The following is a 238,293-nucleotide window of genomic DNA, read 5'->3' as shown; positions in this document are numbered from 1 at the left end:
GGCTGGAGCCCCTCTGCTCTGCAGCCAGCCTGGGACAGCTGGGGGTGTTCAGCTGCACAAGAGAAGGCTCCAGGGAGAGCTCAGAGCCCCTGGCAGCGCCTAAAGGGGCTCCAGGAGAGCTGCAGAGGGACTGGGGCCAAGGCATGGAGGGACAGGACACAGGGAATGGCTTCCCAGTGCCAGAGGGCAGGGCTGGATGGGATATTGGGAAGGAATTGCTGTCTGTGAGGGTGGGCAGGCCCTGGCCCAGGGTGCCCAGAGCAGCTGTGGCTGCCCCTGGATCCCTGGCAGTGTCCAAGGCCAGGCTGGATGGGGCTTGGAGCAGCCTGGGACAGTGGAAGGTGTCCCTGCCCATGGCAGGGGGTGGGACGGGATGGGCTTTAAGATCCCTTCCAACCCAAACCACTCTGGGTTTCTGTAATTTAAGCACATGCACAGGGGGTGGCACTTCCTCCGCTCTTCTCCATTCATTTACAATGTCTCTCCACTCATTTACAATGTCTCTCAGGGCCGTAAGATTCCACACTCGGTGAGTTTCTCATTAGCTGCCAACATTTCAGCTCCTCTGAAATCAAGTTATAACTTCTAAACCTTTCAGTGTCATAAGTAAAAGTGATTCTCCTAATTTCTGTTTATAAAGTATTTTGTAGTGTTAAAATAGAAAAGTTTCTAATAGATAGAAGTGTATTTTGAAAGGGGTAATTTTTTTGCATTGCCATTTTTGACCAAGAGCCATAATTTCTTCAAAAGTGTTTATTTCACAAATTTTTTTTATCCCCAGCTGAATATTACAGTGACTATTACAAGCATTTTCTTATAAACAAAGGTGTAGTTTACAGATTTGTTCAAAATGGAAAAATATAAGCAGTAGTATTTCATCTACAGTATTCACTCATGTATATCATTCAGCTTTGACAGCAGCTATACCTTCTGCTTAAGGTAATGACACTTCACACCACAAAAAAAAAAAATAAAAATATCCCCAAAGATTTCAATATAGTAGCACTTTTTAAATATACTTTTTTTTTCTTCTAATTTCAAATTAATCTGAAAGTCTTTGCCCATTGGCATTCACAACTTGAAATAATTTGGATACTCATCAGGGTAGTATGTCCTCTGGATTGTTTTACCTGACATCTACCTTGCTAGAATTTCTTTCAGAAAAAATCAATTTATGACTGCCATATATATATGAATCAATAAAGTTTGAGGAAAAAGCTTCATGGAAGTTCATGCAATTTATTTTAATTAGGTTCTATTTATATGCAATGATAAAAAGCTAATTTTTCAGTTAATAAGTTTCCACATTTCATCCACTTACTACTGAAGATGGAGGAAAATAACCTATTGTTTCAAGTGCAGCTTTTTCATTTGTATCTTTTGCAAATCATACAGATAAAAGAGTCATGTCCCGCAAAGATTTCTGTGTTTAAGTTGCAGTTTGATGAAAAGCAGCCACTGTGCTTAGAACATGCCCACATTTTGGTACTGTTTCACCAATACGAAGAAATTCTTGTAGATCCAGTGGAATAAACTGCATGAGCAAAAAATGTTTGTAATGTAGGATTGCATAAATTCAGTCTTGAGGTCTAATGCTCTTTCTACAGTCAACTACAGCAGCTTTATCAGATAAGATAAGCAACCTCAGTTACGAAACGCCAATTTAAAAAAAAAGAAAAAGGAACTTTCTGGTGAAAATGAAACGTGGATGTTATCCTGGATGCTTCTTGTAGGTCAGCCAGCATACGCCTGAACTCATGTTTGAAGTGTTGGTTTTGTAATGCTGGTGATTTGGGCGTTTTGATGGTTTAATTTATTTTATTCCCAGTAGTGCTTTTCTGAAATATAAGCCATCATATTTGCAAAAATCACCGTGGGTCACTATTGGTTTTTTCCCCTAAGAACTTCAAAGTGTTTTTGCAGACCTCCTCAAAGTAAGATTTTATAAGTAGGCTTTTAAATCCATAGACAACTTTTTCTGTGACAGAATAATAAAAATATTCCACTGTTTTAATGCTTATTTCAGAGAAACAGTGGTTGAGCTAAACAGCTAAAGGCACAGAGTGGGAAAATGCTAAACTTAATAATCAATATTTAAAAATAAAGACAGATCTGGAGAAGAGCCAGCTTTCTCTAAGCCATGTGTTCATTTTGCCTTTTAAATAAAGAAGTGTAAATCTGAGGAAAGAAAGGCATGCTTGAGCATAGCTATTTAACTAATTAACATTTAAATACAAATTTTAAAAACTGCTAACAGAAAAGATAGCATATATTAAAGGTATTTCATACAGAGTTCTCTTCCAGTTGGATCTCACTGGATAAACTACATGGTGACAGATCAAGATGTTAAATCCCAGTTCCCATCTATACATACTAAGAGTTTTTAAGAAAGAACATATAAATTACGATCCTGAAAGTGCCAGTGAAGGACCATTATCCCCTAGAAGACCATTAAGCACATTTTACAATGGTGATCAGCAACAAAGTCATTGCAGAAGAGGATTCTGCTGCAACCTGTCATTTCATCTGAGTGATAAGCATAGATTTAATCAATGTGTTGGGAATTGTACTCCAAATAATTTACATCAGAAAGAGGTAGAGACCTGAACTGCCTGAAACTGCTAACCTAAGGTGAATCCTGAGCAACAGCTCTCTCTTGAAACCACCTTACAGAAAGGCTGAATATCCTTTTGAATTATTTATTTTTAAACCGTGATGACTAGTGGAGCATGGAAAGAAGGGAGAAGAGACAACTAAAAAAATTCAGTGCACTGCAAAGACATTCATTGTGAAGAGGTAGGTGAAAATAAATAAAGATATTTTGGGTGAGCGTGTGGTAGGGCTTGCTGGGCACGGACAGCAGACTGGTGGCATTGCTCTCATTGTATAGCAAGGGGAGATGAAGGCACTACTGAAGACACAGCAGAGGTGAGTGCTCAAGGACTGCAGTTTGGAGGTAGTCCTGGCTCTATACAAGCAAAAAATCTGTCATTAGATGGGTGATGGTTAAGGGGAAAAAAATTACTTTTTAGTCAGAAGTCTGTCCTTTAGTGGTAACAGCTGTTCTAAACTATAGTCTCCATTTGAAACAATGTATTTACCCACTGGCATAGACCGATATAATTCTGCACAGCACTCAACTGTTTCTTTTAAAATGTGCTTTTTTGGATAGTAATATACATATATAGTACATACAGGACTACTGCAGCTTGTATATACACCAATTATGTACACGATGTCTAAATCACAACACACTCCTTGCCTAAAAAAGGAAACTGCAGCAGACGGGAGTTAGTGTACCTGCAAGAAACTTCACATTCTACTTTAAACCTCTGAGCATACCTCGTGATAAATTTGCTGTTTGGATTTACACCAGCTAAAAGGAGTAAGATGGAGAGAGTGGGTTTTTCTTTGAAAGCTCTTGTCAAGATGGAACTGCGGACCACAGAAAGAACCACAAAAGCAGGTGAGTTCAGACTGATTTAAACAAGACCAAGATGGAAGTGAAAAGGACAGAATGCTGGCAGCCACACATCCTGATTGCAGTTTGGCACGTTGTGCTATGGCAGAAGTATGCCCACGCTGAGCGGTCATGGAGCAGTGCTGAGCCACAGGAACCCACCTCCTCCCCGGCTCAGCAGTCACCGAGAACTCAGCATGTGCTGGCAAGGACCAAGAAAAACCCATAGCTGGTCCCCTTCAACATCTGTGGGGTGAGGTCAGAGGGCTGGTTTAGTTTATAAGTCTGGTTAAAAAAAAACCAAAAACAAACCCTAACAGAATCTGAATTGATAGCAGTTATTCATTTAAGGTTGTTGTACACAACAAGTTTGGGTTCACTCTTAAAGAAATGGCTTACATTACTAACACACCACCTGACAGCTTTTTTTTGTGTGTTAGAACATTTCATCTCTTTTCTTTTAAAACTTTTTTTTTTTTAATTTTTAAAATATTCTTCATTTATCCAAGCTGTGTATTTGTATGATTCTTAACATTTTGGATGACTACTGGACTGAATGGAGTCTTTTCCATGGACAGCTACCATTAGGACTAACCCACTGAATCTAGGTAGGGCTGGATGATTAAACTGGGTTGCCTTAGCATGATCTATGCTTGAGGTTCTGATACTGGCCATGTAATAGGTCCAAGAACCTTGATAGCCACTGGATGAAAGTTTTTGACACTTGAAAGCACAGGGAAAGCTAACAGTAGGGATCAGGATGATGCTATACAAGAAGCAGAAGGCTTAAGGCAGTCCTTTGCATCATGATTATTTCACTAGGACAAAACCTTTGCTAACGTAAATTTGGTAGTGTAAGAAAGTCCAATGTAACAAAGTCCTGCCAATTTATTTAAATTTCCACTAAGCAGATGCACTGAATGTATTTAGGAGGAGCAACAACTGTTCTCAAACATAGAATTTGTGACAAATTCCACATCAGTGGAAACAAGCAGCATCCCAGCCCTGTTACCTTTCTGGTGTGACAAATATGTACCTCCTGCAATTTACCTTCTGAATTCACTACTGTGGATGCAGTTACTAGCAACAACTGGAGGCAGAACTGCATGTTCTGTTATTCACACACACAAGACCACCTCCTACTAGACAAATTACATCCTTCAAGGCAGCACAAGTGTCTCAGATTTTGTTTTTGTCATAGACACCTATGAAGATCAAAATAAGCTGTCTCCCACTTTTATCCTTTTTTGTTAGTAGCTTTTGGAGATGATTATGGGCTTTGAACTATGTCAACATAAAATCAAGCAGTAAAAAATACATCTCACTTTTCAAGTATCCTTATTTCTGAGCTGCAAATTACCAAAAAAAAAATCACATACAGACCAGTGTCTTTTTTAGTGTACATTTTAGCATCCATTTGTTACTGTGCACTGGTTCTTCCATAAGCCTATTTGGTCCATATTTAAAGAGCTCCTTGAATTCCTTTCATGATTTTTTCTTCCGTTGCTGGAGGTCTCTGGGTGTGAGAGGGGAGCTTAATTCTACTTTCTTCAGACTTTATTGAGAAAATCCAAGTTGAGAGAAGCAGGGAGATGAATGGAGTCCATGGTGATGGCGGATGGGTTGAATGGGAACAGAACTGGGAACATGTGCTTGAAGTCTAACAGCAGCTGTGGAGGGTCATTCCGTTCTTGCAAGTGCTTCTGTTGGGTGTGGGAGAAGAAAACAAGTTTAGCATCAGTTGTTGCCTTTTCTTGTGGTGTTTAACACTATCAAAGGTTTGAGAATGTACATAATTTTATACATACTGCAGAAAACAGTGAGAACTATTATGTTCTCTTCTGCAGCAGCTTTCCTCTGAGCAAGTATTTACAGGAATTTCTCTACAGACTATAGGAAACAGGAGAACCTGGTTACATTTTCTACAGACCACAAAGTAAGATACAAGTCCTGGAAACAAGATGACCCCCCCATGCACAGCAAAACCAGGACTACATGATACCAGCAGAGCACCTTTGATTCAGCTGCTCAACCATGGAGATATGTTCTGGGGGTACCTGAACACATGCCTTTCCTTTTCCTGCCTGCTCCTTGTGAGCATTAAAAGATGTTCGGCTTTAATTTGTTTATTTGTCCTTTACTTGCCAATTTCTACTTCCTATCTCAGAAGTAACTCCATTTCACCAATGCTTTGTTGACTCCTGCAACCTTAATCCCCAGTTGTGTTGCTACTGAAGAGCTGAATTATCTGAGCTGGGGATTTGAGTGCTTATTGCCCTCTGTGATTAACAGCCTGGTTATCCCTGCAGCTGTGTGCTGTAAATGTATGCACACACATGGAGAACTGAGTTCAGGACAACCTGCAGCAGCATGCCTTTTACAAAATGCCCGAGTTAGCAGTGATTTAATACAGATGTCACTAAAACTACAGAGACATCATTCAAGCCCTCCAATTGACAGCCCTTTAAATTTACCTGTATGTTTCGTATGAAAGCTACTGTCACACGTTCTTCAAACTCATTCACAGGAGTGTAGAGATTAAGTATCTTTACAATCTGTTGAAAACAAAACAGGGTTACAGTCGTGAGAAGCCAAACTTTTCCAGAACACAAAGCACCACCAGCAGTTTGTCATTATAAGTCCACAACACATCTGCCATGACCAAACTGAGAACAGAACCAGCACAAGTATCATCCTGGTGTTTCTCTTTGCCTGCTCTTAGGTATTACAAGATCTCTGGACCTGTTAAAACCACTTCTTATGGCAACGTTTGTAAATTGGGAATAGACTTAAGACAACAGATTTATACAGGGACTCCACTTGGCTGGCACATGGTGACATGGATGACTTCTGATGTCACCTCTACAATACTTCTCTTGATGCTCCCTCACTCCTCCTCCCTTACCACCCCTCAGCTTTTCTCAAAAACGCATGTTCAGGACAGGGTGACAGAGATATATTAGAAAGGCTTTCTGAGAACCACTGGAAATCAGCTCACACATCTCACTTCTCCCTTCCTACAACAGTATCAAATTAAGGACAGGCAATCCAGCAGTAAAAAACGTGAGTTTATGTCCTCCAGGAATGGAGTCTCAAAGTTTAAGATCAGATCCAGCCAGCCTAGGTTGGCACTTCTCAACCTTCCGCCCCAAATATGAATCCTTGGTGGGCATCCTGCAGACATAGCCAGTTTAAGACCTGGCAAAAGACAACAGGTGGGTTTAAAATGTCAAGAATCCAACTTACACAACAAACTCCTTGGGTCTGGGTTTCATTTTTGCACATTTCTGGAGCTCCAGTGCCATCAGTGACACCATAAAAGAGGAGCCACTGCTGTGACCAGCTCTGAGAGGGGCCAAGACATAACATCAGTCCTGGAAAGGGCAAGTTGTGCCCACTGAAGGAATGGCACACTGAGGCTGAGCACTGAAGAGCTGGCAGCAGGAGACCACCCTTTCCCACTCCTTAATTATCCACACCCTGTGCTGTAAACCCCAGGCCTGCTCCCCACCTGCTGGGTCGTGAGCGACGTGCACAAGGAGCAGATGGCCTCAGCATCCTCCGAGGTTTTCTTTTTCAGCTGCAGGAGCTGTGCTGCCTGAATCAAGGGCTCCAAAGTTTGTGCTGCTCCACTCTGCTGCAGATTCTTTCCACGCAGCCATTCCTCCAGCTGGCTTATGTTAAACCTGGATAAGCAATCAAGACAAGATGTGAGCTGAGAGATAAGAATAGCATCTCAAAAGGCCTCTTTGGGACTCAAGTTTTGTTGCAGTGTTGGTGTATGTGGCTTTTTGTGATACACACAGCATGAGGCAATCAGACTAAAGCTTAATACTCAACAACTCTGAGTAAAATTTATACTGTAAGTACTTTACAAATAGATGAACCCTGTAACAGCTGAACAATACAAGGGAGGTGCTTTTCTACAGCATTCAGATTCCTCCAAGTTTCAACAATTAAAATGAAGCTTTTAACCAGCTTTTAAATGCTAACAAGATCCTGCAAGATACCCAGGTACCTTTGAGAATATCTACATAGAAAACACTTTTGCTGTGCCCACTCTCCAGCTCAAGGGGAACACACAAAGATCCAGTGTGGGAAAGAGAGAGGGTAGCAAAAAGAAGATTTGACTAATTTACACTGAGAAATGCACTTTATTTTCCTATTTTCCTATTTTCCAACTTATAACACTAACAAAACTTCCCTAAGCAGGCACAGCCATGCCCCAAGCCCCAGCCCCACCTCAGCTGCATGCCCGTGCTCCACGAGCAGACGTCCTTCCTCAGCAGGAGGTTGTTCAGGGCGACGGCATTGATCATGTAGAAGAGCTGCTTGAACACCTGCTGGATGATCTCTGGGTCCAGGCCCTGGTCACACATGATGCTGTGGAATGTGTTCAGCTGGCGAATCATTTCGTCCAAGCTGTAGGAGCTGTCACCTTCTGCCACAGCGGAGGAGTATTTCCTGTAGCCCATCGGTTTGACACTGGAAAGCCCCTGGATGCTCTCATTTTCCAACACTGCAGGCACTGAAAAAAGGGGATAGAAGGGCTAAAAAGCCTGCAATCACACATTGGTCACTAGAGGGAGGAACTGATCCCTCCGTGGGCTGCAATGAACACCTATCAGTCTCAGTGATGCAACGCCATGGATGCTGCGAGAACCGAGAGCAGGACAGATCCATGGATGGCTGGTTTACTCTGATAATACAAAATAGTTAAAAACACACGCAAATATCCTAGAATTATACAACAGTTTGGTTTGGAAGAGACCTTAAAGGCCATTTAGGTTCAACACCCCTGCCATGGGCAGGGACACTTTCCACTATTCAAGCCCTGTCCAACCCGGCCTGGGATACTTGCAGGGATGGGGCTTTCCTCAGATGAATCCTCAGGGATTTGGCTGAAGAAGTAACTCTTCTCATACCTTCTCTCACTCTCGGAAAACAAGGTTTTTATGACTCTTTTTCCTCTTCCCAATCCTTTCCTCCCTTATAATGTACATTTCCATCCATAAAAAGATTAACCACAAACCTGGTCTGGCAGCGCAACCTCACCTCTTCCACTGCCTCACCAACAGAAATGAAAGCGGTATCTTCTGTAGTGGGGGGAAAAACCCTCATCCTTATTAGTTTCTATCATGGAGGAAGATGAAAACTCTCCCAGGTCAAGCTGGCAGTGTGCAAAGGTCTGAAAAGCAGCCAGAGCAGATAATCTGGGCCAAGAAAGCCCTTGCTAAAGGGCAGCGTGCTGTGAGCTCACCGATCATGGGCTGCAGGATGCCCCCGGCAATGTTGATGAGCTGCTGGTAGATCTGGATGGAGAGGTGGCCCAGCACCTGGCGGTACTCGGTCAGGTCGAAGTTCTTCAGGCAGTGCTCGTTCTGCTTCGCCGTGTTTTGGGTCATGAAACCCTGAACAGGAAATTAAAGCACCCAGGTTTGTTATCCCACCCACTTACAGTCCATCAAAATCACTGCATTAAAACCCCCAATCACCCTTAGAGTACAATATACCAAAACATGTTACCAAAGTACATTATAGAAAAGAACAAAACTCATAAATCACCTTTGATTTACTCAGGCATTTGTTCATAAGTTATTACTAGAGGACTACTTTTTGAAGAAAATCATTAAACTACCAGTTGTTCATTTTATCCTTACCAAGGACCTGCACATTTGTATTAACTGCAACACACAGGATTAGAAAATGACATTTCAGGCCCTCTGACACTACTTTATAGCTATGTGCTTATCCCTTTGAATTGCAACTGTTTTTATGGGAAACAAAGTATTTTAAAATTAAGATTTTTATAAAATTGGAGAAAAAAATTGTGCCTGCATGTTATGTGCTTTGACAACATTTTAAACTGTTCTGAAATTCATAAATCTCCCCAAATAACTGAAATTGTTGCCTGCCTTTTGCTGATACAGCTGAGCTCTAATCCTGCATTTGGCTGCTGCAAGCCCTCAGTTCTGGGCTCGGATATTAATACCAGTTTTAGTGGCAGAAGCCAATGCGATGTTTTAATTAACACAGAAGCTTTAATTGCCTACTCATATGGTCTTATTTGGTGTGAAAATTAGAATTATGGAACTGTTTTTGTTGGTTGCTGACTAGAAAAATACAGCATGTACAAATTTGAGTTGATTTCACAATTTCCTCATTTTCCTGACTAATCGAAGAGCATCAAGCTCTTCACATGACAGGACTGCACGTGGTTTGGGATTTTCTTTTAAACCATTTCTTAAAAATAGCCTGGATTTAAAACTGGAGATAACAGTATTTTGGAAACTGCTCAGAAGTATTTCTCCCCTCTATTTTTTGCACCAAATTGCCAGTGGAATTTGCAAACAGCTGCTTCATTTAACACAGTAAATCATGGCAAACAACGTAAAATTTAAGACTGTGTTTTAGCCCAGCTGGTTTTCTGGGGAGGATTTTCTTTAAATGCAATATTATTCTCCAAACAGAAGAGGGCAAACAAGAGCGTTAACTGCTAGTAAGTACTCTCTAAAATATTTTTAATTTAACTTTTCATTTTAAATCTTCAAAATCCAGTGCTAAGTTTTTACACACAAATCCTTATCTTTTGAATGACCTGAATAGTTAATTTAATTGTATGATTTTTTTTTTCTTAAAGTTTGAATGCTCAATATATCTAACAAAAATCAAGATTTAAAAAAAACCCCCAGCATTTGGGTCTGTTGAAAATTTTAATATGCAGAATACATAGCTATAAGGATGGCAGTGTGTAATGTTCTAGGAGGACTGTGCTAATCCCATTTTTGTTGGAAGGGAACAGCTTTAATAAAACTTATTCCAAGCTATGAAATATTAGTTAATGAAAAGCTGTGGGACCAACTAAAACCAGGATAACAGCCTCCAAAACAGCCCACCACAGACAGAATGGGAGAGCTGGGGGTGTTCAGCTGCACAAGAGAAGGCTCCAGGGAGAGCTCAGAGCCCCTGGCAGGGCCTAAAGGGGCTCCAGGAGAGCTGCAGAGGGACTGGGGACAAGGCATGGAGGGACAGGACACAGGGAATGGCTTCCCAGTGCCAGAGGGCAGGGCTGGATGGGATATTGGGAAGGAACTGCTGTCTGGGAGGGTGGGCAGGCCCTGGCCCAGGGTGCCCAGAGCAGCTGTGGCTGCCCCTGGATCCCTGGCAGTGTCCAAGGCCAGGCTGGATGGGGCTTGGAGCAGCCTGGGACAGTGGGAGGTGTCCCTGCCCATGGCAGGGGTGGCACTGGATGAGCTCTGAGGTCCTTTCCAACCCCAGCCATTCTGTGCTTTTAGGAGCTTTCCCAGGAGCTGCCGTGCTATATCCAGATTAACCAAGGAGGGAAGTCTGAGTGGCCCCATCCCACAGTCAGGGGGAAACCCCTGGTGCCAGGAGGATGCAGGACCCTCCCTGCAGGGCTGCCCACCACCCCCCAGGCCAGGTTCTCACCTCTTCCCCGCTGTACTGCTTCAGGCAGTGCAGGAGGCGGCACGTGTTCGCCAGCCAGAACGACGTCATCTCGAAGTCATCGTGGTGCTTCTGCAGAGACAAAGTGAAAACATGTGAGATGCCCCCCTCCCTTCCAGTGGGGGGTGATGGCATCACGAAACAAAGCGATTCTGAGTTTCCCCACTCAAAATCAGGAACTTTTCACTCTGCAGCTGGGCAGTATTAGCCATTTCTTCCCCGCAAACTTTTTTTTTGATCTCTAAATTCAAACAATTTTATTGCTAAGATCACAATTCTTGCTCTTCTAAAAAGGGAGGCTCTAAGAGCAATTTGGCTTGAAAATTGCTGTGAGAGCTGAGTGCCACACACTTGGACATGGTTATTACCATCTGATACCTCTCAACCCTGAGATAAGAGCAAATGGGCACCTGCCTTCAGCACTTTCTTAACGCCGTTGATGGTGGAGGTGAGCAAGGAGTGCACCTTCTGGTCATCATTGATGTAATCTGCGTGTCTGATGCACATGTAGAGGATGTAAGCAGGAAGGCAGGGGACAGTAGCAGACACCGCCTGGGGCTTGAGATCTAGAAGATTTGACAATTAACAAATAAAAAAATTCACAAAAAAAAGCCAAACTTAAGTTTCCCCAATTGACAGGTGAAGCAGAGAACGCCAGAGCTGGAGATGTACCCAGGCAAACCCCTCTCCCCTCAGCCCTGGGGAAAACGGTATTTTGGCTCTGCAACTTGCATCCCTCTCTGCAGCATGGACACAGAGCCAGAGGTCCAGCTGCAGGGCAGAGGGACCTGCCCTAGACCCTCAGCACAAGGGCTTGGGAGGGCAGCCCTGTCTGCACCACCCCATTTCACCTTATGGATGCACAGTAGAAACAGAGCTTCTTTACCACATAAAACCCTACCCCAGCAGCACACAAACCACCTTGGAACAGCTCCCTGAAGCTTTCAGGAATACCTCCCACAAGCTATAAGTCCCCTCTCTGAACTGATGACACATTAAATCGCTCTTTCCCTCAAGATACTGAATCCTAATGGCAGCTGTGGGCATTTGGAGCCTCTAAAGGACTGTCTGATATGGGGAACTTCAATGCCCACAGCAATGGGCTAGCACTGCTCTTTGAACACTTTTGGGATCCTCACTAGGTTCCACTGGGGTTAGAGAGTGGTGGTAAATACCAATGCCTAGCCAGGGAACCCTAACTTCTGGAACAGCACTGAGTGAGGGGATGCTGCATCAATTCTGACCAGGCTGTGCAGTGCAGAGGAGCTCACAAGTTCATTATCTGTTGTCTGTTATTACCTCATAAACCGAACTCCCTTTGTTCCACTGCTGTGCCAGATCCCAGGGGTCTATCCTTCTGCCATCCTCTCCCTATCTTTCACAACATAGGAAGCTCAGCAAGTTACTGCCTGCTCTAAAAACTGCAGCCTCGCTTTGCATTTCCCATTTTTTGCTATCCCGAGGGGATTGTATCCATACTGGTCTGTCTGCTTAGTGCAGCACTACTTCACCTACCCAAACTGCCATCACCACAAACATGCAGCCCCCAGAAGGGATTAACTGAGAAGATTTATTTGTCTACCTTGATTTTTTAATCTCAAGTTTACAAACTCCCCCAGGCAGGAGAAGAAGCAGCCAGGCAGAGGAGCAGAGCAAGTTCCCCACCTGTAATGAGGTTTCGGATGAGAAGTGGCTCATCTTCCTTGTAATATTCCAGCATTCCCTGAAAATCTTTCTCCTTCCTCTGGACAGCAACCTGCATGTTCCGCTCATGTGACCTCCTCTCCACTGGCACCATTGTCTGTGATGCTGTGAAGAGAAAAGTGCATCAACAGTGGCACCTGGAAATCAACAACTTCTCAGGCCCTTCACTGGCCTTAAGTGCAGACAGCAAGTCAAAAAGTTATATATTAAATTCCCAAAAATGTCATGAGCTTTGACAGACTTATAAAAATATAAACAATCAGGTCCTGGATTACCAGTCTGCAGAGTTCTGACTATGAATGAAAGAAAAAGTGCAAAACTTGAACCTGAAAGAGGAAAAAATGAAGCCATTTTTTATTTTCCAAGAGACCACAGGCTAGAAGGTAGCAACCCTAGTGTATGATTTTCACACAATGGGGCAAAAAGCAGACAGGCAATGCAGAATCCCTGAGCATGTCATCTTCTGTCTGCCTGCAAAGCTGCAAACCTCAGTGGCACACTGCTGAAGTGTAATAAAGCAGAAGAGACCAGCATGTAAATACTGCAGCAAGCAGCATGCAAATCACACTGACAGAGACCAGCTGGGCGAGCCATGGAAACCCTCCAGTTATTCAGCTTAATTTCACTTAATGCCTGGTTTCCAGAAATTAACTCATGAGAATGGGGCTCTCTGATTAATCACGGCTTCTCCAGAGAACAGGAAGCGCTTTCTGTACAACACAGATGCCACATTTAAGGTGCTTTCTCATCAAGCAGAATATACATAAACATTTTAATACTAAAGGGTTATAATTCCCCCTTCAAAATTGACAGATCAGAGCATTTTTCTGCTGGCCACTGGGCTCCTTTCTGTGTCTCTGCCTGAGTCACTGCATTGACAGCAAAAAGGTTTCCTTAAATATCCTCCAAACCCTGGTACAGGGTCAGTGTCAGCTCAGTGCCTGCTGCTAGTTCAGTGCCAGAACAAGCAAAATCTTACTTTCATAGAAAGGAAAAGAGGGGGGGAAAAAAAAAACCAAACCCTGCAGCCCTCCAAGGCTGGCCAAAGGAGTAAAACCCAAGTGCAGTTCCCCCAACCCAGTATCTCCCAACACACAAGTCACCTTCAAAATCTTGGATCTTCTTCATGTAAATCTTCAGTTGCTTCTTCAGCTTCTTTTCATTCTTTTCCAACTTTTCCAGCAATTCTTTAAGATCCTGAAAGACAGAAGATGCATTTAAAAAAACTCCCAACATTAAACCCAAGAACAACTCATTTGGGGTGAGTTAGAAGCTGAAGCCTGATCTGTGCATCACCAAGGCATGGTGTGAGCACCTTGGTGGAAGAAGAGCACCCCCCACAGTATTTAATCCTGGCTGTTAATCACATTCAAACAGTTTTATTTAGATACTGGAGTTGTTGAAAAAGGCAAAAACTCAGGAGGTGTCAACATTCCCTCCAGACCTTGCACACAGATATACAAGGGGAGAAAGGGAAAATTTATGATCATCCAGGCCAACTTTTTGGAGGGGCAACTGCCCTTCCACACTTCCAATAAAAGCAAGCAAGGTGAAAGGCAGCACTGTGCTGCCTTTGTGCCTAACAGAGTAGAGGGGTCCCCAGTGATCTGATTTGGAAGGCAGTGCCACAAAGTAGACAGGCTTAAAAAAAGCATTTAAAAATATTTAAAAATAAAGCACCCATGTAGTCACAAAAGTCATACAGCCATGGAACATCAGCTCAAGGCCAAGTACCAATGCTCCCAAATGCACCAGTGGGAGATGCTGATGGATTCTGCACAGAGTTTAGGAGGGGTGAAAGAGATCCCAGTGCCCTCCCCTCCCTCTTATGCTTCCTATCTCCTTTCTCTCAAACTGTATTTTCCCCTCTTCCTGTGTTCTCAGCACAGCCTCTTACCAGGTTTTCATTGGTCAGCCGTGTAATTTCTTGCTGAAGTCCGAACTCCACCTGGACCTCTGGAGAGAGCTGCAGAGTCTGCAAGAACGCCTGCTGCTGCTTCTCCAGCTCCTCTTGCATTAAATCCACCTGGTTTCTCAGAGCTTCCATCTCTTCCTCATGCTCCCTTCTCTGATCCTGTAGCTGTGCTTCCAGCAACCTGAGAACAGGACCACACTGATCAGTCTGTGATGTCAGCATGATGGCAGTAACCACCACTTGAGTTTAGATCCTTCAAAATTAGCCAACTTGGGAGATATTCCCAGTCAACCTCCCTATAAAACTGACAAACAAGAAGCTGTGGCTGTAATTGCCACATTAGTCTGTCATTTGTATACTGCAGATGAAATACTTTTGAAATTAAAGAGATGACATCAAATGTTGGTTGGTTTTTTTTAAATAAAGTGAGGAAAAAAATCCCAAAGCACCCTTTTTTATTTAACGGAATCAAACATCCAAGTTCCTTTACTTGCAAAAAGCAAACGCATGGCAAGAAAGCTGCACAGATCAACACCTGGAGGTTTTGTTTTCAAAAGCTCAGCTTGAAGGACATTTGTTCCTGTGCTCCTTTCCTGTCAAACATCAATTCTCACTCTTGAGAACTGAACTGCAGGTCTTGCAAATGGCTGTGTTCAGCTGGAATGCCACTGGCTTTGTTTGCTACAGCTGGGAGTATCATAAAAGGCAGATGAAACCCTCCATTCCTCGTAGTTGTTTGTAGAGCTTCCATCCATCTTTTTGTTTAAAAAGAAGTACACTCACCAGTGCCTCAATTGGCTTCTCTCTAGCCCAAGACACACAAATACTAACACCACGACACACAGCTGAGAGAAGCCACCAAACCCACCCCTTCTCCCACTTTTAGGTGTGCACTCCCTGTATTCCTCCAATAATTTGTCCTGCCAACCCTTCCCACCACCCTTTCACCTGCACCAGGCCACCTTCCAGCCCTGCACAAGGACAACTGTGGCACAGGGCAAGGTTGTGGAATGCTGAGCTAAAAGGTTACTAATACATTCAGTTAATGGATTAGCCAGCCATTTGCTAAGACATAATGCCTTTTTAAATCCAGTGGAAGAATGATTCATCACTGAGATGTTAACTGCAGGCACCTGTGCTGATGGTGACGGTGACAAACCTGGCAGGTGACATGGTAATTGATCTTTTTAAGAGTGCCCCCTACCCTCTGCTGCATGGAAATCTCCCTTCAGCCCACCAGCTGTTGCCAGAAGACTGGAGTAAGTGACTCCAGAACATATGAGGACTCTGAGAGAGGGCCACCAAGCCAGAAACTGCAAAGTATAGTCCCAGAGTATATAGGACGATGGTGGCCAAGAGAGGAATGACCCAAGGGGATAACCAAGCCCCTGCCCCTGCTGCAGCTCATGGATGTGCCTGGTCAGAGCTATGGATCACCCCTCACCCAGCTCAGGGCCTTCTGACACTGGATGCAAACAGCAATCTCAAAGATGACTCTGCTGTCAACAGCTTCACACTGACCCAGGACATGCACAGACACAGAGCTGTGGGGAAAAAGCTACAACTCTCTCTGGTCCACAGGGAAATTGATGGTGATCCACTGCTGTGAACTGTTTCCCTACAGGAACAACTATGCATGGAATTTTTTTGTTACAGTGGGGATACCCAACATTTTTTGTTGTTGTTTTGGAGTTTTTCTTTAGTAACTTTTATAAAACAGTGCATGCTTTTAGGGAAGATCCCTGGATGAGAAGTACTAATCATTCCCCAGGTTGTTTTGTGTGGTTGTTGTTTTTGTTTTCTTTAGAAAATTTAACACAATCTCTACTTCCACCTTCCAGCACAAGATAGAAAAGCATGTTTTCCACCTATAGAAACATGGCCAATAATCCAGTCAGCCTCATAATCTCATCAGGATTTATATTCTTAATAGGCTTGGAAAATATAGACCCACCATGAAATAAGTATTAAGTACTTATTTTTCATTTTGTTTCTTCATATTGGGATTAGTTTGGGTTCAGCCTGGATAATCCATGAGACACCCTTAAAAGAACATACTCCTTCTGTGTACCTGGGTTCCTACTCTGCTTGGAAAAACACGTGAAATAATTGCTGGTATTTCTTCCTGTTATTGTCTTCCTCTTATTGTCTGGTTTCACTCTGATACCTCTGGATGCAACCCCTTTAGACCACTCTACACAAAATATTTAAATTTTTCATCTCTTTAATGCCCTTAAATGTTGAATAAAAATCATATACTTTGGAGCCCTATAACCACCAAGCACAGGGGTGATGCAGGACAGGAATCCAAGAGGGATATTTGCCCAGCAGAACAGGACGTGGGGAGAGCTGAGCAAGGATGGCACCCGGTGTCCACCACGTGCCTTTCTCACCCACAGGCAACACATGGATGGGAGCACACAACCCCCAGGATTGTGCAAAAGTGAGCACTGGGATACAAGGACAGGCCCTTGCCTTCCAACAGGTCAAGGACTGGGAGAAAACACTTCTGAGAGGTGTCATATCTTAGTGCATTTTGGGGGAAAACAAATAAATAAAATAGGAGGGGTTTTTTGGCTTCTTGATCTTGGGTTCTTTTGGCTTCTTGGATCTTGGGAAGATCCCAGCTTCCCAACCCCTTCATCACCCAATTTCCCATTAATGTCACATAATCCTTACTGGATCACAGCTCAGGCATTAGTGACAACAGCCACCACCAGCAACGGCCAGTTGGAACCATGACTCCTCTGAAAATTACAGGAGGGTCTCAATTCCTGCAGTGTGGAAATCTGACCTCCAGCTGCTCCCAGAGAGGACAATGGACCCTGTCCAGGATTATACGGCACCAGCAGAGCAAGAGAAAGAAACGAGGGAAAGGAAAAGGGAGGAGAAGGGGAAGCAGCAGTGGGGAAAAAAAGAAAGTGTTTGACCTGGCAACTTGCTTTAAACCTTGATAAGCCAAGCCGAGCTCTCCATCTTCATTGAGATAGCCCCAGTCCTCAGTCTTGCTAGAAATAAAGGACAGAAAAAGGAAACAAGAGGACAGAGAAAGACAAAAGGTCAATTGAAAGAGAAGGGGGAAAGGAGCAGAACCCTTATTTGTTTTATTATTATTTTTTAGAGCACACTTTCATTGCATTGCATTTCTTTTTCCACCACAGGGAAGGAGAGCCCGGCCCTGGTTGTGCCCTGTATGACATTTTAAAAACAAGTTTCTCCATTTCCTTCCCACTGCAGCAACTCCCACTGGTCTAAAATAAATTCTACTCCTTCTACTTCAGCCAAGGGTTTCCCTGGCATTTGAGTCAAACACATCAGTCTTTCCTCGGAGCAACCTGTGGTGGAGCAAACACCACATGCATCCACACAAGATCAATCTCCTCTGTACACATCCAGGCAGAAAAGTCTCATCTCAATTTAATATTTTTAGCAGATTGGTTTTCTTAGTCTCCTTTCAGCAGATTGTTTGGGGTTTTTTTCAAGTTATATGAGGCAAGAAGCTGATTTATCTTCTCTAATGAGGTGCTGAACACATTAATAATGAGTGATGTAAGCTGGTCAACTTGATCAGAAGCACTTGTTACAACAAGATTTTATGTGACTTTGATGTCAGTTAGAAAACACTGTTTGTTTTAAGCAACAACAATTTTAAAAGTAAGCAAAGAAACCATAAAATTTAATATATCATTATATTAAAAAAAAACAACTAAACACAAACAAAACACAAAAAGAAGCAAGCCAGCACACATCTCCTGTTTTGAAAAGAGCTGTAGCAGATGCCATTCCCTGGCAAGGGAATCTCTGCATATTTCAGTGGAAAAGCACAACATACAAACTTTCTACAGCAAATTTTCACACGAGGAAAGCAGTGAGAAATGTGGTGTTGCAGCACTGCTTTGAAAGGGCTCTGGAGGTGCCTTACCACCACAGACAGCTCGTGGATCCCTCCCCATGCCAGTGCTCCAGCACAGCACTTCTCAAAACTAGCAAACATTTCAGGGACGACATTTGCAAAGTTCATCTGTTAGAGCCACATGTATGAATTTAAATTAAAACCTTGTTGCTACCCCATATGTAGCAAGTTTCCAAAAGGGTCTGCAGGCTGACAGATACAGGGAAGTTTATTGGTCTCATTTGCATGAATTTGTTAGTAAAGTCTTTTTTTTGGTTCATATAATTTTAGCAGGACATGTCCTCAGGCACTAAAAACCAAAGGAAAAAGCAGGAAGGATCCTCACTATTTATTGCATGTCAGAAACCTGTGAAACCTCACATGATGAGCAGCATTTTTAAGAGATAGCCTCCTTGGGAAAATAGCTTTCCTTCCTTTTTTAATCACAGGCATTCAGATAAATGAGGAGAACAGTTCAAGGAAGTGCCATTATAAGATAAATACATAAAAAATGTCGATTTAAGGTAAACCTGCACTGGGAAATAAGCATTCAGTCCATCTCCATCAACACAGCACTGACACAGAAATCACTGCATTCCCCCTTCTCCCAGAAGTTCCTGTTGACCAAGACATAAAAAGGGGTCCTTTCAACGTAATTAGATTAATTAGCATCTGAAATATAATTTCCTAAAATGCTGGGTAAATCCTATTCTCAAATAAGGCTGGAGAGGACTTGAAAGGGCATGATTCACAAAGCCTTGTTTCCCCTTTATCCTGGTTTTGGAGGCACAGCTCTGTGGGAGCAAACTGCCCTCATCAAGAGCAAAAAATTCCTTCCCAAACACCTCCCTGCCCAGTGAAAGTAGCTTAAAGGAGGTGTAATACACCAAACCCAGACACATTAATTTCAGCATCTTCAGTAAATGATCATCTCTTCATAAAGAAGGGCATTTCACTTTCAGACACAGATACATCTTTTTGTTTTAGTTATAATGGAAAATAACGTGCACCACAGACTGGCTATATGGCAGAGTGGGAAGATACCCACTGGAGAGTGGGAAGCAGAGATAGGAACTCTTTCCACATGATGGCCTTTCCCAGCTGCAAAAGCATCCCCCATGTGAAGCCAGCATCAGCTCTTTGCTTTGCATGGCAGCTGCAGGTGGGACTTGCCCAACAGGAAAAAAAAAATCCATGTACTCAACAGAAATCACTGGGAAGCTATCACGGAAGCTAATTACAAAGACACAGCCTGATTTACTTTGAGCTGCCAGGTTATTATCTCTAACATCATCACCTGGTCTCTCACTGGCTCTGCATTTCCACCAAGATCAAACAGGCTTGAAAAAATGATCCCAAGAATTGAAACAGGGAATAAAAAGCCTACTTAGCTTTAGATTCAGTCACTGAAGCAGAAAATGAGGTAGGAACTAACTCGATGATTCCTCCCTTAGCAGCAGAAATTCAGCAGAATTTTTTTTTTAAAGGAAAAAAGAAACAAAAAAGCAGAGTTTAATGTATTTATAAAGAAAGGGCTGCTTTCAGTTCAAACTTGCCCTTGACCTGGAATCAAAGAGCTTTGTGGAGAGAGAATTGCTACATGGGCAGGTTTAGCAGCATGTGGCAGAGTTCCTCCTGCCATATTTAGAAGTGCTGCTTCTAAACACATGGAGACATAGAAGAATAAAAGGTTGATCTCCCACCAAAATAAAGCCATGCTCTGTGCTCAGCCTAAATAGCTAAGACGTGATGACTTGGAGCTAGGAGTGACTCCTGGGCAGAGCGAGGTTTTACCACATCAGTCAGCCTGGGCCAGTGGAAGAGCATCCACCTGGTCAAGAAGCACCACAGACCAGGGGGCAAAGAGCAGCTGACACCCCTGAAGGACAGAGCCATCCAGAGGGAGCTGGACAAGTCCAAGCAGTGGCCCAAGGGAACCTCTGAGGTTTAACAAGGCCAAGTGCTAGAGCTGCACCTGGGTCCGGGCAATGCTCGGAATCAATCCAGGCTGGGATGAGCAGCTGGAGCAGCCCTGGGAGAAGGACCTGGGGGTGCTGTGGGGGAGAGCTGGACCTGAACCCCCCGTGCCCTGGGCTGATCCCCAGCGTGGGCAGCAGGGCAGGGGGATTCTGCCCCTCTGCCCCGCTCAGGGGAGACCCCACCTGCAGAGCTGCCCCAGCCCTGGGGAACAACAGCACAAGGACCTGGAGCTGCTGCAGCCAGTCCAGAGGAGGCCACCGAGATGCTCCAGGGCTGGAGCCCCTCTGCTCTGCAGCCAGCCTGGGACAGCTGGGGGTGTTCAGCTGCACAAGAGAAGGCTCCAGGGAGAGCTCAGAGCCCCTGGCAGGGCCTAAAGGGGCTCCAGGAGAGCTGCAGAGGGACTGGGGACAAGGCATGGAGGGACAGGACACAGGGAATGGCTTCCCAGTGCCAGAGGGCAGGGCTGGATGGGATCTTGGGAAGGAATTGCTGTCTGTGAGGGTGGGCAGGCCCTGGCCCAGGGTGCCCAGAGCAGCTGTGGCTGCCCCTGGATCCCTGGCAGTGTCCAAGGCCAGGTTGGACGGGGCTTGGAGCAATGTGGGACAGTGGAAGGTGACAGCTGGAACAAGATGGTCTTTAAGGTCCCTTCCAACTCAAACCATTCTGTGATTCTGTGAAAGAGAAATGGGAGTGCTTCTTGCAGAGGAGGTGAGAGAAGAAGTGGCTCTTGCCTATAAATCCCACTTCAGAACTTGCCACCCCATCAGAGAAACTTCCCATTGCAATATTTATTGATCAAGATTAGAAAGGGAAGACGTTTCTGTTTCTCATGCTGACACCTTTGGGTACAGAACTGTGTAAGTACAAATGCAAATTTGTGCTGGGGGAGGGAATGTTAATTTATGTCCACAAACACAATAATCCAGGCTCCCCAAGCATTTGTCTTCCTCTGTTTTATTGCCATCAACACCAGCCTACAGCTTATAAACCAACCCAATACACAGACAACTGCACCCTGTAACGGGGAGGCTGGTGGTGCTTAACAAGCCATTGGATAAATCACTGCAGAAAATCAGGGTGAGAGCATATAGAGCTGCTGCTGCTGTATTTCAAGAGCCAAGCTCCAGCCAAGCTTCACATGAGAGGGAGATGAGAGAATAAAGAACTGAGCCTGGAGACTTCAGATTTCCCCTCCCAAAACTTAAGAGGCCAAAAACCACCAAGGCCAGATCACATGAACTTCTTAAAATTGCAGCTCACCCATGCAATTGCAAGGAGAGAGATTTGTACTCTTGTGGAAAATTAGATCCTGGAAAACTATAGGCCCTGGAGGGATTTAAAATCCACGTGGATGTGGCACATGGTTTAGGCTGTACTTGGCAGTGCTGGGGGAAGAGCCGGACCTCAAGACATCCTTTTGAACCTAAATGATGTTATGATTCAATTCTCTCTGCAGAAGTCAAGTGTGGAAACCAGAATGTCTGAAGGAGGACTAGAGCCTCCTGGCAGGCTACAGAGGTCAACATGTGCACCAGTATGGCCAGACACCACTTCATACGGGGGACCTGTGATACCACCTGGTCAGACACATGTCCTGTGAAAGCAGCAACTCTTATTTTGACTCCTTCACCAACCCCTGAACACAAACTAACCACCCTTACACATGCATGCTGGAAAATTTAGGGAGTAATTAAAGCTGTGCCCAACAATGGGATTTCACATCTCATGTGAACACCCACACCTCCAGGGGAATGTTGGAAAGAAAGAAAAAGAAGGAAAGAAGAGAAAATTCACAGAATGCATTAAGTGACCAAAGCCCACATCTTGCTGCAGGAAGCACACTGAGCCCACTGATTTACTGACAAGAATGTGAAGTGCAGATTAATCTCATCCCCTCTACTGCAGGAGGGGCAGAAATTTCATCAGCAAGTCCACTTCAGGAAAGCAAATACTCAATGGAAAATTGAAAAAGACCACAAAGACCAGTCCTGATCCAGCCAGACATGATGCCCAAGTGAGAAACCAATGTCAGAAGAGTCCTTGACCCCAACAGCCCCCTTTCCACCAGGCCCCCAGACCTGGTGAAAGCTGGCTGAACAGCCTGGGCAGAGCCTCAGTCCAGCCATCAGGGTTTTGAGCTCCACTTAAATGGGCCTTTCCTCATATTCATACAGGTGTGAATAAAATCCTCATTAAGTCAGGTCCCAGCCTGGACTGTTAACAACCTTCTGCAACCACTCCACAAAGCAGCAAACTACATGATGTTATTAAAAGCCATTAATCCACAATGGCTGGGTCTTTTTCCTTGCTGAATGGAAATTATTTAGGGGAAAAAAAGCCTCAAACATCTGTATTTGTCAAGAGAAGAATAAAAAAGATAAACATTTGATTTCCTTGAAGTAAAATAAAAATTTACTTTTCATATTATCTTGCTGTTTAATCCATGTAATTTTTTTCTTCTTGCAAGATGCTGCTTTACTATTTGATGTCCTCCTGGGCAGCTGCAAGGACTGATTTAATGCTTGGCAATTATCAGCCCATTGTTACTGGCAGGACAGACACACGTTCACAGTATTAATCCTCACTGAGGTAAACCTGCAACCAAACAGTTGTTCCTGGCACTCAGTTTGGGTGCAAGAAAACCAATAATGTGAGTGTTTCCAGGGAATACAGCATGTTTGTTAACTCAGTTAACCACAGCGGGCTTTTGCCTCTGGGAAAACAGGAAGGGAACTGTGGCATCTTCCCAGCACGGTATGAGATACCTGAAATAAATGTCTCAAATACATCCCAAATCTTAGCCTCGCTGCTATTTACATACTGGAAGCAAAGCCAAAACCCAGTTTTGCTCACTTTCAGGTTTGCTCTTCCACCTGCTCAGTATCGGGCTGGAACTAGATGATCTTAAAGGTCTCTTTCAACCCAAACCATTCCAGGATTCTATGATTCCGTAAGATGTGTGTCTTTGGTTTCACCTTCATGGCCCACCCTTAAGTCCATCAGAGGCTGCTAATTCTCTAAAACATGTTGATTTTGGTGTGGATCCATTTCTCACACAGAATCCCCCCGGTGCTGGAGAGGTCTGTGCCACACTTACCGGTTGGTCTCACACATGCCCTGGTAGGCTTCGATCGCATCCTCCTGGTCAACGTGCCGGTCACTGTTGGGCCAGCTGGCATTGGGGGAGATGCTCTCCTGAAGTCAACATGCAAAACAGCAATGTGACATCCTGCTTTAAAACTCTGCCTAGCTTTAAAAGTTCCTGACACCAAACAGTGCCCAACCATTCTATTAAAAGCATCCCCAGGGCATCCACCAGACTACTGAGTTTCTATGAATCCACACACATGCAGCAGGAAAGATAAGGGATGGAAGAAGGATGCAGTGAGCTTGAGAAGAGGATAAGCACGGTGCTTGGCTTGGTCTGAAATACAAAACATACCAAAACCTTGAGGAATGGTAAGAGAGCAAATCAATAAAGATTATGTTTCTGGAAAATGTGCCTTTCCATTGGAATGTGCTCTAAATATAAATTCCATCACAGCTGTTTGAGAGACAGGCTCCCTTCTTGCCTACATGTCAGAAGAAACACATTACAGCTACACCAGCCCGAGCAGAATCTGGTCTAGAAATTCTTTTCCCCACCCCATTTCCTTGCAGAAAAAGATTATTGTTGCAAACCATCACCAGGAACATGCTGAACCACACACATTGGCGCAGGGTTGGTGTGGGCTGGCTTACCCTCATCAGGTATGGGGGCAAGCACCCTACAGTGGTACCATGGCACAGGTAGTCCTGGGCTGTCTGAAATGCCATGGATTACATCTCATCCCTGGGCAGGACCTCCTATATCCCTGCACAACCCTCCATAACCTCTCTGTGCCATCCTGCCCACCAGAGCAGAAATGGCATCGCTCAGGCAGCCAGTAAATCTCCACCAACAGACGAGAAGAAGGAAAAGAAAATCCATTACCCTCTCCTTTACCATGTTTTTCCCCATGTCCTTCTGCTGGGCTGCCTTCATAATCTGCGACCTGAGGATGAGCACCTCCTCCTTGCGCACCTCCAGCTCCTCGTTGGCCGATTTCAGCTGGTTCAGAAGCAGATTGTAGCTGTCCCGCATGTCGTTGGAGGAGTTGTTCTGGGTGGCATGGTCTGCAATGGCCTTCCTCAGCTCATTGAGCTCATTTTTCAGCTTCTTGTTCTCCGACTCCAGCTCTTGCCTCTGGAAAACATCGAGCCATTAAGCAGTTTAGATAAACTGCCCTGTGGTGCCTCATCCCGTTCTGAGATGCCTCTAGGGGGACTCAATTATCGATGATACAGATCAACGCAAGCCAGGATCTGGGGTTTGCTGCCAGCCCAGCCATCTGTGGTTCAGGAAAGGCTTTTGCTTTAGTCAGCAGCCCGTTGCTATTTACTAACAACATTACAGGGTGACCCACAGTATTTTTTATTTCTTGACACTATTTCTAAACACAAAAGCAGGCTGTTAAAGAAGCTAAGCATGTTGTTTTCTCCTCCACCTCTTTTCCTTCTGAATCAATAAATCACACAACCCCCACAACATTCAGCTCACCTTTCATATTCATCAGATAAGCTGGAAGATGCTGATTTGCACAAACCATCATCATGGCAGGCATCCCTTAGGTGAGTTACGGGTCCGTGAATTCCCTCTTCTTTTCTCATACACTTTGTAATTCCCCCACCCCAGTGCAGTGTTTATAGCTGGACGATTTCCTGATGTCTCACCCTGATGTCTCCTCAGCCACTGCTGTTTGACAGGCAGAGCCAACACTGTGCAAGTTTGATGCCAACTGATTCTCCTGAGTAACAATGTGTTTGCTGAGACAACTGAAGGGCTTATTCGTTTTTGCACAGCAACATAAGACAGAGGAATAGAACTCTGGCAGCTAAGACAGCCTTTATTTTAGTCTGTCATCACAAAGCTTTGTTTGCAGGTGGCAGCACAACATTTGGCAGCTCTTTCCCACCACCCAAAACCCACCTGGTGCATCCTTGCTGGGTCAAGAGCAGCTTTGCTCCTGCACACGGTGCAATCACAGAATCATGGAAAGCTCATCCTGCTCCACACCTCTGCCATGGCAGGGACACCTTCCACTATCCCAGGCTGTTCCAAGCCCCATCCAACCTGGCCTGGAACACTGCCAGGGATCCAGAGGCAGTTTTTCTGGGAAACCTGTACCAGAGCCTCATCATCCTCACAGCCAAGAACTTCTTCCCAATATCCCATCTAAATCTACCCTCTTCAAGCTTAAATCCATCAGTCCTTGCTGTGGGTCACACACTGGGTGGGAGTCAGACTCCTGGGGTCCTGCTCACAGCCAGAATCCCAACAACCCACCTTCCCTTTGCACTGATCCTCCACCTCTGGCTGCTTCATGGTGGCACCCAGGACTGTTCCCTCCTGTCCCCACCCCCTCCGACCTCTCAGGCAATGCCAAACACCCCAACAGGACCCTTGTCCAACATGGCACAAACCAACATCCCTGCACGTGAGCTGACAAAGTTTGCTGTCTGATGTGGGGTCAGCTCTTTCCTAGGGACCAACCCCCATCCATGTGGATTCTCCGGTGTCTACAAGAGCACAAGATCATTCCACTGTCACCCTTATGTCTCATCTCCCCACTGCTTACTGAGCCTTTCCACAGCTTCCTTTCACAACCCCTCTTATCTCTGGGATAGCTCTTCATTATCAGCTTGGGCTGAGTCGAGCTAATGAATCCAAAAATGGCTGGGGGGGATGGGGGCAATTTATACAATCTACACAGTGTAGCTAGCACAGCTGTGTAAACCCTGTTTCCATAGGAAACGGGTGTTGTAATTATAAATCCTTACAAATTATAAATAGCATGGCTTATCACAGCAGAGGTGTGAACAGAATAGCTGATGTGGCATCTGGACAGCATGCTCCAAGCTGAGCAAACAACATCAGTAATGGGGCATATTCAGGTACTTTATACCATCTGCCATGGAAAAACCTAAAAAACAATAACAAATGCCTTAGATCCATCAATTCCTCCACATTAACCACAGCAGAGGGAATACATGAGACATGGGCTTTTTGGTGTTTAAAGCAGGAGTTGGAAGTGTGTGAGTGGTGGGAATTGGTAACAAACTGGGTTTAACTCTTCCTGCTACATGGAGAAAGCCTCACCTCACTCCTCACTGATCACGAAAGCAACTACTTGCTTGCTTTTATACCAAAATAACTCTCCTGTGGGTTTTGTTATTTGCTGGGTAAGACCTCTGCCTTCCTTTTTCTTTACCTTCCTACTCCTTCTCTTTCTATCCCTCTCTCCCTCTCTTTTTTTTACAATGGGTCAGCCACACTGCTAACTCCAAGGACTGGTCATTTCAAGCTCTGCTCTGGTTAGAAACAAAGCCAGGAAGACCAGGAAAGAACACAATAAACAATAACCAAGAGCCCCTACCCTGCACTCCTTCCGAAGTTTACATTTAAATTTATTCCCTACTCCTTTCTTTGTGGATTTCATGGAGCAGTGTTAAAACACCTACTGTCCCCACCTCATACGCCCTTTTTGCACCAGACCTTGCCATGGAAGATCAGAAGCTAAAATAAAATGCTATGGATGTGGAAAGAGATTTCTACTGGCAAAATGCTCTTTCTTCAGCATAGTCCAGTCATGCTGATACATTTGACGAATACTTGACAAAAAAATTTGACAAAAAAAAAAAACTTTGCAGTCAGAATGTAACAACTGAACTTGAACTCATACTTGTCCCAACATATGCAGTGTTAAAGACCTCTGACAGGAGTACCCAAGCACTAAGGGTGATGGAAATAGCTTCACTCCTTAGCAAAGGGCTTACAGAGCAGGGCTGGGGGAAGTGTGAGCCTGCCTAAGCCAGAGGTTAGCACTGCCATGCCAGGATTTTGCCCCTGCTCTTCTGTCTCTGGTACTCTGCAGGAAAAGAAAATCAAATCCTCCATGCAGCTCATTTTATGATGAGCTGCCAAGTGTAAGGGATGAAACAAACATCCCAGCTATGCAATGAGTGAGAAACTGAATTATGCATCATGCTGCTGCTTGGAATCCTAGAATGTTTGAGTTGGGAAGGATCTTTAAAGGCCATTAGTCCAGCTGCAGACTCAGCTCCCACTAGAACAGGTTGCTCAGAAACACAGTCAGAGCAAAGGCACCTTGGTGCTTTCATTCCCACTGCCACTTTCCAAACTTGAAAAAACAAGGAAAACACATTTTTCACTGGCATGTTTCAAGGACATAGCTCCCTGTTTTGCATTCCTGGATAATGATTAACCAAACATCTGTCTGGGCATATTTTGGGACAGCATCTTCTGAGAAATGTATTTATCCATTACAAAGGACAGGTAACTTCTGCCTGTAAATTTATCAGTGTTAGCTCAAGTTTCACACATTTATTTTCAGCCTTACAAAACTAAACAACCAACCCTTTATCCAGATGAGCCTCTCTAAGGGAGCACTGTGCCTCTCTCACTTCCCTCCATTAGAATCTGCACCGAAAACAGGCTCCCCACCAGATGCTAATTCCAAAGGCAAATCCCTGCCGACATGGGTGTCATGACAGTAATTATTATAGTATTAATTACACCAAGACAGCAAGCTGGAGGACAGCAGACACCTGTGAAGTATCAGACTACGTGCTGGTTGCAGAAACCAAACACGCGCGGCCACCCAGTAGCACCCCACGCCTTGTATTGTCCTGCTGGAGGGGCTTTGAGTGCCAAAAATGTCTGAATGGGACACTAAAGTACGGAATCTTACAACAACAGAATAGTCTGAGTTGGAAGGGACCTTAAAGCTCATCTTGTCCAAATTGAAAGAGAGAAGGTTTAGACCAGATATGAGGAAAAAATTCCTGGCTGTGAGGGTGGTGAGGCCTTGGCACAGGGTGCCCAGAGAAGCTGTGGCTGCCCCATCCCAGGAAGTGTCCAAGGCTGGATTGGAGCAACCTGGTCCAGTGGAAGGTGTCCCTGTCCATGGCTGACTAACTGGTACCTCACAGGCCATTCAAGAGCATCTACAGCAAGACTTTCCTGTGTGTGAGCTTTTAGGCATCTCAGCCAATATTTCCCCAAGATAAAGTCTTTTTAAGCTGGTAAAAATGAAAAGTAAACATATTCACAAGAAACTCTTAAAGGAGTCAGAGATAGTACAAATATTTGAGATATAAATTAGCAGGAGAAATAGAGAGCAGAGAGGAGGAGCTCTGTCATAGCCATGAAGCAGCTGTGAAGGGGGAAGGAGGGAAAAGAAGCCCTCAAAATCAGTAGTAAGTCACTCTTTTGTTACAGACAGAGACTTCAGGCTGTGTCCCATGTTCAGATGTCAGGAAACAGCAGGGAGGTGTATTTGTCTCCCTTTTTCAGTGGCCCCACTCAGGAAAGCACTTCTATAGGGAATGTGAGATCCCTGCAGGTTCATTTTCCACCTGTTTTAGTCTAAAAGTTAAAGAACCCTGCATTTTTAGCAACACATGCCTCCTATTCTTGTGAAATGGTATTAACGTTAAATGGTATTTTAAAGCTTGTTAGATATATAGAACTATGGATGCTAGTATGTTAGTATGTAAAAAGTAGGAAAACCCAAAATTAGTGTTTCCACTCTGAACTTCCACGGTTAAACCTTGAAGAAAACAGAGTTTGTGAACTCACACAGAAGTCAAAACTCCAGATGCCATTTAAGGAGGTGGTGGTTCTCATCTGCTGGGTTTTCCCCTTCCAAATTGCAACTCCACTTTGCTTTACAAGGCCAAGAGACTTAAACCTTGCACAGGTATGTTCAACCAGCTGGAAGACACTTGGGCAGTGACCTTGCCATGCCTCTTCTCCAAGGGGCTGTGCAGAGGTACTAAGGAAACTCAGGGGGGTTTCCCTCCATCACAAACAGCACATTTAGCCAGAGCTACACCACTATCATGCTAGGAAAATAGAAATTGGATGGATTAAGTGCCATAAAAATCTACTGCTAGAGATAAGGGCTTAGTGAGGGTTGGACATCCTTTCCATCTCTAATTTCTGCTTTTTTTTTTTTGCATCCTTCTGAGGAGATGATGCAGAAGCAAATATTGGTATTACTACTGACAGATGGTTTAGCATCATGTTATTCTGGATAACATATGTTCCTCTGGACTTCTCAGTTGCACTGCAATATTTGTTAAGGGGATAGAGAGAAAAGGAAGATGGAAAGGTAGGTCTGCACTGAAAAAACAAACAGTAAAAAAAAACTTTCCCCTAGTAACCCTATCCTAGGAATTGGTTTTCTGAGGATAGGCAGGACATAAGAATTGGTCCAAAACAGTCAAGGCCAGAGGTGTTTGAATACAGTTAGAGCAGGGGGATAGAACCCACAGAAGCTGCAATAGGAGCCCAGGGGGCTTCAGTTGCTCTGTGGGAACAGAAACTCAGGATTTATAGCTTGGGAACAAGAAGAATTCTAGGGTAGGGCAATAGCTGGGAAGACACAGGATGACTGTGGTCAGCCAGCAGTTCTGCTGGGAGATGGAGGCTATTACTGCAATTCACACCACAGATTTATCTGGGTTTGACCTGAGTGGCACTTTGGGAAGGCACGGAAAGTGGGTAAGAAGCAGAGCTGGAGCCTGGAACAAGAAACAGCTGGAAGAATTTACACCTACTGCAAAGCCACCTGCTGAGACCTGAGTGTCCCAACAAAGCCCCAGCGGGAATACCTGCTGTGGAAAAAGCCTCCTCCACCATGAGTGGGTTTGTTACCTCCAGGGATAACTCAGAGACAGGCAGACAGCAAAGAACAGATGGTGCCCCAGAGAGAAACATCTGTGAGCCCACCCCAGACCCAGGAGCTGATGGAGAGCTACAGTTTTCCAACCGCCCTCTCTAACAGAGGTTACAGCAGGTTTCACAGTTTGTTTGGGCTGCTGGAGTCATGCAATAGGTTACAGCACTAAGTAGGAGCCTCTCACTCACCTTCAGGCTGTTGTACGCAAAATCTTCATGTTCCGGAGTCACTTGAGTCTTGGTTTCAATTACCTGTGCAGATTAAAGAAGTAAATTTGTATTTAGGGGCAGGTAGAGGAACCAGCACACAGCACAAGGTAGCTGGGCACGTCTCCATCAGCAGCCAGCCCTGCTGGCCAGCTCAGCTATAATAATGTCATTAATTGCCATCAGACAGCATCCCAGCAACACCAGTGGGGCAGAGGACACTCCAGGAGAAAATGGTTTAATCTCTCATTAATATCCTGACAACTGTGCCTCGCTGCAGCTTTCAAAAAATGACAGTTATTAAGGGAACAGTCTTCAACACAGCAGTTGGAAAAGAGGTTTTTAATCCTCCTGCAGCAGGAATGAGAGGCTGGGGAAGTTTCCTGTTTCATGTGTTTCCTGTAAATTGTTAGGGGTGATCGATAAGAATATCTAGTGAAGCAAGTAAATAATTACTGTTGATGATTTTGTTGAGTCTCTTACTGCATTTGTTCCAAGGCACATTGATCTCACACTGCAGAGTAATAACAAAAATAATTCCCAAACAAAGCAACATAAGTCCCAGGAATTTCAAATATGTTGCCGAGAGGGATGGCATTTGCCCAACAGTTTGTAAAAGAGTGTCTTCAGTGCTTCAGGACACCAAGCACACAGCACTGCTGTTTCACAGCACGCTGTGGCCTCTGACAAGCCACAGAGCCTCGGCTACAGATGGAAGGGAAAACACATACAAGAGATCTGCTATTAAAACCAACCCCCCATCCCAGCAGTCAGCTCACCACAACCTAGAGAGCTGTATTTTCAGACTTATGGACCCCTGTCCCCTAAGTTACCACTGGGCTGTCAGTAACCTTAATTTTTTTAATATACATGTTTTTAAATTGCTTTCAAGCAAGCAACCCAAACTGTAGGAAGTTTGTTTTCAGTTTGTTTTCATAAGGAAGGAAGAATACAGCAAAAGAATATCCCTGCCTTGCAACAGAAATGAAGAACCCATTCTTCTAACAGCTATCCTGATATTTCTGCTTTACTATACTACTTTTAACCTGTGTTCCTCTATGATCATTACAGAGGAAAAAAACCCAACCAAAAACACACAGATGATGATAATACAACCAAACTGAGGACACCGGCCTGACTGACCTGTGTGTGAAGGGCTTTTTAGCTCATGCCACACACTGCTGGATGGCGGGAAGCCAGGACAGCAAAGAAATGCTTGAATAACAAAAATCATCCAAAATGGAGGGTTGCTGGACATGGAGGGTGCCACATGTGAGACACAGGGTCAGTGCTGGTGAAATAATGCGTGCCAAAACTGATTCTACACTTCATTGATTTGAAGATGCTAAGATACTGCCCTAAATACCTTATAACCAGTTTGTTTAAAAAAATAAATAAAGCAGTTCTGTTCAGTTGTCCTTAGCTGACAAAAAAAAAAAGTTTATCTCCACTTTCCAGATGCATTTGTAGCCTCTTATGTTGAACCTGCCACTCTCAAAGCTAAATTCCTACATCATGTGGCCTCAGGCAATCAAGGAAAGCCAGTTACAAATATGAAATATTAGTGTCCATGAAAAGATGCCTCTTGCCTGTGATTTCTGTCTCTCTTGCTCCTTTTTCTCCAGCTGGGTTTGCAGTTTCTTCCTCTCCAGCTCAAGCTCCCTCACTCGCTTCTGTAGCTTTAGGAAGAGGGTCATGTCCATGGCTGCTTTCTCCATCCCAACCTCCTGGAGAAGAACAGGAGAGAGAAAAAAAAGACCTCAGTGTCAGGTTTTATAACCATGTACAGTGCCAGATGCACCCTGACTGTACCTCAGCCACAGCCAGGAACAGGACATCCTAAGAAACACATTTACTTCCAAATCCACATTTTAAACACCTGTTTTTACTGTCAGTAAAACAGCTGACTTGTTTTAATAAATCCCTAAATGCTTAACAGCCCAATAGGTAACTGGGCTGATGGGGGCTAAGAACATCAGAAATGCCCTACTGGGTCCCTTTTAGTCAAGTATTTATTTGTTGGGGGGTTTTAGCTACCTTCACCTGGAATATTTTATACCAGAGCATGGTCAATACTGATTCTTTTGACTTGAGAAAACGTTTTCAGAGCAGTTCAGAAATACTAAAGCAGCATAACACAGCAGCCAGCAAAGGGAAGTGGGGGCTTCTGCAGGAATGGAATTGGTACACAAAATAAGGTCCTGCCAGGGGGTGGCAGACCCTAGGGACATTCATCACCCACAAGCGCTCTCATGTCAAAAAAGTGGAGCTTAAAAAGCAGCCTGTTCTATCAGATGTGAGTAAAAAACACATTTCCCTTTTCCACAGGATTCTTGATAGCCGAGGAATAATTTATGCTGCTCTTTTCTGCATTAGGAGACTGCTGATTTGATTACAGGGGCTGTGCTGGCCAGCAAAGCATCCGTGAAGATGTATGGGAATGAAAATGCTTGGGGCAAGAGGGCAATGAATTCTGGTGTCCTTGCGGAGAAGGATCATGATACAGTCATGATCCATCAGTGCTGGGTGTAACTGCTGTGATGAATTTTCATCAGTCTTTAAGCTGGTATGGCCCAAAGACAGCACTTTGTTATTTTCAGAGCTCTGATGCTGCAAACAAGCAGAGTTTGCAGAGCACCATAACCCTGCAGTCCCTCTCACACAATTAACCACGCACTTCTACAGCATGGAATCAATTTTATCCATCGCACCTTACTGCCTGACCTGCACTGCCCCGCTGTGCTCCAAACCCCACACCCATCACCCCCAGAGCTGGGCTCCCCTGCTCTCCCTCCTGACTGACTGTACCTCCACCTGCTGTATCACATCCTCGGTGTCCCCGATCTCAGAGGTGCAGATGGATGGGTTGTTGGAATCAGACTCCAAGCTGCTCTGGTTGGATGGGTTTCTCCTGTGCCCCGGTGCTTGCTGCCAAGAAATGATGCAGACACATAAAGCACCTGGTGTTAAAGGATTCTTCTTGAAGTGTTGCTTATTTAGAGCAAATATGTGACTGTATACTAAAGTTACCTTATAGAGAACTACGTTTTCTAGGTTTTTATGCCCTAACCCTAAAATTCACATTAACACAAACTGCAAAAGTTATATAGAGGCTCAGTTTAAAAATTCTGCATGAATTAAAGGCTCTTCATGACACCAGATGCCTGGTAAGTGTAAACATGCAAATCTGAGCTCAAGGTTGTACTGCTGACAGCACCTGCCAGGTTTAAACACTCAACCTTCCACCAAATCCAGCAGCACTCTGATTTTCAACACTTTTTCTAACACTTTAGCAATGCTGAACCTAAAGACTCTGAGTTTGGAAATTCTGAAGTCATATTGCCGGAGGTTTTTTTGGTTTGTTTTTTTAACCCAACACCTACACATGAGCATCACTGACACAAAAGCAAAACAAGAACAAGCGTGATCCAGTTTTTGCTGAGAATCACAGACATCTCTAAGCCTTTCACAGAGAAGCATGGAAGACCAAACCCCTTTCTCAAGGGACACAAATGGTTTGGCTCCAGTGCAGAAAGGTATTCTTAGAAATACCAAGCACAAACTGCCCAGTAATGGCAGTTCTATTAAGTGTTTTGGGTTTGAGTGAGCCATGTTATCCAGGCACCAACATCAGGGAAACAGGGGTAATTCCACTTTCATTACCTTTATAATTGTCATTTCATCCCTCAAGTTGTCATATCTCTGTTCCAAACTTGAATACTCTTTTACCAGGTTCTGATAACGAGATCTCTCCTCTTCCAGCTCTTTCTTCATCTGGATATTTTCCTCAACCGTGTTTCGTGCAAATTCATCTTTAAAATAGGAAGAAAAAACGAAATTATGAACTTTAGCTCAGAAACAAGTTTCTTGTAAACATGTGCAACAACAACTAATGAACAAAATACTCTCTTCCAAGAGCCTTTAAAATGCATGTAAGCATTCACTAATATTTGGAGAGTATTACAATCTCTATTTGTCTCCTCAACACTGGAAACAGCTTGAGCTCTTCTGCTTGCAGAGCAGTCCTTTGCCTTGAGTTAAAGAGAAGGCACCAGCACCTACAAACCATCATTCAACTGTAGCAGCTCCAGCTCCCATGGGCCAGCCATAAACCCACTTAAGAAAAGACCAGCACAGTACAGAAATACATTAATGTTGAAAAAGTGGTACTTGCAGCATTTAAAACTTTCCTTTCTGCCTGCCACCAGCAGCTTTGGTACAGGAGCAAATCAACAACAGCAGCTCTTGTTCATGTCATCATCAGCCATTTACCATGGCAAGACTGTGGGAGTTCAGAGAATTTTATAATCAAATAAATTCAGTTACTTGTTAAAAACTCCTTCCTGGAAGCAAACCTGGTCCCTCCTGTTCCTGAGGAACCAGGCAAATATAGCCCATGTGTTGTTTTAAACGGGTGAACAACAAACCAACTCCCTCTACTTGCTTTCTCCCATCTTAGATGCTCCAAAAGCATCCTGTAAGGGATGAATAAATATTTGCAGCAAGTTTCTTCTTAACATGTTATCTTCATTCCTTTATTTTGGTGAGACCAAAAGGCACTTCACAAGTACCATGGAGCAGTGACAGTTACATCCACAGCATGATGATCTCTGTAAATCCTGCTACAAAATCAAAGCTGAAAAGGATGACAAAAAATAGAAAAGCTCAATACATGCATGAGAGTCCCTTTTGTGAAATGGGATTTTCCCAGGTTGCTTCCCCTATGTATGACTTGTCAGCTAAGTGTCTGCATTTAAAAAGCACTCACAGACTCGTGTCGCACTAGAGAAATCCTTTGTCACAGCTCAATAATGTGAATTGTGATGCCCCTTGGATCCTTTATTCATCATTCTTGGGACACTGCTATTCCCTATTCCAACAGCTTCACTGCCTCCCACACCACCTGCAAGAAACGCTCTAATATAACTGGACTAAAAGGCCTTTCTAGGTACTTTATTCTGTATTTCACCAATTAAACTGGCCTCTGGCATATCACCCACCAGTAGGATAGCATGTACAGGGCGACTTGCACAACAAAATAGTGACAAAAGCCAGTAGGACAAGGGTCACAGGAAGACTAGCACTTTTCAAGGCATGGAAAATGAGCTTCAGGGGAGAAGATTAAGCCCTTGTCTAATGGAGGCATTACGACGCTACAGGCCGTTTTTCCTACCTTCAGACTGACAGAGAATCCTCCTGTTCAGCTCCTCTTTTTCCTGCTTCAGGAGAGCATTTTCTTCTTCCAGGTCGGAGATACGCTATGGAACAAGGGAGAGAGTTACTGCTGGCTGCAGGGCAGAGCTCCTGTGGGGATTAATTTCACCTGGCAGGAGACAGGGGGCTTTGTTCAGCCACTCTTTGCTCTTTGAAATATCTGTTCCCCTGTGCTTTGCCACTTCTCCTTTGTACGCCAGTAGCTGAAACACTGCTACAACAGAGACTAACTTTCCCTTTCCTGAGTGCATTTCTCCCTTAAATCAACGTTTTCAGCAGAATCTTGTAAAATACTGAACCGCTGGACTTGGTGACCATGACCTGCAGGAGTGAAGCTCTTGCAAGTGATCAGGTCATCAAATCAGAGGTTTGTTTTTACATCTCCATGGCCTTCATCACTGTCGTCAAGTCACAGCCCCGAGTCACAGCTGCTGGGGAAATAAATCTGCTGATTGTTCCCAGAGATGTAGCACTTCAGGAGCCGAGATGGACACAGTGAATGTGAGCTGAGTGAATAGGTCAGGCTTTTTTAACTTACTGTACCAAATCCATTTAGTACAATGAGTCACTTCAGTGCTTCCCACAACTACAGAACCTCTGGTGCAGTGAGGAATGACACGTACCAGGGCCCCTGGCAATACAACAGCAGCATATTTAGCAATTATCAACAACAACAATTGCCTCGTAAAAAATAACGAGAACAGGAACTAAGTCCTGCGAAATGCTATTTTCACTTGTCACAACTGCAAGGCTGGACTGATGCTGACAGCAACCAATCCCAGAACACTATTCAACCTCAGGAATTCTGGTGCATTCAACAGCGCTATCTCAAAACACACAACCATCATATTATCAAGTGAAATACGCTGCCACAGCTAAGCAGGATGGTTCTGCTGCTGTCAGGTGGGAGAATGCACATCATCCCAGCACATGTCATTCCCTACGCCTGCTCCTTCACTTCCTGCAGCCACTGCTCAGGAAACAGCTACACACAGCAGAAGGATCTCAAGGCGCCAACAATAAACAACACTGTAAACACCATAATAAGAGTTTTCAAAGCCCAAGAGTAATAATTTTGCTGTCACCACTAGATTAAATTTATAGGCAGCCCAGCTGGCATGCATTCCTAGGACAGATTTCAGTCTTCCACACAAGCATGTTCAAATTAAGGCATTTTATCAAACACTGCCTCTGCCAGATACATACTAATGCTGAGGACAAAAGCACAGTGAATATTTTCTTGTAAGTCACGACTGAATCAGTCCTATTCCATGCACAAACTGAAAAACCTCCCCACCCATTACTCTCCCTGTTCATTTACCCCAGCTGTCTGCACTACATCTGTCTGCACCTCTCCTAGAAGGCTGGAGTCTGGATGTGCAATTAGGAAGTGAAAAACCCCCAAGTTTAAGCACACAGAGCTACTGGTGTTTTAAATGCTGTGAACTGAGCCAAGATTTTAATATTCTGTGCCAAAACCAACTGCACTCCTTCACCATAAATCACATCTGCCATTCGATCAGCACTAGTGTCTTCAAGGCAGGAAGAATTCTTAAAAAATTGGAAAACAGATGCAGGAGTGATGGAATAGAAGGAAAACCTGTGCTGCAATGGGACAGCAAGGAACTGGACTTGTTTATCCCATCAGGAAAAGATTAAAGGCAATGGGATTAGTTCATTGGGTGCTGATAAGGAATTCTCTGCCCGAAGCTATGATGGCTGGAAAACAAAACTGACAAAAATCTTGAGTATTCTCAACTGTGCTGAGAGTGTATTTGGAAGAGAAAGACTTAGTAGAATCCACAACAATTATTCCCAGATTTTAAAATTTCTAATCCAGACTGGATACGGGTATTTCTAAAATGTCCTCTTGAGCCACTGAGCTTGTTTCCCGCATTCCTGTTTCTACGTGGAACAGGAAGAAGCTCAGAGTTCCAAACCTATGTGTAACCAAGCCCAGTGGGAATGAGAATGGTCCACTACACACAGGGAGAGGCAAGGGAAGCAGGTCACACAACAGCCAAACAGCACAAACCCATCCCTGCTACCTACACAGGCACCTTTTGTACCTCTTGCCCACCTTCCCACAGGAAAGAGATTTTTGGAGGTGCTTCAAATGCAACAGCACCTGCTTTGAAAGATTTCTGTGGAAGATGCTGAGCAGGGAATGCTTGTGATGGCTGCAACCCTTATTATGTGTTACCCTGGAACAACCTGCTCATGAGATCAGCCTCCCATCTTCCCCCAGTCTTGTAAGGAAAGGACAATGGCATTTAGCATCTTCCTAATAAAATTCCTGGCCAGGCTGTGAATTATCCTAGCTTACCAAGTGAGAAGATTACATGCTACCAAAAGCACCAGAAGGAGCTGTTGGTACTTACCCAGATGTTTCAAACTTTATCACAAAACTAAATAATAAGAGCTATTCTAAAATTAAGGACTTGGAGAGAATAGCTATGACAAAGAGATTAAAGGACTTTTTTTCCAGTAACTAAATCTTAACTGACATGGATTTGCAGGAGCTGCAGAAAAATTAAAGGCTCATCCCAGTCTCACTGAGAAGTGAGATGTCTTTGAGAATCTGTCCCAGTACAACCACACCCACGGTGTCATCTTGATATTGAAGGTGAAAACTGCTTCTCACCTGACTTTAGTTTCATGACGCTCCCCAGCTTCTAGCAGATATTAGAACAACTCAAAAATCTCTTCCCAGAATTTTTCTTGGAAAATGTTCTGGATAAATTAATGTTTTTAGGAAGGAAACAGGTCCTCTTCGTCTTCCCACTGACAAGGAACCAAAGGGAGCAATGGAAACCTAATGCCAGAAATGGGAGCCTGCACTGCTCATTAGAAATGTTTTATAATTAAACTGTTTACTTTCATGGTAAAATGCACAGTATTTGCTCTGCTGTAGGCACTTTTACAACAACGAATAGCTTCTGCTTTGTTTTCATGCTTTTTAAAAGCATTTCTTCAGTGCTCAAAGGAGATTTGCAATCAAGAACAAAGAGACGCAGTTTATCCCCAGCTGCATCACCTTCAAAATCAAGCATCCTTTCGGTCCCTAAAAGCCTGTGCTGCAACCAGCTGATGAACATCTTATAATTCAGGATCTTATAATTTTAAAAGGAAATCACTGGTTTCACATGTCCCTGTGTGCGTGTGTGCACCACAGGTGCAAGGAGTGGAGTAAGCGATCACCTGGCAGCTCTTGATCCAGCCAAGAGACAATAAGCATACAGGCTGCTCACCTCTTTGAGAAGTGCACCCAAAAATGCATTTCAGTCGTGGCAGCGGTTCAGGGTAAATCACCCTGACCACAGTCCCCCACCGCAGCTTCTCACCCAAACCCACCACCTGAGGGTTCAGCCTCGAGGGAAGGCTGGCCACAGCAGTGGTGCTGTGTGAAGTGCACTAGAAGAGACTCATCTGGACATTCTTCCACTACAATAGAAACAGCTAATTCCAGGCTTTTTTCTTTTTTTTAATTTCCAAAAGTGACTCATCCTCAGGTTGTCACACACCAAGTACTGCTCTAGAATAACATCTGCAAAACAGCTTTTTCTTTGCAATTTATTGAGTAGAAAAGCCCTAAATTCTTTCCAATAGCACGGTCAAAGATTCAATTCAATTTCTGGCGCAGAAGAGATATCATGGATTTAACTTGAGCAGCAGAGGGAACTTGCATTTGCAGAGGGAAACTGAATTCATATCTCAGTGCCTCAGGTTAAGAGAACGGGTGTGCCTCAGAATTAATCTGATCAGCAAAGAAATTCAGGGCAAAAGGTCCATCTTTGCTATTGGCAAAACAAACTTTACAGTCTGAAGTCTCTTTCTCCCACTAGAATGCCTTCTTGTACAATGGTGGCAGTGTTGGACCACTTCCACCCCAAGAGATAAAGCTCAGGAGCTGGACTTGATTGTCCTTGCGGTTCCCTTCCAACCCAGGATATTCTATGGATTCACATGAAGGACGAAGAAAAAAATAAATATATTTAGTGTATATCCCAGGTCCAAACCCTATAAAAGCTCATAACAACCAGCAGCTGGTACTGGAGCAGTGCCTCTCCTCAGGAAGGGAAGCTGGTCCACACACAGGTCATACTCTCTGCGTACCTACAACACCAGACACGGCAGAAACTGAGCCTCGTGTCCCATCCCGGACTGGGATAAGGAATATTTACATCTTCCTAATATATGCAGCATCTGTGACAACCCTCTCCAGTAATTTGCATTACATGCCACGAGGAATCACTGTATATACATGAAGCTCTGCTATATACATGAATCTTAGGATCTTAGCAGCCTCAAGTTGTGCCAGGGCAGGTTTAGATTGGATATTAGGGAAACTTTTTTCACTGAAAAGCTTGTAAAGCATTGGGACAGACTGCTAGACTGCTCAGGGCAGTGGTGGAGTCATCAGCCCTGTAAGTGTTCAAAAACCACATGGATGTGGCACTTGAGGACACAGTTTAGTGCTGAACACAGTGGTGCTGGGCTGGTGGTTGGACTTGGTGATTTTACAGGTCTTTTTCAACCTTTGCAACCCTGTGATTCCATGATATTCATGGTTACTAAGCATCCTGATTTCCAGATGTGTTTGGGTTTGGGGTGTTCCCTTGAGGTTGGCAGCACAAAAGGCATTAGGACGGGGTGTCCTGACACAAAGCAGCTCTGCTCCTGCAGGGATGTCCACCTGTCCTTGCTGCCCCATGGGCTGGCTAAAGACAAATCCTAGGGGCCTTCAGCAACAGAAATAATAATCAAAGAACAGACACTCCCCTTCAGAGCTGTAAAGAGTGAGCTTTCACCACTATGGCCACCTGCAGGAGACAACCTGAGGCAGACTGACAGACGTACCTTCCTCAGCAGGTCCTTCTCCTTGCCGTGGCTGTCCTCTATGACCTCTCTCTCCCCATGAGCCTTCTCCAGCTCCATCCGGAGCTGCTCCATCTCTCCCTGCAGGCTGAGGAGCTGGTTGTCATCGCCCCGCTGGCTCTGCTGGTACTGCTGCAGCTCCTTCTTCAGCTTCTCCACCTCAGAGGAGTGGGCTGATGTCAGCATGGACAGCTGCTCATTCAGAAGCTTGTACTCCTTGTTCTGCAGTCAGCATCCCAAAAAGAAGAAAACAAGAGCACAAGTGATGTCAATGCATGCAGTGATGCACTACAAAAGCAACCACTCAAATCCTCGAGCCTGGTGGGTGACAAGCCCACAATAACAAATGTTACCATGCCTATGCTAATGAAGCTCATAAAGCTAAAAGCTATTTCTAAACTGTGACAAAAGCTCAATAATATTTTGGCAATGATTACAGAAGCATTTGTTAAATTGGTATTACACTGACATCACTCAAACATCACTCAAACAACTCTTGGTAGCACTGGCAACCAAACCAAAATACTACACTTCTACTACAGCTTCCAAACAGTATTGCTTATTAATGCAATTGGTTTGCAATTTTGGGGGGGGTTGTAGTATTCCTTTTGCAGTTTACTCCTCTATTCCTGACTTCCATGGCTGCAGAAACCTGGGGTGAAAATGCAGAACTGCCGCCTCAAGCACAAGGAACTCCCAAAACTCCAGTTTTAAGTCAAGTGCCACCTCCGTCATCTTGTTATTTGCTCAGGTTTTCACTTTTGAAGCACTTAGCAGTGATTTGCTCCTGAGTTTTGAGAACTGGAAATTCAGCAGGTTTAGCTGATTTTTGGGCTTCAAATCGAAGTCAATGGGCTCCACATTGTACTAATAAAACATCATCATTATTAGACATCCAGAGGCCAAAGACCAACAGCTGATTCATTAAGAGCCTACTACATAAGCCCTGCTGACTTTGGGTAGATAATCTTGATACCAAAAGAACCATTTTGAAATTTAAAATGCAGTCTGGGTTTTAAAGTTTTCTCTGATCATCCTTTTGGCCCCTCTTTATGTGACCTCTCAAAGCACCCCTTCTCACTGCCTCTCAGTGCTCTGAAGCAAGACTAAGACACATCTCAAATGGAAAAACAAGTCAATGAGGCACATTAATATTTCTTCCTTTACTCCCTTGTAATCAATTATTAATGAACATCAAAATTCAGCATTCATATCATAGTAGGAAATTATAATTTCTGCATGACCAAAGGCATTTCATAGAACCCTAAAATTATTTGAGCTGGAAGGGATAGGAAAGCTCATCCCATTCCACCCCCTGCCATGGGCAGGGACACCTTCCACTGTCCCACATTGCTCCAAGCCCCGTCCAACCTGGCCTTGGACACTGCCAGGGATCCAGGGGCAGCCACAGCTGCTCTGGGCACCCTGGGCCAGGGCCTGCCCACCCTCCCAGACAGCAATTCCTTCCCAAGATCCCATCCAGCCCTGCCCTCTGGCACTGGGAAGCCATTCCCTGCGTCCTGTCCCTCCATGCCTTGGCCCCAGTCCCTCTGCAGCTCTCCTGGAGCCCCTTTAGGCCCTGCCAGGGGCTCTGAGCTCTCCCTGGAGCCTTCTCTTGTGCAGCTGAACACCCCCAGCTGTCCCAGGCTGGCTGCAGAGCAGAGGGGCTCTGCACAGAGATGTGTTTGCAGAACCTTGTGTCCCGAGATTTCTGTACAAGGTTTTACACACCACTGAACTGAGATTTTCATGCAAATACAAGAAAAATGCACAGAAATGGTTTTGGGGTTTTTATTAGCAACCAGAGACATGACAGGGCATTTACCGGGTTGCTCCCCACTGCAGAGATTGCTCAACAGACCCTGTTAAACTTGAACTTGCTTTATTTTCAATCATTATCTGTATAAACCCTGCAGATCTGAGACAGTCCTGGTTTCAACCCAGGCTCTGTGAACAAAACTAGAGTTTCTTTTGCTACCAAAGGCAGATGCAACAAATTCATCATTCCTGTTACCCAGACTAGTTTTATTCACAATAAATGCTTACGGAGATAGGGCTGCTTGCAGAGACAGTGTAGAGAGAGCTCACAGTGTGCCTAAATATTGGCTACATGAACATGGAACACTAAATTAGGTACCAGCCTTAAAGTCTCTCAGGCAATTCCAACAAACAGATTTAAAGAAAATTAATTGAAAGAAAAGAAAAAAAGAAACAGGAAAAAACCATGATCCAATGTAAACAGAAAAGGAAGTGCTCCAATGAGGATGTTTTGCAGCAAAATAGATCAAAATCTTTCTTGTGTGTGCAAAAAATCCCTTACCTGATTAAAAAACTTAATTAAATTATTCCAGTTACAGATGCCAGAGCATCTGAGCTGAGGCTGACATACAATAATAGGTTTTAATGTTTTCAAAGAAAAATCTCTTCCTTAGGGGCACAGGGAGGATTACATCTCTACTCATGCATGAGCTGAAGTAGCAGAAATAGAAACATTTTTTTCCACAGCTACTCAAAAAAACCAATACAACTGCAGCTTTCCAGGTTACCTGCTATATACTTTTTTTCTTAGAAAGTTAATTGGTATTTTCAAAGGTTGTATTTATAGATTAGCAAGAACTGAAAGCAAGATCCTCCAGGGAAACTACGATGCAGCAAATGCACTGTGCCAGAAAAAAGATTCAATGCACTGAAAACAAAATCTACTGGAACAGTGCTCATTAGCACTTCCAAAGCATCCCACGGAAACCTGGCAGCCCTGGAAGGATGGTTAAAGTCAGCTCACTGGACAGAACACCACATGTAATCCAGAGCAGGAATTCTTTCCTGCAAAAGCTACACAGAAAGCATCAAAGAATACCCTTCAAAATGGTCTGTGGAGAGACTGAGGGAGAGCAAGATGAGCTCAAGACCATTATTTCTGCCTGGTTAAAAGCTCTCCATGACTCCTTCCCTAAAGCAGATCCTTCTGCTGTTTTCATAACCCGTGACAGGAAAGCCAGCGTTAATCAAACACTGGGGTTTTTTTTTCCTTTATTGTTCCACTCCCACACTTCTCCTAGCAAGGAAATTGGAAAAAATACAGACTAAAAAACACTACTGATGTTCCAGTGCCAAGTCCAGCAGCCCAGCAGATCCAACACTGATGTTCACACTCCTCGCAGAAGTTCAGCCCAAAATACCTGACCTGGAATTACTCATCCTATTTAATTCCACCAAATTACCTTCTGGATAAAAGGTCATATCAAACCTTATGATGAGAGTTTTCCATTCCTAAGCTACTGTTAGCAAAATCTAAGTATGGAAACAGGCATTTTAAAATTAAACACCAGGGTTTGAGCGCTGAACTCTGTTGCTGTGGAATTAATGCACTGCAGCCAATTAACACTGCAGTGAGAGTGACCGCAGCAATGCAAACCCCTGTGTGTCCTGACTCCGCACTATCTGAGCCACCACAGAGCCATCTGTCATCACCACCATCACAGGACTGCTCACGTCATACAGAGCTGAGGAGATTTCAGGTGGCGAGGGAGCTGTGTGGGACGGACAAGGGTCCCTGACAACATCCCAGAATGATAAACTGGAATTGCCACTAACTGGTGCTACAAATAAGGAGTTGTCCTGACTGAAGAGAATGTTCTCCCGCCTGTAAGAAGCCACTTTAAGGATACAAGTGGATATGAATTTCCCTGTTGGTATCAGTCAATACAACTAGGTCCCACTCAAAATTTCTTATGATCACCCCTCAATTCCTTGTACAGCAACACAGAAGGTATTTAACAGAGTAACTTGCACATATTAGTAGGTGGAAAAACTATTCTGCTAAGTTTGTAGTAAAACCATTTTTCTGCAGCTTATTAATGGCAAGTGGCAACTGATGAAGATGTCCCTGTGATCAAATAGTCACTGTAAGATCATCAAGTCATCCAACGCAGGGATCTGTCACGTCACACCATCCTACCCCTCCCCTTACTCCTGGAGAGTTGCTGCGTCTAGCAACACAAACATGCTCAAACTACTTTGTATTTACCCAAATTGCTATTCATCTTCCAGGGAATGTGACTCTCAAGACACATGGTTCATAGCACCAGTGGTGGCAGACACTCTGCACCCTCAGTGCTCACAGAGCAAAACGCGCAGCAGGGCAATCCAGCCCCAAACCCGTGACATTGGATCCCACACGGTGCTGCCTTGGGTTTTCAAGCAACACCTTCCAAAACTGCCGTTTTATCTTCCCCCTCCGAGCCCTGCTGGGCAGTTCCCACAACAATTCCACTGCATCTTGTGCAGCTCCCCGAGCAAGCTCTGTGTCCCACCCTTACAAATGCCTGGCTGCCACCACCATGACCCCTCCCAGACAACACGGAAAGGCACAAAGCAGCAGCTGGGCCCAGCCTGTCCCAGCACAGCACGGGACGTACCTGCTCATCCACCTTCCTCTGCAGCTGCACCACCTTGTTTTCCATGCCGATGTTGAGCTTCTTGAGGTGCTGTGCCGAGCGCGCCTCGATGCGCAGGGCCCGGAGCTGGCGCTGGGCCCTGAGGCGCCGGAGGTGGCACTGCAGCACCACGGCGGCGGCCCGGAGCCGGCGGAACCGCACGCGGGCCAGCCAGCCCCGGACGTACTTCTGCAGGATGATGGCCTTGTGCTCGATCAGCATCTGCAAAACATTGGCACAATGGGACAGTTAAAAGAGAGAAGGCACAGAATTTTGGAATCACAGAACAGTTTGAGTTGGAAGGGACCTTAAAGTTCATCCACCATGGGCAGGGACCTTCCACTAGACCAGGCTGCTCCAAGCCCCATCCAACCCAGCCTTGGACACTGCCAGGGATGGGGCAGCCACAGCTGCTCTGGGCACCCTGGGCCAGGGCCTGCCCACCCTCACATCCAAGGATTCCTTCCCAATCTTTCCTTCAGCTTAAGGCCATTCCTGGACGGTCACCTGTTCAGGTAACAGCAACTCTGGTTTGGCTGCAACAGACACTTAAACAATTCCCAAACTGCCTTGGAAAGGGCTTCTCCTCCAAGGAATGTCCTGGTAGGTGCAGGGCGTGATGGCTGGAAACGGAGGCTGTTGTTTTGCCCTCTCTTTCATGGACAGTACTTCAAACCCTGCTCCTGGAGGCTTCTCCAGGCACTGTGCTCAACTGATGCAGACAGGACACACCCAGACCTCTCTTAGGAGCCTGGCTTCTCTCACTGCTTGGCCACTGACATGAGGAGGTAAGATCCTGGTTGGTGAGGACTTGGTGGGAGCAGGTGACATCTGGGCCTAACTGCAACTTCATGGACCTCCTCAGAATAGCACTGAGATCGACCAGAGCCACAGCTCCAGAATAAACAGTCATTAACAGACACACCAACACTTAGCAATGAATTTACTGCCCCTCAGCATCAGATATAACCCACACCAGAACGGATCTGTAGATTTTTCCTGTGTTCCACCTCTGCATTATGATAATTTTTACTGCAGATAAATGCTGTCCTGGTGGGATTTCATATCAGGTGGATAACCTTCAAATAAAACCGTGAGTCCTTTCACTACAGTCTGTAGCCAGTTCTCTAGCATGATTCAATTCCTAGTAATTTGTATTTGTTTTCATGAAATTTCTGGCATGTTTGCATTGAATTTCTTCCCCAAAATTTACAGCTATCTTGTCAGTCAGTGGCAGTTCAATTTTGTCCTCTATAACTGAAGGCTGACATTTCAGAGATACAAACAGCACATTGTTAATACCTTCCTTATGCTTCAGTCTGCCAAGGAAATAAATAGGAGAATTTGAAGATTGCAAGACACTTTATTGTTATTAGTTTGGGTTGTCTCAGAAAAGGTTATCCTGTGAGCTCCTCTTACAAATATTTTGTTTCACTCTAAGGCTTTCTTTGCAATTGCGAATTTTAATTCAGAATAAAGGGATTATGTGAATTTAGGATGCAGCAAGAATTACAGTGAAATAAGCTTTGTATGTCTCCCGCCTTGGCATTCATAAATGAGGAAAGCCAGGGATGCCCAAAGAGGTAGAACAAACCCCACTGCATTGCCTTGGGGACTTATTTCAGCTTTACAGCAAAATTTTGGTGGACGCTGGGCATGCCCTGACCCCAGAGATCGTCACCCAGAGCCTTGCATCTGTCACTGAACATGCACTGGAACTAACACCTATATCCAACATCTATACCCAGGTGCTCCACAGATTAAGGGTGTTCAGATTAGAGAGGCATGGCCTCCAGCCAACTTCTATACCTTGTTAAGATTTGGGTGGCCTTGAATCTCAGGGAGTTTAACTGCTGGACCAGCTGCCTCCCACTGCAGAAGCTTCCAATTTAAAAAATAGATGTTGAAAAAGCAGTGGCAGCCCAAATTCCTTATCACTAGCTGCCATGTCTCAAAGGACAACTGTGGTCTCTCTGGGAGGTCACCAGGTGTCCAGGTAACCTCAATTATTCCCAGGAACAGGCTTTCCCCTCATGATGCCTCTCACTTCTTGGAGTAGCCCCACAACCCAGTTAGGCACCAGTTTAGGTGACTACCAGCACAGTGCTGGATCTGAGCAGTGGACAGAAGACTCCCCAAAGCTGTTCTCAGTTACCTGACAGATAGTAGCTGCAGAGGGACTGGGGACAAGGCATGGAGGGACAGGACACAGGGAATGGCTTCCCAGTGCCAGAGGGCAGGGACGGATGGGATCTTGGGAAGGAATTGCTGTCTGTGAGGGTGGGCAGGCCCTGGCCCAGGGTGCCCAGAGCAGCTGTGGCTGCCCCTGGATCCCAAGAAGTGACCAAGACCAAACTGGATGGGCTTGGAGCAATGTGGGACAGTGGAAGGTGACCCTGCTCACAGCAAGGGGTGGAATGAGGTAATCTTTAAGGTCTCTTCACCCAAACCACCCCTAGATTCAATGATTTCTCACTGTATCACTGCTGTCATCAAACTCTAAATTCTTTGTGTCCAGCTCCTGGTTTAACACAGAAAGCTAAAGGAGAGAACTAATTGAAGAGATATTTCTATCAATAAATGACTTATTACCTTCCATGACAGACCCTCCTTGTCTTCCCACCCTACCGGGAGCAGCCCCTGCATGCAGCTCTGACACATACCCAGTGGGACAGGGAGGTTTTAGCAGAGCGTAGGTTAGATCAAATGACATTTCCAGATCTCCACAATGCCTCCCAGCACCACAGTGACTAACTCCATTTAGCTGCTCCGCTGAGGTGCTGCTGCCAAAATCTCTTTTGCTCGCACAGCTTTAAATAGCAAAGCTTGCCGTCACCGTCCACTCTCCGGCAACACCAGGGGCTGTCAGCTTCACAAACATCAACAACACCACAACAAACACATCGCAGAAGTAAATATAAAGGCTCTCCTCATGCAAAGACCCTCCTGGAGGTGTACCTGGTGGTAAATCCTCTTGACAAACATGCCCCGAGCAAAAGCCTGGATGGTGAGGGTGGCATTGCGGATCCTCTGGAAAGCCCGGCGGATCCGCAGCATTCGGTACTGCTTCTGCAAGATGATGGCAGCCCTCGTCCTCCTCAGGTGCTCAGCAAGCCTGCAATGCACAGGAGGAAGGTCAGCGGGGAAACTAAACTCCACTTCTTCCTGTTGCAGTAAGTTTTAAACCAGGCAGAGAGGAAAACCTTTTGTCCAGTGTGGCTTGATGGTACTCAGGAATGAGCACCCCAACAGCTGGGCTAAGAGAGCCTCCATGCTACCAGACAGCAGCCATGGAACCCAGGAGCACTGGAACCACAAATCAGCACACCTCATTGTTCCCAAACAGCATTAAACCCAAGTATTCCCCAGGTTTTCCTTGGTTTGAACTCTCTGCCTTGCGTCCTTGCGCCAATCAGCGCCCGGGTTGGTTCCATCACTTCCCTGACTATAAAAAGCACGTGTCACTCAGGGTATCTACTGACTCAGTGAAAACAGCAGCAAACTGATCAGGCATTTAAACTGGTGTACACTGCTTTGGCAACATTCCTGAGTAGAGCCTCGAGCAATTCAGAGACAGTAAATAATGAGGGATGTGGTCAACTCCACACCACATTTCTCCCATTCTCCAGCTGAACTCATGTTCAATTTGCTGTTACACCGGTTAATAAATGGTCATAAACCTTCCATTTAATTTGATAATTAGCTTGTTTTGCTGAATTTATGATTCATTTATTGCTCTCAGCATGCAGCATTATTCAGAAATTTGATCCACTTCTTTTATTTTGTGAAAAGTGTATCAAAACTAAGAGCCACATCGGATTGGTTTATATATTCCTCTGATTGAGGTAAATGTTTTCTCATTAGGACCCATTGAGCCAGGGCTTACTGAAGAGGATAAGAGATGGTCTGTCTCCAAAAAGAGGAGGCAGCAGTTAACTCCGATGCTATCCAACCTTACAAACCCTGCACAAAGAGGGGAACTGAAAAATTATGTAGAAGGAACTCTGCAGCAGCTGGTTCTCCCTGGCAGCAACCCCTTTCACAGCCACACCACCACGAATTCAGCTGGTATCTCTGATGTTCTTCTGCTGATTGTCTGACTTGAATAAGGGGCACAAGAAGGGAGGTGGCCAGTGTGTTGGGATACTGTTCCATTGCTTCACTGCTCCCTCACATCCACCCCACACCTGCCACCAGCAGCTCACTCTCCAGCAGTGTTACCTACATAAACCCCAGAAAGCCACTGACAGGAGGGAGCTTGAGGCTCCTGTACAGAACGAGTCAACTCTGAGCTCTGTTACTCTCTACTGTACACAGCCCCCCTGCCAGCGATTTGGAGTGATTTTCCGCATTATAAAGGATACAGCCAGTCAATCCTGAGAACTCCCCTTGGACATCACAGAGGCACAAACCTGGTCCCTGCAGGGGAGGAGTGCTTACCAACTAGACAGCTCTTCCCTGGCTGATCTAAATGCCCTTTACCAAAGGCAGTCCCAGGAAAATATTAGTTCTATGAAACACTTTTACATAAATCCTTCAGAGTACTGTATTCATCTCATTATAACCAGATTGTCTACGTTATGACCTTGGCCCAGTACCCAGAAATTAAACTAATGTAGATATGAAACCAGTTTGGGGCAAAGAATTTTGACCTCTTGCCCTTAAACAAAACTGGGGAGAGGAGCCAGAAATAAGTCCTGACTTTAGCTGAGAAACTCTCACCACAGTGCTACCCACACGCACATTATGCATCTTGCTTTCAAGCAAGCAGAGTATTTTCAAAGCTTCTCCTATGCAACCCCCAAGTTTAAGATCTAGAAGATGCAAAGGATTGAAAACACAGGTGAGCAGAGGTGTTTTCACACTTGACTTCCCAGCTGGCCCCTCTCTGGGGCTCCCCAGGACCCACCTGCGTGCCAGGCACCCGCGGGCATAGCGCTGCAGGACGAGTGTGGCTCGTCGCAGCCTCTGGTACTTGGTCCTCTGCAGCCAGCCCCTCACCGTCTTCTGGATCATGATGGTGGCAGCCCTGAACTTATCTGCTCGCAGCTTCTCCAGATATGCCACCTGGCCTGCACGGAAAAAGATCTTGGTACGGCCAAACTGGAACTTGTCTGGATCCTTTTCAAAAGCATAAAAGAAACTACATTTAATTAAGGCAAACATTACTTGTTCTCTTTTTGTTTTCTGTTTAAGTTGATCAGTAGATACAAAGTGAAAACACCACTTTGAATCAAATTTATCAACTCACATCTCTTCTTAATTGGGTAATGAAGATATTATTAGACTCCATTACTAGACTTACTCGATTATTAGACTTATTAGACATTATTAGATATCATTAGACTTATTAGATTTACTATACTTGAGCGTATATATACCCATTAAGGAATGCAGCACTAGGACTCAGTCTTAAACTCCATATATTTACACAAATTTTGAAGGGGTTTTGGGTTGGATTTTCTGTGGTTTGTGGGGGGTTTTTTTGGTAAGTTGGCTTTGGGGTTTTTTTGTTGTTGCTGGGGTTTGGGTTTTTGTGGTCCTGGTTTTTTTGGTTTGGTTTTGGGGTTTGGCGGGTTTTTTTGTTTGCAGTTTTTTGTTTGTTTTTTTATTTCTTGGGTTTTATGTAAATAGAGAAATCACAGAATTACAAAATTGTTTAGGTTGGAAGAGACCTTAAACCTCATGTATATCCAAACCCCCTGCCATGCGCAGGGACACCTTCCACTTCCACCAGACCAGAAATGCAACACCAGAGCACTTCCAGAAAAAGATCTCTTTCTCACAAAGATTAAAAGATTTCTTTCTTGAAAATGAATGCTTACATCTACAAATCATACACACACTGCAAAAGACTCTGCAGCCAAGGGAAACACTGGGTGCAAAAAGAAAAAAGAGAAACCCAATTGGGTAAATCCCTCAAAATCCCACAGGAAAACAAGAGATCAAACATTAAAACCTGTCTAAGGTGCTGGGCACATTCTGGGCCACTCAACAGCAAGAAACCTTTGCGTGCACATTTGCAATTTAAAAACAATGCCTACAAGCAAGTAGTAAAATTTTGGGAAGGAGAGGTGGCAAAACCTTCTGATTAGTTTATGGTAAAAAAGTCCCAATCTGTGGGATGCCTTTTCCACACAGGGCCATTGAAAGTCTTCCACACATCAAGATATGGCATTTACTGCACTTTTCCCACTCATCTGTGCAAAGAGGCGTTTCATGATTGACTAAGGTTCATGACGTTGTCCCAGGCTGGACCTCTGAAATGTGCTCCAGCTGTGGTTAGGCAAAACCAGAAGGAGGAGCTGGGGGGACACATTTTTTTAAAGTGGCCAGTCATTCATGTGCAGCTAGTGACAGCAAACTCTGGACTTCACCAGCACTGAAATTATTTGTTCCTCTTCACCACAAGCAAGACATGCCATGTCCCACTTTCTCCTGCCACCTCCTCGCAAGACTCCCTCCTTTTGGGAAAACTCCCAGGCTGCCTGGGGTGCAGAAGCATCTGCACGAGCAGCAGGTGAAGCTGGAGCAATTTCAGACCACATCAAAGCCATGAGTTCTGTGCTTTTAAAATCATTGACAAAGATCTGGTCCCAGCTCACCTTAATGAGGTCTTCCAACAGGGTCTGACAGATCTGCCTCTTGTCGTTCTTAGAGAGGTCTCTCTTGTTCATAAGCACGCGGTACCTATTGAAAAAGTCAGGGTAGGACCACCTGAAAGCAAAGCACACACTGGGTTATTCTGCATGCTGGGCACTATTTCATTAAAATAAAGTGCTTGGGAGTCGTAGACAAGTCAAAACGTGAAATATTTCAAGGGATCTCTCACCACTACCCTCAGCATGGACCAAAGCCACCCAAAAGGAGCTACTCACCCCCAGCCCGGCCCCAATCTCAGACACTAAATGATCATGTCAGGGCCCTTCTAGCCTGGAACAGAAAGGCTACAGATCACCCTGTTTTCACCCCTGATGTGCTTCCCGATCTGCTGTTCTCTACCACTCAAATGCAACAATGCTGCTCCAGTCAGAAAGGAGAATCTAACTTTGGAGAAATCACAGATCTCTTGACTGCCCAAAACCAAAAATTAAAAAGCAATCTTGATAAAGTTATAGGCAATGAATCACATAGCTATTCATTGGGTTTTTGTGTTCCCAAACTCTACTGAATATTAATTTGAATCAATTGACTCACTAATTGCTCCATGTTGAGGTCTGTGACTGATGCCCTTCAAACAAACACAAAATCTTTTGGCTCTGGAAAGACAAAGCAGCCCCTTGGAAGATGCCTCACTGTCTCCAGCAGCAAAGCTTCCAAACAGGCAACACTAATTGAAGGAATTAGAGCATTGTATCCTACTGCTAGGAAATATCATCTCCTGCTGCTGGTGATAGATGCAGAGCCTGCAGACTGGGATCCTGAAATTGCTTCAGCATCTGCCAAGTTTCAGCATTCTCTAAATTAACACAGTGAGTTATAAACCCCTCAAAACCTGAGTTTTTAATTAACACTAGGCTTTTCCAGCAATGTCCAGAACGACCATTGATATTTCATCAAAATACGCATAACAAATGTCAAAGGGAGACTGGAGAGAACCACAGAGAATTTGATTTCTGCCCTCACTCAACAAAACCACCTGATCCTCACCTGTATGGATGCTCTGGCCACCAGGATGAGAACACACTGTGTGAAGAGCTGCTGTACAGAAACATCCCCTCCACCCAGAAGCCCCAAGCATACCTTAATTTCTGCATTACTCCACCAAATTCTTCTTATTTTTCCACTTCCAGGGATTAAGTGTGGGAGGGAAAATAAATTGCAAAGGGCCAGAGCAATGTTTGTGACAGGTCTTGGCCAGTTTGCAGTGGTGAGGCTGAGAGAGACCACCTGAGCAGTCACAGCTGCCAGCTCTACAAAATAACTTCATAAAACAGAATAGTTCAGTTGGAAGGGACCTGCACAATCATCTACTCCAGCTGCTGCCATCTCTCATGAAACACCTTGAAGGTTGGAAGCTGTGGTATTTGCTAAGACAGGCATATTGCTGATTTCAAAATACACAACCAACAGAGTTTTGTCTCACTTCAGAAAAGGCAATGGGGGGAAAGCCAGTTTGATTAAAAGCAACACTCTAATTAAAAGAGTAAAGCCAAAGGAAATGTTTGCAAAGGGAGTGAAGAGAGAAAAAGGAAAAAAAAGTGTTAAGGATTGGGAAGCCACGTGTAACTCCTGCACGGACTGGCAAAGAATATGGGATGGCAAAAACCAGAGAACCCTTAGGATTGAGCCTGAAACCAAAGGCAAAAGGGGGGGGGCTCCTGGAGGCAGAAGCATGAGGGAAATTGTGATGAGAGGATTTCCCATGCTCAAAATGCTCCGATTAGTTCTGGAGCAGCCAGATTTAGTGCTGATTTAACTCCTGTCTACATGGGCTAGTCCTGAGGCCAGGCAGCTACTGCTACCCACCCTCAAATAACCAAAAGTACTGGATTATCACTAAATAAACTAAGATGCTGGCTATGAGGAGCTCCCTCTGGGGCGAAAACTGAATACAAAGATTATGCAAGACTACAAGCTTGTGTCCTGTAGGGTTTAACTTAAATGTGCCTTCTCTTTGCTTCCTCAGTGCCTCCATTTTATAATTACATTTCCCGTTTTGCATTGTGCAAATAAAACCCATTTTCATTTCAAGCACACCCGGGGTTTACACAGCTCCAGATCAAACCTGAGAGGAGAAGCAAAGCATGCAGTGCCTGAGGCACCCAGCCAAGCACACAAGGCTGGAGACATCCTGCCTGGCTCAGGTATTGCTCGAGCCAGGGAAAGCTTGGGAGAGGGAAAGAGAGAAGGAGGGAGTATTCCCATTATCCTGCCAGTGTCAGCTCAGGCACTGACTTTGTTAACTGCTGATATCTGGAGAAAAAAAATCACCCTGCAGGTGCCACCCAGGCTCTTCCAGCAAAGAACAGATGGTGGAAGAGGCAGAACGTGAAACTCAGGGCACAGGTCCAAGCTGGGCAGAAAGCAAAATCCATCATCTTCCAGCACCAAGGCAGAGATGGAGATCCCACAGCTGCTCACAAACAAGAGTCAGACACCTGCAGGAATCCCTTAAAAATAGATCGTAAGTCACTATGCAGTGGGTCTTTCTCCAGAGCCTGTTGTTCTAATTTCCCAAGGTGGTAAAAATTGATTTTCTGCCTCCATCCTTAATATAAATGGTTCACTTTTCAGGAGTAAGTCTCACATCAGACACTGGAAGTGTCAGGGAATACACCCCCTCGTTTCTGCCGAGGTGTTTATCATGACTGGTGGCATCCACAGCCCCATATCCACATCTCCCAGAGGTTCCCAGCCCCACGCTGCACCCCCAGGGCACAGAACTGCCTCACTCATGCTCTCACCACCCTCGCTATCAGGAGATGACAGCCCTGACACCACACTGCTCCTGTATCATTGTCCATGGAACATCAAGACAAAAGCTCTGCCACGCCAGGGCTCAGCCAGCCCATCAGGAGTTTCACTGGGATATCTGCCACCAGTTCACCAGCAAAAGAAAGCTGCAGGGGATCACAGGTGCTGCTACAGAATCCTCCCAGGAGAAAGGAACAATTAAAGCACTCAGGTTTAATGTAACATGCCTCATTGAACCACTCAAGGCTCAAAGCTGTATAAAATTTCCTTACAACTATGTGCTTGGAGAGAAACAAACATGATCCCTCAGCCCTGCAAAGGAGTGCAGAAATACTGAAGCTCAGTGCTTTGCTGCACACTTTTTAAATTACTTTTCTGCACGCCCATCTTACTTTTTTAGGTACAATGTCTTCATTTTCGGAAGGAAAAAAAAAAAAAGAAAACAAAAAAAGAAAACTTATTTCATACTTGCCAAGCCAGCGGGAGACATACTTGTCTCCCAGCAGGACACAAAGGATGTGCCATGTTACCCCACAGCTTAGCAAGTCAGGAAAGATTTTGGGAACGGTACACCTCCCATAGCAAGTTCAACTTGATGACAGGTGTCACATGAAAAACAGATCTCAGGTGCTTGGGATGCTGCCACACAACACACAGCATGTGCAATCTCAGTGCTGGGGGCTGGAAACCACCAAGGGACACTAAATAAATACAACTCCATATTATTATCAAGTTTTAAGATCCAGAGAAGTGGTGCAGAGAAAAGAGCTGGAACCAGGGGGATTTTTTAACCTGCACAACTGAGAAACAGGAAGAAGGAGGCACAAAGGATGGGGTGGATGCTACTCAAACTGAGATCAAGCCAACCTCAAACAGCTGAATTTTGCTTTGATGTCAGCACAGGTCACCAAGGGGAAAAGGCAATAAAAGGAATGGAAGGATGCAGGAAAATAACTTTTATTGCCTGTGGAAAAAACCCTCCTTGGACTCAAGCAGCAAGGAGGATGCCTGGCTGGGAGCCTGAGACTTGGTCATCCCAGCAAAATCTTTGTCATCTGCAGGAAACAGAGGGACTAAGCCATAGCACACACCACAGATAAATTTTTTTCTGTAATTTAAACCAGATCTGGATGTTTTCCACAAAAATGCAGCCAGGTGCAAAGCAAAGGGGCTGCTTCTGCCCAAACTTGATGGGTTATGAACTTGAGCAGAGCCAGCTGGGTTTATTACAATGTCAAATTAAAAGGAGAGCGTGGTTAGAAAACTGAGGGTGACATTCTAAGGAAGCCTCCAAAAAGCATCTTTCCAAGCCGTCAGCAACTGCCCAAAATATCCACAACCCATTGTTTCAGGGTTATTACAGCCATGTTACACCAGCTGCACTGAGTGAACAGCTGAAAGGAGTGTAATAGGTCAAAAAAGCTTCAAACTCTTAACCATAATATGGTTTCTTTTGGTGCCTTAAAATACCTGAATGTGAAATATTTCCACTCAGGGTAAACAAATTCACTGTCCCCATCACCCAAGACCATTCCAGGTGCTGAGCAAACCCAGTTTTATGTAAGAAATCCTGGCAGCATCATGTGGCATCCTCCCCTGAAGGGGTCAATATTTTAAGCAGGAAGGAGCTGGACTATACTGATCTTTCCAGAGGAGCCAAAACATGTTTGGAGGGGTGCAGGTTCAATCTCTGAGCCAAGATTTGACATGAAATTCTGTCATGGGTTAGCAAAGCATGGTCTCAGAAGTGATGTTCTTGCTAAGGGGTGCTTACAGCTTCCTCTGTGACCTGATAGAACCTATCAGCTGGCCAGTTTGAATATGGACAATTCTTTAAGCCACTTAAAATTGTGACCACCTCTGTGATCCACATTTAAGAATAGTCAAACCCCGGGAAGAGCTCTCTCTCATTTCCGGCACTGGGACAGGTGGCTGCGGGGCCCGTGTGGGGGCCGGGCCACGGCCATCCTGGAGCTGATGGGCCCTGTTCCACCCGCGGAACCCCTCACAGCCCCGCTATGTGCAGCCGGAGCAGCTCGGCTCCCCCTCTCCAGTGCTGCCAAGATTCAGCTGAAGCGGCACCGCTGCCCGGCAAAGATCATGTGAGCAACAGCGATAAGCGACATTCCAGCTGCAAGGCCTGGGGGAGATTAACCCTTTTAGTGCTGTGAAGAGCTGAAAACCTGAGGGAAGAGAAAGAGGAGATGCTTAAAGCTGAAATTTTGTTGTAAAGCTATGATGTATCAGAGTACCCATTGTAATTTCATGAAGGCGGGGGGGGTGGAGCGTTCAACTTGTGCTTGAGAGCAAAAGCACCTGTGCTGAGATAGGCAGATGCTGAAGCAGCTGTAATTTCATGAGAAGTTTGGACAGGGAGAGGTGGACCAGATGAGGACTTTTGCTCCAAATGGGAAAGGAGGAAACCTCAGTTCCTAGAGATGCTCCCAGAGATGGTCCTAGAGATGAAGATGAGGAAGACCCTTTGCTCCCAGGGAAGGAGAAGGGCCTCTGTTCTTAGAGATGAAATGCTCCCAGAGATGGGTGAAGAGAACTTTTGTTTCTGAACAGCTCAACCTTAAAATTGTACCCCAAAAACCTTCAAGAGTGGACCCTCGAAGGCAGTTGTGGGAAAAGCTGCAAGTCGTGGGTAGGGACTCTCACATGATGTGAGCAGAGAACCAACCCGGGCGGCTGTCTCGTTGTGATAATGTTTTCATAGCACGGGCAAGAGAGACTCCTCTTCCTAAATGGACTGAACAAGGTTATCATGGAAGTGGTAAACAGACTGAACATCTCAAGGGTTGTCTTTTTACATTGTCAGTGGGAGAAGGGAGGAAGGTGGGGGGGAGGAGAAGGGTTCTGAAGGCGTGGTATGATTTTTTTTTTCTTCTTTTAGGTCTGTTAATAAACTTCTTTATATTCTTTCAAGTTTAGTGCCTGCTCTGCTTTTCTCCTAATTCTTATCTCACAGAAGGTAAACAGTAATGAGTATTTTAGACCAAACCACTACGAATTCTTTTAGAAACTGCAGTTCAGGGAGAAAATTTCTCTTGCCTTGTTTACTGTAGCAGAACAGATTTGCCTTTCAGTTGGCTCTAAAACATGCAGGCTGGCCTGGCTTGAAATTAGCTGGAATATATTCAAAGGGAAGAATGAGGGGGGAAAACCCCTCCATTTACATATTACACCTTTGTTGGGAGTGGGCAAACAGAACTGTTGGTAGCCAAAGCAATTTGTAGGTCTTGTTATCCTGAAATGACAGCCAGACAGCTAAAGGCACATTCTATAAAAAAAAAATTATATATCCAAGGATGTCCATGACAGTTTTCAATTGTAAGTGTTTAATGTTCATAGAGTTTAGCAGCTGGGATTTCACACTGAATTGATACAAAAATGCTGCATTTGACAGTGAGCTCCAGCAACCAAAGGAAGCAGCCAAATGCCAAGGATAGTTAAACTATAAATACATAACTACAATGAGAGTATTTCAGAGAGAACTGCAGTGATGAGGTTATTCAGAGTGATGGCATGGTGGGAGACCACTGCTGCTGGACCACTGACTTGGAAACCACCACAACCAGCAGGAAAAAAAACGTACAGTTTTGAGAGAACCAATTTAAAATCTTGTTTTAAAGAGTATTTTGTTATTCATGGAGATCTGCACCAATTAGTTCTCTGTAGATTCATCTCTATGCAGCCAGTTTCTGTAAAGAAGATGAATGGTTTTACAGCACAGAGACATCTTCCACGCTTTACCCGGGGAAGATGATGATAGATTTACTACACACGCACCTCAGACAGTCCATTCATCACAGTCATTTATGTACATGCTAACAGATACATTTCTTAACTGTTGTGTAACATTTCAAAGCAAATGATACATTTTCAATTTATTTCAGACACAGCCAGAGCACAGCCTACCACGGAAATGGTAAAATAAACCCAGGCATACCCTAAGTGGGGAGCCCAAGGCTTCAGATCTCTGTGACTTTCACGGGTTCAACAGCTACAACTTGTATGAAAAATTATTTCTTTTCTTAGAGGTAAAAAAAATTATTAAAGACTCAAACCACTGAACTCTTCAGCAGCAGGTGGTTTTATCCAGAGATCTCTGACTCAAAGCCACACCACCTTCAGAAGTTACTCTTGTGACAATATGCTGGAATATATTCAGAGGTAACCATTACAGGATGAAAGTAAGAGTTTTTCCATTGTTTCTGTATGAAACCTACCTTGAGATAAACAAATTTGGAAATTCCCTGTTGCTTTACAGGTAAATTGCTTACACCCAAGCGAAGCAAAAGTCATGAAGACGAAGTTTTCCATTATTATTTTAAAGTATTCCAAATTTAGAGCCTTCACATGGGGTTTAAATTTAAAGCAATGACTCTCCTTTTTGGTTTTATCCTTAATCAAGCAGTATAAAATCAACTTGTCTCAAAATGTAAGGAAATACAGAGGAATAATCAATGCACACTGTGATGAAAAGATCACAAGTAAAACTGCACCTTTTCCCAAGCTGGTCTGTAAAGTCAATTTTAATAAACAGATTATTCACAATCTTTCAATGACATTGTCCAGCTCCTGGGTCTGGATTTTCAAGACTGGAATGTTGTGAGTAAGGAAGGTGAAGAACTACCAGAGCCCAAAGCAAGTATTTTATCTAGTGCACAGCTGTCCCTATAAACAATTATCTCCTAGAAATATTAAACTATACAAAAATCTGTCCTTCAAGCATCACAAACTTTGGAGAAGGTCACTCTGAAAGGCTGAAATAGCTTTTTGCATACTTTTTTTTTTTTTGTCCCTGGAGGAAGAACAAGAGCTGACAAGTTGCAGTGATGGAAGAGTCCTGTATTTTTAGCATCCTGGGAAAAGATCTCATAACCAAAAGCATGCAAGCAGAGCTGAGAGCATCACTTCAGACTGTGTCAGGGTGGAGAAGTCCTTGCACTGGTCAATTATCTGCTGTCAATAGAGCCTGGCTGGTCTCCAGGTGCTGCAGAGGTTTCTCCCCTCCATTCCCCCTCCCCAGTTACTAATTTTACATTGATTTCAGTGCTGTAGGGACTAAACTGCAGTTAATGGAAATGGAAAAACACTACAAATCTGTAGGATAATAATGAATGGAGAGGAACAGGGTATCCGTGCAGCCATGACAAGACCAGTAACAAACCTCAAAAAACACACAGCTCAGGTCAGAGCTCCCCAAGCTCTCCTGGGACCCACCAGGCAGAGCCAGGGCCCAGATTGCGCTGGGCAGTGTGACTGCCTGCTTGGAGAGCAAAGAACTGCTTTTCTGTGGCCTCTTCTGTGTGAAAAAACCCAGCTTTTTCATTGCTTCAGGGCTTTTCCTACAAGAGGACTGTCAGAGTTGGTCCAGCAACAAAGATGGTAATAAAAGACAACCCATGGGCTGGAATTTTTAATTCCTCACCACGGCTTAGTGATCATGTAATGTAGGAGCAGCTTTTTATTGCTACTTCCATAGAAGCCCTCAAGACTTCAGAGATGAGAGCCAAAGGTGATGCTGGGTCTTCTAACAGTGTCAGACTCCCAACATGAGGACCCAGACCTCCACCCTTCTACACCAGCAGAGGACAGAGAGAAACTGGTTTCTGTGAGACTTTTCTTCTTCTATTTTCCCTTCTTCCTCCTTAAGTAGTTGGACTCAGCTGGTCAGGGAGAACCCCATCACCAGTTTTGGCCTGCCCATGGAGGTCACTGGCCAACAGAGGTGAAGGGCAGGAGAGCCACCTCATCTCAACATGCAGCTGCTGCCCTCGGCTGCCAGAAACCCTCTGCAGCTTTGCAGGAGGTGAGAGTAGCACACTCCTCCCCAAAATCCAGAACAGGGAGTTTCTCATGGTGTTCCACATCACGCTAAGCCGACTCTTCTCTGAGCATATTTATAACTTCTTTGTTCCATATAAAAAGGCTGATGGCTTTGCTGACATTAACACAAAGCTGCTTGGCACTAAAATGCAGCTGATGCATTTTTAGAATTATTTGCCCTTGTCATCTTCAGGACTTATGTACAGTCTATGTTTTCTGATTTATTAGGCCTTAAAATCCTCTTTTGAATTTTATGTCACAATCAGAAGAAGCCACACCACCTGTAACCCTCCTTTTTTATGATGAAAGAGTTTGAAGCTTAGGATGCTCTGGATGTGCGGTGTGAAAGTCTACAACAATTATTTACAACTCTTATTTTCCTTCTCTGCAAGTAGAATCAAAATTTTTTTTGGCTGAAATAAGGATTGCAGCAGATGTCTGAAGCCAGGGAAAAAAAAACATGAAGAAAAGCAAATTGAACAGTGGAAGGGACTTCAGGCAAGCAGAGAAAAAGTCCTTTAGGGCAGTGCTTGCTTCCAGAGCTGTTGTTTTGTTACTTGATGTCCACCTAGGTACGGGATCAAAGCTGGATTCCTTTGTCTGCCAGACATCAGCTTTTTCAGAGGTTTCATCAGAGCAAATTGCCTCTCAGGACCAAACTGAAAGCACCAGCTGGAACACTGAACACAGCACAACACACGCTCTGTCAGCCCCACTTTGCAGCTCTTTGCTTGATGATGAATCTCTTAGATTTGAGGGACCCAGGACATAACAGGGGTTTTGCAAAATGAAAAAAAATATATATATAAAAAGCAGAAAATCTATCCTGGATATAAACCAGCCTAAATAAACACTGTCCTAAGAACACAAGTGTTTTCTTCTCCCTCCCTCACCTCAGTTAATCCCAGAATGGTTTGGCCTGGAAGGGACCTTAAAGCCCATCCAGTGCCACCCCTGCCATGGGCAGGGACACCTTCCACTGTCCCAGGCTGCTCCAAGCCCTATCCAGCCTGGCCTGGGACACTGCCAGGGATGGGGTACAATGAACTTGCTGAGTAATTCTCAGCAGCAGCACAGCCCAGGGAATTCCCAGCCCAGTACCTGGATGGGAAGCCAGCTGCACTGATCCGGATGGTCTCCAGCACTCCACAGGCTCTCAGTTGCTGCACTGCTCTCTTTGGATCAAACCTGAAATTAGATTTAGGACAGACATTAATACACCATGAAAAGGAAACCCACCTCCCCAACCCACCTGACAGTGACTCTTCCAGAGACAGGAATTACCTTCTCCTCTCCTCATTACTGTAGTGGCTGATAAAGCCATACTTCCATACTTTCTGTCCACAGCTGTTCCCTCTCAAACCTCAGGATAACCCATGCCTGGCTTTGGGAACAGGCTGCACAAATGTCACACCTTTTCTCTGCATGTCACAAAGGTGGTGTGATTTGCAAGTTACTCAAAACCTTGCTACCACCCTGCTATCAATGCCAAGTGTATTCTTGGGATAGGATGACCATCTGCTGCAATTAATTAGTGCCTACAACCAAAATCTACCTGGCTTTGTAAAGCAATACATCCCCAATAAAGAAGGGAACAGGCTACCCCACCACAAGCTGCCTGGTTAACCAGGCAGTATTACTCCTGCAGCTATAAGGGCAACGACATATTTGCAGAAATCAAATTCAATGGCAAAGTAAGTCTGATATATTCAATTCCATACCAAAAACAGGTAAGTAACAGATCCCACAAGTTTCTAGACTAAGTTTACTGAGAACAGTGGTGCTCATGTTCCAGACTAATGACTTTGGTAGGCACCATGTGGAAATTCAAGGTGTTTCTGCCCTCCTTTTTAAAGCCTGCATCACCTCTTACCACTGGCATCTCATTTCCATCAGCAATTTGTGCCAAAAAAACTCATGGCAACTTCCAGCTGAATACTTGGACAGTGCTTTCTCTGGATTCCAGCAAGAATCCACTCCCAGATCAGACTATCCTTGCACAGAGTGAGTCCAGGTACCAGCATCCCCCATGGCTGCTGCCTCCTTCCACTCTGACTCCAAATGCACAAAGAGGTTCCAGCTCTCCAGCTCTGGAAGGCACTGGAAAAGGCCCTTGGATCAAGCTTGGACTCACATGATGCAGATGCCCATAGCTGTGTGAGGTTTCCAGAACAAAGCTTCTCATATAATGAGAACCTGCTTTTCCCTTTCTGAAAGCCCAAAGTATTTACATCTGCAAGTCAAGATTGCATGAATAATTCTGCCTGCTCTCTGCTGTACAAAAGCAGCATGAAAAAAACAGTCCCCTTCTTCTCCCTCTGTGCTTTTTTAAATTCCCTGGACCTGTCAAGTCTACAAGCAAGTTATTCACTGCAACACCACAAACACTGTGCAGGGTGAAAAATCAGTCTGGGCTGTCACTCACTTCAAGGAAGAACCCACAAGGGTGCAATTTCCATAACAATAAATAATAAACAGGACTGGCAGATCAACAGGTAAGCTTCAGTCCTGGAAGATCCCAGGGCAATCTCTGTTGTATCCAAGGGAAACTCTGCAAAGCAGCAAAGCCCTGCTCAGTGGAGTAAAATGCAATCACCAGAGAAGCTGCAGTCATCAGCAACAGCTCCAGTAATGAAATAATCACCTTAAAAGTGGGGAAATTCACCTTATTATGAACTCCTTTTCCTTGCCATAGCAGGTAGAAGGACCTGGCTGGCTGTTTTTGGCCTGGAAACCCAAGTAAAAGATCCCAAACCCTGCCTGAAACAGAATTTAAAAGGAAAATTGGCAGAGGAACAACCTGAAGCCAGGTATTCCCCTTGCATATCTCTCTTTCGAAGTCTTCTCCACTAGAAATTTACCTCACATCCAGCCTGCAGTCAGATGCAGCAAACATCCCTGTGTGGTTGCCAAGGTGTCCTCCAGGATGGGAGCCTGACACCCCTGAGCCCCATTACAGATCTTGCAAGTTGTGAAGTAGGAATGCAGAGTGCAAGAGACCTGAGGAAGAAGAGACTGAGGAAGTCTCCAGTCCAACCCCTTATGTTCAAAAGCTAGGACAGCTATAGGGGCAGATCCATAGCTCAGGGGTTTATCCAGCCAAAACTGATAGAAACCTCCACAGATGGAGGTTGCACAACCTCTCTGGGCAGACTGCTCCATTGACAGACAGTCCTCAGGGAGAAAAAAACACGTTTACCTATCTCCAGTCTGAACCTCCCGTGTCAGTTTGGGACCATTGGCTCCTGTCCTCCCACCACACACCACTGTTGAGAGCATGGTTGTCTCCTCACGGTAGCCCCTCTAAGTACTGAAAGGCTGCCATTACATCCTTTCTGTTCTCCAGCGTAAGCATCTCATTTTAATCAAAAATGTAATCTCTTGTGAGCTGAAAAACATTATGTTTTAGGAAGAGAAAACTTGTTTTCTCACTGAGCAACAAACGTAACACCAAGTGCTCTGAATGCTACAGACACCACTTCAGTGCTAACCTGGAGCAGTGCTGATGATGTTTCACTTCACAAATGCCTCCCAGCACTGTGTATTTCCCAGCATGTGTCTCTGAAATACAGATACAGCCATCCCAGCTTCTCCAGATCCTACTTTAACACATCAGCAAATCGATTTTAGAGAGCAAATCCTACAAGGAGCAACTGAGGGAGCTGGGAAAGGGGCTCAGGCTGGAGCAAAGGAGGCTCAGGGGGGACCTTGTGGCTCTGCACAAGTCCCTGACAGGAGGGGGCAGCCGGGGGGGTCGGGCTCTGCTGGCAGGGAACAGGGACAGGAGGAGAGGGAACGGCCTCAGGCTGGGCCAGGGGAGGCTCAGGTTGGACATGAGGAGGAATTTCTCCAGGGAAAGGGTGGTCAGGCCTTGGCAGGGGCTGCCCAGGGAGGTGTTGGAGTGCCCATCCCTGGAGGTGTCCAAGGAAGGCCTGGATGTGGCACTCAGTGCTCTGGGCTGGTGACAAGGTGGGCATCGGGCACAGCTTGGACTAGGTGATCGTGGAGCTCTTTTCCAACCTCAGTGTTCCTCGGATTCTATAAATAGGGTAAACATAAACCAGTTTCTGAATGTCTTGCAATGATTAATAACCCTCACTTTGCTGTTTGCATGGGTAAAGAGTCAAGCCAGGAGGCTTCCTGGTGGATACATCTCCACCAGCACATCATGACCAAGGGTGAGCCTCTTTAGAGACGCTTTGCCCTCCTTTCAGGACACTCTTGGAGCTGTCTCTGCACTCCTAAGTCCTAAGACTCCTAAGTCTCTGCACTGTGCTCACCAGGAGCTCTCAGCCTGCACTGGATCAGCTGGAGGGAAATGCCTCCCTGCTGCTGGATTACATTTACAATCTTCTTCCTTAAAGGTCACCACGTGCAGTTTATGCCTTTCGAGGACATCGCATCTATAAGGTCCCTGCAGACTAATGGCCAAGCTTTCCTGGAGTTACAGGGAAGAAAACCGGGTACAAATCCATGACCAGGGCTAACAGCTACCTGCTCACAGCGTTTGCTGCCTGTGATACGTCTCTGAACTACAGAGGAAGATCAGGACTGGCCTTTCGCTTCAGCTGTTCGCTCACCTGGAAACCTGCCTGAAGTTCAAGTCACGTCTTTACTTTTTCTACGTTTATATTGAAAGAATAAGACATTTTTGTTCATTTTACAAGCCCACTGTTTATCTCTGCTTTTTCATTCCTTTCTCTTTTCACTGTTTGGAATTATTTAAATCAAAGCAAGTCTAAGATGAAAACTGCACAAAGACCCCTTTACAGCAAAGCAAGGATGCTCAGTATTAGCAGAGCGTATCTATGAATTATTAGAACCTGAATTATTCTTCATTTCAGAGGCACGAACCCCACATACTGAAACCCAAAAAGGTGACTCCAGCAACCCACATGGACCTTCCAGTTACAGGAACAACATTAAAAGGAGGGGGCAAGCTCTTCAGCAGGAGGAAGAGCCCAAGGCACGCTCTGTAGCTATAAAGCTGAACTCATTTGCTCATCTGCAGTGCCACTTACTTGAAGGGGAGCTTCTCGTCGTTGGGCTTGATGCAGCGCACGTAGTGCGGGGTGGTGGCATTCAGGGTCTCCATCAGCAGGTGCAGGGAGTTGCGGAACTGAAAGACAAAACCACTCGTCTTGAGGATGGATGGAGGTGCCTCGCAGCCCCAGGCAGCAGGTGCCACAAGCCACCTGTGCGGGTGCGACACAGCGTGAACCTCGCCACCGACCCAGCACAAGGCAGGGGGAATTCAGAGAAGACACTGGGGGGTTGAGGGCTTCCAGTTCAAAGAGGTTCATGGGCAACAAAGCTTGGGTCTCTGCCCAGTTGGGTCTTTGAAACATCTCCAAGGATGGAGACAGCACAACCTCTCTGTGCCCCTGTGGAACTTTCTCACTGCCCACACGGGGAAAAAATGCTCCTTTTCTGAAGTGGTTTCAATTTATGAGCTCCACAGTACATTGGGACACAGTCCACTGAATCCCAGAGTGGCCTCCACCCTCCCCAGACCACATCTCAGCTGCTTTCAGTCAAGACTCCACAAGCCTGTTGTTCCAGAGGCACTGCTAGAAACCATCCAAAATGCACCAGTTGAACATGGATCGTGGGAAAGTCTCTTTCCACCATCAACAGCTTTTTATTTACCTCTTCTTCAAACTGAAGCAACAAGATCTTAACTGGATTTCTCTCTCGCTGACTGACTCACTCAAATCATACATTACCTGGTGTCCCACTGTTTTCCTGTGCTCCTTGTTGGCAGCTTTGAAGGCTGGCCTGGCAGAGCGGACGCTGATCCGGGGTGCTCCCTTTCCCACGGCAGTGGTGGGCACAGTGTCCTCTTCCTGGAATAAGTCTGCTACCATCTGATACTAAAACAAAAGGCAACACTTGAGCATCTCTGGCCCTGCTCACTGGGGAATGAACCCACCCAACTCCCATTGTTCAGGTCATTTCTCACTCATCCTAAACCTGGAAGGGGAAAAAGGGCAAGAAAGTGAAAGCAAGAAGAGTTGTCTACATAAACCATCAGCAGGACCATTGACCACTCTGTGCTGTAGTTCACAAAACCTTGAAATGTGCACATTAAATTGAATTAGCCAAAAAATAAAGGAGGCTGGATTGCTGAAGTCTTGCAAGGGCTCAAAACCTCCTGAACATGAGGTGACTCTTGCTCCCAAGACCTTGTTTCAGGGTGTTCATCCAGCCCTGACCCAGCAAGGATGCTGCCTGCACAGCACATACCCCAGGAAAAGATCTCCTGCGAGGACAGCCAGCTCCCACCACAGCCCCAGAGGCACCCTTGCTTTTCCAAACAATAGAGGAACACAAGCACTTCCTCACTAATTACCCACCTTTCAGGTGAACGAGCAGGGTGGCAGCAGCACTGCCATCCCACAGCCCTGGAAGCACCACATCTAGCTCATCAGATCCCTAAGTGTGGGATTTCTGGCAAGCCAGCAGCAACATTTCCGCTTCATAAACAGGAGAACAGGTGAGCTGGTAAATGCAGTTAATACGTTTATTATTATTATTATTATTTAGGGAGCATTCAAATTTACATTAGGCTGGGGAACCTGAATATTAAGTAAGCCCCCGTAAATCTGGTCTGGTTAGCAGGGCTGTTACACTTCCACATCTGGAATCCATCTACACACCCACACTGGCTACTGCCACAGCTGCACTTACATTCCAAGGGGAAATCCTTAAATGTAAGAAAACCTCTCTGCAGGTGGGATGTGATGTATCACCACCTGAGCTGGGCTCCCAGCCTGGTGACACTGCCAAAGCACCCACGATGTCTCCCAGCATGGACGCTGGAGCACCTGAGGGAGAGAACCACACTCCCCAGATCCACAGCACACCATGCCCAACACATCCACCCCAAAACCACTGGCACAAGGCAGTGGCAGCTGCACAGCACTCTTGCCCCCACCTCAGGCTCCTCCAAAAGCCCAACCTGGTTGTGTTTCCATTAAGATCCCAGGAAGAGTGCTCTGGTTTACCGCTTTTTAAACACAAACAGACAGCCCAGTGCCGTGAAGGGCTGCCTGGCTCTCTGCCACATCCCTGGGCTGAAACAAGAACGCTTCCAGCCCTGTCCTGTAGGCTGTTCTCACAGCTTGTTAGTACAGCAGCCTCAACACCACTGTGGGAAGGAAATGGTTTGCATTGCATGAGCAAATTGCTTGCAGGCCTGCTAAGGACCTGCTTCATACTCTCAGCTTTCACTGCTATCTCTGCAGCTCCCTCAACTCCTACCAAAATAAAGGCTCCCACGTTCTTCACCTGGCCCTCTATGCCTAAGAAAGACATCCTGACAGTTGTTGTGGATGACTCATCACCATCTGGGATGCTCTGACTCCTGCAAACACGGGACGTATGGATGGCACATGTACTGATGAAGACATCCAACACAGGCACTGTGTTACTACCTCACACCTAATGATGTGGTAAAACCCCTGGATGTAATCTTGGGCTTCAAAATATCTTCTCAACAGAGCTGGGAGTGCCACTGATCCCTCCATCCACTTGCCATCAATAACAGCAGCGCTTGTTCCTGAATAAGTGCTGGAGAAGGATCTCAGAGCCGAGCTCTCAGCCTGCATAATGCAAATCTGGTGAAACTGGGATCATCTCTAGCAGGAACCATTCCACAGGTTCCAGGGCGTAAGTAAGAAAAGACAGAACCCTCCTCCCCAGCTGGCAGAGTCAAAACCATTGGTGCATTATTTGTAATTACAGAGAACTGGAATGTAATACCTTCACAGCATGCCTGTATGCTTTCCATCAGCTTTCAAATAATTTTCCTTAATTCAAAGAACATCAGCTCTCAACTGTTTTGGCTGACCAGTGCTTACAGAACTAATTAACTGCTTTATAAAGTCTCTTTCACCATCTTGTTGATGGCATTAATTGCATTCTAATCAGCAGAAGGCAGTTCTGCCTTGGTGGGAGTGCTTCGTCAGCGATGCGCTTGCTGACAGGGAGGTGCTCAGGTCCTTGCTGTGTTAAATTCAGTGTTCCCCCTTGCCCTCTGTACTGCTTTAGTGGGAATGCAAAGAAGAGGGCAGGGAATGCTGTGTGCCAGCCTGATCCCGAGGACAGGACAAAGTCCTCGCAGCACAGCCCTCTGCAGCACAAATCTGAGCTTTAGTTAAATCTACACATCTGGGCAGCAGACTCAGCACTGCCACTGCTGCTTTTTCTGGTTTGGTGAGACCAGGTTGCTTTTTACAGCAAAACAAAATTGTTTTTAATTGTTTATAGCCCTGGAGGGCACACGGCAGCCAAGAGGCAAAAAAACAGCGTAATGATCTGCTGGCAGACAGGGGTTAGGGGCAGCAAGAGATCATCAGGTGCTGAAGGATTTGCAGGAGGAAGGTGACGATGCTCCTGCTGCTCTTCTTCCCAGAACAGCACAGGATCAACACGGGCTGATAGAAGCCACTGCTAGCATGTCGTTAAGGGAATGGCTTAAAGGTAGGAATTCATCAAACTATCTCTCAAAGGTTCTCAGACTGAAGTGCATTTCAGAGTGTTTTGTGCTGGGTCAGAGCAGTTGTGGCTGTCCCTGGATGCCTGGAAGTGTCCCAGGCCAGGTTGGACGGGGCTTGGAGCAACCTGGGATAGTGGAAGGTGTCCCTGCCCATGGCAGAGGGTGGCACTGGATGGGATTTAAGATCCCTTCCAACCCAGCTATTAAACAAAAGTCCAGCTTGCTCTGCTACTATATTGTGGTCCCTATATATGACAAGAGAGCCTTTATTTTATATCTCTGTTTTTAGGGAACGATTTCCAGGGTCTCCACCACTCGGCAACACACTGCTCCAATGAGTTACAATCTCTCCTCCACACCAACAGGAAGAAGTCAAACAGAAATCCTTATCAGACACTGCCAGTCCTGCAGCACTGACTCCAAGAGCAAGTTCAGTACTGGCTAAATAATTAATCATACAGCATCAATTATTCCTGGAGGTTACCTAGCATTTCTAATGAGCTCTAATCACGCCCAGTTTTTACCCTGGGAAGCTTCCTGAACATGCAGAGCTCTTGATTTGGGCATTATTAAAGCCCGGCTTCACAGTTATTAGTTTCACAACTACTCCCATGGATGAGAAAATTGCTCATCTTGCCATCTTCACATGAATTCCTTGCTGTGAAACAGCCAAGCCACTGACAGCAGTTAAATAATTTCCCATTCTCATCTCTCCTAACTTTGACAGGAACAAACTCCTGCTTAAAACGCTCCTAAAAATAATGCTTCCTCCATCTCCCTTCATCCCACTCCTTATTCAGGGTGGCATTTAGAAGGTCACAGCCAGCAATAAACCTAAGGGTGTCACAAAGAGAAGTCTAGATATGAGACACATTTGCTTGCAACATGCAGGGGGGGTTCAAAATCTGTAATGCAAAAAAAACCCTAAACCAACTTAACATGCTGGTCCATGCTGTGGAAGGCTTTGAAATGGTTTGGAGGAAAGCAGATGTATTCCTTCCTTAAACCACACACCAGGTTTGAAGGTACAGTGGTGCCCCAGAGTCACGCAGCCTGGATTTTGGCTGCTGGATGGTGAGTTGGACTTTGCAGGGCTGCATTTTCACACTAACTCCTCAATAAAAGCTTCACCTGGGAGAGAGGAGGTTGTTTAAAGTTTCAGCTCATTAATTGACAGACTCAAGGCTGCAGGGAAGAACTTTTGGTCTGGTTTTAAAACAACAAAGATTTGAAATTCCTTAGCTGTCTGTGTTACTGACACTTTTAACCCAACCTACCCAAATGCTGACAGGGAACAGGAGTATGGTACTGGAAGTCAATGTAAAATCTCCTCAATTTGTACAGAAAACTGTCAAATCTCTGACTTGGAACCCACTGCCCACTGGGTCATTTACTGCAGGCATGACCCACTCCAAAGCCTTCAGAGCCCCACAGCTCTTCTGCTTCCAACATCCCACCAAACCCACAGCCCACAGCGGGTTTTAAACACCAAGAGCCAAAAAAGCCTTTACCAGGAGATGTGGCATTCAAGGCCAGTCAATACATCCCCGTTGGCACTTGGTGCAATGAGATGTTGACAAGTTGTTTCTACAACACTTGGGAGAGGGGAGGTACATGGCACAGAATCTTGTAAGACACAAGAGACATCCAAGAGTGATCATTAGTATCTGTTAATTTGTTAAAGTTACACATTGGCAGCGGTGTAAAACAGCCCCACAGCAGCTGGAGTGTCTCAGAGTTCATGTTACATTTCTCTACTTTTCGAATAGTAATTATCAAAGTAATTAGAAGTCACAGGGACAAGTATGATGGATTACAACTAAGAGGAAGCTAAGATTAAGCTATTCTCACATACAGGGGGGATAGGACCAGCAAGGCCAGCCACACACAATAAACACACAACACTGGTGACAGCGGCTTTTAACCCCAGATCCCCTTGCTTTTGACCAGCCTGGTCTAGTGGAAGGTGTCCCATGGCAGGGGGCTGGAATGAGATGATCCCTAAGTTCTCTTCCAACCCAAATCATCCTGTGATTCTGTGGGTGATGGGTGACAGGTGGGGAGCTCTAAGCAAGAGTTAAGTGGGATTTACAATGCCCAAAACCTACCTGTTCCCAATTTTGGTGACCAGAAAAGAAGAGCATCAGCAGGTTTGGAAACTATTTTTGAGATGCATCTTGACAGGACACCAACACCAGAGTGAAGGAATTCTGACAACCGCACGCAACCACCCACATCCACACATGGGTGCGACTGTAACCCCCAGCACCCTCCTCTCCCCCCTTTTCCCCGCTCCACACCCCACTGATCTGGCTCTTTGGCTGCTGTCAGTGGCTGAGGGCAGCTGCATGCTAACACCCTCAGCCCGCTTGGCGTGGCACAGGGACACAGCTCAGCTCCAGCCTGGACGAGTGCTCTGACTCACTGCTTTTACCTTGCTGGCTTTCAGGATGTTGATCTGCTCCTCGTACACGGTGTCCCTGTTCTTCTCCAGAAACCCCTCGCTCTGGTATTCCACCTACCAGGACACAAAGGGGAGAAGCTCAGAGGGTCAAGTCCAAACACACAGGGACAAGGTGCTCCCACCACTCCCCTGCCATCGGGAGCTCACCCGAAAAACCTGAGAGGAGAAAGGAACAACTGGAATTTAAAGGTCGCTTTCTATCAAAAGAAGTGAATCTGAGTGAAAGCAAAACCCTTACTGCAAACACAGATTGTTTCTTAGTCATTAAATTGCTCAGTATGGAAACCAGGAGTAAAAAATGCAAGGATCATCAGTAACTCTACCCTCTCTTTTGTTCACTTCTCAGCTCCTTGTAAGTTAATCAATAAACCTCAAAATACGCCCTGGCTAAGTCTCTTGTAGGTCTCCAGGGTTTTGAAATTGCAGATGGCTGGGATGCAATTAAAAAAATTTAAATTTTAATTTTAAAAAACCCAATAATAATAATAATTTAGAGAGAACAGAAGAACATTTCTCTTTTTTTTTACATTTAAAAAAAGAGGAAAACTTGCTAAGAAGTATTGTTTGTGAGTGACCCATATGCAAAACCACTTGCCTAAGGAAAGGTGAGTACCAACCTTTGCCATGGAAAGTTGTGCCAGTTTGGCCAAATTTAGAAATACATCCTCTGAGAGAAGGCACAGCCACTCCTCCCCCCACCAGGTTTGGGAAAAATAAATTTTCCGCGAAGGAAAGTGAAAGAGATAAAAACTATTTATTTACCAAACACACGGGAAAAGGAAAATAATGCTGAATAATGAAAATTCGCTATGGAGAAAAATCCTAGGTAAGTGTCAGAGTCCTCCCTTTGGTATCCTTGGAGCTGGGGCTTGGCCCAGGGCCAGGCCCTCTGTGCCCAGTGGCAAGTCCTCCTGATGTGTTCTGATATTGAAGCAGTCCAGCAGAAAAGGGAGGAAATCCGAAATTCCAGGGAAGCAAAAAAAGTTCAACTCTCAGTCTCTCTCCAGAGAACAAGAAACTGAACAACTGGCCAAAAGCTGACTGGAAAAAAAAACCACAAGCCGGGTGCTTCCTCACTCCCCCACCGCAGCTGGAAAAAAAAGTCGCTATCTCTGTGTGACCTTGAACAAGCTGCAAACTGCTTTAAAAAAGTTTTGCTGTTTCTTCTTCCCCCTCTCAGGCTCAGTTTAAAGGCATAGAAAGGCACAAAAATTAATTTCTGGGCATAGGGCAGAGACATGGGATACACATCATAAAGCCACTCCAAGACAAAAGTGCCTCTGGCATCCAGGGAAAACCTGGTTAGAAGAAGTACCTGTATGTATCACAGCACCTGGATGCTGTCCATCTCCGCAGACACATCCCTGGGTTGATCTTTTTAATTTTTTTCTAACAAATGTGTGCAAACTTTTGAGATTCCTATTTGCTGTGAGTGACACCTGTCACGTCAGGGCTTCAGTGAAGCTGAAGCCCACAGACAAGACCCCTGAGCACCAGGCACTGGGATTTGGTTCAGTTTAGTGCCACAGTTGCTATCCTCTCCCTCGGGATGGTAAGATCTGCCCAGGAACACCTCTCACCTCCTCCCACACTATGCCTTGCTGACACTCACAGCTCCTGCTCCTCAAACACATTTCCAACACATTTTCTGCCAAGCTGCCCTTACAGAAATCCATTTCACTGCAGCTTTGGGAAAGAGGATTTTTCTCTACTCGAGAAGCACGACAATGCACAGCTCAGAGCCACAGATGGAAGGCTGACCTCCTCAGAGCTGATGCAGATTTGAGCACCGAGCCGCAATCACCAAGGAGCAGCTCACAGGGGCGATCAGCTGATTTCCCTGCGGGAGGCTTTCCTGTCCCTGCTGTGTGTTTCCCAGGTAGGTACCTTGTCAGCGAAGTGCAGGACAATGAAGGAGGTGTTGGACATGCGTGGCTTCTGGAAGTGCTGGCTGGCGGCGTGGCGGTCGTACAGCTTCTGCGCCCAGTTCTGGTCCGTGCCCTTGGGCACCTGCACGGGGACAAAGGGGACAGTGCCAGGGCCAGGTGGAGCTTTGTGTTCATGTACTTTAGTGACAAACATATTGAAACTGCCTTTCCAGCCAGGAAACACCCAAATGTCGGTTCTGTTCCAGCAGCCGGAACGGCTCTTGCAGGAAAAAACGGCGAAACGAACCAACCAAACGAAATAAACAAACAAAAAATCCCAAACAAACAAAAAACCAACCAAACCAAAAACCCCAAAACAAACAAAAAAAAAAAAACACAAACCCTGAAACAAAACAAAAACAAAACCAAAAACAAACAAAACAAAACAACAAAAAAAAACCAAACACCCAAACCCCCAAAAACAGCCACCAAAACAAACAAAACCAAACCAAAGACCAACAAAAAACCCAATACCTCCCCCCCCAAAAAAAACAAACAAAAAGAACAAACAAAAAAACCCCAACGAAAACAAACCCAGAACCAAACAAAAAAACCCAAAACAAAACCCAAATATACCCCCTGCCCCAAACAACTACAAAAACCCACTAATATATAACCCAGAAATATTTGGGAAGTATTTTTACACTTAAGATACATTAATTACTCAGGCACCAACATTATTTTTTAATGCGATTTTAGGTGACAGAATAGCTTCCAGAAACTGCCACGTGAGGCCACATGCATGAAGTTCTGGTTTATTTAATTTAAAATAATAGTGCTAATACAATGGTGATTCTAAAGTATCTAAATTAAATAAAAATAAAATTAAAAGTCTTCAGAAAGCTGAAGCTTCAGCAGGCTTGGGCTGGGACCACTTAGATCCCAATTCCAGGATGCTTTAACCCCAGTTATAGGGTTGGGACTTCAGACCCACACACCTGCCCTACTGCAGGCAAATGATTCCCTTCTCCCCTTCCCACCCATCCAACCTCCTGTGCCACGGATGTCCTGGATGCCAAACCCTCCTTCTGCCTCCTGTTTATACCAAAATCAGGGTGCAGAGGTCTGTGTGGACCTGCCTTTGAAATCATTTGGCCATGGTACACCAAGATACCAGGTGTTGCCCAAGAAATTGGCTTGGTAGGACAGGGCAGAGAATGGAAACATCCTAAAAAGTGGCAGGGACTTTAAAAAACCCTCACAGAACTACCTGTGCAGCAAAGGAATGGGCTAATTCCACAAATCAGTTAAAGCAGGGCTTGAGCTTCCCTTCCTCCTCAGCACCTGCAGTTTTCACCCACTAAACAAGGGTGAAATTAAGTCAGTGCAATATATTTTCAAGATCGGGGAATTTTATTTTTGTTATTTTATTATTTTCTAAGCACACACAGCTGCACAGCAGCATATAACAACCTGCTGCACCTTCTAATACTAAATACATCTCTACACTTCACATAAAAACTCATTATTTTAGGATATGCCTAGGTCCCTCTCCGCTAACCAGCCAAAACCCCCCAAAAACTCTCCAAAAAACATTTGGGCACTTGAGGAAAGCACCTGTACATATCTTTTATTTTGTACTTTTCCAGCCCAGTCTTGAAAACCAAAGGAAACGAGGAGTGAAGCTGTTCCTTTGGGGTCTGAGAGCCACCTCTGACGAGGTTCATCCCCATCCCATGGATCACTGCTGAGCACAGCAATAGCTGCACATACACACACACACACACATATATTTTTTTTTAACAAGAAAAATGGCTAATTGTATAATTAGGTTAGAAAAAGAGATGGTTCAGAAGAAAAGTCTCAGGCAATATCTAAACTTAGATGGGACAAAGCCTAGAAACCACAGAACAACTGTGCAGCAGCAGGCAGAGCTCTGGATCATCCATCAGGACTTTACATAGACCTTTATATGAAAAATGACAGAGGAAATAGGGACAGAGAACATGAAGAAGGAAAACATGAGACAGGTGAGGAATATTTCTTTATGCTGTTCTGAAACAGCCTTTGATTTCATGACAGCAAACTAAAACATGTCAGATGGGTTCTGGACAGAAGAATAAGAATCTCCTGCCAATCCCTGCTAATGAGGGTGAATTAAAAGCAGCAGCCTTTCATGCAAGCCATGTTCCCTCATATTTATTTATATTTTACAGTTTTTAAGCGTAGCCAATTATGGATATATACAGAAATAACACAGACTATAAATATTGAAAGACACTTAGCTATGCAATTATATACATATTTTATTTATGCAAGGTAAGACTCGCATGTTTAAACTATGGGGTCATATAAATGTAGATGTGTTTCTTTTCATGGGTTATATTTAATATTTACATGCAAAAACATCCTTTCTGGAGCTATCACTGGGTGCCTCCCATGCAGGAGTAAGCCACAGGTGCAGAGCAGGAGCTCTGCAGCCACCTTGAGCCAGATTTATCCTGCAGCAGCTCTCCTCCAGACCATCCACTTTGCTGAAAAACCCGCTTATCTCGGAACTGAACTTCAAAGGCATCGCTCCTGCCTCCCAGAATGAGGGTTTGCCATACCCTGCTCACCGTCCTGCAGCCTGAGTATTTTTAGCTGCCTGAGAAGCACCTGATAGGGACCAAGTTCCAGAGATAAAAACTAACAAGGCCATTATCTGCACTATTATAACAGCTTTTGGTATTAGCTTGGCAGTTTGAGGCCCTTAGAGCAACTGAGGAAGTTATTTAGAGGATATCTCATCTTTTTTTCAGGGGATGGGCAAGAGGAAAAGCGACTGCCTTGCGAGTTTTGTACGGAATCCTTAAACAGGATAAAGCTGATACCAGGAATTGCACAAGGTCACTGCCTGTGCTCATCTGTCCCCACCGTGCCTCCGCCTGTCACGGGAAGGGTCCCCTCCCCTCTAGATTTACTGTCCCCAGCACTGCCAGGAGCTGCTGCAACCAAAATCACATCCACCCACTGCAGCCAGGGCCAGCCCCACAGGATCCATCTGCCCATTCTGCATCCCAGCATCAAGCACCCCCCGAGAACCCGCCAGCCATATGAAGAGATGCTTGGAACCACCTGGCATAAAGGCTGAGATTCCCTCCACCACCACCTCCAACAGAAGGACAATTAAATGGATGAAAGAAACAAAGGTCAATGGCTTAAGGTGAAGGAGGGTAGATTTAGATTATGTATTAGAAAGAAACTCCTCCCTGCGAGGGTGGCACAGGGTGCCCAGAGCAGCTGTGGCTGCCCCTGGATCCCTGGCAGTGTCCAAGGCAAAGTTGGACGGGACTTGGAGCAACCTGGGACAGTGGAAGGTGTCCCTGCCCATGGCAGGGGGTGGAACTGGATGAGCTTTAAGGTCCCTTCCCACCCAAACCATTCAGGGATTCTGTGATTCAAACCTAATGATCTAAATGCCAACGCTCAGAAAACACAGTAGGAACTATTCACATTTTATTTCTTTTCTCCGTAGCACTCCAATATAAGTCAAAGCCTGAAAAGAGCCTGGGCTGCTTCTGCACTCCAGAAACACGTTCCACTACAAGTGATGTGCCTGACTTTGAAGGCATCAGAGCTGACAGCGTGACGTAGGGGAGCCTGTTCTGCCCACGCATTGAGCGGCCCGCCCGAGAGGAAAGCCCAGGGGTCCAACCTCTGTGTATCTGCTCGTGGAGCAGAAATCCCCCCTGGACAGGAAGGCCATGTGCTAATTTCTGATGTCCAAAAAACTAACGAGTCCAGACAAGGAAAACACATTTGCTCAGATCCCCAGGTTCGCAGCGATGCACAGAGACAAGCGGGATGAACACCAGTCGGCCTGAAGCGGAGTAAAGTGTTCCTGGCACTTGACAGAAGGACACAGCAAAGGTTAAAGAGCATCTTCTCAACAGCGCTAGAAAATGCATTTGGCACATTAGCAGCATAACACAGTGGCAACGTGCCATGAAACACAGAATGGAGCCACAACGGAGCTCAAGAACATGCAGGACTTCGTGGGTTTGGTGAGACACATCTCCCTTTGGCAGCCTCAGGGTCAGGCTGCTCCACAGCAGAAAGATCCCTCAGGAATCTTGGACAACGATGATGACATTGACACGTGAACCCTTCCAATCAGCCTGTTCTTGATTGAACCCTTTTGGATGCACTTACTGGAAATGGACACTTCTTTTTTCATTATTTTTTTCATTCCCATTCCCATGCCAACAGCATAGGTGAAAACAAGGAAACAGTGAGGTACCAGCAGGACATCTTACGGAGAAACCTGGGCATCCACAGCAACCTCTCACTGCACTCCCAAACAGAACCACAGAATATCCTGAGCTGGAAGGGACCCACAAGGACTAACAATGTCCAACTCCTGGCCCTGCACAGGACCGCCTCAAAAATCCCACCCTGTGCCAGAGAGCATTGTCCCAGGCACTTGGGAAGGGTTTGGAAGACCGGCAGCACTCCCACATGGCATGGAGTTTCAGCCTGAAAAGCAGGACAGCTCATCCAGCTCTGACAGAGGCTCGAGTGCACTTCTGAAAGTTTTCTGTTTCCTCTAAGGATAACTTAAACCTCTTGAAAAACCAATCCCAACTGGCTGCTCCTCTTCAGAGAGTGCAAGTCACTCCACGTTTCCTCAGAACTCAAAGCATTCAGAGTCTTCCAAAGTGTGCTGTCCCCTCCACCAAAGTAACTCCCTCCACAAGTGCAACCATACCCTAAATCCATTCCAGGCATCCAAGCAATCTTCCCACAACTGGATTTAGAGAAGACAGCCTCCATCCTTCATTTCTTCTGACAGACTCTACTCTTTTCCCAATTTCCCCCTTAGCCCCACAGTGACTGCATCCACCCTTCACAGCCCAAAAGAAGGGAGGTTCTCCTGGATGCCCTTCTGCCCTTTCCCACCTCTTTGGGCTCATCAGTTTGTGCTACAGCACGTCAGCGTCCCACCATCGTGGTGGCCTTGGTTTCTGGCCAAGGCCTTTTCTGAGCAGGGGACATGAACTCTCGCTGTTCCTCTGGCATCAGAGCAAAATCAAGAGGTTCTAAAAGCTATGGATCCAGGCAGGTGAAACTCCAGTGCAGGAGACAGGGAAAAGGCTCTTCAAGGACTCCAGGGTCCCTTAGCAGAGGACACAAGTCACAGTCCAGAGAGATTGTAAGGGTTCCTGGGCAGACCAAGGATGTAACAGGAGGTAGGACCAAATGAGCCCCAGAAGCCACCTCCAACCTTAGCAACAGCTTTCAACTCCTATGATTTCAAAACTGTTTAAAAAACCCCAAACATAAACATCTCCCTCCTGGAAAGGGATTTTTCACAAAGGCATGGAGGGACAGGACACAGGGAATGGCTTCCCAGTGCCAGAGGGCAGGGATGGATGGGATATTGGGAAGGAATTCTTCCCTGTGCGGGTGGGGAGCCCCTGGCACAGGGTTGCCCAGAGCAGCTGTGGCTGCCCCTGAATCCCTGGCAGTGTCCAAGGCCAGGATGGATGGAGCTTGGAGCAGCCTGGGATAGTAAAAGGGGTGGAGGAGGGGGTCCAGCAGGATGATCTTTAAGGTCCAGACCAAACCATTCTGTGATTCTGTGGTTCGTTCCATGATTCTATATTCTAAAGTCTGTTTTAAGAACTAGGGTTTTTCTCATTAGCTTTCATGAGACAGGTTTAGTCCTTAACACTCCAATCCCAGTTCAAGAGCCCTCTCTTTCGCTGCCAATTCTTATGTCAATTTTTCCCTAAACAGCAACAAGATTATCCTAGGACCTCCACTTCCTGAACTGCTTCAGCAAGCACCCAGCCACCTCCCCCCCAACCACACACTAAGGATTAAAAAATACCCCCATACTGTGAAGCAAGAACATTAGTGACAAACCCTCTGCATTTGCACTAAAGCTTCATTATGTACCAAATACTCCCCTGACGCCATTTCACATCCCAGAGTGTTTTTATCCACCGCTGGAGGTTCTAACGAGGTGGCATGTAATTACCCTATTGTGGTCCCACCCCAGGAGGTGAAACACTGCCGTGGGGGTGAAGGTTTTAGTCCATAAACTGCTGCTTTCAGCTGACAGGTTTTGCTGAAATTTTCATAAATCTGGAGAACACTTGCAGGTTGTTATAAAAGAGGTGATTACAGGGCCAGTAATAAGGGTTTGTGACTAATGACAGCATCCCTCACTGACAGGTAAACACCCAGAAAATTGGCATTTGATGAGAAGGGGGAAGGAATAGATCTTGTGTTTCTTTTTTTCTTTTTCTTTTTTTTTTTTTTTTTTTTGTTCAAAAAATAAGTATGGATGAAAAAAGCAGTGCCAGGCAGATCTGCTGCTGGTACATGGGAGCTGCAATGTCACCACCAGCAATGCCACCAGCAGCAACCAGTGCCAGGTGCTCCAGAGAGGAGCCGAGGATGTTACTCCCAACACCAGGGAAACTTTCCTTTTGGTCCTCACAGCATCCAGGAGACAGTTTAGGCCTGCAAAATTTAATGGGCTTAATAGCACAGAGACCAGATGAAATGGTGCTGAATATCAAACAAATAATCTGAGCCTCCTTCTGAGCCAGCACTGCCAGAAATGCTATTTTTAAGGACATCAAACTAAGTCTAATTTGTTCTCATTTTTAAGGAGATTTTCCTGAGAGCAGATTTGAAAAGGGCAAAGGCCCAACTCTGGCTCACCCCAAAGAGGTAGCCAGAGTATCTGTGGCACACACCAGGGCTGAGCTCATGGGATGTGCAGGCTGGGACAGCCCCATCGTGCCTGGGAAGGCAGCCCTGGTACTTGGAGGACAGCAAACACTCCAAAGGCCACCCCCCTTCCAGACAAAGACAGGTCCTACATCCTTGTCCAGGGAAACTAGTCTAAATAATGGATCCAAACCCTTTCCCTCTGGTGCAACAGGACACTTGTGTTCTTGGGCCGCCAGATCTGTCCTGTACACATGAATACAACAGACACAACAAGAACTCCTTGGGTCCTTCTTACCGCCTTGGCTATGCTTACCTACTTCAGCTCTCCCAACACTTTGCCTCACTCCTCCCTGCCTTTGTTCAAAAACACTGGAAGCCCTCCCACAGTCAGAAAGACATTTCCTGGCACAGAATACATCCAAGTCTCAACTAAAACCCTTTCTGAGGACAACTTGGACCACCCCACAGCAACACCAGGCTGAGGCTCCTCAAGGCAGCCACACCCAGCAGGAAAGCAGACCCCATCACCTTCCAACAGGACATCTTCAGCATCAAAGACCTTCAAAACAGACATCCCAACTTCCCAAGGAAACCTGCCCTCTGACATTTCTTGTTCCTAGGTATATTTGATTATTCATGACTGAACGATGTGTGGACAAGGAGTCCAGCCTTTCTTACGGATTGTCATCAAGGTTTGCCACAATGGCTTTTCTTCTCAGCTTTCAAACAAGATTTCACTTTGGCCAGTATGAGAGAGAGAGAGGGCAAAAGTGAGCAAATTGTTCTCCAACATTACAAGTCTCTGAAGTTTGTGACTAAATGCAATAAGCTTTACCTTAAAGAGCTGCTGCAAGAGGACTCAGGTTTCCCCTGAGACAAAATAAGGCTTGAGAGGAGCACCAGCTCCTGGGCAATGCCAAAGACATCAGGTCTCAATCAATGGCTATTCCTCAGTACAGCCAGGCTAGACACAAAAGCACTGGCTGCACGTGGTCAGTGCAGGTACCCAGATTTGGAGCAAACACCTGCCCAGGAGGCTCTGAAGTGCTCCAAACCAAAGCAAATGCCAGCTCAAACCTATTCTCACCATGAGCACAGTATCAACACACATGAAAGGAGATGTTTACCAACTTGCAAGACACCACAGGTTAAAGCCCATTCTTTGATCTTTTATAAAAACAAAACCACTGGCAAAAAAGTGGGAGGTCCTCTTTACCTTGCACTCTTCATCCAGCAGGTCCAGAATCCCAAGCTTGGCCTCTATCAGGTCTATGCAGGGCTGGTTGTCATAGAAGTCTATGAGAGTCCAAGGGATTTCCTCCTTCATGTACTCTTCTTGTTCCAGCTTAAACACGTGCTGGGAGGGGGAGAAAGCAGAGTCACTAGGTGTGACACTAGCCAGCAGGGCACAGCCCCCCCCACCTTGTCCCTGCTGGAGCTCAGCATTCCATGAGCACATCCAGAAGCCAAAGAGGCCCTAGGTGCCCTCACATAGCCCTGCCATTTATACAGCCTAGCTCCTGGCAGGGAAAATAGAACCATTACACTGGGAAGCCACAGCGCAGGGAAAAAGAAGGCTTTAAATGACTTTCACTACAAAACGACTGAAGCTGTCACTGCGTCGAGGTGGAAGCCATATACTGATGTGGCAATGACAAATATATCTCTTGGGCTGACAAAAATCCTCCTCTGCTTTATTGCTCTGCTGATTAAAGCAGTGACCTGAAGCAGGTTCACAAACTGGGAGCCCAGCCAGGGCTCAGAGCCCGTGTCCCCATCTGCGAGCAGGGCTCCACAAAGAGCACCCATCATCCTAGAAGGGGTATCAGCAGCAGCATCTGACTGACTCAGGGATGCTTCTACTGAAAATTCTTTTTTAGAAGAACTTATAATAAAAAAATCTTTGCATGGCTTACGTATCTCAGGCCTCTGCCCAAGCAGATAAATTGTCTCTGGCTATTTCTGAGATACCCTAAAGCATATTAAAAAATGATTTTTCAAATGGACTTTTCTTTCCCCTTCGAAGATAGCTTTTTAAAATCTCTTCAAACATGTCATCTTGGAGCTTGAATTTATAAGCTTCAGAAGTGATAGTTAGACATACCAAGTAAGATATGAATAGTGCAAATACAATCCATAATTTACTTTTCATTTTTAGCAGCAGTGATCTATCTGATGCATTAGATAGACTGCAAATGTTCATGTCCATGCATATGATATGGTTTCAAAGGGCCAAACTAATCTGCAGTACTTAAACGCTCAAATTCAACAAGTTTTCTCCTGCATCCTGAAATTAACAGTAATTTTTTCCCTACTTAAAACCAAAGCAGAAGGCAACCCCTTACTGGTTTCATTTCCAGCGCAGGTAAATGCTTGTTTCTAATAAGAATGGAAAATTTCTGGGTTTTGTGAGGCATGTCCAAGTGAAAAGTGTGGAGTGTGTCCAATCCTGTTATTTAATACAGAGATTTCATCTCACAGGTTTAAGCCATATTTAATGGGACGTTTTCCATACCCATAATTTATTTTAATTCACACTGGAAATCAGCAAGAGACAGTCCAAGTTTTGTTTTAGGACCAAAAGAGCACCAAGAAAAAGGCTAATTACATACTTCTGCAGAACAATCTGTCAGCCTTTGCACAAACAGCATGCAAATCCATTTCCAGGATCAAGCTTATACATCAACAAAGCAACATTTTCCAACTTGATAGGAATATCTAGAGCCATTGCAGTGAAATGTCTGGGAGAGAGGCATCCCAAGGATCCTCGTGATCCATCCAGGCTGCAGGTAAAAGCCATTAAGCAGAAGCCAGACACACAACAATCCTGCCTTGTTACATCTTCTGCTCAGTTTTATGGAACGTTTCCAAGCTGACCTTACCGAGTTGAACTGCTGCTGGAGCTTTTCATTGGCATAGTTGATACAGAACTGTTCAAAGCTATTCACTTCAAAAGTTTCAAACCTGCAAAGCAATGAATAAATCAGCATTAGGCGTTGCTTTGTCTCAAAGTCTTCTTTTTTTTTTTCTTTTTTCATTTTTTTCCCCTACAACGGTATCATCTGTGTGATGGGGAATGCCAGTTATTCAATCATCCCTTCCGTTCCTCCTATCCCAGATCTACCCTTTTTTCCTCAGAACATCTATCTTTCCTTGGCACAACTCCAGGGATTCAAGAGGTCCCTCCTGCCACGCACGAATGAGACATTTGGCATGACTGCAGCTTCCTGCCCATCAGCTCTGTCTGAGACAAGAAATGTAACTGCCTCTCCTGGGGAAAAATATTATGAAATATTAAGTCCAAATACATTCACCGCGAAGGTGATGAAGAAACAGTAGCTGCTGTCTTAAAAGGCCCAACATGCTATTTTTAATGGAATTTAATAGAGCAGAAAAAGAAGGTATTAAATTTGTAATTATATCTTCTGTATTGCATCCCTGTTAGCACAAAAATTAGACACACGTGAGTAAGCAACTTCTGGAAGGAAGAGTGGGAAAAATGGTGATTTCAGCTGCAACTCCACATTCCTCCAAGGAGCCTTAGAGGGACCTTGGTGCTCAACTCAGTGATCCACCTCTTCACCAGGACTTCCACAACTCCCCATCCCAAAATATTATCCTACCCTTCCACGGATCAGCTCCAAACCAAGCCCAAAAATTACTTCCTAGTCACAATTAGAAAGGAAAAAATATGCAGTTTTAACACCACAAACTACAGGTAAGGAGCAGGGAGCCAGCAGAGCCCCTAAGGCTGAAGCATGCAACATCCAGGGACAGGCACAGGGAGCCAGGCTTGCTCTGAAAACCCAAAGAGGGTATTTTGAGCTACCACTGGGAATTATTTGTTTTATATTTCTATTTTTAAGACACAGTTGGAAGAGAGACACATGACTGTAAGGATTAAACCAAGGGGAGAAGTGGGAAGGCTTCCTGTGTTCAATGTGTTCAAGCTGCTGTAATGACAAATATGTGACTAAATAATTGTTCGGGTAATAGGCACTGCAGGAGCTGGCAGAACAGTCTTAAAACACTAAATAAATGAAGCCTTTTCTTTCCAACCTCTCTTCCTCAAACTAATCAATACTTCTGCCACTTCCTGAGGACCACCCTGCTGTTATCCAGCTTGATGCAGTTATTCCCCGGGTACTTCCAGGTGAAAATGCTGGCACCACACAAAATGCCAGCATCCCTGGGGAAATGCAATGACAAACGGCAAAAGAAAATGGGGAGAAGGAGAAAAGAGCTGGTTTTGTGCATTTATCACCCCCACAGTCCTTAAGGAAACCTGGGACTGCTTTCCTTCTGCCTGCACTGGGGCTGGCACTGCCCCCGGAGCTGGTGTCACCTGTGCCAAGCAGAGGACGCTTAATGCATTCCCTTCCCAGAAACTGGGCTTTACAGTCTTTAATGCAACAGAACCTGGTGTCTGGGACAACAAATGTTTACATTAAACACGTGGCCCAGCCCTCAGTGATGAATGTGTCCTTGAAGAGGTCCCACCGTGCTCGGCCTCGGCTGCACGGCTGAGTGAATCGGTGCCTCCAGCAACTCAAGGGATGTGGCATCCCCAGGACTCTTCGGAAACACCAGCTTCTGCAGGCTCATGATCACAGCAACAGGGCAAGAAAAGTTTAAATTAAAACATAGATGGAGAGACACAAAAAAAAGGTGAAAAAAGACAACGAGGGTTGGAGTACACGAGGAAAAGAAATTGGAATAGAAACTTTTTCTCCCCTTCTGAGACACCAGATGTGATGTACAAACCCTGCCAGCGAGTGCCAGCCAGGGGCAGAGCTGCTGTACAACTCCACCTCCAAGGGAGATCTCACAAAGTTGCTTATTAAGGGACTCTAATTGATAAAGCAGATTAGTCGCCAGCCTTACGTGTGTGCTCGCCAGGAGGTCCTACCTGCTCAGAGTGACTGCACTGAGGCAATATCCTGATGGGGAAAGCAAAACCGTGCCTGTTCGGTCTCTATATTCATTTTAGTGCACTGTATCTTGGTGAAAAAAAATAAGCATATTCACCACTCCAGCCCATTGCTACAGCTCCCGAGAAGGCACATCCAGCTTAGGGACGGCTCTTGAGAGTAGATTTTCAAGGGGCAAATGCTGTATTTTGTTTTTTTCTGCTGCTCCCCATTCTGCCGTGTGGCTGGTATCTCCTCAGTCCTCAAGCACCGAGGCTTGTATTAAAATATTTAAAGTTCATGAATAAGTCTAGCACACAGCTGGCCGCCTGGGTGTTCACACTTCCCTTCACGTGGCAAACAAGAGGGGGAACAAGCTGTCCCCACCAAGTCCAGGAGTGCCACAAGAAGCCACTCCTCTGAGAGACTGCGGTATTACTGCTACTGCAAGTAACACCGCTTCAATAAATACAGAAAGGCTTTCAGTGCTGCACCCTCTCACCTCAGTGTTAACACGGAATTAAGGATGCAAAGCCGAGCATTAGAAAGTTGGAAGAAAAACCCTACAGCTTCTGCATCCTCTGTTTGGATCCCATCCCTAGAAATCCCACCCATGGGGACAGTCGTCCCCCAGGAGCACTGGGACAGAGAAGGTCCCAGGATGTCAGGGACATGCTGTGAGGCTGGCTGCAGGCTCCCTGCTTTTCCAGCTCAATCCCTCTCCAAAGGAAAGGAAAAAAACAACATCCATTTGGGGGAAAAAAATTCTAATAGTTAGCAAAATGTGTTAAAAACTTTAAAAACCCATGAGTTAGGAGAACCGAACCACTTTAAAGGACAGCAGAGTCACGTTATCATCACCCAAATCCCTTGCACTGTTAATTAGTCAGCAGTTAGACAGCAATACCCATTAACAAAAGGGATTTATGGTCTTTTCAGGACACCAGACTCTCACAAGCGTTTCAGCCACGAAGATGGACACCTTCCCCTGGCAAATCTGCCTCTTTAATAAAACCTGCAGGTCCTTGTGGAAAATCCCTGCTGGTGTCACCAGGGCTGTGAAAGCATCTGCTGGCCCCCGCACTGGACGTGATGCACGGACCGGCGGCTGAAGGAGGTTTTTCTCCCACACTAACAGATTTTCAAGCCCAGCTTAATTTTTCATGAGCCTTATCCCCAAGTCTCCTTTCATTTAGATTTCTGAAAATCTGATCCTCTCACTCAGGCATCCAATTCTCTGTATGGACCCACCATCACTCACAGGGCCCCATCTCAAAGCTTTATTTATCATAGCCCAGCCTGCAGAAATTTCTCTTTGTAGGGACAGTGATGGAAAAAGAGCTTCTCTATCTCATACAGTCTTTGAACCAGACTGTGCCATATTTAACATCTTCCAGGTCCTGTGCTATCTACCCGAGAGCCCAGAAACCTGCAAACCAGAGAGAGCAACCTCATCACCTCGAGCTGTGCCACTGAAATCCCAAATCAAACAGAACTGTATTGTTATCATCCTTGATAGCAGTGCTCCTGCAAACCTTGCCATACGGCAGCAGCTGTTGATGGAGATGAGCAGACAGTGGGGCTGCACTGGTGCCCCAGCTCTTTCTGGCATCCTTTCTGTTGCTGTGGTTGTCCAGCAGATGTCAAAATCAACATCCCAAACACCAGTAGCTGTAGAAACCTCATGGGAGGGTTTATACACAAGACCCAGTTCCAGCAATTGTGTAGGTGTCACAGCCATAAAATCATGCTGCTTTTTCGTTCTGATCCAGAACTGGTCCAGCAGGATTTCATTCCGAACCCAAGGTTCTCCTAGAGCTGACAGACCTTCAGAGGACATGGGATTTGGGACTGAGCAAGCACAGCGATTGCCCTGGGTTAGGGACTGGTTCCTGGAGCAGCTGCAACTTGCCCATTCCACCTTTCCCTCTGAAACAGGAGCAATTGAGCACCTTAATGTATTAAGGGAGAACAGAAGGCCACTGCTGTCCCACTGAGAACCACAGAATTCCAGAATGGTTTTGGGTTGGAACAGACCTTTTAAGGTCTTTCAGTCCCCCCATGCCATGGGCAGGAACACCTTCCACTAGACCAGGTTGCTCCGAGTGCTGTCCAGCCTGGCCCTGCATGGACCATCCACTACCTGTATGGGCAACCTGGGACTTCTCCCTTGTCCTTGTGCCCAGAGAGACAGAAAAAGAATAGTGTTGAAAAAATGGAGGGCAAAACCCAAACCCACAAGACCTCTTTCCTTTTCCACCCCACAACTGGCAGAATCCCTTCCTTCCTCTTCCATCTTCTGCTTCTTTGCAGCACTTCAGCTAAAATGAACTCAGACAACTCTCACATCCCTCTTCCACCACCATTCAAGCTCCAGGATGACAAACCAGGCAGTAACTGGTACCCAGAACAATTTTAAAGCAGCTCATTGCCCCTGAGGGTGCAGGCTGCAAGCCTTGCAAGAGCTTTTTGCACCTTACATCCCCACCACGGGTTCCCAAGCTCCTCTGAAATCTCTCACTGCACCAGCGCCCTGCAGCTGTGGTTTCACAGCTGAAGAAGCAAAGTAGTGTCCTCAAATCCCACAACAAGACCTGGCAGTCTGTGGTGTCCACAGCAGCACCTTTACCCCAGCTCATCTTCAAGGTTGTTTTAAACAGTACAGGAGACAGAAACCCCAGATGGGAAGGGCGTGGGAGGTAAACCCCAGAACCCAGTGCTCACACAGACCTGCGTGCACCATTTCTAAGGCCGCACACTCTGCAGGAGGATCAAAACTGCAAAATACACAGTACTTTTCTTGTGTTCCTTTCTAGTATTCCCATCACCTGTCACCAGCCAAGGCCAAGTGTGCCGTGCAAGAAGGGGAAGACAAATTCTAAAGGACTCCTTGAGCAGCCTGGACAGCTGAGGAGGTGCCTACCCATAGATGTCGAGCACACCGATGAAGGAGTGCTGCTTCACAGTGGTGTGCAGGGCCTTGTTGATGTGCTGCACGATCCAGTTGAAGAGCTGGGCATAGATGTGCTTGGCCAGGGCATTCCTGGCGTTCACCACCTGGTGCAGGGACATGCTCTTCACGTAGGTCTCGGCCGTGGTGACGAGCTTGCGGTGGCAGAGCCAGTGCTGCATCTGGCTGTGCTCCACGCCCAGCAGGCTGCAGAAGTTGCTCAGGTGCTCGTCCTCGCTCTGGGGGGGGAGACCAGAAGCAAAGTCAGCAGGCTGGTGACACCCCAAACTGGCATTTTAACACCCAAGTTCACAGATCTGTGCAATAGCAGCTTTTTATAACTACCTGTAACTAGGGAAAGCTGTGTCTCTCTGTGGGTGACAGGAATGGGAAAGCAGTGACACCCATACTGCTGTGCTAGTCCTCATGGACAGGGGTGGGACAGCTCACACGGAGCTCTGGACAGTGGTACCAAGGCTTGGCCCTGCTCTGGTTATCCTTGCGCTGTCAGCTTTCACAAAGAGCGGATTTCCACAGGAAACAGCATTCTCCACTCCTCCTTCAGCTGCAACTACACTCTCCCTCAGAGCAACCCTGATTATGCCTCAAACTAAAGCTTAGGGTACATGCCATGACACTGTGCCTTTTACAAAGTAACTCCATTCTGAATAACAGAGTTATAAATCATGCACTACCAGAAGGGCTTAGGCTTCGCACAATTAATAAAATGAAATATGAACTTCATTTTCTTTATCACAATGTATTTCCCCCCCCCTCAAATTAAGACAAAGCAGCTCTGAGTCTCTATTATGCTCAGTAGCAGGCACTGCCTTCTGAACAACGAGAAAACAATTTTCCTCTGTGTATTAATACACATCTAGAGGAAGTTAATTGTTTCCAGTTAGATAAGCGTACTTAGAAATGTTGGGTGGGTTTGAGGAAAAAAGTGCATTTTACAAGAATTCTAAGATGTTTTATTGTGACGTTACCTTTTTGACCACAGAGTCAAGGTTGTAACAGAACTGATTTAATACCTTGCAATCACATTTGAAAGTAATTAAACAATATGAACTTCATTAACAGAACTCAGCATTGTTGAAGCAGGCAGCTTTCACATATCCATGTTGCGAAGTATCAAGTAAATTACCCCCAGCATCTCACTCATTGAACACCACATTATCTCAAGGGTAACACTAAAGCGTGTGCAGAACCCTTTTAAGACTTTAATTAGGAACAAACGGCCCAGCCTGGGATGCAATGATAATTTACAGGACAGTATTTTCCATATAATTGCTTTATTTTTCCCCACCTCTGAACAAACACAGAAACAGAAAAACTGCCTCCAAGGCATCTTTAGTGTTATTTATTTTTGCTAATTAACTGTGCAGTGCTCCTTTGGCCATGTTACAAGCAGCAGCTCCGTGGCTTTGCCTGGAGGAAAATGGTTGTAAAGCATCACACCTCTTGCTGGTGTCACCATCAGTGTCACCATTCCCCAACACCCTGCACTGGGTGTTCTAAGGAAGCAGGAAGAGTTAAAGGTGGGTTGGGATGTAAGGGATGTAAGCAATCTTTGAAGGATCTTGCTTGCAGGCTGGCTAGAGAGCAGGAACAACAAATCTCCCAGGACAAACAAAGCAACAAGGAATTTGTGATGTGTTTTCAAAAAAAGGCAAAGAAAACTAGGAGGAAAAGGGCTTTCTACCAAAGGACACTGCTGTGAAGCTCAACACATGAACACAGCCTGACTCCTGAGCATACCAAGATCCCCACATGCCCCACTCCTGAGGGTGACCTACCGACACACTGCAGGCTTCCCCATCTCGTTCCCCTTGGATTTCCAAGTTTCCCAGGTGCAGAATGGCAGCAATTATCCTAAAAATGATCATCTGATGAGACTCCTTCACTCCTATGGGAACAATTGATAGCTGATTGTCACAACAGAAAATGAAACACAATTTTAAGTTTATTTGCAGGCACTGGCAGTGTTCGATTTCCTTCCCAGGCAATTGGTTTTCAGAACCATGAGGCTTCTTCCAATAAATACACCACAAACTCTCAATTTTAACACAGATGGGTTTAATGCACACAAAACCAAGGATGCTGCTCCACAGTGATCAAACAGGATCAGAGCTATAGGGGCTCTGCAGCTTTCACAGAACAAGGAGTTGCTCATCTGTGATCGCAGTCTGCTGACAACCAAAGCACAGAAATTACAACTTATTGTCAACGTCCCACAGACAGAAGGGAAAATTAAAGCCCTGCACACGATGCACAATGCCTCCACACTGGTGGCACAGCTGGATGCAGCAAGTCACCAGGGAGCTGATGGGGAGCTTTGTCTTACCGTCCCCAGTGTCTCGACAAGAGCTACGTGTTGTGGATCTTTACTGGGAGTGTAAAATGTTATTGCTTTATGTATTTTTTATATATATTGCTTTATCTATTTTTCTGGCAGGGTTTACAGGCATTTCCAGCAGGAGCTTTGCTCAGCAGCAGTGTGCTCATGGCCTTCTTGCCGTATCTTGCATTTTTTTACATCCCAGCTGGGTTTCTGTGTCCCTTTTGTGCTCAAGGCTGGTGTCCTAATTATCCCCCCAAGGTCTGAGACATCACCTGCTGGTTTCTGAATTATCCAGAGCTTCCCTTTCTCTCTCTCGGGACTTTTCTGTTATCAGCACAGTGAGAAATGTTTCAAGGTTACCAAAAGGAGCAATGCTCTGCTCTTACTTGGAACTCTTAATTGGAGTTTAGCCTGCCTCGGATTGGGGATTTGCAGATAAATTTGACTTTTCCTTGTTACACACAGAAAAGCAAGGCTGTAAACTCTAGTAGCAATTTCACCAGGCCCTGAACAAAAGCAGAGCTGGGAAACACTGAAGAAAAATGAAGAAAAGCAGAGACAGAGGAGCACATGAAGAACAGAAAATCGTCATCAAACTGGCCCCAGAGGAAGATGCTCCTACAGTGTTTCTCAGGGGCCAGCAAGGAGACAGGGGAGCTGCTTGGGGAGGCAGAGAAGGGGACCAAAGAGAGACTACAAATGCCAAGGGGATGGGGAGAAAGTTCCCTGGGGATTACAGTCCTGTGGGCAAGTTTGGAGCAAACAGGAATCATATTTTTTGAGTAATTAACAGAAGTCACACAAGCTGAACAAGAGGAGGGTAAAGACAAGTCACCAAAGAGAAAGAGATTGAGCCCATCTAAAACACAAAGAGGAAAAATTTGGGGGAAACAACTGCAGTTCTACAGCTTGCAGTGAGTCCCCACACTCACTGCAGGCACAGTTGGTGAAGAAATTCCACAGCCAGCTGTGAACATCATGAGCTCCTCTCCCAGCCTGTGAAATGGAACCAAGAGGCACAGAGATTGACCAGCACTTATAAACTTGGTTTCAGATAAATATAAATAAACTGGGCAAGTTTTCCTCTCCAGATAGTTTTTCCTTTCAAAGAGCCCTGCTGCAGGCAGGGTGCAGCTCTGCTCCCCTGCTGCCGGCACGGGGGCTGGTCACAGGCACAGATTCTGCAGCTGCCATGTAGATGTGGACTCTGCACAGCAGGGTGTACTCAGCTCATTACTTCCAGGAATCAGCTACTCGGTACAATGCTGTGATCCAAGAAGTGACATCACCTTCAACCACAACACAGACTGAACTGGAGAGTAATAGCTCTTCTCCTGCTCGTAAACAGGGTAAAAAATAGCAAGTCAATACTGCAGCCCTGCTTTGACTTCAGAATGGTTTAAATTTCTCTTAAATTCTGTGTCCTTCTCCATTTCACTGCTGCTTCACAGACAGATGCTAGAAACACTTCTGTAGCTCCTACTAAAGAACAAAGCAAAGCCAGCTAGGTCAACAGGAGCGTTATAATTCCGGCAAAACACTGAAAACAATTGCAAGAGACTTCTGCTGGGCAGGCTTCAAGCAGAGCAACCCCTTACCGAGCAGGGTGAAGGCATGCCTCGTTTTCTCAAAGTCATCAGCATCATCCACGCCATCAATGGACGTGTCACCTCCCTGAGAAGTGTAGAAAAAGTCTTCCGCACACGCTAGGAGAGAAGAAAGAGGAGAAATGTATCAGCAAGCAGCACTCCCCCACTGCAGCCACTCCACAGAATGTGCACTGGGATGCTCCCTGTCCCACAGCCCTGAAGGGCACCTGTCTCCTTTGAACCACAGTTTGCTTGGGAATGGATGAAGCAGAACCTCAGTAAGTGACAGGAGCTGCTTCGTGCAGTGGTGAAACCTCTTCCCCATGCACAGCAAGCCCCATCAGGGCAGCACTGTGGTGTGTTTGGGATTCTAGTAACAGCTCCATCACATGGGGGAAAGACCATTCCAAACACTGAGGTGACTACTTTCAATAATTCCTTGTCCTGTTTTACATATCCATGAGTAATTCAGATATTTTAACACCTTTTCTTCATAAAGCCTTAGGCCTTGGGAGCAAAGGGAATGGCGAATGGCTCTCAGTGCCTGCATTACAAACACCTGTGCTTTAGCAAAGTTACTCCAGGATGACACCTATAAATCCTGTGGAGACTGAGAGGCATTTCCAACGCAAATACAACAAGAAGAGATCGCAGGATTTATGTCCGCTTAAAAAAGCTGCACATGTAATTCCCCTCCTTAAAACAAGGCCCCACACAAGGCCCAGAGCCATAAGATGTGTGCCCAAGGCTGCTGGCTGAGCCCTGGCAGAGCCACAGCTTGTCCCCTGCGAGGGCTGGGGGAGCCCAGCCCCTGAACAGCCTCCCCACCCCACCCAGAATCAGTTCTCAGCACCAGCCTCAGCCTGTTTTGAACCAAGTAGGAGTCATTTGCCAAAACCCACTCCTTAACACACACAAACATATTTCCCAAGCATCATCAATATAGAGAAAAAGCCTACTGTGTGCTCCACACCAGCCTAGTGGTAGCCTTTAAAATCACTGCAATCTGCACTTCTTTTGACTCAAATTGCCACCAGAAGCTCCCCATCCCTTCCCAGGCCTCCCACAGGCTTCTGCATTAGCTGTACTTTCAGGCTGTAAAGAAAAACAGTTACTTCTTTCTGGCATACAAAGCCTTGCGACCCAGAGGTTTCGGTAATTCTGCTCATTGCTGGAGCATCGGGAACAAGGGGCAGAGAATGCTGATTGGGGTCAGGCAGACAATGTCCCTCCTAGTCCCCCAGCACAACAGGAGCTCACCCAGCCCATGGTGGAGCACATCACACTCACAGCTTGATGCTGCTGCACATCACCCTGCAAGATGCAGCCGGGGCTGGTGGTGGCTGATGGGACCGGGACATCAGCTTTCAATTTTAAACATCCACACTGGGATCTGTTTCTGCCTCAAGTCATCCCTGGTATAACTGACTCCAATCTCTGTATTTCAAGATCTCTGTAATTATTTTAACAACCACACAAACCCTTTGATTCATTGCAAACAAATAAAACACATTCTTGCCTTGCACCACTGCCCAGGCATCATTAAGCTAGACACCACACTTCAAAAGGCACTTGCACTGCACATCACCATTTAAAGTCAAATATTTACTTTCTAGTTTAAAATTAAGCCTTTAGGATCACTCTGACTGAAGCCAACACTGGTTTGCTCTGCTGCGCTCATGTATGTTTAGAGGCTCTTTTTGTTTCCCAGCATCTTGCAACATAAAAAGAAGTAACAACAATTCTTTGTATGGGCAAGACCCAAAGGAGAAGCAACAGCTCCTGTTTTTTATATGGAAAAATATACATCCTCCCCCATGAGTAATAAAAAGTGGACTTTCACATCAAGACATCGCTTGTTTTGTTAAGCCTTGGGAAGACAAGGTTGACTGTAAGTACAGCTCACACGAGGAAATAAATCTGAGTTCAAACTAGTTATCTTCATACAGGCTTGTAAATCCAAGGCAAAGCTGGAAATGAAAAACATCACTCAAAAGAAAGAGAAATAAGTGAATTGTGCAGCTCTGCACTCACAGACCACTGCCCAGCACCTGCAATTCCACAGGCCAAGGCAGAACCTGCGTCACACCAGCAGGAGCGGCTCACGGACCCACATCCCTGTCCCCACCAAGCCTGTGAGCAGCCCCACATCTGACAGCCACCAGAACACTTTGGGGAGGCATTTTTCAGCTATTGCAAGGTGAGAGGGCAGGAAACACCAAGGACACACATTTACCTTTGGAAAGAACTGCTTCTTTTCCAGTACACGGTGGATACCTGTGCATGCTGTGACACAGCAAAGTGCCACAGAGAGCAGCTGGAGACTGACATGCACTGACACCAAATTTTGGTTAGAAATTACCCAAGAAGGGTAATTCCATTCCTGGCAGGCTAATGGCCCTGGCACCCACTCCTCCTGCACTGCCAGCTGTGGCCATTACACATTCATCCCCGAGATGCTGAAGCTGAGAGCCACAGTCACAACAGCACAAACACATCCTGGGTGATGCACCAGGACAGCAAAGGCCTCTCAGCCTCCACTCCTACTAGTCACCACAAACGCAGATGACGCTTTCAGAGAGTTGTGATGAGTAAGACTGGTACTTCCCCTGATCCACATGTTCCCAAGAAAAGAGCAGTGGTTCCACAGCTGAAGCTCTCACACGTCAACTCATGTCCCAGGCTGCGCTGAAATAATTTGTGTCTGAATTTTAATATGCCAGCAGAGATCATTGTTACCAAGGGTATGTTTTTAAAAATGAAGCATATAACCATGGCAGAAACTCTTGAAAGTGGTCAAAGTGATGTGTGTTCTGTGTGGGCAATGTGCCTACAGTGACCCAAGAGGTCATTAAGACATGCTCAAGATTACCTAGAAACTGAAGTCCCCTCTCTTCATCTGCCATTCCTCTGTAGTCTGGATGGAAACTTCTACCAGACCCTATGGTGGGATCAGAACCTGCCTTGCTCACTATTTAAACTAGGTAAAAAGCCTGGTTTAAGCCTTGCTTTTCTCTCTAAGCAACAGCAAATACTCAAGATAAAAGAATAATTAAAATACATCCCTGCATCCCCTGCTGCAAGTGCAAACCCTCTGAATCAGGTGCTTAACAGAGGTTTTGCTGCAAATCCTGGGGGAAAAACCCAACCCATTCCAGGAGTTAGCCTTTAAAAAAAAAAAATAGTAATAATGAATTCAAAGGACACAACCACTCCTGCCAAGACACTGGCCAGATCAGCCCACACTCACATTTAAAATACACACCTTATGCAAGCTTGGTACAATATTAACACATCATCTCCCTGCATCAGCTGGCATCTACCACAGCATGTAGTTTCACTGCAGTTCTGCTGCCAATTTTTATAGAATCCTGGAATCCCAAAATAGTTTGGGTTGCAAATGACCTTAAAGGGACACCTTCCACTATCCCAGGCTGCTCCAAGCCCCGTCCAACCTGGCCTTGGACACTGCCAGGGATCCAGGGGCAGCCACAGCTGCTCCGGGCACCCTGGGCCAGGACCTTCCCACCCTCAGCCAAGCTGCCACATCCCTGGGGACGGGGTGAGCAAACCTGTGCTCCACCCAGGAGCAGAGGCCCTTCAAGCTCATCTCCCTCCCCTCCTCCCACTGCACAGGCACACAAGGCCTCAGCAGTGACCTGCATTTCTAACCCCACCACATGCTCCTGCTGCCCTCAGGCCCAGGCAGCAGCCACCAGAGCACAGCACTTACTGAGTCCAAGGTCTTTGAATTCTGGAAGGCTTGCGGAGGCACAGAGCTGATAGAAGATGTGGTAGTTGCGCTCGTCCTCTGCCTGCGGGGAAACGCCGAGTTACCAGAGGCACAGAGAGGTCACAGCACTGCTCCCACCCTCAGACTGCTGCCCCCTGAGCCCAGGACCACCCTGGTCCCGTCCCCTGCTTCCCACCACCAAGACCCTGTCAGCGACACCAACACAAAGATTTTTCCTTGCCACCTGGGAGGAAGGAGGTGCCAAGCCTGACCAACATACATTGCCCATCTGGCAAAGAAAGGAAATAATTCTGTATTACCTTCCACCTCTTATTCCTCCCTGGAATAACCAGGCTAAATGAGGCAGCAAGTACTTCCCACCCAAAGAAGGTGGTTTACTCTTCACAGCTTCTCAAAGCTGTCAATTTTTTAGGATTTTTGTAGTTGAGGCACTTTTTTTTTGTGTAAGGACATAATTTTTGCAGGTGCTTCTGTATATCCCAAGCACAAACCAAGAAAGCTCTCCTATAAAGCCTCTCCAAGAAACCCAAGGGATGTGCTGTGGCAGAGACATCAGCCTTCTCGCCACTCTCCTGTCCCTCTTTAGTCTTCAAAACTGCTGCCTGCAATTTGCTCTCCCTGGCTCTTTATCCAACAAGTCTCCCAGGTACACCTTAGCTCAGGATGAGGGTCATCATGTTGGAACCATAAAGAACTCCAAGACTGAGTCTGAAAGACACATCTGGAAGCTGTGTCCATCAAGAAAGCAACAGGACAAGAGGAAACAGCCTCAAGGTGTGCCAGGGGAGGTTTAGGTTGGATATTAGGAACAATTTCTTCATGGAAAGGGTTGTCCAGCCCTGGCCCAGCTGCCCAGGGCAGTGGTGGAGTCCCCATCCATGGAGGGGTTTAAAAGTCGTGGGGATGTGGCACCTGGGGATGTGATCACAAGGAAGACAGAGAGGGACTTTGTACAAGAGCATGGAGGGACACATCAAAGAGGAATGGCTTCCCATTGACAGAGAGTAGGTTTAGGTTAGGTATCAGGAAAAAAATCACAGCTGTGAGGGTGGGCAGGCCCTGGCCCAGGGTGCCCAGAGCAGCTGTGGCTGCCCCTGGATCCCTGGCAGCGTCCAAGGCCAGATTGGACGGGGCTTGGAACAGCCTGGGATAGTGGAAGGTGTCCCTGCCCGTGGCAGGGGGTGGAATGAGGTGATCTTTAAGGTCTCTTCCTACCCAAACCATTCAATGATGATGATTCTCTGATGGGTTTGGCAGTGCTGGGGGACGGTTGGACTTGATGGTCTTAAAGGTCACTTCTGACCTCAATGATTCTGTGGTTCTACTTGTAAAAAGATTTTTGACTTTTTTTTTTTTTTAATCCACAGAAAAGACCCAGACTATTGAATTCCTGGAACACAGCACCCAAAAGGAAAAAAAAAGAGAAAGCCCCACAACTCCTCACCTGAAATACAACCCGAGATTTTTCCAGCAGATATGTCCTCATGTTGGCACCAATGATGTGGAATCTTTTATCAAAGCCAATCTGAATGTATTTCCCAAAGCGGCTGCTGTTGTCATTCCTTGTTGTTTTAGCATTTCCAATGGCCTGCATAAAAAAAGCGAAATTAAAAATTAAATTTTAATTGAATTTCTGATTTATTTTTAAGCACTTCAATTTGCAATCAGTGTTATATAAACAGTTACAGGAGAATTTGAGGAAAACCCCTTCCCAGATGCAGAAGGCAGAGCAACAGTGTGACTTCGGGGAGGACTCTTCACTGAAAATGTGGCATCTCCAGGGTTTTTATGGAAGAAAAATGCACATAAACAGCAACGAGTATTTGTACAGTAAGTAAATCATTTACATCCCAACAGCCTCAACACTCCAGTGCCACCTTACAGGATGCTCCCACCTTTGTTCAGAGTCAACACCAGCAGCTTCCCTGGACAGGTCTCCTTCCCCCCAAGCACATTTAACTCAGGGTTTTTCCGCAAACCAGGCAGTTTTCTTTTATGTTTTTCTTCTGCATAGGCAATGTTCTCATCAATTTCCAATAAAGACAGGCAGGTTGCCTGGCCTCAGCACTTAGAAATTACAGCCAGAACTGAACACAGGCAGGAAAATTAGAGCAATAAAATTCTGGGGTCATACAGAAGAATGGTGTGTGCTATGAATTTTTTTCTTGGATGGTTTTAAGTGCCCCCTGGTAGTGCAGCTACATTTCACAGAGGCAGAGGTGATGGGTGAGGACAGGAGTAAACTAGCGGGTTTACCAGGAGTAAACCTGCAGAAAATCAGTGAGTTTACCCCATCAGCCACACACCTGCTGGCTTTTCTTACTGCTCACCTGCACCATCACTGGTTTGGACACTCCAGCTCACCCCCATCAGGCAGCAGGGTGTCAGACCACACGTGCTGCCTGTCAGGCTGGGTCTCACCCCAGATCAGCCACCACCTCTGTGCCTATCAGACAATTTGGCACAAGGCACCACGATGGGAAGCCTCCCTAAAGGCTGAGCCAAGCCTAAGGTTAAGCACAGGACAACACCATACTCCACTAAAGCAGCACTGCTGGCTCCTGCCTTGGAAAGAAAGTCACACGAGTCTGAAGTGCTTCATGGACTTTGGAAAAGCCCAAATCAACTGAAGGCACTTCATGACCCCAAAATCTATTTGGAAAATGGGGTTTAGACACTTTGGCATTTATTTTCAGCATCTGGCCTCAGTGAAAGGAAACAAAGCTGCTTTTTCCCTTTCTTTCGTATTTATAAGAAGAATTATTTTCCTTCCGAGCAGGATTTCCCTATAATGGGACTCGTTATTGCCCTATAACACATCAATTAGGTTAGAAAATCCCTCCAAGATGATTGACTCCAACCTGTGCCTGACACCCACCGTGTCACCAGACCAGAGCACTGAGTGCCACGTCCAGTCATTCCCTGGACACCTCCAGGGATAGGCACTCCACCACCTCCCTTGGCAGCCCCTGCCAATGCCTGACCACCCTTTCCATGAAGAAATTCCTTCTAATGTCCAACCTGAGCCTCCATGGGCACAGCTTGAGACTATGTCCTTTTGTCCTGTTGCTGTTGCCTGGGAGAAGATGCCAATACGTGATTGATAGCAACAGAAAACTAACAAAAATAAATGCACTGAAATGTCTCAAATCAGTTAATCCCTTTCTTTCCTATTCTATGTTTGTACAATAAAAGAAGGAGATTAGGGGGCACCACGCAGTGACAAAGGAGGAAGAAGATGATAAAACACTAACAGTGCTGGCTGCACTGCCTGGGCGCTCCACTATGGAGTCCCATCAAAGCCCAGCTCCTGGAGCTGTGCTGGGGATGCTCAGGCTCAGTTTTAAGACCATCAAATGCAAGTGCAATTGAGGTGGCCTAAACGGGGGCCATCAGTGCATTTCTGCATTTCAGTCCAGCTCCAGGATGCTGCGGTGCTGTAAATCAGACCTGTCTCGCAAGCCACCAGCAGTTCTCACCGTACTTGTGACTTACGGAGAGACACAGTGACCACTGAAAGCAGGACAATGGTGCAGCTCTTACCTCCATGATGGGGCTGGAGGCCAGAACTTTGGCTTCGATGTTGGTCTCACTGGCAGAGCCCCCGACGGTGGCAAAGAAGCGCATGGCGTATTTGGCAGAGACCGTCTTGCCTGCCCCCGACTCCCCACTCACAATGATGGACTGGTTCTTCTCTTCCCTGGGGAGCCAGAGCAGAAAAGTTAATAAAAGTTAAAATTCTGTGAGTTAATCCATTTTCTTGTCAGCTGTTTGCACCCTCCTCCCATGTCGCTGGTCGCTCACCCTGCCACCACCTACCTTAGAGACACTGAGTTTCTTCTGGACTACGAAAGCAACAGTGAATAATACACAACTGTGACACTTCCCAGAGAAAACACACAGGACACTGAATATCTCCAGAACACCTCCAGAGGCGTGCAGAGACAGCGGGAGCTGAGTCCCTGCATGAAGCACTGCTGCCTCCTTCCCCCTGAGACTCTGGAAAGCCCATTTCTTACACACCATAACACCCAGCCTCTGCTGCTGCACATTTGTCTGGAGAACTTTTAACAGGCATTGGCTGAATATCGGTTCCTAATACTGTGTATTTAGTTTTCCCCCCCAGCTCCTTCACTCAAGCATTTGAGATTTTGCTTATTAAAACACAGTCAACTCATGAAACTCACTTTTAAAACACAGTTACCCAGAAAGATTCTTCTACACTCAAAACATGTTAAAAATACTGAAGTTGTAAAATCCAGCACCCTAAAATTAGGACACACAAGTCCCTTGATTCTCTATGCAATTATAGGAACATCAGTATTTTCACACAACTCCCGACATCTGGTTAAAACTTTGACAACAACAACAACACAAAGCATGTCTCTGACATCAGACTCACACCAGCTACTCATCCCTAAATTCTGTGACATTGTGAAGTCACTGATTACAGTGCAGAGGTACTTCACCAGATACCTCCAGGGCATGGGACTTTGCACAGGGGAGCTGAGGGTAGCACCATCTCATGCAGCTCTTGAGCCTTGCACAGAGCACAAACTCAGCCAAATGCCTTTTTCCACTTGCAAAATTAATCATTCACACAAAACCCCTTGCACAAGTCATCATGAAATGCCCAGTCCTTCCCAGTACGATCCCCACCAGACACGTCCCAATAATTAATCTGTTTAACATGCTTGAGCTGCAAGGCAAAGAAAGGGCCAAGGCAGTAAAAGGAGCTCATTTTCAGAACTACATCCCTCCAGGAAAAGACTTGCTGGCTCCAGGACCAAGCACCTCTGCTGCAGTGGGATTCACTCCCCGGGGCATCATCAGCACAGAGCTAACCCAGCACCTCTGCAATTTGTCTGCAGACTTTGGGAAGGGCGGAGTTTTCACTGCAGGATTTGCTATAAGCTCCCAAAATACCCGAGCTCTTGGGTAAGCTGTAAGGACGTAATTGAGTGTGTTTTTAAGTAAGATCAACTTAAGCTTCCCAGAGTCTGCCCTGGCTTTCACAAACCACAGCTGAAAGCAGGCACAGAAAATCCCATACACAAGTACAACAATAAATTTATACCTTGCAGTTCTCTTGACATCAGGAAACACCATTAAAACACATTTCAATTTAAGATACTCAGTTCAAGTTTATACCAGTGGGAGATGAGGACAGAGGCTAAATGATTGCCATATACCACTTTTACACTTCCAACAAAAACACACCACCCCATTACTTCCCTCCACTGTCAGGCATGAACATCTTAATTCCTTCTAGGCTCGAGGTAATTGGTTTGAGAAAAAAATCTCAGCAAAGTCACATGTAACGTTTTGGTGCAAACTTTGAGACGCTTTCAGCAGCAGAGGACCAACGAGATAACTTCCAGCTCTCCTTATTTTTCACACACCAATTCACAAAGTGTATCTTAATCCATCCCCTAGCCAGCAAATTCTACCGGGTACCAACCAACAGGAAGGCAAGAGGAGCCTCCAGCCACCCCAACAATCAGGCAGCAATGCAGAAACATGCGCTGTGAGTGGAGCACACCCTCAGCCAGGCAGCCAACATCCCAGAGCCCGTGTTCCTGGTGACTCAGCCCGGGTGGGGACAGCCTGGTCTTGCTAAGTCACAGTGTCGTGCCCTCAGCAGGCCTTGGCAAAGCCAGCAAGGCTCTCCCACAGCCAGCTGGCAGGATCCAGGCATGGGGCTGCCAATGTGCCAGTCTCACACCTTTGGACTTCCACAGGTGTGCAACAAGCCTCTCCTGGCAGCACGAGCCACCAGGCATGAGCACCCAGCAGAGGAAAAACAGTGCCAGCTCCACAGAGGGGAAGGGAAACTCAGCACCAGCCCCAGAAGGGAGCTGGATGAACCCACAGCAGCAGGTCCTGGGACAGCTGATGGCTGTCATGGTTTTCCTCTGATGGAACTCTATTTGAAGCTTCCCCCCTGCTTTGATCATCTCCAGTGAGGTGGGTTGTCAGTCTCTCCTTCCAGGTAACAAGTGAAAGGTCAAGAGGAAACGGCCTCAGGTTGTGCTGGGGAAGAAAGGTTTAGATTGGATATCTGGAAAAATTTCTGCTTGGAGAGGGCTGTCAAGCTCCAGCACAGACTGCTGGAAGTGATGGGGTCCCCATGCTCGGAAGCGTTCAAACAAAGTGTGGATGTGGCACTTGAGGACATGGTTGTGGTGAACGTGGTGGCGGTGCTGGCTCACGGCTGGACTTGATCTTAGAGGCCTTTTCCAGCCTTAATGGAGCCATGGTTCAGGGACCCAAGGACAACCTCCTGCTGAGCTCCATCAGTGAAATCCCACACTGGCCATCCGCAGGATCCAGCAGACAAAACTCCTGTCAGCTTCCAAGGAAGGGGCAGACAGAGGCCTCAGCATGGGCTGCAAGGGTGGATGAACAGGCTGTCCGTGGTCAGAGGTGAGGGAGAAGCAGAAGGGAGAGGTGACAACCAAAATCCCTGCAAAAGGAGCTCTGCAAATGCAAAGTTGGCATGGCTTAGAGCTATGCTGGCCTAAAAGTTACTTCAGAGTTATTGTTTCCTACCCTTCTCTTCATGACAGGTATGGCCCAAGCGGAACATTTCAGATAACATTTCCGTGCCACTTTTGTCTTAAAGCCAGGAGATAAAAGCTCCACCAGTCTGGGAGTGAGTCTTCAGCTAAACAAGGCCAAAATCTCAAAAGATGCATTCCGTGGCATCCAGACAGCATGATGCAAGGCAGTATTTGGTAACCCAATTTTTTTCTATGTAAGATTCACAATTATGACTTCTTGTTACCAGTTTTGATCTCTTCCATAACTTCTCCATTATCAGCTATTGGGGTGGGCCAGGCTGGAGAAGGAAGAGACCAGCCCACCCAAGAGCCCAGCCAAGGACCAACCCAGACCCACAGTTCCCCTGGGCTTCAGATCTCATCAGAAAAATGCCCTTAAGTGGCATTCTGAGTGCTTTATTCCTCCCTCTGGCTTGTCTCTGTTTAAAACAGACATTTGCCAAAAAACACTGAGCCTAGAGATAAAAACATGGCCAACACAATTTACTGCTATTGCAGCCACTCTGCCAGGTCCCATTTTTCCAGAGTTTCTCAAGAATTTGCCTTAATGGCTGATGTGCTGCAATATGAAATGGGCCAGGTGGACTCTCCATGGCACAAAAATCTTCTGGATTACATTAATAACATAAAATGAAAAGAAAGCTGCTCTTAGCGGGCCTCTCAACCTCCTGCATTTGCAGTAACGTGTCTCTTCTGGCTTTTTTAGGTAGATAATGCATGTTCAGACATTTATTTTCCAACTTCAGGAATAAAAGCCTTCAGGAATAAAGGCTGCAGAGCCTTTCCCTTCTTCAGTGTACAAATTAACCAACTGCTAGTGCCAGCAGGGCAAGATCAATGAACCCCACAGAGCAGCTGGCAGCAAACAGGATGCTCAGGCAGCAGAAATGGTTAAAGCCAGGCAGGAGGTGTTTGTGTTCCGTGTGGAATAAAAGACAGTGAAATGTTTGGCCACTGTGCAGGCACAGTGTGCAACACGGCTGCTTAAAATACATTCCGTTTTGGCAGTGCCGACACAGAAGAAAATTATTATGGAATAAAAGCTGGATAAAATGAAGTGTTCTGGGTGAATACTGCCTCTGCTGCAGCATGGCAGTGCTGTCCCATGTCTTCCTGGGGCTGGAGGGGCTCCTGTGCACCTCAGGGCTGCCACCACAGGTTGTTATGCTGCCACAAAGAGCATCAAGGCTCTGCTCCCCACATAGCTCACGTGATGCTCAGGTTGGAAAATCAACACCCCGACCTGGAGGTAGGCAACACATCTTTTTGCAGCTATTTGCCATGTTAAGAGCAATGCCCCTCAAGACCACACACGGTAAGAGATGGGTGAGGTCTCCAGCCCAGCAAAACTAAGAGGGGAGTCACCGGTGCTGTTACAACACATGAAAAATGTCATGGAATCGTAGAATTGCTAGGGTTGGGAAGGACCTTTACAGGTCATCTAGTAACAGCCATGAACAGGGACACCCCTCACTATCCCAGGTTGCTCCAAGCCCCATCCAACTCAGCCTTGGACACTGCCAAGGATGAGGCAGCCACAGCTGCTCTGGGCAGCCTGTAAAACTTCCTTCTTTATATCTACTCTAAAATTCTAATAGACACAATTTTTTAAAGGCAACATCTAAAGGTGCTGCCCAAGGCAAAAAAAGGTCAGTTGTCTATGCAGAGAAAGGGCACTTCAGATTCCTCTGCTGATTAGCACTGGCTGCTAATTACCAGCCTTTACATCAAGGGAACGTATTTCCCTGCCTGTTTAAGCGGTCAGTCTTTCACCTGCAGCAATGCAGAGAATACTGCTGCCCTCAGAGGAGCCTCCAAACAGCCTGGGAAAGGCCTGGAGAAGCATCCACACCGCAAGCTGCCCAGCTGGACGCAGCTGTCCAGCTGAATCAGAGCAATCAGAGGTGTGGCACTGCTCAGCGTTTCCATGTGCAGTTCCCACCACTTTATCTAATTAAGCCAGGGCGGAACACCCCTGGAAAATCCTCATTTCAGAAAAGCGGATGGTGGAGCCATGGCAATAAAAAGGGGTTTGAAACCAAGGATGGTCTCACCACGCCTCTGCCTGAGACAGAAGAGACAGGGGACAACCTTAGTGCAGATATTTACACCCAATACCCTCAGCCTCCAGCAACACTGCTTGAAAACAGTATTTGAAGACAAATATACCTCAAATGCTCTCCAGACATATATCACCAGCCAGAATTTTTCCAAAGTCAGCTTTCTTGAAAGCAATAACCCGAACCCATGAGAAGGGACCTGGAACATCTAGTATGTGTCTTCATAGTCATCCCTTCAGAAAACCACTACTGGCACAAGCAGCTTAACTGCACAACTTCATCCTGGTCTCTGCAGCAGGAGCAAAACCAGTTGCACTAAAAACACAGCTTCTGCAAGAGGGAAAAGGATCTGGAATAAATGAAAGCAGAGCCAGACCCTGTGAATAATTGTCAGGGGTCACTCCAGCTTTAATCCCACATCTGACACTAATTCTCCACGTCGTGGAACGAGTCAGTAAGTCTCCCCACCATGGAAATCATATTTAACCTACTTCTTTCAGGTTGCTCGGAGGATTAGTGTTCATAAAGCAATCTGAAGGTTAAAAATCCTTTAAGTACTGCAGTCTGAATTGAGCCTGACCACAATGAGAACACCCACAAAAGGCCCGATGCATTTCTCTATTGACAGTGCTTCAAAGGCTAAGAATGAGCAAAGCCACCACATTGTGTTGCTAGAAATATTTAAAAATGCAATAATTTAATCACCACTGTTTTGCATCCCTCAAGTGCTAACGATAGTGATGAATAACTGAGACAGTCCAACTCTGCTTTCAAATGAACAAACAGAAGTTGCACTCTGGAGGTGAAAATCAGAGTGCTGCAGCATTGTAACACAGAGAAAAGCCATGTCTGAAATGGTCTCCCAAGCCAGGAGCTGTTCCCATTTCAGTGGGATAACTGGAATTTGGAGCAGCAGCACTGTTGATAGTGGCAGCAGCTTCTTTTATTTGTTGGCTCTAATTTGGGTTTTTAGAATCCCTGGCACTGACAGTCAAGGCAAATAGAAAACCACAGCTTAGGGGCAGCTACACTTTTCCCTCAGAGAAACCCAAGAAGGTATTCTGCATCCAGTCGAACAAGAGTGTTTAAGGACTTGTTTTCTGTTTGCATTTTCAAATATCAGCTGCAAATGCACATTTTATGCTGCAGCTGCTGAAGCCAGCAGCACTCTAAGGACAAATTTTCACGTGCTGCAAGTTCATTTGGGTCATTTTTCACACTGTATCTTTAATAAATGGCATGGGTTACCCTATACAACCCTTTTTTGGTCCTTCTTTTTTTACACAGAAAACTATATTTAACAAAGAAAACTTCTTTTTTATAGGGCTAACTTTTGATACAGTGCCACATACCAGTGGGGGAAAAAATACTATTTTCACCAACAACCTACACCCACATCAGAGCTTCAAAATACATTCTGGTCACAAAGAAAGAGTTGGATTCCAAAGATGTGGACTTGAGCTGAACTTGATGATCCTGATGGGTCCCCTCCAGCTCAGCATATTCTATGATTCTGAGATGCATAGGGGGTGATGCTTTCGCCAGGGTCCACCCTGCGCAGCTTTGGAGCCCATTTGCTCACACACCCCTGGGTTTCAGCAAGGACACAGAGAGAAAACATGGCCTTGAATATCTCAGTTGCTGGGAAAAACCCTAAAAGCAGCACCTTGGCCCAGAATGGGTAAGGATGAGCCTGCAGCACGATGCCTGGAGACCAGGAAGGTGCAGCATTAACCTTCTCCTGCGCGGGGGTCACTGCCAGCTCAGCAGGGCAGGCCTGATCCCTCTGTCCCACACTATTTAACACACATCAATCCACGTTCCTAACGCCGAGACCAAGCCCCACGGAGCACATCGCGGCGTCTCTGCAGAGGTCAGAGTCCTTGCATGCGGTGTTCCAGCACTCCAGGCTGGAGAACTCCTGCAGGCCCCTTCCCCCCAGAGGCTTTGTGCAGCCGGCTGGAAACGCCCCTCCAACAGCACAGAAAATCCCCACAGCTCCAAGTTCGTACGAAATGCTGAGCTGTCTCCAGTCTTCCCCCCGTTCCCATGGGCAGGCAGGCAGGCAGGACGACCTTCTCGCAGGACTGATGCTTTGCACACCCCGTTGGGGAGGAACACAAGCTCCGCGGCCTCACGGAAACGAGGTCAGCGATTCTTTTGTGTGCTGTTCCCAATGAGAGCAAAACACGCGCCCGGCCAGTTTCCGTGGCTCTCTGGCACCCTGATGCTCTTTTCTGTTCCGGGATCACACCACAGAGCATCCCTGGCTCCAGCCCAGGCCACCTGCAAGCTGCTGGAGCACTGCAGAGAGAGGAGGCTTGGGACTGCGTCCTCTCAGAAAGCATCACACACAGGAAGGAATCACGGGATGCTGCCCCAACAGATCAGGTTTGGAGCACCAGGAGGACAAGTCAGTTGTTTTTCCACCCCGTGCCTGTCCCAGAAAGAAGGTCCTTCTGACAGACTTCATCACCTCCACCATCCTAAGCCACTGCCGCTTCGAAAACTCCCACACTACCATCTGATTAATTACAGTTGGTGAATATTAGGAAAAGCCCAGAAAGGGATTTTCAGAAACCATGCTCTGGGTTCTCCACCCTGACACCTCCAGAAGTTCACTGAGGATGTGGGGTGGCAAGCAGTGACTGCGAGGTGGGCAAGGCCAGTCACAAGTCTTTGGGCTCTGATGTAATTATGCTGCTCATAAATACTGTTTTGAATATTTGATGATACTTGGTGTTACAGCTTTCTCCCCTCAGAGCTCCAACAGTTCTGCATCGCAGCAGTGATCACATGTTTGATGTAGGCTACTACCCCTCCTTCCCAGTCAGTGATATTTCACACACACACACTTATTACTCTCAGTCAGGCACTGGCCTTTCTCTGCCTTAAGCTTTCCCATGCCAGTTCTGTCCCATTTATGAGTATTTATGATTTTTCTATAAGGGATGTCTCATTTGTTATTAAATCTGCTAGCAAATAGCATAGTCCTTATTCTAAATTGCCAAAAAAAAAAAAAATTACATTTAAAAAAAGTTCATCAGTTGCCCACTTATCCCCAGAGCATCTCTGTCCTCTCCCACAGCAAGTAAGACCAGAAGGTCTCTCCTCCAGTCCTTGGGAAACATTTCCTGGAGTGTCTCCCAGTTTATTTTTTTTCTGTGTATCACCTCTGGAGAAGAAAAGCAATCCCTGAGGTCTTACACCAGCACCAGCACGTTTATGGGATAGCTCTTGCAAAACCTGTTCCACTCATCCCTATCCCACTTTTAACTCTAAGCAGAAGAGAACCCTCTCAGTTTTGCACCTTCCTAAATTCAAGGCCCTTGAGTTGTTTTTCTTCTGGTCTCCTTTTTAGACCAGAGCTTTATTTTTGGGATGACCCCTGCTGCACAGCCCTGGTGAACTGCAGCACAGCTCAGCCCCACAGCTCCCTGCAAGCCCCCGACCCAGCCTCATTCCCCTGGAGACTAAACCCTTGCCTGCCTTTAATATAACACAGGATTCAGCCTTATTTACTGTGCCAGTCTGATTCCTCTTACATCTCTGTCGGGGGTTACTCTCTCTTTTAACTCCTATCTGCTCTCTCTTTGTACAGCTTTAAATCTCCTGTAAAGGCTTGAAATCCGAAGTGCTATGAAAGGACATCCCCCACTGTGTCCGTACCCCTCCCCGAGTCTATTTGCTCATGTTGCTGCAATTTCTGCTCTTTTCCAGCACCAGCATTGCTCCCCACAGCAGAAACGAGACCAGTGGTCACCTCAGGCAGCCCCAGTGGCACTGTCTTTCTGCAGGACACAGACATTTCCCCTGTGGCTGCAGGGAGCAGGGATTCTGACAGTGCAGTGCAAAGCCTGGGTGCACTAACTTCCAATAAAAATGGAAAGCCACTGCTAAACAGAGTTACCTGTCTGCAGCCCAAGTGTTTGAGCACGTGGTGACAGAAACAGTGTGTGGGCAGTGGGGCTGAAGGGAGGAGACACCCTATTTCCATACAACTTATAATTCAGGAATTACACAACAGATGCCGAGCCTGGTTCAAACTGCAGACACCAGGGGTTATCTGGTACCCACTGAGCTGCAGTTCAGACAAGATATGCATAAGTTAAACTCATCTATCGAATCACTCCTGCATTTCTTACTTCATTTCTTCTGCAAGAACTATCAACAACACTGTGAGCAGATCCTCATGCTGGGAAGGAGGAAACTCCAGTCTAACCAACAGGTCACCAGGACAATTACCTTCCCACTGACTCTGCAAGGGTCAGGTAAGGTCTGCAGAGCCCTTCCATGCTCCTGGCAGAACATTACAATGTTCTGCCATTCAGATTTATCAACTGCATGTGAAACAGACCCGAGATATTTTTGCCTGGCCACACAGAACAGCTTTGCAGGGATGCATCTGTGAAAGCATCAGCCTGATGGATGCCCCAGCGAATAAAGCCCATGGCACTTGACCCTCTCCATGCACTTCTCAGGAGGCTTTCACAAGTCCTTTATTACCTAAGATCTTTGCTGTGGTAAGAGCTGAACACTGGATTTCCTTTGTGTTCGTTACCTGCCATGGGCTCTGCCATGTCACACCAGTTCAGGGGCCCACACAAGGGAGATGATGTTCCTACCACACAGCGAGACCCAGAGCTGCTAAATGGAAAGCACACAGAAGGGGTTGACAATACCTTCAATATTTGATTTATGGTTTGAGCAAAGATAATCTCTGCTGGCTGCTCCCTGCTTTTGAGGCATGTTTGTCAGCCTTTGGAGGGCCCATTCTTCTGCTCCAGTGCCCACAGCGCATGCCTCTCTCACCTAGTGCTGCTCAATTCTGTATGTTATTAAGTATAATGCATGATTTCTATTTCAATCAATAAATAAAAACCTACAAAAAAACCCCCACAAAATAACTACAACAAAACCAAAACAAAACAAAAACCAACACAAAAAAAAACCCCCACCAAACCCAAAAGCATTAAGAAACCTTACTTGGCCTGTGCCCAGAATCAACCCAGCTGGTACAAAAGGAAGAGACAGGGGCCAAAGACAGAAAAGTCACACAAATACATCCACTGCAGTGATTTTCCTAATAGACTCAGCCCAGCATCACATGAAAACATGGTGACCATACTGACTAGTCGAGCTGGGAAGAATTAAAATGGAGCTGCAGACAAGAATATCTAACTAAAAATATACCTAAAGCTTCCAAAGGTGGGCAGGGAGAAGCTGGTGTTGCACTGTCACCATCCAAACCTCCTCCATGGAGCTGGCAACAACTAGTGGGTCACATTCATAGAGAGGGACAGGGGTCAGAGCATGAATCATGGAATCTCTAAGGTTGGAAAAGCCCTCCCAAGACCATCGAGTCCAACCTGTCCCAATCCCCACTGTATCCCCAGCCCAGAGCACTGAGTGCCACGTCCAGTCCTTCCTTGGACACCTCCAGGGATGGGCACTCCAACACCTCCCTGGGCAGCCCCTGCCAAGGCCTGACCACCCTTTCCATGGGGAAATTCCTGCTGGTGACCTACCTGAGCCTCCCCTGGCCCAGCCTGAGGCCGTTCCCTCTCCTCCTGTCCCTGTTCCCTGCCAGCAGAGCCCGACCCCCCCGGCTGCCCCCTCCTGTCAGGGACTTGTGCAGAGCCACAAGGTCCCCCCTGAGCCTCCTTTGCTCCAGCCTGAGCCCCTTTCCCAGCTCCCTCAGCCGCTCCTGGGGCTCCAGCCCCTTCCCAGCTCTGTTCCCTTCCCTGGACACGCTCCAGCCCCTCCATGTCTCTCTTGTCCTGAGGGGCCCAGAGCTGTCCCCAGCACTGGACGTGTGGCCTTGGCAGTGCCAGCACAGAGCAGTGTGAAACATGTGCTGCTCAGGTCAGGCTGCCTGCAGCAGAAATACAGGTTTTCAAGAGGAAATTTCTGCCAGACTCCAGGCTCCTGCCCAGAGCGATGACACACACAGAAATTAGAGCCGGGATGGGGACACGCAAGGGATCTTTTGTTCCTCTTCGAGAAAAGCAAGAATCAGCCAGGGCATCGGGCTGTGCTGGCTCTCCGCGCGACCATGGCACAGCTCTCAGACTGCTCCCAGGAGGGTGAACACCTTCTGCAGCCCCCAGCAGGGTAAAAGGCACCAATCCCACTGCACCTCGCCAGGACAGGACTGTGACCAGAGGAGGTGCCTGCATGTGTCCCAAGGCACTCACTGCTTCCAACCCCACAGCCATTAACAATCCCTAAATGAGCCATCCTTCCACCATCCCAACACTTGACTCCACCGCCTCCACCAGCAGCACTTGGAGCAAATTAACTCCATGCTGCTCACTTTGTTTAAAACAACACTGTTTCAGTGAATCGAGTGTGTTTAGTCCCACACTGGGTATCTGGGGAGTTTCTAAAGAGCTGATCACTGTAAAAATTAGAGGACGTCACATATGAATTTTAATCACTTGCCCTTTTTGTTTGGGGGTTTTTTTAAGCTGTTTCACATGCAAGTGCTGCAAAAACATCCTCTTTGTGAAAAGCTCATATTTAAATGGGAGTTTTAACGCACACTGAACCCACTGTAGGTGTTCAGGTGATTTGTGAACAATTTTGACTCAAAAAAGGGATCAGGTGGTGTTACACACCCTCTGCAGCCTCTCTGTACACCCCACCCACTGCTTTTTTTTTCCTTTTTTTTTTTAATTGGCACTTTCTGATGACAGGACAAAAGCAAACACAGGATGCCACACAGTCACCTGTGAAGGTGCCTCCAGTCCCATCTCCTGAGCACCGAGCTCGAGGCAGCAAGGAAGCACAGGAGCACGTCACTAACACCTGCACACACCGACTGCCTTACACCCCGCCCTGGCACCTTGTGTCCGCATGGCCATGGCACACTAGAAGTTCAGAGAAATAAAAGTCTAATTACCTCCAATTTTTCTCATTTAACAGAGAGTCTTGGATTTTGTGCCCTTTCCCCTTGCCATCCACTCGATCCCATTCAATCCCCTCCACTGCGCTTTCCCCGTGCGCTCTGGGCCACTAATGGAGATGAAATATTCGAGAACTCAGAAGACTGGCCAGACTGTTTTCCTGCTCTCAATCACCTTGCAAGTTTGACCTTCTGAGACAGAAGGCTTGAGTTTTATTCCTGATCTATAAGGATGCACCAGACATAATCCAACTGTTTAAAAGCTGAACTGCAAAACAAGTGATATTTTTGGACCAGTCCATGTTTAACAACCCATATCCCACCTCGCCCCAGTGGACTAAAGCTGAGCTGCAGACATGAGACATCCCACAGAGTCAGCATTTCAACTGAAAAAAGGGCAGAAAGAAGTGTGTTCAGTGCCCTTTATCTATCACCTCGGGGCTATGCCTGCTCACACCCTCCTCCAACAGCTCCACCACTCTCCTTGGAGCATCGCAGAGGGAAAAGATCAGAGCAAACTGCAGAAGGCACAACACCCACCCAGGAGCTCTCAGATTTAAAACTCAGTGTGTTACGTTTTAAGGCACACTTCAAATAACCAGGTAGATTCCTATAATCCATGTCCCAATCTCCTCTCAGCCCCGTCTGAAACCCTCCTTTGTACCCAAGCCTGCAATTACCATAATAACAGCCCAAAACAGAGAGCACCAGAGGAGCACTGAGCAGCGAGCACCTTGCTTAAGAGCTCTGAAGGTGGTTATTTTCCTGTCCCCTTGAAAACAGAGCAGTCTGAACCACCCAGATACAGCAGTTATCAATTATGAGTTGCTATCAAAGTAGCTTTACTCTGATAAGGACGAAAGCAGAGACAAGCATTGTTGGCTAGAGCTGTCTGTTAGCCCACTGCCTGCAAAATTACTCAGTGATGTGGGAGAACAGTGTGTTTTCCCTAGCACAAACTTCAGCAGAAAAGCAAGTTGCTGCCTTGTATTTCAGACACTTGCCCAGGAAAACCCACGGGTGCTGTCGCCCCACTGGTCAGCAAAACCATCGTATCTTCTAAAAAGAACCATGCAGCATGCTGCTCAGCCTGGAATTACACAAGGACAAAATCCCAAGCCTTCCTCTTCCTACAGGCAGCTCCCCAAATTCTTAAACTCTTCTCAAAGCAGTTTTGCACAAAGCACAAGCACTTGCAGAAGTGAATTGCAGGCTGGACTCGGTTTGGGTACAATCCATCTGATCTCTGGCCACAGCAGTGCTCTTCCAGATGCATTTCTGGACTGAACTCTGGCTCATTTCTGGTTAGCAATGCATCCTAACTCACCACTGAAACCCAGACACAGCAGAAAGCAGGTTGCAATCCTTGGAAAATGGTTCAGTGCTTACTCTTGCTATTAAAAGCCAGGGCTGTACAAAAATCTCAGCTAATCCACAAGCAAACATAGACACACTGTGTGAGTCCTGACAACTGTAATAAAATGATCCCTGGTACAACAATTTTCAGTTTCCTCTCCAATTCTCTTTTGAATCATGACTTATTTGTTAAGAACAAAATCCTACATCTATCCCCAGGAACACAATAAGCACGGAAATAAAGTAAAACTCTCACCATATCCATCTGGTGAAGACACTGCTTTGAGGGATCCATAAATATCTCCAAGTATCTCCCAGTCACTCCTAACTCAAAATCACAGTGTCTCCATAAAACAACAACTAACATAATCTTCTGGGTTTAGTCTGATTATTTCACCAAATTATCTGAAATGTAGTTTCCTCCAAGCTATTAAACGTTGACACTTGCAGAGTGGTTTGAATTTCTTCCAGGAAACTCATCCAAGCAGCAGCAAGAGAGGGATCCCCCTCCAAACCCCTGAGTTCCTGAGGACCACAGGGATCCCCATCAGCCCAGCAGTCTGGGTGCAATACAGGGGTGAAGTCATTAAGCAGAATTCATTAGAAATACCTGACCTCCAGCACACTCTCTTTCACAACTTTGTTTTCATCGAGTATCTGGAGTATTTAATGGCATCTTTGCCCACTTTTGACCCAAACCCCCATGGCTGGGCCCCCACTGACCTGGCCATCTGCTTGTAGGCTTCCTCAGCCACGGCGAAGATGTGGGGGTCCATGTCACCCATGTTCTGGCCACTGTAGGCATAGATGACATCCTGCTCGTAGATTGGCAGCTGCTCATAGGGGTTGATGGCCACCAGCACGATACCTTAGGGCAGACAGACAGGCAGGTATGTCACAAACCAAGCAGGGGGTCGATATTTCAGGCTTTTCAGGGCTTGTGTTAGTTGCTTCAATAAGATTTTTAAAATACGATGATTGAAAGTTAACAGAAAAAGGTGAGCAGTGAATGGGGAAGGGCTCATAATTCTTATCTCAGCATCTCCTTCAAAGGCCTGTGCTTTGATAGCAAGGCAGTAAGCCCCCGTACATCTACAGAGGAGATGCACAAAACTGGTGAGAAGAGCAAAAACATATAATAATCTCCATTGTGTGAAGACAGGCTTTGCAGGAGGGGTGAGGAGAGATCAACACAGCCTGAGCCAGCACTACAGAAAAGCAATTCCTGTGCAACCAAAGCTCTGCTAGACCCAAACAAACACCCCGGGCTTTTCCCTGGCTGGAGTTGCAAGTAAAAGCTCCTAACAAAGAACGTACCCAAATCAAACTGAAATACACAAATCACGGGAAAGGAATGCCAGAGCCTGCTCTGAGGCTTTAATGTCTGTCTCCTCTCCAGCTCTGGGCACGCCGGAGGAGGCAGTGAGCTGGGAGCTAATGAGAGGCCAAGCCACACGTGGTGCTCCCTGTGTGCTCCGGGGAGCTGCTCTGCATCCAGGTGCTGACAAAGCCTCTGAGGAGTTTCAGGTCGGGCAGGTCTCAGCTGTTCCTGTGAGGAGCTCCAGGAGCACCTGGTCGGGTGTTGTGCTCCCAGCCCAGTAGGTTCAGGGCTCAGGCATGCTCCAATTACAGGAGCACAGCAACTCTCAGCTTGTAGCAAACACCAGGAGTGCGACTTAGCCCGCCACGAAAGGCAAAGGTCGGTGACTGTCACATCACCTGCCCCTGCAGGACATTGACCCAGCTGCTTCACCCTCTGAGTCCTGCTCCTGCCTGTTTGCTTCCTGGTTCTGCTCAGGTCAGACGCTGGTTTTCCCTTACTCACCAAAACCGCAATGCAAACCAAGCCGAAGGGCTGTCCTTAACTTCAGACAAGCACCTTCCTGCCCTTCTCAGCCACTTTATAACCAAAGCACAGGGTATGCTGCACCCAGGCAGAGCTTTGTAACTAAACCTACACAGCCCAAACCCTGTATGCCCATTAATGCTGCACTTGAGATGATCATGAACCTTCACAAGAAGCTGCACTCATGAAACCTCACTGATTTTGGGTGAGAGCAGGCCTGCGGGTGACTGAAGGCACACGTGCAGCTGCAAGTTATGACAGTAGTTAATCACTGCACATCATTAAATACTGAAAGTTAACATTACAGAGGGTACGTATTTCCAGGGCACAGCTTTAAAAAGTCACCTCCTCCTGCCAAGCATTTCCTCAACAACCCTAAACTGCAACACTAAATCATAGCTGTACACACCAGCCTTAACAGGACACAGAAAATGGCTTCCCAGTGCCAGAGGGCAGGGACAGATGGGGTATTGGGAAGGAATTCCTGGCTGTGAGGGTGGGCAGGCCCTGGCACAGGGTGCCCAGAGCAGCTGTGGCTGCCCCTGGATCCCTGGAAATGTCCAAGGCCAGGTTGGATGGGGCTTGGAGCAACCTGGGATAGTGGAAGGTCTCCCTGCCTGTGGCAGGGGGTTGGAACAAGGTGATCCTTAAAACCCTTCCAACCCAAACAAGTCTGGGATTCTATGAATTGCCTTCTTTCCTTTCTTCTTAGTTTTTTAAGTTGAAACTTGTTGCTGTCCATTCACAGGTAACCGCTATCCTAAATGGCTTTGGCAAGGCATGCTCCCCAAAAATCACAAACCCAAGTTCACACCTGCCCTCCTCTTGCTCTGAATTCAGGAGTTAGATGATTCCCAAAGCCACGAAGAAAAGGAAGGAAATGGAAGTGCCAGGAGGTTTTTTGCATTTTTTCTGGAGGAAAAGCTGCTGTGGACATTACCCAGTAGGATCACTCTGTCTGGCATGCTGCTGTTCACTGATTTGCTAGGTCCTACTTTTTCCCTGTGGGGGCTGCCAAGCACAGGCAAGGCTGGCCTCAAACCCATCTGACAAAATGTTCCCACTAAGAGCAGGTGGACCATGAGCTCAGCAAGTTCACGGTTCACAGTCCTCAAAACCACCTCTGGTTTTACATCCTGTTGACACTCGTGCCGCCCTCCCATCCCAAACCCACAGTCCCTGGACTTCCCTCACGCTGCAGCCTCTGGTTTATTGTCTCAAGGGGTTTCTCTGTGGCCCCACAACCTTCCAGGAGCTGAACGTGTGGTCTGGACACTCACCACAGTAGGTGTAGATGTGGTTGGACTCGAGGAACCTGACTTTGAGGTTGTGCAGGACGGCAGGCTCGTGCAGGTAGCTCAGGGCTGTCAGGTCGTTCTGCCCCACCAGGATGTCCGGATTGCGCAGGAAGGGCAGCTCATTTCCTTGGAGGTCAATGGGATATTCGTAGAGCTGAAGAGACACACATGAGGAACAAGAGAACACACAGACAACAGCTCCTTTAATGGCTTGTAGCTTTTCCAAGCATAACTCCTGCTACTGTGAAACACTTATACACCCTGCTCTAAATTAAATTAAAAGCCCCTCGGTGATAAATGCTATAGGGACTCAGATGACAGACTGCCAAGTGACAGGTCACCCCTCTGGTAATGGCTCTGAGCTGATCATCACATGGTCCTGGTGGACACTGATGGTCCACAAGCACCAGCCTGGGCATACCTGAGTTGTTTTCAGGCCAACCTTGGGACGAACAGCCTTTAGCCAGCTCTGAGCAGTGACAGGCACCATACAGAAACCCACAGCTTCATCTGATCTAAGCATCTTCATGCTCTTGGAAAAGCAGCCTCATTCCCAACTAGACCATGTTCTTACCATCAGAGCGATTTCTCAGCTCATTTTTAATTCAAGTTACTTTTTTACCCAAAACCTGACACCCCTTGAGGCAGAGAGGACAGAGAGAAACACGGAGCCCCTGCTGCTGAAGTGTCTGAGGAGCCAGGTTACGCTGCTGAAGTTGGCATATGGGCAGCCTTATGCTATTTTTGACTTGTCCCCAAATGAGCAACAGAGCCATCAACTAAAGAAAAACCGTTATTTTTTTTCCTTTACAGAGGAGGGGAAAAAAAAATTGCCAGTGATGCTGCTTCGCTCAGGGTGCCTCAGCAAGGAGGCCTGATGCTCAGCTCCCATTGGAAGGGAGGAATTCCAGTTTCCAGTCAAAACCACAGCCCCTGCACTGGCACCGGATCACCACCCGTGCAAACAGCACACGGAAAGCTGACCCAAGTGCAGGAGGACAGGCTCCCTCAGCATGTCTGACAACCTCAGGCTGGTTTTATCCTCCAATTCCACGTTGTCAATGCCAATTTTCAAGAGTTTGCACTCAGCCTCACATCTTAATGGCAAACACACCAGGGATGCTTTGCGATATTTGAAAGTCAGCTCTTCATTCGGAGGGAGTACTCCTGCATACAGAGCAGAGCCAGAAACCACAAAACCCATGAAAATTCACTTAAAGCACAAGGACAAAAGGCAACACTGAACAGTTGGGTAATTCATGTTGGCTGTCAGGAACAAAAGGCTTTCCACAGCTTTGAATCCCCGGAAGATACATGTGCTAGGTATCTCCAACCTGATGCACACAAGTGCAGTTCCCCTTCGCTGGAGTTTTTCAGTCCAACATGACACGGATCCAGGCAAGACTTCATACAGAAGAGCATCAAACAGGGCACCCCCAGAGACCCTGCGTCTCTTGCACAACCCCAAAATGAGATGTTTCATGTTTCACCATGACAGCAACATGCTTTTTAAGCTACTGCCTACAACACCTGGTAATCCTTTCATCTCCTTGTACTTTAATGTTGCTGATCCTGAACTCAGCTGCACAAAAAGATTAGGCCTTGCAGGACTCCTTAGCCCCTTTAGTTTCCAGGGAAATATCCAGATTAAAGAGGAAGAAAATAATTCCCACCCAAGCACTAAAACTGCTGGAGATCTCAGCCAGGAAAGGATGGTGGGGGTTGTAGCACTCAGCAACAGGAGCAGATGTACTTTGGCAGCCTGAGCACAGGTGGAAGAAAGGAGCTTCTGTGGACAAGGTGCTGTGGGCACCCAGGCACCCATCAGTGTCCAGCCCTGGGGAACAACAGCACAAGGACCTGGAGCTGCTGCAGCCAGTCCAGAGGAGGCCACCGAGATGCTCCAGGGCTGGAGCCCCTCTGCTCTGCAGCCAGCCTGGGACAGCTGGGGGTGTTCAGCTGCACAAGAGAAGGCTCCAGGGAGAGCTCAGAGCCCCTGGCAGCGCCTAAAGGGGCTCCAGGAGAGCTGCAGAGGGACTGGGGACAAGGCATGGAGGGACAGGACAAGGGGGAATTACCTTGAGCTGAAGGACAGTAGGTTTAGGTAAGATACTAGGAATAAATTCTTTGCTATAATGGTGGTGAGGCCCTGGCACAGGGTGCCCAGAGCAGCTGTGGCTGCCCCTGGATCCCTGACTGGACGGGGCTTGGAGCAGCCTGGGACAGTGGAAGGTGTCCCTGCCCACGGCAGGGGGTGGCACCGGATGAACTTTAAGGTCCTTCCAACCCCAACCGTTCCATGATAAGATGATGATTCTATGCCTGCTGCTTCCAAGGGATTGTGGGGTGGCATCTGTGCATCTCCTCATCCAGATTAATCACTGTGGAAGGCAAAAAGGCATCAAGCTTCCCCCATCTTTTATCCTCCCCAGAAAGCTGCTCTATGCTGGAAGAGCAAACTGGGCAGGACAACAAAAAAGCAGCTGAGGCTGAGCCAGAAAGAAGCAACAGCACCAAGCACTGGGTGCAGATCCCAACATCAACAACGTTCTGTGCAAACCCGGCATACTCACACACCGCCAACAGCCCATGCTTGGGCTGCTCTGAGAGAAAAACTGTGTTGATTAACTGCCTAATCAACCACAGCTCATTCCTGTTCTCCATCTTCCCATCAGGCAATATGGTGAAAACGCTCCCCACAGCGTGGAAATGGCTGGCTCGGAGGGGATGGGAATTACTTGCCCTGCTCAGAACACATGGATTTGTAGTGGGTGGTCTCTACTAACTCTTCCAAGCAACAGAGCAGATCACCCTCTAGACAGCTCAGGAAACCCCACCTGCCCGATGAAGAGAGGTGGTTTAGGTTAAATTCTTCATGAAAAATGTATTTATTCTTCCTGCTACACCAGGCAGTTCATGGTGGGTACACAGCACGGCTGCTCCCTTCCCATAAACCGAGTTCACAGCTGATGCAACTGCCATGGTTAACTTCATCTGCAATTCCCTGCTGTCACCCAGCATCCCACTCCACGAGGTTTTTGTGTGGAACAGGGAGCAGCTGCTCCTCCCCAGCCTCCATCCTGCTCTGGGGATGATTTATTGCTGGCTGCACACACAGCCAGGGCTGTTTGTGCATTTGGAACCAGCGCTCGCTAGAAAACATCTACATTTAAATGAGTTTTGTGTTTTTCTCTTTTAAAAGCTTTTCTTATTAAAAAATAAAGCAGAGAAAAAAGGGGTTTGCTTAAGATTATACTCAGAGAGAAAAACTAAGGCGTGGAGAAAGCACAGCAGTCACCTCTGAGCCGTGCGTGGGTTTTCCATCAGTACCCGAGGTTGAGTAGATGCCACCAGCCGTGCTCTCCACAATTTGTTCAGCAGCAAAAAGCACAAACTGGCATTTCTAACACACTGATGGTATTAAAAAAAATACATCCTGATATTACAGACTATTACAAGTTTTCCAGGAGATGAAAAGAGATGATGGAGGTCGAGGGCTTTTCTCACAACCTACTGTAACACAAGTGTCTAGGGAGGGAGCAGGCAGGAAAAAGCTGGAAGTGTTAAGGCAATAAAACACATTTTAAACCACTTCACAGAAACTATGAGATGGCTCAGGCTTCTTCACACATTAATTCGAAGCTTTAAATTACTAAAAAGAATAATGACGTTCAAAAGCTTACAGTTTCATCTTCAAGTTTCAGCTGGAGGCTTTTATCTCCCTCTTTGTAATCCTTGATAATTTCTGCCGATCTCCAAACGTCATCAGGGTCAGGAATCCAAACCCTAGTGTACTGGAGAGGTGAAAAAGAAAACAAAGAAAAAGTTTAAACATGACTAAACCTCAGGAAATTGAATGAGAAATAAATTAATTCTCCATTAATATAGTCTCACACTCATCGCAAAGTCAGTGCAGCTAAACCATTTATTTTAGTAAAAGAAAAAATAAATCCAGTTTTATTTCTTGGGGTAAATTACAGTACAGCAGTCTAATTTTTCAGTCTAATTTTCTCCTGGACAAGGTGTACACTGGCTTGTTACCAATCTAACAAAGCAGGGTAAAGCCTCAAGGTAAACATGGAATTTAATTTCCCTGGGAAAAAAACAGCTTTCCAGAAGACTTTCATGAAAAAATACAATTCAACCCCCGCAGATCCTGCACCAAAGCATGTTTATTTTGCTCAAAACAAGGCAGTTTGTTCCCCACAGAGCAAGCCCTGACCCAAACTCACGGACCAAGGCAGGCAAACGACAACACCAAAGCCAACTCCTTCAGCTGGAGGTGAACAAACAAACAGGCTCCAGGAACACGCTCAGATTTAAATGAACTGGGGGAATTAGGTTAAAATTAACCTTTTTTGCATCTACAAAGTTAGACCTGCCGAAGGGGAATTCCCGAGGCAGACCTGTGCAGCCCAGCCCAAGTGCCCATGAGGGTTTTAGCTGTTGGACCCATGAAGCCAGGCTGGTGCTGGAATCATCCAGCCTACACAGCCAACAGGAACCCTTCAATAACCACTGATTTAGTGGCATTTTGGGGTATCTCTCTCCTCTGTTCTTCCTGTTGATTGAAACAAGAGCTTTATAACCTTCTTTGTATTCCAAATACAAGGGGCTGGGGGAAATCCCAGCAAATCCAAGCGACAGCAGCACCAGAGCCCCAAAGGCAGTTTTGGCCTTCATTTGAAACCAAACCTCAGCACACAATGTCCAAGTAACATTTCATAGCACCCAACGAGTTAAAGCAGCAGCAGCCACCACCTGACAGGCCGCTTTGCAGCCGAAAAGCAATAGATTTTTGTACATTACCACACGTAATTATTTTTAGAACTGCTCAATAGCTGCAACAGCAGGAACCTTTAGATGTTAATGGAGCCACATAATTGTATTTCCAGAACAACAATTTTACCAGGGAGTGGAGGAAAAGATGTGAAAACTTGAATTTTCTCAGCACACCAGCTCTAGCACCCCATGAGCCCTCAGTGCTCTCCCTGCCACGAAGAGAGGGAGGCTGCAGTGGGGAAGGGGCTGGGTGGGACCCCGACCAGCCCCACCACTGTGGATTCATCCAGTGCCAGCTCTCTGCTGGCAAAAAAAGCGAGATTCAGGCACGCTCTAGAAGTGCCCAAAATAGCCAAGGATCAGGATGTACCAGGCTCAGGGCAGCTTCAAACACAAGGTGTTGCTGGCCTTGGCAACCTAGCAAATTTTCCACCTGCACATGGGGCTGGGCTGAGCCCTGGACCTGCCTGGACAGGCAGCTGCAGACAGGGACACACTGGCCCCAGAGCAACCCAAACTGGGGTGCTTGGGAACCCTTTGCAGGTGAAATTTGGGTACAGCTCCAGCAGCAGCAAGAGGGCACATGGGCCACGCTCAGCAATTCATCACCAACCATGGCCAGGAGTCACCCAGGTGTGACAGGAGGCTCTGGGGGTGACAGCTCTCAGCACCCGCTGCCCACAGCCTGGTGGAGTGAGACTCCATATCCCACCAGCCACCCTGCCCACAACACTACATAGTTTCAATAATAAAAATAAAACTGATTTTCCCAGACTTTGTGCGCACACACACACACATGCAAATGGCCACGCAGGACAGAGCGCACCAGGACAGAAGTGTCTGCAAGACCCCAGGAGCCCCGGGAACAGCCCTGGCTGGCAGGTCCCAAATGTGATCAAGCACTCCCCACACTGAGTGCCTCCCATCAAGCTGCAGAGCCAGGGGCTGTCAGCACAGGCTGCTGTGAATGCACTTCCCCAAGCATCCCTAATGCTGTCCTCTCGTGCGTGCACATACACACATCCAAGAAGGGGGAACACCATTCATTCTGTCATGCTTCTCCACCGTCCTTCCCTCCCCGCTGTGCTCCTGCAAGTGCTCGGCCCTCCAGGCAGGGCAGGCTGCTACACAAACCCCCATCCCTCTCACCCATAAATCCCAGATATGTCAACCACACAGCGCTGGAATAAAAGCACTTTGTCACTGGTACATCTTTAAAAGGCCAGCTTTAATTAGAACCTGACAAGGCTTGGGGGCAGCCCTTGGAGTCACGCTGGGCTCACCACCCTCACCTTCCCAGCATTCCCTGCCTCTGACCTCTGCAACCTGCTCCCCCCAAAGCAGCCTCACACCCCCTGTTTGACAAATGAACCCACATGGGTGAGAGTGACTGTGTCACCAAAACCAGGGTGCTGGCAGTGCCCACCCAGGCATGGGGAGAGCATCCCTGTGAGCTGCCACTTCCCATAATCACACCTCCAGCACCATTATACCCCTCCACGAGCCTTGTCTGAGCTTCCTCAGAGCTTTAAAAGCCTCTTGATCTTCTGGAGGAGCTTTTTATAAGGGAGAGGGCACATGGGTCCATCTCAAACTATGGGGAATTGTAAGAGAGAATTGGGTTGTGAGCTGTAAAACCTACCTGCAAAGGCAGCACAGAGAGCCTTGTCCCCACCAGACCCTGGGGGGAGGAGGTGTCACACAGCTGAACCCTACAAAGGGTGTTGCTGAGGTAGGTCACGCCATATAAGGAAATACTGTGCCTTAGAAAAGCGTATAAAACACACTCAATCCTTCGAATAAACAATTCCGATTCCCTGCCGATCTTGGTCCATGATTCACTGACAAATGGTGCCCCGTGTGAGGAATTTGTTATACACCTATCTGCGCATCCGTCGGTGAGCCCCGTGGGACTTGCAGTGCTGCTAAAGAAGCAGGAACACTGGCCAGCAATAATCCCTACAAGTTGTAGGTGAGCCATAGGGGACATAGGGGATGGAGTATCCCAAGAACAGAACATCCCAGAGACATTAAAACGGATTTTAAAGAAACATGGCAGGAAAGTTGAGTCTACAGATTTGAACAGACTCTTGTTCTGGGCAAAAGACTGGGGTTCAACTTTAGATAGGACCAATATTTTTAATCCTCGGACATAGGACGCTTCAGATGCGTTGTGGAACCGAGTTACACGCAGCAACGCAGCACTGACGGTGCTTTTGCGTCCTTGGAAGAGAGTGTGTAAGGCACTCACAGCACATGCGGCACCCAGAGACTGGACAAAGAACCACGGCAGCTGTGCCAAGCCCCTCTGCTCCGCCAGCAAACTGTAAGTCTGTCGGGGCTGTGGGAGAAGAACCAGAAGATGGCCCCTCATCCCCTGACCCGTCTGATCCTGGAGGGAAGCCAGATGGTACCATAAAGCTCGTACCACCCCGCTCCATGCGGCAGCAGCTGGAGCCGGGTCACGGTGAGTGGCTGAAGCCAGGAGGGAGTGGGTTCCCTCTCGGTTTGCCTTCTGCGAGAGTGCAGCAGACGCGGCAAGGGGAGAGTGTGCAGCGCTGCGAGGGCATGGTGCCGGCAAGCAGCCACGCCAGCGAGCACATGGCAGAGCTGTGCCATGCCGGTGAGCACATGGCAGAGCTACACTATGCTGGTGAGCACATGCCGGTGAGCACATGGCAAAGCCGCGCCACGGCCGCGCCCAGCGGCTGCCCCCACGCCATGGACAGGCAGGATCAGCAGCGCTGGAGGCTGGCGGGGCCACGGGCGGCTCTCTGCATGTGAGAGGTGAAGAGACGGGCCGGCAGACCTCTGCCAGCCACCGGACCCATGCACCTGCGCAGCCAGAGGGGCCCGGCGAGCCGGCGGGACCACGCTGTTACAGCCAAGGCCCCTGTTTCCTGAGGACTCTCGGGAGCTGATACTGTGCTAGAAAAAAGGGCTAAGTAGATCGATGGGCCCTTCCTCAGGGGTGGGGGGAGGCTGCAGCATACAGCACTGGCACCAGCTTGAGCAGGAATGGCTGCAAGCTAGACATGCCGGTCCTGCAGCTGGTCCATAGAACTCTTCTGGTTTTGTTATTTAAAATGTTGACCCTGTCTCAAAGACTGCTTTTTTTTACCACACCAGCTTGCAATACCCTGCATTGTTCTGACTGCTTTTTGTGATAGATAATAATTGTAATTTGTAAGCTGTGTTTTTAAGCAGGAATTAAGCTTGTTACCTTTTGAAACCTTTTAAAACCTCTTAGAAAGTTAATGTTATTAAAATTGCAATTTTTCAAGACCTAGATTTATATATATTCTGTGAAACAATGAAATATTTAAGCAGTTAATGATATTACCGTGCTTATTTTTACTTAGTGCACACTTGTTGTTGTATTAGATGTATTATTTTACTGTTCATAGTAAACTGCATGTTATGTTCTACATTTTCCTGCATTTAGTAAGTTAAAAAACGTTCGTGTTACATATTGTTAGAACAGAAAAGGTTGCTGCAGGGATGGGGTGTACCCCCCACAAAAGACTGTAAAGAAGTTTACATGTTCTTAATTTTTCAATTCAAAATGATCACAAGATACTAATAAAGTTTTTAAGCAATTTTATAAGTATTTTAGGGAAACCCTCTCAGTCACGGCTTGAGGCTCTGGCCAAGCCCTAGCCCTGGCTGGCTAGAGAATTATACCATCAAACCCAGGTGTTTCTGCCCTAAAAGTGTAATCAAGTCATTTTGACTTGCTAATTTAATCTTTAAAAAGCTGGACCCTCTTTCAAAGTAAACTTGGACCTTCCAGCAGTTGCAGACTCTGAGTGATGGTAGAAGTTTTAGACACCTTTACATTGTTCCTCAAAGTTCTATCTGCTGAATCACTGTCATAATTCTTATTTGTATAAAACAGAAAAGGGGGAATTATGGGGAATTACAAGAGAATTGGGTTATGAGCTGTAAAACCTGCCTGCAGAGGCACATGGCAGCACAAAGTTTGTCTCCACCAGACTCTGGGGGGAGGAGGTGTTACAGGACAGACCCCTACGAAGGGTATTGCTGATGTGGCAACATGAAGTAGGTCATAAGGAAATATTGTGCCTTAGAAAAGTGTATAAAACCAACTCACTCCTTTGAATAAACTATTCCGATTCCCTGCCGGTCTGGGTCCAAGATTCAATCACCAACATCAAAGCACGGGGAATGAAGGATTAACTTGACCTTGGGCTCTGGAGACAGAACCCTGGGCAAACCACTCAACCTCCAGACACTCCAGTGTTTCCATACATTTTCTCTTTTTTTTTTTTTTTTTTTTAAAGAAAAACATTCCTTCAGTCCTCGAGGATGCCTTTAAACAATATGCTAAAATTAACTAGAAATAGCTCCGCATGCTCAGCCTCTAAAAAAAAATAAATAAAAAAAACATGGTTTACTTTGTGATTTTTTTAACCAGATCACCAATAAAACAAGCCATTCTGTGCTCTCACAGCTTCTTGCATTATTCCACTCAGCTTAAGCAGAAGTTTAATAAATTCAATCCCCACCTCCTAATTTGATTTAGATTTTAGCAGGCTGCCGCTGCGGATGCAGATTAAAACCAACATTAAATTAGAAGAGGCCAGTCTTGTTTTACTGTTTCAAAGCCCTCAGCGCTGGTCAAAGGCACTCCCAGCAAGCTCTGGGCAATGTGCTCCATCACAGCAAGAAGAGATGCAGGTCTGCAGGCAGAGTTACAACTCCGTGGACAGAGCATCATTTTCATTACATTAAGAAAATTGTATAAACTTCCATTAAGTAAGAAATATTAAAAAACAGAGATCTCAGTTTTGTCTGGGCCCTTTAGTGGTTGCAAGTCTTCATGGCAAGCTGGACATCAGCAAATCCATCTTTATTATTACTGGTTTTTAATCCCCTGAGTTATTTAAGGAATGCCAATACTCACAGCTGACCCCGGGAAGTTTTCATTGCTCCTGGGTCAAGGGCTTTTTTCCAGGGGCATCCTTCCAACAAACTGCAGATAGAGGGAGGGCACAGCAGAAACCTCACAACGCTGGCAGTAAAACAGCAACAACCACCTCACCATCAGGAATTCAGTAACAGAGGTCAGGACATAGTATCTCATGATAAATGTTCTTCCAGACAGGTTAAGAAAATCTTATGAAAGGGCCTTAGTTGAAAATAGAAATAGTGATTTTTTTAAAAAATCAAGGGTGAACGCACAAATGTTAACTAGAACAAGGTGGAAATTGGGACAAATCTCTGTACATTTTTCTCTGTAAAGCAAGTACACTTCCACTTTTCTTCCTTTGCAGTGGGCTTATTGTTAACCTCATTCTATACTGTTCAGTGGTCCAGTATTGCTGGATGCTTTTCAAGAGGACAAAAATACACACAAAAGAAAAACCAACACGAGGGTCAGCCCGAGAATATTTATATTTACATGTACAGCATGCAAATGGTTAAGCAGCTTACACTGAAACAGACCAATAACCACCCTCCAGCTCTCACCCACAAGCTATCTATTACTAAAATTGAAGTTTCCCCAAACTGTGCTCTTCTCAAGCAAGAGGAAAGTACAAGCTGTACTTGGAATTAAAAGTGGTCATATCACACACTCTGGGTGTCATTTTTCTCTTCCCTATTTTCCTTTTTAAACTGGCATCGATGATCACTCCACAGAGACAATTTAAAGAGGCTCTTGGAGAAATTAAAAAAAAACACCAGAGGACTTTACTTGCAGCCCCTGTATGGATGCCCACAGCCTCTCTCTCAACCTTTGTGCTAAATCAAACAAACTTCTCTTCATTACTTTTCATTAATAGAGTCCTGGGCTGCGCTGGGGGCACCAGCACAGGTGGTTTGGCCCACGCATGGCCATTGTGCCCAAAGCAGCAGGGTCCCTCATTTCCCACGAGTTACAGGTGGTTACTGAAGGAGTCACTTTGCTGTGGTAAATGTTTGTGCAAACCAACCGCGCCATGGGTGCTGGGCAGAGCCACTGGATGTGTGCTGGCAGAAGGGGGACACGGAAAGGGACCGGCACCATGGCTCTCCTGGGTGCCCTGCAGCCTAAAAGGCCCCTTCTGTCCCACTTGGCAGTGACTCAGGAGAAAAACTGGCTTCACCCGTGATGCAACAAAGCACAGGAGAGGGGCTCTGGCAGCAGGGCAAAATATCTCCGTTAAGGGATGCGTGGATCATTACCTTTTTTATTATTATTTACAATCCTGAACATCAAGGCAGATGGCAAACCATAATCCCCCTTCTCCCATCCTCTGAATGAGATTTTCATCCTAGGAGCAATTTCTTCCCTGCCTGACAGACAAGCAAAGCCCATATTTAGGTCAGGGCTCCCCAAGCTGTGCCATGACTCCAGGACCTGCTGACCCCTGTGTCTCACCCTGGTCTGGCTTCTCTGCCTGCTGCTGGGTACCACCAGCTGGCAAACCCTCACAAGGGACAGGCAGAGGGTGTCCCTGCTTGGTGCAGGGCTGGCAGGGATGTCCCAAAGTTGCACATCTCTCCCCTGCCCAGTGCTGGTACCCGATGCTGGGGGGAAAAACCACGAACCCAGCATGTCCCACACGAGCCCAGAGGGCATCCACTCACAACAGGGACCTCTAATAGCAAAAGACCAACTTCCTCCTCACCCTAAAATCCCACAAACACTGAAAGGAGAGCTTATGACTGGAAAATCAACATGTCAACTCCAAGTCGGGGACAGCACACTACGGCAGCATCATACTCTAGGGATAGGGGAAAAAAATAGCATTTTACTTCTTAAAAAGCACAAAAACATCATTTTGAGCTATAGAATGCAAGTGTTAACCTGCTGAGGGTGTTAAATGTAAAGGAAAAGACAGTGGCACGCTGCAGGAGTGTCTCCAATTCCTCAACATGAGAACGAGCAAATTGAGTGTTTCCCAGGGCTGATAAAAACATGCAAAACCGAACAGCAGAGCCAAGGAGGATGGGCATTATCTACACCATTCCTCATATTCCCTGTCATCCTCATGCTAGTGGAGATGGACACTGGACAAACACACAGCAGCACACACCAAACACCTTTAAGGCAGGGCTCCTAAATTTTGGGGAGCATCTCTCCATCCCCAAACACTGCAGGGGCCCCTGAAATTGAGCAAACCATGTGCTTCACTGATGCCTTCGAAGCACGGCGATATTCTCCTCTGGCCCTGAAGAGCTGTCACGCTGATGGATGGCTCCAAGACTCCCACCAGCACTAAATCTGCTCTATCTCTCCTTGCGGGATTTTATTCCCCTGCCCAAATTAACTCCGATGATGATTTGCATAAAGTGTCACAGCAGCTGAGCAGTGCTTGGACAAGCAGCATCTGCAGCATTTATCCACTGGCTCATTAGAAGCATTTCTAACAAAGGGGTATTTAAAAGGCTTCAGTTCATCACTGCACCAACCTCATGTCACCAAAGGCAGATAGAAAACTGGCACCGAGCACAGGGGGGCTGCAGGCGAGCCCTGACACCGGGTTAGAAATATTGGGGGTACCCTTGAAGGCTTTACTTTAATTAAGTGTGATTTTCAGGACGATTTCCAAGAGTAATCAATAGTCTTACATGTAACTAACAGCCAACTCGCGTATTCCCAGCATCTCCCCCGCCACTTCTTCTGTGGCATCTCAGCGTCGCTCATTACTGCCGGCTTAATTAAGAGTGACAAGTTCAGCGTCAAGGTCTTGAGTGCACACACAGCCCTGCTCTCACTGCAAAATTCCTCTTCCAGTAAGTCATCGGATGCTGCAAAAGTACATAAAGCCCCAGGTGCTTCGGGACAGTGCAAATAAACAATTCAATCTGGGGTAAAAAAAGCAGTCCCTCCCTGGCTGGGGAGCGATTGCCTCGTGGGCTGTGAGACCAGGATTTGCTCTCGGCAATGGAACAACTTTTATTTTCACTTTGCTTCTCTACCCTTTAAAAAGCAACGAAACCAAAGGCAGGGTCAGCAAGCCTCCACCCACAGGGGATGTGCGTTGTCACCTGCACCGCCCTAACAAACACCTCAGAGCAGCCTGAGATGTCCCAGGGAAGAGCGGGGCTGGGTTACTGGGACCTGGCAGCACTCAGGGTCTCTCCGCAGCCCTCCCCAGCCTGGGATCAGGCTGAGCACAGCAGCCCTTGGCCCTGGGTGGCTCTGAAGCAGCGCTGCCAAGGCTGGGAGCTGGCAGCAGGGCTGGGCCAGGATGCTGCAGCAGCCTGATGAAACACGGCATGCAAGGCAGGGCTCTTCCCTCTGCAGGGCTGAGCCTGGAGTTAAAGCATGTGCTCCACAGCAGAATTAACCAAAGCCCTTCAAAACTCTGTGCTCACCAGGATTAGAGCAGCATCAAGAGATGCCAGCACCCAGTGTGCTGCTGGGAGTCCCCTCGCCAGCTCCTGGCGTCCATGGAGCAGGGGATCACTGCCCCACAGAAAGCACCGGGCTTCTCTTCTGTCAGGCCTGGCTCAGCCCTGCAGATGTTCCCCATGTGTTCTACAAGATGCTCACCATCGCCAGCCATCCCCTGCCAGAAAGAGGGATGCTCTGCAAGCCCCTGAAATCTCTGTAGAGTCCTTGGGAAGTACAAAAAGTCTGGTGATAAAGCTAACACAGGCAACTTGACTTGACTTGTGGATCTCCCTGGAAGAGGAGATCCCCAGCATCACCCAGCCAAATCAGCTCCTCCAAGACTCCTCACCTCTCCTTGCAAGTCATTGATTAAAAAATTTTCACACTGCACAGGATCACGAAAAATTCCTTGACCCAGTGTCTGAGGGGAATCAGGACGAGCCTTTCATACCCAGCTCAGCTGTGCAGCCAATTTTTTTATTATAGTAAGGGTTATTGGGGTTTTACAGACTCGGGTTTTGCTTTTTCTTAACTAAAAACTCCATGCAGGGGCCAAGTGTCCCCGTAGCATGACTTCCACCAAACAGCCTGTCATATTGCAAGAGTGAAATCCTTCCAGGCTACTTTCTTCAAATTCCTGTTGATTGGCATTAATTACCCTTCTCTCATGTAATTCGCAATTAATCAAAACCTTCAGCAGTACTGTGGTGTAACCTTGCCTTCATTGTCCCCTTTTCCATCCGAACTCCATGTGAGAACCTTGGTGAACACAAGCTGAATCCAAAACATGCTCAATATACATATACCATTTACAACTGATTGTTAATGAATAGTTAAAAAACAGCCTTTGGGTTTAATTAAATAGTCAAAAATTGCCTTTCGCCCTGGGTTTTCAGAGTCCTCTATCTATAACACAGCCTTGTGATGCTTTAGGGAAATTCACAAGCACATTCATTTCCCAGGGCAGCAGCCACCCCCTGTTACATGATTTTAGATTAAAATGGTCCTGGGAGGAGCCTGGCTCTGTGGTGCAAGGATGCAGCCAGGGCTTTCAGCTGGAAATGTTTAAAGCAGTGGTGGCTCCTTGGCTGTAACTGTGGTGACACCGGTAGCATTCAGGGTGCCACCAGCATCTCCCAAAATCCAGGGTACCACAGCACATCCCCCACCACTCCAGAGCTCTGCCATCCTCCCCACTGGGCACCATGGTGCCCAAACAGCACCAAAATCCACCTTTAATTGCAGTGTAACCTCTCTGCCAGACTGGACTGTTAACCTTACTCGAAAGAAGTAATTGGATTAATCAACCTGCAGCCACCCCTCACATCTCCAGAACTCGTGCATTAAAACCCGTCTTGGAACGTCACTCAGGCATACTTAATTCAAAGGGATTTGACTTAAAGTTACAGGACATTTTTTCAGCATTTTCCAGCAAGAGGGTTATGCTGGAAAGGCTCCCGGGGTCACGTCTGCATCCTTTTCACTGCCAAGCAACTGAAGGAAAACAAATTGATCACCAAGGATTTAAATGAGCAACGTTTTACCAGCGGTAATTAAAAAATTCCAGCAATGAGGTCTGTTAGCAAGGAGACATTAGACACCTGGAGAACGGCAACGGTGATCAAGACACAAAGCTGGAATAAATATCTTCAATTAAAATGACTGAAGCAGACAAACGCTCAGACACTCCCAACTGCTGCGGAATGGAAGGGCAGAGAAAAGGGCTCCTGGAGGGAACCACTGCTCCTGCATTTTTATACAATGATAGAGTAGTTTGGGTTGGAAGGGACCTCAAAGCCCATCCAGTGCCACCCCCTGCCAGGGGCAGGGACACCTTCCACTATCCCAGGCTGCTCCAAGCCCCGTCCAACCTGGCCTTGGACACTGCCAGGGATCCAGGGGCAGCCACAGCTTCTCTGGGGACCCTGAGTTCTTCCCCACCCTCACAGGGAAGAACTTCTTGCTAAATTTCTTTCATCTCATTGCAGCAATTTCCAGATATTTGGGAATGTTATTTGTACTGGCTCTGCTGCTCCCAAGATGTCCACACACCAGACCTCAGATGAGTACTTGTATCATGAGTTACTCCATGTTAATGGACACGCTTTGTCTCTTCTCTCCAGTAACAAAAATCAGCAAGATTTTGCAATTGCTGAACTCTGAACTAACACTGGTTCAAAACACACGTCCAAGGAAACTCAAACAAAAGGAGGTTTCTTTTTAATATATAAAATGCAAGGCACAACATGGCTGGAAAGTCTGCTATGTTTTCCTTCTCATTCCCTCATGATTTGAGCTGTCCAGCTGAAATACTGAGCATTTGGCTCTCCAGATCTTCCAGCACTAATATCCTGCAGCCTCTTTTTTACAACATACAGCAACTCTGTGGAAAAGCATCTCCTAAATCCTCCAACAAATGTAGGGGAGACAAAAGCTTAAACAAGGAAGGATGCAGGAAAGAACATCTCCATCAACCCCTGAATTTTGAATCTCCAAAGGTGACTTGGGAGGGGATGACTTTAGCAAAGCAGCATCTGAGTTCTGCAGGAAGGGCTCAGGGAAGGGGAGCAACATGCAGAAGACTGCCCAAGTAGGAAAATGGTTGGAAGAAAGGCACCTGCACCCACTTAAAAAAAAACAAAACAAAACAACAAAAAAAGCCCAAAACAACCACAACCAAAAACAAAGGACAAAACCAACCAAACAAAAAACAACAAACCAACCAAAAAAAAAAATCACCGCCACCAACTGCATCTTTTCTAGCCTTCACCTTGCTTTGAATTTTGACTTTTTTCCCCTGGTTTGGCAACGTCCCCAGAGCGTTAGGCAAATCCAAGGTTATCTCTTCCCTCTGGAAGGGTGGCTGCCCCAGCTGCACACAAACGCACACTCCCAGGCAGATCAAACACAGCTCTCACGAAACGCCGAAGTGTCCGCAGAAAAAAGCACCCAAAAAGAAGGAGAAAATGAAAACAGGCTAAACCAAAACAAAACCATCAATCTTAGCCATGGGGTGCTGCTCCTGCCTTCCCCATTCCCACAACAAAGCCACTCTTGGGTCAACACGCAGGACATCCCTACCCCAACAGGAGATGTATTTACTCACATGAACATCCCTCCATGTGCTGCAGGAGCATTTCTTTATTCCCCCAAGCAGTCACAGGCAGGGCTGCAGAGCTGCCACGAAGGGATGTCCCAGCTCTGGCTGTTCCCACCATCACAGGGACAGCCCAGCTGTAAGATTTCTGTTCCCACTACACATTCCCCGACTCAGGACCAAGGAGCTTTGCCCCAGCAGCAGGAAATGCAGTTCCCACCCAAGGGATGCCTTTCCCTCGGGGAAGGACACAGATTTACGGTCACACAGCGGCTGATGCTACTTGCCTTGAAGCCACTGGGTCCCATCAGCTCAGCTTAAGGACTTAACCCGTTTCGAGGCACCTACTCTTACCACCCAAGGTGGGGAAAACAATTATTTTTAACTAGAAAAGCAGCAAAACTAGTGAAAATATAGCTTGAAGTTATAATGGTTTCAGAGTGCATGAAGACAATCATGAAGTCACTCAAATTAGGGCCAAAGAGTAACTCAAATCCACCTCTACCAAACACTGCACTGCCACCTTTCTCTTTCCTCTAGGGAATGACCTCATGATTTGCTAGGTAGATGAATAAAACAAAGAAAAAAAAATAAACTAAATAAACATTCCATTTTTCAAGTTTATTTCATTGTAAAAGTGAAGCTTTTGCCAACCATGCTGGGAGTTCCCAGTTCAGAATGTACAAGACCAAAGATTTCTGCCCTATCTGAGAAAATATTCAGTCCCAGTAGCTGAGTTCCTTCAGACTCCAAGGGTCAGTGGTTGGATAGGGACAGCTGAACTCACGTGGCTTCAGTCACTGCCAAGGCCAACGTGCACTTATGGTAACCCACAGCACCACTCACAGTACGGGTTTGTCCCACAGGACCTCCAAACCACAGAATCACAGAATCATCTGGGTTGGAAAAGCCGTCAGACCATCAAGTGCAATCGTTCCCCAGCATTGCCAAGGCCACCACTGACCCACCTCCCCAAGTGCCACATCCACACGGCTTTTAAATCCCTCCAGGGATGGGGAGTCCAACACCGCCCTGGGCAGCCGTGCCAGGGCTGGACAACCCCTTCCATGAAGGAATTTTTCCTAATGTCCAAATGCATCAGAAGAGGCATTGGTGGCCGTGCACACTTATGGATGCACCAGGGATTTGGGACCCTCTCCAAAGGATATGTCATCTACAAAAAGCAGAGAGATGTGAAGCACCTCATGTCCCCTCATAGTGGCTCTACTGTCCATCCCACACTGTGGTGAAGCTGGAGGCTGCTGCAAACTTTCCAGCGGGTACTCTTAGGTGCTTTATTAAGAAGGAAAAAAAAAAAAAAAAATCCCAGTGTGGATGAAGGCATCTGGTGATCATGTACAGCCCTCCAACCCATGAAGCACACACCAGTGTGCCAGTCCTGGGAAATGCCAGGCTGAGGGATGTGTTGGGGCTGCCCAGTTGCTGTGGTATTTTATCCTTCAGCTTGGACAGTTAAAGGCATTCTATAACTTACTGCCCTGAATAAAGCCAGTTTTTCAGCCATACAAACACAAGCACCTCTGCACTGTGCATCACATTCCATGACCATGGAATCACAGAAAGGTTTGGGTTGGAAGGACCTCAGAGCCCATCCAGTGCCACCCCTTGCCAGGGGCAGGGACACCTTCCACCGTCCCAGGTTGCTCCAAGCCCCGTCCAACCTGGCCTTGGACACTGCCAGGGATCCAGAGGCAGCCACAGCTGCTCTGGGCACCCTGGGCCAGGGCCTGCCCACCCTCACAGACAGCAGTTCCTTCCCAAGATCCCATCCAGCCCTGCCCTCTGGCACTGGGAAGCCATTCCCTGTGTCCTGTCCCTCCATGCCTTGTCCCCAGTCCCTCTGCAGCTCTCCTGGAGCCCCTTTAGGCCCTGCCAGGGGCTCTGAGCTCTCCCTGGAGCCTTCTCTTGTGCAGCTGAACACCCCCAGCTGTCCCAGGCTGGCTGCAGAGCAGAGGGGCTCCAGCCCTGGAGCATCTCGGTGGCCTCCTCTGGACTGGCTGCAGCAGCTCCAGGTCCTTGTGCTGTTGTTCCCCAGGGCTGGGGCAGCTCTGCAGGTGGGCTCCCAATCCCCACCACCCAATCTACGGAGAAGGGAACTTCTCAGGAGGTCAGGCAGAGCTTGGGAACAGCAGCAGGGACAGTGACCTCCCTGAGGCACCACCAGGAGCTCAACTACAGAGTCACCGAAAGCTCATCCAAAAGACGAACATGGGGTTCCCTCACATCCCAAACTTCTCAGCTTGGATCAACTCCCACTCCCTGCTAAAACCACAAAGGCAGCACCAATACCTATTTCCCAGAAATTTTAGAGTAAGTCTCATGTCACCATAACTACTGGAATATAATTCATGGAAATAAGGCATACTGAACTCGGGTGTGGGATTTTTAATCAATAAAATAACCTCCAGCCACTGACTTGGTAACTGTAACAGTCACTTACTAAAAATGCCCTAGGGTGTATTACCGTGTCCTGCAGCCATAGGGAAGAGGAGAGAAGATCCAGCAGGCAGGAATTGTGCAGCAAGATTGATCTATTTAATTATTTTACAAACTCTTTTGTAGACTTTCTTCTTCATAGTCTAATTGGACAAGGATCAGCCACCCCCTGGGGTGATTGGCTAAAATCCTAAAACATCCATTGTCAAAATATTTTTCTACTATAGTATAAACAAAGCTTCTCAAGGTTGCAGGTGTTTGTTTGTTTACAGAACTCTGCTACTATCTTTTGTGAGAGAAAAGTCTCTCATGGACTTAGAAAATAGCAAGAAAATCTTTGCTAGCAGCATTTTTGTATCCACAGTCACTGGAACTCATTTTTGACCAGAGAAGTCATGTCCTGACCTCTGTTCCTCCCAGGATACAGCGATGAGCAATGCAGAAGTGCCATCCAAATGGAACACCATCCTCTTCACCCCAGAAACCAAATTCCAACCAGCCTTTGCCACTGTTTCAGTTTCCCTCCTCCCTGTGGCACCTCTCGCCTTGCTGCTCCCTGATAAGGCAGCAAGGCTGGCTTTCCTCCTGCCTACCAGGGGCAGTGAGCCCTTATCAGAGCATTATTAAAGACACTGTCAGACCACAGCCTCCAATTCCCAGCTACGGTGGAGATAAAACCCACTTTGTATAAACAAAAATACTTTAGCAAGAGCAGAGACTCGAGTGTGAGAGCAGCAGGATCTATCAGAGCATCAGCGAGATGGATTCAGCTGCAGAAAGGCAAATATTTGCTTTCCCCTCCTCTCCCCATCCTTCCTGTGTTGTATTTGCAAATTGGGGTCACTTCCAGATGCGAAGCTGCAGGATGTCCCCTGCATCAGGCTGGAAAGCCACATGCCAAGCAACCCTGCAGAGCTGGCCCAGCCCAGCCCAGCACTCGCCTCCCGCTGGATTTTCCTTGATGCTTTCAATCATTGATTTCAATCACTGCAGAGGAACTTGGGACAAGGCATGGAGGGACAGGACACAAGGAATGGCTTCCCCCTGCCAGAGTGCAGGGACAGATGGGATATTGGGAAGGAATTGTTCCCTGTGACAGTGGTGAGGCCCTGGCCCAGGGTGCCCAGAGCAGCTGTGGCTGCCCCTGGATCCCTGGCAGTGTCCAAGGCCAGGCTGGACGGGGCTTGGAGCAGCCTGGGACAGTGGAAGGTGTCCCTGCCCATGGCAGGGAGGGGGATGGGATGATCTTTAAGGTCCTTCCAACCCAAACCCTTCTGTGATTCTGGGATCACACACAGAAGGTGTGCAGAATTCCCGTATTTCCGTGCTCCTTCAGTTGCTGGCATTTCCAGCTGTAGGACTGTGGATCTGAGCTCCAGACTGAAGCACTTCAGAGAAGCCACCTCATTCAGGACACAACACATCCCAGGTCTTTGCCAGGTCTGCAGAGGCAGCACTGATGGCCACAGCAGTGCAGGATCTGGGGACAGCCTGGCTGCCCCCTGATGGGCCCAGCACATCCACAAAGCGAGCTCCTGACTGCCAGCCCTGATGTCCCACGGAGGAATCCCAAGGGACTGGTTTTCACAAAGGCTCTTTTCAGAGGAAAGCAGTTTAACCTGCTTAAAAGGCATTTTAGCCTGTTCAGAGAGGAGGGCTCCCCTCTGTCCATCTACCAGCAAAGCACTGACAAAGGCCTGGGCTTTGTTTCAAAGGAAGCCAGCAAACCTCAGCATCCCCACAGCCTGTTTCCAGCCAGGAACGCTGTCTGGGAAAGCTCATGAGCTGGGATTCCCCCACTCGTCCAACACTTCTGAACTCCCTTCAGGATTTGCATGTGCAGGAGAAAGCCCACATCTCATTTTGCATTGACACAGGGAAAAATAAGCCACAAATCTCTCCTCATCACAAGATACAAAAGGATAGAGGCTGCTCCAGTAGTGAAACAGACTGCCACAGTTAATAGCATTATCACTCCTAACCTGTGCTTTATTGCTGCAGTAAATTTATCCCCAGTGTCGTACATTCAGTCCGCAGGAATAAAATGCAAGAGACGTCCCTAGAAAATGCTTAAATCCCCCAAAGCTGGGGGGTTCTGTGAGCGTGTGGAAGGGAGGTTTAACACAAGCACAGAGGTCAGCAGCTGGTAACCCCATAATGGGCAGCTCAGGGCTCCTCAGATCAGGGGGCTCACAGCATCCTCACAGACCTGAAGGCCTCAGCATGGCTCCTGCCTGGTGGGAGGGGCAACAAGGGTCACAGCCACAGGACATCACCCCAGCACCAGCAGTGTTTGGTTATTGAAAGGACACATAACCCCTGAAGAGACCCATGAAGATCTCAGGTGTCACTCCAACCCCACAGATGTTCACGGCTGGTTTAGCGGCCAAAGGCCACTGCTGTACTTTCACACCCACACTCAGGGTTTGCAGCCTGAAGGACACCCCACCCGCCCCCTCACTGCTGGTTTACTGCCAGAGCACAGAACCCACACAGCCTTCGCTGGTGGCTTCAGTTTTCCCTAAGCTCTGCCTGCAAATAAAGGGTGGAAAAAGCCGTGTCTCCATTTTTAACTGGGCTGCTTCCATCCAACAACTTAAACATCCTTAATGCCCCTCAACCATCGAACACAAGCCCTGTGGATGGAACACAAGCACTGCTCCTCCCAAGAGACTCTTCCAAGCCTCAGTGATGGACAAGTGTGTTAACAGAGCAGCCAACTTTCAAATCAGACATAAATTATGTAAACAGCCTGTCAGAGACAAGGGTCAGTGCTGTATATGGGGTTAAAGCAGGTAAAGCAGATGCAGCCAGGGCCTCTTCCATCTGCTGGGGTGTTTCAAAAGCTCTTCAGCTTTCAAAATATGAGCCCTAGTTCAGATCTGCACTTATTTGCTCTGCCCTGACTTGAAAAATTACATTTGTTTTGTGTGAGCAGGAGGAGTGAAGCCAAGTCCTTCCAAAGCAGCCTTTTCCCTTTCCAGACAAATTAACTATATTGAAGTTTAGCCTCACACCAGGACAGGTTTGTCCAGATCCCAGCTACATTTTAGCTGTTCCCAGCTTTCCAGCTGCTTCCCAGACAGGTAAGAGTGAGCAGGGAGGCACCAGGGAGACAACCTTGCTGCCCAGCCCAAGCTGCCCATCGCTCCAGAGCCACCCAAACACCACACCAGCCCTGGGCATCAGCACAGCTCCAGCCAGGGCTCCAACACCCACTGCTAAAGCTTCAGAAGTTCCTCTTGAGTCACTCATGGGACACTGGGACAGCTCAGAGTTCAGAGCCCCCAGTGACCAACCCAGACACCCAGAGGTGTGTGCAAAGGAAATTAATTTATCTAGACAAGCGTCCGGGCTACGTCTCATCCAGCGATCCCTGTAACTGCACGTAAAAGCAGCATTCATCAACAGGGATGCATCCAAAAAATGTCAGTCTACTGGCTTTGAAGGTTAAAGGCACAAGAAACAAGATTTTAACCCGAGGAAGGCGCTAACTTGCTCAGTAAAGACATCTGAAGCTTATTGCTAAGCATCAAGTTATATTATAATGTGGCTCTTCAAAGAACAGCATTTGGAAAACAAGAGTGGATTTATACTGTGGAAGGACAGCAGTGGAGTCCTGGCTGCAGGCAAAAGCAGAGCTTTAAAAAACACCTGCACCTGAATGATCACACAAAAGCCTGTTTGCGAAAATAACACCAAAATGTCAAAGATTTGGACCTCCTTCCAGAAACCAGAAGCAGCTCCAGCATGGCCCTAGGGTGGATTTTTTTGCCCCAAAACACTGCCCATGCAGCATAGCTCATCTTCCCACTTTCAGGTGGGCTCTGGCATTGCTCCATCGTGTCAGACATTCACACCAGGATCTTGCAATATTGTGTGCCTGCACCTCAGCAGCGTCTTGCGAATTGCTATAATGTGAGTTTAGCTACAAATTGAGACAGAAGTGTTGTTGCTACACTCCAGAAGGATTACAGAACTATTTTTAATAAGGGGTTTAATAAGCTTTAAGTAGAGTAAGTTGTTTTTGCTCAGCTCACATGGCTGCAAAGATAAAACCTTGCACAAAGGAACAGCCACAAGCTGCTTGACAGAACTTGCAGCGCTGGAAATTATAGAGTTACCTCTGAAAAGAATGTTCTCTTTTGTTGCCTTTGAAGAAAAAGTTTATATACTACCAACTTAGGTCTGGCTTTCTCACAGTTCTACAACATCACAGAGCTACACCTCTGCAGTTTCTGTTTGGTTTTGGCCAGACGCTCCCAGGACCAGGAATGAGCAACACAGAAGGTTTGGAGCCCGAAGAAAACACTGAAATCTGGCTTTGTGGACTAATACTCTTCTGTCTTTATGTACTTAAGATGCACGTCATCAGGTGGACACCCTCCTGACCTGGGATAGTCAAAATCAATTCCCATACCATGTTCCTCATCCCCGGCCACCACTGGTCACCCACAGCTGGACCAGAGCCAACCACACTGGACCACAGCTCCCAACACCCTCAGCCACATCCCAACATCCATCACCCAAAAATGACAGGTACCCACAGCACAGGGATGGTCACCTCCAGGTAACATACATCTGCTGAACCAGTTAATACCAGTATTCTCTTTGTATAAAAAAAAAAAAAAAAAAAAAGGAAACAGAAAAAGAAAGCAAACCCATCCTGAACCCAGGAAAGGGTCAGCACAACAAAATTTAAAATTATAAATAACTGCTGGTTTTTTCTACTCTGTGAGTGTTTCTCCCTCCCCCACCACTTAGCACAACCTCTATTGTCTGAAAAGCGTTTAACTGGAAGTGGGTCATGTCTCCTGGCATTACTAAATCTTCCCAAATTTCCCCCGATTAGTCAAATGCAATATCCTCTCTGACATCTGAATGATTGAGGTAGTGTGTAATGCCATTTTTCCCCTGAATGAGCCACATCAAAGAGGGTTATAAGCCGAGAGATGGCACGGCAGATAAAAGAGTTGCCAACAGATTGTGCCCAAAATATTACCCAGGAAAATTAAATCGTTTTGTTGGAAGGTTTTTCCTTTGGAAACGTTCAGCCATTAGTACTGAAAGTGGAGAGACAAGAAACTGCCTTCAGAGGTGCTAGGAGGACGAAACCTCACCAGTTACGAGCTGAGTGGTCCCATAGTTAAAACCATTCTGCACAAGGAAGATTTTCTATCAGCCACAACATCCAGCCTGCTCTTCACACAGCGACACAGAAAACCATCCTGCTGGGGGTTAATGACAGCCTAAATGTGGGTAATACCTCTCAAATGACTGAAAAAGTAAAGCAGAGTCATATCAAGACTAAAAAGAATAGGACGAAAAAGCAGTAAACCTGCTACCCAAAAAAAAGAAAATACCATTTAAAACCTGGGATGTAACAGCAAGCAATCAGCTCAGGCACGAGTTATATCCAAAGGGTTAAAAAATATCACCCTTTGAAGCAGAAGGATGCCAGGACCCTGGAAGGATGCTCAGTTGGGACAAGGACTGCTCCAGTGCTCAGCTGGGGCTGAGCTCTCTCCTCACAGGAGAAGAGCTGGAGCTCTTAAATACGTGCCAGGTTGGTGATTAGGTGAGATCCGGGCAAAGTTTAGTCAGTAACAGCAGGGTTTGCATTCTGCTGATTTACCTCACGTCACCTCCCAGTGCTGAAACTTTGTACCAGAGCAAAGGCTGGCAGGAGACAGCACCTTCTTCAGTCAAAAAACAAAGTAATGAATTAAAATAATATTTTAAAAAGAGGGAGAGGGAGAGAGACTACAGACCTTTTGGCATTGACAAACAGAATATTCTGTTTCTGAGAACTGACTTTTTATCCAAAGCTACAAAGTGTGTGCTGCAGAAATCCATATTAAAAAAAGAAAAAAGAGGAGCCCCAGGAAGGTTGCATTTGGGTGAGAACACTGCTTTAAATGCCTGGTGGTGGACTTTGGGATGCAAACCCCTGTTTTGGGTAGAGTAGTGCTTGGGGAGGAAAAGCCTGCTTGCAGCTCGCTTTTGGGGACTGCAAGTCCCCAGCCCGGAGCAGTCTCAGCCATCCCCACCTCTTCCAGCACAGAGTGTTGGGTGCTGAAAGGGAAATTCAAGTAGGTTTTACCACTAAGGATGATTCGGGCCCACCCTGATGGTCATGTAAATGGGAGGCTCGGGTTGCTCAAAGCAGCTCGGCACTTCTCGTGCCCACCTGGCAGCACGGGGTCGGTCCCCAGGCTTGGGAGGGCTCTCTGAAACCCAGGGGTGCGAGCACAGCCGTGCCTCACCGGAACAGCAGCGGGGAGGGCAAAGTGCAGAGAGACGAAGATTGGCTCTGACAGCCTCGACTCCGAGTTTATTTTGGCATGGCAAGAGCACACGAGGCTTCAAAGCAGCTCTGACGAGCAGGGGCCGGGCAGCAGCACCTGCCCCGGGGCTGAATTCCGCAGCCGTCCCTGCCACCGGCTGCACCCAAAGCATCAGCCCTTTAACCCTCAGCACCAGGGTTTTATAGAGTTGAGACCTGCGCGCTTAAGACACCTCGATTTTTCTCCTTCCCTGTTGTTTGTTCTTAAATGAAGTGTTTTATTTAAGAGCTCTGCCTCCCTCCCCCGCGACAGGGCAGACAAAGTACCAGCTCCTCTGCACGGGGAGGAACAGCTTGTCTCCTTGCTGGGGCAGGATTCAAACAAAAACAAAGGCTTTGGAAAGGAAAGAGGAAAACAAGCAGAAGGAAAGGGGAGCAACAGATTTCAAACCTGGTACTTCTAGGGTTTACAGGAGCAAGATATGAGCTGCTTATCTCTGGCCAGTGTCTTTGTGCTGCCCAGGGCTACAAAACAGGTGCTGCAGAAGAGCCAAGGACAGGTCCATCACCCTGGGACCTCTGTTCCCTGAAAGACATGGGGAGAAAGCCCCAGTTCAGAGGAGCTGGGGAGGTCCTGTAGTACCCGTGAGGGCAGCTCTACACCAGCCCACAGGTGAGATGTTCACACCTCACACAGACCTGCCTTCCCTAAGAGCTTTTTCGCGGTGTTGAAGGTCTTGCTTCAGCTAAAACATGCTTTATTGGTATCATTATTTACAAGATGATAGTGCAGGTGTTCACAGTCTAAACCAGCAGAGAATTGATTTCTTCCAAGGCCAAGTGACACAGGAAAGCAAAGGGACAGCACAAAAACATGAGATACCGACCAAGCTCTGGATAAGCGGCTCTTTGTCTTCAGTTTCTTTCATCACATTTACCTCTGAACATGGTGGTGAAAGAGGCATCAGCTAAGCAACAAACAGGCACTCCACCACTGTGGGAAAGGCTGGCAAGAGCCACACCAGTATTCCCATATCCACCTCCCACCCAGGACTGTGTGGCTCTGGAGCAGAACCCTCTCCTCCAAAACGGGACACATGGTCCTACCAGGAGATGTGGGACCAATCCAAGACCACAGCAGTCCAGTGCTGCCACATGAAAGCCACCTCCAGCTCTCCATGCCCACCCCTCCGGGAGACTGAGCGTCCCTGAACGAGCCCCACGCCATGCCCAGGGCAATCACTGGGCACCAACTCTCTGCCCAAAGAACAGCAACACCCACAGCACCCAGCTTCCCAGAGCTCACAGTAATTAAGCAGCATAAATCCACAAGGAGTTACTCAGCTTAATGAGATTGAAAATTACAACTTCTATCATCTCAGCATCTTGGCATCCACTGGCTGCCTTGAGATATGCTTACACCAGCCGTGCTCAGCTGGGGTGCAGCACCAAGGACCAGCTTCTCAGCAGGCACAGGGATCAGATATTTTTTATTTCTATTTTATTTTAAAGCCCTTTTCAATGCTCATTTGCTAATACACGTCAGCAGCCCCAGGTGCTTGCTCACATCCAGCCTGCTCTGGCAGCTGGAGGTTTGCCTGAGCCACCTGAAACCATCTCTGTGGGGCTTTCAGAAGAAACCGGACATTCCCATGATTTTTAAAAAGCCATATTTAAACACATTAAGGGTCCTTTTTCTCTTTGAAGAGCAGTGATGGGCTGGGCCACATCCCTGAGGTGTAACATGCTATTGTGATAAGTAGTGGCCATGATTCACCCACAACACATCCTGCTCCCAGCAGCCCTGTAAGTGGTGGCTAGCACATCCTAGCAGCACCTCACACGTCCTGACACTTCCAGGAGGGAGCCTGGGCAGTGACTCACGGGAAGGGTGAAGGTTTGCATTAGCTGGGTGTAAGTGCTCCACCGGGCGTGGAGCCACCAAGGGAAACTCATCCCTTCATGGGCTGCCTGTGGTCCAGCAAGGTGGGAACTGGTTGTGGTCTGAAAGGGTTGGTCAACCCCAGATGTGGAGAGAACGCTCTCAAAGAACAGCTAAGATGGACGTGGCAAACAGAGGCTTGTGGGTGAAAGCCAAGAGGAATATCCAAAAGTCAGGGTGGACACAGGTTTCCCAGAAGCGTAGGTTCCCCAGAGCTGCTGTGGCTGCCTCATCCCTGGAAGTGTCCAAAGACAGGTTGGACGGGGCTTGGAGCAGCCTGGGACAGCAGAAGGTGTCCCTGCCTATGGCAGGGGGTGGCACTGGATGATCTTTAAAGTCCCTTCCAACCCAAACCATTCTGGGATTCCATGACAGCATGCATCTCCTGGTGAGGATCCATGGAAGCACCAAACACCTGGAGCACCCAGAGAAGGCAAAATCACCCCACTGGTGCCACCACCAGTGCCTGTGTGGGAACATGAAGAGAGGGAGGTGCGGGCATTAAGGAGGGCAGGAACAGGGCATCCTACAACCTGCCCCGCCCCACACAGAGCCGGGGAAGGCAGCAAGAGGGGTTACACAGGGCTGCTGTTGATCCGCTGGAATTGCCAGAGCAGGGTCTGAAGCACCACTGGCTGCCTAGGGACAAACACGGGAGACTAAAAGTCAGCACTACAAAAAAACCGCTCGGGGACGAGGAAATTAATAATGAAATCCAAACAAAAAAATCAGATGGGGTTTGGTTAAAAATGGCAAAGGATGGTGGCACAGCAGGCCAGGAACACACACTGCTGGAGGAGCTGCGCCACCATCCCACCACCCTGCACTCTGCCACGGTCTGGGAGGCATCACCTGAACTAAGGGCTTACACTGCTCACAGTAAGGGTTTATAGACCTGTTGCTTACAGTTCCTGTAGTCCTGTAGTCCGTACTTGGACAGGTTTAACTCATTCCCATGACTCCCAGGTTTCAGTCAGCTGGAGAAGACTTCAGACACGGACAAACCAAGCACAAAAGGAGAGCACAGCTGGAGAAAAGGTCACATTTCCAGGCTTCAGGCTCTTCCCTGTTGGGGTGCTCTTCTCCACACCCTCTGGATACCACAGGAAAGGCAAAGAGCAGAAGTACCAAACCCTCAAAAGCCTCACTAGTGGAATTGATGAGCTTACCATGACCCAGACAACATATTAAAGAGTGTTCACACGAGGAAAGCCACGTGAAGCCCATCACCCACCAAGCCTGGTCCTTCCTAGCCCTGCCACCATCTCTGGACAGGTCCCTGTTCACACCTGAAGGCTCAGGCTAAGCCAAAACCCAACCCAGCCCCACAAGACATGTCTTAGAGCAGGCCAGAGGAGTACATGGGTAACTGCTTTACAACCAACTCGAGACACAGAAAGCTCACAGGGAACCTTTCTCAGTTTTGATAAGTAGCAAATTCTTCCCTAAAGTGTTCTGCAAACATTTCAGGCGTCTGCCACAGCTTGAGGTTTCGCTGCAATAACAGCAGTCATTTTCCTGACCTGGACTGTAGTTCACCCTGATGTTCCTTTAACCACCACAAAACGCTTCTGTGTGCAGGAAGGGTCAAAGACCAGGCACAAAAACACCCAGCTCAGGGTTTCACCTGCATTACCTGGTATTTATTACACCCATGGCTAACTTGGAAGGTCCAAAGTCCACTTTCATGCCCAAGTGGGACTACTCCTGTGGGTTCCCTGAAGGACAACTATCGCAGTAAGGGTACATTACCCCTGTTTTGGGCAAGGCTTCAGATTAACTGGCGTGTAAATTAAAAGTCCAGCACATCTAGAACTGCACTGCATCACAGCAAACTGAGAAGTTTAAACATTACATACATATATGTATAAAAATACAGTCACAAACATACATAGACCTCTTTCTCGGTCACCAGAAGAGATGCATGAGTTCACATTCGGGGTCTTTATTTTCTGTTTGCCTGGTAATTGGCAGCAAGAAAGAACAACAAAGCAAAAATCCTCCCCTGTAAATACATTCCTCAACAGCAGCCAGGCTGCCTGTAACAAATAACCTCAGATAAACTCCTTCCTCAGGGCAGGAAAGGGCAGGAACGACTCATCCCACCCAATCCCATAAGAACCAGCACAGCACACAGACCCACTGCTGTTCCCATCCTTCGCCCTGGAGTTAACCCAGCAAATCCCTGCAGCTTGGGCTTGCATGCACTGGGATCTCCACACCACAGTTTCACACCCTTGGAGCAGAATCAGGCCAGGAATTCTCAAAAATAGATTTTTTAAAAGAGCAAGCTGATTAATCCCAAGCAGCAAGAGGACATACAGCTGGGATATGGCTAATTAACCCTGCTGGAATCATTCTTGGGGCTGTGCCCCAGCACCTGCACTGAGCTCCGCGTTCCTTGGCTCAGTGGCTCTCGTCTGACCCAAGCACAGGGGCTATTAAATGCACAACTGAGATGAAAAATTGCACAAACAGAAAAGAAAACTGGGTTATTTTTGCAGCACAAAGCCCCTGGAGCAGCATGCCCTGCGGTGGGACGTGCTCCCACATGGTGCCAGGAGAGCCTTACCCTGCCCATCGAGGGAAAGAAATGCCCCCCCACACCACAATCTCTCACCTCATCTACTCAAGGCCCAGACCCAGTGGACTCAAGGATATTTAAGACCCACGCGTGGTTCTGCCTTCCTCTCACCCGTGCCACCACGGGGAAGCCGAGGGGGCCCTGCGCGGCCGCGGTGCTGGCCGTGCCCTTGGCACGGTCCTCAGCTGCAGAGAGCTGGCTGAAGCAATCAGAGTTTACATTTCAATGATTTTCTCTCTGCCACTGCAGCTCATAATGAGGTAGGATCAGGAGGAGCCCGGGGATGCCGATGGACCTGGCTCCTTCAGCAAGACGGCCCCATCCTTAAACAAAAACCCCAGCGTGGCCTCCAAGATGTCCCTGCCCTTTGTGGCATGACCCAGACATGTTCTCATAATTTAAAATAAAGAAGAAAAAAATGCAAAAACCTTCAGCTCTAACCTGCTTTTCCTAACAGGAGCTGCAATGGCGGGAGCAGCAGGAGTTCAGGAGCTCTGCAGCATCCCGTGGATGTCCTGAGACTGAACCCCAAACACACCCTGTCCCCAACACTTATTCCCAGAAATTTGTTCTACACAATCCACAGAAAATCTTCTCTCTCCTTCCCAGCTGCTCCTCAGCCCCAAACCAGCACACGGGCACACACTAAGGATGAACCCTCCCCAAGCCTTTCAGGATAAATAATTTTCAGAAGGTTTTATGCCAGAAGGTTTATGCCAATTCGTTGACTCAATCAGTGTGTGATCACACTGGCAGCATTTATGCGCTTCTGAAAAGTTTCTCCCCAGGGTCAGAAACCACCAATTCATTCCAGCTATTTCATTTAATACAACTTTAAGTGAAAACCAGAGAGTTTTCTATACCCAACACTAGCCATTAGAAGAGGATTTTTAAAATGCATTAAGTTCCATCGTCTGTAAGAAAATACTTGGCAAATAGCAGCCACTTTGCACAATGGGAGGAAAAAAAATAATATGAAAAATAAATACCCTGGCTTCTTATTTATCCAGAGCTTGCAAACCTTCTGAAGAGCGTATCTCGAGCTGCACAACAGCCCAGCAGCAGACAGAACCAGCTTATTCCCTAGCCTGGCAGAAGCACTGTTTTGCATGAGGTTCAGAGGCTATACTTAAAAGGACAATTAACATATTTTAAGAAGTACCTTTAAGAGAGCAGAACATCAGAAGCCAAAGCAATTACAGTTGTTTTTGTCATACGAAGAGCTTCACCTTACAACACAACAAAGGCCAGCCATGCAAACAACTCTAATTTCTGGTTTAGTGCTGCAAATCAACCCTGGCTACTGGAGTGAGCGTGAGCAATGTCCTCGTCCACCCCTCCTGCCCAGCGCCCAGCCCGGGGCACAGAGCATCCCGTTATCCCATGGCAGGGTCCTGCTGGCACCTGCACAGGCTCAGTTATCCCATGGCAGGGTCCTGCTGGCACCTGCACAGGCTCAATTATCTCATGGCAGGGTCCTGCTGGCACCTGCACAGGCTCTCGGGGGTGGCACTGCAGCCACCTGGGCTGTGCTTCAGCTGCAGCAGCAACAGGTCCCTTCGGAAGGCTCTGTCTGGAGAGGACGGTGAGGACTCTGCACACAGGGAGCTGCCTTTGCCTCCTGCTGCAGGTAGAGAGGATTTGAGAAGCTCCCCTGCCCAGCAGCCACCAGTTTGTCTGGGCAGTGCTGCAGCGGGGTACATCAAGGACATGGCAGGAGCAGGGCCAGCCCAAGCAGCCATAGAAAGATGTTTGCTGGGTAATGCGCAGATCAGAAAAAGTTCCTCTAGTTCTCCATCTGGAACAGGTTTTTGCAGGCTGGAATCCTTGATACGACCACCTGCCCTATTCCTTTTGCACAGGCTGGTGCCAGCAGCTCTAGGACCAGCTCTGCATCCTCTGCCATTTCTGCTGGGACACACACTAAACTCCCATTTGATTGTGCCACAAAATAAAATCCACAGCCAGATAATCCAGAGCCTTCAGGCAAAGCACCAGGAGTAAAGAGAATGGTCTCTCCACAACTATTTACCCAAGTGGAGTCCTACATGCTTGGAGGTTGAGGCAGTTTTGGAACTACTCTCATGCTCGTAATTAGGCACAGCTATTAATTATCCTGTTTGATGGGGGCTATTAAACACCAGTCAGCCCTGATCTGAAGGGGCATGGTGAGGCATCCCATGGAAAAGGCCTCCAGCAGAAGCTCATGGCTGCTGGTGTTCCCAGGATGGATTCCTCTCCTGCCTGAGTGCTCCCCAGGCCAATGCCCAGTCTAACACATCAAATTCACCAGCATGGTGATGAACTTATGCACCAAGAAACGACCCACTGAGACCTTCTACCCCCACAAAGTCCCAGAAAACCTTCTGCAAGCACCACATGGAAGTTAAGGGCTCTCTACACAACCAGCAGGAAGGAGAACTGAGAATTCCCACTTGGATGCTCAAAAGTGCCTCCCCAGCATTTTCCCTCATCCTGGTTCCAGCAGGAGGAGGAATGACTCAGAGGAAGGTACAGTTGTGGCTGTGCTAATGCAATGGCACACGTGGGATCAATAGGCTCTCAGCAAGTGAGCTGTACTGACTCCGGATCATCTGCCTCCCCTTCCTCTGCACCCCCCAAACAGCCTCACCCCCACCCCACCAGCAGGGTGATCCAAGAGGCCCCACTTCTGCACCGGGCAGTCACCTTCTGCACAGAGCTGATGTGCAGGTGAGCACCAGGACCCTCCTAAAGGCCAGAGAACAACACATCCCCTTCACCTCAGGGACCGCCAGGCTCAGCACCTCGAGGCTGTTGGGTTTGTTGCGGTTTTTAAGCCTTCTTTGGTCTTTTTCTTGTACTCTCAAAGTCACAGGAAACATTTTTCCTGCTGCTTCAAAGGCCAGAGCTGGCAGAGGCCCCATGCAGCAGACAGCGCAGCAGGACAGTCCTAAATTTCACCGTGACTCAGCTGCACAAATGACCCATGTGGGTCCCAGCCCATGGCCCCACCACCTAAAAAACCAGCTGCATCCCTAGAATGCTCCTGCAGAAACAACAGGCAACAGCAGAAGGGCCAGTGTTGGAACACCTGCTCTCACTGAGAGACTTTGTTGTTTTTAAAAATAAACCTAAAGTTAACAACACACACAGGTGGCCACCAAATTCCCACCACTTCCTCATCAGAAAGTCCCTAAACAGCAACAGGATCCCAAGCAATGCCCCAGGAGGCATCTTACACCTGTTCAACAGATCAACAGGAATATAAACCGAGGCAATGCAAAAAAGACAACACAGGTTAACTACCTGCTCATCAAGTTAAAAATCAATTAACCAGGTTGATTTAATCAGCCCATAAATAGGGATAACACAGCACCTGGAGCCAACCTCCCTCCTCCCCAGGGATGCTTGCCATCACATCCATGCTCTCATCCTAAAAGATGCTGTGGTCGGCACATCAGAGCCCTTCAGCCACAGCTTTACTTCAGCTCCTCTCTGGATTTTCCAAGGGAGAAAGATTTTCCTAACTTTGTTTTTAAAGCACTCCCAAGAAGGATGGAGGTCACCCTGCTCACAGACAGCCCAGCTCAGTCCAGCGGGGCTTCTGCAATCCCCACAGGTTCAAAGGAGGAGCTGCCAGATCCACCATTCATCCTGCATCCCTTTGATAGTGACAGCCAAAGAAAAAGATACGTGGCAGCCCCCTACATTACATAAAAAAGCTGTTGGCAAAATGAGTTACAGAAGCAGAAATCTGCAGCAAAGTTAAGCCCGAGGGACAGAAAGTGGTTCCTGGTGCCAATCTGGCAGCACCTCCCTGAGCTGAGCACGGTCACAGAAGAATCTAAAACACTAAAATTCTCATTATGACAACACATGAAGCTGACACTCTACGCAGCAAAACCTTTCCTGAAGCCAGCACTACTCGCGATGAGCCCCTGCCCAGCATTATTGATGGCTTTGACAGAGTACATTCCCTGGATCCCGGCTGCCCGCAGCACCCCCGAGCAGCCCCGGGAAGATGCCAAGCGCAGGGAGAGGGCTCTCTCCACAGCAGAGAGAGCTCCAAGCCAGGCGGATCTTGCGCTGCCTGCGAGGAGCTCTTTCATCGGGACAAGTCAATCGGCAAAGATCTCTCTGGACACAAACCTCTCTGGGAAGAGGGGCAGAAAGCCCCGAACTGTGTGGGAGGGAAGCATCCACAGCCTGGGTTGGCCAAGGGCTGGGAATACCCAAGTATCCCACAGCCACAAAATAACGAAAAAATTAAACCAGAGTGGAAACTGATTTTCTTGCCCACACCTCAGGCTCTGCTTTAAAAAACAGCACCTGAGTCTCCAGTTACCACCATGACTACTTTTTGAGAGCACACCTTCCCCTGGGAAGCATCGGGCCCGTCGGAGACCAGTGCCCAGCCAGGCCACCAGCCATGTCACCTTCCCTGGCTGCCATGAGGAAGCGGGTGCGTCCCATCGCACCCCTGCCAAGGGATCACATCCAGGAGTTGCGGAACAGAAAGGACTCTGGAAACCGGACACCTCGGAAGCGTTTCGGTGAGTTACGGCACTCGCTCTGCGATTCTGTGATTCTAAGGACTGCATCTTCCTCCCCCTGCACCCCCGTGGCTTAGGGATACTGGAGGAAAGAATTATTCCAGGGGGATCCGGGGAGGCTGAGAGTGTTTTGGCCGCGCAGGTGACGGAGCGCACGGAGGGCGAGGCCACCGCCACCACTACCGCGACCTACGGGCGAAGTTCACCCTCCATCGCAGAGAACCCAGGTGGGTGAAACGCCGAGGGACCGGGAGGGGGCCGGGACCCGCGGGGGGACGCCGGGGATGCCCCCTCCGCATCCCGCGCACCTGCGGCCGCCGTCCCGGCGGGTGCGGGGAAAGTTGCGGGGCCCCTCCAGGACTGGGAAGCAGCCCCCCACAGGACAGAAGGAACACGGAGAGGCACCCGCAGAGCCCGCCGCGCCCCCTCCCCGCTCACCTTGGTGTAGAGCTGCGTGGTGGACATGGCCGGGGCGGGCGGCGCTAAGCGCGGGGCATGGGGGCGGCGGGCGGCCGGACCGACCGCCGCACGGACACACGGACACTCCGACACTCCGACCTTTACACCCGCTGCGGCTGGCCGGGCGCGGGCACGGGAAGGGAGCGGCAGCAGCAGCAGCAGCAAGTAGGAGGAGGAGGAGGAGGAGGAGAAGGAGGAGGAGGAGGAGGAGGCAGCACCGCTCCGCCTCCGCCGCGCCCCGCTCAGGTATGGGGCGGCTCGGCTCGGCTCTCTTCCGTTCCTTTCGCCTCGGCTTTTTTTATTTCTTTTTTTTTTAAAAAAAAAAAAAAAAAAGAAAAAAGCTCTTTTTAATAAATATTTTTTCTTCCCGGCCGCTTCCCCGGCAGTCCTCAGCATCCCGCCCGGCTCCGGCGCCCACCGGGCAGGGTCCCCCGGCAGCGTAGGTTGGTGCTGCGTTTGGGGATTTTTTTACCTTTTATCCGTCTTCCTTCCTCACAGAAGAAGAGTAATTAAGCCCCAAGCAGGTGCGCCTTGGTGGTTTTCGGGTTTTCCATCCCCCACGCGCCTCTGGGGTTCACCCACACTTTGGGGTGTGGGGGACGGCATTACTGGGGTGTCCTTTGCCGTGACACCCCTGTTCCGGGACAGGAGCACTGCGCTCATGAACCCACTGGAAATCCACTCAGGAAATGTGCCAGGGATAGGTTTTTCTCTGTCTTCTCCTGCCTGCAGGTGAGTCTGGGGTCCCACCAACACCTCTGCTCCTGGGCACTGCTTGTGTGTCACTCCCACATCGATGGCACGAATCGCGACTTCCACAGCAACAGCCCCAAACTGATCCCAGCCTGTCAATCTGTGGCCATGCTGCTTCCCTCCATTCCACGGGAGCACCGTGTTCTGCAATTCATGCTTATACGGCACTTTTAGAGCCTGAGAAGGACAATGAAATGCAAAGTAGTCCTAATTAACCGCTACTGCTATTCTTTATAATTCAAGGTATTTTGCATATTAACTGAGCAGGCAGAAACCACACTCAGCGGATCCTGTTCTCTGTCACAGCTGTTTACTCTGTCACTGGGATCCCTCCTCCCGTGGTTTCAGGCTGTGCCACTCACAGGGCACGCACAGCCTTTCCTCAAAGTGATCACTGGTGGCATCCCACGCTCTGCTTCTTGTCCCCTGGGGGATAAAACTCTCCCCTTTGTCATATTTTCCCTTTTTCACCCCAGAGCCTGGCAGGAAGCAGTGCTGACTTGGTGAAAGGACAGCCGGCATTGCAGATAACTCTCTTTTCTGGCTCTGATACCCTTGATGAATCCAAAAAAATTGCAGGTGGCTCTGGGGGAAGTCTGGGAAGGAGGAAGGAAGGGGAGAAAAAAACTGCACCGTGTCTCAAAATTACCCTGGGAAAATTTGACAGCGTAATCTCTGCAAAGCCTCCAAGAGAGCTTTGTCAGGCAAACAAAACTTGCTCCTCTCATTTCATTAAATCAACTGCAGAAACAAAACGTGGAGCACTGGTGCAATTAGAAGTAAAGCTTTCAGAGAAGCCAGGGTAGCAGTGATAGCCCAGAGGCAAAGCACAGCCATTCCCATGAAATACCAGCTGGTGTCACATGTGATTCTCCATTAATCTAAAACTTTAATTAAACTCAGAAACTAAAAACCCCAAAATACATACAGAATCCCTGAAGTACATCCTAACTGCTGAGTTGCTTGAAATTGTCTCCTCCAGGAGATAGAAGCTTCTTTCCATTTGGGAATCAAAACTCGTGTTGATCAAATTTAACAAGCACGGGCTCTTAAATAGCAGTTTATGGTATCCCCTCTTGCATTCACATGGAAGGTATCTTGAGGTAAAAATGAACTAAATACCAGAGTTTCTTCCCCTTTAAGCAGAGACAGTGGATTCTTTGCAAGTACAGGATGGGTTGGAGTTAGTTTTAAGGCCCTGGCCTGGTCCCTGTGTTGTAATGGACACTCAGGAACAGCTGGATGGATGGACAGGTGATGGCACAGGCCAGTGAGGAGCATCAATTCTGACCACTCTAAATGTCATCAGAACACAGCTGGCTGTTGCTAAGTACAAACCCAGGTCCTGAATTTTTGCATGCAAAGATGTCCCAAAGACCTCGAATCTGGATTTCATTCCTCCTGGGCCAAGCAAAAGTCACCACGTGCTACATCTGGGCAATCTGTGGCACTGGCAATGTCACTGTACCCTGGGCATGTTTCTGGCTGTTTCTGCAGCACATATTGCTACCTGGGTTAAAGTAATGATAAATTATTCCAGGTGTTAAAGCAATGAATAATTAACATCCCTGCAAATAGAATTGATTCTGTCCAAATCTCTGGAGCCCAGCCCCAGACAGCAGGGGCACCATGTCACAGGGCACCACGTCACAGGGCACCACTCCAAGCCAGCACAGGGCACAGGGGACCACTCCAGAAATCATCATCTTGTATGTGGCCAAAAACATCACCACAGAAAGCCCTGGGGTCAGTATAAAAGCCCTTGTGAGCAGATGGGTGGATGTAGGAAAGTCTTAAAGCCTTGGGAGATGCTGAGGATTCAAACCCTGGAGTGAGTCTGGGATGATGTGATCAGGGACTGGCATTCCCAGCCCTGCCACAAGGCAAGTCACCCACACACTCCACACCTCTGCTCTTCCTCTGTCAAGGTGAAAAATTTAATTAAAAAACACAGGGAAGAATATTTTGCAAAGCTCTGGTACGTGTCTAAGTGAAGAGGCTGTAACTGCCAGGTTTCTAAATGCCAGTGGCTCTGTCTCTGCGTGGCTCAGAGCCCTGGTGCAGGGCAAGCTCACCCTGCCCTGGGCCAGGCTGCTTTCCTCACCAGCGGTGTCCCTGTACTCGGGGTTTAATAGATGGTTTGCCTGCAGGATTGCTCACCGGGGCAGGAAATGCCACACTCAGGAGCAGCAACTAACACTCCGGAGGTTCCCGGCACCTGCAAGCCACAATTCCAGATCCGTTTGGCTCGTTGCTGCCTGGTGACCTGTAAGAAGTGTAACGTGAGCGCTGGCCCGAGGCAGACAAATGCTCGACCACGCTTTGAAGCACGTTCTGCTTGGTGCCCTATTTGCCCAGTTTACTGCAAGGACATCCAAGGAGCTGGAAGAAGATGGAAATCAGCAGGATAAAGGAAACTTCAGTCTCGACAGAGAAAATCATTCTCACTTCATCGCTCATCTGACTGTGAGGGGCAGCAAGAAGGTGCCTCTCAGGGACATTCTGACCCACCCAGCCTCACCAGTTCTTCTGGACCAACCTGAAGCCTACATAGCTCTTGGCAGCAAAGGGTTCAGCCCCAGCAAGACGTTTGTCCACCAGCAGTTCTCCCTCAGAAGAGTTTAGTTGCCCATTATCCCATGGGAATTCACTCCTGCTGAAGGCAAACTTCTTCCAGTCTGATCTTTTAATCTTGTGCAGACCTCATGTTCACTGCAGAGGAAATTTGCCTCCATGAGCAGGAGCTCAGACACTCTATAAATATTTGATAGCTCTGACCACCTCTTCTGAGTTATTATTTTATTAAAGAAGGAGATTTATTATGGTTCTGGATGACTCAAATTCACAAAGCTCACCAATGTGGTATTTTTTTTATCTCTCCTATCGGGTGTACCCAACAAATGTCACAGCCTTTAATAACATGCTTTAATTAATCCTGGCATTCTGAATGTGCTATTATCTTCATTTTTCAGAGAGGTCACAATAGTAAAGGAAAATCTACATTGCTTGCACGGGCTACTCCAGGAGTCTGCGGCAGACCAGGAAATTAATCTCTTAATCATTCTGCCAATTTGACTCAGAGGTGAGAGCACAAAACTATGACTACCTCAGCTCTCTGGACTGATGAAACTGTTTCCGTTATCTGAGATAGCCTTTCCCACCTGCAAAACAGGAGGAGCAGTGTATGTCCTCTGTGTCGCTCTGGAGATGGCTGCTGAAAAGCACCATGTAAAGGCTCGACAGCCTGAATCAACCTACCTCTCCCAGCCCGATGTTTCACCTTCTTGGCAGCTTCCTTCCTCAGTATCCATAGGACAAACCCTGTTTGGATCCATGAAATCCAAGGAACAAGCTATGAGAGGCACTGCTCTGGTCTGTCTGGTCCCCTGTCGGGATGGTAACAGTTCCAGTGGACTTGTCTCTCTTCCATCTGCTGACTCAGGAAGTTTTGTCTGTAAGCAATGATAAAATCCCACCACACTCCTTTTCCCCTCAGCAGGGCCAGGTTCTTCCACCATTTACACCCAGAATTAGCTGGGTTGCTGAAAGACCACTGATACTGTTTCAGATTAGTACATCTCCACCTGGCTTTTTTCTCCACAGGAAAAAAAAACGTTTGTCAACTTGGTGTCTGCTTTAAACCGAGATGAGACAACTTTGCAGGCTGTTCATTCCTAATTTGTTCCAAGATGTCTGGAATCTGGGGCTCCTGAGCTCTGATCCCAGCTATTTATCAGCTCCTCTGTGCATCCATTCGTGTCCTCACACAACAAAAACACAGCCCGGTTTAGCCAACAGGGAGCCACACGCTGAAAAGGAAGGCAGGAGGACAAAAATGGTAGAGGAAGTGGTTAGTGAGAGATGGAAGTTTCAGAAGAAAAGGGTGAAAAAGCAGGAGCTGGAGGAAAGATGGGAAGCAGAAAAGCTGAAAGAGAGAGAAACAACTGCAGATAAGCAGCAGCAAAGACTCATATGGAAAAATGGAAAAAAGTATATAAAACATTTCCAAATGCCACGAAGTCTGTGAGCAAGAAAGGGTAAGAGGTTTTACATGGATTCTTCACTTCCCTCCTCTGAAAAGGACAGAGGAAAAACCAAGGAAATACATAGCAAGGAGCTGGTCAAGGGCAGCACCATGGGGAGCAGCTGGGTTGCTCCCACCCATGCTTCCTGTGTCACCCACTGCTCCTCCTGCTTTAGGGGCACTCTGGCCACTGGCATGGGCACGGAGAGGCCAGCAAGGTGTCCGTGCTCCGCACTGCCAAAATCCTCCAACACCTTCCTGGGGACATCAGCCAGCTTCTGTGTTGCTGTCTCAAAATGGTGGTGGTGCTCAGCGCCCCTGTTCCATGTGTTCACAGTGTGGCAGAGGTAACAATCCAAGGAAGCCCAGAGAGGCAGAGGTGCCGTGAAAATTATAGAGAATAAACCTTTTTACAAGACAGGTCTAACAGCAGCCCTGGCACACTTAATTCTGTCCAAGCAGAGGACTCACAGACTTGGGACTCCAGTATTCCACAGATCATTTCAACAGCTACCAGAATCTGTGCAAAAGAGTATCAGCTTTTTAATGTCCATCCCACAGTAAAATACATTCAGAGTTTTATACTTTTTATATAAATACAAAGAAAAGGATTTTGTTTGAAAGGCATTTTAATAAAGGTTTGCTTAAAGTTTTCTGCAAATTTTCTTTGTGCAGATTTTAATGAATGCCTGTGCATTATTTATGTCATAATAATTCACTATCATATTGCAGAGGGCAGACAGCATTCTTGAATTAGAATGTCAAGCACTTTGGATTGGATCAGATTTGTCAAAAAAAAATCCATGGGGGAAAAATAAAATTTAAAATACTATGTTTCTTGTAATTTCCAATTAAATGTTTTGAGTATCACAGTGGAGACAGATCTTCCAACTCAAGTCAGGTGTAAGCATCCTAAGAAAATGTTTCTAAAGGCAACTGAGTGAGCTAAAATATCATAGTGAGTGATGCCCTCAAGAGTCAGGCATCAGTGCTTTCTTCGTAGTGGGGGGCTTTACTATGGACTCGTTGGGCATTGACAGAATGAACTGTACCCTTTCTTGGTACTCTCTCTCTGCTTCCATATTTGATTCATGTTCTTTCTTCCTCTCATCTTCCTCAACTTTGTGGAGCCACTGCTGATAGGCAATTTGAGTTGTGAGCTGGTCTCGGTATTCTTTGGCCTTCTGTATTTTTCTGGAAATGCCAAATGAATAGGTTATTTAAGTGGTGTGGGTAATTATTATTATTATGTAATCTGTTAGCATTCGAGCTTAGACTAAAGAACCATTCAAAGCTCCTTTTAGCTGTTGAGAATAACTGCCACTATTAACCAAATGCTATGTGCTAACCTTATGTTCTTCAGAGAATTAACTGCATTCTGTTGTATCCTATAAAGCAGACTGTAAAACTGGTGCTTGACCAGAAAGAACAACTCCCTGTAATCAGCGTGCCTTTTCTGCTCCTCACAGCAACAGTGAGAGGACAGAGGATAACAGTGCTGGACTCAGTCCGTCCCTGGCTCGGGCTCAGTGCTGCTAGTGACACCCATCCGCACCCTCCTGAGAAGTCCCTGCTGCACTGATATTCCTGGAAGTGGCTGTCAGAAGGAATCAACCTTCCATTCCGCCTCAGGAGATGTGTACTGCTTTTACTCTGGAGAAGCAGAGGAAGTCTTAGGTGTTCAGGCCCTTCTGGAGCAGGAGTCACACAGACACTTAAATGCCAACAAAGTAGTCAGGACCTGTGCACTAACTCAACGGAGCTGAGCCACAAACCCGTCCTGACACTGCTGAGTGCCATCTCTGCTAAGTGGAGCATATCCCAGCTGGAGCCCAGCGTGTTCCCTTCACAAGAATGACATTTCTGCCACAGCCAGGAGATTGTTCCCAATAAAGCCCTCAGAGAACACAACAGATACCGGCTCGGGAAGGAGCTACTTGTATCCCCCGGACAAGAGTGGAGAAAGGGCAGGAGTACAAAAGAGTAGTAAGTGAGATAAGGCACTTTGCCCAAGGCTTTGCATGACACCCAGAGGAACATTCCAGCTACTGCATGTAAGGATCTGCTGATCCAGAGGCGCTGTGAGGCACGGAGAGCCCCATGCAGCCGGGTTATGTGCTGCAGCCTGGTGTTTTGGTGGCTGACACAGGATTGTTCAAGGGATGTCTGTGGGTGGAGTTTAGCAATAAGCCCGGACACACTAGTTCTCCTGGGGCAGGAACAAACAAACCTTTCATTAACCCTCCTCCCCAAACCTCTGCCACGCATAACAACAGCTCAGAGTATGAGGGGATGTGTTCAGTAAATATGGTTGATGTAAGTCCCATGATGACCCAAAAAGACCAACACAAGGATATGTACCACTATTGTCCGAAGTCAGAATTAATGACTTAATACCAACTGCAGTATTACAGGTCTGCTACTGAGCAGTTTGGAACTGATAAGGTGCATGGTGGTAAAGCCTCTCTAAATAGAAGGAAGTCCACCCAGTCAGAGTTATCAGAAAAAAAGAAACAGCTTGCTCACAAGTTTAAAAGATTGATCTGCAAAGAAATGAACTAATGACATAGAAGAAAAATACCTTTTACGTTTTTCTTCTTCTTCATGTTCGAATTCTCTGACTGCTTTAGCCACTGCATTCTTCTCTTCAGCAATCTCTATTTGCCTCTCTGCTTTTTTCTGCACTGGAAAACAATACCAAAAATACTTTTAGAAGGTAACAGCACTGCTAAGCTTGAAGGGACAGTGAGACTGCATTTGGGCTAAGTAGCCTAAATAAAGAATAAAGCTATTCTGAAAAACCACACAAACAACAGCAAGTGTATTCTCAGCTTACTTGTTTTTCATCCACTCAGAACTGGAAAGTTTTCACATTTAGAACTTCATAATAATATAGTTAATAATAATGACCATTTGCCCATGCAATACTTTTCTAGGCTTTGCTCTGGTGATGGCAATAGGAAATTAGCGTAGGAGTGAATTTTGGGAACAGGTTCAGGGAGGATCACATTGTTGTCCACTCTATCACACAGCCTGTGTGTGCTGGGCCAGATGCTGTTCCCAGCAGCAGGGTGCTGTACTGCCCCTGCCCAGACACGTGTTCAACCACTTACACTTCTCCTCCATCTGCAGCTCTCTTGTCTTCACGACATCTCTCAGCAGCTGAAATCGAGCCTCCCTCTCTAGTTTCATTTTCTCAACCTTCTCGGCCCAAACCTGATCCCTCTCTTCCTTGAAGAGCTTCTCATCTTCTCTTTCTCGCTCCTTCTCCTTCCTCAGCTGTTCAGCCATATGTTCCAGGTATGTAAGTTGCTCCTTTAACAGCACTTGCTGCAAACACACAGACATTTGCATATCTGAGTAAATTAGTTTAAAAAGCCTTTCAAAACCTGAAGAGAAGTGGTGGTTCCCAGCCAGTGTGAGAGCTAGGAGCCCAGAGCTCGATTCCAAAACCTGCCATGGGAAAGAACTGCTCTGAGTCCTCTACCTAGCCAGACGACAGCACGTGAACAGAATAAATAGAGTGATCCCTTTCCCCATAGCAGCTCAGCTGCCTACAACACACCCGTTTTAGAGATTTTCCATAGCTGACCAAGCTACTCCACTATCACCTGCATTAGAAGCCTTGGGATCCAATAAATACAATAAATATCACCTCCTCTAATTCTGCAGCAAAGTCTAACACTGAGTTGATACAACTTTCCTAACCTACATGAGCTTCTAAACACCTCAAGCAGAGCAACGGATGCAGCTCTCTGCTGTGTCCTAAAGATCCTGAGACTCATTTGCACGCTGGAATTGGGCAATCTACTTGTTTTAACTTCAGAAAATGACAGACATATTCATTGATTCATGGCATCTTCAAGAAATACAACATGAAAGTTTGCATCTATCTATATATAGTTATTAAATATTTAAAAGCTTTTTAGTACTAATTAATTACAGTAAGTTAAATATTTCCTTTCTTCTGCAGTTACAAATACTTACTACATCAGGTCCATGAAACAAAAAATAGTTTTCCGGCCTCTATTATGTCCATGCTGCGTAAGGATGATAAAGCTCAGGTGATTTATACACAACGAAATTAGCATGGAGGGACAAAATGCCAGGATTTGCTGACAGCCCCCACTTCATTTATCCAGCCTGGTAGCCTTGCCGATTGCAAAGCAGGCTTTAAAGTGCTGTGGTTTTAACAGCTAGTGGGCTTCTGCAGAGGTGCAGAGCACTGGCAGGAGGAGAGGCAACAGGCTGTTCAACAAAAGAATTATCTCGTCTAGAGAAAAGGGCTTGTGTCTGTTCTCTGTTACACTGTGCAGTTCACAGGGCCACAGAACTAGTCTAGATGAGGTATCACCCCACAGTTTCACAATTAAACACCTTACTTTTTTTTTTTTTATTTTCTCATATTCCCTGTCGGGGTCCTGAAAATCTTCTTCCAAGATTTTCTTCTCTGCGGCAAGTTCAGTTTGCTTTTCTGCATCAAGACGATTCTTCTTGTCCCGTGCTGCTTTGAGCCATATCTCCCTGCATTCCTTCTGCTGATGTTGCTTCTTCCTTTCAAGCTCTTCATTTTCTTTCCTAAACTGGTGCAGCTCTTCTTCCTACAAGGATAAAAGTAGCTAGCTTGTAAAATCACTGCACAACTTCAACCTAAGTGGTGGCTAGAGTTAGTTTATTGAAACGCTGAGGAGTAAAGCCTTGCTGACAACACAGAATTAGTGTCATTCACTAGACCTGTTAAAGCCTGAACATGTTAGTGTATCATTCCTTAGAATTCAGGATTTTCATCTGTAATTATCATACGCACTTCAATACAAAAACTGTATTGTGCCTGATGTTTTCCAAATGTTTCAGGCAGATAGACAGAGTCATCTCTTTAGGGAAGTCAGTATCATTGCAGCACGTGTGATCTATATCCAAGCCTCCCTACACAGCCATAAGCACTAACAAATAACAGAGCCACGTATTCCTGCGGTTTCCGTAGATATTATCTTTCCTGTGCCTACACTGGGTGTTCTGAGCACTGCATCTCTACTGGACACAAGGCTGCACCAAGTCAGTGATTGGATCCTTGTATCCTGATGAGCAGTTACTGAATTTCCACGGTTTCAAATATTCCACTTCATATTGGAAAGAACTTTATATTCTACTTTATATTGGAAAAATGTACAGTGAAACCGAGTTCTTAAAAAAGAAACAATGACAAATTGGAAACACATATTTGAGATGCCTCAATAGGTATGTGTATATTCAAGATTATTTAGCCCCCAAAAAATACAAAAGTAGCATCAATAAGTAATTTATGAGTCTAATTTCTGGACATCTTGCAGCTGAGTAAGTGTACAAGCACAGCTGCACTGAAACATAGTCATAACATGGCACATGACCATCGCTGGCATTATATCATCTCAGAAATCATGCTTCAGCTGTCTCAAAGGCACACAGTTTTTTGTTAACCTGTTTTTAAATTAAATGTCTCTTTTGTAATGTGAATGAGTCTTCTAAAATGCATCAGCAGGTTTGTCATAAACAGCATGTCGAATCTTCCCCGTGTGGAAGCAGAAGCTGCACTCCCTAAGGAACATCCCTTTTTATGCTGGACATAAAGCACCCACAGATTCTTGCAGTATTTCAGAGCCAAGGCTGACTTTATATCTGCCTGAACTGTCAAATTCACTTTCAGAAGCTGGTAAAACAGCTTTGAAACTCAATATATATATATAATTTGAGGAATAGAATTAGTAACCCAAAAGGCTTTGAACAGTAAAGGTGGAAATAAAGCAGAAATAGTTAGCAGTCTGCTGTGCAAGTTGGCCCATGTCCTTGGCTGAATTCTGACATCAGTGAAGCTTTATGAGAGCAGCCAAGGATGGGATCAGTGAAAGTTTATTCCTTGGGGTAACATAACGTTGCAAATGTACAAAGAAATGGTTACCAACCGCCCCTCTGCAAGCCAAGACCAAAGTGCTGTGGCAGAAACTCATGAAATTACAGTCAGGATAAAATGAAGTCAATCACTTTCCCAGAAATCACAGCTCTTTAAGAGAAAAATAAGACAAAGGAGGAAGGCAGCTAATATAGGTAACATAGCTAATGCTAAAATTGCTGTCTCTGCTTTGTCATCCATTTCTGAGGTACCCTGGTGCACACCTACGGTCTATCATGCCAAAGGTGCAAGTTTTCCTTCACTAAATATTCTATTTTCACTGCAACAACCAGGAGAAACCTTTATGCACAGGGACACTTAGCTGTCCATTCACCCAGATGAAACTCCTGGTCATTAGGGGTTACCAGTCTGCAACAAAAAACTTCTAACAAGGCCATCTGCCACATTCCTCTTCTGCTGAGGAAGGATTACATCCCATTTTCCATACAGAAACTCTCCTTCAAAGAAATCTTTTTTTTCAGAGACTCAACCACTTCACCAGAAATGTGTCTCCTTGACACAGCCCCAGGCAGCTGTCCAGGGGAAGATACAGAGTCTTCTATTCTAATAGTGTTTTTCTGAAAAGGCCAGTTAAGGAACAGCATTCTTTGCCTGGGAGGTTTGGCAGTGCCTTAGAAGTTGTTAAAAGAAAATAATTCTATTCTGCATGTTTTTAAATAAGCAAAACATTACAGTCTAGCTTGGAATAAGGACTCCACGATTTCACAGCCAGCATCTTCAGAGCTTTAGATCCATTATTGTCTTCATTTTTATAAAATAGGGAAGTATATATGACACCAGCATCAGCTTCCAGTGTCTAACAGAGTATCCTGTGTGATCATTCAGCCTCTACATGCAAATAGCTGCAAAATGAAGACTGAGTCTGAGCTAAATGGCCTCCCATAATTCAAAGTCAACACAGAATACTGAACTAGCAAGCACCACTAAAGCCAGCAAAACTACAGCAAGATAGATGGAAAGAGATGATGAAAAAAGTGGGTAGTGGCCAAACAGCTGGGCCAAAGTAGCCAAATGCCTCCTGTGATGTGAGCTCAACAGCAATCAGGTCTATTAGGTGAGAGAGCTTAGGTGCTGCTTACTAATTTGTTTAAAAAAATATGTAAAATAAATATTTCAGCTGGGAAACAAGACTCCCCTGCTATCCTGAAGGAAACTGGAAATCAGAAAGTGACAAAGATGTCTGGCAAAAGCTTAAAAATGTTACCACTTCCCACAACAGCTCTGAGAGACTCTGAGTGCCAAAACCCTTTAGAGTGCCAAGTTTCAAAAGATGTATTTCCCTCTGTAAATGGGAAGGCCTTTGCCACAGCTCTGGAAAAGAGGCTTAACTTAACAGGACAGGCTCAGATACTAATGGAATCAGTGAAGATACAAATAAGGTATGGATTAGTCTAAATGTCTAGTAAGCCTGTCATCAAAAGGGCCTTCTGCACAAGCCTGAATGCAGAATGCTACGGAAATTACCAGCCATTCAGCCTCCTTTTTGATCAGCTGCTTCTCCTCCTCTCTGCGAGCGTCGTGCACGGCCACCTGGGCATCGCGCACATCCAGCATTTCCCGGATCCGCGCTGCCACTTCCTGTGCCTTCAGCTCTGCTTCCTGATCCTTAGCCAACAGTTCCTTCTCACAAATCTCTTCCAACTTCTGCTCCTGCATCTTCTCTTCCTTTTTCAGCATCTCCTTCAGAGTATGCTGGGCCAGCTGGCAGTCACTCAGCTCCTTCTCACCCCTTTTTTTACAGTGTATGCGATATTCTTCACATCGGTTTCTGGAAGGCAACATAAAAGTTTTTAAAAAAAAGTCTCAAAACAATAAGCAGGTCCGGAAGTGTGTGGTGAATGGAGGCTCCCAGCTCATCACTGCTCAACAGACAGCAACTCAGGATGCCAAGTTATACCCCTGGTCTGACACTGATTCCTTGTGAGGCCTAAGGAACCACAGAGAGCCTGATTTGATGCAGGTTTTGATATTAATTTTAAAATGTCTAAATCAACTTCCTCACAAGGGGAAGCGAAGAGGCAGCAGAGACCTCTGCTCTCCATGACAGGGACAGGACCCAGGCAATGGCTGGAGCTGTGCCAGGGAGGTTTAGGTTGGAGATCAGGGAAAGGCTCTTCCCCCAGAGGGTGCTGGGCACTGCCCAGGCTCCCCAGGGAATGGGCACGGCCCCGAGGCTGCCAGAGCTCCAGGAGCGTTCGGACAGCGCTGCCAGGGATGCCCAGGGTGGGACTGTTGGGGTGTCTGTGCAGGGCTAGGGGCTGGAATGGATGATCCTGGTGGGTCCCTCCCAACTTGGGATATTCTGTGAGTGTAAATGAACACAAAATATATCCACACATTATAAACACAATGTGTACTCACTCTCCATGTAGCTGGAACATGCAGGGGGGTGGTGTGTGTATATATACCTTTTATTAACACATAAAACACATGCAGACTACACTTATTCAAACATAGGTTGGTCTGTATTCAAATGAAGACTTAGAATAGGTTTGTAAGTCACCTGAAAGCTCATTTATATTCAGAAAATACTGTGAGCATGGAAATGTGGGTTACACGGTTGAGCAGGAACCACTAGAAATTATTAATTTTTTTAAGTGAAGTTCTATGGGATAATTCAGACAAGTTGCAATAAAAGCCTGGAGAAGGCAGAAAGTCAAACAGGTAATGCAAATTTCAATTTTCATTTGCTCTCTGCAACTGAGTTGCACATAAAGAGATAATTTATCTTCAGTTGAAGAACACTGAACTAATTGCAGATTCTGCTTTTATTTTTGCAAACAAAGCAGTATTGAGATCAACACATGCCATCAAACATTATTTAATTTGAACACTCCGCAAGCATTTTAATTCTGTTCTATAAACAGGATATAGATTTTCATAAAGTCAGAATGTGAAACTGGCAGATGAAGGTGAAGACCTGCAAGTGTGAAGGATCTATAAGCTCTGAGGATGTGTGACAGACACATGTGAATGCTCTGAAGTGAAAAGATACCTCACAATATCATGCTGAATGAAACCATCTTCTACAGATTATTGCAAAGCTATTTAAGAATTCACAGCAGACATCAGAAGACATCATAGCCTGAATCATGAACAACTTCATGGCAGCAGTAGTTACCTGCACCATGTGTAATACTGTGACATTACACAAGCTTTAGCTGACTATCCTGTGTAGCAAAAATATTAAATATTCATCAGGCAGCTACCTCAATGATGTTACCAATCTCCTTATCAGGGTAGTTATTTAATTTTCAGAGCAGAGGTCTCACCACATTTTCTCCCTGTTGGCATTCAACCCTTGCTGCCTCACATTTCACTGGGGAAGAAAGCATCTCTCCCTTCATGCTCTGGGCTAAAGCACCCAGTGCTATGGAGCCTTTGCTGAAAGATGAAGGGCACTATACACCAACAATGAAAGGGACAGCACTGCTGTGAAAACATTTCCATTTTGCTTGGTATGTGCTGAACCTGCTCCAGCCCTGAACCCCCCGTGCCCTGGGCTGATCCCCAGCGTGGGCAGCAGGGCAGGGGGATTCTGCCCCTCTGCCCCGCTCAGGGGAGACCCCACCTGCAGAGCTGCCCCAGCCCTGGGGAACAACAGCACAAGGACCTGGAGCTGCTGCAGCCAGTCCAGAGGGGGCCACCGAGATGCTCCAGGGCTGGAGCCCCTCTGCTCTGCAGCCAGCCTGGGACAGCTGGGGGTGTTCAGCTGCACAAGAGAAGGCTCCAGGGAGAGCTCAGAGCCCCTGGCAGGGCCTAAAGGGGCTCCAGGAGAGCTGCAGAGGGACTGGGGCCAAGGCATGGAGGGACAGGACACAGGGAATGGCTTCCCAGTGCCAGAGGGCAGGGCTGGATGGGATCTTGGGAAGGAATTGCTGTCTGTGAGGGTGGGCAGGCCCTGGCCCAGGGTGCCCAGAGCAGCTGTGGCTGCCCCTGGATCCCTGGCAGTGTCCAAGGCCAGGCTGGACGGGGCTTGGAGCAGCCTGGGACAGTGGAAGGTGTCCCTGCCCATGATGAAGATGACTTTTAAGGTCCCTTCCAACCCAAATCATTCCATGATAAGATGCTGTAATTCAGTGCCAGTGCAGGATGGTGAAAAGGGATGGTTGTTTTACCTCTTGGATGAGACAGGAACCTTCTGACCACTGTTTAACCCAACATTAAAAGCAGAAAGCAGCACAGGGATGTGCATGCCATGAGCCACAGCACATTCCAAGCAGTGCCCCTGCCTCCCAGTAGGTCAACAAATGTACTATGTCATTGATGGTCCTCTTATGTTTTACCACTGGAATCTATCTTTCATCTCCTGGGCGGCAGTTAGTGGTGATTAAAGAACACAGCACTAACTAGTATTCATGAAAAACATATTTCTCAAATGTTGTGAGCGAAACATGCCATTATTAAGATTCGAAATCTTACACCATTAGCAATAACTGTATTACCTTAACCCAATGGGTTCAAAGTTCTCTCAGCATTGAAGGAATAAAGAACTAGTTATTCTTTTCTGTGACTACAAACTAATCTGATATATATTGAATTCCCAGGGGGGAGTAGAAGTTAATTATGTTCAGCATTGTTAGAATTTTAATATAAAATAACCCTGTAATTGCTTAATTTCATCAAAATAATTCCCTCAAAGCAGCTTTTACACCAACCTATAAACATCTGCTCCCCCAGATGGTGGGTTTTCTTCCTCACTTTGCTATCCTAAGCTTCTTAACATTAAAACTGTGCCTGGATGCAACTACTTCCCAAAGACAGAACCTCCCCAGTTATTTATTCATTTGATGGCTGCAGCACGAAGCTGCTGGGATAACAACATTCCCCACAGGGATGCTTCTGATGTTACCACAAGAAAGAGGATGTGATATGTGTTTTATGCAAATGTTAAGACATTGCAGTTTTCTTTAAAGTTACCAGTGATGAACATGCCCTCAGGCGAGCACTGGCTGAGTATCTTCTCAGATAAGGGGTAGCCCTCCCTGGAAATGAATTCCAGCAGGACTCCAGCGGTCCAAGCCTTGTCCCCTCTGTCACCTAGTGACAAAGGACTCCTCCTGGTTAACATTACTACTGAGGAGCTGTTACACCTGTACCTTCAGGCCATGGCAACCAGCCCACAGAGCTGCTACAAATGCTACCTTTTAGTGCTCTGGAATAACGTATGACAGTGTAGGAGCTCCTATACCTCAAGGTTTGAGAATCCATACCTGCAAAAGAATGGGGCACCTTGCTTGGAGTTAAAGGAAATACAAACAAGTCTGTATCAGGTTTCAGAAGGACATTCAAAATAGTTGTAAATCCATAGGCAAAGAGAAACAGAAAATTATATGTATATCCACCTGCTACTGGACTGACTTGCCAGGGCTCCTGGGAGTGCCCTGTGGTAATAATTTCCAAAGGGGGGCATGCAGGAAGAGAATATGTTTTGTACCATTAATAAATAACATTAAAAAGTAAAAAATAGCATTTATTTCATCTTTACCTCACCCTTTTAAATTTCTTTTTGTGCATGTGTTTTATCACGTACACAATATACCAGCAGAGTATATTGTTACATATCTATATAGTTTATAAATAAATGTATTGGGGTGAGTGTTAAAAAGCTTTTACAGCTGGGGGGGTGCAGTCCAGGAGGATTGGAGCCCATTGCCCGAGAGGACAGGCTGTGACACAATTACAGACTCCGGATTGTGGATTTTCGGTAAGTGTTGGTCTCCTGAGCAGCAAATCCTGCTCCCAGATCTCTGCCTGGACCAAGATGGTTTAGGAGGAAGAGTAACATCTAACAGACAGAGAAAAACAGACCTGGGGCTACTTAAACAATACAAATACATGCAAATTGAGATATCAAAAGCTATCAATCTAATCAGAATCAACCACCACAGCAGAGGCTTCCTTTCTCACTGGAAAAGGACATAGAACAAAAGATTTTAGAATATAACTAAACATATCCATGAAGACAGACAAGGTGAACTGTTGTCAGCTGGTGTTTATCAGAGTTCGTTCTTTTATAGGAACCTTAATTTAAAAGTAGAAAGGGACACAGCTAGAGGAACTAACCATGGAATGTATTCCCATTACATCAGGACAGTCAAACAGAAGCTGTATTTGCAAAGATACCGCAAGACTGCCACTCACAACAGCTGTGAAGAGAGATGCTTTCACTGCCTCCAAATCCGCTGAAAACCTGCAGCCATCAGAACGCCAGCAGTAAAGCTTCAGCAACACTTTTTAATGGGATGCTGTGTGGTATGAATATTGCTTAGATCCCAGAGCAGAGTGGGAAAGGTAAAAGGATAATAATAAGATGAAATAATCCCATGAGACTGAGTGAACCATAGATCAGCAGGGGTACACTGGGAAAACAAAGGACCTGAGACATTAAGACAGGCAACTACAGCATGAAAGTTCAAGTATGTGTCACCAGATGATGCAGTTCAGTGGTGTGATTCATTTTGCAATTAAACTGTCTAAAATTAGACATCTAAACAGGAATCTACATATGTGCTAAATTCCCACTCTGATCGATGGGAACCTAATTAAAGTCAGTGGAGGCTGGGGTGCAGTTCAACTGACGGGACAGGATAAACCTGTTTGAGGCTGACTTTAGGTTCTTGTAACTGTCCTGATTTCAGTGAAGTTTTAAATAGAACAGGAATGCAGATTCCCAGTGAATATAAAGATACCAACACTTAGACACCTACCTTTAGGTGTCTACATAACATCTCCTCGGTGTGTTGTGGCATTTAAGTAAAACTTTATAAAATGAAGGCCTTGCTGCCTTTGTAAAATTACGGCTCAGGCCTGTTACTTTGGCTAGAGAAGGACTGTGAGAAAAGTCTGTGAGAAGAAAAACAATTAGTTTTTACCCATGAGAATGTAGTATCTAATAGAAGCAAGAAAGTTAAACAGCAGGAGGAAACAGCAACATATTAACAGCACCCGTTATTCTTCTGAATGCTTGAATGCTCATGCTGTCGGTAGCCAATGGTAGTATGTTGTAGTCAGTAATAGCCAAGTAGTTTAGCAGCCAATGAACCTGTAACACGAATGACAACATACAAAAGGTGTATAAAAGAGGCTGCTTTGTTTAATAAACAGCTTTTTGCCCCTTGAAAGAGGCACTGTCCGTGTGTGTCATGACTGCCCCAACAGCAACAGTGTGTAAAACAAGATACAAGTACAAAATAAAAGGCACTCCAACAGCATCCCCTCCAAACCACTTTAAAAGTGAGCTTCAACCACTTTGTGTGATAGACAGAGAACAAATCCGAAGCTGCAAAAAGCAAGGGCCACATTTTCAAGCCACCATGTGAAGTTAGGCAGTGTATGCACTTCTGACACCTGTCTAAGACAATAACCCCCACATTTAAACAAACATTTACCTGTGGAATTAGTTAATTAGAGTTTATGCACAAGTGAGAAGCAGGTGGTATAGATTTCACAGTACCTTGGGAGACTGGGAAAGACACTCCAAATTATTACAATTAAATAACATTATTATTTCTTTCATCTCTCCCTCAGAAAACCAGATTTCCAAGAATGGGACAAGGCAGATTTCATGCCAAGGCCCCAGGTCCTAATAAGCACCTGCAAGTTACTGCTTTCAGTCAGGAATATTTGGCACAAAACTTCAGGCTGCATTAAAACCTTAGCTGCAGCTGCTACTCTTGAAAAGTATGCAATAAATAAAAACACTGTCTTTTTGGATAATCTTAACATTTCAGGGATCTTTGACATATTAGCTTAGTAAGCATGATTCAGGCCAAATTAACCTTCCATGCACCCTGTTCACTCCAACAGTACAAAGCTGGAACAGGACTTACAAAAAGGGCTGACTTGGCAAGTGGAAGCACAGGGATGCTCACATGGGACAAGGAGGACACACTACACTTGCAAGAATTAACTGCTTTGATTTTTTCTGTCTCACTGTTTCAGTCACATTCATCTTTCCTTCGTCAGTTTATTACTGCCACCTTCTTTTCAAATTGTCCCTCTATATTTACTTTGGGCAAATTCTCTTTTGTAAGATATTTTTATGGCAATACCTGAACTGTTGCTCTCGTTTTTCAGCCACCACTTGTAGTCTTTCTTGCTCCCTCTTCTCTTTCAGTAATTTTGCTTGTTCCTTCATTTTTGCTTCCTTGTCCTGTGCCTTTTCTTGATCAAGTGCTTTCACTTCAGCAAAGTGCCTACTTTCCTCTGCCTCCAGAAAGTTACGAAGCCTGTAATGAAAACATTTGAATAAAAGCTAAATCAATCCTTCTGCTGAAGGATAAAGTTTTAGTGTATTTGTTATTAACACAAAATGGGTACTGGGCTCCTTTCAACACTTCTTGTAAATGCGAAAGATGGGAACATCAAATTTTAACTTGGGGATCACTCCTGTTGTGTCCATCGAGGGAATCTTACAGCACAACATGAGTGATTCTGTCCAGGCACGGTTTAAACTCCTGATCTTACAAACCCACTTTCAAAGCTGCTTTACAACTTCAGTCCCCCATTCATCAGATTCTTCTAATTCTCAGACTACATTTGTCACCAGCTGACAAAATTCAATTTTGTACTACTGTTATCCCTCAGCATAGACCCACAGAATCTCCTGAGCTGGAAGGGACCCACCAGGATCATCCAGCCCAGCCCCTGGCCCTGCACGCACACCCCAAAATCCCAGCCTGGGCATCCCTGGCAGTGCTGTCCGAACGCTCCTGCAGCTCTGGCAGCCTCGGGGCCGTGCCCATTCCCTGGGGAGCCTGGGCAGTGCCCAGCACCCTCTGGGGGAAGAACCTTTCCCTGATATCCCTCCCTTCTCTATGCATCTATAATTGTATCTTCTCTCAAAACGACCTTTTGCTATTTTAGCATCACTCCACAAAACACTTCATCCTGAATTATCTTTGATGAGAAAATTATGTCAAATTGGCAATTTTTAAACACACCATCATTTATCTCCCTGTTAATCCCAGCAATGAGAAACCTACAAGGGGCTACAGAATCCAGAAGTCGCCAATTTCAGCCCAAATACCGCAGTGTCTCAGCAGAAAGGGAGCTGGGGGTCCCGGCAGACAAGCGGAGCACAAGCCAGCAATGCACCCTTGTGGCAAAGAAAGCCACTGGCACCCTGGGCTGCGGGAGGAGGAGCACTGCGAGCAGGTCCAGGGAGGGCATTCTTCGCCTCTCAGCACTACTGAGACCCCACCCCCAGTGCTGGGTCCGGGTCCGGGCTCTGCAGCACCAGAAGGACACAACCTTACTGGAGGGAGCCCAGTGGAAGGACACTAAGGGACTGAAGCATCTCTCCCAAAGGGAGAATCTCCCCTGAAGTTCCTTCTCTCCTGAGAGAGCTGGGACTGTCCAGCCTGGAGAAGAGAAGGTGCAGAGGGATCTTACCAATGTACATAAACACCTGAAGGGAGGCAGTGCAGAAAAGACAGACACTTTCTCCTCAGTAGCGCCCAGTGGCAGGGCAAAGGGCAGTGGCCACAAATTAAACCATGTGAAATTCCAAATGAACAGTAGAAAACACCTTTTTTTTTCTGTTTATTGTGAGTGTGGTCCAATACTGGACAGGTTGCCCACAGAGGTGATTCAGTCTCTGTGTGTGGAGACAAGCAAAACCCAAGTGGACACGCACTCCTGGACAACCCGCTCCAGGTGACTCCAGGGTTGGACCAGATCATCTCAGGAGGTTCCTTATAACCCCAGTGGTTCTGTGGAATCCATGTACAATTCCCCTGAAGGCACATCAGACCAGGACACCAAACTGACAACCTTCACAGCTCCAAAGTCACTTGACATGAAAGAATAACTCAGAAATTAAACCACACGATTTTTTCCAAACATCAATGCAGCACAATTCTGCTCTTCGCATGGCAGCAATGTGCTTCACCTCTAATATTTTTGAAAGACTTCCGAAAATTTTTTATTTTTTCAGCTGACCATGCTGAAAAGTGTTACTTGTAGGACCTAAACATCAGCTTGATGAGTTTACAACAAAACCCCCAGTTAAACTGAGAACCCTCAGTTGAACTGAGAGAATTTCTGACACTTTGCTACCCAAAGAAGCTGCAGATGTCCACAGCAGGGTGGGTGGTACTAGATGATCCCTTCCAACCCAAACCACACTGGGATGCTACGATTCTGTGCCCCATCCCTGGAAACATTTCAGGCCAGGCTGGACAGGGCTTTGAGCAACCTGGTCAGGTGGGAGGTGTCCCTGCCGGGGGACTTGGAATGAGATGAGCTTTAAGGTCCCCTCCAACCCAAACCATTCCGCGACTTTATGATTATATCAAGGTACTCTTCATTCCCTTTAAAAACCAAGCAATGAAAGTGCTATACTACTACTTTTATCCTTCCATGCGGCAGACAGGAGGCTCCAAACGCCACCTCCGCTGCACTCTGTCTGAACACGTATCACTAGTGCCCTGCCCCCTGAGCACACAGTGAAGCTGAAAACAGCAGGGGCGCTGCACCGGCTACTTGTTTGCTACCTCTCTCTTCTCACATCGATCTCCTCCAGGTACTGCTGCACAGTTGCCCGGACCTTCCTCTCGGCAGCGCGGTGCATCCATTTGTCCTCGCCGCCCTTCTGCCAGTCGCAGACATTGCGGTAGTGGCGGAACACCCGCAGGGCACGTTCTTGTTCACAGTGCTCCTCCTCCCGCACCCTCTCCGCCAAAATCGCCTCCTCGACGATGTCTCTCTTGGAGGGCTTGGCTATCTACAAGAGAAGGGAAACGGAGAAAGCGTGGAGACCTCACAGCACCATTCCAGGATCTGCAAGGGCCTACAGTGAATTCAGAGAGGGGCTATTTATCAGGAACTGAAGTGACAGGACAAGGAGGAATGGGTACAAAGTGAAAGAGGGAAACTTTAGGCTAGATATAAGAAGAAATTATTCATTGTAAGGGTGGGGAGGCCCTGGCACAGGGTGCCCAGAGCAGCTGTGGCTGCCCCTGGATCCCTGGCAGTGTCCAAGACCAGGCTGGACAGGCCATGGAGCACCCAGGGACAGTGGAAGGTGTCCCTGCCCATGGCAGGGGGTGGCACTGGATGAGCTTTAAGGTCCCGTCCAACCCAAACCACTCATGGGTGAAAACACAAACTGTTAATCTCAGTGCTTCTCAGTTGAATTCATGATCATGTAAGTACCTAACACCAAATTATGAGTTCAGGGTAATTAGGGGGTAATCACAGAATCACTGAGGCTGGAAAAGAGCTCCAAGATCATCAAGTGCAAGCTGTGCCCGATCCCCACCTTGTCACCCAGCCCAGAGCACTAAATGCCATGTCCAGTCCTTCCTTGGACACGTCCAGGGATGGGGGCTCCAACACCTCCCTGGGCAGCCCGTGCCAAGGCCTGAACGTCCATTCTGTGAAGAAATTCCTCCTAAATTAGACAAGCCCTGCCTACACTCCCAGCCCACACAGCACCAGGCTCCTCGGGACTTTCAAACACAGCAGCGGGCGCCCGGGGACCCCTCACACAGTTACGGGCACCCCGGGACCCCTCACACAGCAGCGGGCACCCCGGGTCCCCTCACACAGTACCGGGCGCCCGGGGACCCCTCACACAGTTACGGGCACCCCGGGACCCCTCACACAGCAGCGGGCACCCCGGGTCCCCTCACACAGTACCGGGCACCCCGGGACCCCTCACACAGTACCGGGCACCCCGGGACCCCTCACACAGCTACGGGCACCCCGGGACCCCTCACACAGCAGCGGGCACCCCGGGTCCCCTCACACAGTACCGGGCACCCCGGGACCCCTCACACAGTACCGGGCACCCCGGGACCCCTCACACAGTACCGGGCACCGCGGGACCCCTCACACAGTACCGGGCGCCCCGGGACCCCTCACACAGCACCGGGCGCCCCGGGACCCCTCACACAGTTACGGGCACCCCGGGACCCCTCACACAGTACCGGGCACCGCGGGACCCCTCACACAGTTACGGGCACCCCGGGACCCCTCACACAGTTACGGCCACCCCGGGACCCCTCACACAGCAGCGGCCACCCCGGGACCCCTCACACAGTACCGGGCGCCCCGGGTCCCCTCACACAGTACCGGGCACCCCGGGACCCCTCACACAGTTACGGGCACCCCGGGACCCCTCACACAGCAGCGGGCACCCCGGGTCCCCTCACACAGTTACGGGCACCCCGGGACCCCTCACACAGTACCGGGCACCCCGGGACCCCTCACACAGTACCGGGCACCGCGGGACCCCTCACACAGCACCGGGCGCCCCGGGACCCCTCACACAGTTACGGGCGCCCCGGGACCCCTCACACAGTTACGGGCACCCCGGGACCCCTCATACAGTACCGGGCGCCCCGGGACCCCTCACACAGCAGCGGGCACCCCGGGACCCCTCACACAGTTACGGGCACCCCGGGACCCCTCACACAGTACCGGGCACCCCGGGACCCCTCACACAGCAGCGGGCACCCCGGGACCCCTCATACAGTACCGGGCACCCCGGGACCCCTCACACAGCAGCGGGCACCCCGGGACCCCTCATACAGTACCGGGCACCCCGGGACCCCTCACACAGTACCGGGCGCCCCGGGTCCCCTCACACAGTACCGGGCGCCCCGGGACCCCTCACACAGCAGCGGGCGCCCCGGGTCCCCTCACACAGTACCGGGCGCCCCGGGTCCCCTCACACAGTACCGGGCGCCCCGGGACCCCTCACACAGCAGCGGGCGCCCCGGGACCCCTCCCGGCTGCTCCCAGAGGGCCCCGCCCCACCGGCCCCGCTCTGGGGCTCCGGCCCCCACGTCCCCGCAGCTCCCCGGAGCGGAGCAGCCCCGGCGCGGCCCCTCACCAGCGCCAACTCGCGCGGCGCGATACCAGTGACCTCCCGGCGTCTAAGGGTATGAGAACAGTAAGGGGGCTGCGGCTGGGGTTGGGGCCGGGGCCGGGGCCGGGGCAGGGGCAGGGGCCGCGCCGCCATGGCGGACGGAGGCGCCGCCCGTTGCTGCGGGCCCGCGCGCGGGACGGAAGTGGCATCATGGCGGCGGGGGCGCTGAGGGGCGTCCCGGGGCCGCGGGATCGTCACGGCTGGAAGAGACCCTCCAGATCATCCAGCGCCCTTGTGCACCCAGCACTGCCGCTGCAACTCCTCACCCACCACACCGCGGCACCCCGCGCCACAGCCCGGCGCCTCCTGAGCACCTCCGGGGACGGCGAGTCCGCTGCCTTTCTGGGCAGCCCGTGCCAATGCCTGACCGCCTGTGTGGCAGAGTGTGAAATAACTAAAAGTTTCTCAAGAAGGGGTGTTCTTTAATCATAGAATCATAAAATATCCTGAGTTGGAAGGGAGCCACAAGGTCACGAGCCCACAGAGTGCAGCCCCGGGTGCCGGTGCTGGGACATCAGTGGGGACAGGCTGGCACAGGAATGGAAAGGGTTTAGGTTAATGAGTCTTATCCTATGGAGCCAGGCTGGGACAGCTGGGGGTGTTCAGCTGCACAAGAGAAGGCTCCAGGGAGAGCTCAGAGCCCCTGGCAGAGCCTAAAGGGGCTCCAGGAGAGCTGCAGAGGGACTGGGGCCAAGGCATGGAGGGACAGGACACAGGGAATGGCTTCCCAGTGCCAGAGGGCAGGGCTGGATGGGATCTTGGGAAGGAATTGCTGTCTGTGAGGGTGGGCAGGCCCTGGCACAGGGTGCCCAGAGCAGCTGTGGCTGCCCCTGGATCCCTGGCAGTGTCCAAGGCCAGGTTAAACAGGGCTTGGAGCAGCCTGGAATAGTGGAAGGTGTCCCTGCCCATGGCACAGGGTCAGACTGGATGAGCTTTAAGGTCCCTCCCAATCCAAACCCTTCTGTGACTCTATGAAATGGAGTTAATGACAAGAACGGGTTCTCTGTGCCCGCAGGTGATGCAGCTGTGTGAACCCACAGCTCCCAGGTCAGGACTGTCACAGAGACCTCATGCAGCACATCCTGCTGATGCCAGGCTCCAGACCTGCCTGGGTGGAGGAAAATGGGACGTAAAACACTGGCTGTGGATCAGTGATTGCTTCAAGCTCATTGCCCTCAAAGGAGTCACAGGAAAAAGCTGTTGATGAAGCTTTGAAGCTCTGGAACACACATACATACACTGCCAAGAACTTAGCTTTCTTGCACATAATCACATTAGCTTCGCTGATAACAAGCTGAAAAAAATTATCCCATGGAAGAAAGGTCAATGTTTAACCTGTCTATAAAGCTTGTTCTCATCCAATTAAAACCCAGTGCAATTACTTCTGGTGTCAACGATGGCATCCTTGCACAGTCAAACTCAGCAGTTTGATACACAGGATTTGCACACTGGAGTATGTGTTACACCACCATGGTAGTGCTTGAACTGGAATTTTGAGTTTGTTTCAGTAGAGGCTTAATGCTATCACAGTACTGTGACTCAGTCTTTGAGATGTTTGTGAAAGGGAAACAACTTCATGTCCCTTTACCCCTGAAAACTTGTATTTGAGTGGAGGGAGAGCTGAACTTCTTGGTATTTTATAGTTTTACCTACTGTTTTATGGTGTGTTTAATGGGAAATGTTGCCTTAGTCTTAAGATCTACACAAAACCAGTGATCAGTTTTATATGTAATAGACAGTGTACAAATGTGCAGCACTGCCATCTGTTTGAAATCTAAAAATAAACAGGGATATTTGGATCCTCTAAACCCCCAATTCTTCTGTGAAGTCCCTCCACCATCTCTGAGAATATTTCCTTCTGAAAAAGCTGGGTTTATTCCAAAGATACTGCAGATGGCTTGTGACTTTGAGTTTATTTTACATTAATATTTGATGAAAAAACAGATTCTCCTTAACTTAGATGCCTAAGAGGACCCTGGTCACTGACTTTCGTCACTGGGAATATATATAGGATAGAGGCTATACGCAGGATATGGTGTGTTCTGGATTGGCTGGATTGAATTCTCCTTCCTAGAACCTCTCTCTAAGGAGCAGCCCATAAACTTCGTATAGTCACAGAACCACAGAATCCCAGGATGGTTTGGGTTGGAAGGGACCTTAAAGCACATCCCATTCCACCCTGTGCCATGTGCAGGGACACCTTCCACTATCCCAGGTTGCTCCAAGCCCTGTTGGCCAGAGGGAAAGACTGGGAGGATGTGGAAGAACAGCACATGCTGATGGATGGAGCAACTTGGCAAACCAGAGCCCATTTTCAGGAGCAAACACTGCAGTGAGAAAAGCTGGCAAGGACAGTGGGGCCTTTCTGTTCTTCAAGGAAGTATGAGAAGTTGATCGGTATCAACTGATGGACAATTCCCTCCTTGTACAAAAGAAACTTTCACCTTGTTCCTCTAGAAGGGAAACTAACTCTATTTAAGGGAACCAAAGTCCTCCCCGCCCCTCATAAAAGACTTTTCCCTACAATGGCTGCCTGTTCGCTTTGTCTGGGATTGTGGTGGGTCCATGAGCCGGTGCTTGGGCACACCAGGCCCCTTCCCTCTGCAGGTTCAAATGTGCTTCTGTCCTGCAGATGCCTCTGGCTTCCCAGGCTGGGGCTTTCAGAAGCTGCCAGTTCCTCTCTAGTTCTGGATCCCCCTGGGGTTTCCTCACTCCATGGTCACACTCCACACCATGTCAGGTTCCTCCAGCCAGGCTTTCTTGTGATTCGTTTTCCAGGCAATCTTCAAAGTAGGGAAACCAGGACTCTTGGCTTTTGGCTACTTTTACTCTGAGGGTTTGGGGTTTTTTTGAGGGATTTCCTGTTTGCTCAGATCCACATGACTGGCTGAGTCAGGAACAGGAGAGTCATGTAAATATGCCTACAGTGACTCGCTTTGCATCAGCAGCAGAACTCAGAACTTCTACTAATCTATTTTAAAAATACGAGTTAAATATAAACCTTTTCCTTCCGCCGTGGGTCACAGGCAGTACCTGCCAGCCGGCACCGCATGTCATGGTGCAGAGCCACACAGGCCTGGCCATGGCAGGAATCACAGAACCCTGGAATGGCTGGGGTTGGAAGGGACCTCAGAACTCATCCAGTGCCACCCCTGCCATGGGCAGGGACACCTTCCACTGTCCCAGGCTGCTCCAAGCCCCGTCCAGCCTGGCCTTGGACACTGCCAGGGATCCAGGGGCAGCCACAGCTGCTCTGGGCACCCTGGGCCAGGGCCTGCCCACCCTCACAGACAGCAATTCCTTCCCAATATCCCATCCAGCCCTGCCCTCTGGCACTGGGAAGCCATTCCCTGGGTCCTGTCCCTCCAGGCCTTGGCCCCAGTCCCTCTGCAGCTCTCCTGGAGCCCCTTTAGGCCCTGCCAGGGGCTCTGAGCTCTCCCTGGAGCCTTCTCTTGTGCAGCTGAACACCCCCAGCTGTCCCAGGCTGGCTGCAGAGCAGAGGGGCTCCAGCCCTGGAGCATCTCGGTGGCCTCCTCTGGACTGGCTGCAGCAGCTCCAGGTCCTTCTCATGCTTGGAGCCCCCAACATATACACACATTTTTCATGTATCTCATGCAGTTTCCCCTGAGACAGCAGCCTCACATCTTGGCTCTCATCTCTCACCATTGTGATTAATTTAAATTCATGCTGGCACTAAGTTCTGCAGCCCAAGAGTCCCACAGATGTTTCATCATGGAGCTTTAAGCACCACTGACTCATCATTCACATATCTGTGACACAGCACGTGTTTCTGTTGCGTCCGTGTGTCTCCCCATGGAATTTATTGGCAGGAAGATGCAAGTTTCTAGCACTGGCACATAAAATTCAGGCAGTTCTTAATATTTATTTGACTCTGAGCTTCATGGGAGGACTGAGAGTTTTGAGTTGGAGGCTGAAAAGAGCTCTGTGAACTTTCTGAGTGAATAAAAGACACAGCTGACAGGACAGGTCTGTGTTTGGCCTTGGCTGGCGGTGTCAGCTGCAGGCATGGGTCCTGCTTGGTCACTATGGTCCAGATGTAGAAATGCAAAGATCAGAGTCCTTCCCCGACCACATCTGAGCCAGGCGCCATCAGACAAATGCTCTTTTTTACCCCAGATCTGCACAGCGGAAGGGGGTGGGAGGGAGGATCAGCTGCTCTCCTCTCTCCACACCCATGGGTGAGTGGAGAAGATATTATTCTCCTTGCTCTCTCTCAGCCTTGAAGGAGCAAAGGGTAACCACAAAAAGGGAACATGGTGTGAGGGAGGAGTGAATAATTCCAGCATGGTTAGGACAGCGTAAATCCCACTAGTGGATTTACAGTTTTATTTCTATAAAGCTGCCTGTGGTCCTTCCCTACCTCCCTGCCCCAAGCACTGATCCATCTCAGAAAACATCTCCTTACCCTCCCTGCATGCTTCAGGTTTCACCAGGAAGACTGTACATCTCTGAGTTGCTTTATCTATGTTTTTTAATTAGAATATCACAGAGAAGCTCACCAGGCATTGCTTGGGGTTTCACCACCTACATCCTGCCTGGCTGCTCTCAGTCACCAGCTCAGCAAGTGGGTGAGACCAGCAGCAAGGTCAAAACTCCTCTCCCAGCAAATCAGAGTCCCTGGAGCAGAGCAGAGCATCAGGCTCCAGCTCACTGCAGGCACAGCTTTGGGGTTGGGGCAGTGTTACCTGTGGCAGAAATCAGAATTCCAAGCCAGTGACATGAATCCTTGCACATGAACACTCCAGGGAACACTGCTGCCCTGCTGGGCACTCTGCTGGCAGGGATGGAGAGCTATGCACAGTCCTTCCCTTCCTGATCCATCTCCAGGCAGGAACAATTTCCCTACTGCAAAAATGTGAATATTTGTTGCTGGGAAACACATTTTTTTTCGCACCTGAGACAAGAACTGTGTGTATAACCCAGATGGAGTGTTTAAAGAGGAACTGAAAGTATTTGGGTTGAGTTTTTCAAACTTGCCTATCTGCTAATTTTATGTCAATAAAAGATCACTTTATTCTTTTTAGCTAGAAAGCAATCTCTGCTGACTCTAAGTTTTCCTTCCTGTTATTTTTACATGAGTCTTCTCAACAGATCCAAATGTTTCCCAGAAATAAGGTCATGTACTATATAGATGCTTCTGTGTCATCCTCATGTGCCAATCATGGGAGACTCATTTTTTGTCCTCATTGCCATAGGGGGCACCAAAATGTCCAGCACAATCAGCAGCTGGCACAGCAAAAAAGTAGGGATAAAGGGCTAAAGTTAGTGGGAGAATGAGGAAAGGACAGGTTACACAGAGGTTTTACAAACTGATGGTTCTCAAATTAACCTGGTGTTATGGGCTTTTTCCCAGAAGACTTAAAAAGTGAGTCCAGGCATCTAAGAGCTGTTTGCAGTGGTGTTACAGAAGGGAGGCAAGGTGCTGGCAGGCTGAAAAAGGGGGAATACAGGCTCCGTTCAAAAAAAAAAGAAAAAAAAAACCCAAACAACAATCACTTGGAAATTACAAGCCAGTAAACTTTAACTTCAGTTCCTGATAAACAACATCAAAGAGACCACGGAACAAGTAATTGGCAAATCATTTGCAAGCAAGAAGAAAATACAGAGACAAATACCAGCCAACAAAGGTATGTCAAGGACAAATGGTTTCATGCTAAGTGCCTTTTCCTTCTGTGATGGGTAACAGGTCCTGTGGGGAAAGGAGCAGTATATATTTGATATGATAAGGCTTCTACACCTCCCTGTACCCCATAGCACCTTCATCCCCATGGCCTGTTCGGAACCATCCCTGGATCCCCCACCCATGGCTTGGTGTCACCTGGGTTACTGTCCCACCTCTTGTGGGTTTAAATTTCAGTAATAACCCAGAGGAGAGAACAGAGAATTTTTATGTAGAGAGCACCTGGAGTGGTAAGGGCAAGGACCACTTGAGAGATCTTGGGGATTTGGTGGAAAGGGCTGAAAACTCAGATGTGGTACAGAAAGGACAAGGTCCTGCAGTGACAGGACAAGGGGCAGTGGGTTCCCACTGCCAGAGGACAGGGATGGATGGGATATTGGGAAGGAATTGCTGTCTGTGAGGGTGGGCAGGCCCTGGCACAGGGTGCCCAGAGTAGCTGTGGCTGCTCCTGGATCCCTGGCAGTGTCCAAGGCCAGGCTGGACGGGGCTTGGAGCAGCCTGAGACAGTGGAAGGTGTCCCTGCCCATGATGAAGATGACTTTTAAGGTCCCTTCCAACCCAAATCATTCCATGATAAGATGCTGTAATTCAGTGCCAGTGCAGGGTGGTGAAAAGGGATGGTTGTTCTACCTCTTGGATGAGACAGGAACCTTCTGACCACTGTTTAACCCAACAATAAAAGCTGAGAGTAGTATAGGGATGAGCTTTAAGATCCTTCCCACCCAAACTGTCCTGGGATTCTGGGATTCCATGACACCAGCAGGGTTGCCCACCTGGACAGGAATAATCAGAAGTGGAGGGGAAACAGCTGACTTGGAAGCAGTTCTTTTGTCAGAAATAGATGATCACAAGCTGGAGGTGAGTCAGCAAGGCCACGGGCGCTGCAGGGGAAGGCAGAGAGCTGTGGTGACCTCTTCAGTACAACCCTTGGGGAACACACTCCATTTCCAGGCATTTCAAGAAAAACGAAGCTTAGTGGGACAGAATGAGTTCTGGAAAGGATCAGAGCTGACAAGTTGTGTAGTCTAGCAGGAGGAAAACAAAATAGATTTTCAGATACGTGGTCTCATGCAGAAAGGGATTTTATCTTTACATCGAGGTTGTCTGGTGGATAAGGGGAAATGTAAAGATCCTTTTCCTATCATGTTACAGCTTCCAGTACAAACCATTGAGCCACGGTGCTGAACACGCAATAAATAAATCAGTGGGAAATCTGTTGTTTTCCCACAGTGTTTCCTAAAGCCATCTCAGACTGAAACTCAGCAAACTCAACCAATTCACCCAGGGCAAGAGATCCTATGGCAGACAGCAGCTCTGGAAACACAGCCTCATTTGAGGCTTTGTTATCAGGTTAGATAGTTTTCATTTCCTTTTTTCCCCAGCTCCTTTCCAAAGCTGACTGTGAAAATTCCAGCTTACTGCTGTTTTAAAATCTCATGTTCAACAGGACTCTCTTGATTTTAGTATTACTTTGGTGGAAAGTGGTGCAGAATATCATAAACAGGGCTGTCTGTGGTGGTTGGGATATGTCTGCATGGGCACATCTTTGTTCTGGCAAGTTACTTTCTAGATCACCTTTAATAAAAAACCAGCCATCATTGATTTTAAATAACATTCGTTCTGAAACAAACAGCATACAGGTGGTAACATTTCCATTAAGGATCCTACTTCATTCTCACTGTGAAACTGCCATTCTTTTATTTCTAATTAAACTAGTGAACTAACAAGTGACAGAATTGGGAACAAGATTTGGATATTTAAGAAAGGTGGGGTCTGGGGGTTTGGTTGGTGTTTGTGTTGTGGGGTTTTTTTTTTTTTTAATTCCTTAATATTTCATTTTAAATCAAACATCAGACTTTGCCCTTTCATTTTCCTTCAAACTATTTCCCCCAGATTACCAATCATTCCTACAAAACTACGATGAATGTCTTTTTTTTGCTTTGTCTGCCTGCCACACTACAAGGAAAAGTGAAAATGCTGATTAATTTTTTTTTATTAAAAAATACTCCACAATTTTACACTCCATTAATATTTAGTGCTGTAATAGAAATTGTGATGGCAAAGAGAGGCTTGCTGGTAGGAGGAGCTCTGTGAGCAGTCCTCAGATTTTGACTTAGTGCTGATCTTTACTCTCCAAGGAATTTAAGTGTGGATATCAGCTTCACCCCACTTTCTGCATGGGGATTTCTCTTTCAGCAGCCAGCACAGACAGTATGCTGCCTTTTAAAGCAGTTGCAGCTTAAATTCAGGGACTGCAGGCAGAGGCTGTCCATAATCTCCCTTCTCCTGGTTTCCTGCTGGAGAGCTGGTTCAGCACATCCCCTCCAAAGCCCATCTCCCCCAGAAGACACTTCATCACAGCAGTTTTTGGCAGGAAGGGGCCGTGGCAGGAAACTTGTTATCGGTGCATCCTGCAGCCCAGCAGAGGGGTGGGTTCAGCTCAGTTCAGGCTGACAGAGGTCTTCTCTGCAAAACAAACCCCTGGCTGCCAGTCCTGCACCTCCAGCTTGTTTGTAAAAGCACGAGGCTTGGCTGATGGGAATAAAGTGACATTTGCAGCCCTCTGCAGCCACTGAATTCCAATACCCCTCCCTGCAGCTGCTCAGCCTCTCATTCCAGTGGATGGGATGTACTGTTGAGTGTCCACACCTGTGTTGTGGAGTCACAGAATCACAGAATGGTTTGGGTCGGAAGGAATCTTAAACACCATCTTGTTCCATCCCTGCCATGGGCAGGGACACCTTCCACTGCCCCAGGCTGCTCCAGGTCCCATCCAGCCTGGCCTTGGGCACTGCCAGGGATCCAGGGGCAGCCACAGCTGCTCTGGGCACCCTGGGCCAGGGCCTGCCCACCCTCCCAGACAGCAATTCCTTCCCAAGATCCCATCCAGCCCTGCCCTCTGGCACTGGGAAGCCATTCCCTGGGTCCTGTCCCTCCATGCCTTGGCCCCAGTCCCTCTGCGGCTCTCCTGGAGCCCCTTTAGGCCCTGCCAGGGGCTCTGAGCTCTCCCTGGAGCCTTCTCTTGTGCAGCTGAACACCCCCAGCTGTCCCAGGCTGGCTGCAGAGCAGAGGGGCTCCAGCCCTGGAGCATCTCGGTGGCCTCCTCTGGACTGGCTGCAGCAGCTCCAGGTCCTTGTGCTGTTGTTCCCCAGGGCTAGGGCAGCTCTGCAGGTGGGGTCTCCCCTGAGCAGGGCAGAGGGGCAGAATCCCCCTGCCCTGCTGCCCACGCTGGGGATCGGCCCAGGGCATCGACTCCAGTGTTAATCCAGCACTGAGCCACGTATTCCCACCGATCCATGTATTCCTGCTGTTCATGGAGCATGTGATTGAAAGGCTTCAGACAGACCAAACCAGACAGGCTGGGGAGGGCTGGATGAAGGGAGACGGCTGTGGGTTAGCAGTCCTGGAAGGCAAATCTGGCTAAACCTTCGTGCTGCAGTCAGAGCCTTTCAGGAGGCTTAGTTTAACTTCGCTGAAAACTTGCAGAAGTTTAGGAAAAAAAAAAAAAAAAAAACCAAAAAACTAAAAACCAAAACCAAACCACGCAGAAGTCAACAATCATTTGCTTTGACATTTCTTCCCGGCACTCCCCACCCCCTTCTTGGAAATCCGCCTGGTTGGCCACGGGGAAACGCGTCCCGTGGGTGGGCAGGGCAGGGCAGGGCAGGGCAGGGGCGGGCCGGGGGCGGCCCCACGGGGAACCCACGGCCGGTGCGGTGACACGGCCCCAGAGCTGCTGCCGACATGGACTGCGGAGTCATCACCTCCAAGACCGTGCTGCTGCTGCTGAGCCTCACCTTCTGGGTACCGGGGCTGCGGGGTGTCCCGCGGGGGGTGGCGGGGCTCTGGCAGGGGGACACGCTGCTGTGGGACATGCCCCTGGTCCCGGGTGTCCTTCCCACGGCGAGCCGGGCATTGAGCTTAGCTGTGTGCGGGTGACTCGTGCATTTCTGTAGCGACCCCTAATTACGTATTTTTAAAGAACGAGGAGATTTAGGGGCTTAAGTTTCTAAGAAATAGGGTCAGAGCTTGTTATTTTTGTTGGGTTTTTTTTTTCTTTGTGGCTTGTTTTTAATGTACCCTGTTTTTTAGTATTCTTTTTAGTTAAAGTAGGCTGCAGCCTCGTTTTGTGATCGGAAGCCGCATGGCGAGGGCATGGTAGAAGGACTCTGCTCCACTTCTGGGGCGAGGAATCTTTGGGGAGGAAAACAGCTGAGAACATTGTTCCAGCTGTGTCCTTGGCACAGTTACGGCCTTCCAAACCACTTCCTCAATAACTATTTACAAGCAAGTGAAAAAAGGAGGGTGGTTTGTATACTTTTTAGCCTAACGCCTGTTGTTTTGAGGGTGTCGGCATCGGGAGCTCGTGGCGTGGCTGGGCTGCCTTGTGACAGTGGGGCCCAGGGCTCATGGCTGTTCAGAAGAGCTGGGGATTATTCTGGTGACCAGACACGGGCACTTCCCCGGCGTATGTGGAAGTTTGGAAAACCCCCACCTCCGTGGACAGCCCTGGGAGTTACGTGCCGCTGTTGGGGAAGGGCCCCTGTCAAGCCTCGTGTGTGTGTCAGTGCCGTGGTTTGGGGGTTCACAGCTGCTTTGTAGCATCTGAGTGTTTTCCAGACAGGGTTTTGCCAGGGATGCTTCCAACCTGCTGGCGACAGTGAGGGCCTGGAGCTGCTCGGCCCCGGTTGGGGCTCAGCATAGCAGCGCGCCTTGCTCTGGGTGTAACGGGGGAGGCTGCTGAGGGCTCTTCCCAAAGAGAAGAATCAGAGTTTTCCCAAAGAGAGAAGCTACGTGGGGAGAGAAAAAATAAAGCAAAAGAAGGAATACTGCTTGAATTAATCCCTGGGGCCTCGTGGGGTGTGGTGCCGTTTTGTGAAAACATGACTTGCTGCTGGCTGTGGTGAGGAGTGCGTCCCCTCCGTCTTTGTGCCTCCTTTGTGGAGTCTCGGCACAATTTATTGCTGCATGTGCTCCATGTAACTCCTGAGCCACTGGAACAAATGGAGCTGCAGGCCAAGTCACTGCTCCACACCAGATAGCACGATCTCAAAGTGTTTGCTTGGTTTGTGGTGATTAGTTTTTTGAAGTAGCCACAGAGAAACATTGCAGCATCCCAGTGTTTGTATGTGGAAAGCCCCTGAGCCTCAGATCAGGTGTAGCTCAGGCTAGCATCGTTGCTTGGCTTTTTAAAAATGAAACAACAGCTTCGTGTCCTCCTAGAAATGTCTCTGGTGCCTTTTCTTCTGCTGTAGGGGAACTCTCTAATTGTGATACATCATCTGCATCCATGGACTGTCAGTAACTATCCTTCTGCATGTCTGTGGCCTCTGAATTTGGGGTGACCCAGACCGGCCGTTTGGGTTGTTTTTTATCCTAGTAAGAGCAGTGCAGTGCAGTACCTGTGGCATTCAGATGCTGCTGCCACCCTTATGTGTGGTAATCACATTCCAGCAGCAGAACTGCAGAACCTGGAATTCTGGTTTTAGGAGGGTGGAGATGGAGGGACCGATTCTTTTGTGCTCCTTCAGAACATTTCTAACAGCTAGGGCTCTGTAAGTGCACGGCTCTAGATGATTGTGAAAACACAGGATTTGCAAAGAACATTAGGGCCTTTCTCCAAGGAGTAATTCATGTCCAGACGTTGCATGCTGCAGATCTTTCCCAGCTTGGAAGTGATTATGGAAAATAATTCACCACCTGCGTAGTCAGCAGATGGTGCAGATGTGATTCTTTGACAGAAGTTATTACTTAAGAATATCCTAAAAAGGCAAAAAATCCTCTCTTGGATTTCTGATTGTTATCATGCAGAGTGAAGAAAGTCAGATCTTGCAGGATGACAAATCGGGGCTTCCTAAATGAGGTGAAAAGACAGCTTTTCTCCAAAGCACCAGGCTCAGCATCGTATGTGCGGGTCGTTCTTCTGGTGGGGGATCTATGCATAACTCCCCCAAAAAAGTCAGTAATTAAAGATTTTTAATTGTACAATTACCACAGATGGTGCTTCAAGCTGTGGGAGTTCTTCCCACCTCGGTTCTGCCCTTTAGCACCTACTAATTAGGTGCGAGTGTGTGGTTGTTTTGGTAAGTGGGTATTGGCCTGCTCTAGGTGAAGACTGGGGAGGCAGGTTTATCTCATGGGACCTAAAAGAGGGAGAGGGAAGGTCAGACCAGACCATGATGTTCTTGGTAATGTCTTTTGAGGGGAGTGGGCTGGGTGGGATGTGGTGATGCTCTTTCTGAAGGAGAGAGGTGAAATGCTGGGATTCACCTGCTGGTCCAAGGGAAGAAACTGAGAATCTTAAAACTAGACAGAAGCTTCGTGCTCCAATGTTTCTGTATAAAGTGCAGTAAACACCTTCCCAGGTTGCTTTTAACCTCAAAGCATCCAGCACCTTGCCCCTGCTCGCCTTCCGCTTCGTTGTCACTAAACAGGTCTCTGCCTTCAGAGGGGGTTTGGCATCCAGTGGTGGTCCTGCGGTCTAGGAACTGGATTTCAGTCATCCTTGTAGGTCCCCTCCAACTCAAGATACTCTTAATTCACCACCCAAGGGCTACCTTAGGTGTTTCTGCAGTGAAAATCCTGTTGGCCCAGATTTCCCATTCACTTTTAAGCAGAGGTGCGTGCTTCCCCAGGCTTGCTTCACTAGGCCAGCAGCAGGGAGGAGCATAAGGGTAAGTTACTGCATGGGGGGCTTTAGCAGGACCAGGGGATTTGAGAGCAGCATTTGATCTGCTGACAAGAAGGGCAGGAGCAGCACTGATCCCTGGCAGGATGTGCTCTCTCTACCTGCCAGCAGTGAAGCCAGGCTTGTATTTCCCAGCTGATTCCCTCTGCCCCCACACGCAGCGGGGTGCTCTGGAGCTGATTACAGGCTGTTCATTGACTCTTCAGAAGACCCAGCTGGGTTTTGCAGCCCTGATACCAGGAGGTGTGAGCTGCAGTTTCTGTACTGGGATTTAACTGCACAGAAGACCCAGAATCCCAGAATGAAAGGGACCCTTAAGAGTCATTAATCCCACCCCTGCCAAGGGCAGGGACACCTTCCACTGTCCCAGGCTGCTCCAAGCCCCAATGTCCAGCCTGGCCTTGGACACTGCCAGGGATCCAGGGGCAGCTACAGCTGCTCTGGGCACCCTGTGCCAGGGCTGTACCCCTCTGACAGGGAAGAGTCCAGATGGCTGCGAAAGTCATTCATTGACTGGAGAATAGAGAGGGGCTTTGCCTTCTCACTGAGTCCTTGTGGAGAATGTCTCAGTGCTTCAAAGCTTGTCTTTCCCCGTTTCCCTTCTCCACCTTCCCTGACACACTACATCAGGTAGTTTTTGCAAATACTTTTGGATTTGTGACCTGTGAATTTCCAAGAAGCGTGAATCAAATGCATTTCAGGGCATTAGTAGCATAGAATAATCATAAAATCCCAGAATGGTTTGGGTTGGAGGGAACCTTAAGAGTCAACCAGTTCCAGCCCCCTCCCATGGGCAGGAACACCTTCCACTAGACCAGGTTGCTCAAGGAATCAGAATATTGCTGTGGTTCACGTTAAATAATTTGTAGTAATTTGGAGGTATAAACTTACCCACAAGAAAAATTCCTTTATGTATAAATAATTTGAAATCACTCATGCCAGTGATGGGTAGTCTGGGAATGCTTACTCTGAAGCCTCAGTCAGAGAGAAATCTGGATAATTTAAAAAAAAAAAATTAAAAAACCCAGTGAGAAGGGAAATTCTTAATCATTTTTAATGAACAATGTAGCAAATAGCAAAGATTATGTTGAAGATTATTGGAGCTAGAAACACCTTCCTTTGAAGGGTGGCGGTATTCTCCAAGGAGTCATTAGAGAGGTCTGGGTGTTTGTGGCCTGTTTCTCACCTTTCTTGCCTCTTTTCTTAGGCAAAGCCTGCCTGTAGCTGCCTGCTTTACAGGACAGTGGGAGACAGGCGGCTCTGACAGGGAGATGGGAGAGCTGTGGAAGCTCTCCCCTCTACAGGGGAACAATGCCCCGGGGTTGCCTGACTCACAGTACTGTCCGAAAAAGCTGCTTAACCAAGAGCTGTATTGATTTTATTTTCTTTTAACACATCCAGCAAGTGAAAATGGGGTCATTCATCCACTCCTGGGAGGGCTCAGGACCAGACTTCAGTCCAGACTCCTTGTTTCTGCTCCTCTGATGGAACTGATGGGGGGCAACGAGGAAGGGAGGTCTGGGGCACATCTTGACCCAGCATAAGGAGTGTTGGGTGGAGAGGGGAAAGTGGTGGGTTTGTTTTGGGTTGGAACTAGGGTGATTTTTAAGGTCCCTTCCAACCCCAGCCATTCTGTGATTCTGTGATTTGTAACTCGTTTCTGAATGGTGAGAGAAGAGCAGGCGCATGAGGCAGAGTGGTCACAGGATGGGGCTGGGCACTTTGGTGTGATCCTCTTGAGTATGCCTTCCAAAGGGTGAAGTTCCTCCTTGTTTAAAACTATTCTGCCCAAAATCAGGAAGCAGAACTGAACTGACGTCCAGGAAAATGGGCTTTGCTGTATTGTGCAGGGGCCTCACGGGCTGCATTAAAATGAAGATGCTGGTGCTGTGTGGTCAGCACAGGGGAAGTGTTGGGACAGTGATGGGGATTCGGAGGAACAGGCTGAGTCAGACTGTCCCCAGCGGTCCCTGTGGCTATGAATGGACCCGCTGGATGGCCGGGCTGTGTATCCATCCCTACAGGCACTTTGATCTCTTCAAAAGTCTCGCAGTGTGCAGGTCTCCAAATCCAGAGGTCTGATGTTGACAGGCTGGGGGTGATCAGCCTGGAGAGGAGGAAGTTGTGTGGAGACCATGTGACAGCCTTCCAGTGTCTGACAGGGGCTACGAGGAAACCAGAGAGGGATTCTTCATCAGGAGCTGTAGTGACGGGAGAAGGGGAATGGCTTCACACTGAAAAGAGGGGCAATTTAGGGTAGATACTGGAAGGAATTGTTCCTGTGAGTTTGTTGAGGCCCTGGCACAGCTGTGGCTGCCCCTGGATCCCTGGAGTGCCCAAGGCTCTGGATGGGGCTTGGAGCAGGCTGGGATAGTGGAAGGTGTCCCTGCCCATGGCAGGGAGTAGAGTTTGATGAGGTTTACAGATCTTTCCAGCACAAACCGTTCTGGATTTCTGTGATTCCATGTTGTGGAAGTGCATCTGGTAATTACAACTGCTTGAGTGGTCCTATTTTGTTACTTGTTTAGCAAGATTTAGGATTAGCTCTTCTGTGATTTAGGTGCACCTTGGTCTGGTGCAGGGACTTGGTCTGGTGTCTGAGCCTGGAACAGCTGATTGAGAAATTGGGGTGGTTCCAAAGGCAAATATTGAACTACAGGGTGTTTTGTGTCCTAACAGGCTGCTCAGATCCAAAACAGCCTGGCACTGGCTGATAAATCAATCCATGCTCAGCTGAAGTTACGTTCACTGCAAGCTCATGCCCTGCAGTCTGTGTATTTAGAATACGAGTGAAAATGGGAGTTCTGCTTTCTCCTCCTCGTGGTCCTGTTGCCTCAGAGGTGCACAGAGTTCTGTGATTGTGATTAACAGCAGCACCCTGGCCCCAAGGCAGGGGTTTAAGCATTAGAAGTTGTAGGAATTGGGGCAGGATTCCTTGCTTTGCACTGCATCCCACCATTTATGCTCTGTGGGGTATGCGCTGGCTTTTAGGGATGGGAAAATAACCTTGGAATTAGGCTTGGGGAACAGAAGAAGACGTGCTAAAACAACTCTTTAGGCGAACATTTACATAATATAACTTGAAAACAAGCCCACTACACCCAGAATCCCCTCTGAGTGTGTGTTTTTGCAGCATGTAAAAACTGCAAGAAAACGTTTGTTTAGGTTTGGGGTTTTTTTCCTCCTGAAACAGAGACATAGGTTTTCAGAGCCTTTTGGCAGCTGCTCATTGTTTTCATTTGAGAAAGGAAAGGAAAAAGCAAGCGCTTCCAGCCATACCCAGCAAGCAGCCCTGAGGTGTGTTTAGAAGGCAGGCTGAAACATGCCCTGCAGTTGTACATCACAGCTGAATATTTAGGTGTAACATACTTTGAAGAGTCTGCTGTAGCTTGGTGTAAGTTGGCTCAGAGCAGATGTCTTGGTTCTGTCCCACCTGTGTAGCTCACGTGAGGAAACTGTGATTTGAAGGTTTTAGTTTGGTGGTAGTAACTGGCATGAGATCAGCAGGAATTCTCTCCTGGGGCTGTTGGTGCTGCTGGAATCAAGGGCTGCCTGGTAGGAGCTCACACCTCTGGTGCTTTTTGCTCCAGTCCAAAGCCAGCTTGCTGAGTTCAGTATTTTTTTATTATTTTGTAAATCAGTGCTTTCATGACGCAAGGATCTGAGGGAACACAGCAAGTTTGTGTACTACCAGGAGACCCCGTCCTGCCCCAGCCCTGGGGAACAACAGCACAAGGACCTGGAGCTGCTGCAGCCAGTCCAGAGGAGGCCACCGAGATGCTCCAGGGCTGGAGCCCCTCTGCTCTGCAGCCAGGCTGGGACAGCTGGGGGTGTTCAGCTGCACAAGAGAAGGCTCCAGGGAGAGCTCAGAGCCCCTGGCAGCGCCTAAAGGGGCTCCAGGAGAGCTGCAGAGGGACTGGGGCCAAGGCCTGGAGGGACAGGAGCCAGGGAATGGCTTCCCAGTGCCAGAGGGCAGGGCTGGATGGGATCTTGGGAAGGAATTGCTGTCTGGGAGGGTGGGCAGGCCCTGGCACAGGGTGCTCAGAGAAGCAGCTTTGCTTGCTCCTCTCTGACTGTGGCTGCCCAGGTGATGCTGTTTGAGCTCTCCTCAGTGGTGCCCAGTGGCAGGACCAGTGAGCACAAGCTGAAGCACAGGATGGTCCCTCTGAACATCAGAAACCCTTTTTCACTGTGAGAGTGACCAAGCACTGTCACAGGCTGTCCTGGAGGAAACCTGAGAACACAAATGTGGCCATACTTGATTTATCTTTGGAGAAATTAATAGCATAAGCAGGGTAGGAAATGGTAACTGGAGCCAGGAGGTCCCTTCCAGCTGGCAGAGTTTTAAACCCAGGATGGGAAAAGGGAGAGAAAATTGTGCACGTGGGATGGGAGGTGCTGAGCTGGGGTCACTCTCGTTGCTGGGAGAAACCAGCTTTGCCTCGGGCCAAGGGAGACCCTCAGAGCTGGTGAGTGCCTGGTCCATGTGGGCTAAGGGGAGTTTTAAACTGGTTAAAATGAGCATTAAGTGAGGAAGGCTTTCTCAAGAGTGCTCAGTGCCTTTCTTTTCCCATGAAGTCACTAGGAAACCTGTTGTCTCCGTAGGAATGGAGTAGTGCAGCAGCCAGGGAAGACTTGAAACTCTGGTAGTGAATGGGAAGAATAAATCTTGTAGTACAATAAATCAGCAAGGGAGCCAGAAAGTGATTCCCCTTGCCATGCAAGCTGGCTGTTGGGTAATAAAATACAGTATTTATGGAGGAAATGTGCAAAACCTTTCGAGCAGAGGATTTACCTGTCAAGGTAAATCAAAAACACTTCTTGTACACAGAAAAAAAAACCCAACAAAGAACAAACAAAGATATGGAGTATCTTCTGTGTTAAGGAGAGGATGAGCAGCTGTAACTGCGACCGGTGTTGCTGGGGGCTGATTCTAGATATGAGGGACATGGGGGGCAGCACAGGAGTAATAATTGTAATTGGGAAAGTAATAATTGAAGGTGACATGTCCCACTCTGTCCTGTGGCAGATTGAAACTACTGAGAAGGTGATAGCATCCCAGTGAACACAGGTGTTGGATGGGAAGGCAAAACACCAGCATCGGGTGTTGCATTGGGTGAGGTGCCCTGACTGTGCAAAGACACTGGTGAAAAAAGTGGGATTTGAGCCTTAGAATTAACTCAGGCAGCTCTGTGAGCTGGCTGTCTAATGACAAATTGGGTGGGAGTTGTTCAGAAAAGGTTTGTGTGGATATTCATAGTTCTTCCAGTATGTATTTGCAGTAGTTTGCTGCAGAAGACAACTGCTCTTACTGTGTCAGGAAAAATGGTATTGTTTATCTTACCTGTCTTTGCCCATAAAAAGTTAATGATAGGGTACAAAGTCCAGCCAGCCTGAGTTTTTTGTGCTGTGATGGGTATTAGTGCTGGCCCTGGGAAAGCCCCATTTGACAAAGGAGAAATGTCTTTGAGTCTCATAGCTTCCATTTTTTACTGAATAGAGGCTGCATCGTGCTGGACACATGGGGTGAATTTGGAATTCACCCTGTTCTTAAGCTTCTCCTTTTAACAGTACAGCTTTGTTACTCTGTATTTTTAATTGCCCAGCCTTTTGAAAAGGAAGTCTTACACCAGTTTACAGTAACAGACCAAGTCATAGAATTGACACTCTGAAATGGGAGGATGCTGCTGGGAGAAACCTTTTAAAAACTACCCCAAAACCTCCAACCAGCAGACACTGCCATATAATTTCATAGTTGATAGTTTAGCTCCTTTGCTGTACCTTTTGTGGGTTTGGCAGGGGACAGAGAAGCCTGTGCTGATAACTGCAAACAAACACAAACCTCTGTTCTCAGCCGTCACATAAGGCTGGCTTATGAAAACAGAGAAGTAAAGGTGGAAAAGCACCTGTTCTGCCTCAGCGATAGGAAAAAAAAAATATAGATAGATATAAATAAAAAATTTGCATCTAGTTCAGAACAGTGATAGAGGAAGCTTTAAGCAGCCCCTTCTATGGCTGTGATGCTGATTAGGTGGCGTGAAGTATCTGCATGGCTGTAAGCCTCCCGAAAAGGGCAGGGGCTTATGGTCACCAGTGTGTAAAAACTGTGGAACACAAAGTAAAAGGCTTGCTGTATTTTAAAATATACATAAAATTAGTGTTAGAACAGCTGTCCTGTTGTGCGTCAGTGAGACAGCCCAGGCTTCTGTTCCACGGGCAGGATTGAATATTCAGGGTGCTGTGTGTGCGTTACGCGACGGAGAGAGTCCCCCCTTGTTGTGTATGTACTGTGTGCACCTGCTCCCCTGGCTCAGCTGGCTCAGCTAAACGTGGAAGAGCTTGGTGAGCCCAGGCCCTGCCCAAACCTCAGCCTGGGAAAATCTGGTGTCTGTCACAGCTTGGCTGTCTTCTCACTCAGCCCCAAGGAGTTCACTTTTCACGCTCAAGTAGTTTCTCTGCTTTCTGTCAAGGGCGTGGGATTTGAAAAGTTGAGTGATTCTGGCCTTAGGTCCTTGAAGGGTGCGAGGTGTGTTGGGTGAGGCAGCAGAGGTGGCTGCAGCTCTGTTGCCCAGCCGTGAAAAGGGGTTTTCTTGCAAAATTCCCTTTGGCCTCATCTCGTCATCTTGTCTTAAGGAAGTCATCAGCATTGTAAAGAAACACCAGCAGTTTCCTGGAGCCCTGGTGAGTCAGCTAGAGCTGCTTGGGGAGAACAGGGTCAGGTGTGGGTGTTGTGCTTGCCGTTGGAGGCCCAGGGGAGGTGGTTCTGCCATATGGCTGCCTGTGCTGGGGTTTGTGCCAGCTGCACTGAGCCAGCGCTCACCCCTGCACTGCGTGAGCCTGATGGGCATGACTTGGCTGACAGTAAGCTGCCAAGCAGGACACTGACAGAAAGTGTGAAGAGCAATAACCATTTGTAGTGTGAATTTCTTGGCATAATCCTAACATCCTTGTATTTAATTTACATGGGTTTGAGAAGGTGGTTGACTAATTGTGAAAAACGAGGTATTTGATCTATTCCCCCTCAAAAGTAATCGCTCAAACTGGCCTTTGTGAGATTGTTTTTTTCTTGAGATCCAACAGAAACCTAATCAGACATACTTTGAGATCCAACTTTTGCAATGCAAAGGACTGGTACTTCTAGAGAAGTACATCTTAGTATATCTTAATCTCAGATCTAGGAGTGGACTGTAGGTTTTGTATTGTTGGGGTGAAAAAATCCTTCCACCAGATTTAGAATTTGCTTTAAATTCTGGAAAGGTGTAAGGGAAGAGTTCTGATTTAAAAATATTCTGAAATACTTTTCATCTTTGCTTTCAAAACTTGCCTCTGGGACTCACCTGCAAAAACAAATCAGGGAAGAGATCGTTAGCTGTGATGCCTTCTGTTCCTGAGTGACCCTGCTCTTCAGGATTCTTCCCACTGAATTAAAAACCATGGGTGAAGTGCAGCATCTGTTTGTGGGGAAAAATGCCATCTTCCTTTAAGCCAGATCTTTTCCCAAAGACTTCTGGGTTTGTATGAGTAATGAGTATTTTGGACCAAACCACTACACTTCATTACACTTCCTTTTTCTGCTTGGAAGCAGAAGTTTGGAAATTTTAATCGACTTCTTGCTGGTTGTGTTTTGTCTCTTACTGTAAGCGAGGCAATCCCGAGTATTGCAGTAAAACCCTCTGTGAAAGTGCTTTACATTTGATGTCCTTGAACTTAACACTGGACCTTCTGGTTTTGTCTTGCTATTGTGGAGCTTTGCTGGCCCTGGCTTTAGGGGCCTTCTGTGAACTGGCTTCATCATTTATTTATTTTTTCTTAATTTGTGGCAGCCTTTTACTTGCAGCAAGGTTTTTGTTAGCTCCCCCCAGACAGCTGGTCTTAAGCTTCCTGTGCTGCTTCCTTTGCACTGTGTGTTGAACATGCTGGAAATGGATGGAAAATGAAGTATGGATGAAAAATGAAGAATGTTTTTCCACCATGGTGGAGAGTGACATTGGACACACACTGGAGTGGACAGGACACAGGGAATGGCTTCCCACTGCTGGAGGGCAGAGTGAGATGGGATATTGGGAAGGAATTGTTCCCTGTGATGGTGGTGAGGCCCTGGCAGAACTTTGCTTGGCTCTCCATGACTGTCCTTGCCCAGATGATGCTATTTCAGAACAGAGAATAGGTGGACAGACACATGCATCCAGCCTTCCAGGCCAGAAATACAGCATAAACTTTTTGAGTCATGCACCTTCATTCTTTTTTTGCAACTGAAGGCAAAGGAGGATGGAGGTGGGACATCCCCACCTCCACCTTTAGTGCTGCTGCCATTCCAAGGACTTTTCCTGTCCTACTTTCAGCTCAGGAACATATGTTGGAGGAGAAGGTAGGGTTGCTCCTCCTCAAAACCCCACTCCAGTGGTGAAGTGAGAAGGCAGTGGTGCCCTTTGAGATAAAGTGGTCTCATCCTTTCCCTGCATGCCTAACAAGGGGTGGCAGGAAAAAGCCACGCTCACCCTGTACCTGCAGAGAGGGGAAATAGGAAAGAGATTTTCCTTAATGAGAGGAAAAATGAAAGGAAGCTTTAGGAAATGCTTTAATTACTAGCACTATCTGAAAACCCAGTGCCTGTGGAGAGGAAAAACAAACAACCTGTTGAGAACTGGGGATCCTATTCCTTTTCCTGATACCCCACTTTGAAGAGGACCTGCTATATCTGAGCCCCAGCACAGCAGAATCTTGTGTGGCATATGCTAAATGTCTCTGGCTTCCTCACTTGGTGCTTCTGACCCCAGTAATTCTGAGGTACAGACAGCATCCAGGAATGCAAGATTATGGGACGGGAGCTGTCTGAAACAAAGGATGTTCCTGCACTTGGAGGTAATTGCAGGGCAGGCAGCAGACCTGGCTGGAGGGGAAAGAGCCAAACAAGGTAAAGGAATTAGCAAGTCCTAGCTCCAGCATGAGGAGTGTTTGATTTAATTAAAACATACAGTGCTGGGGAAGTAATGAACTGCTCCAGGCTGCCTGATGAAATCCTGCTGTGACCTGCTCAGAACAAACCGGCTGGTTTCCCTCAAGTTTCCAGAATGTGAATACAGAGGGTGTTTCATTTTACTTGTGCTGCAAGATTACAAAGGGTGGATGAGCCATCCTGAGTCTTGAGAGAGTTTTTTTATGCCATCGGTGAGGTTTGGCAGGGCATGGCTGAGTCTTTTGGTGGTGTTTCCAGGGCTGTACCCAGTCCAGTGGATAAAAGCCTTTGGTCTCCAGGACAACTGTCACTGGTGCACTGTACGTTGGCCTCAATCGGCGAAACATCCTTCTGGGAGAGAGATTATTTTAGATTATAAATAGATTATTGCAGAAATCGGTTTCCTCCAGGAAAAGGAGGGACTCTGTTTTACTTAGACTAGGTACATTTGTGCCTGCCTTAGTGGTTAACGCTGTTGTGAGAGTGCAACGGATGAGTTTTTTCTCAAAAAAAAAAAAAAAAAAGCCCCAAACCAACAACTCGTCCCTGTGGTGATCTGATTCCTGCAAATGCAGCCTTGGGTGGGATGTAGGTGATTCCTGGGTAGGCAGTGTGAGCTTGGCATTCTGCGGAGACACTGATGTAGCTCTGTAGACTCCAGCCTTTCAGCTCGGCTCCACTGGTGCCTTATTAGGAGGGGAGTGATCAAGTGAATTCTGTCTTCTCTGTGTTCAAGTTTGAATGCGCAGCTGGATTAGGTAATAGTTTCAGATGCAGCATGTTTTTCTTCTATCTCTTTGCACACTGTAGCCATTATTTCCAAAACCACTATTAGAAAACAATCCACGATTAGTTTCCAGGTCAGAGGCTTAATAAATAACTGCTAATCACTTTCCTTACTGCATTTCAGGCAGCAGCTGCAGGCCTCAGCTATGTTGGGGCGTACGTCATCAACACCTACAAGAGCTACGACAGCTTTCTGCAGGACAAGTACGCCCTGCTGCCGGCCGTGATCATCATTTGCGTGGCCGTGGTGATGTTCATCATCGGGATGATCGGCTGCTGTGCCACCTTCCGCGAGTCTCGGGTCGGCCTGGGGCTGGTGAGTGGCACGTCCGTGTGCATCGTCTGCCTCCCCCTGGCAGGGAAGGTGCTAGGCTGGACCTCGGGGGTGTGAAACAGAAAGTAAAAGGTCATTGTGATACACACTGCTGAAGCACTGCTGGTTCGTTCGAGTCATGTACTGCTGTGGTGCTCTGGTTCATGGTGAGTGAGCCGCAGGCTGGATTGTCAGTGGCACTGCCTTGTGCAAACATCCCCTGCTATCGACAGTCTCATGCTCTGCCTCACCTGGCTTGATGAAGGTGAGTGTGGGAAGCAGCAAGTTTTGAGGAGTGAGGTGGTGAAGGAACAGGAGGAAATACAAGTTTCTAAGCAAGCAAACCAGATGTATATCTGTTTTTCTGCTGACTTCAGTCCTCTGACTGCTGAAAGCATGCCTCGACTTCTCATAGAATTATTTTTAAAAATCCAGAAAGGTTCACTTAGAGTAACTTCATGCCCCAAGTCATGCCCTGAAGGCAATGTGAGCTCCACAAGCAGTGCACAATGTACCTAACTTAGCTGCTGGTTTATGTGTGCACTCTCCCCTTTGACATCCACCTTGTGAAGTGTTTCATAGGCTCTTCACACAGGTCATGTCGTGGCAGTGTTCAGGATCAGGCACGAGCCTATGGAGCCACAGTCATTGTCCCAGCCATGAGCAATAATTCCAGAAAGGTTTGGGTTGGAAGGGACTTTAAAGCTCATCTGATTCCAACTCCTTTTCCATGGGGACGGACAGCTTCCACTAGACCAGGTTGCTCCAAACCATGTCCAACCTGGCCACGAACAGTTCCAGGGGTGAGGCACCCACAGCTTCTTCTGTTCTAAATTGTTCTGGGAACTTTTGATAGGAGAGGCAATAGGAGGTAATGATCATTTACTGATGTAAATTTAGGTGAAGTGTATTGTGCAATTGAATTCAAATACTGTGGGATTCTCTCTTACAGTCTCTCTCTTTTATTTTCAGTTCTTGGCCATTATCCTGGTTATCTTCATTGCAGAAGTGTCCGCTTTTGTACTGGGATTTGTTTACAGGGAAAAGGTAAGCAAAGAATTGGTATCTGTGTCCCAACCTAAAAGTAAAGAATACATCTCACATTTTTTGATCATTCCAATTTATCTGGGTTTTTTTTTACTTCATCCCCTGTCCTGCAACCTGCAGAGCAAATGGGAAAGGGTATGTCTTTGTTGGGAACACAGTGAATACATAAAGTGCCTGGCAGGCATCACAACAGTCTCTGAGTTGAATTAAACAGTTGTTGATGCTCCCAACGGAGGGCTTTTCCATCAGGGGAGGCAAGCTTCTACCCAGGAACGTGATTCCAGTTAAACGCAACCTGAATTTTGTGTGATTTTGATTTTTTAAAACTTTTTTATCCCCCCTCCCACATAGTTGGGATACAGATACTTCGCAGTTTCCACCAGATAAAATTTTCAGCTCTCACATTAAAACCATCTGCATTGTTTTTCCCTATCTAAACAGGTAAAAACTGATGTGCAAAGTACGATGCGCTCAGTCTTTGAGAAGTATGATGGGAAAAACTCAGAGTCTAAAGTTGTGGATTACTTGCAAGAACAGGTAACAAAACATTTAAGCATTGTTTGGAAAAGAACAGTTGGGTCCTAAACAAGGAATTTAGGCTGGGAAAGGAGGGAAAGGGATGAGTGGGGCTGTATCCTGGAACCTGGCTCTGGGTTTAGCATCTGATTCTCCAAGGCAGCTGAGGGTGCGCCGTACTTGCAGAGCTGGTGTGTTCAGGCTCCAAGTGTGAAGTTCGTGTAGTGAGGGATCTGGTTAACAGGAGTGACATTTGCATCAGAGCAAACAAGTACATATGAATAATTGCTGCTGGGAACACTGCACCATAAAATAGCGAGATGATGGAAGACTCTACCCTGCAACTTGTCACCTTCATATTGGAGCTTTCACGGAGAATAAACTAAGAAGGGTGTAATAATGTGTGAAGGAGGTTGATTTATTACATCTGTGATTGTTTTCCTGAAGCACCGCTGCTTGTAAATCTGCTGCAAACTAGTGGGACCTCTGTCCCACTATGCCTAAGAGAGGTTTAACTCAGCATGAGCATTCGCATACATGAACATGTATAATATCTATACATATTATGTAACTAGTAATACATATATATTATATTATGTAACAGTAACCGCTGTGTAACTGTCCTGTGTTTGGTAGCTTCTCTGCTGCGGGGTAAAGAACTACAGTGACTGGACGACCACCCAGTGGTTTAATTCCACTGGGAACAACAGTGTTCCCCTCAGCTGCTGCCAGCAAGAGGTGAAGAACTGTACAGGGCATCTGGATCAGCCACAGAAACTCAACACACGGGTGAGGATGAGGGGCTTGGTTTCACAGCTGGGCTGTGTTCATTTGCAGCCAGGTGGAACTGTGGACGGAAGCACGTCTGGCAGAGTTTAGGGATATGCCCATAGCTGTAGCTGTTTAAACAGATGTGGAGCAGGGAAGACTCATGTAGGATTGATCATGCTGAATCTGGAGGATGAAGATGCTCCAAGCGCTGGAGCCCCTCTGCTCTGGAGCCAGGCTGGGAGAGCTGGGGGTGTTCACCGGCAGAACACTCTAGGGAGACCTCGGAGCCACTGGCAGTGCCTAAAGGCTGCCTGTAAGGAAGATGAGGTCAAACATTTTAGCAGGGCCTGTTGCAACAGTACAAGGGGTGATGGTTTTAAGCTAAAAGAAGGTCAGTGTAGATCAGATACGAGGATGGTGAGACCCAGGCACAGGTTGCCCACAGGAGCTGTGGCTGCCCATCCCTGGAAGCGTTCAAAACCAGGCTGGACAGGGCTTGGAGCAACCTGGGATGGTGGAAGGTGTCCCTGCCTATGGCAGGTGGTGGAACTGAATGATCTTTCAAGTCCCTTCCAACCCAAACCATTCTGTGATTCTATTAACTCCATACCAGGTTCTCCAGTCTGGGGCATAAGCCCCTAAGTTGACTTTTATAGATACCATTGATGGCCTTCCGGCTCTGAGTTTTGGCACTTAGTTTAAGCGACCTGAGCTAGAGGAAACTCAGACACAGCAAATGTCAGTGAGTTGCAGTTTGTCAGTGCCTCTCCTCATGCAGGAGGAAATAAGCCATCAGGCCTGGAAGCCAAGAATTGAGTTCCTCAGGTCTGCAGTGCTGGTTAGACAGGCCTTACCAGGGCCTGCTTCCTTGGGAGATTTGAGGGGAAATAATAAAAACTTTCAGCTGGGTGAACACCTTTTAGCATGTTTTTACCTCTCTCTTTCTTGGCAGGGCTGTGCACAGGGGCTGGAGGCTGGGCTGCAGAGCGTCATTGGCTATGCCATGCTTGTGATCCTGGGGTTTGCCATCGTAAAGGTAAATGCTCCTGTCTCTTCCCTCATGAAAATAGTACTGTTTGCCCTTGGATCCTGGGTCTTTTTCCTCTTCACTGTCCTGTTTCCTACAGCTTTCTTCTGCCTCTGAAGTAGACTCAGTCCTATGTTCCTCACTGGTGTTTTTCCAACTGTCTCCATTTCATCTGCTTAACGATGATGGGAGGGATTCAAAAGATAGTAGGGGATTTGGGATGGAAATTCAAAGGGGAATCCATTTTGTCTTAGAGTCACAGAATCCCAGGATGGTTTGGGTGGGAAGGGAGCTTAAAGCTCATCCCTTCCCACCCCCTGCCATGGGCAGGGACACCATCCACTGTCCCAGGCTGTTCCAAGCCCTGTCCAGCCTGGCCTTGGACACTGCCAGGGATCCAGGGGCAGCCACAGCTGCTCTGGGCACCCTGGGCCAGGGCCTGCCCACCCTCCCAGACAGCAATTCCTTCCCAATATCCCATCCAGCCCTGCCCTCTGGCACTGGGAAGCCATCCCTATCACTCCTTGTTCAAAGGCATGCTTAAATATTTTGGAGAACTCATTCCAGAATAATCCCAGCTTTTCACTGAAATTCTCCCCATGGCAAGATAACTAGTAATTAATACAAATTTATTAATTAATGGGACAAACCAGAGAGGAGACACTCAGGCTGGAACTATTACTGGGAATTGGTATGCAAAAATAACAGACGTATTTTAAGTGAGTTTTTTTCATGCGATGAAGTCATCTGATATGTAGGTGTTTAGTGTGATGGCTTACAGAAATCCAGCAGGACTAAGTCTCTTGTGCACTCCCTCTCTTCCAGTTCTTCGGCATGCTGAGTGTCTGTGTGCTTACTTGCAAGAAAGAAGAAAGTGGGTATCAGCCTCTTTACTCAGGGGTGTTTGCTTAATAAACTGAGAAGAACAGTCTTGCTTCCTGATGACGCAATTGACTTGTGACCATACCACAGCTTTCTGAAACGTTATGCTAAGTTTGGACTTGTGACTTCAGGTAGCACTGGGTGGTGTAGTACGCTCCAGAAAGAAACTTTCTTCTGCCCTTCTTTCCTCTGCCCCAAATACACACAGCAGAAACTTTATTTTTTAATCAATAAACTGGTGGAGGCCGCAGGAGGGGTTTCAGTTGTCTGCACAAACCTGTCATTCCTATGACGTGGTTTAAACAGCAAAAGAAACTTCTGAATGCCAGGTTTAAGTATTTTTCATAGGCACGGGGATCTGTAGTATGTTTTTGCTATATCTGATTGTGCAGTTTGGGGGTTTTTCCCCCTTCTTTCTTACAGCTGTATGTTGCAATTCTGTTTACAGAATTACAGAATTGCAGCGGTTGTTAGTGCAAGACAACCCCATGTTTAAAGTCTGGGACAAGCATTTGTGTAGCTGTTTGGAGAAGCTAGCAGACATGAAAAAGCCCAGGTTTTGAGCTTTTGGGCTCAAAACTCTCTTTGATTTGTTTTTAATCTCTTAATTATTGACATTAAATGCTCCTTATGAAGCAGGGCTTTTGAACATTTTCTTTCTCCTTTTTCTATGGTTTGCCTTGGGGAATTAGTGCCACATTTCCACCCTGATTGTGTTTTCTCTGTGAAAACCTTAAAAATACGCATTCTAATACAAAGCAATTTCAATAACCTGCTGTAGCATGGCTTTCACACATTTTCTGTTCTCCTTAATTCTGCTGGACACAGTCACTTACTCCTTAGATTGCATCCCTGCTTTAACACAGTCCTTCTTTAACTCATTTGTGTGTTAATCTGTTTATAAGCTCTTCAGGATTCTGGGGATAGAGAACGGAGAGAACTGTGAGCTTTCATGTACCAGGGAATTGTGGAAAAGCAGCAGAGATTCTGCTCATTCCTTCCTTGGAGAGATAAACAGCCTGTCCTTAACAAAATAAACCTTTATATTTGTAGCTAATTAGAAAAAAAATTAGTTTGCGGTCAGTGTAAGCTGTTTAATTATCCCCATGCCTACCCCAAGAGAAAAAGGAAAGCAACTAGTGACAGAGTCCTATAGGAGACACACCAGCATGACCATGTGTACGTTGAAAACGGAATTTTTATTGAGAGCTTTGTCTTCTGTTAAATGCTGAAATAAACTGAATTTATACAACCAAGTAATAAGTGGTGTGGCGGTTCTTGGTCGGTGCTATCACAATTCCGTGAGGGGAGTAAAGCCCTCAGGGGTAGAACCGGAGCGGGCGCCTGTCGGCGCTGTCTCAGAGATCCCGCCCGGCTGCCCTCAGCGATCCTGCCTTCCCTTCCCGCTGCCTTCAGCGATCCCTGCTCCCTTCTCACCAGGCTTCCCCCAGCAATTCCGCCGTCCGCCCTTCCTTCCCGCTCCCGTCAGCGATCTCGCTTCCCTTCGCACCCGGCTCTCCTCAGAGATCCCGCCTTCCCTTCCCGCCCGGCTCCCTGTCCGCGCCCCTCAGAAATCCCGCTTCCTTCCCGCCCTGCTCCGCTCAGCGATCCCGCCTTCCGCCCTTCCTTCCCGCTCTCCACCGCGATCCCGCCTTCCTTTCCCGCTCCGGCCCTTTCTGCGCCGCTTCCTTCAGCACTCCCCCACCTTCCGCCCTTCCCGCTCCCCTCAGCGTTCCTGTCTTTCCCCTCCTCACCCTCCCGCTGTCCTTGATGTCAGTTTTTTCCTCGCCTTTCAAAGTGTAATTTATATGAAATTACTTGTACAAGAGGAGTTTGCTTAGTAAAGGAAAAAAGCTGTTTCAAGCCACGCGTTAAGATTACATCACCCAAATAAATGTGTATAACGTGGGCGGAGACTACACAGTAAGCGGGCGCGTTCAGGTGAATTTTACTGTATAACAGATGTAACTTTCTACCCCTTGACGGGTTGATTAGAGGGAACGTCCCCCTTGCACGCTGTGCTGAATAAACAATGTCTCCTTTCTAAGGTAAAATGTGTGTCAACAGAGCTCCTAAAAACGAGACCACCCTCCGCGCTCCCGCCCTTCGCTCTCGCTCCCCTCAGAGTTCCCGCCTTCCGCTCTTCCTTCCCACTCCCTCCATACTCACAGAATTACAAGGTTGGAAAAGACCTCCAACATCGAGTCTAACCTTTGACTGATCCCCGCTTTATCACCCAGACCAGAGCACAGAGCGTCATGTCCAGGCGTTCCTTGGACACCTCCAGGGATGGGGACTCCAAACCTTCCTCGGCAGCCCCTTCCAATGCCTGAGCGCCCTTTCCATGAAGAAATTCCTCCTGATGTCCAACCTGAGCCTCCCCTGCCTCAGCTTGAGACTATGTCCCCTTGTCCTATCACTCGCTGCCTGGGAAAAGAGACCATCCCTCACCTGGCCTACCGCGTCCATCACTGCCCTGCCTTGCGCCCTCCGGTCCCCTCAGCGCTCCCGCCTTCCGCCCTTCCCTTCCCGCCCCGCTCCGCCCTTTCCGCCCGTCCCTCGCGCTCCCCTCAGCGCGCACGCGCTCTCCCCGCCCTCCCCAACGCCCGCCTGAGCGCGGCGGATTCAAACGGGGCTCGAACGGGGCCGCGGGAGCCGCGTCCTCCTCCCCCGGCCGAGCTTCCTCCTCCCCGGCCGAGCGGCTCCGGCCCCCGCGGCTGAGAGAGTGGGACCGGGACCGGGATACACTGGCGCTGCGTCCGGTAAAACCTGAGGAGAGACGGGCGCTGCCGCCGCGCGCAGCGGGTGACCTCGGTCCCCTCAGGGTATCCCGATCCGCCTCGGGGCGTGCTGGTTCCACGCAGGTAGGGCAGGCGGGTAAGGCGGCAGGTCTCAAAGAATGGATTTAATAATCGCGGCAGTTGATAGTATTTTAAGCCATAAGCGAAATAAGGACTTTTTTAAAGTTTCCAAGTGTCAGCCGCCGGAGGGAGCTGTGTGAGCGCTCAGTGCCAGGCCACGGTGTTAAATGCGGGGGTTTGTCACATTGTATAGTTTTTTCTCCTAATCAATTTCTGTCTATAATAGGGTTAATAAATCTATTATTAAAGACTATATAGTAGTCGATATACAATGCTCTTTTTGGTGCCTCCAGACTTTGCTAACGACTCTGTTAACCCTTTTTTTTTGCTTAATTGCGTTTTAAAAAAATCCACCTCTTTAAACATCAATCATCTGATGTAATATCCCTGAGAGAACCTTGTAAAATTGCATTATATAAACCAGGTATTTCTTGGGTTTTGCAGTAAATTTCCAACTCCTTTTTTTAGTGGACAATTCAATATCATAGGGATGCTCCCAGTCTCATGAGGAATCACTGCACTGATATCACACTGCATTTATCTCCAGAGTTCTGGGAAATTTATTGGCTTGTCTAGCGCCAGTCCCTTTATGCTTCCTTTCCTGCCTTCAATTTAGTAAGATAAAAGAGAATTACTTAATTTACTGTTTCATTTATGTTCCCTTTGCTTCTTTGACAAATCAGGAACCTTCCAAAAATTCTGCTTTTGTGCACAGTATTTGTAGCTTGGGTCTTTGTTAAGTTTCTGCCTTCATTTTTGTTCCCCCTCAGTGTGATGATGGAGGACATGGCATCCTCAGACCTGGAACATTTATGCTTCCACATCAATGCGAAGATTTCAAGTATTAAAAAGTGTATCCTATTGAGGAACATAGGTAAACAAGAGCAACAGTGGGGTTTGGTTTGCACTTCATTCCAAGAAAGGCATGGAGCAGCTGGAGCGTGTCCAGGGCAGGGAACGGAGCTGGGAAGGGGCTGGAGCCCCAGGAGCAGCTGAGGGGGCTGGGAAAGGGGCTCAGGCTGGAGCAAAGGAGGCTCAGGGGGGACCCTGTGGCTCTGCACAAGTCCCTGACAGGAGGGGGCAGCCGGGGGGGTCGGGCTCTGCTGGCAGGGAACAGGGACAGGAGGAGAGGGAACGGCCTCAGGCTGGGCCAGGGGAGGCTCAGGTAGGTCACCAGCAGGAATTTCCCCATGGAAAGGGTGGTCAGGCCTTGGCAGGGGCTGCCCAGGGAGGTGTTGGAGTCCCCATCACTGCAGGGATTTAAAAGCCCTGTGGCTGTGACATTTGGGACACAGACTAGTGGTGGCCTTGACAGTGCTGTGGGGGTATAGTTGGACCTGGTCTTAGGGGGCTTTTCCAAACTAAATGATTCCATGGACTCTGTTGGCTGTGCAGAGTACAAGGCTGACAGTTTGGCTTGCTGCTTCTCCTGGGTGGCTATGGTGGGTGGGGAGCAGAGAGTTAAATAATCACTGCTTGCGAAGGGGAGGAACATCAGATTTTGGGTTTTCTTGGAGGCTTTGTCTTAATGTTTGCCCTTTGACAGGTGAAGATGAACGCCGCAAAGCTGCCCTCCATAAAATAGGGAATGAGGTGATCCTTATACATGAACTCCTGAATCAAATGGAAACTGAAGTTAAACAGCAAGAAAAACTGAAGGATTTGCTAAAAGTAATCTTTTTTTCTTGTCCCATTCATAAAATACTGGAAGATTCAAAGAAGTCTTTGATACATATGTAGGGAGTTTTTCCCTAGATCCTTAGTGATGTTTGGATGCATGTGCTCGCAAGAGAAACCGGGGTTTGGAATAGGCTTGCTGATGGTTTGTTAAGTTCTCCAGCACAATAAACGTTGGAAATTGTATTTTTCGAAGCTTATATATGTAATCATAGAATTGTAGAATGGTTTGAGTTGGAAGGGACCTTAAAGCTCATCTAGGGCCACCCCCTGCCATGGGCAGGGACACCTTCCACTGTCCCAGGCTCCTCCAAGCCCCGCCCAACCTGGGCCTGGACACTGCCAGGGATTCAGGGGCAGCCACAGCTGCTCTGGGCACCCTGGGCCAGGGCCTGCCCACCCTCACAGGGAAGAATTTATTCTTAATATCTAATCTAAGTCTACATTCCTTCATCTTAAAGCCATTAAAAGCAGGTCTTTGTCATTGGCCTTGAAAACATGTCTTTATCATAATAGATACTGTGATCTAAAGAGGAGTTCTAATTACATATCTTTGCAATAGCTGTGAAAAGTATTCAGTTAGAATATTTGTCTGTTATTCTACTGTGTGTTTGCACTGCCTTTATTTGGCAGGTCTTTTGTGGAAGCGTTGTTTGGGGAATGTAGGTGAGTTTACCATAGTGTCTTGTCTCCACTACCACCATTCCCCTGACCACGGTGTATTGCTAAAGTTCCTGTTGCCTGCTCAAATTCCTCTGACATTCTGAGGGCAAGGACAGACACTCCTTGCTCTGTATCTTTACTAGTTTCCCTGGAGAAGTTATGAGGTAAGGAGGTAAGGTGATGGGGAGAGAGTAAAGGACACCTCTTAATAAAGCTGAAAATTAATTTAGTATTGCCCTAATTTTACTTGCCTGATGCTAGTAGGTTCAGATTTCTGATCTAGTCTCATATTAATTTCAGGAGATGCAGAAGACTGCTGAGAGAGATCAAAATGAAGCACAGCACCTCCTTGAACACATTCCACCCTATCTGCCCAAACCAACTCAGAGCTGGTATGTGGTACATGAGCCTGAAGGATTCAGGCTGCTCCTGTTAGTGTCCAGCTGCAGCGCTGTGCAGCTCCTTTCACTCCACATTAACTGAAATTTTGGGAGACAAGGTCATTGAGTGTATTGATTCTGGACGTGGCTCTTGTCCAGGCTTGTGCTAGCACCCCAATAAATCCATCAGATCAAGTCTATAAAATACTGAGTTGTTCCAATGGGAGCTTCCAGGGGTATGTGTGATGTAGTAGAAAGCAAGTGCTTCTCTGAGTCTGAGAATCCCTTGCTTTAGAATCACAAACACACTGATTTCATAACTGTAGTGCCTATGGATTTAAGGGCTAGTGACCCAAATGCTGGGTCACTAGAAATGAAGTTCACCTCTGCCCTTCCAAATACAACTTAAAAACCAAAAATCTGCCAGCTCAATCATCTTTCTGTGGGACTTTGAATTATGTTTGTGGTACTTTTGTTCCCTTTTCCCTGCAGCAGCCTTATATTTATTTCAGCTAGATATGACATCCCCTTGCCTTGGAGAGGGCTGTGTAAGAAGCTTTTCAGAGTCAAGTAGCTCAAGTGTGTGAAAATGACAAGTATGTGAAATAACAGCTGTTATTTAGAAAGCTTCTAAAACATTTTAATTCCGACTGAGTTTCTCATCTTTTTCTCTGGCCTGTTGGAGTTGCTTTCTTTTCCTGCAGTGATGCCAGCTGTGGTCACTTGCAGAGTCATAGTATCGGGGATCCCAAAACTTCATTCCCACCTTGTAGCTTGTCAGAAGGCAGTGCATTAGCTTGAATTCAGTGCTTCCAATATGTGCCCTGAATCTACCAGCTTTACTTGGTCTGGTTCCTAATGCCAGAGAAGCCTCAGTCTCAAAACATGATACATATTCCAGCAAAGTAAAAGGTTATATATGTGGAAAGAGGCTTCCAGAAGAGAAAAATGAACTGTAATTTTAGTTAGTGTGTAGCGGTATTGTCATTGGTGTAGGTATTGTATTGAAACTGTTCTTAGCTGGTGAAGGGATGACTTGTGCAGAAGCTTTTTTCTTATTCCCACCCTCTAGACATAAACCCTCAGTTCAGGAAATGGCCTCTCAAAATGTCTCTAGAGGTCTCTTGTTCCTTTTCAATTTAGATGTTGCTTTTTGTGTGTGTGTGTGTAAGCATTGAAGTTTTTCAGAAATTACCACTTGAGTTCTGCCTTCCTGTCGTAGCTTACTTTCTTAATGTAGGAAAACCTTTGTCTTAACTTTGTGTTAGCTCCTGGAAATTGTTTAGATGTAAATGAGGCTTGTTTCGTGCTTGATTGTGCCACCTCTGACACCAAAAGATTTTTTGGGATGTTGGTCTCCCTTGCAATCTCATCCTGCTTGTGATCAGGAAGTTAATTGTGATATGGTTTTAGCTGGTTCTTCCCTCTCTAGAGAAAACCACAGTATGTAAAACCAACCAAACTTTTCTGATAATTTTCTGCAGATTGTGCTCTTGCCAGCTCACAGCTGCTCTTCTGTCAGTGTCAGTTTGTTGCTGGGTTTTCTTGAGTAATAATACATTGTGTGACAATGCCATTTGTCACAGCACACTTTCTCCTTTTGTCCCCATTTTGTCACTTCTTGGTGGTCACTGTGTTGTGCAGTGGAGGGTGGAGGAAGTGTAAGAAGGAACGTAATTGTTCAAAATCCATTGCATCACTGTAAATATGTTTTTAGGCCTCTTACCCAAACCTTCCTGCACTGACCTCCTCCGTTTCTGTTCGTTCCCCTATGTCCCCAGATGTGTGGGGACATACATAATGGGCTGATGAGTGATTTTCATGAGATAGTGCAGAAAGCAGAGGAGCACTTGAATGCTGGTGAGGCAGGCCTTGAAGTCCCTGGGAGAATGAAAACACCCACACAGAGAAACTGAGCGATTCATGGCTTTAGCTATTGTTTCTCTCCTATATTCTTGGGTTTTCTGTTCTTGTTTACCAAAGCAATCTCACTGAAATAAAAAGCAAGTTCAATATATCTCAATCTCTTTGTATCCCACGTGTTTGTTGAGAGCAGTTTCTCATTCCACCAGAGCCAGATTTTGTAAACAAGTGTCAGTTCTTTCTTTTCATGGTTCAGGTCAGCGGTGAACTATGTCTGTACCACCTCACTGCAGCAGTGCAGAGGCAGGGGAGTGGGTGGGATCACAAAGGAGGGGTGCCTGGGGCTGGGGAATCATCTCAAAAAGGTTTGTTGCAGTGTGATAGACAGCAGGAGACTGAGACTGGAGCGTGGGAGGAATGAAGTTTCAAGATGTGAACTTGCTTCCCTTGGTTCTTGTGTTTATCCTTTCATTCCAAAGCCACCTCCACTACCACCCAAAATCCGCCCTCCTTCTCTCCTGTTTGCTGACATTCCCTGCTAGCTGCAGGGTGCCAGGATTGTTTTGTTGTTGTTGTTCAGATGCAAACAGATGTTTTTCAGATGATGACATCTGAGTAAGTTTAGAGGCAGATGTCCTGGGTTTCAGAAGGGCTCTGTGTTGTGTCACGGTGCAGGGCAGAGCTGTTCCTGCCCCCGTGTCACTGACCAGGCAGTGTGGGAGCCCAGCAGGTGGCACTCGCTGTCCTCGCCATGGCACTTGTCTTTCTTGGGGATGGGACGCTGGGTTTGGCGGCGTCACATCCCTCAGATCCTGGCCCTGGGGTTGACAGAAGGGGCACTGCTGTGCCATTCGCTGCTCGTGGGACCCCATGTCCAGCAAGGATCTCTTGTGGGAAAGTCAGATCCAAGCAGAGGATCAGTTCCTTGTGCCAGGTCAGCTCTGTATTGCTTTAGTTCATTCTGTTGCACATCCCAGTAATGTCCACGTGTTCTGATAACAGTGGATTTGGCCATATGCATCATCTTTACTGTCCTGCTGAGGAGCAGCTGGGTGGGTGGCTGGCAAATCCCATGGGGTTTGAGGCTCTAAGTTGAGGGTTTAGAGAAAGGGTGAATTTATAAAAATAATGTTCTAATAATCAGGAATAAATTAGGAAATTCTTTGGCCTTTGGGATCTTGCCTAAAAAAACTTTTAAAAGTATTAAAAAAAACCCCAGTCTGGTAGGTGGCATTGAATTTCTTTGCTTCGAAAGTTTAATGGGTGAGTCAGGCTTCCCAAGATTTGAACCTCTTTCAGAGAGCTGTGAAGTATTTCAAATCTGCCCATTAAGGCTGCAGCTCTGTGCTGTGTTTTATCTGATAAAAAGCCAGGCTTTTTGTGTTGTGTGAAATGTAACGGTACATTGAATTCTGAGCTGCGCCACGCTGCACTTGGACTGCTTCCAACTCACCTGCTAGCAGCCTCTGTAGCAGAGAAACCAAGAGCTGTGCTGAAGTCAGCTGAAGGATATGATTTGAAATGGAGCAGGCTTGCTATACTGATGTTTCTTTTGTGAAATATCATTAATTGTGTTCATCCAGCCTAACAGATAGGCTGGAACTTAGGTCTGTGACTAAGCAGACTTAGTAGTGTAGTGGAATTCTCCTTACTACTTACCTGCTGTTTATACACTGAATATTCCTTCATTTTACAGCATCACGGTGCCGACTGGGAAACAAGAAGAGCAAGCAAAGGCCAGAGAACCTGAATGTGCAAAGAAACCTGCAAAAGATACCAAACTCGTTAAAGAAGCAGCATTAATAACCATGGAGGAGTTTGAAAGTGTTCCTGCGTAAGTAAGCGTGGCTTCCCTCACACTCTGGCATCAATCTGGGTGGCATACATAGGTTTGGGAGAGTGACCTCTTGCAGAACTGGGACTGACAGAGATGGTTTGAAATTTTTCATGGGGTGAAACATGATATTGCTCCAAATAGTTTAAATGCAACACTAGCAAACCTGAAAATGGAATGAATAGAGTTAATTTGGCTCTTTTTTATGCTGGTATTAGGAAGATGAAAACTGATCAGTTAAAACCCAAACCTCTTATCTCAAAAGTCACTGTAATTGTATGAACAGAGATTTTTAAGCTAACTGGTGAATCCTTATCTTGTTTTGAGAACTGACATTAAAAAAAAAAAAAAAGAGCCATCATCTCATGAGATGAAAGGTTTGTTTGCGTACAGAAGGAAAAATAATGATAAATGCTGTTTTTATTTGACCCAACTATTGGTTTCTGGAAACTTCAAGTCTTGACTTACCAGTCTGTTTTGAGACAGGAACAGAAATCAGACTTGTTAAAAGCAAAAAACCACTTTGCACTGAAATTCCCAAATTTCTGGAATAGAAACCTGTGCGTACGTTCCCCTAACAGCAGGACCTGATGAACGGATATCCTTGTCTGAAGTCTGCCATACAGGAATAACTTCTTAAATGGCATTTTGGGGGCATGAGTAAATATTTCTGCAAAAAGAAGAAATTTCTCTTGATGCCTAAGGCTAAATTGTTATTGAGACTCTAGATTCACTGTGTTCCCTGACAACACCTGTTCCAATAAGAAATATGGTTTTGAGTCTGCACTTTACTTGAGGCTTTCCAATAATTTTCTCTATAGCCTTCAAAATTTTCAGGTGAGTAATGTCCATTTTCTCCGTTATCCTGAATGTTGAGCTAATGATAAAGGACTTCTGGTTACTTCTTAGAAGAGCATGCACCTGGTATTTTTATTCTGCAGACCACCTCAGGTATTCTGTGGATTTACTCCCTTAGGTAGTTCTCTCCTGATAAAATTATGGGAGGATAAAGCTGCAGCATGGGAATTTTTGGTCTTTACCTCTGCTGTGGCAAGAGAAATAGACACAGACCATTCCAGCCAAATACTGTTTTAACTTCCAGTTAAAGCTATGATCTTCCACATCACAAGACAGGTAGTTGTGACACTTCGGGGCATGGTTTAGTGGTAGCCTTGGCAGTGCTGAGGGAAAGGTTGGACTCAACGACCTCAGAGGGCTTTTCCAACCTAAAGGAGTCTATGATAATCCTTGAAAGTGGAAGGTTTTCCACTGCTGTTCGTGGGTGTGGAGGATGGGGACAGAGGCCAGACAGATCCTCTTCCTATTTATTACAGATTCACAAAATCACAGAATAAGCTGAGTTGGAAGGCACTGTTGTGGAAAGGTTGCAGCTGTGTTGGAAGGCACCCATTATGGAAAGGTTGCAGCTTAGACTGTGCTGGAAGAGCTCTAGAAATAATTTAATTTTATTCGGATGGGAGAAGCATGTTTGTTCTGTGGAGGAAAATTTACATGAATTTACATAGATCTATTAATCTACCAGTATTTCTGTTGCCTGGCAATGTTGTAGTACAAAATTGAGGGAGTACTTGCAATTTCACATACTGATTGACCAAACCTAAGCAGCAAATATTTGTAACCCAAATTTTCTTACACCGAATGTATTCCCTTGGAAGAACAAGAATTTGGTTCACGGCCCAGTTCTTCTGGTGAGCACTGGGGGTGGGAAGTGGGCACTGAAAAATCAAGGTTGTTTTCACCTTCTTTGTGCTGAACATGAAAGAAAATCTATTCCTAACACCATCAGGCCAGTAAAAGGGACACAGGCTTCAGTGCCTTCATAGTCCTAGGACTGGGCAGCAGGTATTTAACAAAGGTACACACTGTGTTAAGGGGCAGATATGAAAGACCTTGATCAAATAGAACACTTTGCACAATAAGAAACCTGCAAATTATTTTACCCTTCAAATCTGTTGCAGGAAGGCACTCTTTGGAGGAAGATAAAGGACATTTCACCGTGCATGTCTTTGTTAACTTTTGACTTTGAGGCAAAGGAAAATGCTTTATTCTGGTGTCTAGAATTCTTGCTGCTTTCTAAAATTCTTACTACTCAAAGTATTTTAGAATCTGTGCATTCATTATGACTCAAGTCTCAGAAGATGGTGACTGGGAAGAATATGTGGCTGTTTAGCCTAACCCTTTTTGAGAGAGCAGGGGGTGGCCATTACAAGGTTTATCTCTTTTAGAGTGGTATATATGTGATATATTGATGTTATTCTTTTCTCTGAGGAACACAGCACTGTGCTCCAGTTTTCTTACCTATGGAAAAAATGGTTTGAAAAAGGGCTTCTGTGGATTAAAAAAGAAACTGACTGGATCACTTTTTTTTTCTTTTTTCTTTTTTTTTTTTAAGAAGAGCTCTGAATTTTACTGCATTTGGAATAGTGAAGCAGATTTTAAAGTTATTTTAAATCTAAATTAAATGCCTGAATTTGGAACTTCTCAACTTTGTATTTTTATATTAGTGTACGTATGGACTGAAATAAATGTCAGCATTAACGGGTTTGCCAGCCATGGTTGGGTAGAAATATCAGAAGGCTGTGGGACAGCTGGAGTTTTTATGATCCTTAGTTATGCACAGAATAAAAATTCCATTTGGTTTTGACAGAGTTTAATTTCAGATTAAAGCATCTTGGATGCCTGAGGGCCTCTCAAAGAGCACTCAATTCCTAGGTTTAGGCAACCCAGTCCTGCCTCTCTGTTTCAGCTTCAGGATGAGCTGAGGTGCTCCCTTGGCTTTATTAAATGTGTTCGCTGTCTGTGTGTTGGCAGTGGGAGCACAGGAAGTTAAATAAAGGTATTTTATGCCTCTGGGCTTAGCTTCCCTCGCTCTACTCTTTCCCCTGTGGCACAGGGAGGCAGAGAGAGCAATAAACAGCAGTTAATGCACACAGGCAAAGCCTTGCTGTGGTTAAAGGCTGTGTTTGTGCTATGGCTGCAATTCAGGGCTGGTAGTACTGCTTTTATTACTGGTGCAAAGTGGAGCGTTTTTATAACTACAAGATGGCTGCGCCTCCAACGTGAATTAATCAAAGTGTCAATAAAGTTGAAAGCTGGCTGCAAGTAACTTAGTGGCAACTAAGTTTCCAACTCAGTTTGGAGGCAGAGAAATGGCTTTGAATTCAGGTTTTACACAACTCCTGCAGGCAGGTCTCCGTGGCAGGGACTGGCTGCTGTTGAAATCTAGTGCACTTATTTTTAGTTGGCAATTGCAGAATGCCTGCCCGAATTCTGGTTTGGAATACTGAACTTGTAATTGATTATCTACTTCTGCTTTAAATTCTTTGTGTGTTCTCCTTCAGACTAAAACAAGGGATGAACTTGCTGTTCATTGATCTTTTCAGTCTTGCTGTCCCACAGCTTTTAGCCACCTGCTCCACTGACCTAAAGCATTTGTTCTAAAATGAATTGTAACACTTGTCTAATTCCTCGCGTCTGCAAACCGATACTGAACCAAACAGAAAGAACCAGGTTTGGTTTGTTGTAGCAGCTGAGTGAAGGCCACAGGACAGTGCAGGTTGCAAGGCTGGCCTGGCTCTTACTGCCATTTTGGGCGGGGGGGACGGGTGGTGTTGTATTTATCTTACTGCTTGTCATTTGAGTTTCAGATTTCATTTTTATATAATGGCTTCTCAGTATGCAGCACAGTTCCTTTTCCTTGAAGGCATGGCTTTACATCTATAAATACTGAATAGCCTTACTTGCAAATATTCCAGTGTTCTAGTATTTCCACATCACTTTGTTCTTTATCTTCTGTGCTTCCTGTACCTCTAGGCTGTTATCAACAGATCTTATTCTTCTAGTACTAGTATTATGAAATGCCCTGAAAGTTCAGAAATGGATGCTGGTGGTGCAGAACCATATCTGTACAGCTCAGTAGGCTGCACAGTCAAACACAGAAGACAACACAAAACTAGTAGTTCTTCAAAAAAACCCAAATAAATGGCTGTAAGATCAAACACAGGTTATTTGTGGTGATAATATGAATCAAATTGTGCTCCTAGGCAAACATTTCATTTCATGCTGTTGTCTGCAAAGTTACTCGATTTTCCTGTGTTTGTAGTTTAAGTGGTATGCTATAAAAACAATCTTTATTCCATTTTGAAAAGCTTTTTACAGCTTAAACACTGAATACATTCGGCTTCTTAATTTAGCTTTCTAATATTTTATCTTTCTGGTTTAGGTTCTGTCATGGCCTTTCTACCTTCAATATTGTTAAACAATCAAGGAAACGAACAGAATTAACTACTACATATATTCATTAACATAAAGCAGGAGAAACTGCCTTTAGCTAGGAATGGCTTGTTCAGTTACGGCTGATGAAGGAGAAGAATAAACACAGAACTTTGTGACTTTCTGGTTACTGATTCTTATTTTTATTTGTAGGTATATGAAAGGCCGTCTCACATATGATCAGATCAATGCAGTTGTTCAAGAGATGAACAAGGCTGTGGTGGCCAAGTACAAGATCTTGTATCAGCCTTTGAAATCTATGAGTGTACCAGTCAGGAATCTCTACGACAGGTTCATGGAAGAAGAAACTAAGGATACAAGAGGTATTTTTTTCCCTTTGTTAGTACTAAACTCATAACACTTGGATGTTGCAGGAGAAGTATAAAAATACTGGTCTTTTTTCCAGCATTTTTGAATGACGAGTTTCCCATACTGATTGGGTTGCTTTTTGAGTGTTTTCATTGAAAACATGTCCCTTTCATGGTGTGTCATGGTAGAAACTTTGAGTACACAAAGATTTAGTTTGGAATCATACAAGGTCTGGAAACTCTTAGTTTGATAACCAAACTGTATAAATGTGGTTTCAGTTTTTAAATTTGATTGGGCATGAACTATTAAAAATTTGTTCTGAAGTTGGGACATCTGGCTAATTAATTGTGCTGCAGTGGCTTTGTGGAAGAGACCTGTCTGTCTGAGAATCTTAAGAAGTTTTCTCCTCTTCAAAGCAGAGAGGGAGTGAAAATCAACCAAAATACCTTTCTTTCAATTGAAAAGCAAGTTGTACTTTCAAGCTAGTTTTTCCAAAGATGGCACAGTAAATCTCTGATATTAAAATCTCCTTTTTGGCATGCCTTTCCTCTTGAGAACAAGTATGTAATTATTCCTGGAGGGGTGTACTGCACATGTCAAGCTTGGTGATGTCCTTAAAATGCCCTCATGTTTCTGAGTTCAGGCACAAAGAGTGGAGCAAACTCTATTCCACCTCACAGAAAAAGAACTTTCTCTGACAACACCATGGCACCCACCTCTCAGTTTCTGCCCTGAGCATTCACCTGGTACTCAGGAGTCCCCTGAAGACAAACTGCAACTTCTTCTTCCTTCCTTCCTTCCTTTGGTTTTGTTGTTCTTCAAGACTCAGGATATTATAGTATGGTGATAACATCACTGACTTCTGGATTCTAAATGCAGCTCTTCTGTAGGGAGGGAATTCTGATCTGATGGACCTGTAAGATAAACACAGAACCACAGAATGGTCTGGGTTGGAAGTGGCCTTCAAGATCATCCCATTCCACCTCCTGCCATGGGCAGGGACACCTGCCACTGTCCCAGGCTGCTCCAAGCCCCATCCAGCCTGGCCTTGGACACTGCCAGGGATCCAGGGGCAGCCACAGCTGCTCTGGGCACCCTGTGCCAGGGCCTGCCCACCCTCACAGACAGCAATTCCTTCCCAAGATCCCATCCAGCCCTGCCCTCTGGCACTGGGAAGCCATTCCCTGGGTCCTGTCCCTCCATGCCTTGTCCCCAGTCCCTCTGCAGCTCTCCTGGAGCCCCTTTAGGCCCTGCCAGGGGCTCTGAGCTCTCCCTGGAGCCTTCTCTTGTGCAGCTGAACACCCCCAGCTGTCCCAGGCTGGCTGCAGAGCAGAGGGGCTCCAGCCCTGGAGCATCTCGGTGGCCTCCTCTGGACTGGCTGCAGCAGCTCCTTGTCTTTCTCATGCTGGGGTTGTAGGGCTGGGCACAGGACTCCAGTTGGGTTATACAAAGATCATTGTTGTAAAGAGCTTTATTAAAAGCATTCTAAGCACATGCAGCTGGATAAATTCATGCCACTGGCTTATGGTTTGGGCTGTGATGGTTTGGTTTCTCTCTAAGCATGTTTTGCCTCAGTTGAACAGCAGCTTATATTAATCTGGGATTTCTTAAAATACTGGCTTCATCACATTTAATTTACAACATGTTTTTTTGTTTCACTGTTCCTATCCTTAGGACAGTAGTAAGGAGTTTGAGCCCACAGTTGTAGAGGAGAGGCTGAACACTAGAAGAGCCCTGCTGGGCCTGGAGTGCTGCTCAATCTGCACCGTGATCCACACTAGTCTTGGCTGCAGTGAAGAAGCCATTCTAGCAACTTGAGAAAGCTACAGCTGGTCAGAGAATTTTCTGTCAGAAAGCTGCGGAGTTTAAGTCTGAAAAATCAAAGTGCTAATTCAAGTACCTGAGAGATGGTCTTTATTTCTTGTTTGCCTTGGAAAGTTCAGTTAGGAAACTAGGACATTCAGAATCTGATAGAGTGTGTGTATTTGTGTGGTAGATGGTTTTGTTCAGGGTTTTTTTTTTGTGACTAATCATCTAGAAAGTCTAGAGAAAAGTCCTGGCAGGCTGTCAGATGGTTCTTATCTGGCCAGCACAAAATGATTAAATGTCTTCATCCATTGCATTTTTCATTATGACATTCTGCATTCATTGATTTGTTTGCTTAAATCTCTACTGCAAGTGTCTCTCTGCTTAGGATTCCCACTGGTTCTCAGCCTGGGCTGATTGCCAGCTGACCTCTTCTCTGATTCCAAGATGAGAGAAGATGCTGCCTAGTTTATCAGGGTCGCTTCCAGCCACTCGGATGATTCAGTGAGTTTAGCTGGTTGTTTAGCAAATAGCCCAAACCACCACCCTTCATCCAGCTCTGATTTCTTCACAAAGAAGATCGTGCTATCCTGAATGTTGCCACTCTGGATCGGGAGAAAATATAAGGAGGAATCTCGTTTTATCAAAATTCAGGATGTTCTGATGCTTCCCCCAGATGTAGCAGACTGTGAAGGCAGCATGCAGGTTATGCCTGGCTTCCCAACACTGTCTGGGTGTATTGGTGTTCCTGGAAGTTGTAAATGGTCTCTATCCTACAGTAGTTCTATTTTGAGCAGTAATGCAGTTCTTCTTTCTTTTCCTAGTAAACAAACTTCCTACTTCTCATCTGTATGTGGATTTAGTGGCATTACAAGCTCTGAGATCCCAGCATAGCTTCTCTCTGGGGAAAGATCTCTAGATTTTGACAGTTATTGTCTCTGGAAGGTTCTACTCCCTGTGAGACGTGTGTCACCAACTCATGAGACACCCAGGCTGTGAGAAAACATGATCTGTCATTTCTCAGCTCTGTCTAACCAAGATTTTAGGAGACATAAACATAATTCTTGGACCTTAGATCTTTACTGGCATCTTCAGTTTTCCAGCTTGAATCAGCTACTTCCCAGCTAAACCTGAAGGACTTAACAGGAGGAAGAGATGTTCCATCTTTTCTAAGATGTCACTGCCTCTGTGTTAAGGATAAAACAAGGAGGGAGAATGCTATCTTCTTTTTCGAAGCTGAAACACTCCTACCCCTGTATCCTCCTTCTCATTAGACTTGGAAGCGTAATACTACACATAATTTAGGAATCATTTAGGCTGGAAAAGGCCTGTAAGATCACAAATTCCAGCTGCCAACCCAGCACCATGTTCACCACTAAACCATGTCATCAAGGGGAACAGTCACATATTTTTTGAACACTTCAGGGATGGTGACTCCACCACTGCCCTGGGCAGCCTCAATTTTAATGACAATTTGCTTATGGAAGTGAGTAATCAACTACAGGAAGGGTTGAGCTCTCAGCTCTGATGCAGGACCTCCCTGTGCAATTTTCTTGGAGACACAGGGATGATGCTGTTGCAAGTAGTTAATCTTTTTCTGTAATTTTCTTAAGTAATGATGAATTATTATTTTTCATATCTGATATAAGTCAAGGGAATGGTGGGCTACTTAGCTCTGATGCATGCAGGGCTCTGTCCTTATGGCAAAGATCTAATTCCAAGACTTGAGTGCCTGCTGGGAGACAGAGTTCGTGGAGCGGGGCCTGTGGATGATGCAGAGTGTCTGAACTTCATCAGAAGGCTGGCAATTCTCTTTCTGATGACAAATTTTACAAGTAGAACCAAGTTCCCCATATTGTGTGAGGCCATCCTACTGCTGATTGTAGAACTATGAATTGCAGATTGTGGAATTATGAAGAAGAGGCTGTGCTGTTACTTGTGAAATGCAAACTGTATCCTACAACAGAGTAGGATACAATTTCTGTAACAAAATTGTTGTTTGTTTTCCAGGACTATTTTTTATTGTGGAGGCTGATATCAAGGAGTTCACTCAGCTGAAATTGGATAAGCGTTTCCACAGCATCCTCAACATCCTGAGGCACTGCCAGAGAGTGAGAGAGGTCCGCGGCTCGAGGCTCGTCCGCTACGTCATCTGCTAACGAGCTCCTCGTGTCTGCCTGCCCAGGAGAGAGATCTGCCACCTGTGTTCTTGTCTCAAAGGCAGCAGTGAGGGCCAGGGAGTGGTTTTCAGGCATCTACCCTAAATTAGGAGTGGTGTTGAAGTATTTGAGTTTTGTTTTGGGAAGTTATGGGGAACTACTGTTTTTTGGTAAATTACAAACCCAAACCAGAAAGGCAACTGGGCTCAGGTGGTTAATCACATTTTCAGGTCAGCACATGAAAACAAATTTCTCTGCATGTTAACAGTGCTCTGTTGCTGCTTTTGTGTTTGTGAGTGGTGGAGGTTAGGATTTTTCCTTTTGTTTTTCTTTCTCTCATGGAATTTTTTTCCCATTTATTGTCTCAGAGATGGGAACGATGGATACTTATGAGGGACAAAAGATGGGGGGGAGGAGGGGGGAAGGGGGGCAGTTTGCTACTGTCCCTTAGCTGGGGGGCTTTCTCTGGGGAAGTGTAGGGATACCCAAGACTGGGCTGGGGGTCAGGAGCTGGGATAGGCCCTTGCTCGCTCTTGGGGTCACAGGGGAGACAGGTGAGGTTTTGGTGCTGGGCTGCTGCTGCTGTGGGGAGAATTCACTGCCACTGCACAGTTCTGTGCTGGCACTGCTTCTCCTTGCCATGGGTGAGCCTTTGCTCATAAGAGCAGCTGCTGGACTGGCACCTTTTCAACACCCAACCTCACTGGGAGGGACCCTCACCATCTACTCAGGTGCCTCAGGGGAAACCCGGGACCCTGAGCCCCTCTCCAGAGGGAGCATCACCTGGCTGTTTGCGGGAGCCCGCTTGCTGCTGCTTTGACTTTCTTGCTACACTTTGCCTGCTCGGACACCAGCGGCTCCTGGCACGGCTCCAGAGTCTTTGCTACACTTTGTCTGCCACCCTGGGTGCGCTCGGCTCTGCCAATCCAGCCACCGCTCCGAGGTTCCTGCGGCAGTCCCTTTCGCCATGCAGCCCTCCTGCCGTTACCCCGTGAGGGGAGAGGCGGCCGAGCCCGCGGCACAGCGCCCCCTGCAGGCGCGGGGAATCCCCGCACCGCCCTGCCCGGCCGGGAGCCAGCAGCGCCCCTGGCGGCCGCGAGCGGAGCTGCAGCGAGGGGAGAGGCGGCGCTGGGCTCTGCCGCTGCGCGTTGGTGCTGCCGGGGTTGGTGTTTGTGGGCCTTGTTATCCATACGAGCACAGAACTGTTACTCCTTTTCCCAGATCTTTGCCTGAAAACCCCGTTATCTCAAAGTTGTAACAATTTGGAGGGAAGGGGGTCATATTTCCCAACTCCCTTGGCAGACACCTGTCTTTTAGACAAAGACAACCAGTTGGAGGCTGTGTTTAAGAGTCTGTAGCTTCTCCAAGGAAGCATTCAATTCTTTTTTTTTCTTTTTTTTTTTTCTTCAATGCCTCAAACCAATTTCCAGATTTCCTTTTCTTAATCTTTCTTCTTATACTAATTTTATGTTTTGGAGTCTTCTGTATCACTTGAATAGGAAGATCTGATTTCTAGATTGATGACTGGTAATTCTGTTAGTCATGTGCTTTTCCAACTTCATCATGCAGCCAGATTTTTCCTGCAGATCCTCAGAATGGCCTGAAACAGTAGGGGTTTGAAGTGAAAATGTTCACATTCATTATGAAAATTCAGGTCAAACTTGTCCTGGTTTTATTATAAAACTCTTTATTACAGCTTTTGTTATAGAAGGTTGCTTTCAAATGACTTATTGGTGTAGTAAGGTTCAGAGTAGATCTACTGTGATAAATATAAACTCTGCAAGTAATAAAAACTGTTGTGATAAGAAAAGCTGCGTTCCTTTTCTTTCATGAGCCTGTATCTGCTGTTATCCTAATATCTCATCTAAAATGCCTCCTCTTGTACCCTCTCAGCATTAACATGAAATTTAATGTGCAAAATGCCCCAAATTCTCTTTGAACTTTGTCGGTAAAGCAATTCTGCTGAGTTCCTAGACTCCCTTTCTGTGTATGTCTGTGGTGGTTGCATTTTGGGGTTTTGTTTTTTGGTCTTTTGCTCCGGAATGTCGAGATCCAAGCTGAGATATGTACTCTACATTGTACTGGCATATATTTGAGGACCCTAGAGATTGCCTTTTGCTTCTGATGGGTATTAAAAACCAGGACCTGATAGTATACAACATAACCCTACTTTTGCCTACTCACTGTAAAGTCTTGTCAGGTTTTTTCAGATGTAACTGAACAGTTTTTTTTATTTTTATTTTCTTAGTACTTATTTTGGCCTAGGTAAGCTTGGTTGCTGCATGAATTTATTTATTTATTCCTCCTTTTCATGTTTGGTTGTGGAGATTGCAGTTTTTGCTTAATTAGATGTTGGTTAACAGCTTTCATTCTGTTACTATGGAGTTTTTAATTTTCTAAACTATTTTCCCTCAGGCAGATTTTCACAAATGTGCTCATTATTTTAATTCCCTGTCCTAACATCATGTTTTCCTTCTCCCGAGGAACTGCACATGGATTGTGGTCACCTACTGTGCCCTTCCACTTTTCCTCCAGAAGCTCTTGCTGGCCTGGGAGCTGGAAAAGAGCAATTCCCTGGTGTCCCAGGGGCTCGGCGAGCACCTGTCTCCTGTCTTGGATGAGCTTTTTGGTGTTTCCAAAGCGTTTTGGGAACAAAACGTTCACCTCCAGGAGCTGCCTCAAAAAATGGCTATTTTCTGCAGGATGTGATGTGCACTGATTTCTGCCCGGCCAGTGCTCCCCGTCTCACGGACCAGCAGGCTGGCCGTAGCACTGGGTACCAGCCCGGCTTGAGACAGCCCTGCCAGACGGTTTAATTTAAACCCTTCCAAAACACAGCCCATGTGCAGCCTCCCAGCGCTCTCTCACACCCTGCCAGCCGCCAGCGTGGCTGGTGTCAGCTTCGGAAAACAAGGGAATAGAACTGAGGCAACACAAATCTAAATGCCTGGTGTACAACAAGGGAGTTGTAATCGTCCCACAGCCTTAATCTTTTCTCCTCAGTTTGTGAATTCACCCTCGTGGCTCTCTGCCCCTCGGACGGACAGCGGGAGCTGTGAAGAACGGGAGGGGTGGTTGATGAATATGTATTTGGTGAGCCAAGTTGCCTCCTGGGCTGATCTAGATAAACAGGGAGCCCGCAGTGCTGGTGATAATCTGATGTGGTAAATGTCTCGGGCAGAGATGAAGGAAGGGTCTGTTAGATTCTGCCTTGATGGTCAGAAATCAAACCGAGCCCTGTGCAGGGTGTGGGGGCTGGAGGAGAGTAGAGATGCTGTGCGGCAGCGAGACAGCAGCAGTGCCTGGCAGGAACGGGGCTGACGAGCTGCTGGACTGGGCTGCTTGCGACAAGAAAGGCACCACACTGTCCCAGGGGAATTGGCTTTTGTGCCTGTCAGAGACCCATGCACGCCTCCAAAAAGTTGAGACTAAACCAAGTTGCTTTTTAAAATGCTCTTTGTTCCTGCTGCTTTGCTGTTTTGTCGGTTAAAAAAAAAAAAGAAAATAAAAAGAAAATAAAAAGAAAAAAAAGAACCTTTTTGTTCTCCTTAACTCCTCTTTTGAAGAGGCACTAATGGAAATAATTATCTGCAGAAATCAATGCTCAGAGCAGCTCGTACCCCCTGAGTATTTAGTGCTGCGTGTTGTTTCAGGAGGCAGCGATTTCCATCTGTGAGAGCACATGTTCCCTTTCATAGTGCCCACGAGGAGGAAGAGAAAAGGAGCATTTCATGTCATTCATGGATCTTTGCTTGTAAGGAGCTGGTCCTGAGCAGAGCTGGCAAGAACTGTGTGAGGGAGCTGGGTAAAGAAGGCAGCGGATACTGAGGACTATGACAGAGGAGTCTCTGAGACAGAAAAGGTTTCTCCCCTGTACAAGATTTTATCAAATTGTCCTCTTAATTACCAAAAAAAAAAAAAAAAAAAAAAAAAAAGATAAATTAAAAAGTGTAAAACCTTTTGTCTAGGACGGTGCATGCTGTGCCTCGTGGGACTGAATAATCCAGACAAACCACACTGATTGCAGTCAAAGGTCTGCTTGCTTTCCCCTGCATGTGAAATTTGTAGTCTGTGCGTGTCACAACCAGGAAAATATACAGTTAAGTAGTTGCAAAGCTTCATATCTCATAATTAGGCTAATCATTTTCCAAAGTAAGGTACAAAAACAATGGTGCTTGCTTATTAAGTGGCTGGTTTTAATTTTTTTAACCTAACTTCTATGTCACACAGAATTTCCTGGGAACTGGGATGCAATTAAAATGCAGGGAAACTTGTTTAAACAAAACAGCTTTAGACATACTGGGGTTTATATACAGGCAGAGGTACTTTAACACTTTATAGGTACAGACAGAAACATGGAACAAGTTTATTTCCACATGTGTTGCTTTCAAAGCCGAATAAAACACAGTATTTTGGAAAGCTGGGATCAAAATCAATTAAGTGTATTTGTATTTCGATATATCGGATTGTAGTCTCAGTTCCCTTGGATGGAGAATTGCACTAGGAAAATTGGTTTTCCCACTTCCTCAATTCTTCATGAATTTACTGAATGCAGATAAATCAGTGGAATATCATAGTGTTGAATAGCAGCACAATCTTTTGTCTGTTTCAGTTCAGTAGTGTGTCTTATTTAATTGATGTGAGACTGGTAAGTGATGGTGAGTCCAGGCCTTTTCATCACTTTGTGAGCTGAAGCTGTTTGGACTTTCCTGATATTATTTTAAGGCTGTTTCATGCTTAATAGAAGTTTTGTAAGTTGATCCAATTCCAAGGTTTGCCTTGTTTCTCCCCTTTTTTATTTTCCTTTTTCCCAAATTTCAGGGGGAATTCATTCCCAGGAGAAGCTCAGCTCCTGTTCCCACCTCCTTTTTTGTGCTGGCCAGCCTCAACTCACTCATCCCTGCTGATGCAGCTCCTCTTGCCCTGTGCTGAGCAGCAGCATTTCAGTTATGAGCTAACGTCTTATGTTTGATATTTATGCAGCAGGTGAGAAACCTAAATAATTAAATTTCCCTGTGGCCCGAGCAGAAGTTGGATGAGCTGCCTCGTCGATGTGAGCTGTGCTGCCTGGTAGGATTTGCTGGCGTAGTGGTCGCTACCTGTGTGCTCATTCCTTAATAGAAACTGCTCTGCTAACCATAAATAATTCAGCTGTGGCTCAGCACGTCAGGTTAACCTTTGGGAACACACCGAGGCTGCTGCTACGTGCAACCTTTGTTCTTAAAGCAGCAAAATTGTTCTTTCTGAGCAGGGAGAGACCTGCACCTTCCATCTGGAGGGTTCATTTTGCGGCGACGGCCGCGACAAAGCATGACTTAGTTGTTGTGCAGGTCTGAGATTTATTCAAACCATTCAGATGTTTGATTTAATAATCCATAGTCTCCTAGTTGTGTTAGTAGTCCGGTTTTCTGCGATGCTTTCAGCTGCGTCACAGGTATGCAGGGATGTCAGGAAGGCTGAGAGTTGTTACAATACCCACTATGGGAGCATAAGAGTGCTAAATCCTATCTAATTACTCATGGGTTATATCTCGGCATCCTTTTCTTCTCAGTTACAAGCAGATGTGATGAATTATCCAGATGTTCAAGTTGGCAAAATTTGTTAAAACCCAGTATCCAGCCATCCCTGCTTCCTTACCTCATGCATCTGACACTGCCTCCCCTTCTCCTCCTGCCATGTCCTGGGATGATGGCAGGCAGGGATTCCCATGGGAAAGAGAAACTTTGCAGGTTGGGAATGAGTCACTTCACAGCTTGGGAATGAGCTGGCCAGCAGTGGTAGGTCAGAGGAGACCGGATGGTCACAGCAGACCACAGATTAAAGCAGGAATCCATTTCTGTGGCTACTGCAAAGCAAGCCAATAAAACCAGACAAGATCGGGGTCTACCAAACTGTTAGAAATGGAAAGCAGTCAGTCAGCCTCCTAATTACAGGTGGGGACTTGGCTTGGACTCTCTCTGTGAGGTCCTGGCTGCCTGGTAGGAGAAATTAAAGAGAAGCTGTGAGATGGAAGTGAGGATGGCTAGAAAGGGATGAAAGGGAAAAGTAAGGAACCTGGCTTACTTAGTGTAGAGAGAGATGTAGAACTCTTAGCGATGGGTTCAGGTTTACCCTTGTAGACCTCGAGGGTAACAAAACATAGGAAGGTGTGAGTGCAGAGGAATGATGCACGGGCACTGGAGCTGGCCATGCTCTAGGTTGCACCAAGCCTGCAGCAAGACCTCAAAGGATTCATCATCCATCCTCTCAGACATGTAATTTCAGAGTCTGCTAGTTCAGGCTAATTGTTCCTTGAATGGGCTTGTTCCTGCCTTGCAGTGGCAGCGGCATTCCGGACGTCCTGCCCTTCCCTCTGCAAGATCTGGGGAATAATTGCAAAGGGAGAAAAAAGGCCCATTAACCTTTATCGTCTGTCTTTTCTTGCCGTAATCCAGTTGGTGTTTGTCTTGATGGTGATAATTACACAGAAGTATGTAATTGCAAGACAAATGTTTAATTAAGAGCAGGTCTGTTGCTAGTCTCTTGTCTGCTTCCATCTGGGAAGAGCGTGGTTGTGCCGGTTGTCTTGGCAGCCTGGATCGAAGGTCTGACGAGCCCATTCTGCACCCTTGCTAAAGAGGAAGGAAATAAGTGAAATTAAAGGATTAATGGGACCCTTCATTCCCTGCTGCTGCCATGAGAGTTTCTCACTTCTGTATAATACTTTGCTCGAGACCCACGTCTTTTGATGATCAATAAATCAGGTTTATTTTATTAAAATAATTCAGGATGGTGTGTCCTGTCTGGTCACAGCTTCAGGAAAGCTTGTAAGGAAAACTGTTCTTCTAGATGCTGCAGTTATCTGCCTTCAGATGAGCTTAAATCTAAATTAGATTTTCTAGCTTTTTAGCAATGCCCAGTAATGTATTCCTGCAACATCCTAGGAGTCACAAGGCTTTTAAACCAAAAAAAAAAAAAAAAAAAAAAAGCCTTGGGTTGAGAAGGTTACTTGTTTAAGCATGTCTGAATAAATGGGTTGTAAATTCTCAGCCTGTGCTGCCTCTTGGGAAGGCTCATGAACATGAAGATGGCTCTGTAACCTGACTGCACAAAGAAATGGCATTAAAAATATTCCTGCTCTCATCACTCCTTGGTGCAGAGAGTGTCTGGGGCAGAGCTGCCTCCCTGCCTTACACTAACAGCAGCGAGCATCAGCTGCTGAAATCATTTAAATATGTTTTCCCTCTGGGAAATCGCACCGATCTTAATAGAGTTTTTTTTTTAATTAAATAATATGCTGACTGTCACAAGCTGGAAATACGTTGGGGTTTGTGTTTATTCTTCGCAGCAGCATTTCCTTCTGGTTGTCGCTCAGTTGCTTGAGGAGTGGAAGGCTCGGGGATTGCTTCCCGCTGGGAAACAGCCTCGGGAGGTGCCCACAGGCTGCGCGCAGAGGGTGGGAGACGGGAATACACATCTGAGCAGCTGGGAAGTGCTGGCCCTGTGGTGAATTCCTGGAGGGTCCTGTCACAGGATGCATCCCCAGCCCAGCGCTGGGGTTGTCCTGGCGAGCCGGCCCCACCGAGCCCCTCACTTCTCCGCTCCAGGCAACAGGGAAATTTGGGACAGGCTGCGGTTCCAGCGTTACTCTCCCCCGCTGAGAACGAAGCGGGTAATCAGGCAGGACAGCAGCGGTCTCACTGATTGTTTAAAACCCAGCGAACGCAGAGGCAGCCTGCTTCACCCCGCGCTGGAGCATCCCGGCTGCGAGCCGAGCGCCGCTGCCCCGAGGCAGAGGCTGGGAGGTGCCATGGCAACATCGCAGGCAGGAGCTGGTTGGGTACCGGAGGTACGCGCACACGCCAATTAAAATTTAAACAGCCTCTGATGCACGAGCGGGCCCGTGGGGCGGGACTCCGCATTATGAATAAAATATTGGAGCATTGAAGGGATGTCTGTGCCGGCGGGCACCCGGCTCCACCGCTGCCCCGGCCCTGCCTGGCCCCACGGCTGCTTGTCCTTCCCTCCTGGAGCTGTCTGGAGGTTTGAGGAGCTTTTGCAGCTCCATCACCTGCCGTGATGTGCTCACGGGGCTTCTGCCTGTGTGGGGATGAGCTGAGCTCTCTGTCAAGCTCCGGTGCCAGACACGCAGCAGTTCCCACCCCCAAAGTGTCACAAATTACTGGAAGTCACGGATGTTTCGTGCTGCAGTGGGAACCAGGAGGGGTTCTCTTGTGATAATGCTGTAATATCTGGAGTGGTTCCTGAGCATGGCTTAGAATTATCCCTGTTGTACAAAAGGATGACAAGTTGTTAAGGCATTTAAGAACTTCCCAAGGCCACACCACAAGCTGGGGGTTAAGGCTGCACACAAAGCACTTCACCCCTGGCTGCCACCTCCCCATGCTCCCCCAAGCTCCAGCCTTGCAAATCCCTGTCTAAGGAGAGAGGCTTTTTGCTCACGGACTTGACAAGCTGCACATTAAAACCACTGGGCTTCACCTCTGTCCCTTCAGCTTGGGAAGTCCTGATGTTTCTGACTTAGCCTTAGAGGAAGAAACCTCTCCCAACATCCAGCTTAAATCCAGCCACGGCTGAAAAAAACCTCTTGTCCTTGTGCCTGGCCATGGAGGCTGCTTAGTGCAAGCTCTGGCCCTGCATTCCTCCCTCTTCTCTAAGCCAGCCCTGCTCTCCTTCCTTGTCCTGGTGTCTCCTCAGCCAAGGATGCCACAGCCAGGAATTGACAGGAATCTGCCTTCCCACTTTGCTCCGTGGAATTTGGTGCCACCATTTGTGGGGCCAAACATTACAAACCCTCTTCACGGTCACAGACACCAGGCTGGAAGGGGTGAATTTTCCACCAGCACTGTTCCATTACCCGTGGTTTGGGTCCTTATCTGAGCACACAGGATGTGCATTTTCTGTGATTTGGGTTTTTTCTCCGTGTTTGTACAGTTCCTCTGGTTCTTTTTGATTGCGGCTTTGAGGTGTCTGTGCCCAGAAGCAGGGAAGAAATGGTAAGCAGGTGAAAAATTGGAAATTTCACCATCTCTGTGGCTCCTTGCCTCCAAACCCTGTGCAGATGGTGCTGCAGGAGCTCCTCCCTGTGTGTAGCCATGTTCCTCTGTATTTCCCCCACCTGCGCTTCAGATTTGCTCCCTTGGATGTTGTTTTTCAGCCCCATAATCAGATTTTTTACAAGCCTCGGGAAGATTGCCTGGAAACAAAGCACAGGAGATACACTCTGAAAAATATTATCAGAAGCATCAGAAAACAGCAAAACAGCCTTTCTTTTAAAAGCTGGAAGCACGCAGTGCAGAGGTGGGCGGGTGGATGCGAACCTGCAGAGCTTTGTAGAGCCAACTTTTGGAGCAGATCAAGCTTAAAACGCAGGTTTTGGGAGGCTTTGCTCAGCTCAGCACAGCCACAAGCTGCTTTGATGCTGGGTTCAATATTTTCATTCTTCTGCCTTCAGCAGGGGTATTTTCATCTGGTCAAAGCTGAGGTCCCGGCTTTTTGGCAGCATGGGAAGAAGCCAGGCTGCCTTGCAGGAAGGATGGGGAGCCCGTGCAGGGAATTCTTGCCTTGGTGGCTGGGAAAGACAATTCCTATTTTTTTCCTCCTCTACAAAATGCCACTGCAAGGCGCAAAGAACACAGAGGGAGGTGACAAAGGGAGGATAAGATGGCTTGAGCAGCATTTTTTTCCCCCCCGGTTTGATTCCCTATCACCTAACCCTCATGTGGCTTGATACTAAAGATCTACCAAATGTTTTCTGACCCCAAAAGCAGCCAGGAAAGGGGCTGAAGCCCTGCCTCCTCTCTACACCTGCAGCTGGGGGATGAGGCTGGGGAGGGGGCCTGGGCAGTGGTGGCAGCGGTGGCTGCAGGGAGGGTTCTTGCAAAGATGCTGAATTCTAATTCATTCCTGTCTCTGACCTCAGAGGCAGGCGAGTGAACCCCCAGCAACCACAAAAGGGTGCTTAGAAATCTCCAGCTGAACCAATTCATTTAAAAACATGCACCAAACTGCACCCAGGTCCAGCCACTCTTTGAAGGGTCCTTCTTGCTTGGTGTGGTCACCAAATCCTCTGCGCTCTGACCCTCAAATATGGCCTGGGCTTCCAGGCCCTCGGTCCCTCCAGTTTTCTGGCTTCCTACATGTGCCCACAGAAACCATCAGAAACCTGATCTGTGTTTTCAGGAGTCTTCTTTATTCTCCTAAAGCCTTAATTAATTTTCTCAGTCTGCTCTTGCTGGGCCTAACATCACTTGAGCGGCTCACTTATGTGAATTAGCTTGATTAATGGCAGCACCCAGACACAGAGCTCCTCAGCCTGCTCACCCTTTCCATGGGAGCTTTTCCAATCTCTTATTCTCCTTTGCCGAGGCCAAGCTTTAGTCTCAGCTGGTGGGAGCAGCAACCCACAAACACACGGAGAACATACAAATAGAATTCCTCAGATGAGACAGAATTTTCCTGGCTGAAAACATCGAATTACAGATTGATCTGCACACACAAAAATATCCTGCAGTGCCTTCCTGCTCCTCAGGCCTTGGCATACTGTGGCCTTTAGTGACAGCCACGCTGAGGTGCTCGGGTGCTTCTGCAGCCTGTCCTGCCTCTTCCATCACCAGCCTGCCCAGGCTCCAAGGACCGGCTTTGGCAGAAACCCTCACAGCTGGAGTGTCCTCCAGCCCAAAGGCTCCGGCTGGCACCTGTGGCCCAGCTGGTTATTCTGGTTTGTTCTTCAGCTGGGAATGTCTTGAAAGCTTGGGAGGACCAGAGAGGTGAAACCAGCGCTGGAAAAGCCTGCAGGGCTCTGTGTGTCTGTGTGAGCCAGGACTGGTGCTTCCCCCAGCGCTCATAAGAGCAGCCCTGGCTGATCCAGACCCTTTCCCAGAGACTGTCCTGGTGAAACTGGACAGTCCTTGCCCGTTCTTGGGGGTGGAGCAAGAGGAAAAGCACAGCCATGGGAGCCACAGGCTGAGGGGCACAGCCCCCCATCAGCTTTGCCCAGGACATGGAGCCACAGGCTGAGGGGCACAGCCCCACATCAGCTTTGCCCCAGGACAGTGACACTCTGCCTGCAGACACCCAGGAAAGGAGAGGTTGAGAGGAACAGCCCCCGCGTCCCACACAGCAGGAGCATTCCTGCCACCACCAGTGGGGACACACGAGGCTTGCTGGCTTGTTCCAGACATGAAAGCAGTGGCTGGAGCCACCAGGAGAAGACAGCAGTGAGGTGTGTGCAGGGCAGTGAGCAGTTGCCTCCACGTCCCTTTTGGACAACTCCTCCACAGGACCTGTGAGCAGGACGTGGTTGGGACAGCTGGGGACCCTCAGCCCAGCCCTGCCCCATGTATCATGCCTGATTTTGGGGCTCAAGCCCCCTCCCATGATGACCAGGGTTTGCCGGCCTTGCCCAGGCCTCTATGGATGGAGGAGACCCAGCTGGGGGGAAGGTGAGGCTCTCAGCAGCCAAATTTTCCTGTGCTGCCGGGGGTGCTGCTGCTGCCAGGTGCCAGCAATCCACAGCATCACTGCCCACATCCCATCCTGGGGCTGCTGGACCTCCTGGAATGGAACCTAAGGTTCGTAAATGCTCGTGGTTGAAAGGAACAACAAAATCAGGAAGTCCACAAAAACTCGTGAAGTTTTATTTAGTAAATTACACCCTTGGCATGGGAATGGTTGTGTTAGTCCCTGATCTCCCAGTGTAAGCACACAGCAGTGGGGTTTGGGTAACGGGGGAGGGTTGGATGTAGGGTATTTCCATGTCCTCAGCTGGGGGTGGAAGAGAGCATCTCTGCGTCGCTGCCTGCCTTGCCCCTGTGAACCCTCAGCTAAGAAGCTCTGGAAAAGGCACAGCAGTATTAATTAAAAGCTCATTTCCCAAACTACCTTGGGCATTTTCTCAAACGTTCTCCCCAAGAGACATTCAGATGCTGCTCACAGTGTTGGGCTGGGAAGCTTCTCTGCAGGGAGGCTGTCATCAGTGCCAGCTCCTTGACCCCTTGGCATCCCCAGCTCGGGAGTGTTTGGGGTTGAGTCATGAATTCCCCCCTATCAAAAGGCTAACACAGATGGACACTGCTCAGCTTCAGTATGTCTTGGGATCAGGGAGGTTGGACAACTTCCATTGCTTCCAGAACAGGTTCTTAAGCTTCAAACCACAGTTTGCAATTAGAACAGCAATGTAGGAAAATGGCCAGTCTTGGGGGAGTTAAAAAAAAAATTATCTCGCTGTGGAGTTGGCGTTGGTGATTTCTGACGCTGGAATACTCCCAAGGCGCTGGATCCGAAGCACAGAGGGCCGGAGGACGCCCCATCTGGGCTGTTCTGGGAGGAGATAGCATCTCCTGGCACACACAGTGCAGCCTGCCCAGAACAGGCTGCTGAAGGTCACTGGAGAACTCTGCTTGCACGTGTTCCGGCAGCTCCTTCATTACTGCCATCCATCAATCCCTCTGCCCCAGCCCGGCCCCTCAGATACCCACTGAGGCTGGTGCAAAGCCATCCTGCTTAATTGGGACCTTGGGGAGGCAGCTCCCATTCTGAACCATGCTCTGTTTTTAATTAATGGGCAAAGTAATCTATGAACAAATAGGAACACCATGACTAACTCCCATTTTTATTTCTCTTCTGCTTCCCATGCTTCTGCCAGATAATTTGGAGCAATGTCCCATGAAAGTCCATGCAATGGATAACCTGGCTGCTTGTTCTCTGCAGGCTCAGTCCTGCAAACAATCAGGAATACAAATGCTGGGAGCTGGTAAAGCACGAGAACACCCAGGTGAGCAGGTGAGCTGTTCCTGGGATAGTTCCTTTGTTAAAGCTCAGCTGGGATCCAGGTATTGCCAGGGATTTACTCCAAAGGGCAGGGGGACAAGCAGTGGAGCCGTTTGATCTGAGCATCATCTGCACCTGACACGCTGGGGACAGCCGTGGCAAAAGAAAGGCCTCTGCTTTTAGGAGGAAAGATGCCAGTTTTGAAATGCCATCCATTTCCATTGTGGTTGGATTTCTGCTGTGGGCACGGTCAGGAATGCAGCTGACCCAGGCCCCTGTACCCAGAACTGCAGAGCTGCAGACCCTGTGTGGTGCCTTCCTGCTGTGCCCGGGCTGTCCCCGTCCTTTACGGCTTCGGTGTCCGGGGCTAAACCAGGAACTTTGGGGGTTTTGAGCAGGCAGAGACTGTGCTTCTAATCAGAACCTTTATTAATGAGCGAGGTGCCAGGATAAAGGGCTTGTGTGGCAAGCGGGGAAGGATGCTGGGCGAGGAAGGATGTGCTGTGGTGTGAGGGAGCTGGTGCCAGCCCTACCTGCTCATGGCACAGTCTCTGGGCTGGCAGAGTGGCAAAATCCAGGCTCTCTGAGACCATCCCTGGAGTCCCCAGCATGTGGAGCTGGGAGCTGTCGCCTCAGGGGTGTCCTGCCTCTGCTCCCGAATGTTCTGAGTGCGTAAAGGCTGGTGAGAGTGCACGTAAAAAATAACAGCAGGAGGTGAAAAATGATGGGGAATGTGGGTGGGCAGAGAATAGCTGCTCTAGAGGCTTCCCCCGGTGCCTGGAAGTTGTGACAAGCTCATTCCCAAGGATTTACAAAGGTGGCTGCCTACGACGTGAGAGAGACTTCATCTTTTTTCTTCACCTTGGCAGTTTTAGGTCAGTTTAATAGAACAGAAGGAAAAGGAAACCTTCAAGGAAGTTGACACTAAATTGATGACAGTTTGGGAAATCAAAAGCTTTGCTCTTGACTGGTTTTGCTGCCAGTGAGGAGGAAGGAGCAGGCTGGGGTCCCTCGCAGCTGGTGAGTGGCAATACTCACCACGCTCGCCCTGGCTCAGTGGTTAGGTGGGTGCTCTGATACATCATTAAATCAAATGTGATGTGGGAAAGTGGAGGGAGAAGTGAATGAACTGTTACTTCAGGATGCCTGGAGGTCTGGGTGCAGCTGTGGAACAGGGAGGAGGGCGGCAGGGACAGGCCGTGCGGGCACAAAGCGTGAACAAGAATTTGCAATGAATAAGAAGTGGATGGGTTGTGCTGTGACACCGCTTTCTCCACACAGACCCAAACCCAGGAGCTCTGTGTCTGGACACCACATCTGCTCACCACTCTGCTGTTCTTCACACCCGCTGCTCTGCGCTGTCCTCTGCCACACCACCCAGCCCTGCATCCAGTGCTGCTCCAGAGCATCTCCCGGCCTCCCTCCTCCATGCAGTTCCCTGTTCCTCACAGAGCGCTGGAGGAGCTGGCAGGGCTGAGGGTAATTCTTCACTTGTGCCTGGCAGATTTTGTGCTCTGACATTTCCTCCTGTGAAGCATTCCCGTTTCCAAGAGGCAGACTTTGTTGGGAGCTGTTTCCCTAGAGGACAGCCCACAGGAGTGCCTTGGCTCATGTCCTGGTGTCCAGCAGTGGTCTGAGCCCAGAGCCAGGGTCTCCCTGCTGCTGTGGGCAGGGCAGGGGGGCCCTCGTGCACCGCCAGATTTGCTGCACCAGCACGAGGCTGAGCCAGGCCTGCAGCAGCAGCTCACCCCTTCTGAGAGACACAAACTCACACCCCTGCCCTGTCCTTGGTGCTCTAAAGGTAAGGAAACAGAGGAAGGCATGATGCCTGCCCCAGAGGCTGGGGTTTGGTGGTGATGTCCTCAGCCCCAGCGGGACGGGGAAGGGCGCTGTGCACCGGCAGCGGGATTGCAGCACCACCAGTGCAGGAGTGGGGCTGCCCCACCAGCCAGGATTCACCTGCACAGCTGCTTTGTAGACACCAATATTTAAGTATCAACCTGATTTATAACTCTTAGGGGAGAAATCAGAGCGTGCATGAAGGATTGAACAGGCCACGTGGCGAGTCAGAGCGGTTTTATTTCCCCAGATTGACACTCGCAGCATTTTCCTGTCCTGCTGTTTTTAATTTCCACTTTATTCCTGTATATTAATGCTACTCTGGGGCCATTGATCACACACTGCTGTCACACATTCCCCTGGAGAACTCCTCCTTTCCTGATGGCAGCAGTGCAAAGGCAGAGCAGTTTCAGAGGAGTGACTAACCCAGGGCTAATGCAACCGGGCCACTCAAGTGGAGCTTTACACCCACCACGGGTGTGCAAACCCCCACCACGGCTGTGCCAGAGCTCTGAGTAACAGGTAGGGCAGGAAAGGTATACGCATTATTAAATGGCATTTTTGTTCTGTGTGCTGGAAGTATAAACTGACCTTTACGGAGGCTTGAATGTGAAACACGGGCATGGGAGGCTCGCTCTGGTCCAACCATCCATCAGCCTCTCCTTCGGTGTTCCTGTACGTCCTTTTCCTGCACGAAAGGTTAGGAAGTCAAAAGAGCTCCTTAAATATTTCATATTGTCCTTTTTTCCCAGCCTCTGTTCAGAGAGCTGCTCACTCAGAGTAGTTTGAGTTTGAGGCAAGTGCTGTGCCTGGCTCCCCCGGCAGTTCTGTGTGGCAGCTGGGCTGAAATCAAAGGATCACAGAATCTTTTGGGTGGGAAAAGCCCTCAGACCATGGAGTCCAACCATTCCCTCAGCACTGCCCAGGCCACCACTGGCCCATGTCCCTAGATGCCACATCCACACAGCTTTTAAATCCCTCCATGGATAGGGACTCCAATACCATCCTGGGCAGCTGTGCCAGGGCTGGACAACCCTTTCCATGAAGGAATTTTTCTCAATATCCACCCTGCCCCTCCCCTGGCCCAGCCTGAGGCCGTTCCCTCTCCTCCTGTCCCTGTTCCCTGCCAGCAGAGCCCGACCCCCCCCGGCTGCCCCCTCCTGTCAGGGACTTGTGCAGAGCCACAAGGTCCCCCCTGAGCCTCCTTTGCTCCAGCCTGAGCCCCTTTCCAGCTCCCTCAGCCGCTCCTGGGGCTCCAGCCCCTTCCCAGCTTTGTTCCCTGCCCTGGACACGCTCCAGCCCCTCAATGTCTCTCTTAAAGTGGGGGGTGGGAGGTGGGCAGGGGGTGTTTGGGGCTTTCCAGCCCCGTTGCACAGATTAAGAGTGACCTCGGGAGAGGAGCAGGAGGGAGCTGACCTCAGGGTGTGTTTGCTACCCTGGGATCCAAGAGGGTCTGTCTGGACAATCACCCCACTGATTATCTCAGTCTGCTGACAAGGGATCCAGCCTGGAGAGGGTGGTTCTCCATGGGCTCCCATCTGTCCTGGCCCCAGATCCCCCACAGCTCCCCTTGCTCTGCCGCGTGCTGCTCCCAGAAAGCTAGGATTTGTTTACTATGCACCAATTTATTTCATTTTCAGTCCAAAATATAAAAAGTACATGGGTTACAGCAACATAATTTGCAGCCTGCTGATTAATAATACAGCTGACAGAACAAAATTGGGCTGTGAGCTTGAAGTGCTGAGGAAAGCTAAAACTGAGTGAGCAGTGTGTGGATGTGGGATAGGCAGCCTGCAGCTGGGAGAGGAGGCTGCCGAGCCCAGAAACGCTGTTTTCTTTTCTAGCTGCCTCACACACAAAACCTGGCTCTTACATCCCCTTTACCCTGCCCCACCGTGCAGTCTCCCACCCTTGGAGATGGCCAGCGCTCAACCAGAAAACACTGTGAGGAAACTGGTCCAAGGAGAGCAACTCCTGAGGGTTCCCCATCCATGCAGTGAGAAGGCAACCCACACAGCATTGATTTATAATGTGGTTTTTTCCCCAAGGGTACTGAGATGCTGCCCAGCAGACAGGCCTTCCAGCACCTCTGGAAATGTGGCGACTTTTACACCAGTTCTTCATTTTGTAGAATTTGTTATGAAAAAAAGTCATTATTCCCTGCCTGTTGTGTCTGGGCCTGTGAAAGCATTCACGATCCATCCCAGGGTGTGCTGCTGCAGGTGGGACCAGCTCTGCCCCGCGTTCCAAGGGCAGATAAAGCACCAGGGATATGTCTGGGAATGGTGGTGTCTCAGGTGTTCAGGAGGAGGATGTGCTGAGTGTGCTGCACCTCGTGGGAAGCGACAGTGCCAGGCTGACTGGTGTCACTCCACTGGCGTCAGCACGCCCAGATCTGGCAGGGGATGTCTGAAACTTGTTCCTGATGAGACACTCAGGTCCCTTTTACGTTAGCAGCCAACGATTTAACCCCTGAAAGATGCTGAATGCATCCTGTAGTGGGAGACAGTGATACTGTGCAAGACAAACATCTTGCAGGGAGCGTAACAGCATCCTGATACAAGCACGGTGAAATCCACGCCTGGACAGGGCACGGGCCCCACGGAACGGTCTGAAAGTCCCCCCTGCGCGTTGTGGCTTCTCTGCCTTTGAGAGGGGTGAGTCTCAGGCTGCACGTGCTGCGATTAGGTGACAAAAATGCTCCCTCTGCCAATGAAAACAAATGTTAGAAACAGAGGCAAGCAGAGAGAAGCACCCTGCCCCCGAAGGCATCCAATAGCCCGCGCCGGGGAAGGCAGGACTAGAGCCACACCTTCCACATTTGCCTTACCTGTGCTTGTGGCTGTTTTACAGCAGAGGGAGAGAGCCTGGATTAAAAACCACACGGTGCCAGGGTGAGAACAAGAGATGGTCACGGCTCCCATTACTGACACACACTCGAGGCACCGGCGCTGCCTCTTTGATCGAGTGGGCCAGGTCCCTCCTCACCAATCACCAGGAAATTGATGTAAACACTCAGGCAGCTTCTTGAGAGCTTTGCTTCCCCCTGCTTGAAAAGAGACACAATCCCTCGTGCTTGAGGATGCAGCACAGATTATCTAGTCAGGGGCCGTGATTATCTAGTCAGGGTCCACGGTGGTTAATTGTTTATCGTGCTATCGTGCTGTCTGCCTTCATCCTGCCTGGAAACATCCTGCCCTGGCACCCTGCTCAGGCCGAGGAGCAGCAGCTCCTGCTCCCCGTGAGGAACAGGGCACAGCCACAGGTGCCAGAGCCTGCGGGTCGCGGCACACGTGGAGCAGCACCGAGGATGCTCTGCGGTGGCGAGGGGTTAATCCCCCGCTCTGCACAGAGCCCCTTTGTGCCGGGGCGCTGGGGACTGATCCTGCCAAGCCGCTGTTGCCAGGGCGGTGTGAGAGCCCCAGGCACTGCCAGGGTTTGTTGTTCACGGCGCTGGGGACGGCTGCCAAGGTCCTGCGAGGTGCTGCCCTGGTTTCCTGCAGCGCTGGTAACAAACACCCAGCCTCTTCACCCAAACCGAGCTCGTACCAACCAAACCAGTGCGCAGCCCCCAAGGGAAAATATAAATGTGTTTCTGTGCTGTTACTGCTAATTGCAAGAGGGAATCAGAGAGTCACAGAATGGTTTGGGTTGGAAGGGGCCTTGAAGACTCTCTTGTTCCAGCCCTGCCATGGGCAGGCTGCTCCAAGCTCTCTCCAGCCTGGCCTTGGACACTTCCAGGGACCCAGGGGCAGCCACAGCTGCTCTGGGCACCCTGGGCCAGGGCCTGCCCACCCTCACAGACAGCAATTCCTTCCCAATACTCATCCAACCCTGCCCTCTTTCAATTTGAACCCATTCCCCTTGTCCTGTCACTCCATCCCTTGTAAATGGTCTCTCTCCATCTTTCTTGTCAGCCCCTTCAGGTCCTGGAAGGCCACAATGAGGCCACCCCAAATCTTCTCTCCTCATGGGAGAAGGGCTCCAGACCTCTTGCTGGTTCCTCTGGCCTTGCTGCAGAACTCACTGGCCGAGATGGTCACACAGAACAGCCTGTGGCAGTGTCACAAGCCAAAGGGCTCAAGCTGTGGAGGGAAAGCCCTCAAATCCCTGTTCCACTCCCAGCCAGGGCAGGTGCAGGGAGTGCTCCCACGGCACGGGGTCTGTGTGCTTCGGCCTCACCCGCGGCTGGGGCGGATGCTGAGTTATTTTCTGTTTCTGCTTTGCCCTTTGCTGGGCCACGCCGGTGGTGGGAACGCCTGTGCTGAACACCAGCCCAGCATCAGGGAGCCGGAGCCGGAGCCGGGCGCGTCACCGGAGTTTCGCTGCAGTGACACCTCGGAGCACGATGCCAGACACTGGCCCTGTTTGAGAACACCTTTGCCCAAGCACCCCTGTATTCCAGCACGGAGCTCTGGCCGGGAGGCCCCAGGATGCCCCTAAGTGTCCCTGGCTGTGTGTCTGTCACCCGGGGACAAACAACCACGGGAATAACCTCCACACTTTGCACAGAGAGCACAAGGGGCCAGCTTTAACAATGATTTTAACAATGACTGCTAATGCTCCTATTCCTCTTTCTGCTGCTTCCATCCTTCCATCCACAGGCACAAGCTCCTATTTAATACCTTCCTGCTCATGGGGTAACCAGATGGGAACATTCATTTTAATCCTAGACAGCAAAACAGCACAGTTACAGCTTACTATACCACCGAAAACTGCTTATACACCTTCGTTTCCTCCCATGTAATTCCCCAGGAGCTTTAATTTACCCAGACCATTTTTTATTTCTTCTCGCCACTTCCCTTGCATCAGGCAGGGTTCCTTCAGCTCCAACAAAGCAGCGTGCCTGTCTGGAGGGGATCAATAACTATTGAGCTATCGCGCTTCCTCCACTTAGACTGTTGAAGCAGCTTTCTTTAATTGTTCTTTCACACTGTAAATACAGCGTAAGGTGATTTTTTTTCCTTTGAGGCTGCTCAGTGGGTGAAGGCACCCGCGGGTAGGAAGAGCTCAGCTGCCTCACCTGTGCTCCATCACACCTCCTCCGCTGGGAACACCTCGGGAGCAGATGGACACAAGGACACTGCCATGATCCGGGGGCCAAAGCGAGCCCCAGAATGGTGCCACAGGGACGATGGTTTGGTGCAGACCCGGAAAACCACAGGTTAAAACTGATAATGCACATTGGGTGCAGGGAGGGGAAAGGGCAGAAAACCCAGCCAGGAGGGTCCGGGTGCCCAGCACCCTCCGCTGCGAGGGACGTCCCGAGGCGGGGGCCAGGCGGGGTCCCCCTCCCTCGGCTCCTCACAGGGGCTGCGGTAGAAGGGGGAACCAGATCCCCGCCGATCACTGGCGGCTCCTCCAGGGAGTGGGAGGGGGGAGCGGATCCCTCGGGGCGGCTCCTCCCGGGGATGGCGAGGGATGACCGGACTCGTCGGGCTCCTCCCGGGGATGGAGAGGGAGGAGCGGAGAGACTGGATCGCCTTCGGCGGCTCCCCCCGGGGGTGGCGAGGGGGACCGGACCTCTCCGTGCCGCTTGCCCCGGGGGCGGCGAGGGGGACCCGACCCCTGGGGCGGCTTTTCCCGAGAACGGCGAGGGGGGAGCGGAGGGACCGGCTCCCTGGGGCAGCTTTTCCCGGGGATGGCGAGGGATGACCGGACGGACCCCTGGGTGGTTCTTCCCGGGGATGGCGAGAGGGGTTCGCACCCCTCCGGCGGCTTTTCCCGTGAA

The 238,293-nt window shown here is 47.3% G+C and overlaps 4 protein-coding genes and 2 long non-coding RNA genes across 10 annotated transcripts; 4 read left to right on the top strand and 2 right to left on the bottom strand.

Moving 5' to 3' along the window:
• Positions 1–738: 738 nt before the first annotated feature.
• MYO5B (myosin VB) lies at positions 739–149,873 on the bottom strand. Of its 4 annotated transcripts, none has more exons than XM_032095232.1 (40): positions 149,796–149,873; positions 119,011–119,121; positions 115,310–115,481; positions 112,907–113,051; positions 98,841–98,997; positions 96,742–96,885; positions 95,277–95,358; positions 91,553–91,660; positions 89,410–89,519; positions 87,584–87,849; positions 82,633–82,714; positions 80,967–81,107; positions 73,041–73,163; positions 71,124–71,207; positions 65,916–66,062; positions 65,211–65,308; positions 61,291–61,377; positions 51,543–51,654; positions 49,847–50,058; positions 47,896–48,052; positions 44,920–45,159; positions 40,484–40,723; positions 35,583–35,667; positions 34,073–34,221; positions 33,218–33,337; positions 31,999–32,136; positions 30,392–30,454; positions 24,392–24,643; positions 23,516–23,613; positions 17,477–17,554; positions 14,529–14,727; positions 13,735–13,828; positions 12,593–12,736; positions 11,342–11,493; positions 10,910–10,999; positions 8,721–8,871; positions 7,703–7,988; positions 6,972–7,146; positions 5,935–6,015; positions 739–5,163 (listed from the first exon to the last, which is right to left on the bottom strand). In XM_032095232.1, the coding sequence occupies exons 1-40, from the start codon at positions 149,820–149,822 to the stop codon at positions 5,011–5,013; spliced, it is 5,553 nt and encodes a 1,850-aa protein (XP_031951123.1). In that variant the 5' UTR covers positions 149,823–149,873; the 3' UTR covers positions 739–5,010. The 4 variants fall into 4 exon arrangements, with proteins under 4 accessions (XP_031951123.1, XP_031951124.1, XP_031951125.1 ...); XM_032095233.1 differs by having other exon boundaries at positions 24,404–24,643; XM_032095234.1 differs by lacking the exon at positions 17,477–17,554.
• Positions 149,874–150,020: 147 nt separating this feature from the next.
• Positions 150,021–155,401, top strand: LOC116437530. Its single transcript, XR_004237348.1, has 2 exons — positions 150,021–150,062; positions 152,720–155,401. It is a non-coding gene; the product is annotated as an uncharacterized LOC116437530 (long non-coding RNA).
• Positions 155,205–173,666, bottom strand: CFAP53 (cilia and flagella associated protein 53). The gene is given in 9 exon segments (XM_032095236.1): positions 155,205–155,787; positions 157,175–157,277; positions 157,707–157,923; positions 158,976–159,194; positions 162,005–162,308; positions 168,595–168,771; positions 171,040–171,269; positions 173,385–173,528; positions 173,531–173,666. Coding segments are annotated over 9 exon segments (1,659 nt in total). The 5' UTR covers positions 173,573–173,666; the 3' UTR covers positions 155,205–155,564.
• On the top strand, positions 173,306–175,946 carry LOC116437529. Its single transcript, XR_004237347.1, has 2 exons — positions 173,306–173,433; positions 174,436–175,946. It is a non-coding gene; the product is annotated as an uncharacterized LOC116437529 (long non-coding RNA).
• A 6,862-nt stretch (positions 175,947–182,808) lies between these two features.
• Positions 182,809–201,363, top strand: LOC116437778 (tetraspanin-36-like). The gene is made up of 7 exons (XM_032095944.1): positions 182,809–182,925; positions 195,676–195,867; positions 196,837–196,911; positions 197,353–197,448; positions 198,064–198,216; positions 199,151–199,234; positions 200,051–201,363. The coding sequence occupies exons 1-7, from the start codon at positions 182,866–182,868 to the stop codon at positions 200,135–200,137; spliced, it is 747 nt and encodes a 248-aa protein (XP_031951835.1). The 5' UTR covers positions 182,809–182,865; the 3' UTR covers positions 200,138–201,363.
• A 1,326-nt stretch (positions 201,364–202,689) lies between these two features.
• SKA1 (spindle and kinetochore associated complex subunit 1) lies at positions 202,690–219,927 on the top strand. Of its 2 annotated transcripts, none has more exons than XM_032095942.1 (7): positions 202,690–202,971; positions 203,739–203,842; positions 204,515–204,639; positions 205,609–205,700; positions 209,248–209,385; positions 213,832–214,001; positions 217,804–219,927. In XM_032095942.1, exons 2-7 carry the CDS (start codon positions 203,743–203,745, stop codon positions 217,950–217,952), a joined length of 774 nt encoding a protein of 257 aa, XP_031951833.1. In that variant the 5' UTR covers positions 202,690–202,971; positions 203,739–203,742; the 3' UTR covers positions 217,953–219,927. The 2 variants fall into 2 exon arrangements, with proteins under 2 accessions (XP_031951833.1, XP_031951834.1); XM_032095943.1 differs by having other exon boundaries at positions 202,690–202,984.
• Positions 219,928–238,293: the final 18,366 nt, after the last annotated feature.

Source organism: Corvus moneduloides, chromosome Z (genome assembly GCF_009650955.1).
Source record: "Corvus moneduloides isolate bCorMon1 chromosome Z, bCorMon1.pri, whole genome shotgun sequence".
Lineage (NCBI taxonomy): Eukaryota > Metazoa > Chordata > Aves > Passeriformes > Corvidae > Corvus > Corvus moneduloides.
This window is presented reverse-complemented; position numbering and strand designations above follow the sequence as displayed.

Coding starts and splice junctions, on each gene's coding strand:
- MYO5B (XM_032095232.1), bottom strand. CDS start 149,822: ATGTCCACCACGCAGCTCTACACCAAG. Junction 98,998..112,906: donor GCCTACAAGCAGATGGCCAG/GTCAGTGGGGGC, acceptor CTGGCTCCCCAG/GGAAGAGAAGAACCAGTCCA. Junction 81,108..82,632: donor TCCAGCAGCAGTTCAACTCG/GTAAGGTCAGCT, acceptor TCCCCCTCCCAG/CACGTGTTTAAGCTGGAACA.
- LOC116437778 (XM_032095944.1), top strand. CDS start 182,866: ATGGACTGCGGAGTCATCACCTCCAAGACCGTGCTGCTGCTGCTGAGC. Junction 182,926..195,675: donor TGCTGAGCCTCACCTTCTGG/GTACCGGGGCTG, acceptor ACTGCATTTCAG/GCAGCAGCTGCAGGCCTCAG. Junction 196,912..197,352: donor GATTTGTTTACAGGGAAAAG/GTAAGCAAAGAA, acceptor CTATCTAAACAG/GTAAAAACTGATGTGCAAAG.
- SKA1 (XM_032095942.1), top strand. CDS start 203,743: ATGATGGAGGACATGGCATCCTCAGACCTGGAACATTTATGCTTCCAC. Junction 204,640..205,608: donor AACTGAAGGATTTGCTAAAA/GTAATCTTTTTT, acceptor TATTAATTTCAG/GAGATGCAGAAGACTGCTGA. Junction 205,701..209,247: donor CCCAAACCAACTCAGAGCTG/GTATGTGGTACA, acceptor TTCATTTTACAG/CATCACGGTGCCGACTGGGA.